We start from the raw sequence: 242,992 nt of genomic DNA on the forward strand, positions 1-242,992 counted from the left end.
TGTGTCCACTCAGAGTTGCCTGGATAGAAACACGATCACTCTATTCCTTCTATCTCTATCTGTGTTGACTCATAGTTGTCTGTCTAGAAACATGCTCAGTCTATCCCTTCTATGCCTCTCTGTTTGTCCACACAGAGTTGTCTGTCTAGAAATGAGCTCTGTCTTTCCCTTCTATAACTCTGTCTGTGTCCACACAGAGTTGTCTGTCTAGAAACAAGTGCAGTCTATACTTTCTATGCCTCTGTCTTTGTCCAAACAGATTTGTCTCTCTGGAAACTTACTGTCTATTCCTTGTATGCCTCTGTTGTGTCCACACAGACATGTCTCTCTAGAAATGTGCTCAGTCTATTCCTTCTAAGCCTCAGTCTTTGTCCACATGTAGTTGTCTGTCTAGAAACGTTCTCAGGCTATCCCTACTATCTCCCTCTGTGTCTACTAAAAGTTGTCTGTCTAGAAACCTGCTCAGTCTATCAATTCTATGCCTCTCTCTACATCCACACAGAGATTTTTCTCTAGTAATGTGCTCAGTCTATCCATTCTATGCCTCTCTGTGTGTCCACACAGATTTTTCTTTCTGGAAACATGCTAAATCTTTCCCTTCTATGCTTCTGTATGTTTCCACACAGTGTTTTCTTTCTAGAAATGTCGCACCTCTAGATGATTCACTGTCACTCTCTGCCTCAGAACTCAGGGAGGCTTGAGTCTCAATCTCTTGTAACTCTGAAAAAGCCTCTTTTGTGGCCTGGACTACCTGGCGGTGGCTAGCCTTATCTGTCAAAAGTGCGCCCTTCACTAATCTCCATAAGGAGAATGTGGATGGGGGCAGGGACTCAGGTCCCTCTTTTCGTAAAAGTTGATGAAGATCACGGCGAACCTCCTCCCAATCTGGGATATTTAAGCTCCCCCCGGTAATGAACCATGGACTGGCTCATTCAATCAACTTTAGAAAGCCTTCTAAGGTTTTAGACTTTACTGTAGTCCCATGTCCTTCAAGTAACTTTTTAACTTGATACTGTAATTTAAGCTTCCCAGAACTATTCCCCATGGTTTCTTTTCTTTTTTTCCCCAATCTGTCCCTGGCCAGAAAAAGAGACGAACCCGCTCACTTACCTCGCTTTCACAATCTTGGTGGGACCTCCAATTGTCGCACCTGCTGTGCGGCCTGCATCCGAGAAGGTAGCGAGGTGGTCGGGATAGATGACACAGAGACCGGTCGGTTGCTTTAAGAAAACTTTATGCTTCCCAAGTCAGCTTAGGAGGAGACCCCAGTCCGCTTAGGAGAGAGCTCTCAGGAGAAGTCCCTCCAAGAAAAAAGAGCTTCCCTTTTTAAGGACTTCTGTCATCCATCTACATACCATTCTTTCCAGACTTCTCATCCTCCTGGCTGGTGGTTTAATCTCCGGCCCCAGAATCGGGGAGACACCACAGGGAAACAGGAAGAGACATCTAGCCGTAGGGGGTGTCAAAGGCATGGTATTTCAGTGAGCAAGCCCTTATCTGAGCCCTATCAAGAGCTTTAGCACTAAATTGTTTTCAGTAAACATCACACAGCTGCCTGCTCCCAGGCGAAAGGGAAAGTGGGTTTCTGCTCAAGGTCTGGTGTCCCCACATAGAAACATTCTCAGTCCATCCTTCTATGCCTCTGTCTTTGTCCACACAGATTTGTCTATCTAGAAACGAGATAAGACTTTCCCTTCCAAGTCTCTGCATGTGTCTACACTGAGTTGTCTGTCTAGAAACATGCTCAGTCTATTACTTCTATGCCTCTGTCTGTCTCCACACAGAGTTGTCTATCTAGAAAATGGCTAAGTCTATTGCTTCTATCCCTCTGTATCCACACATGTTTGTCTGTCTAGAAACTTGTTCAGTCTATCACTTCTATGCCTCGGTCAGTGTCCACATAGAGTTGTCTGTCTAGAAACCTGCTCATTCTATCACTTCTGTCACTCTGTGTCCTCTCACAGTTGTCTGTCTAGAAATGTACTCAATTTATATCTTCTATGCCCCTGTGTGTGTCCGGAGAGTTGTCTGTCAAGAAACTATCTCAATCTGTCCTTTCTTTGCCTCTGTCTGTGTCCACTCAGAATTGTCTGTCTGGAAACGTTCTCCCTATATCCCTTCTATACCTCTGTCTGTGTCCAATCAAATTTGACTGTCTAGAAATTTACTCAGTCTATCCCTTGTGTCTCACTGTCTGTGTCCACTCAGAGTTGCCTGGATAGAAACACGATCAGTCTATTCCTTCTATCTCTATGTCTGTGTCCAGTCATAGTTGTCTGTCTATAAACGTGCTCAGTCTATCCATTCTATGCCTCTCTGTCTGCACAGAGTTGTCTGTCTAGAAATGTGCTCTGTCTTTCCCTTCTATGACTCTGGTTGTGTCCACTCAGAGTTGTCTGTCTAGAAACGTGTGTACTCTATACTTTCTATGCCTCTGTATATGTCCAAACAGATTTGTGTGTCTGGAAACATGCTCAGTCTATGCCTTCTATGCCTCTCTGTGTGTCCACACAGTGTTGTCTCTCCAGAAATGTGCTAAGTCTTTCTCTTCTAGGCCCTTGTCTGTGTCCACAGAGTTGTCTATCTTGAAATGTGCTCTCTCTATCCCATCTATACCTCTGTCTGTGTCCATTCAGAGTTATCTGTCTAGAAATTTACTCAGTCTATCCCTTCTATGCATCTGTCTGTGTCCACACACAGATGTCTGTCAAGAAACTTGCTTTGTCTATCCATTCTATGCTTCTGTCTGTGTCCACACAGAGTTTTCTGTCTAGAAACAAGTGCAGTCTATACTTTCTATGCCTCTGTCTTTGTCCAAACAGATTTGTCTGTCTGGAAACTTGATCAGTCTATACCTTGTATGCCTGTGTCTGTGTCCACACAGACTTGTCTCTCTAGAAATATGCTTATTCTATGCCTTCTAAGCCTCAGTCTTTGTCCACACATAGTTGTCTGTCTAGAAACGTGCTCAGGCTATCCCTACTATCCCTCTCTGTGTCTTCTAAAAGTTGTCTGTCTAGAAACGTGCTCAGTCTATCATTACTATGCCTCTTTGTGTCCGCACACAGTTGTCTGTCTAGAAATGTGCTCAGTCTATCCCTTCTATTCCTTTGTGTCCACTGAAAGTTGTCTTTCTAGAACCATGCACAATCTACGCCATGTATGCCTCTGTCTGTGTTCATTCAGAATTGTCTGTCTAGAAATGTGTTCATTCTATTCCTTCGATCTCTCTGTCTGTGACCAGTCAGAGTTGTCTTTCAAGAAAACTACTAAGTCTATCCCTTCTATGACTCTGTCTTTGTCCACACAGAGTTCTCTGTCTAGAAACGTGCAAAGTCTATCCCTTCTATCCCTCTGTGTCCTCATAGAGTTTTCTTTCTAGAAACATGCTCAATCTTTCCCAACTCTGCCTCTGTCTGTATTCATTCAGAGTTGTCTGTCTAGAAAGATGCTCAGTCTATCTCTCATATGATTCAGTCTCTGTTCACAAAGAATTGTCTGTCTAGAAACATGCTCAGTCTATCCATACTATCCCTCTGTCTGTGTCCCTTCAAAGTTATCTGTCTAGAAATGTGTTCACACTATCCCTTCTATGCCTCTGTATGTGTTCACACAGACTTGTCTGTCTATAAACGTGCTCACTCTGTCCCTTCTATCTCTCTGTTAGTGTCCAAACATAGTTGTCTGTCTAGAAACCTGCTCAGTCTATCAATTCTATGCCTCTCTCTGCATCCACACAGAGATTTTTTCTCTAGTAATGTGCTCAGTCTATCCATTCTATGCCTCTGTGTGTCCACACAGATTTTTCTTTCTGGAAACATGCTAAGTCTTTCCCTTCTATGCATCTGTCTGTTTCCACACAGTGTATTCTGTCTAGAAACATTCTCAGTCTATCCTTCTATGCCTCTGTCTTTGTCCACACAGATTTGTCTATCTAGAAACATGATAAGACTTTCCCTTCCAAGTCTCTGTATGTGTCTACATTGAGTTGTCTGTCTAGAAACATGCTCAGTCTATTACTTCTGTGCCTCTTTCTGTCTCCACACAGAGTTGTCTATCTAGAAAATGGCTAAGTCTATTCCTTCTATCCCTCTGTATCCACACATGTTTGTCTGTCTAGAAACTTGTTCAGTCTATCACTTCTATGCCTCGGTCAGTGTCCACATAGAGTTGTCTGTCTAGAAACCTACTCATTCTATCGCTTCTGTCACTCTGTGTCCTCTCACAGTTGTCTGTCTAGAAATGTACTCAGTCTATATCTTCTATGCCTCTGTGTCCACAGATAATTCTGTGTCAAGAAACTATCACAGTCTGTCCCTCCTTTGACTCTGTCTTTGTCCTCTCAGAGTTGTCTGTCTAGAAATGTTCTCTCTATGTCCCTTCTTTACCTCTGTCTGTGTCCATTCAGAGTTGACTGTCTAGAAATTTGCTTAGTCTATCCCTTCTATGCCTCTGTCTGTGTAAACACAGAGTTGTCTGTCAAGAAAATTATTCAGTCTTTCCCTGCTATGCCTCTGTCTGTGCCTATACAGAGTTGTCTGACTAGAAACTTGCGCAGTCTATCCCTTCTATGTCCATGTCTGTGTCCACATAGCATTGTCTGTCTCGAAACGTGGTCTCTCTATGCCTTCTACACCGCTGTCTGTGTCCATTCAGTGTTGTCTGTCTAGAAACTTGCTCAGTCTATCCATTCTATGCCTCTGTCTGTGTCCACACAGTGTTGTCTGTCTAGAAACTTCCTCAGTCTATCCCTTCTATCCCTTGTCTGTGTCCACACAGAGTTCTCGGTCAAGAAATGTACTCAGTCTATCCATTCTATGCCTCTGTCTGTGCCTACACAGAGTTGTCTGTCTAGATACTTGTGCAGTCTAACCATTCTATGCCTCTGTCTGTGTCCACACATTGTTGTGTGCCTAGAAACATGCTCAGTATATTCCTTCTATACCTCTGTCTGAGTCCATATTATGTTGTCTGTCTAGAAACTTGATCAGTCTATCCCTTCTATCCCTCTGCGTCCACACAGAGTTGTCTGTCTAGAAATGTGCTAAGTTTATTCCTTCTTTGCCTCTGTCTGTTTCCATACAGAGTTGCCTTTGAAGAAACGTGCTCAGTCTATTCCTTCTATGCCTGTGTCTGTGTCCTCACTGAGTTATCTGTCATAAACGTGCTCAGTCTATCTGCTTTATCACAATTTCTGTGTCCACTCAGAGTTGTCTGTCAAGAAACATTCTCTCTATCCCTTCAATGCCTTTCTCTTTGTTCACAGAGTTGTATGTTTAGAAGAGTGCTCAGTGTATCCCTTCTATGCCCCTGCCTGTGTCCACACAGATTTTTCTGTCTCAAAACATGTTCTGTCTATCCATTCTACACCGCTGTCTGTGTCCATTCAGTGTTGTCTGTCTAGAAACTTGCTCAGTCTATCCATTCTATGCCTGTGTCTGTGTACACACAGACTTGTCTCTCTAGAAACTTCCTCTGGCTATTCTTTCCATGCTTCTGTCTATGTCCACACAGAGTTGTATGTCATAAAAGTGCTGTTTCTCCCTCCTATCTCTCTGTCTGTGTTCACTCAAGTTGCCTTTCTAGAAATGTGCTCAGTCTATCCCTTCTATGCCTATTTCTGTGTCCACACAGTGTTGTCTGTCTGGAAACGTGCTCAGTCTGTCCCTTCTATGACTCTGTCTGCGTCCACACAATGTTGTCTGTCTATAAATGGGCACATTCAATTGCTTCTTGCCTATCTGTGTGTCCACACAGAGTTGTCTGTCTAGAAAGGTTCTCAATCTTTCACTTCTATGCCTCTGTCTGTGTGCACACATTGTTTTCTGTCATAAAAGTGCTCATAGTATCCCTTGTATCTCACTGTCTGTGTCCATTCAGAGTTGCCTGGATAGTAACGTGATCAGTGTATTCCTTCTATCTCTCTGTCTGTGTCCACTCATATTTGTCTGTCTAGAAATGTGCTCATTCTATCCCTTCTATGCCTCTCTGATTTACACACAATGTTGTCTGTCTATAAATGTGCTCTGTCTTTCCCATCTATGATTCTGTCTATGTCCACAAAAAGTTGTCTGTCTAGAAATGTGCGCACTCTATACTTTCTATGCCTCTGTCTTTGTCCACACAGATTACTCTGTCTAGAAATGTGCTCAGTCTATACCGTGTATGCCTCTGTCTGAGTCCACACAGAGTTGTCTCTCTAGAAATGTGCTGTGTCTATCCTTTCTATGCATCTCTGTGTGTCCACAAAGAGTTCTCTATCTAGAATAGTGCTCAGTCTTTCCCTTCTATGCCTCTGTCTGTGTTCACAGAGAGTTCTCTGCCAAGAAACTTCCTCAGTCTATCCCTTCTATTCCTCAGTCTGTGTGCACACAGTGTTATCTGTCATAAATGTGCTCAGATTATCCCTTCTATCTCTCTCTTTGTCCACTCATTGTTGTCTGTCTAGAAACATGCTTAGTCTATAACTTCTATGCCTCTGTCTGTGTCCACTCACAGTTGTCTGTCAAGAAGTGTGCTCAGGCTGTCCCTTCTATGCCTCTGTCTGTGATCACACAGAGTTGTTTGTCTAGAAACATGTGCAGTCTATCCCTTCTATGCCTCTGTCTGAGTCCATAAAGAGTTGTCTGTCTAGAAATGTGGTCAGTCTATCCCTTCTAAACCTCTGTCTGCATCCACACAGAGTTGTCTGTCTAGAAACGTACTCAGTCTATCCCTTCTATGCCTCTGTCTGTGTCCACACAGAGCTTCCTGTCATAAATGTGTTCAGTCTATCTTCTATTTCTTTGTCTCTGTCCACTCAGAGTTGCCTGTCTAGAATCTTGCTGAGTCTATCCCTTCTATGCCTCTGTCTGTGTCAACACACCTTTTTCTGTCTAGAAACATGCTCAGTCTATCACTTGTATGCCACTGTCTGTTTCCACACAGGAGTTTCTATCAAGAAACTTCCTCAGTCTATCCCTTCTATCCATATGTCTTTGTACACACAGTGTTATCTGTCATAAACATGCTCAGTCTATCCATTCTATGCCTATGTCTGCTTCCACACATAGTTGTCTCTCTACAATTATGTTCACTCTAAACCTTCTATACCTCATTCTCTGTCTATACAGAGTTGTCTGGCAAGAAACATGTTCAGTATCTCCTTTCAATGCCTCTGTCTAGGTCCACACTGTGTTGTCTCTCTAGAAACCTGCTCAACCTATTCCTTTTGTCCCACTGTCTGTGTCCACTCACAATTGTCTGTCTAGAAATGTGCTCTGACTATCCCTTCTATGCCTCTGTCTGTGTCCACAGAAAGTTGTCTGTCATGAAACTTCCTCAGTCTATCACTTCTATGCCTCTGTATGTGTCCACACATTGTTATCTCTCATAAGCGTGCTCAGACAATTCCTTCTATCTCTCTGTCTGTGTCCACTCAGAATTTCTGTCTAGAAACATGATCAGTCTATCCATTCTATGCCTCTGTCTGTATCCACACACATTTGTCTATCCAGAAACGTGCACAGTCTATCCCTTCTAAGCCTCTGTCTGTGTCTACACAAAGTTGACTGTCTAGAAACATGTGCAGTCTATCCCTTCTATCATTCTGTCTGTGTCCACACAGAGTTGACTGTCTAGATTTGTGCTCATTTATACCTTCTATGCATCTATCTGAGTGCATAAAGAGTTGTCTGTCTAGAAACTTGTTCAGTCTATCCCTTCTATCCCTCTGTCTGTGTCCACACATACTTGTCTGTCTAGAATCATGTTCAGCCTATTTCTTCTATGCGTCTTTCTGTGTCCACACAGAATTGTCTGTCAAGTAACTTCCTCAGTCTATCACTTCTATACATGTGTCTGTGTCCACACAGAATTATCTGTCGTAAATGTGCTCAGTCTATCCCTTTATCGCTCTGTCTGTGTCCAGTCAGAGATGTCTGTCTAGAAACCTGCTCATTCTATCTCTTCTATGACTCTCTCTGTGTCCACACATATTTGTCTGTCTAGAAACATGCTCATTCTATCCCTTCTATACCTCTGTCTGTGTCCACACATTGTTTTCTGTCATAAATGTGCTCAGTCTATCCCTTCCATCTCTCTGTCTGTGTCTGCTCAGAGTTGACTGGCAAGAAACGTGATCAGTCCATCCCTTCCATTTCTCTGTCTGTGTCCACTCATAGTTGTCTCTCTAGAAAGGTGCTCAGTCTATCCCTTCTATGCCTATCTATGTGTCCACACAGTGTTGTCTGTGTAGAAACGTGCACAGTCTATCCCTTCTATGCCTCTCTCTGAGTCCATACATATTTGTCTGTCTAGAAACGTGCTCAGTGTATACCTTGTTTGCCTCTGTCTGAGTCCACACAGAGTTGTCTCTCTAGAAAGGTGCTCAGTCTATCCCTTCTATGCCTATTTATGGGTCCACACAGTGTTGTCTGTCTAGAAACATGTGCAGCCTATCCCTTCTATACCTCTGTCTGTGTGACACAGATTTGTCTCTCTAGAAATGTGCTCAGTCTATAACTTCTAAGCCACTGTCTGAGTCCATATAGATTTGTCTGTCTTGAAATGTATTCAGTCTATCCCTTCTATCCCTCTGTCTGTGTCCACATAGAGTTGTCTGTCTAGAAACTTGCTCTGTCTATCCCTTCTATGCCTCTGTCTGTGTCAACCCAGAGTTATCTGTCATAAACGTGCTCAGATCATCCATTCTATCTCTCTGTCTTTGTCCACTCATAATTGTCTGTCTAGAAATATGCTTATTCTATAACTTCTATACCTCTGTCAGTGTCCTCTCACAGTTGTCTGTCAAGAAACATGCTCAGTCAGCCCCAGGCTGCCAGAAGAGCCGCCCACACAGGAAAGAGATCAGCCCCTCCAAGACCCCAACCCCAGGGAGCCCAGCTTCAGGTGAGATTGGGTCTCCAGTGGGGACCGCCCGCCCATCACCCATCCCCCCACGATCTTCTGGGCTACTCCCGGCATCCAGAAGACCCACCCACACAGGAAAGAGATCAGCTCCTCCAAGACCCCAACCCAGCGAGCCCAGCTTCAGGTGAGATTGGGTCTCCAGCGGGGACCGCCCGCCCATCACCCATCCCCCCACGATCTTCTGGGCTGCTCCCGGCATCCAGAAGAGCTGCCCACACAGGAAAGAGATCAGCCCCTCCAAGACCCCAACCCAGCGAGCCCAGCTTCAGGTGAGATTGGGTCTCCGGCTGGGACCGCCCGCCCATCACCCATCCCCCTCCATCTTCGGGGCCGCTCCCGGCTTCCAGAAGAGCTGCCCACACAGGAAAGAGATCAGCCCCTCCAAGACCCCAACCCAGCGAGCCCAACTTCAGGTGAGATTGGGTCTCCGGCTGGGACCGCCCGCCCATCACCCATCCCCCTCCATCTTCGGGGCCGCCCCCGGCTGCCAGAAGAGCCGCCCACACAGGAAAGAGATCAGCCCCTCCAAGACCCCAACCCCAGGGAGCCCAGCTTCAGGTGAGATTGGGTCTCCAGTGGGGACCACCTGCCCATCACCCATCCCCCCACGATCTTCTGGGCTGCTCCCGGCATCCAGAAGAGCCGCCCACACAGGAAAGAGATCAGCCCCTCCAAGACCCCAACCCAGCGAGCCCAGCTTCAGGTGAGATTGGGTCTCCAGCTGGGACCGCCCGCCCATCACCCATCCCCCTCCATCTTCGGGGCCGCTCCCGGCTGCCAGAAGAGTCGCACACAGAAAAGAGATCAGCCCCTCCAAGACCCCAACCCAGTGAGCCCAGCTTCAGGTGAGATTGGGTCTCCGGCTGGGACCGCCCGCCCATCACCCATCCCCCTCCATCTTCGGGGCCGCCCCCGGCTGCCAGAAGAGTCGCCCACACAGGAAAGAGATCAGCCCCTCCAAGACCCCAACCCCAGGGAGCCCAGCTTCAGGTGAGATTGGGTCTCCAGCGGGGACCGCCTGCCCATCACCAATCACCCCGCGATCTTCTGGGCTACTCCCGGCATCCAGAAGACCCACCCACACAGGAAAGAGATCAGCCCCTCCAAGACCCCAACCCCAGGGAGCCCAGCTTCAGGTGAGATTGGGTCTCCAGCGGGGACCGCCTGCCCATCACCCATCCCCCCACGATCTTCTGGGCTGCTCCCAGCATCCAGAAGAGCCGCCCACACAGGAAAGAGATCAGCCCCTCCAAGACCCCAACCCAGTGAGCCCAGCTTCAGGTGAGATTGGGTCTCCGGCTGGGACCGCCTGCCCATCACCCATCCCCCTCCATCTTCGGGGCCGCCCCCGGCTGCCAGAAGAGCCGCCCACACAGGAAAGAGATCAGCCCCTCCAAGACCCCAACTCCAGGGAGCCCAGCTTCAGCCCGCAGTAAGGAAGGAGACCAGTGGAGACGGAAAGACCCCACCAGCACCCACTGGAAGAAGAGATGGGAAGAAGACAGAATAAGAGATCACTCAGCAATAGAAACACCAACATGACCCCACCAGAATCCAGGGATCCAACACCAGCAAGTCCCGAAAAGCACTACATAGATGAAGAAGAGGAGACAGACCTTAAAAATTATTTCATGAAGATGATGGAGAGCTTCAAAGAAGAAACGAGGAAATCCCTTAAAGAAATAGAAGAAAAAACAAACAAAAAAATCCATGAAATGGGGGAAAAATTCAAGAAATAAACAAATCTCTCAAAGAATCTAAAGAGCACCAAGAAAAAACAACCAAGAAAATTAAGGAAACAGCTCAAACAGTTGAAGGATTGAAAGCTGAAATAGAAACGATAAAGAAAACACAGAATGAAGGGATGCTGGAAATAGAAAAGCTCGGTAAACGGTCTGGAACTACAGATGCAAGTATCACCAATAGAATACAAGAGATAGAAGAGAGAATCTCAGGTGTTGAAGACTCATTAGAGGATATAGAGTCGTCAACCAAAGAAAATCTCAAAACCAACAAATCCTTAACACAAAATATCCAGGAAATATGGGACACCATGAAGAAGCCAAACCTGAGAATAATAGGTATAGAAGAAGGTGAAGAACTTCAACTTAAAGGTACAGAAAACATATTCAACAAAATCATAGAAGAAAACTTCCCTAACCTAAAGAAAGATATGCCTATGAAAGTACAAGAATCTTACAGAACACCAAATAGGCTTGACCAGAAAAAGAAGTCACCTCGCCATATAATAATCAAAACATCAAACCTACAGAGCAAAGAGAAAATATTAAGAGCAGCTAAAGAAAAAGGCCAAGTAACATACAAAGGCAGACCTATCCGAATTACACCTGACTTCTCAATGGAAACGATGAAAGCCAGAAGATCCTGGTCAGATGTCCTACAAACGCTAAGGGAACAAGGATGCCAGCCCAGACTACTATATCCAGCAAAGCTCTCAATTACCATAGATGGAGAAAACAAAATATTCCATGACAAAGCCAGATTTAAACAATACGTATCCATGAATCCAGCTCTACAGAAAATGCTAGAAGGAAAACCTAGAGCCAAGGAAGATAACTACATTCACAAAGACACAGGCAATATATAATCATACTTTACAAAACACTAAAAGAAAAAGGGAGGAGAAACAACACAAAATAACTTCACTAACAATAAATCAAGCGCAAACAAGGATCACCAATCAATGGTCATTAATATCCCTCAATGTCAACGGCCTCAACTTGCCTATAAAAAGACACAGACTAGCAGAATGGATACGAAGACAGAACCCTTCCTTCTGCTGCATACAAGAAACACATCTCAACAACAAAGACAGACGTTATCTCAGAGTAAAGGGCTGGGAAAAGATCTTCCAATCAAACGGCCCCAAGAAACAAGCGGGCGTAGCAATCCTAATATCTAACAAATTAGACTTCAAATTAAAATCAATCAAAAGAGATGAAGAAGGGCACTTCATATTCATCAAAGGAAAAATACATCAAGACGAAGTCTCGATTTTAAACATCTACGCCCCAAATACAAAGGCACCTACATTCGTGAAAGAAACATTACTAAAGCTCAAAATGCACATAAAATCTCACACACTAATAGTAGGAGACTTCAACACTCCGCTCTCACCGCTAGACAGGACCTCCAGACAGAAACTTAACAAAGAAACAAAAGAATTAATAGAAGTTATGACCCAACTGGGTTTAACAGACATCTATAGAACATTCCATCCAAATACAAAGGGATATACCTTCTTCTCGGCACCACATGGAACCTTCTCTAAAATTGACCACATAATAGGAAACATAGCAAATCTCCACAGATACAAAAAAATTGGAATAACTCCCTGCATCTTATCAGACCACCATGCATTAACATTAGAATTCAACAATAACACAAATCGCAGAAACCCTACAAACTCATGGAGATTGAACAATGCACAATTGCACCATCCCTGGGTAAAGGAACAAATAAAAAAAGAAATTAAAGACTTCCTCGATTTCAATGAGAATGAAGACACAACATACACAAACTTATGGGACACTTTGAAAGCAGTGCTGAGAGGAAAGTTTATAGCACTAAGTGCCCACATGAAAAAACTGGAGAACAGTCATACTAGAGAATTAATAGCACAGCTGAATGTTCTAGAACAAAAAGAAGCAAACTCCCCCAGGAGGAGCAGACGCCAGGAAATAATCAAATTGAGGGCTGAAATCAATCAAGTAGAAACCAGGAAAACACTGAGAAGAATCAATGAAACAAAGAGTTGGTTCTTTGAGAAAATCAACAAAATAGACAAACCTCTGTCCAAACTAACCAAAAGACAGAGAGAGAACATGCTAATTAACAAAATCAGGGATGAAAAAGGGGACATAACAACGGACTCTGAGGAAATCAAGAGAATCATCAGGGCATACTTTGAAAATCTGTACTCCACAAAATTTGAAAATTTAAAGGAAATGGACAATTTCCTGGATAGATATCACTTGCCAAAACTAAATCAAGAACAGATAAATAATCTAAACAGACCTATAACCCCTAATGAAATAGAAGCAGTCATCAAAAGTCTCCCAAACAAAAAAAGCCCAGGCCCAGATGGCTTCAGTGCAGAATTCTACCAGAAATTCAAAGAAGAGCTCATTCCAATACTCGTCAAAGTATTCCACACAATAGAAGCAGGAGGCTCACTGCCAAACTCTTTCTACGAGGCTACAATTACCTTGATACCCAAGCCACACAAAGACACAACTAAGAAAGAGAACTATAGACCAATTTCCCTCATGAACATTGATGCAAAAATACTCAATAAAATACTTGCAAACCGGATTCAAGAACACATCAGAAAAATCATCCACCATGATCAAGTAGGCTTCATTCCAGGAATGCAGGGATGGTTCAACATTAGAAAATCTATCAATGTAATCCACCATATTAACAATCTGCGAAAGAAAAACCACATGATCATCTCACTAGATGCTGAAAAAGCCTTTGACAAAATCCAGCACCCCTTCATGATAAAGGTCCTAGAGAGATCAGGGATAACAGGAACGTACCTGAATATAATAAAAGCAATATACAGTAAACCAACAGCTAACATCAAACTAAATGGAGAGAAACTCAAAGCAATTCCTCTAAAATCAGGAACAAGACAAGGCTGTCCACTCTCTCCATATCTCTTCAATATTGTACTTGAAGTTCTAGCTACAGCAATAAGACAACAAAAGGAGATAAAGGGGATACAAATAGGTAAAGAAGAAGTCAAACTTTCATTATTTGCAGATGATATGATAGTTTACATAAGTGATCCAAAAACTCCGCAAGGTCACTCCTAGAGCTGATAAACACCTTCAGCAATGTGGCAGGATACAAGGTAAACTCAAAAAAATCAGTGGCCCTAGTATATACAGATGATGAAGTGACTGAGAAAGAAATCAGAGAAACATCACCTTTTACAATAGCCAAAAACAGCATCAAATATCTGGGGATAATGTTAACCAAGGAAGTGAAAGACCTGTATATCAAGAACTTTGTGTCTTTGAAGAAAGAAATCAAAGAAGATACCAGAAAATGGAAAGATCTCCCATGCTCTTGGATTGGTAGGATCAACATAATAAAAATGGCAATCTTGCCAAAAGCAGTCTATAGATTCAATGCAATCCCTATCAAAATTCCATCACAATTCTTCAAGGACCTGGAAAGAACATTAATCAACTTTATATGGAAAAACAAAAGGCCCAGGATAGCCAAAACATCCCTATACAATAAAGGAACTTCAGGAGGCATCACCATACCTGACTTCAAGCTCTATTATAGAGCTATAGTCCTGAAAACAGCTTGGTATTGGCACAAAAATAGGCAGGTAGACCAATGGAACCGAATCGAAAGCCCTAATTTTAACCCACACACCTATGAACACCTGATTTTTGACAAAGAAGCTAAAACTGTACAGTGGAAAAAAGAAAGCATCTTCAACAAATGGTGCTGGCATAACTGGGTACTGGTATGCAGAAGACTGCAGATAGATCCATGTTTATCGCCTTGTACAAAACTTAAGTCCAAATGGATCAAAGATCTCAACATACATCCAGCCACACTGAAACTTTTAGAAGAGAAAGTGGGAGATACTCTTCAACGAGTTGGTACAGGAGACCACTTCCTAAACATAACACCAGTGGCACAGGCACTGAGATCGACAATTAACAAATGGGACCTTCTGAAACTAAAAAGCTTCTGTAAGGCAAAGGACACAGTCAAAAAGACAAAAAGGCAGGCCACAGAATGGGAAAAGATATTCACTAACCCTACATCTGACAGAGGGCTAATCTCCAAAATTTACAAAGAACTCAAGAAACAAGTCTCCAAAACACCAAAGGATCCACTTGAAAGGTGGGGTACAGAGCTAAATAGAGAATTCTCAGTAGAGGAGGCTAAAATGGCCAAGAGACACTTAAGAAAGTGCTCAACATCCTTAGCCATCAGGGAAATGCAAATCAAAACAACTCTGAGATACCATCTTACTCCTGTCAGAATGGCTCGAATCAAAAACACCGAAGACAATTTATGCTGGAGAGGATGTGGAGAGAGAGGAACACTCCTCCACTGCTGGTGGGAATGCCGACTCATACAGCCTCTTTGGAAATCAGTATGGAGATTCCTCAGGAAAATGGGAATTAATCTACCACTAGACCCAGCAATTCCACTGTTAGGCATTTATCCAAATGAGGCAGGTTCATACAACAAGGGCATGTGCTCCACTATGTTCATAGCAGCATTGTTTGTAATAGCCAGAACCTGGAAGCAACCTAGATGCCCCTCAACTGAAGAGTGGATAGAGAAAATGTGGTACATTTACACAATGGAGTATTACTCAGCAGAAAAAAACAATGGAATCTTGAAATTCGCAGGGAAATGGATAGCACTGGAAGAAACCATCCTGAGTGAGGTAACCCAGTCGCAAAAAGACAAACATGGTATGTACTCACTCATATATGGATTCTAGATATGGATCAGGATAGTGCCAGTCTGCACTTCCACAGATAGAGAGTCTGGGAAACAGGAAAGAACCTAAAAGATATGCATATATGCATAGTACCCAAGAGAAGAGGATGGAGACAAGATCCTCTGATGGGGAACACGGCGAGGGGTGGGGGGAGTGGGACCTGGGAAGAATAGAGGGGGTAAAGAGGAAGGGAGTTGGTCATGGGGGAACAGGAAGTTGAGGGGGTGGGGGTAGAATAGGGGGAAGAGGGAATCATAGGATCGAAGACAGATCAGGCACCAGAGTGACCTCGAGTGATCTAAAGGTATAACATCAATTGGCAAGCTAAGCAATAGTGGAGGGACCACCTCGAATGCCCATTCCTGATAATGAACTTGATGTCTATAACCATCCGGGAGCCTTCATCCTGTGACTGATGGAAGCAGAGGCAAACACACAACTAAGCACTGAACTGAACCCAAGGAACCCAGTGACAGAGAGAGAGGAGTGATGAGCAAATTGGCAAAGAATGGGCTGGCAAAACCAGCAGAGACAGCTGATCTGAACAGGGGAGTGCTCTTGGACCCCAGACCGACAGTGGGGAGGCCAGCATGGGACTGATCTGGACCCCCCAAATGTGAGTGTCAGTGAGAAGGCCTGGGCAACCTATGGGGCCCTGAGCTGTGGATCAGTGTCTATCCCTGGTATACAAACTGTCTTCATGTGCCTATAGCACAAAGAGAGATGCTCTCTCAGCCTGGACTCTTAGGGGAGTGCCTTGACCCTACCAAGAGTAAAATGACAGACTCTAGATATCCCCTATGTGGAAGGATTTCGCAATAGGGTGGGAGGGGGGGAGGGGAGTGCGGGAGGAGGGGAGGGAGAGGGAACTGGGATTGACATGTAAAACAAGCTATTTAAAATTAAAATAAAAAATGATAAAAAAAAAGAAACATGCTCAGTCTATCCTTTCAATGCCTCTGTCTGTGTCCACACAGAGTTGACTGTCTAGAAATGTGAGCAATCTATCCCTTCTATTCTTCTGTCTGTGTCCACACAGTTTTGTCTTTCTAGATTCGTGCTCATTCTATACCTTCTATGCCTCTATCTGAGTCCATAAAGAGTTTTCTGTCTAGAAACCTGCTCAGTCTATCTCTTCTATGACTCTCTCTGTGACCACACCTATTTGTCTGTCTAGAAACGTGCTCAGTCTATACCTTGTTTGCCTCTGTCTGAGTCTACACAGAGTTGTCTCTCTAGAAATGTATGCAGACTATCCCTACCATTCCTTTCTTTGTGTCCACACAGTGTTGTCTATGTAGAAACGTGTACGGTCTTTCCCTTCTATGCCTCTGTCTGTGTCCACCCATTGTTTTCTGTCATAAAAGTGCTCAGTCTATCCCTTCTATCTCTCTGTCTGTGTCCACTGATAGTTGTCTGTCAACAAACATGATCAATCTATCCCTTCTATGCCTCTGTCTGTGTGCACACAGAGTTGTCTGTCTAGAAACTTGCTCAGTCTATCCCTTCCATGCCTCTGCCTGTGTCCATACAGAGTTGTCTGTAGAGACAGATGCACAGGCTATCACTTCTAAGCCTCTGTCTGTGTCACACATATATGTCTGTCTAGAAATGTGCTCAGTCTATAACTTCTAAGCCACTGTGTTAGTCCATATACAGTTATCTGTCTTGAAATGTGTTCACTCTGTCCCTTCTATCCCTCTGTCTGTGTTCACACAGAGTTGTCTGTCAAGGAACTTCCTCAGTCTATCCCTTCTATGCCTCTGTCTCTATCCACACAAATTATCTGTCATAAACGTGCTCAGTCTATTGCTTTATCATTCTGTCTGTGTCCAGTCAGAGATGTCTGTCTAGAAACGTGTGCAGTCTTTCCTTTCTATGCCTCTGTCAGACACCACATATATTTGGCTGTCTAGAAACGTGCTCAGTCTATACCTTCTTTGCCTCTGTCTGAGTCCACACAGGTTGTCTTTCTAGGAAGGTGCTCAGTCTAGCCCTTCTATGCCTATCTATGTGTCCACACAGTGTTGTCTGTGTAGAAACTTGCACAATCTATCCCTTCTATGCCTCTCTCTGTGTCCACACAGAGGTGTCTGTCTAGAAACATGCTCAATCTATCCCTTCTTTACCTCTGTCTGTGTCCACACAGAATTGTCTGTTTAGAAATGTGCTCCGTCTATTCCTTCTATACCTCAGTCTGTGTCTACACATAGTTGTCTGTCTAGAAACGTGCTCAGTCTATCCCTTATATCTGTCTTTCTGTGTCCACACATGTCTGTCTAGAAATATGGTCAATATATCACTTATGCCTCTGTCTGTGTCCACAAGAGTTTTCTGTCTAGAAACGTGTTCAGTCTTTCCCTTCTATCCCTCGGTCTGTGGCCACACAGTGTTGTCTCTCTATAAGGGTGCTAAGTCTATCCTTTCTGTGCCTCAGTCTGTGACCACACAGAGTTGTCTGTCTAGAAACGAGCTCAGTCTATCCCTTCTACCCCTCTGTGTCTACGCAGAGTTGACTGTCTGGAAACTGGCCCAATCTAACCCATCTATGCCTCTGTACATTCAGAGTTGTCTGTCTATAAAGTTTGTCAGTCTATACCTTCTATGCCTCAGTCTGTGTCCACTCAGAGTAGTCTGTCTAGAAATATGATCAGTCTATCTCTACTGTCTCTCTGTCTGTGTACACTCAAAGTTGTCTGTCTAGAAACATGCTCACTCTATCCCTACTATGCCTCTTGTCTGTGTCGACACAGAGTTGTCTATCTAGAAACATGCTCACTCTATCCCTTCTTTGACTCTGTCTGTGTCCATACAGAGTTGTCTGTAGAGACAGATGCACAGGCTATCACTTCTAAGCCTCTGTCTGTGTCACACATATATGTCTGTCTAGAAATGTGCTCAGTCTGTAACTTCTAAGCCACTGTGTTAGTCCATATAGAGTTATCTGTGCTCAGTGTATCCCTGCTATGCCTGAGTCTGTGAACAGACAGTGTTATCTGTCATAAACACGCTCAGTCTATCCATTTTATCTCTCTGTCTCTGCCCACTGTCTCTGTCTGTCTAGATATGTGCACAGTCTATCTCTTCTATAACTATCTCTGTGTCCACACAGAATTGTCTGTCTCGAAACGTGCTCCATCTATCCGTTCTATGCCTCTGTCTGTGTCCACACAGATTTGTCTGCCTAGAAACTTGCTCAGTATATACCTTCTATCTGTCTGTCTGCATCCACAAAGAGTTGTCTGTCTAGAAACATGATAAGTCTATGCCCTCCATGCCTCTGTTTATGTCTATACAGGGTTGTCTATCTAGAAACATGCTCTGTCAATCCCTTCTATGCCTCATCTGTGTCCACACAAAGTTGTCTGTCCAGAAACGTGCTCAGTCTATCACTTCTATCCTGTCTGTGTGCACACAAAGATGTCTGTCTAGAAATGTGCTCAGTCAACCCTTCTGTCCCTCTGTCTCTGTCCACTCAGATTTGTCTTTCTAGAAACGTGCTCAGTCTATCCCTTCTATCCCTCTGTCTGTGTTCACACAGAGTAGTCTGTTTAGAAACATGCTCAGTCTATCACTTCTATGACTCTCTCTGTGTCCACACAAACTTGTCTTCTAGAAACGTGCTCAGTCTATCCCTTCAATCGTGTCCACATAGAGTTGTCTGTCTAGAAACTTTGTCAGTCTATCCCTTCTATCCCTCTGTCTGCATCCACACAGAGTTGTCTGTCTAGAAACGGGCTAAGTCTATCCCTTCCATGCCTCTGTATGTGTCTATACAGTGTTGTCTGTCTAGAAACGTGTTCTGTAATGCCCTTCTATATCTCAGTCTGTGTCCAGACAGAGTTGTCTGTCTAGAAACATGCTCAGTGTATCCCTTCTATGCCTCTGTCTCTGTCTACAGAGTTGTCTGTTTAGAAACGTGCTCTGTCTATCCCTCTTATGCATCTGATTTTTCCACAGAGTTCTCTGTCTAGAAACTTGCTAAGTTGTCCCTTCTATGCCTCTGTCTGTTTACATTCAGAGGTGTCTGTCTCGAAAACTGTTCAGTCTATCCCTTCTAAGCATCTGATTTTTTCCCACACAGTGTTGTCTGTCTAGATACGTGCTCAGTCTGTCCCTTCTATTCCTGTTTCTGTGTCGACACAGAGTTGTCTGTTTAGAAACATGCTCAGTCAACCACTTCGCTGCCTCTGCCAGGCCCACACAGAATTGTCTGTCAAGAAACATGCTCAGGTTATCCCTTCTATGCCTCTGTCTGTGAACACACAGATTTGTCTGTCTAGAACCCTGAGAAGGTCTATACATTCAATTATTCTGTCTTAGTACATACAGAGTTGTCTGTCTAGAATATGCTCAGTCTATCCCTACTATCCCTCTGGCTCTGTCCACACAGAGTTGTCTGTCTAAAAATGTGCTAAGTCTATCCCTTCCATGCTTCTGTTTGTATCTACACAGAGTTGTCTGTCTAGAAACATACTCAGTCAATCCCTTCTATGCCTCAATCTGTGTTCAGACTTACATGTCTGTTTAGAAATGTGCTCAGTAGGGCGAGCCCAGCTTCAGGTGAGATTGGGTCTCCAGCAGGGACACCCCCACATCCCCTGCCCAACACTTATCCCCTCGATCTTCTATGGCTGCTCCTGGCATCCAGAAGACCCACCCACACAGGAAAGACATCAGCCCTTCCAGGCCCCAAACTCTGGCAACCCCAGCTTCAGGAAAGACATCAGCCCTTCCAGGCCCCAACCTCCGGCAACCCCAGCTTCAGCTTAAGCTTCAGTGTCAGCATCCCCAGCTTCAGCTTCAGGAAGGAAGGAGACCAGTGGAGATGGAAAGACCCCACCAGCACCCACTGGAAGAAGAGATGGGAAGAAGACAGAATAAGAGCTCACTTATTGGTCAATAGAAAGACCAACATGACTCCACCAGAATCTAGGGAACCAACACCAACAAGACCCAAAAAGCATTACATAGACGAAGCAGAGGAGACAGACCTTAAAAATTATTTCATGAAGATGTAGAGACCCTCAAAGAAGAAACGAGGAAATCCCTTAAAGAAATAGAAGAAAAAACAAACAAGAAAATCCATGAAATGGGGGGAAAATTCAAGAAATAAACAAATCTCTCAAAGAATCTAAAGAGCACCAAGAAAAAACAGCCAAAAAATGAAGGAAATAACTCAAACAGTTGAAGGATTGAAAGCTGAAATAGAAACGATAGAGAAAACACAGAATGAGGGGATGCTGGAAATAGAGAAGCTGGGTAAACAATCAGGAACTACAGATGCAAGTATCACCAATAGAATACAAGAGATAGAAGAGAGAATCTCAGGTGTTGAAGACTCATTAGAGGATATAGAGTCGTCAACCAAAGAAAATCTCAAAACCAACAAATCCTTAACACAAAATATCCAACAAATATGGGACACCATGAAGAAGCCAAACCTGAGAATACTAGGTATAGAAGAAGGTGAAGAAATACAACTCAAAGGTACTGAAAACATGTTCAACAAAATCATAGAAGAAAACTTCCCTAACCTAAAGAAAGATATGCCTATGAAAGTACAAGAATCTTACAGAACACCAAATAGGCTGGACCAGAAAAAGAAGTCACCTCGCCATATAATAATCAAAACATCAAACCTACAGAGTGAAGAGAAAATATTAAGAGCAGCTAAAGAAAAAGGCCAAGTAACATACAAAGGCAGACCTATTCGAATTACACCTAACTTCTCAATGGAAATGATGCAAGCCAGAAGATCCTGGATAGATGTCCTACAAACACTAAGGGAACAAGGATGCCAGCCCAGACTACTATATCCAGCAAAGCTTTCAATTACCATATATGGAGAAAACAAAATATTCCATGAGAAAGCCAGATTTAAACAATATGTAGCCATGAATCCAGCTCTACAGAAAATGCTAGAAGGAAAAACCTTGATCCAAGGAAGATAACTACACTCACAAAGACACAGGCAATATATAATCCCACTTTACAAAACACCAAAAGAAAAGGGGAGGAGAAACAACACAAAATAACTTCACTAACAATAAATCAAGCACAAACAAGAATCATCAATCAATGGTCATTAATATCCCACAATGTCAACGGCCTCAACTTGCCTATAAAAAGACAGACTAGCAGAATGGATACGAAGACAGAACCCTTCCTTCTGCTGCATACAAGAAACACATCTCAACAGCAAAGACAGACATTATCTCAGAGTAAAGGGTTGGAAAAAGATATTCCAATCAAACGGCCCCAAGAAACAAGCAGGTGTAGCAATCCTAATATCTAACAAACTAAATTAAAATCAATCAAAAGAGATGAAGAAGGACACTTAATATTCATCAAAGGAAAAGTACATCAAGATGAAGTCTCGATTTTAAACATCTACGCCCCAAATACAAAGGCACCTACATTTGTGAAAGAAACATTACTAAAGCTCAAAATGCACATAAAATCTCACACACTAATAGTAGGAGACTTCAACACTCCACTCTCACCACTAGACAGGACCTTCAGACAGAAACTTAACAAAGAAACAAAAGAACTAATAGAAGTTATGACCCAACTGGGTTTAACAGACATCTATAGAACATTCCACCCAAACACAAAGGGATATACCTTCTTCTCGGCACCACATGGAACCTTCTCTAAATTGACCACATAATAGGAAACATAGCAAATCTCCACAGATACAAAAAAAATTGGAATAACCCCCTGTATCTTATCAGACCACCATGCATTAAAATTAGAATTCAACGATAACACAAATCACAGAAACCCTACAAAGTCATGGAAATTGAACAATGCACAATTGCACCATCCCTGGGTAAAGGAAGAAATTTAATAAAAAAAAAGAAATTAAAGACTTCCTCGAATTCAATGAGAATGAAGACACAACATACACAAACTTATGGGACACTTTGAAAGCAGTGCTGAGAGGAAAGTTTATAGCACTAAGTGCCCACATGAAGAAACTGGAGAACAGTCATACTAGAGAATTAATAGCACAGCTGAATGTTCTAGAACAAAAAGAAGCAAACTCACCCAGGAGGAGCAGACGCCAGGAAATAATCAAATTGAGGGCTGAAATCAATCAAGTAGAAACCAGGAAAACACTGAGAAGAATCAATGAAACAAAGAGTTGGTTCTTTGAGAAAATCAACAAAATAGACAAACCTCTGTCCAAACTAACCAAAAGACAGAGAGAGAGCATGCTAATTAACAAAATCAGAAATGAAAAAGGGGACATAACAACGGACTCTGAGGAAATCCAGAGAATCATCAGGGCATACTTTGAAAATCTGTACTCCACAAAATTTGAAAATTTAAAGCAAATGGACAATTTCCTAGATAGATATCACTTGCCAAAACTAAATCAAGAGCAGATAAACAATCTAAACAGACCTAGAACCCCTAATGAAATAGAAGCAGTCATCAAAAGTCTCCCAAACAAAAAAGCCCAGGCCCAGATGGCTTCAGTGCAGAATTCTACCAGAAATTCAAAGAAGAGCTAATTCCAATACTCCTCAAAGTATTCCACACAATAGAAGCAGGAGGCTCACTGCCAAACTCTTTTTACAAGGCTACAATTACCTTGATACCCAAGCCACACAAAGACACAACTAAGAAAGAGAACTATAGACCAATTTCCCTCATGAACATTGATGCAAAAATACTCAATAAAATACTCGCAAACCGGATTAAAGAACACATCAGAAAAATCATCCATCATGATCAAGTAGGCTTCATCCCAGGAATGCAGGGATGGTTCAACATTAGAAACTCTATCAATGTAATCCACCATATACACAAACTGCAAAAGAAAAACCACATGATCATCTCACTAGATGCTGAAAAAGCCTTTGACAAAATCCAGCACCCCTTCATGATAAAGGTCCTAGAGAGATCAGGGATAACAGGAACATACCTGAATATAATAAAAGCAATATACAGTAAACCAACAGCTAACATCAAACTAAATGGAGAGAAACTCAACAGCAATTCCTCTAAAATCAGGAACAAGACAAGGCTGTCCACTCTCTCCATATCTCTTCAATATTGTACTTGAAGTTCTAGCTACAGCAATAAGACAACAAAAGGAGATAAAGGGGATACAAATAGGAAAAGAAGAAGTCAAACTTTCACTATTTGCAGATGATATGATAGTTTACATAAGTGACCCGAAAAACTCCGCAAGGGAACTCCTAGAGCTGATAAACACCTTCAGCAATGTGGCAGGATACAAGGTAAACTCAAAAAAATCAGTGGCCCTATTATATACAGATGATGAAGTGACTGAGAAAGAAATCAGAGAAACATCACCCTTTACAATAGCCATAAACAGCATCAAATATCTGGGGATAATGTTAACCAAGGAAGTGAAAGACCTGTATATCAAGAACTTTGAGTCTTTAAAGAAAGAAATCAAAGAGGATACCAGAAAATGGAAAGATCTCCCATGCTCTTGGATTGGTAGGATCAACATAATAAAAATGGCAATCTTGCCAAAAGCAGTCTACAGATTCAATGCAATCCCTATCAAAATTCCATCACAATTCTTCAAGGACCTGGAAAGAACATTAATCAACTTTATATGGAAAAACAAAAGGCCCAGGATAGCCAAAACAACCCTATACAATAAAGGAACTTCAGGAGGCATCACCATACATGACTTCAAGCATATTATAGAGCTATAGTCCTGAAAACAGCTTGGTATTGGCATAAAAATAGGCATGTAGACCAATGGAACCAAATGGAAAACCCTAATTTTAAGCCACACACCTATGAACACTTGATTTTTGACAAAGAAGCTAAAACTGTACAATGGAAAAAAGAAAGCATCTTCAACAAATGGTGCTGGCATAACTGGGTACTGGTATGCAGAAGACTGCAGATAGATCCATGTTTATCGCCCTGTACAAAACTTAAGTCCAAATGGATCAAAGATCTCAACATAAATCCAGCCACACTGAAACTTTTAGAAGAGAAAGTGGGAGATACTCTTCAACGAGTTGATACAGGAGACCACTTCCTAAACATAACACCAGTGGCACAGACACTGAGATGAACAATTAACAAATGGGACCTTCTGAAACTAAAAAGCTTCTGTAAGTCAAAGGACACAGTCAGCAAGACAAAAAGGCAGTCCACAGAATGGGAAAAGATATTCACTAACCCCACATCTGACAGAGGGCTAATCTCCAAAAATTACAAAGAACTCAAGAAGCAAGTCTCCAAAACACCAAAGGATCCAATTCAAAGGTGGGGTACAGAACTAAATAGAGAATTCTTAATAGAGGAGGCTAAAATGGCCAAGAGACACTTAAGAAAGTGTGCAAAATCCTTAGCCATCAGGGAAATGCAAATCAAAAGAACTCTGAGATACCATCTTACTCCTGTCAGAATGGTTCAAATCAAAAACATCGAAGACAATTTATGCTGGAGAGGATGTGGAATGAGGGGAACACTCCTCCACTGCTGGTGGGAGTGCCAACTCATACAGCCACTTTTGAAATCAGTATGGAGATTCCTCAGGAAAATGGGAATTAATCTACCACAAGACCCAGAAATTCCACTCTTAGGCATATATCCAAATGAGGCAAATTCATACAACAAGGGCATCTGCTCCACTATGTTCATAGCAGCATTATTTGTAATAGCCAGAACCTGGAAGCAACCTAGATGCCCCTCAACTGGAAAGTGGATAGAGAAAATGTGGTACATTTACACAATGGAGTATTACTCAGCAGAAAAAAACAATGGAATCTTGAAATTCGCAGGGAAATGGATAGCACTGGAAGAAACCATCCTGAGTGAGGTAACCCAGTCGCAAAAAGACAAACATGGTATGTACTCACTCATATATGGATTTTAGACATGGATCAGAATAGTGCCAGTCTGCACTTCCACTGATAGAGAATCTGGGAAACAGGAAAGAACCTAAAAGATATGCATAGTACCCAAGAGAAGAGGATTGAGACAAGATCCTCTGAATGGATGGGGAACACGGCGAGGGGTGGGGGGGAGTGGGAGCTGGGAAGAAGAGAGGGGGAGAAGAGGAAGAGAGAGTAGGTCATGGGGGAACAGGAAGTTTGAGTGGGGGGTTAGAATAGGGGGAAGAGGGAATCATAGGTTAGAAGACAGATCAAGCACCAGAGTGACCTCTAGTGATCTAAAGGGATGACACCAATTGGCAAGCTGAGCAATAGTGGAGAGACCACCACGAATGCCCATTCCTGATAATGAACTTGATGTCTGTAACCATCCGGGAGCCTTCATCCAGTGACTGAGGGAAGCAGAGGCAAACACACACAATTAAGCACTGAACTGAACCCAAGGAACCCAGTGACAGAGAGAGAGGAGTGATGAGCAAATTGGCAAAGAATGGGCTGGCAAAACCAGCAGAGACAGCTGATCTGAACAGGGGAGAGCTCTTAGACCCCAGACCGACAGCAGGGAGGCCAGCATGGGACTGATCTGGACCCCCAAATGTGAGTGTCAGTAAGGAGGCCTGGGCAACCTATGGGGCCCTGAGCAGTGGATCAGTGTCTATCCCTGGAATACAAACAGTCATCGAGTGCCCATAGCACAAAGAGGGATGCTCTCTCAGCCTGGACTCTTAGGGGAGTGCCTGGACCCTACCCTGAGGGAAATGACAGACTCTAGATATCCCCTATGTGGAAGGAATTGGCAATAGGGTGGGAGGCTGGGGGGATGGGGAGTGAGGGAGTGGGGGAGGGAGAGGGAACTGGGATTGACATGTAAAACAAGCTATTTAAAATTTTAAAAAAAGTTACATATATAGATTCTCACACAGCATTGTATCGTTAGTTTTCAAGAATTTACGCATGTAGGTCCTCAAACATTGTTGTATCGTTTGTTTTCATTAAGTTACACATGTAGATTCCTGCACAGTGTGGTATCGTTAGTTTTCAAGAGGTTTCACATGAAGTTTCTCAGTGTTGTATAGTTTTCAATAAGCTAAATGTGTAGAATCTCACACAGTGTTGTATTGTTAGTTTTCAAGAAGATATGCATGTAGTTTCTCATAAAGTGTTATATAGTTTTCAAGAAGTTATGCATGTATTTTTGCTCTCAGTGTTGTAAAGTTCGTTTTCAAGAAGTTACCCATGTAGTTTCTCACACAGTGATATATCGTAGCTTTTCAATAAGTTACATGAGCATATTCTCAAACAAAGTTGTATAGTTAGTTTTCAAGAAGTTACGCATGTAGTTTCTCACACAGTATTGTATCTGTATGTTACAAGTGTAGGCCCTCAAACAGTGCTGTATCGTTAATTTTCAAGAAGTTACACATGTAGATTCTCAACGCTAACCCTAAACATAACCCTCACCCTAACCCTACCCCTAAGCCTAACCCCACCCTAACCCTAGCCCTAACACTAACCCTCTAAACCTAACCCTAACCCTAATCTTACACCTAACCCTAACAATAACCCTCACCGTTAGGTTTCAAGTAGTTACACATGGAGTTTTGAAAAGAGTTTTGTACAGTTAGTTTTCAATAAGTTACGTGTATAGATTCTCACACAGTGTTGTGTCCTTACTTTTCAAGGAGTACACATGAAGTTTCTCAGAGTGTTATATAGTTAGTTATCAAGAAGTTATGCATGTAGATTCTCACACAGTGTTGTATCGTTACTTTTCAATAAGTTATGCCTGTAGATTCTCAAACAGTGTTGTATCGTTAATTTACAAGAAGTTACACGTATAGATTCTCTCACAGTGTTTTATTGTTAGTTTTCAAGAAGTTATGCGTATAGATTCTCACACAGTGTTGTATTATTAGTTTTCAAGGAGTTACACAAGTAGTTTCTCACACAGTGTTGTATTGTTAGTTTACAATAAGATACACGTGTAGAATCTCACCAAGTGTTGTATCGTTAGTTTTCAAGAATATATGCATGTAGCTTCTCATAAAGTGTTATATAGTTAGTTTTCAAGGAGTTATGCATGTATTTTCGCTCTCATTGTTGTATCGTTAGTTTTCAAGAAGTTACGCAAGAAGTTTCTCACACAGTGATGTATCGTAGCTATTCAATAAGTTACATGAGTATATTCTCAAACAAAGTTGTATGGTTAGTTTTCAAGAAGTTACGCATGTAGTTTCTCACACAGTGTTGTATCTATATGTTACAAGTGTAGATCCTCAAACAGTGTTGTATCATTAATTTTCAAGAAGTTACACATGTAGATTCTCAACGCTAACCCTAAACCTAACGGAGTCCATTTTAGTAACAACCAACCTAGAATAAAATGAGACTGTATTAGGCTAGTGAGAAACAGAAGGGACCAAGAAGGGCTGATCAACCAGAAAGTAGGGAAGATGGGAGCCCTCCTAAGAGCAGGAACTTTCTTTGACAAGCAGTATCATCTCAGAGGGGACTCCTGTATGCAGATAAACAGGTCTGTGTTGATTCTACACTTGAAGACAATGACTAGAAGGAGTCAACAAGGACTCCAAGTTATATTAGAGGTGGGTAGAGGTAGGCCTTCAGCTAGGATTCTCAGGGATCTGCTGATGGATGGATTACGAATGTAACTTCCATTTCATTCTTTTTTCCCCCTCCTCTTTTGTTTTTTCAATGCTTGGAATGAAGCCGAGGACTTCATACATGCTAGGCAAGTACTTTACCCTTGAGCTACTGCATCCCAATCCAAACAGGTGGCAATTTTAACAAGGCCATTTCCCCCAGAGAATCTACTGGAAATAGTCTTATCAGAGTTAGAAATGCTGTTCAACAGCAGAGCATTTGCTTAGCATGTGCAAAGAACTAGGTCTAACCCTCAGCACAAATGCATGCATGTGAGCACACGCACACACACACAGACACACACACACACACACAGAGAGAGAGAGAGAGAGAGAGAGAGAGAGAGAGAGAGAGAGAGAGAGAGAGAGAGAGAGAGAGAGTCACTCCAAAGATGCCTGTCCACTGATGGCTTTGATTACAAGCTGCCTATCAAACTGAAGAAACAACGTAGGAGCTCAAGACCCAGGAGCATCTCACATTTCTGCATTCTTCCAGCCTCTATCCTTAACATTCTGCTCTTGGATGCCCCATTCCTGACCCCCTGCTTGTCGATCTATACACCTGGGAGCAAAAGTCAGAATCCACCTGAAAGTCCTACCTCATTCCAGCCTGTACACCTGAGTACTTATTTACCAAAGGGACACCATAGAAATCCCAAATCTTCCAATGCCAGGAGTAACCTTCATTGTTACCACGGGCAATGTTTCAAACAATTTCCAGGGAACAACCACTCACCAGGTCTCATGTCCAGCCAGCTGTATGCCCTTCTGTAGCCTTATGTTCAACCTCAAAAGCTTCCCTGTAGCCTATAGAGATGCTACTTCCAGGGGGGAAAGAGATACAGCATCAGCAGGCTTCATGTCCTATGGGGACATTTCTAAGATTATCTTCTCATAATGGGACACTGGTAATTGCATGAAAAAAAGAAATAAAGAAGGAAGGACATGATTGCTCCTAGGTATGGTGAAGGAGAAAGTTTTTTATAGATATGTGAGAAAACATAACCAGAGCCGGGGACATCTGGGAGAGTAGAGAGTAAACATGACCAGACTGAGCTGTGCCATGTGAAGAGAGCGGGGAGGGGAGAGAGGAGAGAGGAGAACCAGGTGTGGCAGCCAGTTTGGCTGGTTTAGCCAGAGGCCCAAAGAGAAGAGACAAAAGAGACCAGATAATAAAAATGGTTGAATTATATAGGGAAGAACAACTCAAGCCCCTGGGCTTGAGAAGTTTGGGGTTAGGGTAGAGTATGCCAGCCAGGGGGCCCTGTAACTGCTAGAGACTGAAGGATAAAGGCATAACCTGACAGCCAGCATCCACTTTCATATGTTAAGTAGACACCGGCCATTGGTCCCAGTTTGAAACTTAACAGTAATGGTCCAGGGCCAACAGGCATCTGCTGCTTTCATTATGAAGCAGTCTCACCCCTAATCATACTTAGTATGCTTCAGCAAACATGCTCCTCCTGGTTCTGCAGTAAATCCTAACCCTCTATGTACATCAGGGTCAGTCTGAGATCCTGTAGATAGAGAACAGTGCCAAGCTGAGGCATTGCAAGTGCTGTTGCTGATAGTGGAGACCCTCTTACCCACTCCTTGGGTGAGACTTGGGTAAGATTTGCCTAACCAATAGACAACTAGACAAGTGATGAGCCAGTGATCTGCTGCACCACACATTGCAGGAACCAGAGCGACTATCCAAGTAGTACAACCCAGGCACATTCAGAAGACTTCCAAGAAGCTCCTTTGTGCCGGGTTGTACTCCTGATGCACAGTGACACTAGAATGCCAGTTAGGAAGAACAAGGAGCCCAAGGAGTAATATAAATCTTGAGCCTGACTCATGAGTCTCCAGGTTATAGTTCTAAAAGAAAGATTTAGAAGAGTTTGGCAGGTCAAGAGACAGAGATTCTAGAACTAGCAGTTGCTCAAAGCGGATTTTGAGTAGGACCTCTCCCAACCCCCCCGCCCCCCCGTCAGACCATGGCAGCATGAGCTATGGCAGCCCAAGCGATAAGAAACTAATAATTTATGTTTCCAGCTCTCACTGCTGGCGCCAAGGGATGGCTGAGCCACAGCCTCCCCCTCACTGGAGCAGCCTCAATCCTTTATTGCACGAATTATTAACGACCAGAAAATGAATGACTGTAATCAGATCAGGGCTGCCTGCACTCTTTATTTCATTTATTTGTATAAATCCTGCAGGGTCTGCCCTGAGCTCAAAGATTCAGCCTTCTAATAGCTAGGCACCCATGACAAGGCCATCTCTCTACAACCCTCCCATATTGGTGGAGGGCATAAAAAGGCTAGGGAGCTAACCTTAACCCACATCAACCTCTTTTGAAAATGAACCCTGAAGATCTGAACCATGTTCCTGCATGATCTCTAAGCTAGAGCTACCTGTAGTGGGAAAGTATGAGACCACAAGAAAGGGCTTCCTTCCCAGAGTGACAGATGCCCTCAGCACCACTGTTGTCTTCATCTTCAACATGAATGGTTATCATCCTAAACAGGGAGGGTCTAAGCCTTCTATCTTCCTGTTTATCGTTTTACCTCTCCAACAGAATCTCACTTGTCCTTCCCACTGTCTTCCTGCTGTGTCATCACTCCCTTGAAGCAGGACTCATGATGTAAGGGTTTCTGTGCAACATTACAGAGGGAGCCTTCAGTGGTCCTCTTACAAATCCACTTTCAATCTCTTTGATCTCTTGTTATACCATGGTGTGTAAATTTAGATTTGGAGACCTCATGTTCCATCATAAATTGGGCTAGCAGACTTCCGATCAACAAGATAAAGCTGTCTCCTTTGAGGTGGGTGTTTTATTAGTCTTAACCTCACTGCTGCAGCAGTGGCTTGGATGGGAAGTGGAATCTCTGTCCTGGAGTCCTCCTACATTATAAGGGGCTAAATGGTACTCAGACTAAAAGGGACATAAGTAACTCCAGGCAGGGATACTGCACTCAGGGTTATGGCTACACCTAACCCCCAGCATCAGAGAAACCTTGTTCCCAAAGAAAGCAGCCATGCCAAACCCCAGGCTGAGAACCCAAGGGAGTCCCATAGACAATAGTCTTTATTTAAAACCTATGTACATGTAGACATCTGAGTATGTGCTGTGAATATGTATGCTTTTATGCCCATAGTAAAATAGTGGAAACCAGACCACAGGCCTCTGTGAACATTTTGTGCAGGGCCTCCACACACTCATTTCTGGTGCTACAACAAAAGTTGTGACCCCTTGTCATAACACAGGAAAAGAGATGAACCCTGGTGACTTGGTCCTGACACCCAGGTATTTCTCACAGAATAACAAGATATCAGTGCACTCCAAAAGCACCCACCATGGAATGGGGATCATTGACAATGGGAGCCCACCAGTAGCCCCAGATACTCCCAACATCATGCCAGGTATTATATGTAAGGCACTGTGCTCTATGTCATGCCATGTTACATGTCCTGACTCCATCACTGTTCTGTAACATGTGTTTTCCACACACTGCTGTTCTATATCACGTGACTGAATTTTGCCCCATTACATATACCACACTGGGGCAAGGACATGTGACACACGGGGTGATCTTGGCTGTTCTGGAATCTACCCCTAGGATATTGCACTTTGATCATTATATCAGGCTCTCTTGAGCTGGTACTTCCTTCCTCCAGATGACCATCAGTTTCTTCCCTCTCAGTGGACATTGCTCAACCAATGCTGTTACCAGGCAACTCTAGTTGGTTTTATCTATCTTGACATTCCTTTGTTCCAAGTTCTGCTCTCAAGAGACCCAGAAAGCAAAACTGCCACACAAACCTACTGCACACAGGAAGCTTGCAGTAGATGAAACTTTGTCAGCATCAAGAGACCTCAGTTAAACACCTAGAACTTGGGATACAGGAGCTTGGGCCAACCTGATTTGCCACTAGCCATCTTCTTGCATGCCTACGTACCACCTTGTCAGTGCCCTCAGATAAGAGCACCACACATATCCCATATACCCCTAGACTTTCTAGGTTATGTCTGCTAATGGCAATAATGTCACCCCTGACTATGCCAGAATTTTCTCCCAGGTGTGTCTTTTTGATGAAAAGAGTACCTGTAACCAAACTCTTAATAATATTCTAGAGACAAGAAGGTATGTAAAATACCACCATGACAAGTGATAGAAGAAGGGAACAGGTAGGCCATGGGGCTACAACACTAGGAAAGCTACCATAAGGCAGGGACTAAGCCATCCCTACAGTGGCCAGGTATCTCTGCCCTGCTCAAGGGGAGGAGCTGAGCATGCAGACCAAATGGTGACAGAAGATCCCTGCTAATGATACCAGATCAGAATCCAGGAGTTGTGTGGGCTCACTGCATATTTCAGCATACATCAACATGATCAATGAATGTCAATGCACACTTTGGGACTGCATGCCCCTGTAGGCACCTGCTAGAGTGCATCTAGCAAGGCAATGCTGCCTACATACCCATAGGAGCTGTACCAGTCTGAACTCAGGCTCATCTCCATTTCTTTAGTGAAAAAGGTTAAGGTCAGTAGACAGTCTACTCTCAGAAATATCCTCCCTTCTACTGAGAGACATAACATGGCCTACAGCCAGGTCATTGCAAGCCTCAAGCCAGGCATGCCCCAGCAGGGCAGCTCCTCTGTTTCCGATCAGGTCAGGAAGCAGACACATTTCTGGAGAGTCTGATCCTTTGCAAAAATGTCTGAGGGAGCCCTAGCTAATTTACCACTAACCTCTGACCTTGAAAGTTAACTCTACCTAGGAAACTCAACAGCACTACCAACTTGAACCAAATATGCTGTCCTGGCAAAAGAACATGTGGAACAGAATCTATCTGGTACTACTAGTAACTGCAGGCCTGGTATTGTGCATACAGGTTTTAATATACCTCTCATTTATCTGTGCTATTGTGGTAAAACTGCCTGCTTTGTGTGGACATTTGACTGCGTGCCTATGCATTGTGCACCATCATGCACATTCAAGTTCAGGAACTTTAGAAGCTAATGTAGATGCAGGTTGGGACCCACCTATGCTTATTGAGCATGCATACATTTGCTGGTGGTTAAACAGGAGTGCTTCCTTGAAGTTCTGTGTCCACTGAGAATTGAGCCTACATCTGTAAACCAATAGCTCTGAAATTGTCTCTCTGGGAAGAAACCTGCATGGCATGCAGCCCATTACCATAAGCAGGCAGACAGCCTGAGGGATGGACTAAGACTTTGTTCACAGTACCTCCTCTGATCTCATCTGTGGTCTCACACAGTTCTCTTCTTATAGCTGAACCTCTGGCTCTCTCTTTCAAGGGATTGTGCCACATCTGGGCTTAGTAAACAGATAATTAATGGACATATGAATCAAGGGGCTCTAAGAAGAGGCAACCTTAAATTGATAGACAAGCTTGCTTGGGACAGAGGGGTCTGTGACCAGACCAAGCCCCTCCTATATATCTCAGGTCACAGCCACTAGGGTTATTTATGACTCTCCTCCCCCTCCTTGCAGTGGCACTCCAGCCTCAGCCTGAAACAGAGGGCCCCCAAACAGGGGGACCAGGAGCAGCGACCAGACCATTCCAAAGACAAGAGGGTGGGGCCTCCTTGGTGGAGGAGGGGCTATAATGTAGGTGTAGGCAGCCTGGATGATTCTATTGCAAAAACTGTTTCCCTCTAGCCTCTGTTCCATTCTAAGAAGTACAGAGGAAGATGTGGCCAAGGTGTTCCAGCCTAGAATACAAGTATAAAAAGTATAATGTCCCCAAAGAGGAAGCCTGGCGCCTGGACAGTGATCTTCATTTCAGGAAAAAGAGTAAGTATAATGGGACTTCCTTGCCAAGCCATGGAATGGCACAAAGGACAAAGGGAAGGGTCTTCCAGCCTTGGACCTAAGCCAGGGTCTGTCTTTTCAGGAAGGGATCCTAGTACTCCAGGTGTGACAAGACTGGCATGGAGTTAGGTGGGGTATTTTGGGCAGCCCTCTACTCTTCCTGATCAGTGGCCCTTGACCTCTTCTGAATGCTTTCTATGTGTAAGCATGATAAGAGATGGTAAACAGGGCTAGAATGAAAGCATGGGCGAAAACACATACGCATGCACGCTGCATGCGCTGCATGCGCACGCACACACACCAAGTAGTGGCCTTCTCAGATCTAAGCCTGTGCTTTCCAATTCCACAGAAAGTTTGAAGCCAAAACCTCTGTACACAGTAGCACATTAACATGAGAAATTTTAGGTTGAAGGGCTGTCTTTGGAAGCAAGCTTGGGGGTTATGTTCAGTCAGTGAGTACATGAGGCCCAACTCTTGGCCGTAACCAGGAGCCATGATGGTCTCTCCATGTGTGCCACAACTACTCACTAGCATGATGGCCTCTCCAAGGCAAAGAATCACAGGCAGCACATATATGCATTAGACATGGAGGCATCATACCTTAGACAAGACATAGGCCATAGAGAGAAGAGGAAGGTTTATTATCTGCCAGGGACATACTAGAGTCCAGGATCCAGCCAAAGTTGGTAAAGAAAGAGGTGGTCTTCCACTTTCATCTGTCCCCTGAGGCACCAACAGACCATTATATGAAGAATATTATTATTAGAAAGAGTGCAAGAGGCTGGGCAGTGGTGGCACACGCCTTTAATCCCAGCACTTGGGAGGCAGAGACAGGCAGTTCTGTGTGAGTTTGAGGCTAGCATGGTCTACATGGTGAGATCCAGGACAGCCAGGGCTATACACAGAAAAACATTGTCTCGAAAAGCCAAAAGAAAAAGAAAGGTAAATAAATAAAGACTGCAAGGGTTGTCCAGGTTCCTAGCACATTCCTCATGTGAGCAATGCACGTGCAGATTTCACTCTCCAAGTCAACTTGGGAATGGATGATGGATGAAGCACGCCCATGGTTGGTGGGAAAAGAATTGCCCCAGTTACAAGCTTCATACCAGCTGGTGCTGGGTCACTAGAGGAGGTGGCAGGAGGCAGTTTCCTTACTCCCAGGCCCTACCTTGAAGAAGGTTATTTGTACAGAAAAGCTTGTGTCCCAGCTCGGCCCTCAGGACAAAGTCAGAGGATGCCAGGTGCATTTCAGAAGATGGGGGGGTCACTTTCTAGTGCACCCAACATGACACACCAACAGATAAGCCTCTCTCACAAGCTAATACCACATTTTGATCTTGATTCTATACAATCATGAAGGAAAGGAGACCAGGAACCAGTCACACAGCTAATCTGCTTCTTCCAAGGTATCAAGATGATCATAGATGTGGCAGGTCCCTCTGTCCCAGATTTGCAGCTCTTCGGAATAAAAATGTGTTGGTATGCACATTTGTGGAACCAACTGTCACCATTCCATAATCCCACCCTGATTCTATTAAGGCCTCCTTGTCCCATTCCGTGGCTCTGACTGTTTGCCCTGGAGGAAGGCATCATAGTTTAAACAGCTGTGTGTCATTCAAAGACTACTTAACCTGTCTCAGGTTCGCATCTGCAAAATGAGAATGTGCAATAAGGGATCCAGTGTACCAACTTGGTGAGAAATGAGTAGTGAGAGAAAGCTAGCAGAGAACTGCTGTTCTTACTTATGAACAGAACTGAAACACTCCACAATCCACAACCCAGTCCCTTTAGATACATAGAGGCAGTCTGAGGGGAAGAGAAGGCATACACTCAAGGGGAAATGGGACCATCCCAGCCCCATTTCAGCTGAAGCTCACTCACCTATTCTGCAGGTTACCCTACTTTCCCTTAGGCCACAGTTGGGGTCTTGCACTCAGCACCCACACCCCAGGGTCTCCTTTCATCCTCCTCACTGGGAAGAAGCCAGGGGCTGCAGCCCTGTCCTGCAACCTCCATGTTATCAGAGTCCAGTCGGCCTTCACGCACCCCCCGCCGGAGCCCGCGCCCGCCCGCCGCCAGGGCGGTTTAAATGGGCCAAGTTGTGGCGGCGGCGGCGGCGGCGGCGGCGGCGGCGGCGGCGAGTCTTCCAAGTCCTCCAGGGAAGGCGGGTGTTGGTGGGGCAGCTGGGGGACGGGAGAAGGAGGGGCTGAAGATAAAGAACCCCTGGATGGACTACTAGCAGGACTGTCAACTCCGCAACTTCTCTCTGCCCGGTTCAGCCCAGCTCTGGCTAGTGTCGAGGCAAGGACTGGCCCTGCGCGAGAGTGCAGTTGGACTTCCGACGCTCTGCAGAGACCTAGGACCCAGGAGCTGCGGTCCAAGATCTTAGGCAGTAGGAGCACCATGCCTCAGGCGATCGAGGCCCAGCTAACCATCCAGACAACTAACTGTCCAGGGAAGCCCGGCGGCCAGCAAGGCGGCCGCATCAGCTGCGACCACTGAAGCACAGTAGCCCGCCTAGTGAGTGTGAATTCGGGCTCTATCCAGGGCTTGCCGGCCCAAGCCCTAACTCCAACAAAAATAAATTGAGCAAGCAACAGAAAGCCTCCGAGTGCCATGCCAGCAGTGAAAAAGGAGCTCCCGGGCCGCGAGGACCTGGCCCTGGCCCTGGCTACCTTCCACCCGACCCTGGCCGCACTGCCGCTGCCACCACTACCCGCCTACTTGGCGCCACTGCCCGCTGCAGCAGCCCTGCCCCCGACCGCCTCGCTGCCTGCCTCAGCTCCGAGCTATGAGGCACTGCTGACTCCTTCACTCCGCCCCTCGAGCGTTTACCTTAACCTGCACGAGGCCGCGCCTCATCTCTACTTGCCCCGAGACCCACTGGCCTTCGAGCGCTTCTCAGCTACTGCAACCGCGGCACCAGATTTCCAGCCGCTGCTAGACAACGGTGAGCCGTGTATCGAAGTGGAGTGCGGCGCCAACCGCGCACTGCTCTACGTACGAAAACTCTGCCAGGGCAGCAAGGGCCCGTCCATCCGCCACCGGGGCGAGTGGCTCACACCCAACGAGTTCCAGTTCGTCAGTGGCCGCGAGACGGCCAAGGACTGGAAGCGAAGCATCCGCCACAAAGGTGCGCCTGCGGTGGGGGCTCAAGCGGCCGCTGTCCCTCTTCTTCGGTTCCCGGGGTTCCCCATTCTGCCACCTGGGACACCTAACGTTAACCCAGAGGGGGCGCTGCCGCTCCAGGGTTAGTGCTAGGGATACCACTGGCGACTTAGTGGGCACAGCAGAGGTTTCTCAACCTCCCTGATTCCTTCAGCCAAAGCCAAAGCGCGTTGGGGTTCTGGGTCTGCGAGGCCTGAAGGCAGGGGAAGTTTGCGGGAACTCGGGAGAGGCTAATGGGAGGGACGCCTCTTCTCCAGAGGCGCCCAGCCAAGCAGTTCCTGACAGGAGTGGTGGGGCTCACTTGCGGCAAGGGTACGAGTGCGCACTAGAAAAGGCTGTGTGAGCCGATGGAGGCAGCGGAACCTTACAACGTTGGAGATACTGCCAGCCACAGCCTGTTTGGACTGTGGGTCCAAAGGTGCGATAAGGAGGCGCTGCGCTGGGAGTTGAAAAGTTAGGAACCTGAACGCGGTCGGTTTAGGGGGTCACACCCTCCGCGAAGCCTACCTTTTCCTAGGAGGAAGGGAATGCTGAAGAAAGCCAGATCCTATTGGCACGTCTGACCTCATCCGGGGTTCAACCTACCTAGCCTCTGCCCTGAGTTCCTTTGGGACCAGTTTGGAGAGGGTGGATCGCTGGAGGAGGCCTGGAGAGCGGGAGGTGGGCAATCCCTTGGTCAGGCGTGAACACTCGCTCCGAATTTGAGTTTCAGAGCCCCCACATTTCTCAAGCAGCTGTCGCAAGGTTGGGACAGAATTCCAGATGAGAAGTTGGACACGGTGGATTTGAGAGATCATTGTGAATTTCGTGCATGATTTTATGAATTTTTGTGGAGAGAAGGGAGATCTGGCCTTGCAGCAATGCCCTTGAAAAGTATGCTAATGCTATCTACACCTGGCTTCTCCCTCATGTGTTCTGCTTGGTCTCCTGGCAGGGAAAAGCCTGAAGACGCTTATGTCCAAGGGAATCCTTCAAGTGCACCCCCCGATCTGCGATTGTCCAGGCTGTAGAATATCCTCGCCCGTGGTGAGATATGAGATAAGCTGGATCTTGTTGGGCAGAAGGGCTGGGTTTCTGCTTCAAAACTGGTGACACTGTGTTGTCTGGGAATGAAAATCCTAACCTCAACCATGTTTATGTGTTAGAGGAACCTGAGAAAAGTAAATAGGCCAGTGGGTTACTTGGCACCCTCTCAGATTGTACCTGGGAAAGAAAAGGAATCCCAGGTGTAGAAGTCATTTCCAGTTTGGATACAGGGAGAGTTGCTGTTGAGAATTATTTTTGTTTTATGTGTGTGCTTGTTTCATGCATGCCTGGTGCCTATGAAGTCAGAGAGGGAGTTAGAGGCTCTGGAACTCGAATTAAGTATGGTATTAAGCTGCCATGTGGATACTTAGAACCAAACCCAGGTCCTCTACGAGGGCAGCAAGTGTTGTTGTCATCGTCATTGTTGTTGTGCTTTTGTGTTTTGTTTGTTTTGGGTTTTTTTTTTGAGACAGGGTTTCTTTATGTAGCTTTGGCTGTCCTGGAACTCACTCTGTACAGTAGTCTGGCCTTGATCTCACAGAGATCTACCTGCCTCTGCCTCCCTGAGTGCTGGGATTAAAGGATGTGTGCCACTACAGCCCAGCTTGGTTTTGGTTTTTCTAGACAGGCTTTCTCTGTGTAACTGCCTTGGCTGTGTCCTAGAACTTACTCTGTAGATAAGGCTGGTCTCGAACTTGCAGCAAGTGTTCTTAAACACTGAGTCACCTCTTTCCAGTTCTTCCACCCTTGGGACTGTTTCTATTCAAATCATGGGAATGATTCTTGGCTTGTCCATGGATCATGTCAATCAACTTGTGCTTTAGGACTCTCCTTGGCCCAGATCTGGAGGTCAGTAAATCATCTGGCAGACCTGGGAGTGATGCTGATTGTGTGGTTGGGCTCATTCTGAGGCTGTGATCTGGGATAGTCCCAGGCTTGAAGGTGAGCAACATGTGCCTCTGGGGTGCGAGTTGGAATCCTGCTCAGCATGTGCCTAAATGTCTGAGTGTCCTGATGGAATAGCCTGGTCAGGGCAGGCTGTATCTAGTGAGCTGAAGTTAGAACTGGTTAGAGAATCCCATCAAAGGTAGACAATGTTTTGAGTACATGAAAAACAAGAGAGATTAGGGATCAAGCATGCATGCAAGAAGCATTTGAGGGATTCATTTGAAAAAGAGATTACCTCAGGAGAGGAACTAAGTTAGAGCCCCTGGGGAAGGGCAATAAGGGTCTTGATGTTGAACTAGAGCTATACCTGGCTTCACCCAGTATCCCCTCTACAGGAGCAAAGTGAGGCAGAGATGCCATGATTGGACCCAATTGGCCACCTTAGGTTTGTTTCATTTGGGCTAGTAGTGGATTATCCTTATGGGTTCCTCATGGACCCTGAGGGGCATGCTGGGAAACCACTAACTCTTGCATGTGGGCCAGGTGAAAGGGAGCCACATGCCTACCCCTCCAGATCTAATACAGACCATCAACCTCAGGCTAACACACATACTAGGTTCACAAAACATGTAGGTGAATACAGACAGCAGAAGCTACTGGACCCAGAGGTCAAAGTGTGTCCACTGCTGCACCTAGCAAGTAGCTAGTGTGATAGGGGTCCTCACTAGGCTTATAGGGCTCTATTTTTTATTTGAATGGGAAGAGTCTTGCTGCTTATAAACCAATGTCCATTGAACAAGACTGGGGGACAAGTAACCATGTGCCTCCCTCACTTCAAGTAGGAAATCTGCAGCTCAGAGAGGGATGGACCTGCTATTTGTCTGGGGCTCCCAATCCCTACCATGGGTGGGAGACATCTCAGACCTGAGTCCATCTTTCTGAAGCCTGGTTCCTTCTTAGAAAGACCTTTCACTTTGCATCTGTCTCTTGTATCACACAATCAGGACCGCAAGTATGTATCAGTATCACAGATATTCCAGTAGTTGAATACAGTGTGCACATAAATCAGAGGCACTGAACAATGGTACCCCTCCCACTGTATGAAGAAGGCTAACTCTTGGTTAGGTTTTCATATATATTTTCAAGTTTTCTGATATGTTTTGGTTGTGAGCCTAGCCTTTAATGGCTGAGTCATCTCTCCAGCCAAGTTTTCAGATATGTTAAACAGTAGGGCTGACTGACATTTCCAGTACATTAAGGAAGCTATATCCTCAATCCTTGGTTATGATCAGGATAGCCATCCTTGGTACCATTTCTCATAGGTCATCCCACAGGCATTACCCAAGATCCGACCCCCCAGTATCCTCAGAGTGTGAAAAGTAGAAGTAGGTTCCTGTGCCTAACTGTGTGTGTCGTGGGGTTGAGGCTGGAAATAGTCAACTGGCTCTGGCTCCTTTCCAAATGACAGTCTCATGGCCCTTGTGTCCCTTTCTTCCTATTGTATGAAAGAAAGAAAACAAATGGTTCTTTCTCTTGTGGAGAGACAAGCAAGAGCTCATAGAAATGGTTCCCCAAGCCTTTGGGATGACAGAGGCCTGGGACACAAGCCTAGTAAGTATAGTGTCTGTAGGATAAATCCCAGGCATAATGAATGGCTTCCACCCTGCAGCCTTACCTTCATTCTACAGTCCCTAGAACAGTGGAGGATAAAGTCAAGTAGATCTTAAAGGGGACCATAGAAATAGTCCTCTTGTCCTGATGCTAGGACTCAGGCCATAGTGATTCACACCCCCACGAACTTGGTACTACAGGGTCCATATCACCTACTCTGGAAAGTAACTAAACGTAGGCCCTAAAAGACTCCTGAGGGTAGATGCAGCAGAGACTGTGGCTCCCAGAGCCCAGAGTGGGACACTGTTCAAACAGCAGAGCACTTGCCTAGCATGCCCAGTATCTCAGAAACAGGGGGAGGGGTAGAGAGAGAGAGAGATAAAAGGAAAATGACTGTTCATTGATGTTTGTTTGACAATAGATAGAGAGAATGCGACTAGAACTGTGCCCCAGGTAGCATACAAATCCCAGAAGATTCCAGACCCATGAAAGGAACTGGGGTTGAGAGGCATTCTCTAGGATGTGGAAGGCTGAACTTACAGTGTATGGTGAGCCATCACTGAGCCTGAGCCTACAGAGAAGAATTGAACTGAAGCCTGTGGGTCCCACACTATCATTCTTGTGTGCTGTTCTACAGCAATGGGCCTTCTCACCTTGGCCCATGCCCTGGAAGCTGAAGGCCTGGCCTAACCTAACCCTCCTCTTCCCACCTTCTCAGAACCGGGGACGGCTGGCCAACAAGAGAACAGTCACTTTGCCCCCTACACATGCCCTAAAGAAAGAAAGAACTACCAGTTTCTCAGCCAGCGATGGTGACAGTGATGGAAGTGGCCCAGTCTGTAGGCAGCAGCCAGGCCTGAAGCAGGAGAATGATTCACATGTCCATATCATGAAGAGAAGGTACTGGTTCCATGGCCAGGCCAAGAAGCTAATGTGGGGATGAGGGTATCAAAGTCAAGGGTTTACAAAAACTGTGAGGGTCAGGCATAGGTAGGAACCTTTCTTGACATCTTATTCAGGCACTTTACTTCTGTGCAGGGGTCACTTTTAGGGAATGGGTTAGTGGCAGTGGGGCCCAGAAGCCTGTACCAACCTGGGCTGATGCTCCAAGTCTCCTTCAGGTGACTGCTGTGAGGTTTCTCCCTGGTGTGATCTTATACTGGCTGAAATAGCTTCAGCAACTAGGAATTTGATTTCAGTAGAATAAGCACCATGTATAGGAAGCCTCAGAACACTATATTCCCTCCCCAACTATGCAGCCAGGCTACTTTAGGTGCCCAAAGTTAAGTGAGGTCAGGACTGTTGTCCTCATTCATTTCTGGTAAATCCAGAAGCCAATTCTGGCCTGGCCAGTGGGAGCTGAAGCACATTTAACTTGGCATGGAGCACTGCCTCTTTTTTTTGGGGGGGGGGGGTTGAGACAGGGTTTCTCTGTATTGATTTGGAGGCTGTCCTGGAACTCACTCTGTAGATCAGGCTGGCCTTGAACTCACAGAGATCCACCTGCCTCTGCCTCCCGAGTACTGGGATTAAAGGCGTGTGCCACCAACGCCCAGCGAGCACTGCCTCTTAGTCACTGCCCTAACTACTGATCCAGGAGGATGCTAGAATCAGATTCATTTATACCCTTCTGTCCAAGTGTATTCCTGGAGTCATGCTGACCCTCTGTTTTTCCCGTTTCAGAATCCACACCCACTGGGATGTGAATATCTCTTTCAGAGAAACATCCTGCAGGTAGGAGTCCAAGCTTGTGAGGCTTCTACACACACCTCACAGGTAGCAGGGAGTTTTATTGCTATGCTTCCCCTGGGGCCTGCTTGTAAGTTCTATGCTGCCTGCCTTTTCTCCATCTTTTGCCTGTGGACCCCTGTCTTATTCATTATTCTGTCCAATATGAATCAATGTGAGCTGAATATCACCAGGTTTTCTGTCCTTTTGCACAACCTAGGAGGTGGGTGGCAGGATCCCACCTTAGCCTAGCACATCCCACGTGCCAAAGCAGCACAGGGAGAGGATCTGAGCAAAGCACCTCTACAGCCTGAGTATATGCTGTCCCTGATAGGACTGTACATTTATCCATCTGCTCAAAGATGAGGCTATAATATGCTCTGCTTACCCTCCCAAAAATGGACCAGGAGGTGAGAATGGTGATATATGAGTGTTGTTTTGAAGGATGTATGAGAATTCACTGGGGCAAAGGAGATCTGCAAAGTTGTGTTAGAATGAGGGAAGAAAGTATGGGAGGCAGGTTTGGCTAGGTGTAGGCTAAAGATCTGGGCCTTAAATACTGGACATGTTGGTTTTTGTCTTCAAGAAAGAAGGCACAGAAAATTTTCACCAAGGAAGTATAGTTTGCAAGGATCCTTTTGGAGAAACCCTTACCTATTAGGTCAGGATTTTCTTAGGAACACATTGATTCATGATATAGAAGCATGGTGGGGGCTGCAAATGCAGGATGTAGCAAGGGGATGAAGACACCAGATAACAAAGCTGGAGTGTTAGGAAGATCCCGTCTCCCAGTTCCTGAGAGGTAGGAAATAGTGTGAGCATGCCCAGCTGTGGCTTCTGGCTAGTGGGGTCCAGTCTTTTTTTTTTTAAGATTTATTTATTTATTATGAGTACAACATCCTGCCTCCATGTATGTCTGCAAGCCAGAAGAGAGCACCAGATCTCATTACAGATGGTTGTTGGCCACCATGTGGTTGCTGGGAATTGAACTCAGGACCTCTGGAAGTACAGTCAGTACTCTTAACCTCTGAGCTATCCCTTCAGCCTGTGGGGTCCAGTCTTACCCCAGGGCCTATAGGGGAATACATCAGGAAAAGTCCAACAGTAGGTTGTAGTCTGACCATTTTTATAAACCATCATGAACACTGATGAGATTTTATGAGCCTTTTACTTTACATACTGCAGGATAAATTTATCAGCAAGACCAGTAGGGAAGCTGGTGGCTATGCCTCTCCACCAGGGCAGTTCTTATTTCCTGTGGCCCTTCTCTAATTCACAAGGCTTTAGTGAGGATGTGCCCATACAAGTTTTGTCACAGTGTCAAGAGCTTCAGGCTGGTGCCCTTCAAGAAGCCCCTTGGTGTACTGAAAGGGGGAAGAAGACAGCAGGCCAGAAGTAGTGACAGCCTTCAGCTTACCTACTGATGGATCCAGTGTTTAGAAAAGATGAACTGCGGGTGGCCAAGACAAGCTGCCTTGTGTTACCCCCACCTGGTTCTTTTTTTTTTTCCTTTTTGGCCTGCCTACTCATTCTTCTGTCTCTAGTTTCCTGTCTATGAATTCATCACTGTCTGTGTGTTACTGTCCACTTGTCTATTCACTTGTTTCCACTGATCCATCTATCCATCTATCTTTGGTTCTCTGACATACCCTGCAGTGAACCACCTACCTGTTTGGATCAAGCAAGAGTTTTGTTTTTCGTTTTGTTTTGTTTGTTTGTTTGTTTTTCCCAAGACAGGGTTTCTCTGTAGGTTTGAAGACTGTCCTGGAGCTCTCTTTGAATACCAGGCTGGCCTCGACTCACAGAGATCCATCTGCCTCTGGGATTAAAGGTGTGCACCACCATTGCCTGGCCAAGCAAGAGTTTTAACTCCCTGTTATGCCTGTGAAGCACTGGGCAGCATAGCCTCTGGCCCCTCAGGGTCCCTAAACTGGCAGGGAGGAGAACAAGGTAGATACCCCAGAAGGTCATTTTTTTTTTTATGTTTCTGGCCTCCTCATGATCCTCCCCCTGCAGCATTCTGACTCTTCCATGACCATCCATCTCTTAATCTATGCCTCAACCTCCTGAGATACTACAGGGTTTTGTCTATAACATGTAGTGGAATGCAGTGGGAAGCAGAGTGTGAGTTGTGGCTTCAAGAACTCTATGCCATGATGCTAAGGGCATAATTAATGCATTCCAGCTATGTACGCATGGAATTTTTTCAGAGCTGTATAAAATCAGCCTAATTTGTTCAGTGAATGACAAAGCTATAGGAGCAGAACTGGGTCACTACCAAGGCAAGAAGGGAGGTGGATGCTAAATTCAAGTCCTGTTCTGATCAGATATTGCTACATGGAATCATGCTATCCAGTGCCTAGTAACTCTGATGTTGTCACCAGGCTTTTCCAGATACAGATTCAGGCAGGAGACCTCACTTTCCTTCTGTGGGCCAGGCTGTGTTCACAAAGAACACAGTTTCTGCCTACTCCCTGGAGTCTCTAGAAACTGGTTAGCCTGCTAGCAAGAAGGAAATCATCATGGGAGCCACTCTATAGCTGTTCTAGCCTATGCCTAGTCAGCCCACAACCCCCTCCTCATGCTGAGATAGCAATTCTCTCTGACACCCCACACTGATGAGGATGCAAGGGATGAGCCTCATGCCAATTAATCCTATAACGTACTTACACCCCCACCTGCCCTCTGGGCTTACAGTGCTGGGATGGGAAGAACACATCTGGGCCTCCAGGCTGAGGCCCTCTGGGGTGTCTGCTGATGAAACTGAGCTGCTTAGGTGCCAGCCCTGGATTAGCCCAGCTCCAGTCACCCTGGTCAGGGACTGGGAACTATTTAATGAGGTTCAGAGTTGATTCCCAGGTCACTTCATACAGGCTCTGCCAGAATCTGAGGCTTCTCTGTCACAGGTGGGCCATGGAGGGCATGTGCTGAGCACTGGGCACCACTGCTCCTGCCCTGGCTTTGGCTTCCTGCTTCTTCCTTCTCTACTGGTGTGGGGTGCTTACAGAACTCCAGGGTAAGGTATTCCCACTTACATATTCTCTCCTCTATGGGGCTCTGTGGATGAGGATTCAGCTGACTCAGCAGGAAGGATAAACACAGAAAACAGAGTTAAATGCTGTTATACCAAGCCAAAAGGGCATGACTAGAAGTCCTGGACCCACCCATGTTTGGTGTGTCACCTATGCACTCTGCTAATGAGCATGAGTCTTGTCAGCTATAGAGCTCTGGTCAGAACTTCAGTTTCCTTATTTAAAAAGAATTAAGAACTAGGGAGTATGTGCCATGTTCTTGCTGCCAGAACTGGCAATATGTATGACAGCTTACCCTCTCTTCAGGCTGCCCTCCAAAGCAGGTCAGGGCACACTTTCCTCTACAAAGGATAGCTGAGTGGCTGCCTTAGTCTAAGTGCCAGGTCCTGGATTCACTTTGTTCTGTTTAGAGAGCATACACATGTGCTGTCAGTGGTCTTACACAGAGGTGTACAGCTGGCTTTTCATACTTGGTGTATACTGTCCAAAAGTCATGCATCCTCATACTGACAACGTGCCAGACTTCCAACCCATGAGGCAGCTCATGGCTTGGTCTGTCTTGCTCTGCTGCAGCCAGGACAACGATCTCCCCACCCTTATATCCAGTGTACATCGAAGCCACCACCTCGTTATGCCTGAGCATCCAAGTCACTGTGACTTCCAGAGAGGCAACGTGGACATTGGCCTTGGACCTGCAGGTGAGGAATCCAAGAGATCTCAAGGGTAGGGTGGGGCTCTGGGGCCACAGCTATCCTGACTGAAAACTGTCATCCCCAAGTCTCTAATCAGCAGCTCTGGGCCCTGAGTACTTTGGCTGGTGGCCAGAGGGGGGTTGGGGGTGGGGTTGAGTCTGGCTTTCCCCTGGGGTTACATGTGATGGTAATTGTGTTAATCCCAGACAGCTGGGTAGACAAGGCTACAGCAAAGACTGTTCCATTATGGTTTTTGGTGGAGTGGGTTTAGAGTGGTTGAGACCCACCAACCCTTCCTCAAAGAGACAAATATCATGTAAGCTTCTCCAAAGCTCAGAACTGCCCACTACAGAATGGCTCACATAGCAGAAGCATGCTCACTCCTCCTACCCACAGAACATGTGCAAGCTGAGTTCTGCCTTCCTGGGGTCCTGAACCTGAGCAAGGTGAGCAAAGTATATTACGGTTCCCAGGACCACCAAGGAAGCTGACTACTGGATGCCACAGGAGTTCAGATAGGCATTCTGCAGAGATCATGCACTCCTCAGAAAAGCAACCCATGAGACTGCAGTGAGGGCACACCTGTGTTTCAGGGGCCTTGAGGAACATTTCTCTCCGGGGCTCCTAGGAATGTTTCTGGTAGTGACTGCAGTGCTTGGAAAGGCTGGGTGGGTGTGGTCCACCATAGTAGACATCTTTATCACAGCCCCACGTGCTTGAATGGCTCTGTGGGCTAGTAGGGGGCTGCTTCTGGAACATTTATGGACCTGATGGAGGCCCAGCTGGGTGGAAGCAGCTGAGCTAGCGGATGATAAACCTAATTGCCCCATTGATTGGGTAGAGCCAAGGGAGTCCACAATGATTAAGATGTTCTGAGCTCACAGGCTTTGTACTGCATGCAGGGATTCATAGTATACACAACTATGGCAGTGTGTATTGTGCCCAGGTTTTACTTATGCATTCTCTTATGGTCTTGTCCCTACTTCCTAGGGGCTTTCTTTCAGTACACTGTGCCACTGCTCCCTGTACCAGAGAGGATTATAGGGCTTGCAGCAGGTTATATGACTGTGCGTCTTCCCATTGTTACACTGCCTGCCTGCTGTTAACAGCACCCTGATGTGCTGAGAGTGAATATGACTTCATTAAATCTGCCACAGTACTGGGTATTATTTGAGGTGCCTCCTCTCCATGATCATCTCCATCAGGTTGTTACCCAAACTCCAGGAATAGAAAGTGTCTCTCTCTCTCTCTCTCTCTCTCTCTCTCTCTCTCTCTCTCTCTCTCTCTCTCTCTCTCTCTCTCTCTCTCTCTCTCTCTCTCTCTCTCTCTCCTCTCCCTCTCCCTCTCCCTCTCCCTCTCCCTCTCTCTCTCTCTCTCTGGACTTGCAGGTAGCTACTGTTAAAGTGGGGAAAGACTGCCAGGAAAAGAGCTCTTGCCTAACCCTTAAGGAGATGTGTAGGTTGGGATAAAAACTACAGGTACAGAAGAGACGAGACCACACAGACCTAAGGGACCCTCCTCCCTGCTTCGATCAGCTGCTGCCCCTCCTGCCCACTGGTCTCTGATACACTATTGGTGGCAACCAGATCTACCCTTCATTCTGTCTGCTGGACTCATCTGTCTTGAGATATTATGGGTGAAACTCTTGTCCAAACAGTGGATGCTGTCCTTCTCTTTGGGGAAGAGATGAGATGGACAGCTAGACCAATGACAATGAGGTAGTTAAGATCAATAAGTTATTAGCACCATCCTATCAGTCATAATGTGGAGATTGATTGGCATTTTTGCTGCCACATTTACCCAGTCTGATAAAAATGGCAGATTAAGGAAATTTTTTAAAAATGGAACTCAGAAAAAAAAATGGAACTCAGAAAAAAAAAATGGAACTCAGCTCTGGTGCCAGTGGTAGAGCTTTGGGAGAGGGTGGGCACACACTTGCTGGGCATTGTGGAAATTTTGGATTGCCCAAAGAATTGTTCTTCCTTCACACTCCCCTAGCTGGTGAGGATAAGGAGAGCAAAGACAGCAACATCTGGCCTGGAATCATGATGGCATGGGCTGTTTAGAAAATACCCTACCCTCAGGACAGGAGCTTAGGAGGAAGCTAAGCAGCAGTGTTTAGAATAGTCTGGAATTGGGTCAACTAATGCCTGAGGTTTGGCATGTGGGGTATGATCTTTGGGCCCTACAGGGAATATTGGAAACCAAGGCTGGGCCTGGTCTGATACAGACATAGCACATATAGGCTATGCACTATGGGGTGAGTTATTCAGGAGTCCCCTCAAAAGCCTAAAGCCTGGATGAGCAGGGTAGGTAGAGGAAAGAGACCAGTGCTTCCTGTGTCACAAGTGCAGCAGAGAGGTTACTTGGGTAAGAACTTGAGCTTCTGGTGGCAGAGCTGAGAAGACCCAGAATGAAGTACGCTGGGATTTGAAATATGCCTTCTGGACTTGCCTCCCCCATACCTACACTGTAGCCAACCCCATCCTAAGAGGCAAAGGCAAGTCACTCAGTTCCCCCAAGATGGGGCTGGGGAAGCACATGAATTTACAGGAGACTGCCTAGTGAAACACTGGTGTGAACTTTTCATTACTTCTATTTACATGCCCAGAGCCAGCATCAAGATTGCTTTGTGTCCTTGCTATGCTCCTGTCATGGTGTCCTCTGACCAGATTGGGCAAGGTCTTCACTGTCAGGGAGAACATGGTGGTGGATGGTGTTCCAAACTGGGCTAAGGTGGCTCTCCCTCCAAGCCATGAGGCACTGGATGGGGCTCCATTCTCTACAGGTGACCTGTTGGGCAAGAGACTGGGCTGCTCCTCCTACATTACCAGTGACTGTTCTTCAGAGAAGAAGGTCCGAAGCAAGTCCCCCCAAGGTGAGAACGTGTCTCAGGAAAAGGAGGCAGGTCATGGGAAAGGGGAAGGAGCAATGAGTTCCTGTAATCTGAAGGGTTCGTCAGATCTTGGGTAGAAACCATAACAGAGGAGGCCTTGACTTTCCCTTGGCACTATCTGAAGACACACTCATCATGTGCTCCTTCCAATAGAGACTCTGCTGCTTCCAGAGCTGGAGTCTACAATGGCCCCTGAGGACCACTATCATCGGCTCATGTCAGCCCTGAGTGAGGCTGGCCCCTTTGAAGAAACTCAACGTCTCTACCACCTGGGTATCCCCAGCCATGGTATGTGCCACCAATACCCTCAGCACTCCCACCTCAAATGTGCCAACCCTCTGTTACCTTTCCATCCTGTGTACTAGGTTTACCAAAAGAAAAGAACCTAGATTTTTGGAGGGCAACACCAAGACCAGTACTGGATACATAGGAGGGCCTCCAGATAGCGATATAGGCTAGCTGCCTCACTAAGGTCATGTTCTCAGTTCTCCATTGTCCATCCCTGAGGGTGAGAGGAGAGCCCAGGTGAGGGAGGAACATAGGAGATATGTGGGGTCTATGGCCTATACTAGATTCTCCTCACTCCCAGAGCACAGTCAGTACAATTCCATGAGTCTGTGGTTATGTTGATATCCTGTCAGACCTTTACAAGGTTTTTGCTGATGGTGGTGGGGAGGGCAGATATGGCAGGAAGGCAGCCCAGAAAGAGGAAGCTATGCTACAGGTGGGATGTTGTCACTAGTGCCTCAGGTTGCTTGAGAGAAGCCAAGCCTGCGGCACTGCTCATGCTACCTAGGAATAGGACACCCTGTGCAGCTGCAACACTGGAGAATCTTGTCTTTTCTGGCAGAAGTGACTGAGGGAAGGGAGTAGAATTTCCGATTCTTACAGAAGGCACTGTCCCCCAAGGCAGCTCAGGCACCAAGTACCTGAATAATTCACTAAATGTTAATAATTTAAAAATCCTTCTTTTTAATTGCTTTCCTAGCTTTGCTGGCCTGTGCAGGAGAGGGTGTACGGGCAAGCTGGTTGTCAATCAGCTGGGGTAGGGTGGGGGTGAGCTTACTAGGCTCTGGGGGCTGGCTTCAAGCCCTGGCAAGACCAACCTCCCCTTTTCAGGTAATTTATAAACAGGCAACAGTGAAGCAGTAAAGAAGTGGCACTTGAACTGGGGGAACTAAAAGGGCTAGAAGTGCCCCCCCAATCCTGAGTACAATGGGGCATATATCAAGCCATGCTGGACTGTGACCATGTGTTACTGCTGGTTAATAGTGTCTGCTATCATGGACATGTGTACTATGTATTGCTTAATGGAAATGACAAGTTCTTCCGGCCTGTTCTTGCCTTCTAGCTATAAAGGAGTCACCTAGGCAGCCTTCTGTTTGAGGTCCCCTCCCGACTTTTATCCCACTGACCTACTGGAATAGCCCTGTGCCCTTTTACTCTGGCCTTTGCCCGACCCATCTTTGTGAAGGTTCCAGTGCCTATCACATCAATACTCAAACCACCAAGTTATCAAGCTTGGAGCCCTTCTCTTCCAGTTCATTTTGGTTACTGACCTACCCATATTCCTTTCCAAGTTCACATGCCCAGCTGCACCCTGTAGGTCCTATTGCAAACTGCCTCCCCTGCTGAAACTCCTCTAGCCCCAGTGGCACAAAACAGGGCTCAGGACATGTGAAAGTCTCTTCCTCCCATTCTGTTCTTGGCTTCACTGGGTCAATGTCCCATAACCAAGATAGAAAGAAGAAATCCTTGGGGAGCTTAGCATCTGGGTCACTGCTGTTGTCTCACTTCCCAGATCTGCTAAGGGTCCGGCAAGAAGTGGCAACTGCAACTTTGAGGAATCCCAGTAGCTTGGAAGTACACCTACCCTCATCTACAGGTCATCGACGGAAGCAAGGCCTATTTCAGAACCAGGAGGGAACAGTTTCAGCTACTACCCCGTCCTTCCCTGAAAGGTACTAAGGTGGTGATGTTTCAGCAAGGACCCATATTCTCTTGAGAAAGCCAAGGTCACATCCTGGACCTTTCCCTTGAGTCCCCTATCACATATATGTGGGTACTGCATGCACCATGTTCAAGGTCCACTGCAGGAGACTCCAAATGCCAGCTATCTGAGCAAGAGAACATTTCTGGGGAAGATTATGCAGGAATGCCCATCCTTGGCAGGAATGCCAAGGACCATCCCAGTTTCTTTGTTGAGCAATGGGCACCAGCCTAGTAGAGGTGACCCAAGATAGCAATGATGGTGTGTTGAGGAAGGCAAGAAGCCACCTGCAGTCTGGAATTTGAAGAGTTCCGTGCAGAAAGGGCTGGGGTTTTTTACAATTCTATAGAGACATTAGGGCTGTTTGAAATACAGACTGTCTCCACAGCCAACTAGTGGAACCAAGGAAAGCTCTAAGCAGGTGCCCCAGGTTTCCCAAACACTCCCCATTCCACCCCACTGGCCACAGACAGCAGCATCTGCGGCTGCCTGCCACCATCTCCAGACTGTGACTAATTACCCCATCGTGTGCCCCTCCCTGCCTGCGCAGAATGGATCATGATGAGAGGTGCCCTCCCCCCACCCAGTAATTACCGCTGCAGCCGCCTCCGCCCACAGGGTCAGCGCCTCTGCGCCGCCGGGGAGATTAATTGGCGCCGCCAGCTTTGGACGGGGGCAGTGCACGACCTGAAGCCATAACCAGCGACTCAACGACTGCCTGTGGGGTCGGCAATTAGAGGCGGCGGCAGGGGGTGCACCCGGAGGCGGTTACAGGAAAGGGGGGGTGCACAGATGGAACTGGGCATGTGTTCACTATTCTGCTGTCCACAGGGAACTGTCACATCCACCCCCTTTGCTGTCACCTCAGAATGCCCCCCACATGGCCCTGGGCTCCCAGCTCCGACCACCATTTTTTGGGGTGCCCACAGCTCTGTGTCAGACCCCAGGTAAGAAACAGGCAGGTAAGCCCTTTGTGTCCTTGTAGGGCCCTCTTTATGTGCAGAAGGCAGATAAAAGAAGCACAAATGATCCAACTTGAATGGCCTGTTCCTTTCTCCCAGGTTACAGTTTCCTGCCCCCTGCCCAGGCTGAGATGTTAGTTCGGCAGCAGGAGCTTTTACGGAAGCAGAGCTTAGCTCGGTAAGCATCTTGGAGACCAGTGGGAGTCATTTTAAGCATGCCCAGGCTGACTCCTGCTGTCTGCCCTTTTGGTCCAGGCTGGAGATGTCCGAGTTGCTTAGGCAGAAAGAACTGGGCAGCACTCACCGCCCACAGCTACTGCCGCCAGAGGTGACCTTGCGGATCCCTGAGGGCCCAGATGAGCTCCAGAGACGCAGCTCCATGCTGGTTTTAAAACACAGCTCAGCACCACTACTGGCCCTGCCACCCCAGGGACCCCCAGGCCCAGGACCCCCTACCCCACCTAAGGAGTCTGCCCAAAGCCTGCCCCAAAAGGGGAGTCTTGGTGCTGCCTCAGCCCCGCCCAGTGAACCTAAGGAGACAACAGGGGCTGGCCTCTGGACTCAAGATGTCTCTGAGGAGCTATCCAAGGACTCAGATGAAGAGGACCCTGAGATAGCAGCTGCCAGGGGTGGGGCCTCTACAACGAGCCAAGCCCCAGCAGGAGGGACCAGAGCAGAAGGAAAGGGGCCTCTCTCGGGGTCAACAATGCCCCCTCCACTGCCCCTGGGATTCCCCTGTGGAGCAGTCAGCCCCTACTTCCACACAGGTGGGCAACCCTAGCCACCCACTGATAGGGGGTTCCATGGGGAGAAAAATCCTTTGTCACTGAGCCACGACCTTTAAACAATTAAGAGAAAGGTCAGCCCATGGGGAAGAATGCATGGGAACAGAAAAGACCAAGCTCTAGTAACATCCTTTCCATCTCCAGGCACCTTGGGGGGACTCTTCACGGATGAAACCACAGCCCCTGAGGATGTCAACAAATGGACTGTAGATGATGTCTGCAACTTCGTGGGGGGCCTGTCTGGCTGTGGCGAGTATGCCAGGGTGAGGGGAGTGGCAGGTCCCTAGGGCTAGGCTGGGAAGCCCTGTCTTGGACAATGTAACAGTCTCCATATCCAACATAAAGGGCTATTCCTTTTGCTGAGTCATTTTTCATGCAAAACATACTACTCTATTCTGTGGGCATATCTTGTCCCCAGATATTCAGAGAACAAGGAATAGATGGAGAGACTTTGCCTCTACTGACAGAAGAGCACCTTCTGAACACTATGGGACTGAAGCTAGGGCCTGCCCTCAAGATCAGAGCACAAGTAAGTATGGCCAGTGCTTTTATCAATCTAGAGAGGGCATAAGGGCTCTTTGTGACTGGAGATGGTCTTTATCTGGCAGGTATTCACCCAGCTTCATCTCTTTGTAGGTGGCCAAGCGTCTGGGCCGTGTCTTCTATATGGCCAGCTTCCCTGTGGCCCTGCCACTACAGCCACCAAGCCTGCAAGCCCCTGAGCTCAGCCCAGGACAGCAACTCCTGTCCCCAGCAACCACCACCTCCCCATATGAAGGGGCCCACCTGCCCACAGGCCCAGCCTCACCCAAGCAGGAGAATGGACCAGGGACCATAGCTCTGTTCCCAGGGGCCCCAGATCCTTCCCAGCTTCTCTAATGATCTAGCAGGCAACCATCACACTCCCTGATACCCATGAAATTTGCCCATCCCACAGGGTAATAATTTTCCTTTTGGTTTTAGATGCAAAAAACACCAAGAATATTTTAAAAGGAAAATATGTAGTTTAAGAGGAAAGAACTGAATTTACAAAGACATTCTAGGGTAACTGCAGAGGTCTGCAGACAAACCAAAGACGAAGTGGAGAAGCCATGGTGCACCCTCCCAACTGTGAACTGGGACTACTGTGCAGGTCAGGGTCAGCCTCCTGCAACAGAAAGCTACACAGAACCAGTTCCCTTTTGGGGTCAAAACAGCTCTTAGTACACTTGGTTCTGCTGTGCTATAACAATAAAGCCCTGTCTACTGCCCTCTTGCTGCACAGTTGTTAGCTTCAAGCCTCCGAGACCTGTCAGGAGGCCCTCAGTCCTCTTCTGAGAGCTGAAGATCCTCCAGCTCATCCTGTGGTCCCTGAGCCAGCTGCCACAGTTCACTTGGGTCCACCCCTATGTCTGGGTCTCCATCTACAGAGAAAGAAGAAGCTACATAAATTCTGCCATATAATGAAGAAGTCAGCCTTAATGGTTATTTATCCATCATCAATTAACCACAGCATTAATTAAATTTATCAGTGTGCTATAGCTGACTACCAGAATCTTTGAGTATAGAGCAGCTGGCATCCACAGAGAGGGGCTTATAGCTGTCTTCTCAAAGCCTCACCTCGAAACAGACTCTAGGGCCAGTCTATTTTCCAACAGAAAGAACTTACCCTCTGAATTGCTGGCACCCTCTTCTTCATCATCTTCATCCTGTTTATCTTCTTTCACTTCTTGGTGAGCTTCCAGGAGCCCAGGTATTCCTACAGATGAAGAACCATGTGCATCATAGACATACACATATCCCAGGTCCAGCACCAAGGCAATAGCTACACAAGAGGGTTGGCTAGCCCTGTACCCCTGTCTGGACACCCACCAGTGCCACAGGTCTCAGCAGCAGCAGGGGAATCACTAGCCTTTTCTGCTACTTATATGGAGGCCCCAGCATATACCAATACTGAGTACCCAGCTAAACAGAAGGAAAGCACCAATGTTGTAAGAAACAGTTCTGGATAGCCAGGCAGTGGTGCTGCACACCTTAAATCCCAGCACTGAGAAGGCAGAGGCAGGTAGATCTCTGAGTTCGAGGCCAGCCTGGTCTACAAACCGAGTTTCCAGGATAGTCAGAGCTACTACAGAGAAACCCTGTCTCAAAAAAAGAAAAAAGAAACAAAGGGAAGGAAGGAAAAAAGAAATGGGTCTGGAGGCTAGAGAGATAGCTCATTGGTTTAAGGACCTGGGTTTGACTCCCAGTACCCACAAGGTGGCTAGCAACTGTCTCTAACTCCAGTCATGGAGGATCCAACATTCTCTTCTGACCTCTGTAGGCACCAGACATACATGTGATACACAGACATACATGTAGGCAAAACACACATAGACATAAAAATTTAAAAACAAAACAAAGCACAGGTCTGCCCACTAGTCAGACATGAACCACCACCACCCCCAACACACATACACAGAGCTCTTAACCACTCCCACCTCAGGCCTCACCTCTCTGGGAGAAGTCTGTGCTATCCTCTCCCTCAGAACTGTCCAACTCAAACAGGTCTTTTAATTCCTTCCTGTCTTCATCCTTCCTGTCTTCCAATTTCCGCCTTTTGATCTCTGGGAAGTTCAGGTCTTCTAGCTTCAAGGACCAGAAACAGAAAGACAGATGCAGAAATTTTACAGGCTTCACTCAAACTCACTGTCCCATTCCTTTTTCCCTCCTGTTGTCGTTTCCTTTTCCAACTTCACTCCTTCAGCCCAGATCCCTTTACAAGTAACCTGCTTGGCGACTTTCTACTAGGCCACAGTCCCAGATCCCAGCCATACCCGTTCTTTGCCACTGATCTCCAGTTGGATCTCACGGTCCCTCAGCTTTCTCCAGTGGCTGTAGTACCTGGTGAGAGGGGTCCCCTCTTCACGTGTCTGCTTCTCCCAAGCATCCTAAAATTGGGTAAATTCAAGACCATGCTCACCCTGGAAAACCCTCAAACATCTACCACACCCTAACTGGTGACCTCAGGCAGCATCATTCCACTCCAGATGCCAAGTCCCAACCCACCACTGCCAGCTGGTCAGAAACACTGAAGGTCACTCTCTGGCGAAGGTTTCGGATATGTTCTGCATTCTCTTGCACTTTCTCCAGCAGTTGGCGCACCTGCCGGCAGTAGTTAGCTACTTTGCACTCCCGGAGAAAAGATTTCAGCTGCAGAAAGGAAAGACACGGTACAGCTCCAGTGACAGGACTACTCCCCACCCCACAGGGGGTCCAGGTAGTGAAAAGTCATGTGGCAATTACAAAGAGACACAAGGGCCTACTATCAATCTGCTAATTGGGTCTCATACACACTCCTTTACTCATGTGCTTCTCTGAGTGCTCTTGCAGCTTGAGAGGTAAGCAGCTGAAGAGCTACAAGAAGCCACAAAACCATTTTTGCTATTTGGATATTAACTGAAAAACATCTGCTGACCGCTACTCTAGATCTACATATCTGTATACCTAGGGCCTTTAGCACAAAAGGTGTCCTGCCTACCTGACATCATCAGTCAAGAGGACATAGGAAGAAGTCACTGCCACATTATACAACGAACAGTGATAAAGCATGTATGCACGGCTGTATATGTAACCTCTGCTTTCACACACATACCTGTGTTTATATGAGCCTAAGCCAGGTATAGCTCAGGTATGAGCAGCACCCCCAACAATCCCATGAGTAATAGAGCTAATCCCCTACTAGTACCAGACCGGGACAGCAATAGCCCCCTGCTATGAGAATTGCCTAAGATAGGAAATAGCCAAACTGAGAGCAGACAGACTCTCATAAGGGGCACAGAAAGAGCTGAAAAGACAGAGAACTTCATTTCATCCCCAGGGCAACCTAGGAAAGCAGACCAATCCAGACTTTAGACTTCCACAGGTAGCCCGGGACCATGGTAGGCTCCAGCCATCCTGGAAAAGGGTCTATAAATTCTTGAGATCTTGGTTAAGTCACCCAGGCCTGGCCAAACTTTGTCAATGGCCGATAATCCTTCACAAGTTAACTCCACAGTCCCCAGAGTGAAGTTCTTCAAGCTACCAAGCCAAATGATCATTCTCCCCCTGCAATGGCCCCAATGGATCTGACTGCCAGGCAGCTGGATAAGCATGGCTTTGCTACCGGTCTTATAGGACTAGAACAAGGAAGTTTTCCCTTTGTTCCTCCATACAAGGGGAAGAAAACCTATGGCCAGGGAAGGGAAGTCGGGTGTTGAGCACATACCTGTAGGACAGTGGGCAGCACCAACTCTGGGAAGGCAATGCAATGGGCCTGGGTGTGCAGGTATTCCAGGATAAGGTCATACAGCTGCTCCAGAAGGCCATCCTGAGGGGGCAGGCCCAACCTTATCAGATGATGAAGTCCAGGAGCTCATGATCTTGTATTTCACCCCTCCAAGATGGGGAATTACACTCACAGCCTCCCCATGCCACAGCCAGATTCACAGGGCCCAGGACTACAGAAGCCATTGGTCTATGACTACAGATACCCCTTGATCCCAGCATTTGAGAGGTGAATCTCTGTGAGTTCATGGCCAGCCTGATCTACATAGCAAATTCCAGGACAGCCAGGGCTACATAATAGAGATCCTGTCTCGAAAGAAATCACAAATGCTGCACAATGGCAATCCCTCCCTTGTACTTCAGCAGCCTCTGAAGCTCTTGTAAGCAAACTAAAACCTAGTCCCAGAACTTTCCCAGGCTTTAAGCCAGCCTCACCCGGTATGCCTTTTCCTGCAGGTTGGTACTGGACAGTTTCAAGATCACAGAGAAGTTGATGGGCCTGGAGCTCATGCGGCCTGGACGCCTATTGAAGTCCACCTGCTGGAAAATCTACCCACAGGGTATCAGCCCAAGACAATGAGATTACCCCAAGACCAGACTGTACAACTAGACAGCCTCAAAGCCCACAGATGCCTCCAGACTTTGTACACCTTCCAGAACCCTGAGCCTCTTGACAGGCAATCCTAGGACTCCTATGTACACTGAACCACTTCTGGAGATAGTGGGTATACAGGCCTGGGCCTGAATTAGCTATATCCCAGGCAATGTGGGTACAACAATCAACAAAAGAATACAGAGAAGAGAGAGACATGTGTCAGGGGAGGGACTATGTTTCCCATACCTCACTAGTCTTTGCAGGCTATGCACTTTTGCCTTCCCAAGAAAAGACAGTAGTAGGAGTCTAGCCTGACCTCTTGGTCCTAGGAGACCCCATACACAGAGCAGGTAAACCAAGGAGGCACAAGGTACATGAAGAAGCAAAGAGGGAAGGTTCTATAAGGAAGCCCCTGACAAGAGGACTCACGTAGCAGAATGCTGTTGGCAGCTGAACCAGCTACGATTAAAGACAAACTGGGAGTGGGGAATGTTCTTTCTCTAGTCTGAGGAAAAGGTACTAGTATGTAGGGTTGACCTAAATACCCTCTTTAATCCTACTGTAAGTTAAAGAATGGGCAGTATACCCTGTCAACAGAGAGCTTGATTTCAACCTTTGTGGTTCACTTTCTCAGGAAAGGTGCACCTGGTGTGAGCCCAAGGCCAAGTACAATAAACCAAAGTAGAGGTCAAAATGAGGGCTATCCAAGAAAAACAAGAAAGGTATCATAGCAAATGGAAGACTCTAAGAGACTAAATGCAGGAGAACTGCAATGACTACAAAGACAAAGGTGCCACAGGGTTACAGTCAAAACCTGTACTGCCACCACTGGCAGACAGGGAGATGTGGTTTCCAAACACATTTGTGAATCCAACCCAAGTTGTGTCTAGCACAGTCACCTCGAGAATGAAGGGCAGAACAGGGATGAAGATGCCGACGGTCTGGGACAGCAGCGTCAGGGCACGCACACAATGCATGCGCAATGGATAAAAGCGGGCAGTGGGCAACAACCTAAAGCAGGAAGGAGCACCGCATAGTCAGGTAGACAGCCCCAAATACCAGCATCAGCGCCTACTACCTCTGACCCCTCCCTACTCACAAGATCCATCTACAGGAGGGTCCTAATCACTGCTACAGGGTAAGTACTCAGGATAGCACCCATGGAGAATAGTAATTTAATAGTTACCAAAACACAACAAAATGCCTGGACTTGGGTACTGCCCCACTGCTCAGCTGAGGGACTGAGAGACACGATCCCAGCTTTAATTTAGCTTCATTCACTCCTGCCTCCCTTTCTTCTCCACACTCTGGTTTTGGGCTTTTCTTGTACCACCTGTCCCTTTCCCTTCCTAGTCTAGTCTTTGGTGTCAGAAGAAAGCTCAAGAGGACACAGAAGCCCTCTCCTGGCCAGAGAGGTATACAGCACATTCACAGCATATCAAAAGCTCTAAAAACTAATTCTGAATGTCCTTCAAGAGCCCAAGCATATGGGTGTTGCATTATGGGCAGTTAATGTACTTACCTAAGTGGAGGCTGACTGCAAAGCCCATCTGCCTAAAATTTACAACCAGTTCATCTTCTCAGACCCTTCTGCAGAAACCACCAAACCCCAAACACAAAAGCTCTAAAATTTAAGGTATGCCCACCCAAAAAAATTCTTTGTACAATGTGGCACACAAAAGCTGACAGATAAGAAACTCTGCACTATACCAAGAACACTGCAAATACCCTGAGGAACTTACTGCCCCCACCCCCCAGGACAATCTAACATGGGCCTGCCCTTGAACTCACTTGATGCAGCCAATGATGATCTGTGAGAGAGGGTAGAGTAGGGGCTGTAGAACCTCGATGGAACCAAGGGTACTCAGGACTCGGCACCATAAATAGAGGCAGTGCACATACTGCCAGTTGTACACAGACTGGTATGTCTCCTAGTGAAAATGGAGTCCACATCTAAATCCCATTCTTCCCTGCCAGAATCACCCAAAGCCTCTCCACAGAGTACTAAGCTATTTCCCCCATAGGAGGTGGCATCCAGCATGCCCCAAAGCCCCTGACTGTGTACCTTCTTGCCTGTGGTCATGGCATTACGAAGGTGGATTGCAAGCTGGCGAATGTAGAGAAAGGCATGCTGATAGGAGACGCTGGGATCCAAGGCAAGCAGTTCAGTCAGTGTCCGCTGCATGAAGTTTATGAGGGGTAGGGTACTGGGAGAGGTGAACTTGCAATTTCTCACATACATGATGTACATTTGCTGTCAAACAAAACCAAAGTTAAGAGCCACCTGAGCAACCACTGCTCCATTCCAAGCCACCTGCCAACACCTAGGACTTTCCACCAGAACTGCTATCCCAAACATCCTGGCCACTCAGCTGCAGACTACTCTCCTGTATAGTTCCTAGCACTCCAGAACTCTGATGTTTCTCAGCCTACACATTTGTACCCACCAGCCTCATGCATATAATCTAAGATGCAGACAAGGGAAGGTATATAAGAGAGAGGTAAACCGAGGAATCAGCAAGGACAGGACTAAAGATCTACAAAGTAGAGGATAGATTCTGTAAAATGCTAAGTCTGTATAGTGGGGACACCACAGGCTCTCCATGTGAAGGAGGGCCACCTTGAACTTGGTGCTGGACAGCAGGGTCTGATCCTGCTTGTGGCCTCAGACCTAATCCTATTTTCTAGGTATAACATTCCCAGAAGACCATGGATTCCAGTTCCCTTCACCACCCTATTTTCTTAGTAAGTGATCTATGGGCCTATCAGCCCAGAGTTTGGTATCGAGTTCCCAAGACTGTCTGCCAGGCTCTCAGGCTGATTCCCAACACAGATCTTAATGAACAGATAGAAGACACACGCTACCTTTAGGATGGGACCAAGGAAGGATTCCTTCTTGTGCCGGCAGACTCTAATGAGTACCAGGAAGGCCAGGACCCGCAAAGATTCTTCACCTGTGCTCCACAGAATCACCATCCTCTGAGAAAGAGATACATCACTGCCTTTCTTGACCTAGGATCCTTCAGGCTAGCTGGTATGCCTCAGTGAAACCTGGTCTCATATTACTAAGCTATGATACCCTGAAAGGACAGAGGATACCTGAGACTGGGACCACTGGTGGGGTATAGAGGAAACAGGAGTAAGTATAGGTTAAATGCTGCCTCTGCCCTAGCCAAGAGTAGGACAAGAAAGGCAGCCATATGTACCCCTAGCTACAACAATACAGAAGGATGGGCAAACACACCTTGAGTAACATTCGGCACTGCTTAGGGAAAGTCAGGTAGTAAGGAACCAAGCTGCTGACATGCTGCAGGACGGCTGCAGACACCGTGGCTTCAGTCAGACAGGCTACCAGCTGAAGAAGAAGAAAACAGTGAGGCCCAAACTCACTCAAGTCTGGAGTAAAGGAGCACCAGACTACCAGACAGCCCAAGCCTCCTAGGATTCCTTTCTTTCTTTCTTCTTTTTATTCTTTTTTTTTTGGGGGGGGGGGGGGGGTTGAGACAGGGTTTCTTTGTGTAGCTTTAGCTGTCCTAAAACTCACTCTGTAGACCAGGCTGGCCTTGAACTCGCAGAAATCCAATTACCTCTGCCTCCCAAGTATTGGGATTAAAAGCATGCACCGGGCCGGGCATTGGTGGCGCACACCTTTAATCCCAGCACTCAGGAGGCAGAGGCAGGCAGATCTCTGTGAGTTCAAGGCCAGCTTGGTCTACAGAGCGAGTTCCAGGACAGTCCAAAACCCTGTCTCGAAACCACCCCCCCCCTCAAAAAAAGCATGCACCACCACCTCCACCCAGCTCCTCCTGGGATTCTTTACCCACCATGACAGTACCTGTACAACTGCACTCAGGTATGTCTTGACATCCACACGAAGCTTCCCCCAGAGTGGGCTACTAGATGGCAGCAGCATCCTGCAGGGACCAAACCCACCCCATTCCTGCAATTCAGACACAAGTCTGCCCAAGTACAAGAGCATATAACCTGGTCCCATACACAAAAGCTGAGGAACACCCTACAGCTGGTAGGTGCAGAGGCTTACCAAGACCTTCTTGAGCATACCCCAGGAAGACACCTGCAAGCAACACCCACCCCTTGCAGACAGCTTGGCCAGAGTTCATCCACTCACCTGTTGGTATCCTTTGGTGCCTTTCCAAACAGCAGCTTCTGAAGGCAACCAAAGAGGTCTCTAATGCAGAAAGTAATCACGGCATTGAACACTGTAAGGAAAAAAAGTGTCATTCACCCATCTAACAAGACATAGGTGTCACAATGGAGTCCAACACAGGTGCCCTGGCCCCAGCTCACCAGTACTATCTATGACCTGGAACCTGCAAGTCTCAGCAGCTTCCTGGTCTCCTTGGGTGGTGGTCACAGCTGCTCGGAATGCCTGCACAACTTCATGGAACAGCTTGGGAGTGAGGTGGTGCTAAAAGAGCAGGAGATCAAGATCACTGGAAGAGCAGTACCCAGTACCTGGCTCCAAGAACCTGCTCCAAGTTGAAAGGTGTTCTTAACCCATAATCTCGGGCCCAGGGCAACAGTGGGCAAAGATCACTGGACCTCAAGCCAACAACAAAAATGAATTGAGCCTGTCTCAGGACTCCCAGGAGGAAGGTATGAGAATTATGTTTTACAGAAAGTATATGGAAATTATCCCTTTTCACTCCCTTCCCCAGAGAAACTGATGTGAGAGGCTAAGCATGATAGCTAATGTCTACACCAGCACTGGAAAAGCAAAGGCAAGAAGATTGCTGGAAGTCTAAGGCCAAACTGCTCTACATAGAGCTCAAGGTCAGCCACTAGTTACATAGTAACATCCTGTTGCAAAAATTCCCCAAAGCTCTAAATTAAATGTGAAATTATTGAAAAGACACTGACTTTATTTCCCACTCCCCAGTGAACAAATAATGCTAAAAGTCTAACTATGTCCCCAAAACCTCATGCAGTAGAAATTTAATACACAAATTTATTTGGTGGTATTTAGAAGTAGAATCTTTGGAAAGTAATCAAGATTGTATGAAATGATGAGGTTCAGAATCCCATGATGGCATTAGTAGACTTTTAAAACAGACAGGGGACACGTGTAGTGGTGCACACCTTTAATCCCAGCACTCAAGAGGCAGAGACAGGCAGATCTCCAGCCAGAAGGGGACCCTGTCTCAAAAACCAAAAGCAAAACAAAAAAGACAGGAGCTGGGAGTGGTGGCTCACACTTTTAATCCCAGCACTTGGGAGGCAGAGGTGGGTGGATCTCTGGGAGTTCAAGGCCAGCCTGATCTACAGAGTGAGTTCCAGGACAGCCAGGACTATTACAGAGAAACCCTGTCTCTAAAAACAAAAACAAACAAACAGATACAAGACTCAGGATAGTGCACTTGCCTAGAATGTACAAGCTCCTAGGCTTGATATCTAACAACCCAAAAGAGAGATCTGAACAAGTATCACAACACAAGGCCTTTACCAAAGACCATCACCATACTCTTAGACCTGTCAACCTCCAACAATGTGAGCCAATTACGTTTCCTTACAAATTACCCAGTCTGGGGCTGGAGAGATGACTTGGCAGTACTGACTGTTCTTACAGATGACCCAGGTTTAATTTCCAGCACCCACATAGTAGTTCACAGCCATCTGTTAACTATGCATGTGGTACACAAACATATACGCAAATGAAACACACACACACACATACACACACACACACACACACACACACACACGTAAGTAAATAAAAATTAAAACAACAACAAAAATTGCCCACTATGTAGTATCCATTACAACAACAGAAAATGAAATGAAACAAACTCTAAGCCCATCCCATAATGACCATGACTCTAACAGAGAGATTAAGAAGAAAGTGGGCAGGACTACGAACCGTAACTAAGGAGATACAGCTGGAGGACCCTGGCACTCAGAAAGACCCTTATTGTATACTTCGCAGAAACACACTCTTTTCACCTACACAGTGATACCTCAAATGAGACAAGGATAGAGACGCCTGCCTAAGGAGATCCAGCCACCCAGCTTATATCACCTCTCACCATGGCCCCCTGCTTCCATCTCTCCATCATGGCAAGGGTCACCGGTACAGGCTCATTCTTCTTCCTTTGCAATCCTCTTGGGACTGTGTCACTGTCTTCTCCTCCATCCTCCTCAGTCTCACTTGCTTCCTAGACCAGATACAAGAGGACAAATTTGAGGCAGGGTATAAAAATCATAGGTAACCCACTGTCCAGGTCTGCCAGGTTTCACCTCCAGCATGTCTGGCAGGGAGTGGAATTGCTCTTCTTCCTCCTCAGAGCTGTCTGAGTCACTGAAGTCCAGTAGGCTCTGGTCATTCTCCTGCAGGAATTTGTAGAACTCGGGGTCTCTGTCCTTCAGTCGAGAGAGCTGGTCTTTGTGCTCAGAAGCACACCCCTTATGTGGGCTAAGAAAGTGGTGTCAGTAAGGCCAGTGGAAAACCAAAAGGGAAGGAGTGTTTTGTCCTTCCACACAGCCAGCTTGCCTGTTGCCTCAATGAGGCCATGATATGTTCCCTTCACAGTAGGTATCAATGACCAAGGGGGGGGGGATTTTTCAAAGATAAATCTCAGGCTCACCTGTCTTCATACTCACACACACACACACACACACACACACACACACACACACACACACACACACACACACCACCTCTGACATTGTTTCAACACAATCATTTTAAATTTAGCATATACTCAGAGCTTTCCCAGACCAGCTGTGCATACACCATGCTCAATCCATTGTTGTCAGTTGTTATTAGCTCCCTTACAGTAAACCTCCAAACTATGTGTGAGGTTCCCCTAAAAACTCTCCATTTCCAACCTTGAAAGCCAATCAAATTCTTCCAATCAAAACAACCAGAAACCCCCTTTTGTACATGTCATTTCACTGCTCAACCCTGAGATAGCTTCCCATTTTACCAAGAGATCTTACAGAATCAGACCCCCTCATTGTCACTCTGAACTCATCACTTACTACTTTGCTGGGTCTGTTGTTCTGCCACAGCCACAATCTACTCTAATTCCTTTGCAAACAGGCTGGCATTCCGTTTTCCCTTCCATCCATTGCACGTTTCCTCCAACACATGCTAACCACTGACTTATCCAGGATCAACTGCTTTTCTTGATTTAAAATAAAAGATCGCCGAGTGGTGTTGGCACACGCCTTTAAGCCCCAGCACTCGGGAGACAGAGAGAAGCGGATTTCTATGAGTTCAAGACTAGCCTGGTTTACAAGAGCTAGTTTCAGGACAGCCTCCAAAGTCACACAGAAACTGTCTCGAAAAACCAAAAAAAAAAAAAAAGTTCAAGGCCATCCTGGTCTACAGAGCTAGTTCCAGGACAACCAAGACTGTTGCACAGAGAAACCTGTCTCGAAAAAAAGTCTCCTACGCTGCCGGTCAACGCACGTCAACTCAAAGACGGCTGACCCATCAGCGCGGGAATCAAATGAAATGCTGGAAGCAGATCGCCGTGCGGCGAGGCAGAGGATTGGGGGCAGGCTCTCACCTCGGTGAGGGGGGCGTGTCCCGCTGCTCCCGGCTGGAGAAGACTCTTCGCTTTTTTTTCTCCCGCGCCGCAACCTCCAAGACGTTCTCCAGCTCCGACTCGGACTCGGACTCGGACTCAAAGCCGGAGGCCAAGAACTCGTCTACTGTCAGCTCTGCAAGTCGCCTGCGGGTTACATCAGGTCACGACTTCTGCCAGCCCTCTACCCTCACTTAGAAACAGAACCGTGGGAGTGAGCGCCTGCCGGGGACCAGGCGACCCACTAACTCAACTCACCTCCTGGAAGCGCGAGACACAGCCATGATGTTCAAAGCAGCGTGCGCTCCACTTCCGGGCCCAGAATGCCGCGCGCAGTCACTCTTCCTCTCGCGAGCCCCGCCCGTCCTACCAGGCTGGTGGCTTCAGGGTTCTCGTGCAGTACCGCTGGCGTACCCAGGCGGGAGGGTGTCTTCGTCCTCTTGGCGAAGGCGCGACTTCTGCAAGAATTCAGAGTGCAAGCTGACCGGTGCTCACAGCCCAATGCCTTCCATAAAACGATTCCCACCCGGGAAACACAAGGCTGGAAATCCGGACAGCCCTGCCTTCAACTCATCTGTATTGTTTGTGCAGTGCAGTGCCTATGACAGCAGGGTCTGCTATAGAAACAGTGCTTACAAATCAATACCAATTCTCGCCGGGCGTTGGTGGCACACGCCTTTAATCCCAGCACTCGGGAGGCAGAGGCAGGCGGATCTCTGTGAGTTCGAGGCCAGCCTGGTCTACACAAGAGCTAGTTCCAGGACAGCCTCCAAAGCTACAGAGAAACCCTGTCTCGAAAAACAAAAAACAAACAAACAAACAAACAAAAAAAAACAATACCAATTCTCACTAGAAGAGGCTCTAGTGAGGGAAAAAAAGGAAGGCATAAAAGGCAAAAACAGACACAGGCAGTTAAGCAAAAATCAGATGGGGCGGGAGAGATGGCTCAGCGATTAACAGCACTTGCTACTTTTGCAGAGGACCCAGGTTCAATTTCCAACACCCATATGGTGTCTCACAACTACCTGTAACTCCAGTTTAAAGACATCTGATGCCTTCTTTTGGCCTCCGTGAGTACTGCATAGGAATCACACACACAAACACATATACACACACACACACAGGAATAAATAGTTGTTTTGCTTTCTAGACAGGGTTTCTCTGTGTAGCCCAACCAAAATTTTATTTTATTTATTTATTTTATATATATAATTTTTTTTGGTTTTTTCGAGACAGGGTCTCTCTGTGGCTTTGGAGGCTGTCCTGGAACTCCCTTGGTAGTCCAGGCTGGTCTCGAATTTACAGAGATCTGCCTGTCTCTGCCTCCCGAGTGCTGGGATTAAAGGCGTGCACCACCAACGCCCGGCCCCAAAATTTTATTTTTAAAATTAACTAATTTTATTTTAAACCAGGGGCTTGCTGTGCAATGGTGGCAAAAGCCCTTTTTTTTTTTTTTTGGTTTTTTCGAGGCAGGGTTTCTCTGTATTGTTTTGGAGCCTGTCCTGGAACTCACTCGGTAGAACAGTCTGGTCTCGAACTCTAAGATCCTCCTGCCTCTGCCTCCCTAGTGCTGGGATTAAAGGCGTGCACCACCAATGCCTGGTGAGGTGGCACATGCCTTTAATCTCAGCACTTGGGGGGGGGGTGCAGGGACAGACCTGGTCTGCAGAGTGAGTTCAAATAAGCAAACAAGCAGAAGTACATAGGGGCTGGAGAGGTGAGTCCGTTTAAGAGCACTAGCTGCAACCAGGCGTTGGTGGTGCCCGCCTTTAATCCCAGCACTCAGGAGGCAGAAGCAGGCGGATCTCTGTGAGTTTGAGACCAGCTTGGTCTACAAAAGCTAGTTCCAGGACAGCCTCCAAAGCCACAGAGAAACCCTGTCTTGAAAAACAACAACAACAACAACAGCCACCCTTTCAGAGGACCCGCATCCACAGGGTGGTTCACAGCTGTCTGTAATTTGAGACCCATATCTGATGTTCTCTTCTGGTCTCCGCAGACACTGCATGAACACAGTTTATATAATATACAAACAGACAAAGCACCAATACACATAAAATAAAATTTTTTTAAATCAGAAGATACTTAATTTCTTGGTGAGCCTGGGTATGACAAGAAAGAATGCTGCTGTATCCATCTCGATGGATAACAACACCTGGCAAACCCTAACAGCCCCCATCCATCTAGTGCTCAAACATGTACGTGTAGGAAGGCTAAACCAGGAGGGAGGTTACCTTTCCACACGCTTGTGAAAGAGAGGCCTGAGGATAACACTCGAGGGTTTGCACACAGCGCGACCCCATTGAGATGGAGCTTTGTCAGTCACAGCAATATCTAGCAGGTAAGCGCTGGGATACCGGAACTTGAAGCTAACCCAGGCTCCAAACGCCGGCTTGGGAGCTCCTTGCGGCTCGCTAGTAAAGGGAGGTTGGCTGCACAACGATGACATTTACTTGGGGGGGGGGGCAGGTCCTGCAACCTTATTTGAAGCAAGGCGGGCGGCGCCGAGAAACAGGGGCTGCGGAGACCGGCCGGCGCCAGAGTGGACGCAGCGGCCAAGCAGTCTTCTTGCGGTCCGAATCAGTCACACTGTGTTCCACGGTCTGCCGCGGGTTTGGCTGCTGAAGTTATGCAGCCCCGTGGGGAGCGGCCTGCTGGCAGGACGCAGAGTCCAGAGCACAGCAGCCCGGGGCCCGGGCCTGAGGCGCCCCCGCCGCCCCAGCCGCCGGCGTGAGTCGGGTGGAGGCATGGAGGGAGGGATGGCGACCGGCAAACGGAGGTGCAGGGTCTCAGCCCTTTGGTACTCCGGCCCGTATTTGACAAGATCTGCAGAATGGGGCAGAAAGGGGCTGCTGCCAGGGCCGGGTGAGGTCAACCTGGTGAGTGGGATCCGGGGATTCACTACAGGGGGACAACGTTGGCCAACTACTCTCCAGCACCTACTGCACTCACAATGAGTGCTGAGGACACCGCTCCCTGGGAAATGCTTGCTTCTCCTGGAGCGTTAGAAGGAGCATGGAGTCCTAGGAGAGAGTAAGCAGAGGAAGAGGGGCAAGCGCCAGTTGGGATCAAGCTTAGGTTTAGGAAAGAATCTGCTCTGGCTTTAGGGAGGTTCCTTGACAGGAGAGAGAACTTGAGCCCTGGAAAGTGGCAGTGAGTGACAGGTTGGCCCTTGGTGGGCTATTGGTCCCTGATGACTGGACTGCTGGGAATAGGCTGCAGCTGCCTTGGCTGTGCCCAGAGTTCTCAAGGGTGGGTGAGTGGCTCCCTACAGTGTATAAACACTGACCTAGCCCTGCGGCCTGCAGCACTGAGGCAGAACGAGCTCGGCCCAGGCAGGCCCGGCCTGCAGCCCCCATGGAAGGTTCGATGCAATTGCTGAGCCGAGAGGGTCACAGTGTGGCACACAACTCGAAGCGGCACTACCACGATGCTTTTGTGGCGATGAGCCGTATGCGGCAGCGTGGCCTCCTGTGTGACATTGTCCTGCATGTGGCAGCCAAGGAGATCCGTGCTCATAAGGTGGTGTTGGCCTCCTGCAGCCCCTACTTCCACGCTATGTTCACAAGCAAGTACCACATACCTCAGTCTGGGCAGCCCTAGGGGGCTCTCTGCACATCTCAGGGCAGGCTACCTGACCCACTGTCCTCACAGATGAGATGAGTGAGAGCCGCCAGACACATGTGACGCTGCATGACATTGACCCGCAGGCCTTAGACCAACTGGTGCAGTTTGCATACACGGCTGAGATCGTGGTGGGCGAGGGCAATGTACAGGTGAGGCATGCCATTCCCACACCCATGTACCTCTGTGGTCTCCAGCCCTAGATCTGTGTAGCCTGGTCTCCCTGTACCTCTCCTCAATCGCCAGTTACTCTATGCTCCTCGGGGCCCCTTCTGCCTCACCCATCTTGGTGCCCCAGACTCTACTCCCAGCTGCCAGCCTTCTACAGTTGAATGGTGTCCGAGATGCCTGCTGCAAGTTCCTCCTGAGCCAGCTTGACCCTTCCAACTGCCTGGGCATCCGAGGATTTGCAGACACACACTCATGCAGTGACCTCCTCAAGGCAGCACACAGGTACGTGCTGCAGCACTTCGTGGATGTGGCCAAGACTGAGGAGTTCATGCTGTTGCCACTGAAGCAGGTAACCACTGAAGCAGGTAACATGCCAGTTTGAGCCCAGCCCATACCCTACATTGCCCAACCCAGCCCCTAAGTGCCAGTATTCTGCAATCTTCATTCTCAAGTTCCTGGTGCAAGTTTCACCCTATGATCCATTCCCTGCCCATCTGCTGCCAATCCTGTCCCACCTTCTGACTCCACCCAGTCATTTGCTTTAGATTCCTGTCTTTACCACACTCCAGGACCACAACTCCCCAGTCTCTGCTTCTATGTACCTAAGACTACTCAGGACCTAGGACACTCCTCCCCTCTCTACCCATCACCACCACCACTGGAATCAAAAATCTGTGAATCTTGACTCTGCTTTGTCCTTTGCTCTAAAAACATTAGTGTATGTTTGTGCATGCACATGCCCTCTGTCTGATACTCTCAGACACCTTCATGGTTTTCTGGGCCCTCCCCTACCCAGATGTCAGGTCTGAGGACCTCTCACCCCCAGGTACTGGAATTGGTCTCTAGTGATAGCCTGAACGTGCCCTCAGAGGAAGATGTCTATCGTGCAGTGCTGAGCTGGGTCAAACATGATGTAGACACTCGGAGGCAGCATGTACCAAGGGTAAGGCCAGGTCTTGGAGCTCCCATGGTGTCTAGGAGGGAATGTAGATAGCTAAGGTGTAATCATACTTATTGGAGTCCTTAGCATCTTCTATTCAGGGACTCCTTCTGGGTGATATAGGCACCTGTCTCAAGAACTAGTCATACAAGTGCTATAGGCACCTGAGGGGGTCTTAGCGCTGGGACAAGTATGCCCTAGGGTCTTGCCTTACTTGGCACCTCCTTCCCTAGCTGATGAAGTGTGTACGGCTGCCTCTGCTGAGCCGAGACTTCCTACTGGGCCATGTCGATGCTGAAAGCCTTGTGAGGCATCATCCTGACTGCAAGGATCTGCTCATTGAGGCTCTTAAGTTCCACCTGCTGCCTGAGCAGAGGGGTGTTCTGGGTACTAGCCGCACAAGACCCCGTCGCTGTGAGGGTGCTGGTCCTGTGCTCTTTGCTGTTGGTATGCTGAACTCCTTCTCCTTCCCATTCTTGCCCCAGACTATCTACCCCAACTCAGAATACAACAAAGTCCATTATATTTATGACCTGTGTATCTCAAAGACCTTTTTTGTATAGGGCACACCAGTGTGACCCAGACCCCATCTCTTCCCACCCCTGGAGCCTTCATGTCTTTGTGCTTGGGTTGCGCTAGAGCCCTCCTGCCTTGCCTTTCAGAGCTTCTTTACTTCCTTTGTCACCCACCTTCCAGGTGGTGGGAGCCTGTTTGCCATCCATGGAGACTGTGAAGCGTATGACACTAGAACTGACCGATGGCATGTGGTGGCCTCCATGTCCACACGTCGGGCCCGTGTAGGAGTCGCTGCTATTGGGAACCGACTGTATGCTGTGGGAGGGTAAGTGCAGAAGCTGAACAGAGGTCAAGGGTTTGTCACATACCTGCCAGGCCATCCTTGATCAGTAGTGGACTCTTCTCCTAGCTATGATGGAACCTCAGACCTGGCGACGGTGGAGTCCTATGACCCTGTGACGAATACATGGCAGCCCGAGGTGTCCATGGGCACAAGGCGAAGCTGCCTGGGTGTAGCTGCCCTGCATGGGCTTCTGTATGCAGCCGGCGGCTATGATGGGGCTTCCTGCCTCAACAGGTAGTAGTTTGGGTTAGGGCTCCAGTGGCCTTGCAAGGTTGCCTCATCAGCAGCAGATGAAGCTAGCTTCACTGTGAAGTCACATCTGGCCAAGAGTATGAGGTCCTGCCTAATCCAGACTACCAGGTCCCCAAGGCCTCTTCACCTCAGGCCACAGCATCAATGGGGCTTTGGTACCATTCTGCCCCTTTTTCTCTGGGTCCCACCCTCCAGTCCAAGCAGCCAGTAGCCTGTGCCCACCCACCACACTTTGCTATCTATTCAGTCTGTGATGACCAGCACAGGATTTCAACCACAGCCTTGGGCTAGAGGGCAGGGGAAGACAGGGACACAAGTCCTGGGAAAGGGTCTCTTGACTGTTGTAGTTGAACATCAGCATCATTCTGGTGCCCACAGTGCTGAACGATATGACCCACTGACAGGAACGTGGACATCCATTGCTGCCATGAGCACCCGGAGACGATATGTGCGTGTGGCCACACTTGGTGGGTGACAGGACCTGCATCCTGTGGTACCTGCTTTCCTGCCTAATCCCTTCCTACCCACCCCCAAAGCCCCTACACCCTGCAGGAGCTCCGTGGGTATATTGCCTTCCCACAGATGGGAACCTGTACGCCGTGGGTGGTTATGACAGCTCATCACACCTGGCTACCGTGGAGAAGTATGAGCCCCAGGTGCATAACGCACCCCTATCACAATTTCCTCCTCTCAAATGCTGGGTGGGGCATAATCCCATCTTCTGGTCACCTGTGCCAAACAAGGGGTCTGCTTTCGGTATCCCACCCCTGACCCTTAGATACCCAGCCAAGGGTAGAGTCTAAGTTGTCGGGGGGGGGGTTGGGTGCTTTGTTGGGTCTGCCTTCAGCCTGTCCCCTTGTCTCAACAGGTGAATTCATGGACGCCTGTGGCCTCCATGCTGAGCCGGCGCAGCTCAGCAGGAGTAGCAGTGCTGGAGGGTGCCCTGTATGTGGCAGGGGGCAACGATGGCACAAGCTGCCTCAACTCAGTGGAGAGATATAGCACCAAAGCTGGTGCCTGGGAGACTGTGGCACCCATGAATATCCGCAGGTGTATAAGGCCAGGGGTGGGTGGTGAGTGGTTCTGCCACTACATCTGGTTTACCCCAGGAGCCTTGCTCCAAGGGTTGTGTACACAGCACCTCAGCAGTGCAGCAGGCCCTTGGGTTCCTCCTGGGCACCTGGGGCTCCTTTCCTAGCCCTGTCCCTATGGTTCCTCCTTCTGTGCCCCACTCATTTGGCTTGTCTCTTGACTTGCCCCTTGGGCTTACTCTTGCCTACCCAACCCCCAGGAGCACACATGACCTGGTGGCCATGGACGGCTGGCTCTACGCTGTGGGGGGCAATGATGGCAGCTCCAGCCTCAACTCCATAGAGAAGTACAACCCAAGGACCAACAAGTGGGTGGCAGCATCCTGCATGTTCACAAGACGCAGCAGTGTGGGTGTGGCAGTGCTGGAGCTACTCAACTTCCCACCACCTTCCTCACCCACGCTGTCTGTGTCCTCTACCAGCCTCTGACACAAGTCAGACTACACAGAGGCCCTGCAGCCTCCCACATGCCTTAAACCCTATGGGGTGGCCCTTCCACCTCTGTCTCCTCCACCAAATTTTAGGGCAGATCACATACCCCACCAGGGATTTCCTGTTTCTTCTCTCTTGATCTCGTTATTCATTCGTCCTTGTTCATTTATTTGTGTACTGTTTGTTTACTCACTTATTTATCAACTACCTATTTATTGATGGATGAAAAGTGCTGCAGCTACCAGTTCACACATTTGCTGTCAAGAGTCAGCTCTCCTGCATGTAGGGGACCAAGGAGCCCTTCAGAGTGCCCTCTTGCCTGGCTCCCTTCATGGAGCAGCAGGGAATTCTGGGGGTGGATACTCACTGAAGGATGAACAACTCAGCTGGACTTTGTAAACAGTAGAGGGCAAAGCAACTGTCACAAGAGAAGACGAAAGGCTTTCTGAGAAGATGCAGCCCCTAGCCAGCGCTTTGCACATAGCACTTATCTGTCTCTACCAGGCACTGTCCCTGAAGCAGACTTCTTTCCTATGTCTTGTGTATACAGTGTGGTGTCTTTTCTGGATCTTCAGTGGAGCTGGGCACACAACATGCACTTAGATCCTACACAGCAATATGAGCCAACTTGAACAATAAACGTGTTTCTTGGGCTCCATGGGCCTCAAGCTGAATGTCCATCTCTGGCCCTCTTTGTACCCTCTGCTTGCAGGCCTACAGCACACCTTTGGTTCCCGTCTGGACTGCAACCAGACTCATGCTACATTAATGTCTGGGGCTGCAAAACAGCACTTTTGCATTCAAATGGAGCAGAGATTGGTTTATCTATTGACGAACATAGACGGGGTGTTATCCTGGTCCAGAGGATTCTATGCTCTAGGACCATGGGGTGCATGAGAAAGATAAGCCACCTACTTTCTCATTACTGTCTTAGAAACCTGGGAGGGCATTTGGTTAAGCCTTGGGAACCCTGACTTGGGTCTGGGTGGGGATTGGCCTAGGCAGGAGAAAACCTGGGGGAGGTTCTGGCCTCCCTTTATATGGTGTTGCACTTCTTGAGCAGCTGAGACTGAGCACACTCGCCCTATAGTCACCAATGACTCAGACCAGCTGGGATTCATGTGGAAACAGGATGTGTGTGCCCTGGCAGGGGAGTGGCAACTGGGAGGAAGAAACCCTGTGCTGATAGAACTCCATCATCTAGACACTTCCAGTCAGAACACAAGTAGACAGCATGTATGCAGACCAGACTCTCCTGGCCAGGCCTACACAGACTGCTGAGGTTAGGATCCCGGTCCAATCAAGAAATGTCTGCTCGGCCCCAAGGGCTTAGAACACCTGGGCCCTCACTGGAAGGTTTCCCTCAGAAAGGGGCCAATCCGGGCCCAGAGAGGACTCATCCAGCCCCAGGGTAGGGGCAGGACGCTGTATGGTCACGCCCACTGGCGGGAGGTGTTTGCAGACTGCCCCGAGGACCCAGACCTGTCGACCTGCTCAGACCAAGCTAGCAACTGCCATCCATGGGGAACAGCCACTGCGTCCCTCAGACCCCCAGGAGGCTACGGGCCTCCTTTTCCAGAAAGTCCTCGCTTAAGGGAAACAGGTGAGGGGTGTGGCCTGGCCTCAACGGAATAGGGTCTCCCTGGACCTGCTACCTGTGCCAGGCCTTGAGCCTCCGGTTTCCCTTGTTCCCAGAGAGGACAGCGCCAGGAAGCTGGCCGGCCTGTTCGGCACCGAGGCTAGGCCTGATGGGGACACCGCGGCTAACAAGATCTTCCACTACATCCCCGGGACGGTGAGCAGAGGGGCGTGTCTGTCTGGAGCGTTGTGGCACTGGGCCTGGAGTCTGAGTACAATTTTGTGCTTCTCCTGTATGATTGTGTGTGGCAAAGTGTGAGTGATAAAGTGGGCATCATATCTTCTAGCAACTCAGGGTCATCCCTGGGCAGCGTGAAGGGATTCAAATACAAAACAAGATGAGGAAGTTGATGCTGCCCCTCCCTGGGGAGCTCACCCTAAAGTCTAGGCTGAGAGTGAAACCAAGACCAGCACTGAGTCAGTGGTGAGCAGGCAGAGCCTGCTCGATCTGTCACACATCCAGGGGAACAGTGGCCACCCTCAACCTCCACTACCCTGATTTGAGTCTTGGTAGGCCCAACAACAGTGTGGGGGGTCACCTGGTAAATAGCATATGCAGGACTCAGTCCCCAAGTGTTACCCACCCTTGGCTGTTTCTAGTTATCTGCAGCTCACAGCTACCATGTTGCCAAATAGACAGGCACCCATCCCCATACAGCAAAGAGCCAGTTCAGAGTATCTATACACCTGTCATGAGACATCAGAGGGCTAACCATTCTGTGGGTCTAATGGCTAGCTGAGGGAAAAGACACCTTTCCCCTCCCCTTTTCCCAACTCTCTGGCAATACTTGGGAGGAGCCTGGGCTGCAGGTCTGACAGGAACACCTCCTACTATGCTATTCTTGAAGAACCACACCCACCCCAGTGGGCTAGGCTCTGTTATATGTGCAGCCTCTACCAGGGCTGGGTCAAGGCTCCCATCCTGTATTCTTGGGTGCTGCAGCTAATGTAAACTCCCAAATTATACCCTTCTCACTGGCTCCCAGGAAGCTAGGAAAATTGTATCACAGCCCCTCCTAGTCTCTGAGGTCCCAGGGGTCTCTGCAGGCAGGTGTCATCTTCAGAAACCTTGCTGCCTCAAAGAGATAGAGAGGAAGATGGGGCCTGAAGTGACCAAGGGTGTCATTCCTCCCTATGGCCACATCTCAGACCCTGACTCCCTCTAGTCAGGCCGAAGACATAATTCTGTGAGGGAGTCCCTAAGCTCTTGGGTAGTTGATGGAACACAGTAACTGAAAAGGGCAAAACATGACCCTCAGGAAGTGGGATAAGAGGGAGAGGCCCTAGGCAGGCATGGAACTAGTCCTCTTGTGCACTGTACCTGAGCTATGGAGTCTAGGTAGATTCTGCACCTGAGCTAGAATTGGCCCTATCATAACTCCAAGCTAAGCCCTCATGGGGACAGAACTTCAAGGCTGTTTAGGCACCAGGACCAGCTTTATAGCCCTTCCTATTCATGGCCTATTTTTCAGTGTCATCCAAATCAGTTTCCACAGTGGGTGTGGGTGCAGGCAGCCCCGCCCAGAGCCAGTGAGGATGGAAGCTGTTTTTATCTGTTCACATTCCTAGACCTGCACTAGAGGTAGCTCAACTTGGCCAGTGCACAGCAGCCCATGCAGGTGGTCTTGGGCTGCTTCCAAAGGCAACATAACCCCTCTCCTAAGCCTGTGGCTCACAGCTTACTCCAGGCTGTCATTACCCATACCTACCTGATCTCTAATATGATATAGAGGAATCTTCCAAGACTGGCTAAGAGTTGGTGCAGATGTTTTATTTTTTATTTATTTATTTTTGGTTTTTCGAGTCAGGGTTTCTCTGTATTGTTTTGGAGGCTGTCCTGGAACTGGCTCTGTAGACCAGGCTGGCCTCAAACTCACAGAGATCTGCCTGCCTCTGCCTCCCGAGTGCTAGGATTAAAGGTTTGTGCCACCAACACCGGCAAGTTGGTGCAGATGTTGAGTCTACCTCTCTCCCTGGCTCTCAGCACATCCCAGGTCATGTCCTAGGTTATGTGGAATCAGCAGTAAATAAAATACAACATGACTCCTGTTCTTACCTTCCATTCCTATGTCAAAGTCAAAACAAACGAGAATTTTGAATAAGTCAGACTAAATCAGTACTAGTGAAAATCAAAGACTAAAATTTTAGGGCATCCAGAAGGAAGGTAAAATCTGAGCAAAGCCTTGAAGGGGGTGAAATGAGGAGTTAAGGCTGAGTGGTTACAGCAGAAAAACACACATGGAAAGGTGAGACACACGTGTGCCTTATGGAGTGGGAAAAGGAAGGAGAGGACTTGGCCCCAAGTCCAGTCATAAGAACTCCTCAGACCATTGCCAGTGCTTTATATTCTACTATAAGATCGGTCCTATGTACATGGTAAGCTGGGACACTAGCATAGACTCACAAAAGCTGACTAGTATCTCTTTGCAATTCCAAGTTCACAGACATCATGTTGGTGACTCAATTTGGGCAATGTTGGGATTATTTACATCAAAGAAATTAGCAAATATTACAAGCTAGAACTCTAGTTTGTTTATTTTTCTTAGAACCAGGTTAAAAAATTGCCAGTTGCCACTGGACACGAGCATTATCTCATCCTCATAATATACCCCAGAATTCTTAGACAAATCTGGGAGTGTTGAATGACCAAAGTCAAGTTACCCAGAATAAGAAGCAATGAAGATAAGAACTGAACCTAGCCGGGCGGTGGTGGCGCACGCCTTTAATCCCAGCACTCGGGAGGCAGAGGCAGGTGGATCTCTGTGAGTTCGAGGCTGGGCTGGACCGACAGCCTTGAAAACAATACAGAGAAACCCTGTCTGGTAAAAAACAAAAAAAAAAAAAAAAAAAAAAAAAAACGGAACCTACTATGTACCAACCTCAGTCTGTACCACAGAGCAGATAGCTCTGACTGTGAAGAGTCATAGGTATTTGTGTGATTACCTTTTCATATGAAGAGGCTTAGGTGTGTGTGGGGTATGCATGTATGTGTATGTTCTTGATGAATGTATTCTGTGACCGTGCATGGACAGATCAGAACTGTATGCAGCAGCTGTGTGTATATTACCTGGGGATCTGCCCCCATCTGGTCCCTCTCCTGAGCCCTGCTCCTCCAGGATATTCCGGGCATGGAAAATCAGCCAGAAAATCTGGAACAGCCATTCCTGAGTGTATTCAAAAAGGGGTGGCGGAGGACACCTGTGAGGAACCTGGGCAAGGTTGTGCACTATTCCAAGGTCCAGCTGCGATTCCAGCACAGCCAGGTAGGAGCCACAAAAGGTTGCGGAATGCTTGGGGACCAACATCTATGTTACCCTGGGACTGTCCTCCCAGCCTCTGAGACTAGTGGCCTTGCTCTCCCCTAGGACATTAGTGACTGCTATCTAGAGCTATTCCCCTCCCACCTGTACTTCCAAGCCCATGGTTCTGAAGGACTTACATTCCAGGTGAGTGGTTTAGACAGGGGGAGGGAGTAGCTCTGTTCTTTAGGAATCCCTGCAGCCCCTCCTATACTGTCCTGTGGCAGGGGCTGCTACCACTGACAGAATTGAGCATCTGCACGATTGATGGGTCCAGAGAGCATGCCTTCCAGATTACAGGTGTGTGGAGAGTGCTGACCTGGCCACTACTGGACCAGGACCCCTGGACCTGGCCTTGGAGGTCTACTTGGAAGCCTTGGAGAGGAGACTTTCCTGTGGGCTTCTGGGAGCTCTAAGCTTTGCCCCTAGCCCACTTGACTCTTCTGCCCCCAGGCCCACTGCCTGCCCCGCTCCTTGTTCTCTGCCATAGTGAAGCTGAGCTCAGCCACTGGCTTTACCACCTGGAGAAGCAAATGGCTCTCTTGGGGGGTCTGCAACGCTGCCACTCAGCACCCCCTCAGGTCAGTAGCAGGAACCTGTAAGTCCTTCCCCAATCTAGACTCTCTCTCTGATCTGCCTTTGACCTACTCCTTCCTCCTCCCCAGAGTCCTCTGGTGGATGACCTCCCCTGGACACGGCTATGGAGAACATCCAGGTGTGATTCCATGGGTAGTGCAATCTGTGCCTCACGTGTCAAGCTGCAGCATCTGCCCTCTCAGGTAGGTGTGAAAAAACATTAGGTGCAATGAGATAGGGAAGGATACAGTAGCAGGTAAGGCTGGACTCTAGGTACCCAATCTGACTCTATCCTTTGACCCCTTACAGGAGCAGTGGGACCGGATTCTGGTACTATACCCAGCATCCCTGGCCATCTTCTCTGAGGAGTCAGATGGACTTAGTTTTAAGGTTGGCCCTCTTCATATATACCTTCCCTTAAAGGTGCCCTTTGTGGGGTGGGAGTGAAGACTCGGAAACCTGTATTTCAGGGCTTGTTGGGACAGAGCACAGGGCTCCACCCATCTGGCCCCACTGCCCTGGTCAATCTGGTCTCTGCTCTGGCACAGAGGAGGAGTCTCCACCCTCTACATCCCTCTCATCCTAGAGGGATGTCACTAATCCTAGAGTGGGTGGAATGGAACAGGCTACTTCTTGGAATACCTGGTACATGCTTCCCCTTGTCTCTGAGCACCTCCCATGCATCCTGTTTGTGTGTGTTTGTGGGGGAAGGACCCAAAGAATGATACTGGTGTGTACTCACAGTCACTTAAAAACACACCAAGGGGATTTCCCTGACAGGGACCGATCCCTCTAAGTATCTGTCTACAACTGGCATCGGCTGAAGAACCAACAGGAGGTAATGTGGAGATGTCCAGAACAAACAAAGCTGCCTAGCCTTTCTCAGAGTGTCATCCTCAGTGCTAGGTGGCCTGAGTTTCCAGCCCAGCTCTGAAGGGCAGGATGGGAGGATATGGCTAGGAAGAGACTGAGATGACACACGTAAATACCTAGTCCCCACTCTACAGGGGGAGCTTCCACTAAGTGCCATCCATATCAACCTAGAAGAGAAGGAAAAGGAGATTCGCTCCTTTCTCATTGAAGGTAGGATCATACCCAGAATCTACCTACTCTCTGACTGGATTTCTAGTAGGGTTAAGTATGGTAGATGCTCCAACTCTTTGCTGGGGTCTCTGTGGGGTAAGGGATGTACCTCACATGTCTGTGTGCTAGGCCGCCTCATCAACACCATCCGTGTGGTATGTGCCAGTTATGAGGATTACAGTCAATGGCTGCTGTGCCTCCGGACTGTCTCTCATAGAGATGGGGCCCACCTGCTGCCTGGCCCAGAGAATTTCCCAGGACTACATGGACCCACACAGGTGAGGGGTCAGTGAGGTCCCTATAACTCAGGTGTTACAAACTAGGGACCAGAAGGGTATGTCCAAGCAGGGACAGATAAGTAGACAGATCCAGCCACTCCCTTTACCTCTACTGCTTAGGTTGTGGGTAGAGGCCGAGGTTCACTATCTTCCAATGGACGAAACAGCTGGAAATTAGAGTGTCCAGTGCTCCCCACCAGCCAATCCCTCCCTGAATCCTCAGTGCCAGCCACCATAGGCTTCCCTTCCCAGCCTGCACCTGTAAGTACCTAAAGGAATGACATGGGATGGGGGTAAGAAAACACAAGACTTCTGTCTTCTGGGGAGCCTAGATCTCACTGTCCCACAGTGACCTTGGACCATAGTTTGCCAGGAAGGGCACTTGAACTGAAGGAGCCTTCATACAGCCTCATAGAAGAATGTGTGGGGGGAAAAAGCCCTAGAAATCTTTCTGGGTGATTCTTGGTGTCCACAGAAACAGACCAACTCTAACTGTGCCAGCACTGGCCGAAAGAAGATAGAGCTGAAGCACAGTGGCAGTAGCCAGTCTCCCAGGGGCAAATCTCGAAGGGAAGTATCTGGCTCAGCTGTCCCACCGCCCCTGCACCTGGACCTAACCAAGGTGAGCCCACCATATACCATGACCCCAGGCCACTATCCCTTTTGCTTCTACTTTCTTGTTTGTCTAGTTGGAACACACAGAGACCACATGTTCTGAGAACAGAGGTTCTTGCTGCATCTAACTGAGGGAACATGTATATCTCCTTCTTCCTGTAGATGAGTGTACAGGACCTAGACAATGGTCCAGAGGCTCAGGACCACCCTTTGGATATTCCACACTCCCCGCTCTATGCTGATCCCTACACACCACCAGCTACATCCCACCGCAAGATTACAGACCTCCAAGGCCTAGATGAGGTCAGTGCTCTACTAGGTGGATATGCTACAGTGAGATCAGGAGATGTCAGAAGCCTGGTGACTATGAAGGGAGAGTGTTTCTGGGCAAGGGATCCCTAGACTTCATAGTGGTCCCAGACCAGGGCTTCAGGTAATACACATTTTCCCAGCAGTTCCTCTGTGCGATGCAGACATCACCTGGACCTGAGCTATCAAGCCCGTTCCCCTCAGTCTCCGTGTCTGTGCCTGTCTCTGACTCCAGCTCTGGAATCTCCAGCTCCCCTAGGCCTCTGGGCTCCCACTTGCTCTCCAAGAAAGGTGCCATGCAGTCCAGAGCTTCCCAGAGACACCGGGGTTCCATCAAGAACAGGGAGCCACAGCCTTCAGACCTCCCTCAGCTTGTAAGTCACATCCTCCACTCGGATGTGGAGGCCTCAGGATCAGGGGCTGTTGGGTAGAGGGTTCTAGGACTCCAAGGAGAAAAGCAGAATATGGGGCAGGGAGAAATCAGGCACAGAGACAGTGTAGACAGACAGGAAGCTGGGGGCTGATCTGTGCTGGCTTTAAGACTTGTGTTTTGGGCCTCCCAGGTCACCTCTACCAGAGAAAGTACACCCAGTTCCCTGCCACCTCTCCCAGGTGAGTAAGGGTCTTCTCTCCTTAGGGAAGGGGTGCTACTTCCTAAAGGCTGATGCCTGACTTGTTTCTGACATCTCTACTAGATGAGGGGGCTTCTGTCTGGAACAAGACTTCCTCTCCCTCCCACCAGAAGTGGCCACAGCTTAGGAAAACTCCAGCGGAGATGGGACTCATCCAGTGGATCTAATGGGCCCCAGGTGGGCTGCTTCTCAGAAACACCACCAGCTAGCACCAACCTGGATAAGAATATGTAGCCATACCAGTCCTTTAACCTACATTAAATCCACTAGGTCCTAACCTGCAGGTTAAGGATATCTCTAGAACTCTGAGAATAGAAGCACCTCTCACCAAGCTCTAGTTCCTTGGCTTTAGCAGCTAGAGCAACTAAGAGAAGGTGACTCTTCCTAGGAACAAACCAGTGAGGGAAATCAGTGAGATCCTGGATATCCCCAGGGGTTATACCTCTAGGGAAGAAAGAATGGAAGTGCTAGAGCAGATCCTTACTTAGAGGTGGGGAACAGCATGAGTATGAAATCAGAGCACTGAAAAAGCCAGGTTGTCAAATTCAGCATGTGAAGTCAGAGAACATGAGGGTCAGAGATCAATAGGATGAGAGCTATCACAAGAAGCAAAGGAGTATAACAAGATCCAGTACTGTTGGGTGCATCGGATAAGGCTGACCAGAAAGACTAACACCATAAACAAGAAAGATATTTTATTGGTGCTGTGTCCCAGTGTTCCCCTCTGAACAGCCAGAGTACCCCACCATCCTAAGGACCTTCGTGTACTGTCTTCACTATGCCACCTCAGTCCCCTCACCTACCTTCCCACTCTACAACTTCTCTTAGCCTTGGCTTCATTCATGCTCCCCATAGTATCAGGAAACAATCCTTCCACAGGATGCTATCAAATTCTATGCATATCCTGTCCAGGGCTCTTGGAAAAGATCCAACCCTGCCCCACAGATCCCATATTGCAGGGGCCTCAGAAGCCACCCCTAGAACAGTGGTTCTCAAGCTGTGGGTTGCAACCCCCTTGGCAAACCTCTAGCTCCAAAAATATTGATATTATGATTCATAACAGTAGCAAAATTACAGTTATGAAGTCACAATAAAAATAATTTGATGGTTGGGGGTCACTATGACATTAGGAACTGTATTAAAGGGTTTCAACATTAGGAAGGTTGAGAACCACTATTCTAGAACATATTCATAGACTCAGGCCAGGCCTAGGAAACTTGTGGCTGTGGTGCCTCAGGGATCAGGGCCTTGGAGACCTTTGTCAGCCAAAGTCTGCCTTTCAATAGGGCAAAATTCTTGCACTGCCTCCCTCTAGCTATGAAGGCACTTAGTAGCCTCTTGGCCTAGACTTATTGTAGAGTCCTCTTCTGCTGCTTGTCCTTTATTTATGACTAGACAAAATGCAAGGTGCCCAATTAAGTTAGATTTCAGATAACAACAAAAACTTTCTTATACGAGTACATCTCAAGAACTTCATGTAAATTCAAATACAGCTATGTGCCCTGTGGTTTTTACTTGCAAATCTGAAGCCCTATTACCCAGATCCTGAATCTCAACCCTCTGAGGTATGGAAAATGAACTTGGCCTTAGCCACTGGCTGGACCCTTAGGTTGAGCCCAAGTAAGTCAGCACCAAGGATACTGGCTCCTTCCTAGATGCCTCAGAAGACAGGGATTAAAGGATGGAGAGAAGAGCAACATCTTGTCCTTGTCACCTGGGTTAATTCCCATGTCCCATGCTTCACCAGGCCAGCCTGGCTCCTAGCAACTTGGACTTGAGTTGCAACTGGGTCTTGGTCTGCCATTATGCCCTCTCCCAACCTGACGGCGGAAGTAGCGGATAGCAGAGATGGTGCCAATGTTGGCCAGCAAGACTGTAAGAGAGACACAAGATATCCTGAATGCCAGCTCTGGCTTCTCACTACCGTCTGCCTACATAACCCAGCCTTCAAATGACAGTATGTTGGAAGTAGGTTAGCAATGACAAAAGCAAGGTCAAATACAGCCTGAACCTCCCGTGTACCCTTCACCCCTGCTGGCCCAGCAGATGTAGTAAACAACTATAGCCCCTAGATCTTCTAAGCACAACACCCTCTATCCCCAGGACCTCCAAACCTGTTTTCCAAGCATCTGGGGCATGTAGGTCAGAGGTTCTCACAGCCCAAGTGGCAAAGGCAACAAACACCAGGCACATGTCATTTTGACTGAATGTAAATGAAGTAAAAGGACTTCGTAGCTCTCCTAAGAAAGAAAAGTACATTAGATGCTCCTCTCTGAGATATGCCTAACATTAAATGCCATCTGTCTTAGACAAATGTGTTGAGTCAGATCTTCCACATGACTTCTCTTCCTTAGGACACTGGATAACATGTATCACAGTTGAGTCAGAACAATTTGGGTGATTTGCCTTTAGGGTCTTCTCTTCTCTGGTCTGTGAAATAGTTTCCAGAGGGGAGAGGAAATATTTTTCCACAGTGCCTCAATCAGCCTGGCCTGAGTGGGAATGTGCCCCTAGTACCTAGAAACTGGAGGAAAGTTCCTGATGGCACCTAGGGCTGGACTTAGGGCAGTGGCCAGTGTCAAAGCCAAAACCCTGGTGTCTGGCCTCAGCAGCCCCCATCTTGACTGTGTCCTGGGGTATCTTAGGAACTTACCCTTCCCTCACGTAGATCCCAGAGCATGCAAGAACACATAACATACAAACAGATGACCAGGATCATTCCTGCCCCTCCCCCATATCCTCTTGGCCTGACTCCATAGACAGTATGTTCCCAGGACCTGGATGGGGCTAGGACCTGATCAACACCTACCTGCCTCTCTGATTGCCAAGCTAAGATGATCTGCTGTAACTGGAACAGGCTTGGAGTATGCCTCAGACCCTAAGAGTTCTGAGGTCTGCGGTTGGATATGGGTGGTTGGTGGCTGTCTGTTCCCAAATCCTTCCTCAGTAAAAAAGTGTTCATAGACCTCAGGGATGGAGATAGGCACTAAGTCTCCAGGGGGAACAGGTGCCACAGCCTCTGCTCTTGGGGATGGGACTGGGGAGTGTCCCCTCTGACTACTTGACCTTTGGACTCTGCTGTCCCGAAAAAAGAACTCGCATGTGTCAGGCCACTGGACTTCATCCAGGGCTTGGCTGGCTGCTGCCTCATCCTCTACATCTTCATCTTCTTCCTCAATGGTGTCACAGAAGAAGAACTCATAGGCTTCAGGGAGAGTCACTGCATAGCAGCTTCCAGGCTCAGGTTCTGCTGAGACAGAGGATACAGGAGGAGGCAGGTGCTTGAGGATCCGAGGCTGGGGGAGTCGGGGCCCAACAGCCACAGCATCCCAGGCTGCAGATCCCCCACGGCTCCCTGATGCTGTCCTGGGACCTGGGGGCCAGTCTGGGGTTAGGAAGGGTGGGCTTGTAGGTTCTCCTGATCCTGATTCTTCATGGCTGGGTACAGCCATGGAGAATCGTACTTTCTTCTTCTTGGGGGCTTGGACAGGACCTGGGCAAGGCTCTCCTGAGGAGTATCCTGAGGACCCTGCTGAGAGCTGTCCTACTGGCTTCTCAAAGTATCCTCCAAGAGGCACAGTCATGTCTGTATCCACCATGGCAGTTTCAGCCTGGGAAACAGGGGATAAGGAAGGCATAGCAGGTATAGATACACTCTCTTCAGACTCAGTCTTTGAAACAGAGTGAGGCAGATCTGTACAAAGCATAACCACTGAGGCAGGCATAGAGGGATAAACTTCTGGCTTGATCTCTGAGCCTGCTGCAGATAGGTCCTCATGCAGTCCAGGTATGTGATCAGGTGCAAACTTAGCTTTATCCAGTTGAGACATGGAGGCAGGTGTAAACAAATCCATGTCATGGTCAGAGGCAGGTGTAGACTGATTTGTATTAGGTTGACATTTGAAGGCAAGTGTGGACAAAGTCATATCAGATGTGGAGACATGTGGAGACAAATCTGTGTCAGATTGAGGCTTGGAGGCAGGTTTAGACAAAGCCATGTAGGGTTGAGGCATGGACGCATGTGTAGAAAGAGACACATTTGGTGTGGCCATGGAGACATCTGGATGAGCTTCCTGGACAGGTTTGGATATCATGTGTGGCACAGCTCTGGGTGTCTTTCGGATCTGCTCTGTATCTTCTTCAGTTATTATAACAGGTGTAGACAGATCCAAGCCTGGCTCTTGTCTGTCCATCTGTCCAGGGATACTAGAGCCATGTTCAGAAGCACCTGCAGAGTCTGACTGTGCAGGCTCTTGTCTATCCATCTGTCCAGGGATACTAGAGCCATGTTCAGAAGCACCTGCGGAGTCTGACTGTGGTTTATCCTGCTGGTCTTTCGAGATTAATGTCCCAGACACAAGAACCTCCTTGGGCCTGGTCTCCATAAGCTGTGGGGAGCTCATCTGAACAGCAGCAGATCCTAGAGATCCAGAGCACTTGCCCCCCTTGGAACCCATACCACGCCTCTTCTTACGACCAGGGTTCCGCAGTGGAGTTTCAAGGTTGTCAGGGGCACTCTGAGGCATGGCACTGTGGCCAGGGTCAGGGCTATGAGAGGCCTCACCAGAAGAGCTGGGAGCAGGACCCTGCAAAAGCCTCTGCATCTTGTCCCTGAAAGTTGTTGACCCCGGGAAGGACAAGGTCTGGCCAGGACAGACACTGTCTGAGCCGAGGAACAGTAGAGCTTCTGACTGTGTGGACGTGCTGGCTACCTGATGACTGGCATCCAGAGCCAGGACAGGCTCACACTGAGACCTGCTGACCAGCTGCTGAGCAGTCACGTCCTCCAACTCACAGCCCTGTTGTCTCCTCCCCTGGGGAGCCAGCTGCCCAGTGAAGAGGGGTGGGGGCCGAGGGGGGCTGCTTCCACTGTCACTTCCTATGTCACTTCCAATATCGCTGGACAAGAGCTCGTCACCAGAGGCCAGGCCAGCCTGCAAGAGGCCACACTCATCAGCAGTGGCTGCGAACTCAGCCCACTCTCGGTCACTGAGCTGGACACTATACTGGAAGTTGTCCATTGCACATCAGAAGAGGTGCTGGAGTGACAGCAAGATTTTGGGCCAGGCAGGATCTTCACAAATCCAGGCTCCATGCACTAAGTAGTACACATTGCTATTACCCTGCCTGACCTCATAGCACCTGCCCCCTCCCTGGCAGTCCATTTCCATCTGGAGAAACCACAGGACAGACTCTGCTTCTTCCAGATTCTTCTAATTCATTCTTCTGAGTTAGAAATCTACTTCAGTTCCTCCTATTTTCAATTTAACTCCAAATAACTTTACCATGGCACATTGTCACAGTCCTAAAATGAAATATAATTTTATTATATATTATTATAATTATATATATATATATTAGTGAAGTAAATGAAAGACCAGGTTAGTCATGTTTGAATGGTGTTCCCTCACATGTCTGAGATCTTTCAATAAGATTGACTTCCCTTTTAAACCTCTATGTATAGTGGTCTGAATCAAAGACCACCCATCAGAGGTCAATTCCCTCTGACAGTCATCCCTAGCCTCTCCAGTCATCACTATTGGCAGCTAACCATAGAAGAGGATCTATAGTATCCATAGGTGACTAGCCTTCTGGATGATGACCTTCCACCAGCCTTGGCTGGAACAGGTTTTCTGAGCTTACCAAGGTCATGTTGGTACTGACCAGAGACTGTTCAAAACTTTGTAAGAGGAGCCCAGGCCAAAGGTCACAGAACTTACATGAGCCCCTCTGAGTCCCAGAAATCTGTTCTGGCTGTCCTCAAGGTCTGTATGGCCATCTAGTCCTGCCCAACTATCCAAGGCCCCATTTTGCCCTATCTCAGTGAACCAAGATAACCAGAGCTAGCCAAGGCCTCCAGCAACTGTCCCCTAAAAGGGCTCCTCTTGGGACCTTGGCCTGCTATGTCTAGAATGAGGAGAGTAGATGGTCACTATGACTGGTACAATCCTGAATGAGAAAAGTTACTGGGGTCTTCCTAGCTACCAGTCCTTCTCCTCTCTCTAGCCTCTGGAGAGGCCATGGTAAAGCTTTCCTGCCATTAGTACCCCTAGACAGAAGCAAGGGGCTAAGCGTATCCTACCTGGTTCTCAGCAGCCAGCTGGACAGTGGAGGTATACGTCTAGAAGTCTGTCCCCGGGCTGCATGGTGCTAGGCTTCTAAATGCAAGCTCCGCCCCTCCTGCCAAAAATACCCTGTCCCTGGGATCACTTATGACTCGTGCCAGTCTCAGAGCCAAGCCACAAATAGATGGCATTTGAGGGACCTCCAACAATATGAAGGACATTTTCCTGGTGTAGGGCCAGCACTGGGAGCTGGCATCAGCTAAGGTCACATCAGAGAATACTGCCCTATGATCAGCACCATGCAGATCCCCCTTCCCAAGAAGAAGAAAACCTGTACTTCCAGCTAATTGTGAGACTTCAGTCCCATCCTACCTACCACTTATAAGTCTCTAACCCAACCTTGCAGACAACATTGCCAATCTAGATCTGACATCCAAGGCTCTTGGGAGCCTCCTGGGTGTTGCTAAATCTGCCATTGCAATTAGAAGAAAGAGGGTGAGTTCATTGCTCTTGTGTAAGGCTCCTTAGATTAGCATGGACCCTGGGCCTCAAAAAAAAAAAAAAAAAAAAGGATTGACCAGGGTCAAGGGAACAAAGTGCAGTCAGTGGAGGGAAAAAATGTATTTGGTGGATAGTCCTAAGACAGGGTGGCCACTCTACCTCAAGAAGAAATGGGCAGAGCAACCAGCATCAGTCTTCAAGAAAAAAGCCCATTCTCCCACTCTCACGTAACTATGAATCTTCTTGGTGAGAGGTTGGGAACAGATGTTTGTCCAAGGGAAAGAATCTGTACTTCATTTCATGTTAGGCAGGAAGATGTGTTCATAACACAGCTATCTTGTAGAGGCTGTAGTTATATATAGCGACAAAATCCTGCTCAGTAGGCACAACAGGTGAGTTGACAAAAGGAAGGATGGCCTTCAGGGTCTTTGGTCAGGGATAAAAAGGCACCCTACCAGGCAGAAAAGGACAAAGCTTTGCCTGAAATGCCCCTGAATGCCATGAGAGGGCAGCAAAATTCTACTGTTAGCCAGACCAAGGGTTCCAGCTAGCTTCATAATTTGGGTGTCCCCAGGATTTCCCACTCTCCCAAGACAGACTAGAGTAGGATAGGGGTTTCTCAGTCTTCTAAAAGGCTTTTTATGAAGCTATGTAGCTCCTTTCAAACCACTGACTACAGACAGGCTCCAAAAGTAAGGGCTGGGCCAGCAATATGGCTCAAGAGATACTTGTTGCCAAGCTTACAATCTGAGTTTGATTCCTGGAACCCACATGGTCAAAGGAAAGAATCAACTCCTTCCTGCATGTTGTTGTCTTCTTACACACACACACACACACACACACACACACACACACACACACACACCTGAAGAGATAAATGAATAAATACATAAATGTGGTTTCAACTTTAAAAAAAAAAGATTTATTTTTATGTGCATGTTCACACAGAGGCCAAAAGAGGTCACTGGCTCCTTTGGAACTGGAGTTATAGGCCTGCCCACATGAGTTCTGCTCAGGTCCCCAAGAAGAGCACTGAGTCATCTCTCCAGCCCCTGCTTTTGTTGTTGTTTTTGTTTCATTTGTTGTTTTCAGACAGGGTCTCTCTGTGTAGCATTGCCTGCCCTGGAAATTTAGACCAGGATGGCCTTAAACTCAGAGATCCATTTGTGTCTGCTATAGCCAATTTCAGGACAACCAAAGCTACATAATGAGACCTTGTCTCAAAAAAAAGTTTTTTAAAAATTACATTACATAATAAATTAAATAAAATAGTCTTACAGAGCTTAACACAGCATAAACTGCAAATATTTAAAGTATACACTGCTAGATTTTGATACAGGTATTCAGCAAGGATGTCAATCTCCAGAGAGCCAATAGCCTGTCACCCAGAGCCAATTTATGTCGTGGTGATTCTTTCCTTGCCTCCCCTCAAGGCACCATTGCCAGTTTTCTGTCACTATGAAGTGGGTCACCTTGCCCAGAAGTTTATATAAATGCAATCATATGTTGTGGCAATCTTTCTGGAATAAGCACTCTGACATCAATGAAAGAAGAAGAGAGATTATTCACCAGTAGACGGAAGCCATGATAGCTCCTGGAAAGCCTGGTATCAGATTCAGTTTGCATTCCTATTTTATACTGTAAACCCACAATATAAAGCAAGCAAGCAAGCAAAAATTTTTGTTTGTTTGTTTTGGTTTGGGGACAGGGTTTCTCTGAATAGTTTTGGAGCCTGTCCTGGCGCTCACTCTGTAGACCAGGTTGGCCTCGAACTCACATAGATCCATCTGCCTCTGCCTCCCAAGTGCTAGGGTTAAAGGCATGTATTGCCACCACAGGGCCAGCCACAAGCAAGATTTACAGAAGCACACTGACAGCAAATTGTTAAGGACAACAATCCAATGCTTCAGCTATTTCTTCAAGTCATTCTGTTCCAAGTAGCAAGTGAAGTCATTCTTGGCAAACAGGAGATACAAGCGGAACTTTAAGTAAATCACTAAATCAGTATTGAATAACTGGTCGTTTTTACCTTATTGTACTACATATACAGTGTGAAAGAGTAGGATTTTTTTTGTTGTTTGTTTGTTTGTTTGTTTTAGGTTCATCCACACTATTTCATTTCTCAAATTTGTTTTTTGAGGCAGGGTCTCACATTGTGGACCACAATGACCTCAAACTCAAGGGAATCTTGCTGCCTCAGACTCCTGAGTTCTGAGATTGCAAATGTGAATCCTCACACCTGGTTTACATTTATCATGTTTAAAAATTAGGGGCCAGGTAGCCAGGTGTTGGTGGCGCACTTCTTTAATCCCAGCACTCGGGAGGCAGAGGCAGGCGGATCTCTGTGAGTTCGAGGCCAGCCTGGTCTACAAAGTGAGTTCCAGGACAGCCTCCAAAACCACAGAGAAGCCCTGTCTCGAAAAACCAAAAAAAAAAAAAAAAAAAAATTACGGACCAGGTGTGGTGGCCCAGTACTCAGAAGGCAAAGGCAGGCAGAGGCCTCTCTGATCTATACAACAACTTCCAAGCCAGCAAGGGCTATAAAGTGACCCCATCTCAAAAAAAAAAAAAAGTAAATGAAATTCTATAGTTCCTTTTATTATTTTTTATGTGCATTGGTGTTTTGCCTGCATGTATGTCTGTTTCACGGTGTCAGAAGCCTTGGAAATGGAGTTATAGACAAGTGTGAGCTGCCATGTGGGTGCCAGGAATTGGACCCAGATTCTATGGAAGAGTAGTTAGTGCTCTTAACCACTGAGCCATCTCTCCAGCCTCAAATTCTTTTTTTTTTAAGACTTATTTATTCATTTCTTTTTTTAAATTTTTATTTATTATGTATATAGTGTTGTGTCTACATGTATCCCTGCAGGTCAGAAGAGGGCACCAGATCTCATTACAGATAGTTGTGAGCCATCATGTGGTTGCTGGGAATCGAACTCAGGACCTCTGGAAGAGCAGTCAGTGCTCTTAACCTCTGAGCCATCTCTCCAGCCCCCGTCCAGCCTCAAAATCTATAGTTTCTAAAGACAGGGCTTCAGGCTGGTGAATTCAGAGATCTGCCTGCGTCTGACTTCTGAATGCTGAGATTAAAGGTATATAATACCATTGTTCTGCCTGGTCTTATGTCAACTTGATACACAAATTAGAGTTATCTGAAAGGATGGAAACTTGATTGAGAAAATACCTTCATGAGAAGCAGCTATAAGGCATTTTCCTAATTCTTATTTGATAAGAGAGGGCCAGCTCATATGGATGGTTCACCTAAGCTGACCCCCAGCATGAATGACAGCTCATAAACCTGGAACACACTGGCACAGCCAGCAAGCAGCTCAATAGGTTGAAGAATGTCCTTTCCAGGTGCCTCAGGAGGTCTAAACCTCTTCCAGAGTCATTGCAGCTTGGCTTGTCTGGATCTTTTTGGCAACTGGTTTGGTTTGAGAGACTTCTTTTACAACTTGGCTTGCTGAGTATCTTATTTGCAGCTTGGTTCTGCTACTTCTGAGGGAGACTCAGCTTTGATAACTTACTCTGGCTTGTAAATCTGGTCAGTTTCAAGGACTTCCTGAAATTATTTTAAGTTGTTTACCTTCCTGTTCAAAGAGCTACCATGAACAATTAGGAATGCTTCAACCTAGAAGGAAACTGTTACACAATACTGGCCACTCTTAGAGGTTTCACTGCCTTTCACTAGTGACATAGTCAGAGGGATACAGTCAATACACATAAAATAGACTTCGGAATACATTTCAGACCTGAACTACAGCACCTGAGAGGCTACATTAGTACCATGGTAGGCTACTCCTGGTTCCAACTTCTACTAGGCCTTAGTTTCAGTTAAGTTGCAGTTTCTGTTTAGGTCTTAGTGTCTGTTTTAGTTGCAATTTCTGATAAAACAGGTGAGGGAGATACTGCATGCCAGGCATGATTCAGCATTTACAGCTCCAGCCAATCAGAAACATATTAGTGTGACTGCTGCTCGCTTGACTAATCATGTTTAGGATGACCTAATTCCCCTCCTGACTGACTATAAAGGAGCCTGTGAGCTTCTCTGGGGATCACTGCCATTTTATTGTGTGCATGCAGGAATCCTTCTCATGAGAAATAAATGCTCTTGCTTTTACATACGTAAGTGATGGTCTTTTGTGGGGTGATCTGTGGATCCTAACATACCATATATATATCATATATATATATAGCTTGCAAATTTTTTTCCAAGTCTATAGTTTATTTTTTCGTTTTTAAAAATATCTATTGGAAGCCGGGCATTGGTGGTGCACGCCTTTAATCCCAGCACTTGGGAGGCAGAGGCAGGTGGATCTCTGTGAGTTCCAGGCCAGCCTGGTCTACAAAGTGAGTTCCAGGACAGCCTCCAAAGCCACAGAGAAACCCTGTCTCGAAAAACCAAAAAAAAAAAAAATCTATTGGAGGGCTGGAGAGATGGCTCAGAGGATAAAACACTGCCTGCTCTTCCAGAGGTCCTGAGTTCAATTCCCAGCAACCACATGGTGGCTCACAAACATCTGTAATGAGATTTGGTGCCCTCTTCTGGCCTGTGGGCATACAGACATATGCTGTATACATAATAAATAAATGTTTAAAAAATGTTTGAGACAGAGTTTTTTTTTTTTAATCTATTGGAAGCCGGGCATTGGTGGCACATGCCTTTAATCCCAGTACTCGGAAGGCAGAGGCAGGCAGATCTCTGTGAGTTTGAGGCCAGCCTGGTCTACACAGGGAATCCAGGACAACCTCCAACCTCCAAAACAATACAGAGAAACCCTGTTTCAAAAAAACAAACAAAAAAAATCTAGTGGAAAGCAGATTTATTTACTTATGTATTTATAGTCAAGGTCTGCTATGTAGCCAAAGCTAGCCTCAGAACTGAGTGCCTCCTGCATCAGCCTCCTGTGTACTAGGATTACAAACATGTGTCATCAAGTGCAAGCATTGTGGTACACACCTTTCTTGGCACTCGAGAGGTAGAGGCAGGAAGTGTTTTTGAGATACAATCTCACTATGTAACTCAGGCTAGCCTGGAACAAAGATCCACTTGCCTCCATCTCCCAAATGCTAAAATTAAAGGTGTGTTCCAACATGCCCAGCTAAACCTCCTACTTTTTTTTTGATGTTTTTGTTTTTTGTTTTGTTTTTGAAACAGGGCTTCTCTATATAGTACTGGCTATCCTGGAGCTCACTATGTAGACCAGGTTAGCCTCAAACTCAAAGAGATCTTCCTGCCTCAAGTGCTGAAATCAAAGGTGTGCACCATCATACCTAGTTGAAATTTCTTTTTTGTTGTTTTGTTTAGTTTGGTTTTGGGGATTTTGGGGGCTAATTTTTGTTTGTTGTTGCTGTTTTGGGTTTTTTGTTTGTTTCTTTGTTTTTTGAGACAGGGTTTCTTCTTGTAACAGCCCTGGTTCTCCTGGACCTACCTTTGTAAACCAAGCTGGCTGCAAACTCTCAGAGATCCACCTACTTCTGCCTCCTGAGGGCTGGGATTTACATGTGCCACTGCCACCCCGCATGACACTCCTTTCAATGAAACCAGTGCATCCATTTTCCAATTCTACAAATGGTGGATAGGAAGCTTCCTGTTGACTCGGGAGTGTATTTCCCCCTGTGAGTGCTTAGCAAGGTGTGATGAGGACCAAGCATAAGACTTTAAGCATCTAATTGTCACCTTCTCACCTCCATTCTCAGACATCAGGCCCTCAGCTAACAGCAGCATCTGAACCACCAGCGGGGTATAAAGTCAGTCTGGATGCCACAGACATCTCTGTGGTAACTATATACACAGAGAGTGTTCATCCTTCTATCATTGAGTGGCCCCTCCATCTTTATTCTCTAATTATCACAGATAGAGAACCTATTTCCAGATTCAACCCCTCTAACTTCTTTTGTACCCCATGACCTCTGGGTGATCTTAGGCCTGTAATCCATCCTTAAGGACTATATTATGTTTACAGCTTCTGTTCTTTACATTTTCTGAATGAATTATATAGACATTATCTTCATTGCTACATAACAAAAGCTAAGTCATTAGAAATGGAAAACACTTATGATCTCATAGTTCCTAATGAGAACTATCAAGGAATGACTCAGCTGACAGTTTTGTTGGTGGTTTGTTTGTTTTTCAAGACAGGGTTTCTCTTTAACAGCTCTGACAATCCTGAAACTCACTTTGTAGCCAGGCTGGCCTTGAACTCACAGAGATTTGCTTGCCTTTGCCTCCAGGGTACTGGGATTAGAGGCATGTGCCACCCTGCTTCTTACTCAGAGTCTTTCAAGACAGAAAGATCTGGTATGGCTTCAGTTTATATTCACTGTCATTGATATTCACAGAAGGCCTCTGGTCTGTTCTGCTTTTTGTAAAAAGAATTTCTGGGATCAAAGGAGTGGTTCATCCCTTTGTTGCTGTGAGGTATCTACCAGAGAGGACTACTAGAACACATGTTCAAGTCAATACAAAGTCTTTATTAGCTGGCTGGCAACTACACTGGTTGTTCAGGACCCCATTGTACTCCCAACTCCCAAGCTTTTCTCTTTTTCATTCCTTCCTTCTTTCTTTCTTTCTTTCCTTCTTTTTCTTTTTCTTTTTTGACCTCATTCTGTAGACCAGAATAACCTTGAACTCACAGAGATTTGCCTGTCTCTGCTTCCCAAATAGGATTAAAATCAAACCACCCCCACCACTTGGCCCCTATCTTTCTCAGAGTAAGTTTTTAAGCACAAAAACCACACCCTGGGTTAACATACTTCAGTTAGCCAGAAGCAGAACTACAGAAGCCAAAAGGCAAGGTTAGTAGATTTAGGGACTTTCCCATAACTATGGACTTTGATAGGTTAGGCCTTTGTTTTCATTTTTGACAGGTAATGCCTACATGCTGGGTTTCATGGCCTGAATGGTACTTACATCATGGCATCAATTGTTCTAAGATCTGGAAGCCTGTTACAACCATGCACAGCATCAGCTGATCTTGGTAAGGATATTCTGAACAAACTACAGAGGATAGGAAGTAAGGCAGGAATGCCAGGGTCTGGTTAGGAGAATTACTGTTCTTTCCAGAATTCTCTTCTTCTGGAAGGGGACCAATAAGACCAATATGACCTCCTAGTGCCCCCTGGCCACACAGAAAGTACTCCTTGACAAGGTGAGGCCTTGATCCAAGCAGGCCCTCACCTCCCCCTTCCCTTTATACCCTTCTACACTGAGCAGTTCCCCATCTTCCATACAGACTTCACTGCTAGGATTTTCCACTTAGTTCCTTAATAACACTGTCCCCCTCCACTCAGGTCTGAAGAGTATAACACCTATTCCACACGGTTCCTACTATTCATAATCACTGTCTTCAGCCTCTGGAAATTCAGGAAGATGGAAAATAGTGGGGCAAGCAGGGGTGACAAGTTCAGCAAAGACTTAGAGATTTCTCCCAGGTGTGTACAGTCCAGGGCAAGAAGATCTAGGGATAGCCTATTGGAAGAGCTGGTGGATCGACCTGTGGTAGAGTTACTTGCCTTACTTCATGGTGGCCTGAATGCAGCTTCCATATGACTCACAAGTTACTCTGCAAGCTGAACTTGTGATGGGGGCCAACCCTTTACACAAGGAAATCATAGCACCCAGTAGCAACTCTGAGGGTACAAGAGGCACAAACAGTAGAATGGTGAATTTGTGAAGTGAGGGTGACTTTACAACTCATTCTAGCCTTGGTGTCTAATAGCCTCAACAGCCTCCAGATACCAATAAACAGGATAACGCAGAGAGAAATTCCAGTCCTCTTCCACTGGGTGTGCAGGTCCTTGACACTTCAAGAGTCTCTCTTGAATCTAGGAACGAGGTGTCCTTGACAACCTGTCATACAGGGATCCCTGTAGGAAGGGGAAGTTAAGTTGGGGGAGGGGAAGCTTAACCTGGCTAGAAGCTAGTATCTCAAAATTGAGGTTTCAAGACAAAAGAGGTCAACCCTCCCCCAAGTGCAGCACAATTTAGCACATTTGACCTTCCAGGGCCTAGAGAAGAGTGGAAAAATTACTTTTTTAAACCTTCCTAGCTGCCCTTCTTAGGGCACCTATCATATCTGAGTGTGGGTTGCAGACTCTACCACTGGCCAAAGAAAGTCAACCCTGGAATACCAGGGGTACATCCATATATGCTCAGGCTATATGAAGGGCAGTCTTGCAGTGACTGGGGCCTGGGAAATGAACTGAGTCAGGGCTGCTGGAGCCAAGAAGGGGTGTTACTGAACCACACCATTCACAAGATGAAACAAAACAAAACCACAACACAACTCTGAAAATATTCTCTGGTACAGTCTAGGTGTCAAGCCTGCAGCCCTAGGACAGGGCCACTTCATCCAGCCACAACCTGATGCAAGCAAGCCACCAGGTGGGCAAGTAAGTGGGGGCATTCACTGGCTGGGACACCCTCACAGCCAGTCAGGAAACAATTCGGAGAGGCATTCTTCGAAAACAGCCCAGTACTTTGCCAGCATCTCAGGCACAGCCGCTGCTGCAGCACCGAAAGTGGGAATCGTTTCCTTCGTGGCAATCCTACACACCTCTCACAATGTCACACACACACCCCACCTATCACTGGGCCATGTAGGTTCTGCAGATGTCTCAAGGTCATCTCCAGGATGTCAGCTGCCTCTAGTTTTGTGAGCTGGGAGCTCTGGAGGCAGGAACGCAGGATGGATGGCAAACTAGAGGTATCCTACATTCTGAGTCTTAGGATCTGAGGGCAATAGTAAGCCGTGAGAACTGGAGACCCTTCGAGTGCTTCATCCCAGCCCGGCTCACATCCTTCTCATGAGCGTTCAGGATGATGGTCTGGAGCAGAACAAGGCTCGCGTTGATGATCTTAACCGCCATTTCTCCATGATCGACTTGGAGGACTAATAGATAAGCAACGGTTGAGTCCGGTGTTTCATTCTCCCTTTCTTAATCTTACGGTTTTCGGCTGCGTGGTCCGACTTGTCTGGGGTCCAGCTAGGGCTTATCAGAGCTCCTCCGAGTGGTGAAGCGCTCGACTTCCCTGGAATGTCCACCGGCATAATGCACAAGGCGGGCTAGCTTGAACCTCGAGCCCACGCTTTGAGAGCTTTAAAAAGGCAGTGGAGCTGCGGTGCCTGTGAATCCTTCTTGGCTTCAGTTCCCACAGTACTCTCAACCAATGGGAGGGCCAGCTTCAGGCCCGGCCTGTGGCCCGCCCTCTCTAGCTGTTACTGCAGCCAACCACCCCTCACCTCTCCACCCACTACCCCTCCCCTGCCTGATCAGTGACAAAGGTGAATCCGAAGCCAAAGTCCACTACGGCAAGGGCAGAGCACCAAAAGGAGTTCTCTAGTTAGAGGAGGGAAGTGAGTCCGGTGGAGGCTCCTGGCTTACTTCCCTTCGAAGAGGAAGCACCGGTGGATATGGGAGGTAGTTCATGGGCAACTCGTAGGAAATCCAGAAGGAAATTTCTCCAAAGGCTAGAAAACAAATTCTCAGGTCTGCGAAGCCTGGACCCATTGCGTCTCCTCGCGGTCCCACCCAAGGCTCTAGCAGTTTAAAGTCTGCCCCTTGTCTGCTCAGTTGAACACCATTTGCTCATGTGCAATGCAGTATCCAACAAGGAGCCTAAAACACGGAGGCCTAGGAACAAACTTTGGTAGAAAGATGAACTAACACCAGCCACTGAGGTCAGATGGTTCCTGTCAGGCTATCTGATAGGTGATGTCAGCTGATACTGCAGGGCGAGTGGAAGGACAATTTTATGCAATGTAAGGATAAAAATGTCAGTAGTGATACAAACTAGATGGGATGATGTCACAGAGCTAATGATAACATTCTGCATTAGCCCACTGCTAACTAGGTCAAAAAAAAAAAACCAACAAAAAACAAACAAAAAAACTCAAAAAATGTGAGGACAAGGTGGGCATAGTTGCACATGCCTTTAATCCCAGCATGAAGGAGACAGTGCCAAGCAGATCTCTGTGAGTTTGAGACCAGCCTGGTCTACAGAGTGAGTTCCAGAACAACCAGAGCTACATGGTGAAACCCTATCTCAAAACAACCCTCCCCCCAATATGGCAAATTAAAAATCTTTTTTTTCAAAGGAGAACAAGTAAACAGGGCCATGGGATGAAGAGATGGCTCATATGTTAAGAGCACTGACTGCTCTTGCAGAGGTCCTGAGTTCATTTCCCAGGAACCACACAGTGACTCACAACCACCTGTAATGAGATCTGTTGCCTCTTCTGGCCTGCAGGGACACATGCAGGCAGCAAAATGTATACATAATAAATAAATACTTTAAAAAATATAAAAACAGGGCCTATTGAGAGAATCAATGCAATGGGGAAACAAATATTTTTATTAACAGGAGAAAGCACTTACACACAAGCTGGGAAGATCAGAAGCGTGGCAGGCTTCCAAGAGAGTGCTTTTGCTTTTGCTTTCCTTTTATCCTCACCTGTATCCATACTCCTGTCCACGCCTGGCAGCTTTCTGCATGTATCAATTCAATGGTGGTGCCCTGAGACTACAATGGGGGCTAAATGTCCTAATTCTGTTTTAAATCTGTCTTAGTAAGCCACAGAAAATAAGTGACTAGTTTGTTGGGTTAGAGAAAATGCCACTTCTATTGGTGGATTCCAAAGTCTTCACAATTGGTTCTTCAGAGAGAAGGAAGCTTTCAAGAGGCCAGGTAGAGAGAATGACACTCCCAGAGTATTCTAGAAAGGAACACAGTGAAAAAGGGAAGGGGTACTCTAGGAACTGCAGGAGAGAGGCTTCTGGCCCCAGAAAGGGTCTGGGGAACTTTGAGGAGCTTTTCTAGATAACAGAGTAAGCCATTTGGTGTTGGAAAAAGTCTGGTCTACAGAGAAAGTTCCAGGACAGCCAAGGCAAAATAGAGAAACCTGAAAACAACAACAAAATGCTTCCTATAAACTCCCCCTTCAACACATTCTGATAACTATTGTCCTAAACAAATAACCAATAGTTGTTGTCTTTGGGCAGTTTTGATTGTCACTACTTTGTACATTAATCCTGAATTAATTATTGTGGCATTTTCCAAGATAACTAATTTCCAAGCTGATAAATGAAAGATAAGTTTCCTATTATGACTTCTACATGCCTTGTAAAGGATCTGAAATACTGGATATTTAGGGAGTTTCAGAGTACACAAGTCTTGTTGTGATCTTGACCCTAAGAGCCAGTCCCGTTTCTTCTCAGCTACAGTTTCTTTTCATTTAGTTTTAGTTTTCCCATTCATTTAAGGTATGCCTTGGGAAAAGGAAACCGAAACAGAAGGCAGCTCTGACTTTTGATGACTCCGCCCCTTGATACTCACAGCTCATACACTTAAAAGAGCTGCCCTCTCTCACATCTCTCTGGATTTGAGAGAGAGCAGCCAGAAGCTTCCACAAGCAAACTCTTCAGTTCCTGCAGAGGACCTAGTGCTAAAGCCTACAGCCATGGTGAGTCCTATTTGGGGCAGGAGCAGATGGGTTCCATTCTAGTTGACTTTCCTCCATTCCTTGATAGGGTCTTCCAGAGTTAGAATAGTCACAGTGTGGAAACAGAATATAGTTGCTCAAAGATCACTACGAGGAAGGGACTTAGGTTCCTTGTCTGCTCAGCTACCAGTCCTATACCCCTTAGGGCTGAACCCAGAAGGATATCTTGGTGGGTGAACTGAAATGTGATGGTTGTGGGAGTTTGGCCCTTTAGAACTGACTCCTCTGTATCATCCCCATACTTGGATGGTCCCCTCTGATGGAGGAGAGGATGGGGGTGGGCTATGGGAACTGGTCCTGTAATCAGTAACTCCCAGTACTAGTGCCAAAGGAGTCTTTAAACCAGTGTGGTTCTCAACCTGTGGGTGAAGACCCCATTGAGGTCAAATGACCCTTTCACAGGGGTTGCATATAAGATATCCTGTATATCAGATATTTACATTATGATTCAAAACTAGCAAAATTAGTTATGAAATAGCAATGAAAATACTTTTAAGGTTGGGGTCACTACAACATGAAGAACTATATTAAAGGGTAGCAGCATTAGGAAGGTTGAGAACCACTGCTAAACCCATGTGATGCTTGCAGACCTGGAACCTAAAGGTGAAGATGCTGGGGGGTGATGAGTTCCTGGTGCCCCTGACTAACTCCACAACGTTGTTGGAACTGAAGAGGCAAATTTTCCACAAGACTGGTGTGCCAGCTTTCCAGCAACGCCTGGTCCATGAAAGTGGCACGATGCTACAAGAGAACATTACCCTCATCAGCCAGGGTCTGGGCCCTGACAGCACAGTCATGCTGATCGTTCAGAATTGCAACAACCCTCTAAGCATCCTGGTGCGGAATGACAGGGGCCGCAGCAGCATCTATGAGGTCCGGCTGACACAGACCGTAGCAGAGCTTAAGAGGCAGGTGTCCCAGGCGGAGCACGTACAGGAAGACCAATTCTGGCTGAGCTTTGAGGGAAGGCCCATGGAAAACCAACAGCCACTGGGGGAGTATGACCTAAAGCCCCAGTGCACAGTGTTCATGAATTTGCGACTCCGGGGAGGGGGGAAGGGGAGTATGCTATGCCTGAGGCCTCTATCCAAAGACAATGTTGGTAATAAAAGGTGATACAATGAAGTTCTGCTTGTCCTTCAGAAATGCCCATCTGTTGCCTTCTCTTCTACATTCCTGCTGAGGTCAGGTGAAAGAACCCAAGTCCATCCATTGTGACAAGGCCTTGTGTTGCCAAGTTAAGGGACAAGGACTTCACAGTTAGAGCCTAGCCAGAGAATTCCCCTTCCAAACCCTTTAGGTAGTTCACTTCTATAGAAAGACACTTTTTCTGGGACCCAGTTCTGAGCCTCAGCTAGCCCCTCAACAAGCGGTCCTCATCTCTGTATCTGGTTCAGGGACAGGTCAAGGTAGGTCCTATCAGTAATAGAATGAGGCTCCTAATGGGACCAATTGCTCCCCAGATGCTTTAGAAATAGTGAAGGAATGTTCTTGGACCTGCCTCGGTGGGCTGTGAAGGAGGGTGATATATTCTTCTGTGGGTGTTTCTAGTCCCACCAGCACTGGTCTACAGAACGGTAGGGCAGGGCCTCACTACTCATATCAGCCAGTTGCTATTTAGGACGTGAGTGGTTAGCAAGTATACCTCCTCAGGGCTATAAAGAGGGCATTATTGGCAGGTAAGGGGGCACCTGGGTTTGGAGCCTCACCTGTCCACAAAGGAAATCCTATCTCAGGTAGGAGGCAGCCAATTTGGAAAGCCTTCATCCCCTTCCTGCCTGATATTTCCTTCTCTTGTTTTTTCCTACTCTATTTACTTACTCAGGCTTTGAGGCAGCCTAAGGCACAAGCAAGTCAGGACAAGTACTTTTGTGGTCCCGGAGGCCTTACATTTCAACCTTCAGACTTTAATTAGTTAATTAATTAATTTATTTTTTGAGACAGGGTTACTCTGTGTAGCTTTGGAGGCTGTCCTGGAACTAGCTCAGTAGATCCACCTGCCTCTGCCTCCTGAGTGCCTGGAATAAAAGCATGGACAACTGCTGCCTGGCTCAACTTTCAGACTTTTAAAAAGAATTTGAATGGAGACTCAGAAACCCTCACTTTTGGTTGGTGTGTTTGTGCACATCTGGGTCAGGTGACCCTAGATCTAGGGTGTTGGTGTCCACTGTATAGATGTCTTATCACACCTTCACTGACCACCCCCTTCCCTGAAGTCTGCAGGGTCCTGGTAGTAGTATCTTTTTCAGGAGGAAGAGCTTCTGCCACCCACACTTTTTACCCCAGGCACAACGAAGACAGAGCAGTCCTCTGTAGATACGGAGGAGCTTAGCTCTCCTGGGCCTCAATTTATTCCCTGTACCTAGCCAGGAGAAGTTGGATAAGCGCCGGACCACAGACGGGGAGGGGAAGGAGAGGCCACGGTAGGTTCCGAAGCGAGACGTAGGTCGATAAGGAGCATCCACTGCCCTACCAAGCCAGAGGGCTGGTAGGCGGGTCTGAGCGCAATTCAGACCAGTCACCGCGGACTGGCCACCGGCAGGGGGCGTAGCCCCGCTAGTCTACCTTAGAGTCTATGGCGGACCCTCTAGGGCCGCGGGAGCTCTGTGAGCAATCCTGTTGTGGGGCCGAAACAAGGGAAAAGAGAGGTCCAGCTCCGGTAGCCTCTCCTATCCAGAGAACCCTGCAGCTCCCGGCGAGTCCTTTGGAAGTCTCGGCACGTCGTCCCTAGATTATACATTAACCTGATTTCAGCTGCATTTCCTGGTGGGAGGGCAGTTTGGGCGGACGGGGGAAGGGCTCCCGGCGCCCCACCTTCCCCTCCCCCAAGGTGGCCCGCCACCCACCCAGCCGAGGCCCCCGCCTCAGCTCGGCGCCGCAGTCTCCGGGCTTTGTTCGCTGCCCGCGCGGGTCGTAGGGAGCGGAGGCGGGCCGAGCTCCCAGGGGGAGGGGCGGTGCTGCTCAGTTCCCGCCCCTGGCCCGCCCCTACGCCGTCCGCCCTCCCACCTCCTCCGCCTAGCTGCGGTCCAGTTCTGTCCTGCCCCCTGAACGGTCCATCCCGCGCGCTCTCTCGGCTGCCTTCCGCCGTTCTAGGCTGCGCCATGGCCAGCCTGCGGCTGTGTTGCCCTGCCCCTCTGCTACCACTGCTGCTGCTCTTGGTGGTGGCCGAGCGCACCCTGCCCGGCGCCAGCGGGACGTGCCCGGAGCGCGCCCTGGAGCGGCGCGAGGAGGAGGCGAATGTGGTGCTCACCGGTACGGTGGAGGAGATCCTCAACGTGGACCCGGTGCAGCACACGTACTCGTGCAAGGTGGGCCCCGGCAAAACCCCACGAGACCCCAGCCCTCTGGAATCCCAGCCGGGGGCCCATTTCCCCGTGGTTCCCAGCCCCGAGGCCCGCCCTTCGCGCGCTGGCCACCCTGCTGGGACCCCGGCCCCAAGCCGTGGGAACGAGACCGGAACGCTTCTGTAGCCCCAGCTCGAGCTCCCTTAGCGACCGCCAAGCCTGCGGGTGGGGCACCAGGTCCCGGAAAACTCTGCAGCTCCGGTCGAAAGTTACTGCGGGGCCGATGTGGTTGTTCTCATGGTGCCCAGGGCCCAGTTGCAGTAGTGGCTGCCCCCCACCCTTGTCCAAAGCCCCACTTGTTTCAAACAAGTGTACACCCTCGTCAAAGGAAAGGAATATGGTTTGGGGAGGTGTGATGTGAGGACGAACTCGGACTGTGATGAGGCCTCTTCCAGGGCAAGAAGGGGTGGTCCGCAGAGAGGAAGGGGTGCGTAGTCTTATCCACAAGTACGAGGAGCCTTCGTAAGGTACTGCAGTGATTGTGTTTCGGTGGAGCAAGAGCACAGAGATGGGCAGAGAGCTATGGCTGAGTCTCCTGTGCATAGGGAGCAAGGGCAGGTGCTTCGTTCTCCTGGAAGAACTGGGTCTCCCCAACCATACAGTAGAAGAGTCAACTCTGCTTCAACTAAATCTGGATTTGAAAGCACCTTGGAATAGGTATAGTGGGTAGCCTCAGAATACCCGTTGCTGGTTCTCCTAGCTCCACAAACCACTTCACTAGAAATAGGATTGTTCTGCTCCTATGGGAAGGATGGTGACTTTCAGAGTAGCGTGTGTTCATGGGATCCCCCGGCTGGGCCCCCTCCTCTCACTGCCAAGGCACTTTGCCAAGTCCCTGCAGGATTTTCCCGACTTCCTCCCCGCTGCTCCTGGGTGTGGCTGGGGTGGGGGAGGTGTGAAAACTGTGAGCTTCCCCCGTTTGGATTATCTCCCTCAATAGTTTACTGGGGGGGGGGGGAGCAGGTAAATTAGGTACCTCAAGTCCATAGATATTGCAGTTCTGAGGTGCCTAGCAGGAGCTAGACAGGTGGACAAGTTGCCCATTGTCTTTTTGCTCCCTTCATTCCTGGAGCCTAAACCCCTAGAGCACCCTAGGGGCCCCTTTCTAGAACTCCTTTCCAAAAAGTGTCTGGGCTCCTGGACTTGTCCTGTGAGTGCTGCAGGCTACACCCTCCAACCTTGTCTGTCAGAGGGGGTGCCCTCAGGGCCCCAAATGAGAAGGTGGAGGGTGGGGCTGACTTGCATTGCCCCAACTTGACTTTGTGGTTCAGAGCTGTCTTGGCTGTACAGACTTGGGCAGACTGGGGAGCAAAGAAGTGGGGCTTTACTTCCTGGGGGAGGTGTCAGCCCACACACAGGGTGTGAGGATTCCAGCTGGGTTCTTGCTCCTAAGTCCCTTCATCCAAAGTGTCTGGTTGTGAATGGTAGTGAGCTGGGGGGGGTCTAGAATATTGGCACTGCATGCCAGACAAACCCTGACAGAGATGGACCCTTGTAGTTGAACTTGGACTGTTTAGACCTGGAGTAGGAATACGCTTAGGTGGTATGCCTTATGTATGTGTCATACAGTAGGTGTCTACTTCCCTGCAGCTTTTCCTGAAGGGCTGACTCAGAGAATTTTGAACATCTCTGCCCAAGGCTAGAGTCCAATATATGGACATTGGCTTGAGCAAGTGAGACCAGAAGAGGGGAAAGGGCCCAGGTGTCCAGTCTGGCATCCTGACCCTGTTGGACCAATACACTTTTACCTACATGTTCACTCAGGTTCGAGTGTGGCGGTACTTGAAAGGCAAAGATGTGGTGGCTCAGGAGAGTCTGCTGGATGGTGGCAACAAGGTGGTGATTGGTGGCTTCGGAGACCCCCTTATCTGTGACAACCAGGTGTCTACTGGGGACACTAGAATCTTTTTTTGTGAACCCAGCACCACCCTACCTGTGGCCAGCCCACAAGAATGAACTGATGCTCAACTCCAGCCTTATGCGGATCACTTTGCGGAACCTGGAAGAGGTGGAGTTCTGTGTAGAAGGTGCGTGCATGATGAGGGCGTTCCTTTAAGGGCCATTGCCTTGCTGATGGTGACAAATTTTATGGGATGGGGGGGGGGCAGGCTACAGAGGAGAGCTTGCCATGGGCAGAAGAATAACCATTCTGCTACCTACCTGTGATACAACATTATTGCTCTTGACTACATCTGCAGCTACAAAGATTAGACACTCTAACCTCTGATATTAGCTGTCTTTGGTCTTGGAACCATAAACAAGGTGCTGCCCTGCAAAGAGACGAGTATATATCTGCTCTCTCTCTTTTTCCTCAGCACTCCACATTACCCTTTGAAAGGCCCTTTGGTATGGAACAACCTGAGACCCACCTGTCTTACCCTTCCAGAAGCCCAAACATCTGTCTTGATCCATACATTTGAGTAAACCCCTGTGACAAGGCATAGGGGTTTGGAAGGTAGGGACTGGCCTGTGTGTTCCAGAGGCCCACAGTTTTGTGGGATTAGGATGTCATCCTCTAAAAGGTGACTAGAGTCACATGACCATCCAGGTCTCCCCTCTCCTCAGGACAACCCCAGTTGGTGACTGAGACCCTTGAGGGGAAATGTGGTAAAGAATGCTTTTTTCTCTCATTGCTCCTGCATCCTGTCTGTTCCCTCATGGCTGCTGGAGAGGGATGTGGGACTGGGGGACAGAAGCTTCCTTATCAGAGCAGTGGCAAGGGTCATGACTTCTGGTTCTCTGATGTGATGTGTTTGCCAGCCCTGAAGACTTCTCTCCTGTCTTTCTGCTTTGATGCTGGCTGGGATCTTGGGGGTGGGGTGTCTCTAGAACCCTTGGGTATAGGAGGGACAGGGCCAGAATAGAAAACCCTGTGGCTTCTCAGTCACACATGACCAACTTCTGAGCTCTTGCCATAGGGACCCTATCTAGAAAAGAACTAGAGGTTCTAGCACTGCTATGGAAGTTTGTGCTTTGGAAAATTAGGGGGCAGGAAAGGCAGGGTAGGATGTATATGTGAGGTCAAAGACAGATATGTCAACTTTGAGTAAGGGGCTGAGAAGGATCAAGATAAAGAGGGTGAATCATTAATTGTTGGGTGGATTTAGTAGTTTGAGGGTCCATGACTCAGTAACTGAGGACATCCCCTGAGATCAGAGGTCATGGTAGGGAGTAACAGAACAAGGTTTAGCATCTTACCAAAGCCAGCTATGCCCATGCTGCACCCCTACTTTGGTGCTAGTAAAGCCCAATTTGGAGGAGGACGACTAGGAAGAAGAATCATGGAAAGAAGGCCTCCCTTTCTGTGTTCTTGTATGTGGCTGACACTTAGGGATACTTAGTTCCCAAGACTCAAAACCAGCATTTTACCAGAGGAGAGCCTGTAAGTAGTTCTGTGTGTGTGTGTGTGTGTGTGTGTGTGTGTGTGTGTGTGTGTGTGTGTTTGGAGGGGAGCAGATACAGGACTGAAGACTCACAGGTAGAGCCAAGGAGGCTGAAGAGATGTCTTAAAGTTTGTGGAAGAGGGGATGGGGCAGAGCAAGGAGCCTGGACATCCCTGTAAGAAACTTGAAATGGTGTCTTAGATCTGTTTTGAAAACAGACCAGAATGCAATGGGATAAGTTGGGTGCTAAGATAAGGTTAGAATGCTCAAAGAGCCATCAGGGCTTAGGGTCTAGGATGGAAGTGAGGTATCTTCTTGCCCACCCCATTTCGTGATCTGTAGGTGAGGAGGCTTTTGAGCCTTGTCCTAGGTCCTCATATTTGGAAACAAGCTCATCCCTCCAGTCTGACTTCCTAATCTATCTCCAGGTCCCCTATACCTGCACCACCCACACTGGAAACTGGGTGAAATCTGGGCCACTTTCTGACCTCTTGTTCACTCTCGGAACACCCCTGAGCCAACCAGCACCTCCCCCCACCCCCAGAAAGGCTCCTTTGGTCCTCTGCCTGGGGAGCCACATTCCTGACATAACTGGGGCAGGTATGTGCCCCTCCCTTTGCATCACCTTTGGCAACAGTGGCTGCTGCTCCTTCTGGAAAGGGACCTCTCACTCTGACAAAGCTTTGTTAAGGAAGTGGAGAATCATCTTCACTACCAGTTAAGGGTGCTGAACATAGGCCCACCACTGTCCTCACTCTGTTTCTAGAGAAGGTTGGATTGGCACCTTCCTGAAGCCCCCAGGAGAGACACAAGCCTGGCTGGGGACCTACACTTCCCTGCTAAAAGCCAGGAGCAGAGAAAGGAAGTGTTGTCTGTTGCAGCCAGCACTTGGCACAAGAACAGGGCAGGGGGCCTGGGTTGAATGAGTCTGGCACCTGACCAGCCTGGCCCTTCTCAATTCTGAAGCTGGGGTCTTGGTGACTCCTTTGTCCTGGGCTGGCCAGATTGGTTCTGCCCTTTCTCTCTGGTAGGTTAACTATCCAGAGCTTTCAGGATAGAGTAGAGAATCACCAGGTCCCAAGGCAGTGTATAGGAGCAGCCTGATCCACTAAGGCTGGCTTCTGGTACTGGGCTTGCCTAGGATATTGTGAAGGTCCCTAGACTGTTGGGAGGACCGCCCTCCAGACTAAGCTTAGACTCCCATAGCCATTTTTTCCTCTCACCTCCCCCACATTCCTTCTGCTGATGGGGGAGGTGGCTCTCAGGACTCCAGGTTCTCTACCACTCTACAACCCCACCCACAGTCCTTTGAGGGCCCCTCCCCCAGGCATGTCCAGGCTAGAGATTGTTAGAGCTGGAGGGTTACTATCACCACTGCTTTTGCTCACAGAGAAGGGCCTGCCCAGGGAGGGAAGGGCCTCCTCTTTTCCATGTCAGGAGTTTGAGTGAAAAGTTGACTGCAGAATGGACTTGTCTTATATTTGGGCTCACGGAGGTAGCTTTAGGGTGTGGGCTTTGCTTGCTGGAATCAATGGGTGCGTTTAGGTGTGTGACAGGCAGGATACCATTGGTTCTGTGAAGATGGCCTCCCTTTAGGCAGTCAATAGGCAAGATGGAGCTGGTAAAAGTTACTCTTGACTTTTTCCAGACCTATCCTACTTTCCTATCCCTACCCAGAGAAGATGCCTCCCATCTCCCCTGTCAATTAGAAATGGGGAGGGTGTTTTGAAACCACTTCTGTTACGTGGATCTTTCTGAACAGAGCAAATTCTGTTCCCACCTGCTTGAGTCCTCATGGTAATCCTGCTGGCATGGGAACCCCTATTGCAAACCACAGGAATTGAGAGACCAGTACACTGACCCAGGTCTACTCTCAACCTAGTTCAGGTCTGTGGTTACTCATTAGTTCATACAAGCTAAAGTAGGAGAGAATAGGGTGGAGGTATTCAGAGAGGAAGTGGAGGACACACTCTGGACCACAGGTTTACTGATTGATAAGGACCCTTTACTGTTTCCTATGCCTGGATGCTATGAAAAAGAGGCAGGAATCACAAAAGGGTAGAAAGAAAACATCTGTCTTTTTTTTTTTCTCTTCCTGTGAGACTCAAATCAGCTGTTTACCTCAGGGAGGAAATAGAGCCCTAAATTATTGAAACCTTGGTGGGCTGGACTAGGGGCTACCACAACAGTCGTCATAGTAATCCTGCTTATCTGGGGCAGTTACCAGCTAGAAGAGGACTCTAGGCCATGTGTGAACCATGTTGGAAGCTGAGAGAGCTGCTAAGGTCTGTGGTGGAGGATGGAGATCAAGGGATCTTACCCCTCCCATCCTCAGCACAGATCCTGAGAATTTCCTCTGAGGAAGGCCCCCTGCAGGGGCAATTTACCAGGGAATAGAGATGGCTCCTCCCAGGCCTGGAGGAAGGGAAGACAGGGAGGCTCTATCCTCACAGGCTGGGCTGTTTCCAGCTGTGTGAACTTTATATAGATATGTATGTCTAGTCCTGCAACTGGGGGATGGAATAGTTGTCACTATTTTGGTTTTTCTGGGTTTATGTCAAAGTGGTCAGGTTCTGGTTGCTGTCTTCACGTGCATGTGAATCTCAGCATCTGTTCACTGTTGGTTCTGTTGGATCCAGTTGTGTTGGAGGTCCAGGGGCATCTTTTGTGAGCTCTGCTTCTAGGATTGATTGAGGCGTATTGCAAACATTTAAAATGAGGGATATGTGAGGGCTGGAGACCAGGGAACTTAGTCACTGACCTTTACAAGCCTGTCAGACCTGGAGGCTGACATACCCCTCTTCCTTCCCTCTGCCCTCTATCTATTGCTAGCCTCGGGTAAATTTGAGAGCACCCTTGACCACAACATCCTAGGTCCCAGAAAATAAAAGGCACAAACACCATATTGGTAGAAGGGTTGAGATATCTGTCCCCTACTCTGGAAAGGAAGCCGTCAGATGTAAGGAGTGTGTTGTGATGTCTTCCATCATTAATTCCATCAGTTCCTTCTTGCACATGTCCAATACCATTCTACAACCATTTCCTATAGGATTTCGTGGGGCAACTGCTGTTGCTGGCACCCTCAATGGTGTTTTGATGGCTTCCCAAGGAGCAGTGAGTTGAGATAAAGGTAAATGAAAGGACCAGTAGTAGGTGGTTGCTGCTACCTGGGAAAGAGAGTATGAGAAAAGGAGAGGACTACTCTCCAGCAGCTTGTCCCTGGCTGAGAGAGCAACCTAATCCCTTTCTAGGCTGGCCTTCCTGCCTATCTGCTGATCCCAAGCATTTCTCCAATAGGAAAGCTCCTCCTTGCTTGCCCCAGCCTCCTTCCTCTCTGCATCTGTCTCTGCTCCCTCCTTCCTACACCTCTAATCAGTCCTTTGTCCCCCTTACTGCCTTTCCTTCTCATCCTAATAACTGGCTGCCCACCACCTCTATGAAGCCTTCTGGAACTAAGCCTGTGCCATTGGGCCATAGGACCCCTGCTGTATTCACCCCTATCCTGTATCTGATGTCTCTACTCTAACTCAGCACAGCTGGAGTATTAAGCAGGGTACCAAGGTCTCCTGACTCACCAAGCATTGATCACATGTGGGTATCACCTAGCTCCTTCCTTTTCTTCCTGGAGATAGGTAGGTCCTGGCAAATGGATACACCTAAAGAGCAGGAGGGACAGCATGAATGTCCCTACCCTCACTGCTTTTTCACCAACTCAACTAACTGCTCTTGCTCTTGGTCATTCTGGAAAATACCCAGGTCCATATGGAATTCCCCAAATCTGAAAGGTTTAGGATATGTATTAAAGACTCTGACCCTGTGACAACTGTGATCCCACTCATCACTTGGTCAATATGCAGATTTCACTTCACCCATCTGACCCTCATTTGAAACTGCCATGATGTCTTCTGGAAGTCAGACAGACACATACTTAGCTTCTCAGAGAGGTACAGACCAGTTGATTAGTTTGTCAAACAGCCCAAGGTTGATGAGCCTAGCCAGCCAAGGAATGGAAAAGGAGCAAACTGGCAGCATATTGGCTACTCTAAAAGACAGTGCTATTGTATCCCAAATTATAATTTAATTCATCCACCCTGCAAAGCAGGATAACTGTCTAGGTGGGTGGGTGGGTGGGTACAGATCTGACCTAGGCCTGAAGCTGGCAAGAAGAACTCTGGAGGCCCCCTCATGCTGGCAGTTTACCAGGGCCCAATGCCTCTGTCCTGCTGTGTGGTGCCTATTATTTAAGGCTGAGGGGAGGAGGGGAGAAAGAGAAGACAAGGTACAGTTTGAGGCCAGACACCAGAGGTCTAGGATGGTACTGCCCTGCCCCCACTGGGGCAGCCAGAACTGAATCCTTCAGATACCTCTGTTAACCTGAGCAATGCATGCCTAGAAATCCCCACCACCAAAGAGAGCTGGTGAGCCTCACCCTGGCCTGACCAGAGGTCAGAGGGTGGGGCATGTCTACTTGCTGGGTGAGACCTATGCATTGGAGAATGAATGTGTGCTGAATGTCCGGGTACACAGCTTTTTCCGTGGGCTCCTTTCAGTCATCCAACCTCTAATTCTTTACCTTCTTTTCTAAGGAAGTTGAAGACTATTTAGAAAGAGAGAAGGAGTTATCTGCATGAGAATGGGACCAGTGAGCTTACAGGGACTGGACTCTGTACCTTCTCCAGGTCCCATCCCCCAACCTCCTCTGGTCCTGAGAAGTACCAGAGCATAGGGCCACACCCATCATACCTGGGAATAAGAGACAAGCTTTGTGTTACCCAAAGAATATCTAGTGTGTATGCTGGCAGGTGGGGGATTTGATTCCCCCAAGTTTGAATGACTGCTGGAAAACAGGAGTACTTAGTGTCTTGGCTCATATGTGTGGTTGCATGTTAGTAGGGTGTGATCCCAGAGGGTTAAGTCTGGATCTGCATCCTGTTCATTGCTGGGCATGAGCCTGCTGGGGCAGTCTAGGCTGAATGATTTTGTCTAAAGATCCCAAAATAACTCCAGTAGCCTGTGCTCCCCTCCCCCCACTGGCCTAGAGCCTCAAAGGCTCTTTGTTTTTTGAAGGCATCCTGCCCCTGCAGGGGGCTCAGACACTGACTGGGGTTTGGTGCAGCCAGGATGCCTGCCTAGTTAGTTCCCTTTCCCATGGCTAGGCCCAGTAGACCTCAAGCCCCATTCCAGTGTTGCCCAGGACTGCCTAGAGCCCCATATGAGCACTGAAAAAATTATTGAGACCTCTTCAGTAGCAGATCTCAGGGTTTCTGCTTGATGAATGGGGGTAAGCAAAGGCTACAGCAAATTTCCCAAGATCAGTTTAGGCTTATCTGCCAGCTCTTGCCTGGGGTTACTACTACTGCTGGGACCCAGACCTCCAAGACTCTGGTTCCTATGCTTCCTGTAGAGAGCACACTGGGAAATTCCAGAGCTGAAACAACCTATCCAATACTATCCTGTGGCCTGTCGGGTATTGCCTAGGGTGCTTGTTCTCTGGTACTTTCTGTGGGGCAGTGAAGCAGACAGGAGATGTATATGAGCTGTGCTGGGCTCTCCAATTCTAAGTTCTCTTGGCTGTCTAGGCCAAAACCTGACCTGGGAGCTAAGAACTCAGACCCTGTTCCTGGTACTAGGGGAGCTAGCATCACAGGAACTGCCTTTGTCACTGGCAGTGCCAAGGTTGAGTAGGAGGCATTCAGGGCCAGAGCTCCCCTGAGGAGAAGGTGAGGCCATCTGGAAGTGGAGTTTCCCAGTAGTTAGATCTGGTGCTGACCTAGACTGCATGCATAGGACTCAGAAACCCTGCTTTATTTTGGGGTTTCACGCACAATTTCATTAGAAAATTCAGGGTTAGGGTCATGGGTGACAAATGAATGACCCAGTGGAGGATTGCATTTTGTGCCATGTCAGGGGATAGAAAGAAAGGCTTGGAAACAGAGAAGATACAGTGTTAACAGCTGGGGTAGAGAAACCTGTCTGACAGATCAAAATGGAGTGGGCACAGTGGGGCAGCCAAGTGTCTGACCAGAGGGGTCTTGGAGAGGTTTCACCTGTAAGTAATAAGGAAGTGGTGCTATTTCCAGTTCAGTGAATGCAGGGTCGTAGTGCCCCAAGAAGGGCTGGTTGAAGGATGAAATAGAGGAGCCCCACAGACAGGCCAAGAGCTCCTGGTATAGAGACATGTGGTTCTCTCAAGATGAACTGGATGAGGTTTGAAAGTAGCCATCATTGGCTGAAAATTTGGACTTGCTGACAACAGATACAGAAACCTGGCTAGACGCGTTGTGGATACTGTAAACCTGTTAGTATAACCCAAGTGTGTGGGATGGGGGCTGTTAGTGTGATTTCAGCTGAGATGAAGACAGCAGGAGAGTGGCTATGTCAAGTGGGGTTAATGAGAACCTGCATACTCCCCAAGTGTATGGTATATGCAGGGCTCCAGGAGAGGAGCCCCCTCACAGAACTTAGGTAGACTGTGCTTCTATCCCAAACCCTTTGCCCCAGATGGCCCTACTGGAGTCTGCAAAGTATCTTGGGGATAAGGGTGTGCTACAGAGTCGGGTTCAAGGGATGGCAGGAGTTCCATAGCTATTCACATGGACTTACTTACATGTTTTCTCGTTGCTGGGGAGTTGAGTGAATGGGTGGCTTAAGATGTTACCAATTACAAGGGGGAAAGGTAGGTGGGGTGATTTCTGAACCATCACTTCACTCTCTAGCTTGTACCCATCTGAGCACCTTATATGCCATTTGGGAACCCCACCTCCTGGCCAGGGCAGAGCCTGCAGGATCAGAAACAACAGGCACTGGCACAATGCACGCATAAGAACAAGCAGACCAGATCCCAGAACTCAGTCCTTCCTACAGGCCTCCCTTAGTAGGACTGCCTCTGTCCACACAGCAGCTTCAGCTGACCCTCCCACTTGGCTGCCTCCTCAATAGCCTTCATGGGGTGGGGGTCAGGCAACTGCCTCCTCTCCAGGCCCAACCTGTGCTACCCTATGAAAACACTTAGCCCACTCTTACTTCTCCCTTGTTCTCCAGTTTCCAGACCCATTGCCCTCCCATCACTTGCCCTCTCCCTTCGTCCCTGCCCTCTTACCAGCATCACCACCAACCCTCCCCAAGCTTCTGTCTCTACCCAGAGCTGTTCTGTCTGTTTTGTACATCTTGCATCCTGGTCTTAATCCACCCCAGCCTCTTTGCTCCCAACTGCGACTCCCTGTGGACGCTAGAGTCCCCAGAGACATCTTCCTTTGTCTATGCTCACCGCCCCCGCCCTCTCAGCTTTCCTCACCCTTCGCTCATTGCCCCAGCCCAGCGAGGACAAGAAGAGCAGCACTGCCTGCCGTCAGTCCGCTGTTGCTGCCACCGCCGCTGCTGCCATTGCTACTGGAGGTGGGCAGGCGCCTCCGCGATTCTTTATTCTCTCTCCAAAGCCAAGCCGTTGCTCCTCCCGCTGCTGCTGCCATCGTGCTCCCGCCTCTGCTAGGCAGGAGCAGACAGGCCCTGCACCGGCGCCCCTGCTCTCTGGGGCCTTCCCTGCATTTCAGATTCCAGGGGCTACAGAGGACAGCACTGGCTAGTGGGCGGAAGAATTGTAGCCAACAGGGGTTGCCTTGGCTCTCCATCATCGTTTGCCTGCTTCTAAGCTCACATTTGGGATTTCTACTTGGAGAGAATTCTGCTTATCTCCCACCATGATCCTGGAGGGCTGGGGAGGGCCTGGTGCTCCCCCAGCCATAACTGGCTAAACTTTGAGATCACAGCTACCATCTGCTGCTCCAGGGAACCCAGCATGGGGGGAGTAGCTCCGAAGAGGCCTAAGGGCACTCCATAAGAACCCCCACACCCAGGAAGTAGGCTAGAACTGTATCATGCCTCCTCTGCTACTGGAACACAGACCCAGGCAGCAGCCTGGTGCCTCCCTGCTGGTTCGGTACTTCATGATACCCTGCAACATCTGTTTGATCCTGTTGGCTACTTCAACGCTGGGCTTTGCGGTGCTGCTTTTCCTCAGCAACTGTACGTGGCTGCTGGCTGTACCCTGTTCTGCTTACTGAGCCCGTCATCTCAGTTACCAAGGGTTTCAGGGCAGACAGGATCGTATCAAATCCAGGGGTTGTTTTAGATGGGACACCTTTTCCTTCTGGGTATTGAATCGGGCACACTAAATTCCTAGACCTCTTATAACCTATTCTTAGGCTTCTAATGGTGCTGCAGAAAACTCTGTGAGAATTGGCAAGGGTGCATCAGTGCTGGGTTTAGGAACAGGGGCAAGAGCTGGACTTAGACAGAGAAAGCAGGTGGCTGTGAAGTTCAAGGGGCAGAGAAAAGGTCAGGACCTCTTCTGTCTGTTCTGCCTTGGTCAGAAACCTTCCCAGCCTTGCTGATTAAACTGGAGCCTTGAGGAATGGTTGTGAGTGAGTAATATACCTGCTCAAAGGAGCCTTGTTTTTTGTTTTTGTTTTTGTTTTTTTTCTCTTCTAGACAAACCTGGAACCCACTTCACAGCAGCGCCTCCTATGCCTCCTGATGGTGAGTGGTGGTGTTTGGGGCAGGTGGTTGGCACACTGATAATGGGGGTGAAAACGGACATGGTTACCAGGATTAGGACTGTTTTATAGAGTGTACACCAGGTGTATTTGGAGTAGGAAGCTAGACAAGGGAGCCTGGATTCTTTCCAGGGAGTCCACGGGGACCTTTAGGTGCTGGCTAATGCTCCTGAGCCGGACTAGTCTTAGAACCTATAAGTTGAAAGATGAAGTCAGAGGATTTGTGTGAGGTTTAGTTGGAGCACTAAGGTCTATTTATGGAGGGATTCCTTTTCTTTGTCTTTTTCCCTATTCAGGAAAGGGTGGGGCTGGAAACAGAAGCACAGAAGGGAAAGTGGGCTGGGTAGTGGGGGAGGGCTCAGTAAAGCTAGTGACAGCTGTTTGAGGGCTAGAGGGCCTAGGTCTGCCCCTGAGTTGGGGGAGGAAACAAATGATGGAAGGGACAGGCTGACCTTTTTTATGGTATTGTGGGCTGGGGCCAACCCTCCCAGTGGGCCTGCTAATGTGTAGTCTTCCGTAACTAAGCTAATGATAAAGAGAAGAGGAACTGAAGGTGTTACAAAAAAAAAAAAACCCTAATACTACTAGGGGTAGACTGTATCTTAGCTAGTCGAGCCTGGCTCCTTGCAGCAAGTGGGGTACAGTTTTTATCTCTATTCTGCTGTCTGGGCACCTGACTAGTTTTATAGAAGTCATATATCTGGTGTTACCTTATGAGTGGCAAAGCCATGGTTTCTGGGGTTTTTTGTTTGGGGTCAGGAGTGAGACAAGGTCTCTATATAGCCTTGGCTGTCCTATGATTCACTATATAGACCAGGCTGGTCTCAAACTTAGAGGTCCTCTTGTCTGTGTCTCTCAAGAGCTGGAATTAAAGGTGCATACTACCATGCCCAGCCACGGTTTCTGTTTTGATCAGGATATGGGTTGTGGGGACATAGGGAATCCTAAAATTGAGGTTGTAGGTATCATTCTGAGAATAGACCCTGTCATTCTCTTTCTAGGAAGCAGCCCTGGGTTACATAGATAGTTGGGGTTACTTCTTGGGTCTTGGGAGTAGAAGAGATATCCTGGCACTGGCAGGGCCTCCCTCCTTCTGTCCTATACTGAGAAGTCAAGGTTATGTAGGACTCTCTGGGGGCCTCAACAGTATGTAAAACCAAGTAGGGATTTTCTTTGGGAATGGGAAGCCCAGATATCCAAAAGTAGGCTCTTGATGCAAATGCAAGATGTCACAGGGTCTCTCCTAACTTTTGATGGCCAAATGGGGAAAGGTCATCTGTAACCAACTGCCCTTTATTCCCTGAGTCTATAGTGCTAGCAAGCTGGTAGTGTGTTTTTTGACGCACTTGGCCAATAGGCTTTTGGTCCCAAGAGCTGCTAGTTGGGCAATGTTGGGGTATAGTGGGAATGGAGTCTGATAGTGAGTGATAGGTGCTTCTGACCTAACACTAGGCTCTGTTTTTTTGGCCCAAGTCTTTGTCCCTGACACCAGTGTCCTTCCTTGGGCCGCTCCCCTAGAGATCTGGAAGGCCCTTTAGAATCCCAAGCCCAGACCAGGTTGTGGTAAGTTGAGGCTATACCCCAAGATGCCTCTGCCTGGGAAGTTATTATTAAGGCAGTAGGTAGTAGTGACCTTCACTGTTAGTAGAGTTGCAGAGACTATTGACTGGGTTGGTAGATGAGTAAGTAATCTGCCTATTGGTCTGGGAAACTGGAGGAAGTGACTATCACTTCTCCACATTTTTTAAAAAGGAACCAAAGTAGACCAGGCAGTGGTAGCGCACGCCTTTAATCCCAGTACTCAGGAGGCAGATCTCTGTGAGTTCGAGACCAGCCTGGTGTACAAGAGCTAGTTCCAGCCGGGTGGTGGTGGCGCATGCCTTTAATCCCAGCACTCGGGAGGCAGAGGCAGGCGGATCTCTGTGAGTTTGAGGCCGGGCTGGACCGATAGCTTCCAAAACAATACAGAGAAACCCTGTCTCGTAATACCAAAAAAAAAAAAAAAAAAAAAAAAAAGAGCTAGTTCCAGGACAGCCTCCAAAGCCACAGAGAAACCCTGTCTCCAAAAACAAACAAAATAAACAAACAAACAAAAAAAAGGAACCAAAACACTCCCAGTGGGGTGGGCTGTTAGTAGGTAGAATGTGTTCTTTGGTGTGGTGCATATGGTTAGGTCTGAGTGTTTACAGACTAGGGGCAAGAGGCCTAGAGCTGTCTACCTGCTTTCAAGGTAGGCTCAGGGGGAAGAGGTCTTTTTCTTGGTAATTTCTGCTCCTTCTGAAACCCCAAAAACTCCCAGATGTTTTCTTTCCCTTATACACACTGCATTCCTCTCAATTGTATATGCAGGGCCCTTACTGATATCCAACATTGACTTTGTACACTTTAGACACAGGCCATGAACACAATACACACAAATAAATACTCATACTACATATAAATGGACACAAGCAGGCTCATGGGCATCCATCTGTTCCATCTCCAACCTACCAAAGACTAGGAAAGAAGTTAAATATACTCTCTACCACCGTGGTAGATATAAAAAGTACAGGATGCCTCCAACATCACATGGAAAGATTGCATGACTAGGAAGCTAGGAGACCATAGAGAAGTTCCACGGGGGGCTAAGGAGAATACTTACTACACATTAGCAGGCTTAGAGACTGTTGACTCATAGGTGCCCAGGTATGCCACCTGTATTTATGAGAGGCAGTATGGGGAAGTGACCAGGAGCACAGATGGGGATGAAGCTAAATTCTGATGTTTATTAGGAATATGGCTTTGTCAGGAAATCTCACTGAACCTCTGCTTCTTTTCCTGATATATGGGCACTGCATGATGATACTTTAGTGGTGGTGCCTGAGGTCCAGAGCTATTAAAACAGCTCTGCTTGCTGTAGTAATGTGCATGTGTGTAATTACTTCATCCATACTTGTCTGCAGGTGGTCTCAGATTGGGCCTGTTCTAACATTTAGTTCAGAAACTTGTCTTGGAGCCGGGCGGTGGTGGCGCACACCTTTAATCCCAGCACTCTGAAGGCCGAGACAAGCAGATCTCCGAGTTCAAGGCCAGCATGGTCTATAGAACGAATTCCAGGACAGCCAAGGCTTCACAGAGAAACCCTGTCTCACAAAAAAAAAAAAAAAAAAAAAAAAAAAGGAAAAACAGAAACATATCTTGGCCATGTGTGGTGGTGATGTTCACTTTATTTATTTATTTATTTTTTATTTTTTGGTTTTCTGAGATAGGGTTTTTCTGTGTAACAGTCCTGGATGCCCTGAAACTTGCTTTGTAGACCAGGCTGGCCTCCTACTCACAGACAGAGATCTTCCTGCCTCTGACTCCGAGTGCTGGGATTAGATGGTGTGCATTTTTAATCCCAGCATTCAAGAGGCAAAGGCAGGTGGATCACTGAGCATGAGACAAGCCTGGTCTACAGAGCAAGTTCCAGGACAGCCAGGGCTATAGAGAGGAAACCCTTTGTCAAAAAAAAAGGGGGGGGGGGAATGAAAGGAAAAAAAAATTGTCTTGAACCTTTGTGATCTCTTGGTCCAATGGGGAAGGGATACACAAATTTTAATAAAACAGGTATCACCATGGTTTAAGGGATCATTCTTCTTTCTTATTGTTGTTTTGCTGAGACAGAATCTTATAATTGTAGAGTTATGTGTGGGTCTTGGTGGGTGAAGGAATAAATAACTGCCTTTGGCTGTGGATTTGAGACCTAGGGGAGACTGACCAAGCCAGGTAATTAGATAGAGAAGCCCAAGAAGTACAGACAGCCAAGGAACTGGGTGCCAGGCACAGACCCAGAGACTGGACCTAGGGACACCTTGGTCAGCAGCCAGCAAGCATCAACTCTGCCTCAGAAAGTATTTGTTGAATTTGGTATGAAACCTTTGGGGTACTTGAGTAAGAGAAAGCCAAATGTTAGGATGGTACAACAGGGAAAGAGAATACTAAGTGGGAGAGAGCTATTGACCAGGCATGAAAAGAGACCACTGGTGGACATAATATATGTTTATTCTGAGCCAAGACAGGGAAGACTGTTGGTACTAACAACCCTATTATTGTATGCTCTTCCCAATACTTGTCCAGGGACCTCTTCTCTTAAGTTTTGCAGACATTAGCAAATCTATAGCTCTGATAAGTGCTTACTGTCCCCATTTACAGAAAGGAAAGGGGGTACCAAGGCGCAGTGTGGGAACACTTGGCTCAAAGAGCTGAGGAGGGTAAACACAAACACAAGCAGGTCATAGGGAAGGCAGATTCCTATAATTTCACCCTTCTCTGGTGGAGGCAAAGCTCCCCAAACAAACAAGAGAGACTGGGCAAGCCATTGCTATGGCAGTGGCTGGCTCCAGCCCCAGTGCACCCTGTCCTCCTAGGGGATATCCAAGACTGCTTCTGGTTCATTTCTGAGCATGATGTGAGGTGATGATAGTTATACCCAATTGATCTAGGTAGCCGTAGTACTTAAGAGGCCTACCAAGCTCATGGCCATTTTCCCAGAGATTTTCAGTCCCTATACTGTACTTAGGAAGGCTTCCGCAATGAGTATCTGAACTTTGAATATATACTAGTGCCCACTTTACTTGTGGGCTTAGTGAACACCAGGCCCTTCCCCTGAGCCAGCTTCATAGACTGCTGTAGAGGTTCAGCAACAATGTGTGGGCTGGACACTTGCAACACCGAGAGACAATGTGAGAAAACTCTTGTGTGAATGGGTCTGTAGGACTGAATATAGGAAGCAGTTGCACTGAGACAAGACTCAGGACTTGAATGAGGACATTTTCTGAAGTAAGGGCCAGACAGACAGAAGGGAGGCACCTGTGGGATTCCAGAGAGACCTATGCCACTGCCAACTTAAGTCTGAGTAGGATTATAAATAGAAGAAGCTGACTATGGGGGCCTTGGAAGGTGAGGGGAGTAAACAGAAAAGAGTTTGAGGGAGGAGAAAAGAGAAACAGAATACAGGTTGGGGCAGGGCAGGACATTGTTCTTCTGAAGGTGAGAGAGACCTACTAGAGAGGTGGTGGGGGAGGGACCAATGAAAGGAGGGTTAGGTCCATGTGAAACAAGGTTCCAGACTCCCAGTAGGGCCCATCAGGCCTGGAGGAAAGTGAAAGAGGCTGGGGGGTCCTTAGAAGACTGTGAAGGTAGTCCTTACCGAGAAGAAGCAGGAGTCAAGTGGATATAGAAGCGACCCCCAAGAAAGAAACCTGAGACGAGGTTGGTCTGGGTTTTGTGGAGTAAAAACAGACAAATGAAACACTCACTGCCAGCTATATGTCCTCACTCAGATCCTTCAAGGCCTTTCCAGCAAAACCTCAGGAACCCACCCACACTGGAGCTGAGCACTGAGGCTTATGTGGGTGGAGCTAAGGCATCTACAGCTGGGACCCTACTGCTATGTGTTAGAGTCTATGAAGACGTGCTGGGAGTAAATGCTTTTGTCCTGTTGTCAGGATATGAACGAACTCTTTATAGTGGCAGAGTGTGGGGTAAGGGAAACTGCTTTCCCAGGAGCCTTTCAGGGTAGGGTTGAGCATGTGCATTGCTGTCTGTCAGTTGTAAAATGTATGTGCTTATGTGTTTGGGGTGAGCTTAGTCATGTGAATACTTAAATATGGATCTTTCCATGAGATTTGGGCACAAACATAATGTGATACAAGGACTCATGGGTGTGTGGACCTAGGAACGATTCCTGGCTAGCCGCCTCTTTAATACCCTTCCTCTGGTCTAAACTCAGTATGCAGGGGAATGTTATGTGGCTTTGGTGCTGTGTGTGAACCCAGTGTTGAGGATCCAGGCCAGGCCTCCTGTGTATGCAAGAAGAATGTCTGCCCTGCTACGGTGGCTCCAGTATGTGGCTCAGATGCCTCCACCTATAGCAATGAGTGTGAGCTACAGCGTGCACAGTGCAACCAGCAACGGCGCATCCGCCTACTTCGCCAAGGACCATGTGGTAAGTGAGTGTGGGCTGGCAGGGAGAGGGCAGAGGAAAATCAGCATGACCTCACCTTTACACCCACAGGGTCCCGGGATCCCTGTGTCAATGTGACCTGCAGTTTTGGTAGCACCTGTGTACCCTCAGCTGATGGACAGACTGCCTCATGCCTGTGTCCTACTACCTGCTTTGGGGCCATTGATGGTCCTGTGTGTGGTAGTGATGGTATTGACTACCCTAGTGAGTGCCAGCTGCTGCGTCATGCCTGTGCCCACCAGGAGCATGTCTTCAAGAAGTTTGATGGTCCTTGTGGTAAGCCAAGCAATATACATTGCTTCTCACATACATGACTCTTCTATGCGCACTGGTGACAGCTCCTAATTTCTATCCTCGGACCCTAGACCCCTGCCAGGGCAGCATATCAGACCTGAATCATATCTGCCGTGTGAACCCACGTACACGACACCCAGAGATGCTTCTGCGTCCAGAGAACTGCCCTCCCAAGCATGCACCTATCTGTGGAGATGATGGGGTCACGTACGAAAATGACTGTGTCATGGGCCGTATTGGTGCAACCCGTGGCCTGCTTCTCCAGAAAGTACGCTCTGGCCAGTGCCAGACTCGAGGTTGGTGCACCCAAAGGACTGATCCAGCCCTGTCGCTGTGGCTCCTGTCCCTACTCAACATGTCAGGTGCCCATAAGTAGTCTGTACAAGGTAGATAGTTGGTGTGATAGTCTGGCCTATTTGATCTTTTTTCCTGTTCCCAGACCAGTGCCCAGAGACCTGCCAGTTCAACTCTGTATGCCTGTCCCGCCGTGGCCGTCCCCACTGCTCTTGCGATCGTGTCATCTGTGATGGGGCTTACAGGCCTGTGTGTGCCCAAGATGGGCACACATATGACAATGACTGTTGGCGCCAACAGGCTGAGTGTCGGCAACAGCATGCTATTCCCCCCAAGCACCAGGGCCCGTGTGGTGAGCAACTTGGGATCCAGCTGGGAATAGCTGATCTTGCATAATTCCTTGTCCCTATCATATACCATTTCCATTCCCTGTCATGTACCTCCTGGGCTCCTGGGCTGGGGTCACTTGGGGAGGGTGCTGGTATGCGGAGGCTGTGAGGAGGGGAACTGGGGAACCTAGGAGATGGGACAAAGGCAGTGTGCACTTGGCCTTGCTACACCAGCAGGTCCTCTGGTCCATCATCACTAGTCTCTGTACTACAGGGGGCACAGACTACTTGGGTGGGCAGGAATGGATGTGGTGCTAGAGTTTCCTTGTTCTAGGAACACAGTGCAGTCCTAAGCCTCTTAGAGGTAGATTGTAATTTGGGATTTAAGGGACCAGTGGAGAGGGTGGAGGAAATTGGGCAGTGGCCAGGAGGTCCCTTTGGGCCTGTGGGCCTCTATGGCCCTGCCTGCCTCTGCTGTCTGTCTTGGTCAGTCCTCTGTCCATTTTTCTTTCTGCATCTGTCTCTTCTTGGTCCTTCCTTCCCTCTCGGCTCCGACTCTTGTGTCTTCCAGCCTGATCTGCTGGCAGGATGAGGTGACGCGCCTGCCCGCCAGGAGCCCACAGCCCGAGGTCTGCCCCTGGCGCGGCTGGGGGGAGTGGCTTGCTACTGCCTGGCCTTCTGGTCCTCAGAGCAAGTTGACAGACACCCTCTTCCCTGTGTAGTCTGTGATTGTAGGGTACAGGGTTTTCCCATTCTTGGGGGAAAAGTTTCAACCCCCATGTGCATGATACCCCAGGGCTTGGCTGCTGGTGGTTCAGGGTCAGTGGCCTGCTATGGACAGTCAGAAACTCACATGTCCCCATCCACCTCTGTTGTGTGTCTGTCCCTTTCTCTGCTGTGTCCTGTGCATCTAGCTATTCCTCCACCATTCCCACCCTGAAGAGGGGCTATTGCGTGGGAGTGGGCTTTGTCCACATTTGGAGGAGAATGTGAACTGAGTACCACATCCTCCCCAGACCAGACCCCATCCCCATGCCATGGAGTGCAGTGTGCATTTGGGGCAATATGCACAGTGAAGAATGGGGAAGCTGTGTGCGAGTGCCAGCAGGTGTGCTCGGGTATCTACGATCCTGTGTGCGGCACCGATGATGTCACTTATGGCAGCGTGTGCGAGCTGGAATCCATGGCCTGTGCTCTCAAGCGGGAAATTCGGGTGGCCCGCAAAGGACCGTGTGGTCAGTGGTGGGCAAGTGAATTGGGTTGGGAGGAGGCTTTGGATCAACATGGTGATAGAGCTTCCTCCCCAGATCGATGTGGGCAGTGCCGCTTTGGATCCCTATGCGAGATGGAGACCGGACGCTGTGTGTGCCCCACTGAATGTGTGGCCTCAGCCCAGCCTGTTTGTGGTTCTGATGGGCGCACATATGCTAGTGAATGCGAGCTGCATGTCCACGCCTGTACACACCAGATCAGCCTGCATGTGGCCTCAGCTGGACACTGCCGTGAGTGGAACAAGAAGGGATAGGCTCCCATGATTCCTTCAACCAGGGAATCATACTTACTTCTCCTTTTTACCATCTCCTGTAGAGACCTGTGGAGACACAGTTTGTGCCTTTGGGGCTGTGTGCTCAGCTGGACAGTGTGTATGTCCCCGTTGTGAGCACCCCCCACCTGGCCCTGTGTGTGGCAGTGATGGCGTTACCTACCTCAGTGCCTGTGAGCTACGAGAAGCTGCCTGTCAGCAGCAGGTACAAATTGAGGAGACCCGTGCAGGGCCATGTGAGCAGGGTAAGCTCAGGTAACTTGTGTGATCCCCTAGACTTCAGTCTCTGATGGAGACCTTGTGGATGACTGTTCTCTTTCCCTGCAGCTGAGTGTGGCTCAGGGGGATCTGGTTCTGGGCAAGACAATGAGTGTGAGCAGGAGCTATGCCAGCAGCATGGTGGTGTCTGGGATGAGGATTCAGAGGATGGGCCATGTGTCTGTGACTTCAGCTGCCAGAGTGTCCTTAGAAGCCCAGTAAGTACCACAGCTTTCCCATGGCTCCAGGGTGGGTGCACTGAAGAGGAGGTCAAGGCTGCCCACATTGACCCCATTTTTCCAGGTGTGTGGTTCAGATGGAATCACCTATAACACTGAGTGTGACCTGAAGAAGGCCAGGTGTGAATCACAGCAAGAACTGTATGTTGCTGCTCAGGGAGCCTGCCGTGGTAAGTGGCTGCACAAAACAAATCCAGCATGTGGTGAAATGTTCTATGCATTGTGCTTCTGTTTCACTGTGTGTGCATGTTCTATGGTGCATGACAGAGACATAAGGCTATGGGCATATGTACATGCTATGGTGATTTTTATTATTGTTGTTGATGATGATGGTAGCTTTCTCTTTTGTTTTTTAAATTTTATTTATTTTGTTGTTATTATTATTTATTTGTTTGTTTTGAGGCAGTCTTTCTACATATCCCTAGTTGTTCTAGAACTAGCTAGGTAAACCAGACTGGTCTTAAATTCATAAATCTGCCTGCTTCCTACACCCTTGGGTACTGGGATGAAAGGTGTACACCAAGCACTCTTTCTTTCTTTCTCTCTCTCTCCCTCCCTGTCTTCCCTCCCCTCCCTCCCTCCCTCCCTCCCTCCCTCCCTCCCTCCCTCCCTCCCTCCCTCTCTCTCTCTCTCTCTCTCTCTCTCTCTCTCTCTCTCTCTCTCTTTCTGAGACAGGGTTTCTCAGTAACTATGGAGCCTGTCCTGGAACTTGCTCTGTGTAGACTAGGCTGGCCTTGAACTCACAGAGATCTGCCTGCCTCTGCCTCCTGAGAAGCACTCACTTTCTCTGAGCCAGATTAGGTTTCCAAATGGAGGCCACAGGGAACAAGAGGAGCACCCACTAGGCACTTTTGCTCTTTATAGAAAAGAAATTGATGACCAGGCGGTGGTGGCTCATGCCTTTAATCACAGTACTTAGGAGGCAGAGGCAAGCGGAGCTCTGTGAGTTCAAGGCCAGCCTGGTCTACAGACCTAGGGCTATTACACAGAGAAAACTTGTCTTGAAAAACAAAAAAAGAAAGAAAGAAAAGAAAAGAAATTGATGACAGGCTGGGATTGGTGGCTCAGGCCTTTAATCTCAGAGGCAGGCAGATTTCTGGGTTTCAGGCCAGCCTACAGAGCAAGTTCTAGGACAACCAGGGCTACACAGAGAAACCCTACTTTGGAAGGAAGGAAGGAAGGAAGGAAGGAAGGAAGGAAGGAAGGAAGGAAGGAAGGAAGGAAGGAAGGAAGGAAGGAAGGAAGGAAGGAGACCATGCTGATTTTTATTTTTGTGCATGTCTATATATGTGCAAGAATAAATAATGTTTTGGAGGAATGTGAGTGAATGCATGTAAATGTATCTTCATTTATGTGTATGCTTATATCTGTATGTATGTCTGTTTGTGACTCCAGTAATTTATGTGTGCTTGAGGATGTGTATGTGACTTCTTTTGTTTTGTGGGTTTGGGGGTTCTACATTTACTATATGTCTTTATATGTGATACGCTGGTTTCACATATTAGGATAAACAAATATCTAGCACTTCATCAAATCCGAATTCCTGTGCACCTCTCCTCAGGCCCTACCTTGGCTCCACTGCTGCCTATGGCCCTCCCACACTGTGCCCAAACCCCCTATGGCTGCTGCCAAGACAATGTCACTGCTGCCCAGGGAGTAGGCTTCGCTGGCTGTCCCAGTGAGTACCTGAACCCAGCCCTGGCCATGATCTGACAGAGCTGTAAACTCCTGTGACCAGTGCTTTCTCCTCTTGTAGGCACCTGCCATTGCAACCCACATGGCTCCTACAGTGGCACCTGTGACCCAACCACAGGCCAGTGCTCCTGCCGACCAGGTGTGGGAGGCCTCAGGTGTGATCGCTGTGAGCCTGGCTTCTGGAACTTCCGTGGCATTGTCACTGATGGCCATAGTGGTTGTACTCGTGAGTAACAGAGCTCCAAGCACTCCTGTCTGCCTACCCCATCACTGTTCATATCTTGGCCTGATCAATACCTGGTAGGGCTCTCGGGCAGTACAGGAGCCTATCCAAACTATAGATTCTTCCTTCCACTCCCCTAGCCTGCAGTTGTGACCCTCGGGGTGCTGTGAGAGATGACTGTGAGCAGATGACTGGGATGTGTTCCTGCAGGCCTGGTGTGGCTGGTCCCAAGTGTGGACAGTGTCCAGATGGTCAAGCCCTGGGTCAAACTGGTTGTGAAGCAGGTGAGGGCAGGGACTAGTGCTGACCCCAGGACTCCCTATGCTGAGGATGGGAGTACCTGAGTTGAAAGGGATCTTTTATACCTACTCCAGATTCCATAACACCTATGACTTGTGTGGAGATACACTGTGAGTTTGGTGCCTCTTGCGTAGAGGAGGCTAGTTTTGCCCACTGTGTCTGCCCAACTCTCACATGTCCAGAGGCTAACTCTACCAAGGTAAGGAGTGGAGTATATGGAGCGTGATGGGGGTGAGGAAGCGTTTCCCAAGCATTCTTTCCCTGTACCCCAGGTCTGTGGGTCAGATGGTGTCACATATGGCAATGAATGCCAGCTGAAGACTATTGCCTGTCGTCAGGGCCTGGACATCTCCATTCAGAGTCTTGGCCCATGCCAGGGTAAGGACCTGGAGCAACTACCTAGAACAAACCAGAAGGACTTGAACCCTGTTCAGGCTCCATCCCATAATACCCCCTTTTTTTGCAGAGATTGTTGCTCCTGGAGCTTCTCCAGCATCTGTATCTCTGACCACCCCAAGACATGTCCTGAGCAAGGCACTGCCATCCCCTAACAGTGGCCTTCCTCTGGCTCCCAGTAGTACCACCCATGATCGGCCCACCCCACTACCCACATCACGACCTCAGACCACAGTCAGCATCCCCAAGAGCACTGCATGGCCTGTGCTGACTATGCCTCCAACAGCACCCACTGATGTAACCAGTCTCGCCACATCAGCCTTCAGCGAATCTGGCAGCACCAATGGGAGTGGCGATGAGGAGCTGAGCGGAGATGAGGAGGCCAGTGGGGGCGGGTCTGGGGGTGAGCAGGGCCTCAGGGTCATGTGGGCAGGTCTGAGGGTGATGTGGGGATAGAGCCCACAAGTGGCTCCTACCCAGGACTGTGCTTAGACTAAATTTCCCCAGGACTCGAGCCCCCTGTGGGCAGCATTGTGGTGACCCATGGGCTACCCATTGAGAGGGCTTCCTGCTACAACTCACCTTTGGGCTGCTGTTCAGATGGCAAGACACCCTCACTGGACTCAGAAGGCTCCAACTGTCCTGGTAAGTGGACAACAGGGAAGGGGGTGAGCTTGAGGAACAGCATAAACATACCAGGAGTACTGTCTTCATCTTGTGGCAGCAGGTCAGTACAAGGTTATAGTATTCTGGTCCAGGACTTGAATGTGTGGGTGGGGTTTGGAGATTTGGCACACACATGCACTCTGGTCTCAGCCACTGAATATGCATTTGTGCCAAGGACCCTATACCTAACCCATCTTTCTCCTTGCAAGCCAGCTTGGGGCACCTGCTCCTAGGAATTTCTTGGTAACTGACACCAGCCCTACCCTGGGTCCCCACTCACTAACCCCATGATCATCTGACTAACATCCCTGCTCTGCACCCCACATGGCTTGCTGTAGGGTTTGCTTCTATGGCTGCCTAGGAGGCTAGATGGTATTGGCAGGGCCTCACTGCCCCTCCCCCACAGCTACCAAGGCATTCCAGGGAGTGCTGGAGCTTGAGGGGGTCGAGGGACAGGAGCTGTTCTACACACCTGAGATGGCTGACCCCAAGTCAGAGTTGTTTGGGGAGACTGCAAGGAGCATTGAAAGCACGGTATGAGGGTTTGTGGGGTGTCCATATAGGACAGACCTAGATGACTGACTCGAGTGAACCACTCTTACCTGGGTTTCGACAGTACCTACTGCCCTCACCCATTACTTGCTCACAGCTGGACAACCTGTTCCGGAATTCAGACGTCAAGAAGGACTTCTGGAGTGTTCACCTACGGGACCTGGGGCCTGGCAAATTAGTCCGTGCCGTTGTGGATGTCCACTTTGACCCTAGTAAGCCCCTGTTCTCCTCATGGGAGATGATGGGTATGGACTACATTGAGCCAGGTCATGCTCAGGACCCTCTCCTCCTTAGCCACAACCTTCCAGGCACCAGATGTAGGCCGGGCCCTGCTCCGACAGATCCAGGTATCCAGGCCGTGGGCCCTGGCAGTGAGAAGGCCTCTGCAGGAGCATGTACGATTCTTGGACTTTGGTGAGTGCCAAGTTAGACCTCATCTTGCCTGACCTCCCCTCTAGCCTCCATACCTCAACAGTACTTTGCTTGCCCTGTGCCCTTCATACCTACCCAACACTTATCCTTCCCTGCAGACTGGTTCCCCACTTTCTTTACGGGAGCTGCCACAGCCAGAGCCACCACTGTGAGCCGACTGCTTGCCTCTGCTGTCACCCCACGAGTCTACCCCAGTCACACCAGCTGGCCTATTGGCAGAACCACAGCACCACTAACTACACGACGGCCACCTACGACTGCCCCCAGCACTGACCAGCGTCAGACCCCAGGCCCTCAACAGCCCCCAAAGTCCTGTGATTCCCAACCTTGCCTCCATGGAGGCACCTGTCAGGACCAGGATTCTGGCAGGGGCTTCACCTGCAGTTGCACTGCAGGCAGGGGTGGCACTGTCTGTGAGGAGGGTAAGGCTACTCAATGTTAGAGGGCTTGGGGATATGGCCAGAGGGTAAAGCAGAGTCTCAGGCACTCCTCTAGCTTAGCTCTATCTGTTTCCTGCAGTACAATTCCCCTCTGTGCCAGCTTTCAAAGGCCACTCCTTTTTGGCCTTCCCCACCCTCCGGGCTTACCACACACTACGTTTGGCACTGGAATTCCGGACACTGGAGACTGAGGGACTGCTACTCTACAATGGCAATGCACATGGCAAGGACTTCCTGGCTCTGGCTCTGCTGGATGGGCATGTACAGTTCAGGTGGGCATGGTGGAGGGGTAGTACATGGGCATGGCTTCTGTAGGTCAGATGGACTGTACAGTGGCAGAGACCAATCCGGACCTGAATCTATAGGGAGTGAAGTCTTGGATGAGATGACATAGGCCAGGCTTGTGGTAGGCCTGAACCAAAATCCTAAGCACCTGCTCCCGTGTGCAGGTTTGACACAGGCTCAGGACCAGCAGTACTAACCAGCTCAGTGCCAGTGGAACCAGGACGATGGCACCGCCTAGAATTGTCACGGCACTGGCGGCAGGGGACACTTTCTGTGGATGGCGAGACTCCTATTGTGGGTGAAAGTCCCAGTGGCACTGATGGCCTCAACTTGGACACAAACCTCTTTGTGGGTGGTGTCCCAGAAGAACAGGCTGCCATGTGAGCAGAAATAGGCTGGGACTGGCTGGGCCCCTGGTCTCTGACTCTGGGTAACAAATGATGGGTGATAGAGGTATGGGTGTGGATGGTAGCCATGGCTTTGACCTCAACCCAGCCTCTGACCCTTCACCAGTTCCTGCTGTGCTATCTGTGGTAGCAAGCCTTTGATGGAACCTCTGAAGATGGCTATCCCTGACCTTCAGCCCTGACCCTAGACCCTCATCCCTACCTCCTGATTCTGTCTTGTTTTTGGAACTGGCCATCCTGTGAACACAATAAGGAGAGTAGGCATAGGGGTACCCCTGATCCCTAGCCCTAGTATGTGGGGCATGTTAGTATTACAGCTGATTGTGAGATGATGCCTCTGACTCTGACCCCTCCTGGTGTCAGGGCACTTGATCGAACCTCTGTGGGCATCGGCCTGAAAGGATGCATTCGTATGCTGGACATCAACAACCAGCAACTGGAACTTAGCAACTGGCAGGGGGCTGTGATCCTAAGCTTTGGTGTGGAAAAATGTGGAGACCACCCCTGCTTGCCTAGCCCCTGCCATGGAGGGGCCCCGTGCCAGGCACTGGAGGCTGGCATGTTCTTCTGTCAATGCCCACCTGGTCGCTTTGGTGAGAACTAGCCTGGTGCCTGGGAAGGTGTCTAGGTGTTATGGGAAGAGTCTTCATGTTTCCCTGGAACCCCTACCCAATCTCCCCTCAGGCCCGACTTGTGCAGATGAAAAGAGCCCCTGTCAGCCAAACCCCTGCCATGGGGCAGCCCCCTGCCGTGTGCTTTCCAGGGGTGGGGTCAAGTGTGAGTGCCCCCTGGGACGAGGCGGTACCTTTTGCCAGACAGGTAAGGTCAAAGAGATGCTGGGGAACAATGAGGGTTTACAGTAAAATTCCTGGGTTGGTGTGGGGTCTGGTGTATTATCCATTTAGGGTTATATTTGATCATTTAGACATTGTAGTGGGGTCTGTAATCCTGTTTGACATCTGTTTGGCCCTTCATAGTCCTGGAGACTGGTGCTGGCTCCCGGCCCTTCCTGGCTGACTTTAGTGGCTTCTCCTACCTGGAACTAAAAGGCTTGCACACCTTCGAGAGAGACCTGGGGTTAGTAGGACAGGTGGATTAAGGGAAGGGAGCCAGCCTGATGAGGAGACATTGATACACTCCAACAACCCTACATGACCCCAGGGAGAAGATGGCACTGGAGATGGTGTTCTTGGCTCGTGGGGCCAGTGGCTTACTCCTCTACAATGGGCAAAAGACAGATGGCAAGGGGGACTTTGTGTCCCTGGCCCTGCATAACCAGCACCTGGAGTTCCGCTATGACCTTGGCAAGGGGGCTGCAGTCATCAGGTGGGCATAAGGGAACTAGAATGGGCATTAGCCAGGTTGTCTCTGGACCATCTGCGTAGATCACAAGGTGAACCTAAAGAGCTACCTGAGATTGGGATGTCAGTGAATATACCAGGGATATATGACTGGGGTCCTGGGTGAACAGAGCCCAGAGCCTATTCATACTTTTTTGCAGGAGCAAGGAGCCCATAGCCCTGGGTACCTGGATCAGGGTATCCCTGGAACGAAATGGCCGCAAGGGTGCCCTTCGAGTGGGTGATGGGCCCCGTGTGTTAGGGGAGTCTCCGGTGAGTGTCCAGGGCTTGAGGAAGGCCCAGACCTCCCACACCCTATTCCCACCACTTCCCTTCCTCCTCCCTGGGGGCTTCATAGCCCCCGATAACCACCTCTCACATAACTGTTTTCTCTGCCCTGTGCCTCGGTCTGTCTCCTTTCTGCCCCCACTGCTCTCTGGCTCTTGCTCTGCAACCCCCCCACCTGCTCTCCGGATGTCAGAAATCCCGCAAGGTACTGTTGGCCTCTTACCCAATTCACCATCTCTTGTACCCATTCCTAGAGTAGCCATTTCCCACTAAGGTCCACGTCTGCCATTTCTGTGTTATTAATGCTGCCTTCTAGATAGTGAGGGGTAGATGTGGGACATCAAGCAATTGGGCATATTGAGCTGAGACTTGGCCTACTGGCCTGGTGGGTGGATCATACATGACCTTTTACCCCATGCCTCCTATAGGTGCCTCACACCATGCTCAACCTCAAGGAGCCCCTCTATGTTGGAGGAGCGCCTGACTTCAGCAAGCTGGCCCGGGGAGCTGCAGTGTCCTCTGGCTTCGATGGTGCCATCCAGCTGGTATGGGGGCGGGTACCAGCCAGGGTTCTCCACAGAGGGATGGAGAAGGGCCATTGTGTGTGTAGATTCTGTCCCAGGTGAGGGCTTCTCATCAGAGAATGTAGCAGAAATGACAGAGGCATTCCCTGCTCTCCTCTTCAGGTGTCTCTAAGTGGCCACCAGCTGCTGACCCAGGAGCATGTATTGCGAGCAGTGGACGTCTCACCTTTTGTAGACCATCCTTGTACCCAGGCCTCAGGCAACCCCTGCCTTAATGGGGGTTCATGTGTTCCGAAGGAAGCAACTTATGAATGCCTGTGTCCTGGGGGCTTCTCTGGGCTACACTGCGAGAAGGGTGAGCACTGGCTACCCAGGGTAAGACTTGACAAGGCCTGGAGTTCTCACCTGAGGCCCATTTCATCCCATCTGTCTCCCAGGGCTAGTTGAGAAGTCAGTTGGGGACTTAGAAACACTGGCCTTTGATGGGCGGACCTACGTCGAATACCTCAACGCTGTGATTGAGAGGTAACATGCAGTCAGGAGCCTCACACTTCCTCTGCCCTCAGCTGTCTTGTCTGGTCCTGTCTGTGCATGCCATTAAGGGTAGAGGTGTTAGATTTTCCATATCCCTCTCAGCTCTGGCCAGGAGGGAAGGCCGAGAATCTACCCTACCTCCTTCATTCTCACTATCTCTGTCTCTTTGTTTGCAAGCGAGCTGACCAATGAGATTCCACCGTAAGTAGGCCCTTGGCTCTACTCATTCATTGGCACTCACTCATATCCATGCTTTGCTCATAGCATTACAATCTTGAGCCCCACTAAAGGTGGAATTTCTACTATGGATGGAGGATGGAGGATGGGATTGGGGACTGTTTATATACTGTCAGGCCCAGCTTCCTACCTTGGAAATGGTCAGTCCTCTTCACAGGATATACCTGCCAAGGGCCATCACCCTCCATTGAGTCTCCAGTGCAAGTGTGATTATATACTTGTGTATATATGTATACATGTTTCTGTGTGTAGTTATGTACTTGGGAGTGTATCTGATTTGTGGGTGTATATGTATGTATTGTATCTACTTTTGCCCATTTGTGCATGCAACCTGCAAGTGTGAATGTGAGTATGTATAGATGTGTGTACATATATGCAAATGTGTATATTGTGTATGTGTGTGTTTGTATGCACAGACAAGGTCATGTATGTGCTAATGCATCTCCACGGCTGCTGTCATCAGAAAAGCCTTTGTGTCCATTCCATATCACCAATGCCTTTCTCCTTGAACTACCCACTAGGGCATGTACTCAACATATGTATTATATAAGTTTCGCTGCCAAAGCCCTCTGTGGGAAGGGCCCTTGATACCCTGGAGTTATGCTTGCGCTTGCTCTCATCTACACATGTTGACAAGGGGGGTTTTGGCCTACATTCAGTCTGTCTTGTCTCCTGCTTACTGCTTCCCTCTCTTCCTGCTTCTAAGCCCTGAAACTCTGGATTCCCGGGCCCTTTTCAGGTAAGCACATGGCAGTACCTGAGAGACCCAACACATTATTACCTTGCCATGTGCCTGCCTCTTGTCTACCACCTCTCCGATCAACTTTCCATGTCTTCCCTCCTTTGTCCCACTGTTGGTGTTGCCCCCACTGCCCACCCAGCTGCCTGGGTCTGATCACCAGCTTCTGGTCTCTATGGTAGTAGCTCAAGCTTTTGCGTTATTACAACACCTACACCTACCCCACTTTCATTACCTACCACCCGCCTGGAAGCCCTTGACACATTCTTTCACTTTTCAGTGAGAAGGCACTGCAGAGCAACCACTTTGAACTGAGCTTGCGCACTGAGGCCACTCAGGGACTAGTACTGTGGAGCGGCAAAGCCACAGAGCGTGCAGACTACGTGGCTCTGGCCATTGTGGATGGACACCTGCAGCTGAGCTATGATTTAGGTTCCCAGCCAGTTGTGCTGCGCTCCACTGTGAAGGTTAACACCAACCGCTGGCTTCGAGTCAGGGCTCACAGGTCAGTGAAGCCCACTGAGAATAACAGCAGGTAGTGGCTGAACTTGCTTAGCTGGTCACAAGACAAGGGGAGGAGGGAGCAACAAAAAGACACAGTAGAAGCAATGAATCACTGGCCCCAGAAGAACATGTAGTGTCATTCCCAGGGTGTGGTATCTACTAGGCATGTGGTAGAGAAAATGTGGGGGCTAGGTCCTAGCACAGGGAGGGAGGGAGCTCTTGACAACTTTGCCCCACCCATCCCCTAGGGAACAGAGAGAAGGTTCTCTTCAGGTGGGCAATGAGGCCCCTGTAACTGGCTCTTCCCCATTGGGTGCCACACAACTGGACACAGATGGATCCTTGTGGCTTGGTGAGTATTTGGAGGTGGCCAGGGGAGGGGATACCCAAGGGTCTCAAACTATCAGAGGATTAGACTATCCTAGAGGTGACACCCAAATCAACCCCATCTGAATAACAGATGGGCTAGCCAGGGTAGGCCAGCACCCTTTTCTTCATTAACCCTTGTGTTCATTGTAGTACCCCACTGGTATTCAAGTGCAAGTGGGCCCTATATGTTGGCATTACTGCTTGCTGATCTACTATCTATCCTGTAGGAGGCTTGCAGAAGCTGCCTGTGGGACAGGCTCTACCCAAGGCCTATGGCACAGGTTTTGTGGGCTGTCTACGGGATGTAGTAGTAGGCCATCGCCAGCTGCACCTGCTGGAGGACGCTGTCACCAAGCCAGAGCTAAGGCCCTGCCCCACTCCCTGAGCTACCACCAGAGCTACCACCCTCCCTGCTGTAATTATTTTTTTTATTTTTGTAAACTTGTTGCCTTTTTTTAATATGATTTTCTTGCCTGCACGTTGGCCAGGATTGCTGGCCTGGCCTCCTTTTCCGTCCAGGCAGCTGTGCTGCAAAAACAAAGTGGTGCTGAGGGACTCATAAGTAGACCATGGCAACCTAGAGCCCTGGGCTTTGAAGGCAGCCTTAGGACACACTCCTCTGACTAAGGTACCATGCCTCAGCCCCTTGCACTGTATGTCCCTACCTGTCCATTTGTTTTTGTCTTTTGGGTCTCCTGGTAAGCTCTATTCCTGTGTTATTAATGTTTTGTTGGACAAGAACTGTGTCCCTGAACAGGAGGGGGCTGCTGGGGCCTGAAGGGGTCCTTCATTAAAGCAAATACCATTGGGTCCTTTATAGGTTCCCACTTAAGCTGCTCTCCTGCATGTGTTGAGGCCCAACCTCATCCCAGGCCAGCCTGGATCCCTAGCGCTCCCTATACCAAAACTGTAATTTAGAACAATTGTTAATATTGGGGCATCATTTTACTTTACCCCAAATGTGTCTGCCTGTCCCAGGGTGCTGGAAACAAGCCAAGTTCCATCTATCTTGTCTTGACTGGCCTCAGCTGGCCCTACCTACCTATCCAGACACTCTGGACATGGCCATCCTTTCCCCAAACACCAGGCCACTTAGGAGCACCTAAGAGGGAGTGGGTGACTATGGAATATGGTTGATTTCCATTGCTTACCTGCCTGAGCAGCCACATCTGTCTCTCAAAGGATATCTAAGCCAGACTTCTAACCATATTCTTCAAGCATTGATTTTACTTGATTTCTGATGTGGAAGTGTTGTCATTCCTGTTTTAACTCAACAGCAACCATTTATTGGTCCAATGTGAGGGAAACCCTCAGTTGGTCTGTTGTAAGGATAGTCATCCTTGTCTTAGTGACAGTTATCTGCCCAATTTTCAGCCAAGGGCAAGTACAGGGGTAGCAGAGGTGGCTATAGAGCCAAAAATGCCTTAAACTGCAGCAACCGTCTGTTTCTCCACTTCCCGTCCTTAATGTCCCACACAATCATCTTGGGAGAAAGACCAGACAGATCTGGGGTGAGGGCAGCCTGACCGTTTTCCTGCTGTGGTGGTCCAAGGCTGGAGGGAACTACATGGTATCTTGTTACTAACGCCAGTATGTGTCTATGTCAAATAAAGTGTGAGAACTTTAAAATAGGGACTGTGTTTGTACTTACCAGCCTAATGCCTTCTTACTTAGATTCATGAGGCACAGACTTCAAGCTCTCCTGCCTCTGAATGGAGAAAGTAGAACCTGAATTGGGAATTCACAGCTCCTTTTGGCTGAGGTGCCTTATATGGTGGACACACATACTTCTGGAGGCAGGATGGGGGTATGAAAGCTAACTAAAAAGCCACTATCCTTGGGCAATAAGGCTACAGTGCATCTCTCTGTGTGTACATGTACTAATCTAAATATAAGGAAGGGAGCTAGTTGTTGCACTGAGGAAATGCCTTGGTGGAAATATATGAGCTAGAATAGTAGGCAGGCAGCCCCTTTATCTGGCTTGGATGTATATGGTGGAGAACACTAACTAGAAAGCCTTCCCTGAGAAGAAAATTATATAAAAAAAAATCACTGACACCCCAAAAAAGACAAAGTAGGTATAGCATGATAAATAAAAGACCCAGAGACAGATACTAGGGTTCAAGCTTCAAGTTGAAGATCAGAGAAGCAAAGCAGCCAGTAGATCTTACCTTTACTCAGCTGAAATGACAATCCTGTCTCTACAAATCCTCAGAGGCAAAAGGCTCTGAATTCCTGTCTCCTCCTCCTTTTATTCCTTTCTCCTCCGCCCAGCCATATCACTCCTGTCTCCACCTCCCTAGTGCTAGGATAAAAGGCATGAACTCTGTTACTCTTCACAGGTCAGGGTGGCCTTGAACTGAGAGATCCGTCTTCTGTCTAGTTCCTATAACTAACTAGTATGGCTGGCTTTGCAAACTTATCTCCAGTGGCTTTATTAGATCATAAACAATATATCATCACAAGTTGGAACTCTCCAAAATATTGAGGATCCCCCTAAGAGCAGGAAGAAAAAAGGTTGTGCAGCTGGCTCAGTGGTTCATTGAACTTGTGAGTTTAATTTAAAAGTAAGCAATTCTGATTTTAGGTTAATAGAAGAACATCCCCTGTCCTAGTCTGAAGAAATAATCAATGCAATGGGGAAACAATATTTTTATTAACAGGAGAAAGCACTTAAATACAAGCTGGGAAGATGAGAAGCGTGGCCAGCTTCCAAGAGGGAATGCTTTTACTTTTCCTTTCCACATTGTGGACTCACCCATACACTAACTAGTCAGTGTTCTATTGCCGTAAAAAGACATCATGACCACAGCAACTCTTATTTGTTTGTTAAAGACAGGGTTTCTCTATGTCACCCTGGCCATCCTGGAACTCACTCTGTAGACTCAGAGATTTGCCTCCCTAGTGTTAGGACAAAAGGCATGTGCCACCACCACCCAGCTACTGCAACTCTTAGAGGAAGCACTTAATTGGGACTTGCTTACAGTTTCAGAGGTTTAGTCCATTATCATCATGCCAGGGAGCATGACAGTTATGCAGGTGGACATCGTGCTGGAGAAGGATCTGAGAGTTCTACATCTGGATCTACAGGTATCAGGAAGAAAGAGACACTGGACTTGGCTTGGGCTTTTGAAACCTAAAAGTCCATCCCCAGTAACATACTTCCTCAACAAGACCACACCAATCCTCAAACACTGCCACTCCCTAATGACTAAGCATTCAAGTATATGAGCCTATGGAGACCATTCTTATTCAAACTGCCACTTCATGAGGAGGGGCCCTGAGGCTTGGCAAGGTGAAGCACAGGCCACATAAGGTGGTGAGCAGGTTGGTAGCAGGGGTGAAAATCGGCAAGTAGCATTTGGATGGAGGACCTCTGATGGTCTGTATGGGAGAGCTTGAGACCCTGTAGAGAGCTGAAGGGTATATACTCTATTAAAAAAAATGGAGGTAGGTGGAAAGATTAATGGTCAGTGGTTATGAGCACTTGCTGCTCTTCCAGAGGACTAAAGTTGTGTCCAGCACCGATGTCAGAGGGCTCATAGCTGCCCTCTAAGTAACTACAGCTCCAGAGCACATCTAGTAGCAGCACCTACACACACAATATAAAACATTCAAACTTTTACAAGTCCCACAGTCTTTAAAAGTTCCAACTCTAAATATCCAAAATCTCTAAAACCCTAAAATCCCTGTAAAACTAAAACTTAGAGGGAAAAAAATCTCCCTTTAATCCCAGCACATAGGAGGCCAGCCTGGTCTACAGAGCAAGTTCCATGACAGCCCGGGCTACACAGAGAAACCCAGTCTTGAAAGAAAAAAAAGTGTCAACTGTCAATAGTGTAAAGAATTCAGTGCTTGACATCTGAGTCCCACTCATGATCCTCTGGACTCCAAAGGACCTGAGCGGCCTGCCATCTACAGCACACTGACTCCACTCCATGCCTGTTGTTGTCCTTGGTGGACATCTCGGGGTACTAGCATCTCCAAAACGCCAGGGTTTTCTGCTGCAACTAGGCTGTACTTGCACCAATATCCTCTCTTTCTGATAAGCTCTTTTCTGGCACTCCAGAAGATTCAGCCTCAGTGATGGTGTCTCGTTAATCACAGATGATTCTTCAGTCCCAACTAACCAGAACCAGAAATTCTTAATTGAAAATATCACTTGACAGATCTCCATCATCTGCACTACTGTCAGCATTTTCTAAGATCCCACAATAGATCATTGAGTTTTGAACACTTAATTGCTTTTCTAGAAGTTCACAATCCTCCCCAAAACATGATCAGGTTTATCACAGCAATATACCACAATTCTGGTACCAATTTCTGTCTTAGGGTTTCTATTACAGCCATTATTTCAGCCAGCACAGCTGTGGGCATCAAAGGGATCTGGAAAGGTAATGGTAGACAGAAACATAAGACTCTGGGTTCAGGGGCTGGAGAGATGGCTCAGATTGGGAGTGCTGACTGCGCCTCCAGGGGTCCTGAATTCAATTCCCAGCAACCACATGATGGCTCACAACTATCTGTAATGAGATCTAATGCCCTCTTCTGCCCTGCAGGGATACATGCAGACAGAACACTGTATACTAAATAAATAAATCTTAAAAAAAAAAAAAACCTCTGGGTTCACTTCAAGAATTAACAAGGGTAAGTATGATGGTTAGACCGATGAGTGACAGTGGAAGCTGCTCTTTGTCCAAACATGTACAGCAAAGACAAGTGACATCAGTGCCATCCCATCCAACAGTCAGGCCTGGGAGAAATTAGCACTTCATAATGATATTCATATGTGTATATGAATATCCACCACGTAGGAGCTCAGAAATCAGCTCATATATTTTAATCAGAGATAAGATGGGAGGAGGCCGGGCGGTGGTGGCGCACACCTTTAATCCCAGCACTCGGGAGGCAGAGGCAGGCGGATCTCTGTGAGTTCGAGGCCAGGCTGGACTGACAGCCTCCAAAACAATACAGAGAAACCCTGTCTCGTAAAAAGAAAAAAAAAAGATGGGAGGGAAAATAATACATTAAGGGAACCACCAGGATTTTTATATTCTTGTCAGTATGTAATTTGGGATCTCTGCAGCAGCTTCTAGTCCTATGATAAGAAACATGTCCCCAGGAGATGTCATACTAGTAGGTCCTGTGCCACCAGGGTTTTTTCAATTTTTTTTTAATGCCATCTTGGTACCCTGAAGGTCCAAGGCCTCCTTTGAGGGTTCCTAGTCAGGTACTTGGAGGTGTCCCAAGAAGTCAGCCATCACTCCCCAGCAGAATAGATCCACAAAACAAAGATATCCAAACATGAGTGGGCCAATGAAGAGAATGACTCCAAGAGGAATGTTGCCTTTGGGACCACAGAACTATGGAGATGTTCTATGGAGACTCCTACTGAATACTTTAGGTAACCTGGAATGCATGGAATAAACATGGGTCCAGATGGTGGTAGACCTTGACCAAACTCAACAAATGTCAATTTAATACAATATTCCTCAGTGTCTCCTGGGAATTAAGTAGGTCTTCTAGGATGTAGAGGGCCACCAGGAACACCCATCAAGCCTAGTAAAGAACAATCAACCAACCCTAGAGATAACATGTATACTTTAATGAATGCAGTACCTTCTGGACCTAACTGACTTAATTTTCCAATAGGCCCTGAGTGAGATGGTTCCATGGTGGATTAGGAGGATTGGAGTCCCATTGTTTGAATGGCTCTTTAGGCTTAGGACATAAGGACAGTATTTCTAAGAATTCTCCCAATAGCCGGGCGATGGTGGTGCACACCTTTAATCCCAGCACTAGGGAGGCAGAGGCAGGCGGATCTCTGTGAGTTCGAGGCCGGGCTGGACCGATAGCCTCCAAAAGAATACAGAGAAACCCTGTCTCATAAAAACCAAAAGAAAAAAAAAAGAAAAAAAGAATTCTCCCAATAATATGAGTCTGAGTAACCAGTTGGGCACTCCAAGGCATGATAGAAAAATGGGGGGAGGAAATTTCTTAAATTGTTTTCAGAGTAAGAGTTATTCCCCCAGCATGACATTAATGTTTGATACATTACCAAATCTCAAGAAAACCACCTGTGTCAACCTTCACAGCACTACTACAGAAGAAAGCTACTCATCAGTGCTCAGTTAAAAGGGGTATCTCAGTTACACCAAAGCAACCTTTTTCCTGCTCTCCTCTGTTTTGTGAAGAGGGTCCAAACAACTGAATGGTGGTGAGGAGGGAGGGGCTAGAGAGATAGCTCAGAGGTTGGGAGCACTGACTGCTCCTCCAGAGGTCCTGAATTCAATTCCCAGCAACCACGTGGTGACTCACAATCATGAGTGAGTCATGATCTTTTGCCTGCTTTTGGCATGCAGACAGAATGCCATACATTATAAATGAATAAATCTTTAAAAACTGAACGGGCTGGGAGGTGGTGGCGCACACCTTTAATTCCAGGACTCAGGAGGCAGAGGCAGAGGATCTCTGTGAGTTCGAGGCCAGCCTGGTCTACAAGAGCTAGTTCCATGACAGTCTCCAAAGCCACAGAGAAGCCCTGTCTCCAAAAACCAAGACAGAAAACTATATTGAACTGCATTTTGTTTTTGTTTTTTGTTTTTGTTTGTTTTTCAAGACAGGGTTTCTCTGTATTGTTTTGGAGGCTGTCCTGGAACTCACTGTGTAAACCAGGCTGGCCTCCACATCACAGAGATCTGCCTGCCTCTGCCTCCCTAGTGCTGGGATTAAAGGCATGCATAACTGCAAATATTTTTATGTATGTATATGTGTAGGAAAGAATGTGTCATATATGTAGACCTACATACACATATACACATGCATGCATCAACCCACAGGGTATTGTAAGATGCTACATGACATTTTTGTTTTTCAAGATAGAATCTCACTATGTAACCTTGGATGTCCTGGGGACTCACTACACAGATAAAGCTGGCCTGTCTCTGCCTCCCAAGTGGTGGAATTAAAGGCATGCACCATGATCTTTCCACTCTCTCTTTCCCATTCTCTTTTCCTTCTCTCTTTCCTGCTGTTCCCCTGGGGCAGACAGGACTTTTCCTGTCTCCCTCTTCTGTCCTCTCTATGTCTCTGTGCCTCCTTACTTCTTTTACTTCTTTTCTCTTTCCTACCCCCCCCCCCTTTTGTTTTTGTTTTTTTGAGACAGGGTTTCTCTGTGGCTTTGGAGACTGTTCTAGAACTAGCTCTTGTAGACCAGGCCTGCCTCTGCCTCCCGAGTGCTGGTAAAAAAGGCATGTGCCACCACTGCCCGTTCCCCCCCTTTATAATAAAACTTCTCGTTTAAAAAAAAAAAGGCACGCACTACTATGCTTGACTCCATGATGCCTTAAGTAGAAGTAAGTTGGAAATTTAAATTTTGCTCCATCCTTTTACTTCACATTTCCATTTTGATCATTAAAGCTTGCTCCTGAAACTAGCTGAACTATTTTGTGCTGTGTCATTGTTTTATAATTCTATATGTTTGTTTTGGTTTTTTAAGACAAAGGTTCTCTGCATAGCTCTGGCTGTTCTGAAACTCACTCTGTAGACCAGATGGCTTCAAACCCAGATCCACTGCCTCTGCCTACCAAGTGCTTGTATTAAAGGCATTTGCCACCACACCCAATAGATAGATAGATAGATAGATAGATAGATAGATGGATGGATAGATAGATAATGACTTAATTTATTATGTATGCAGTGTTCTGCCAGCATGCCAGAAGAGGGCACCAGATCTCCTTATAGATAGTCATGAGCCATCATATGCTTGCTGGTAATTGAACTCAGGACCTCTGGAAGAGCAGCCAGTGCTCTTAACCTCTGAGCCATCTCTCCAGCCCCTTATATGTTTTTTTTTTTTTTTGGTTTTTCGAGACAGGGTTTCTCTGTGGCTTTGGAGGCTGTCCTGGAACTCACTTGGTAGTCCAAGCTGGTCTCGAACTCACAGAGATCCGCCTGCCTCTGCCTCCCGAGTGCTGGGATTAAAGGCGTGCGCCACCAAAGCCCGGCTTATATGTTATTTTTTAAGGTAAACTCATGTTATGGTTTTGTAAATGTCTGTGATAATGGGCAGGAATAAAGTCACTTATTTGAGAGCTTAAAAATGAACAATTTTCATTATTCTCATTATTCTCTTTTTATATATTGTTTAGCTAGCTACTAGAAATAGCCTTGCAAGCAGAGCCTGAGAAGTTTCTTTGACCCTTGAGTTCTTCCACAAATCCTACCACTGTGGTCTTATTTTATTCTGGAGGACATTCTTTCTTTCTTCTTTTTTTTTTTTTTTTTTTTGGTTTTTTACGAGACAGGGTTTCTCTGTATTGTTTTGGAGGCTGTCGGTCCAGCCTGGCCTCGAACTCACAGGGATCCACCTGCCTCTGCCTCCCGAGTGCTGGGATTAAAGGTGTGCGCCACCACTGCCCGGCAGGACGTTCTTTCTATTTCTTATCTCATGCCTATAGTTTTCCAAAGTCACATGGCCATATCTGAGTCAGGGGTTCTGCCTGAGAAAAGAATTGCAGACCATCTGTCTCTGACATCTCCCTCTTCTGATTTTGTAGTGTTATGGTTACATAGTAGTTTTTTCTTATACAGTCAATCCTCTCTGGATTCTTTGAATGACGAGGCAACATATTGAAAACAATAAAAGAATAATAGCAGCTATTTATCAGGATGTTAGTAACTTGAACATGTAAACTATTAAAGGGACTAAGATGTTGTAAGGAAATTTGTAATTCATCTGCAAACTGTTGGCCAGAAACTATTGACAGATGAAAATGTTCTAATGAATATATTTCTTTTTTCCCCACCTCTCAATGAATATATTTCTTTCTTATTTTTATTTATTTCTTTATTTAATTATTTATGTCTGGTTTTTGGACACAGGGTTTCTCTCTGTAGCCCTGACTGTCCTGGAACTCACTCTGTAGCTCAGGCTGACCTTGAACTTGGAGATCTCCCTACCTCTGCCTCCTGTGTGCTGGGATTAAAGGAGTGTGCCACTACCAAAGATGGCAGTGTTGGTGACAATGTCCTAAACAGAACTCTGACTAGGTAAGCAGAAGGATTGGTGTTGGATAAACAGAAGCCTGGATTCAGTGTTCTTTAGGAATCTTGAAAGATGTGTTTCTGTTTACCAGGAAAGCCATTACAGTCAACTATCATTGGGCAAGGGTATCTACTTCCCGATTAATCTGAGCAGGCTGCATCAGCTCAAGGACACTCACCTTACTGCTCCCTATTCTCAGACACAGCCTGGCAATTTGTTCCCCCCCTATAAACTTTTCTTTGTACCAATGGAGTAGCCCAGTTCAGTGGTTTCCCTGTGCCCCTGCTTACATTATTAATGCATTGAGTAATGTGACAAAAAATACATGAAATATGGTACTGGGTGTTAGTGTAATGAAAAGAAGTTTGCTAAATGGGGTAAGAATAAGAAGTGATATGAAAAGCCAGGTGGTGGTGCACGCCTTTAATCCCAGCACCTGGAAGACAAAGGCCAGCCTGGTCTACAGAGTTCCAGGACAGCTAGGGCTACACAGAGAAACCTTTTTTTTTATGATCATAAATACCATTTTATTTTTATAATAATTTTTATTTAACTTTTTACACTTGTAACTCCCAGTTCTGGTGTGGGGGGTGGTAATATGAAGTTTACATGCGGTTGAAATTCAGGATAGTGTCCCTCTTCTGTTGTCTTCTGGTTTCAGTTCACAGCATGGCTTTACCAGTCCTGTTGGGATCCAGAGAAAGCTAGGCTCCAATTTGTGAAGGGAATGAGACCTAGATATTGGCTAGGTATTTGGATGAGTTTACATAAAACCATGAGGTTGAATAAAACCTTTTGTTTCTTGTGATGTTCTTCTTCTTCCTTCTTCCTCTTCCTCCTCCCCCTCCTCTTTCTGTAAAGGGTCAGTAAAAGAACAATCTTAGTAACAACAGCATGGTAGTTTTGAGTTTGCTTTTTCACTGAAACCTGTTTGTGAGTTTACATATCTCAGTAGGAAGCCTATTAATGCTAAGAAAAGGCAAGGCCTGGTTTTACATTTGAAACATTTAGAGGCCTTGTCAGAATTTGTATTTTCATCACTGAAAGAAACCAAGTGGTAGCAATCAATCTCTTTATTATCTTTTTATAGTTTATTGTAGAAAATTAGCAAAGTTCATAAAGGTCTCTGTAGGTTTTTATCTGTTAGTGAAAGAAGCCTCTAAGTGTGCCAAAGTCAGGGAGTTTTATCTATCTATCTATCTGTCTGTCTGTCTGTCTGTCTGTCTGTCTATCTATCTATCTGTTTATTTGAAGCCTGTGTCGGAGTTGATGAGCTTGTTGGTGAGTTCCATTGTTTGTTTGCTTTTTATTAACCAGTTGAGGGTTGGGAGATCATTGAGCCTTAGTTTTGAGACTTTTTTAAAAAAGATTTATTTATTTATTACATATACAGTGTTCTGTCAGAAGAGGGCACCAGATTGAATTGTAGATAGCTGTGAGCCACCATGTGGTTGCTGGGAATTGAACTCAGGTCCTCTGGAAGAGCAGTCAGTGCTCTTAACCTCTGAGCCACCTCTCCAGCCCGTTTTGAGACTTTTTAAAGAGACTCAGGTTATTAAACATTCAAAGCTTTTAAATTTGTATCATCAGCAACACATCCATCTAAAGATATTGCCAGAATGTTTTTAAGGTGAAAGCAAACTTTTCTTCCCACTATAGGAGTTGTGGCCAGGCAGCTTCCTGGGAGCAGCTAGTTGTGCTGCTGCTGTAGCAGGTGGCAGGGCTCTTGAATTGTCTGATGAAGACAGAGCATCAGCCATAGTACAGGGAGGCCCCACACGAATTGTGCATGCAATTTGTGTGTGGTATGCAAAGAGATGAAAATTTACAAGCTTTTTGTTTGTTGTTGTTTTGTTTTTTTCAAGGCAGGGTTTCTCTGGCTGTTCTAGAACTTGAACTGTAGACCAGGCTGGCCTAGAACTCACAGAGATCCACCTGCCTCTGCCTCCCGAGTGCTGGTATTAAAGGCGTGTGCCACCGACACCCAGTCAGTACCACAGTTTTAATCCATTAGTCTCTGCAGAAACAGCTTCTTTCCAGAGGTTCTCATTCACAGGCACTTCTTGTCCTGGACATTGCAGGAGTGAGCAGAATTGGACCTGGAAAGGAAAGAAATGGTAGACAGAGACACAGGACTCTGAGTTCACCTTAGGGATTAACAACTTTCATTTTTCCCATCACTATGGAGGTTCTTCCTAGCTTGCACAGTCTCTCCCTGCTAGCCTCCTAAGGCCATGAGGTATGAGGGAGCTCCATCAGCCTAAGGAGCCTAGTGGGAAGGCCCCATGGGGCTTCTGAGAAAAACTGGAGATGGTCCTTCAGCAGTGCCCACCTTGGACTCTGGGGGTGGGACTGGGGCCCAAGGATGCCGGATAAGTGGAGATGAAGTATCAATGGGGCCGTGCTGAAGACTCCATCTGTTCAGACAGACACTATGGCAGCAAGAATGCCAGCTCCCTTCCTCCTTGCTTCTAGGGATAAAGGAGGGCCCTGAGAAATGGTAACTACATATGTATGTGTAGCTTTGTAGAACATATGGGCAAGCCTATGTAAAACACTGTCTCCTAGAACAAGTGCTTCCAATAATGGCCAGAACTGCACAACATGGCTGAGTACTAGATCCAGGGCTCAGAAGGAACTGAGGGTATGTGATGACCAAGTGAGCCTGGTGGGTTAGGGTTAGGGTCAGTGTGGTCAGAATCCTCAAGTCTATGCTGTGAATGAGGAAGCCCCAAGCTAAGAGTCACCAATCCAACTCCACTGGATTTGATGGCTTCCACGTCCCTTAACATATTTAGCACAATCTAAGCCTAAGCTCTCTCAGTTCACAGAAACCATGTATGCTGGCTACTTTTTTTTTTTGTCAACTGACACAAGCTACATTCATTTGGGAGGAGGGCACCTTAATTGAGTAAATGCTCAAATGCTCCTGTAATTGTTATAGCTCTGAGGGGAGAGATTTATTGGGAGGAAAAACACAGGAGAGTGGCTGTCTCTGCTCCAGTGAGAAGCAGCAGTGAACTGAACAGAAGGTAGGCTTTATGTGGGGTTTCTGGGGGCGGGGGCAGGGCTTTCTGGAATATCTTGGGATTGGTGGGGTTTTTGTTGCCTGATCTTGGGGTAAACTCAGGAATTGGTAGGATTCTTTTTCTTGACCCTGGACTCTGACTTGGGGTCAAGTCAGGATTAGGGTGTTCTTTCCTTGGATCTTTTATCCTATAGCTCCCCACCAAATTCACCAGTAGGTAAGTCTGTGGGAACATTTTCCTGATTAATGATTGATGTGAGAGGGCCTTGGTCACTTTGGGTGGTGCTGTTCCTGGACAGGTGGTCCAGAGTGACATAGGAAAGCAAGCTAACAGCTGGATGGTGGTGGCACACGCCTTTAATCCCAGCACTTGGGAGGCAGAGGCAGGCGGATCTCTGAGTTCCAGGATAGCCAAGGCTACACAAAGAAACTGTCCTGAAAAAACAAGAAGAGAAGGAAAGGCAGGCAGGCAGGCAGGGAGGGAGGGAGGGAGGGAGGGAGGGAGGGAGGGAGGGAGGGAGGGAGGGAGGGAGGGAGGGAGGAAGGAAGGAAGGAAGGGAGGGAGGGAGGAAGGAAGGAAAAGTCGAGTAAGCAAGTAAGCAGCATTCCAACCATGGTCTGTGCTATTCCTGCTGCCAGGTTCCTGCCTTGAGTTCCTGACCTGACTTCCCTTCATAATGCACCATAAACTGTAAACTGAAATAAACCCTTTTCTCCCTAAGTTGCTTTTTGTCATGGTGTTTGATCACTGAAATAGAAGTCAAAATAAGACACCCATGTTCTTAGACCTGGGTCTCCTCCTCCGTGGCTCCAGAGCAGTTTCACCTACACTCCCACTCATGTTCTTTCTGACCCAAATCAGCTTTGGTATCTTTTCTGTATTCAGAGTTACTTTTTTTTTTCTTTTTGGTTTTTCAAGACAGAGTTTCTCTGTATTGTCTTGGAGGCTGTCCTGGAACTCGCTTTGTAGACCAGGCTGGCCTCGAACTCACAGACATCCACCTGCCTCTGCCTCCCAAGTGCTGGGATTAAAGGCGTGCACCACCAACGCCCGGCTCAGAGTTACCTATTTCTTTTCCAGGCACAAATTTTCTCCACCTGCAGCGTGGGTGGAAGCAGAGGAAAGTGTAGTTCCTTAGAAGTCCCTAAGAGTGGCTTTTCCCAGAGGCAGAGGCAGGTGCATCTCTGTGAGTTCGAGGCCAGCCTGGTCTACAAAGTGAGCTCCAGGACAGCCTCCAAAGCCACAGAGAAACCGTGTCTCGAAAAAACAAACAAACAAACAAAAAAAAAAGAGTGGCTTTTCCCAAATAGAACTCCATGTTACCGGTCTTGCCCTTCCTTTCTTTCCTGGGTACCTAAAACACTTGGGATCTCTGTCCCACTCTGAGCAAATTTCCTTGCCTCTGGTGTTTGATTCTGATCCTTCATCAGTCCCTCTAAGTGATCACTTCTGACTCATCTACGTGTCCACCCCCACGAGGGTCCCAGCGATGCCTGTTTCTCATCCGTGAACTCCACAACCAAGCACGGGGCTCCAGCTCACTGCCCAGGTACTTCGAAGCACCGCTAAGTAGTACTTCAGCGGGCTCCACTAAGGCTGGAGAAGTCCACCTAAGCTTTCTGGAGGAGATGAACCTGGTTCAGAGCTACGAGCCAAAGCCAGAAGTAGTGTGCAGTGTACCTCAGATGTGATCGGGGGAATGGGCCACCGGGATCCATATATATCCAACAAGCTGCCAGTGGCCCTCACAGGACGGGTATCAGACGCACCAACAGCATCATCTAAAATGCAGACTCTTGAGCCGCACAGCGTAACCCCTACTAATCAGAGGCCTCTCCCCTCTTCCGCCTCCGGATTCACCTTTGTCCGCTGGGTACTTCCCCAAAGTGCCACCTTTCTCTCTGGGTTCCGCCACCTCCCCGACCCCACCCAGGCACCCCGTTCCTCTTTGCCTCACTTTGAGTCACCGTTTAGGCCACGCCCACCTAGCCTGCCCTTGCCACCGCCGCTCCCCTCCCCCCCCAGCTCTCTATTCCCCCTGATGGACTGAGACATTGACTTCTGGAATAACGATCCAGTTGGTGCCGAGCAACGGCCACCACCACCAGTAGCGCCAGAGCCAGTTCAGATTTAGGCTGGCTCAGGAAGGCTTGCAAATTGATGCCGCAGCGGTAACCCAATGCCAGAAGTTGAAACTGTGTGAATAGGTCGGGAGTGAGAGGCACCAGCATGCAAAGGTGAAGTAGCTCCAGGTCCTTTCCACAGAGTGGACACTGGAAGGAGCGAGAGAATATTTGAATGGTGGCTTGGGGTCAGTCACAGCCCCCAACCTTAGTGGTACCTGCGGCCCGCGACATCTTGGGTTCTTGGGGAGTTTCGACGGGGATCAGGACCCGGTACCAGAAGAACCTGGGCTTTACAGGTGGCGAGGGAACCCCGGGGTGCCCCTTACTGACTGGCCATGATTGGAGTTGTGGAAGGCATCCTAGGAGTCTGCTCCTTAGTCCAGATAAGCCTGGGTTCCAGCAGCGGGAGGAGCATTTGGAGATCCCCGTGTCCTGGCCTGGTTCCTGGCACCCAGCTGAAATGTGGTCTCATGATTCTAACAAGCGACTACATGTGAACCTGTGCGAGTCGACCTGTGCGTGCCACAATTCCAGACACTGTGTGCCCTATGTGTGACCTTAGCGACAAGGATAGGGAGTCTGAGCCTAATTTGATTTGTACTTTAATCCAGTTTCCTTGTATCCTGTCTTTCACCCTACATGCTTCAGGGTGGTCTGGGATCTCGTCCTTGTGATGATTCAGCATTGTGTTGGTCACAGTGGATAAGGCTTGTGGAATGACCACACATGTGAGATGCTCATGTGAGCACATAGGCATTCTCACACGCTTGGCCCTCCCAGTGGCATGGGTGTGGTTCCACATGTGTGCATCACTGTGTGACAGGATGCAATGTCACTAACCCATTGGACATGGAAGAAACATTCCCCATCACAGGTGGACTGTGGCTTTGTGACAACTTCAGTAAAGTTCTCAGTTATTTATCTATTGGCACCAGAGCCAGGGGTGCATTGGGTGTCGAGTGTCCCTCGACCGCTCCCCCCGCCAGTAGCTGCACCCAGATTCTCTAGGACTTCCCTAAACTTCCCCCTTGCCCTAGTCAAAGGCACAGCTGGTTAGAACAGGAAGTACCTGGGCTTTGGGGTGAAAGGTGAGGAGACTGAGACTCTCCTGGTCATACTCATACCTGGTAATATAGGATTTCTAGGGCTAATGGCAGAACCTGGATGGCTGTGAGGTAGGCTGAGATACTCATGACATTAAACTTTGTTGTTTCAGTATCCAGGCTGACCCAAAGAAGTCTGGGGGGTCTGCTGGAAAGATCCTATGGTCTATAAATTTTCAGGCCACCTACTAGTTCTCAGTTTCATGGTGTTGGGTAGCAGCCAAGTCTTCGCCCTTCTAAGTCAGGAAAGATGAATGTTTGTTCCTGCCCACCTCCCTAGCTGTCCCAACTCAGTCCTACTATGATCCAGTCAGGATGCCTGGGTAGAGGCTGGGTTGTAGGGATGTGGAGTGGGAGACTTTCTAACAGGACAAACTGAATGGTGGGGGATGGAGAGAGGGAACACAGAGAAACAATATTCATACAAAAGAATTTATTTTAAAATGTACCATTCATAATGGCCAGAGACAGCTGGGAAGTTGCTGCTGTAGCATGGGCAGAGGAGTTCTGCTTTTTCATTTTTACTCTTATTAAGAGAACTAGCTGCTCAGCATCCCCACCAGAGTAAGGAGGGATCCTGGTAAAATGTCGTATGAAAGAAAGGGGGGGGTTGGGTCAGGATGTAAAATAAATGAATAAATTTAATTAATAAAAAAAGGATGGCAAATTCCTGCCTTTTTGGCAATTCAGTGTGTTCAGCAAGGTCAAGGTCAGGGGCCTGACCAGACATTCCTGGGTTCCTTTCCCCATCTGTATGACAGGGTCAGAGCACAGTTTCTGGGACTCTTAGAAGCCTGTATTTCTTAGAGGGTTTTTTTTTTTTTTTTTTTTTTTTTTTGGTTTTTCGAGACAGAGTTTCTCTGTATTGTTTTGGAGGCTGTCCTGGAACTCGCTCTGTAGACCAAGCTGGCCTTGAACTCACAGAGATCCGCCTGCCTCTGCCTCCCGAGTGCTGGGATTAAAGGTGTCCGCCACCAACGCCCGGCCTTCTTAGAGGTTTTGAAGACCCTTTTGTCCCCATTGGCACCTAGCCCTAGAGAGTGAGGGTCACATATGTGTCCTTGGTTCTGGGGAACAAACTTCCAAAGCTGTGTTCTTGACCTGTGTAGGTCAGGATCCATCCATGGAGCAAGTGGGATAGCTGGCCTGGCCCAAGTGTTGACCCTAGTTGGCTAGAGTTCCAAGAAAGAGGGCATTGGTAATGGGATTGACAGTGGCAGTGGCTACAGGTGGCCGGTTAATGCAGCGCAGATTTCCAGTTTTGAGTGCACACTGCACAGGCCAGAGTACCACACAAAATAGCATCAGCAACAGCACAGACACCAGTGCTACACGACGCCAGTCTCCAAATCGCGCCCAACAGCGGGCCAGATAGCTTTGGCTGGGTTCAGGGTCCTGGACAGGTGCAGGTAGGGTGGGCTCAGCTGGTTTTCTCAGGCCTACATCCACACACACAAAGTCACTGGCCTCTTGACCAGAAGTGGTGGGCAAGGGGCGGCAACACAGTTTGGTGCCCTCAAGCCACACAGGCTCCTCCTTCTGTAGGTGCACTGGCATCTTGGCCTGTAGCTGACGACTGGTGCGCAGTGCAGGAGCTCCGGCAGCAGGTACAGTTGTAGGCTGCCGGCAGAATGGGCAGGGCACAGCTTCTCTGCCAGGACGGCCTGCAGGCTGGGCAGCTGCCAGCCTAGCCAAACACTCAAGGCAGAAGACATGAGTACAGGAGAGCTCCTTGGGCGTCTTGAAGATGTTGTCATAGCCTGAGAAACAGATGGAACACTCCAGTGGAGAGGCCACCTTCTCTGAGCCAGGAGTATTAGGGGATCTGGGGCTGCCAACTGAGCCAGGAGACCTGGGCACTGTGGCTGTGGAACTGCTCTGGCGATGGGGTGGCATAGCTGTCTGCCACACCCGCTGGCTTGATGACATGATTCTGAGCTGTGGAACAGAGACAGGCCATCATGAGCTGCTTTTTCTGTTAAGCCAGGCTGTCATACCTCCTCTTCTCTTCCCCAGAATCAGACCCAAAGATTCCAATGACAGACACTATCCACCTATAAGTACCTCCAAAATCCCACCCATGGACAAACTGTAACCTTTCCTCTTGCAGTCATTACAAGGTCAACAATCCCATGGTACTCCAGGCATGGACAGTGTATATGGGTTTCAAGAATAGAGGCCATGTGCTAGGGGTTGTCAACATGATTCTGGACACCTGTTGCCCATCCTTACCCATGCTGACGATGAGAGTGGCCCACTGCCACTGCTATTTATGTCTGTGCTCTGCAAGGCTGAACCCATGCCATAGAATACTAACAGCTCTATATGGAGAAAGTATCTCCAAGATGGAGTGATTTGTCTAGGGTCTTCTGGACCAGAGCCAATTAGAAGCTGGGCCCTGGCAGGTTCATGAGCTACCTGTGGCTCCAGAACAGGTGGAAGGAGTTTGAACTCAATCTCACTGTGGATCCTTGATTTGTATGGCATACATCTGAGTTGCCAACAGATATGTAAGGATTCTGGGGTCTTTGAAAGAGCAGCTGGGTCCACAAAGCTCTGAGAAACAGGGAGGGCCTCAGTAGGGGCCTGAGAAGTTTTCTAACAGCTGTATCCTGGAATCTGGGGCCAGCTTGTTTGGTAGGGATAGACACAAATGCCAGAGGCCAGGGGCTAAAAATGGTCCTTAGCCAGTGGTCAGAGGAGTGAAGCTGCCTCAGACATGCCCACGTATGCACTTGTGCAGGCAGGCAGACAGGCACGTACGCATGCATGCGCATACACACACACACACACACACACACACACACATACACACACACACACACACACACACACACACACACACACACACCTGCCCTGTTCTGTCAATATCAAGAGTCATACAGTTGCCTGTAAAGAAGGTGGGATATAGAAGATCCAGGCCTTCTTTGACAGCTCATACTACTTCTCTGAGAGCAATTCTAGAAACACACTGACCTCCCACAGGCCAGGGTGCCACTTCAAGATCCATGGGCATCCTGAGCAGAGAAGAGTATTTCACCACAAAAGCCTTGACCTTATAACCCATGAGGTCCAGCAGCCAGAGAAGAGATGACCCCTCTCCCTGCCTCACTAGTCAAGCCCAAGTGGGTGAGTAAGAAGAATGGCTCAACGATTGCTGAATCATCACCGGGTCTATGTGAATCATCTGACATCACTGTGACATCACGAGGGCCCCAACCTTCTGGCATTCAATATCACCACTTCCTGGATGCAGCAGTAGTCTTGACAATGTCTGACAAGGTCTATCCTCCCCTGACCTGTGCTGCTCATAGGACTGGTTCTGTGGCATAAGGCCTCACCTTCCATGAAGGGACCTCACCCTGAGACTGCATAGGTGAAAGGTGAGTACAGGCTGAGCTGGTCTTACCTGGTAGCTGGGAGTCAGCAGTTCCTGGGCATGATCCTCTTCACCAGCCACAGCAGAGCTCTGTGTTTCTAGGCTGACCAGCTCTAGCAGAGCTTGGCTCCCCCTCTCCAGGTCCAGCCAAGCTTCTGCTCCACCTGGCAGGTGTTCCTCCTCAGGCCAGTAGTCAACAGCCTTCTTGTGGTACCGGTCTAGCTGGCGCGCCTCTTCTGTATATATGTGGGAATGGAAGGTAGGATGTATGTGTTCATCCAGGAGCAGGCTGACGGAGACAGTGTGAATTCTCAGGCCATGAGCTTTGAAGCAGGTTTATTTATACCCTCCAGGTAATGGCATCTGGGGGTGTGGCCCTGAACACTCTGAACACCAGAGATTGGCTGGTCTCTCTCCAGCAGGCCCTGAATGGGTGGGGAGCAAGGGGAATGGTTGCAGGATGGGTCTAGGATCAGAACAGGCCTCTGATCTTAGGACTCCAGACTGAGAGCAGATGCTCAGGTACTCAGACAAAGCCCCTCTCCTTTGGAAAGCAAGTGTGCCCACCTGATCCCAAGTGTACTCAGAAGAGACCCTTCAATGAGATTAGTCTCAGACACAGTCCAATTTGCAACAGCATAGATGGTGGGTCAAGTTAAGAATATTAGGAGGAAGTGTACATACCTTTAATCCCTTAATTTAAACTTGGAAGGCAGAGGCAGATGGAATTCTGAGTTTGAGGCCAGCCTGGTCTACAGAGCTAGTCCCAGAACAGCCAAGGCTCACAAAGAAACCCTGTCTTGAAAAAAAAATCAATAAATAATAATAATAAAGACCCAGGCTGGCTACTGTATATTATGGGTACCTGCTTGGGCACCATTTGTTCCACACTTCAGGAAGGAAGCCCCTAGCCTGTAGGTGTTCTTAGAAAGATGAAATCTCAAGAAACTTGGATCAGGTGACACAGAAGAAAGTGTGGTTCAAAGGAGTTGGTTGGCAAGGAGCATCTAGGGTTGGGGAAGGGAGTGCCACACTGGAGTGGGATGGACTGGAGACTGAGCAGTAGCATAGGCACTGCCGGCCTGCCCCAGGTCCACTGGGTTGAGATATTCTTGCTGACCAGTGGTCTTTTCTCTTCCTGGCCCACTTTGGTCAGGCCAGGTTCTTCCCTGTCCCTGAGGTTTAGTTTTCTTCTGGCCAAGCACAGTGAATTGTGGGGTCCAGAGATGGGAGCTCTCACATAGGCCTGTGGGAAGGGTATGTTTCTAGGAGGGACTTCATCATGGTGGAAGGAATTGCTGCCCTTAGGTATTCAACTACCTGAAAGTACCCACGGACCACCCAATGGTACAGATCCCCAGAAACTGCCACAATTTTGCTCCTAGATATCTTTACAATCAAAGCCAACTTTGAAGGGAGCTAAGACATGGGGGGGTTGTGGGAACCTATCAGAGGAAAGGGTCTGAGCTCTGGAAGGATTGAGGCTCTCCTGCCTAATTTCATGAATACTAGTAATCAAAAATGGGGCCCAGGTAATTAATTACAGGCTCAAGGTAAAATAGAGGTCCAGAGAGGAGGGAAATGGAGTCCTTTGAAGGGCCCAGGATTGTAGAAGGTATGAGGGAGCTAAGGAGGAAAAGCTGCTAAGAACCCAGTCCAAGTGCTCTGTGCAGAGTATGACTCTGTGTCACATGCTGCCTTTAGGAAGCTGGAGTCTCAGATGTTCTGGGAACAATCTTCAGAGGGCTCCTGGGAATATTCAAGCTCTGAGGTCACCAAGGCTACCCAGTGAACAGTCAATGTCCAGAGGCAAGTATGCTGTGAGGCCTTAGGAATCTATCAGGTTTCTCACAGCCCTGGCCTTCTCCCAGGCCTGACCTCAGGGGAGTCAACTCCCTGCTGACAGAGGGACTAGCTCCAGCCAGACAGGAAGAACTTGGAGTACACTGTTAAGGGCAGTAAGTGGGGTCTATCTTGATTCTAGGCAAGTGATAGAAATCACCAAGCAAGTCAATGTGTGGATGTGCACACCAACATACTACTATCATTGAGCATGTGTATGCATTTGTTTTAGCATGTGTCCATAAGGCCAACCTTATTTTCTATCTCCTTACTCTGGGCCCTACAGCCCTAGGGTTAGCTTACTAATTCCATCCTTAGCAAAGAGGTCATAGCCTCTCAGTAGTACTCCCAAGCCTACCCTAACTACAGTCCTCACCACCAAGCAAGTCCCTGATGATGCACTGTTGGGAGACAAGGTATGGCTAGTGTGTGGGGGTCTTTTAAGACCAGGCCCTTTTTTAGTTTCAGTCTTAGGCCCACCCCTCATCTCTGCTTGCCTAGTGCTGGTCATCTCTGCTGACCATTCTGCTATTTTCCAAACAATGAATATGAGAGGCTGGCTGCATATTCTCATTTGGTACTGGCTGCCCTATGGCCAGAATTCCTCCTGAGGTCTCAGCTGTTTGCTGAGTAGAAACTGGTTTCCCCACAAGTAAGGTGTACATGGGTGCTACAAAGGAACAGGTAGACTCTGGGGTATGGGGTATCACTGGGTTTGGCATTTTGCCCCATCTTTTAGGGGCTGGATGTAGACCTGGTCTCATACTGTTTGGATATAGGCACCCTGACCAATGGTGCCCTTCTGCACCCAGCAGTAAGGACAAGGACCCCAAAGACCTATCTGAAAGTTTCTTGTTTAGTACCAGCCATCTGGTGGGTTTGTCCTGTGTCAGTTCTGGTGTTTGTGATCAAGCAGGACCAACCCTGTCCTATCACTGTAAGGGGGGCCTGACCTACCTCCTAATGCTGTTGTTGGTCCTTTCTTGTCCCACCCATCCTTAATGAGCTGGCTTTGGAACACTTCCAGTGCTGCCCAGTAAAAACCACTGAGCATATGAAGAACGAGGGTGTGGGGACCAGAAAGTAGAGGGGTGGGAGATGGGTGGCACAGGGAGGTGGCTGGAATAATCTGAGGTTTCCACTTTGGAGTTCTTGGACACTGACTATTTAGGATGAGCTGGGAGAGGAACCATCTGTGGCCCTAGAGAGTCAGACAGGCAACCACTTTCTTCTCATGCTGCCTTCCTTGGTTGCTGTCAATGTCCCTTGCCAATTCTCATTAGAAATCATACCGGGGAACCCTAGGCCTTAAGGTTCTTATGTTGGCTAGAGCACCCAACCCTGCTTTAGGACCTAGGGTGTCAAGCTGCTGAAAAAAAAAAAGGATGCCGAGTCAGACATTCTTTTACTTATACCATTTCATATCCTGTCCTCAGGGCAAAGTCTTTGGTTTCAGAACAAAGAAGCTGGGTCTGGAAACCTACACCTTAGTCTGACGGTACCTTACGCCCCAGCACTTTTCTAAAATATGGCCAAGGATGGAGGGATGCTCTTTGGATGCCAAATTCATTTCATGTTTCAGCAGATGTCTTGGCCCACAGCCCTCTAACCAGTGTATAAAGAAAGCTACAAACGGTGGTGGCGCACGCCTTTAATCCCAGCACTCGGGAGGCAGAGGCAGGCGGATCTCTTGTGAGTTCGAGGCTGGGCTGGACCGATAGCCTCCAAAACAATACAGAGAAACCCTGTCTCGTTAAAAAACCAAAAAAAAAAAGTTACAAAGCAAGGGCAGTGTCTTAATCAGTGTTCTATTGCTGTGAAGAGACACCATGACCTCAGCAACTCTTAATAAAGCATTTAATTGAGACTCTGTTTCAAAAGTTTAGTCCATTATCAGCATGGGTGAAAGCATGGTGACATACAGGCAGACATGGTGCTGGAGAAGGAGTTGAGTTTCTACATCCAGATCCACAGGCAACAGCAGGAAGAGAAAGTCACTGGGCCTGGTTAGAGTTGTTGAAACCCTAAAGCCCACCCCAGTGACATACCTCCTCCAAAGCCACACCTCCTAATTCCTCTCAAGTAGTGCCACTCCCTGATGACTAAGCATTCAGGTATATAAGCCCACGGGAGGGCATTCTTATTCAAACCACAATAACCAGGACTACTAGAATCCCTATGCTTTCCTTCTGCACTCCTTAACTAGTTCCTCCACTAGCCAGCAGACAAACATCTCCACATCTACCCATGGGCTTTGAGTGGGACCACCAAGCTGAACTCAGGTGGCCAGCATAGAGGGTCCGGTTTTCCCTAAGAGCGACTTAGATCCATAAACTGTCAGTGGCCCCCACAAAACCTAGTGATGTATCTGTATTTTTTTTTTTAAGACAGGGTTTCTCTGCATAACTTGATTATCCTGGAATCTGCTTTGTAGACCAGGCTGGCCTCAAACTCAGAGATTTACCTGCCTCTGCCTCCCAAGTGCTGGGATTAAAGGCATGTGCCACCACACCCAGCTGCATCTGTAGTTTTATCTGAAGGACCATGCCACACTTGATTGGCAGTCTATCTCAAGTCCAAAGGAGCTTGGTAGTCACTTCATACAATCACTTCATACAAGACAGTGTTCTGAAATGGTAAGGGATGTATGTGGAACAGGCCAAGGTCACATGTGGGAATGGACTGTACTGTACTATCAGTCTCACCAGACAACAGATGGCAGGGCCTGGATCCTGCTGAGGGCGCCTCTTAGCCTCTCTGATTCCCTGTCCACTGAACATGGCAATGAGCCAGTTGTCTCACACACATTGAATAGATGATACTTGGGGTAGTAAGGCTAGAGGAGAGAAGATCTAGTCTAGTTTAATTGATCTAACTTTAAATCACTGCTGCTACCTTAGCCCCTGGTTCAAGTCTGGGAAAGTAAACTCATACCACTGTTAGTAAGATCAGATGTGGGTCACATGTTGAAGAAGATGCTAGACACACTTGGCCCATAGAGGGAAGGTGGCATTGGTTAACAGGGCACCTTCTTCTACAGGAGCATATGGCCAATGCCACCAGTCACACTAGCAGCTCACAGGCACTGTTTCTGGATGCTTAGAACAGCAAAGACAGGACCACTGACAAGCATCACTCACAAGCTCAATGACACAAGTGACCTGCAAGTGTTCTGATATGGAAGCCTTGTGGGTAAACATTTTACTTTGAGTACCCAGAGTGCTGGTCTCTGGAATCAGGAAACCCAAGACATTCAATTCTGCAATTCTCAGAAATGTGTGCCTTGAGGGTCAGCAGATAAATTAGCAGACCAACGATGGAACAATCTATCTCTGGTACCAGTTTTCAGGTTTTCTGAGCCTTGGTTTCATTCTTCTTAGCTTGGTGGTGAAGAGAGTCCTGTCTAACATGGGTTCCACTGGGTGGCCTCCAGAAGTTTTGATCATTTGGATCAGGCCTGTGTTGTAGCTGTTACAGATGCTGGAACTTTGCTGTGACTCCTGAGAAGCCCAAACTCCATCTGACTTGTTCTTGAATCCTCACGTCTCACAAACAGATGGTTACTCTGGTTAAATCACACAGCAAGGCTGGAACAGAAGATCTCATAACATGGGGCTAGCTCCCCCTAGGATTTGTATGTATCTGTCACTGGGAGCCAATTCTGGCCTATCTTAAGCCCCAGGCCTTTTGTGTGTTGAGCTCACTGGAGGGGAGCTTTGGGTGTCCAATGCTGTGTTGTGAAGTCTTAGTTGACCTCCAGGTCAGACGTTGCTGATGTGGGCCTCCACTGTGGAGAAGGCAGAAGGATCCCTATTCTTGTCTGGATGCTGCTCACGTCTGATGTATCTTGGTTTCCTCACTGAAATGGGGTTAGAGATAAGCTGAATCAGAAATAGGTGAAGTTTAGGTCTTTGCCAGCACTGTAGGCTCCCAGGAACATAGTAAACAGCCACAGTATACAAAGCCCATGTAAGGTGTTTATTCTAACAAGGAAGTGATGCTCATTAGGCTCCATTTGTGCAAGTGCAAAGGCAGTTTCTTCTGATGGAGGTGCCCATGAGCTCAGCATTTCCTATCAGATCCCCAGACCCCGTACCTAGTACCTGGGCCTGGATCAGAGCCCAGCTATTCCTTAATACAGAAGCATAGACTATACCTGCATTATGCTCTACAGGGAGTTGGATGGCACCCTCTAAAGTCAGGGTCATACCTGAGCTTTGAAACTTATGAACATATAACCATAATTTTAAAAAAAGATCTGTGCAGATGTGATTCTATTAAGGTAGGTGAGATCATCCTAGATTAACCAGGTGGGCTCTGAATCCAATGACTATTATCCTCTTCAGAGGGAAAGAGAGACATGGATGATGTGGCCACAAAGTCACAGGAGGTGTGAGACACTAGAGCTGGAAGAGACATGAGGGATTTCCCCATCCACCAGGCCTTGGAATACAAGTCTCTCACCCCAACATCTTGATTTCTAACTGTGGGCTCCAACTATCAAGGGATATGTTTTTCTTGAAGCAGCTAGTATTTTATATTTTTGCTGTATGGTGGTACAAGTCATTTGTAAGGTACTCAGGGACAATGCTGCTTTAAAGAACTTGAAACAGGTATTAATTATTAATTGGAACAAAGTAGGTCTGACGTCATCAAGGAACTACTTTATCTTCAAAAGAGACAAACACTGTCACTGATTAGTCTAGACCTCTGCACAGTGAAGACAATGAGATGGGGTAAGAAGTTAAATAAATCTGCTCTAGGGCTTACAGGCCAGTCAACCTCTGTATACTCATGGCTTCTTCTATACAGGGGGTTACAACTGTTCAGATAGGTCTGGCAGGGAAAGACTCAAGAACTGACATGTTCCTTGAAGCTCTCAAGCAGTGCTAGACTTTGACATGACTACAGAAGGAGGAGGGAGTCTGGCCCTAAACTGAGGAAGGGGAGATAGCTGGAAATCATGTGGGTTGATGGAAAAGAAGTATTGCCTGCTGAACACCTGTCCTTGTCCCTGCCTTATGCAACAGCCTACTTAGAATGTTTGCAGGCAGGTCAGGTCCCAGAGAGGGACCTTTATGGGGATAAAACTATAGAATAGGCCCAGTAAGCCCTTCCACCCAATTCCCATAACATGCTGAGGTCTGTACCTGAAGACTGTGGCAGGGGGACCATTGCAGCCTTGAAAAGAGAAAGGCAAAGTGAGACTTGGATGGCCTGGCACAGGTACACACAGCCCAGGTTGCTCAGCCTACTTGGGTAGGTTACTTACTGTTTCACCAGGCTGCAGGACAGGGGCTGGGGAAAAAAACAACATGTCACTCTGCTGCCCAGCAGCTGCCTCGGCTCTGAGTGCTCTGAGCACCTGGAGCCTAGACAGCTGCTCAGCCATGTCTCCTACCTTGGGAACTCTAAGCAGCAGACTCACGTTTTCAGCTATAAGAACATTCAAAGGCACTCTGTTGGTGAGTCTGGGCATAGTGGAGTCTCTGTGCCTGTTCTGTACCCACTGGGGACCACCTATACCCTGAGTAGGGATAGACACTGGATAGTACCCTTGAGGATAGGCAGGTAGAAATTCAGCCACAGAAGGAAGTACCTCTGTCTCGTCTGTAGAAAACCTCAGGAAGTTTACTGGAGCGCTTGAGGTAGAAGAACCCAGCCACAGAGAGGATGAGGCCTGTGCTGATGAAGAGTGTCCCCAGGAAGAGAGAAGCAGCCACATGAGGACCCCCTGCAGGCAAACCAACAGCTGCCAGGAGAGCCTGGGTCTTGGGGGAAAGATGTCCAGTGCTTCCTGATTAACTACTGGGGTCCACCACTCCCCAAACATACCTCAGCCCCTACTAGGCACTAGCCACATGTCAGAGCGAGGGCTCTACACTCAGGCTCCTCCACAAGTCCAACACACCTAGCCACAAGACAAGAGACATCACACTGCCCACTATCTCCTGGCCCAGGCTAATTCCAGGCTTCAGAAGTATCAGGCCCTGGGCTCTCTCCATTAGAATGGCCTCAGCTTCTTGGAGTGAGAATCAAGCCTCCAGCCTTGGCAGCAGGTACTTCTACTGTATCTCACTTCTGATACATGCATTGCCTCTTGCTCTGCTCCATTTGTTTGGGGTCAGAACATGCTAGGGGGTTGGTAGTTTCTTACCAAGATTCCATGAACCATGCTCTGTCTCATTGGCACTATGCAATAGATGTGGCTAAGGTCCTGTTTATACTAACCCTACCCTAAACACCATTGTTCTGTGTAACTGACTTCTACTGTTGAGGATAGCACCTTTAAGACCCATTGGAAGGACTGAGCCCTCTCAGAATAGGACTCCAAGCCTAGGACTCAGCACTGTTGAAGGATGAAGGTCAGGGTGATGTGTTCCTAAAGTGACTGGGTCACCTCAGAAGAAACAGTCTTGTACTGGAGCTTGGTCCAGCTCCTTAACCTATGGGGCTCCTCTACTAGCACCACCCCAGTCCTCTCCCTCGCTTGCCTGGCCATACTGCTACCCCAGACGTATTCTTCCACTCTTTACTCCCCAGGCCTTCATTTAAGGTGGGCTTGAAGACTCTGGAGATACAGACACCAGGTAGATAGGGGCTGTCCCTTCCTTGAAAACAGATCAGGAAGTATGGCCCATGTGTTTGCAGTCTCATTAGCAGCCTACATCCTATAAGGGCAAGTTGGGATGGGGCAATGCAATCCCCAAGGCCTGGGGGTCAGAGTGGACATGGAATGAGGCAAAGGCTAAGCATAAGTGGGTAGCAGTGAGGGCTACTATTAACTGAAGCTAAAAAGGAGACCATGAAGTATCTTCCTCTTATGGTACCCCAACATATGACCACACTCAAGCCAACTGACCCTAGGCCCAGAGGATGCTGGACTCTCTCCAGAACTTTTCCTTGACCACAGCTCCATGCAAAAATTACTTTACCATGGATATGTCTGCTGTGGGCTTAGTGGTTCAGGATTGGCACTGGTACCAATATCAGCTCTGACGATGAGCCCCAGCCCCAGCCCCAGATCCTAAGCAGAAGCACAGTTCTGGACTTATAAACTAAGAGACTTACCAAAATGTGGCTGTCCAGGAGTCCCTGTGCTTCTGTTCATGGGAAACTGCATGCCCCGGCCAGTGACTATGGGAGAGCAGAATTGAGGGGAGGCCTGGGCCATGTCCAGGACCCTACTGAGGCCTCCACATATGATCCTAAGGGACATCTCAGTTTAGAGGTGAGAAAGCAAGGAGCAATTCTCACCCACAGCTGTCCTTAGTGAACAGAATACTCAGGGAGGAATTCAAGGGGTTGCTCACTGATAACATGGGTACTACCATTGGAGAGGACAAGTACAATGGTTCCCTTAGTTTCTCCCCAAATTGGACATGAGGACCCTTGTCAAATATGGGGAAGCTGGGGTAAGTAACTTGGAGAAGACATACGAATTCTGCACTCAGAGCCATTGTATGTCGGGAAGGTCCCATTCCAGCACCGGACACAGCTAGCACTCCCATCTGCATTCCAGTGCCTGTAGCAACCTGCACCAGGAGGAGATAGGGTTTTTCAGCCAAAGTAAGTCAAGGTCATCTCACTGTCTTCTGCAAGCTTTTCTGTATTATGAATTGGTAATTTTCAACTCAGGAACATTAACATGATGTGGAAAACTATGGGCACAGGCTCCAATTCCAGAAAAAGAAATAGGAAGCATAGAGCTCTCAACCAAGTTCCTGTGGATGTCTATCACTAAGGCAGTTGTTTCTTTTACTGGGTGCCTCAGGAGACTATTCAAAAGTGCTTAGGACAGAAAACTAAAAGTAATAGGTACCATGTGAAGGTCTAGCCTTATTCACCAGAACCTCTTCCTCCAGGATATAAGGTAGTTGCCTACATACAACAGTATACCCTCACTTGGGCCTCGACTTTGGGGCAGGTGCATATAGGTCTGTTTGTTGTCCCTGTGTCATTTTCCAGTGTCTCTGCAGCAGGATCAAGCCAAATTTCTATACAAGATTGGCACTGACCAAAGCCACACCTTCATTCTGGGAGTGATCCATGCTGTATTGGCTAGTGATTTGTGGACAGCTGTTTCCCCTCTGGTCAGGGCATCCTGAAGGCCATCTTATACCTTTACTTCTAACATCCCCAACACAGATGTGTCCCATAAATGTTGGTGGGGTACTAAAAGCCAAGGCCGGATATTGGGCAGTATGTAGAGCTAAACCATGGGTCACTGGACCTTAATAATGAAGATTATAATGTCTGATCTGAACAGATGGGTTGTGGTGAGACAGAAGCCTTTCTGTGGTGGCAGAGATAGTAGCGACAGCAATGGACAAGTGGCCTAAGAGGTACATCAGCCCATTCCAGTTCTTCCAATGCTGTGGACAAACAACCACACAGGAACAAAATCCAAATGCTCAGTTCTACTTGGGTGAAGATTCCTGTTCAAACATGGAATAAGATGAGGAAAAGGTCTCCTGTAGTAGCCTAACTTTATCCCTCTTATCAATTCAAGGCATGAATAGATCTCATGAGAGGCGTATGTGTCTACTAAAGGCAAGATCAAGGAACACGGGGTACTCAGTACAAATCTAGCAAAAAGAGTGAGAGTCTCAGCAAGTGTGCCTTCAATCCCAGACCCTAGGAGACAACGGCAGGTGAATTTCTAGGAAATCCAGGACAGCCAGAGCTACATACTGAGAATTTGTCTCAAAAACCAAAACAAGCCAGGCAGTGGTGGCACACACTTTTAATCCCAACACTTGGGAGGCAAAGGTAGGCAGATATCTGTGAGTTTGAGACCAGCCTGGTCTACAAGAGCTAGTTCCAGGACAGCCTCCAAAGTCACACAGAAACTCTGTCTCGAAAAACCAAAAAAACAAAAAAACAAACAAACAAAAAAAAGAGTTCAAGGCCATCCTGGTCTACAAGAGCTAGTTCCAGGACAGGCTCCAAAGCTACACAGGGAAACCCTGTCTCAACCCCCCCCCAAAACAAACAAACAAGAAAAAAAAAAACAAAAAAAGGAATGAGATTCTCCCCAGAATCATCCCTTTTACTAACTTCCTGTATTGAGATGCAACTATCACAGGCTGCTGCTGAGTTGCTAGATTATAATGCAGGAAAGGAGGTAGCCAGAGAAACAGGCACGGGGCTCCATGTCTCCCTACACAAACTTGGTTATCTCCAGAGCTACCTTGGACTTTAGATTCTGACTTTGCATCCATCCTTATTCCAGGCCCTCTGTGGCAAGCATTACCTTAGCCTAGTAGCCTGCACCCACTGAGCCATCTTTGGACAGTTTGTAGCCCCATGAGATGCCAGGTCCCGGGCATTCCTGTTAATGTGAAGGAATCCAGAAAAGTTCAACTTCCAGAATTGTAGGTTAGAAGGCCAATGAAGGCTCTTTGGCATCTGTGGTGGTTTGAAAGAAAATGACTCCCATAGAAAAAGACACTATTAGGAGGTGTGGCTTCGTTGGAGTAGATGTGTTGGAGAAAGTGTATCATTATAGGGGTGGGCTTTGAGGTCTCTTATAGTCAAGCTACCCTCAGTGTGGCACACAGTTCACTTCCTACTGCCTGCAGATTAAGATTTAGAACTCTCAGCAACTTCTCCAGCACCATGTCTGTCTGCATGCCACCATGTCCCACCACAATCATAATGAACTAAACCTCTGAAACTTTAAGCAGACCCAATTAAATGTTTTCCTTTATAAGAGTTGCCATGGTTATGGTGTCTCTTCACATATTAGAAACCCTAAGACAGCATACTCATATTTTCTCTGCTCATTGTAAAACAATGCCCTCTTCCCCTTGTCACTACACTCATACTTGATCTCCACCTCCCTTCCAGCCTCAACATTTTGTCATGTCCTCCTCCCATGGCACCTGATCAATGTTTTGGGTGCCTGCTTTCCTGAGCAATCTGTCTGGGTTCTTGTAGTCTTGAGTGTAATGGAACTCAGGACAGGTTAGGACAGCTCTGGGCCAGTCTAGTCTAAAACTAACAGCAGCCCAGAGTCACCATCCTCAAGACTGACCACCTTTTTTTTGGGGGGGGGTTTTCGAGACAGGGTTTCTCTGTATTGTTTTGGAGGGACTGACCACATTTTTATCACAATTTTATCACATGCACACCTACAGGCAAACACTCACACATAAAAATAAATAAATCTTTAAAAAAAGGGGGTACTCCAAGAGCTGTTAAGTTCCTGGAAGTGCTATCCTGGCTTAGTCACTTTCTGAACCCTGTACCTCCTCCTCCTCTATCTGTGCCTCAACCCTTTACTGAAAACAGTCCCCCATAGGTTACTGCCTGGACCAGACAAGGGTTGCTTAAGAAGGAAACATAGATAGGCCTCCTTTGTACAATGTCACAGCCTGTGCTGCCCCAAGTTCCTCCATCCCCTCAGCTGTCTTGTCACTGAGGAATGAGACATCTAGGAATGCTGGTAGGATGGTGACTAGTCTGCTTTCTACTTGCAACAATGACACTTACCTGGGCCACATAGGCCTGTGCCTGGGCAGGTAGCATTGAAGTCTGCCACATCCATACAACACTCACGTTGCTGGGCCTAGAAGAGAAACATCAGTGAGAAAGATTGGTAAGTGCTTAGTTCATGCCAAGGAGAGCATTGATAACAGGATTTTATCTTTCTTATTACCCGTAACTTCCAAACTCTCTAGTGATGGGGGAGGTCCTTCTGTATGCTGTAAATATATGTTTCTCTTATTGGCTGATGAATAAAGCTGTTTCAGCTAAAGGACAGGCAGGATGTACCCAGGTAGGAAGGATAGGCGGGGCTACCAGACTAGGAGAAGGCTGGGAGGAGGAAAGCAGAGGTGCCTCAAGGGAGATACCATGTAGCTACCAGGAAGATAGGACACTGGACATTCTCCAGTAAGCCAAGACTATGTAGAGATACTTAGATTAATAGAAATGGGCTACTAATTAAGAAAGAGCTAGCCAATTAAGAAGCCTGAGCCATCAGCCAAACAGTTTATAATTAATATAAGTCTCTATGTTTATTTGGGACTAAATAGCTTTGGGATCTGGCTAGAAACTCTGTCTTCATTCTAGGGTCAAGTGGCATCCCTTCAATAATTGAGTATTCCTACTCTACTCCTACTGCAGCCCATCTTGGCAGAGCAAAGGGAAAACTCCAGTCCTAGACATAGAGACCAAACCAGAAAGTTACTAGTACAAACAAAGTTGGGGCTATCTCCCTTGGGGATATTTCTATAAGCACCTGGACTACACTCCTGTCACATCACATAAGTCACTATCCAACAGGTCGTCCCACTGGCTCCAAGTCTAGACTATGCAGAGCCTGTGGCAGTAAATACTTGATGACTGAATAAGCTACCAAGTATAAAGCTAGACTCTGGCTATGTATGTCCAACACCAGCTACCCAGTCCTACCCAAAGGCCAGGAAGGGTAAGACCTAATGAATTTGCCTAGGGCCTGGGCCTTGAACAGCCTGGAATGGTATGGCACAGAACAAAGTACCCTAAAATAGAATACTTTTGACAGTGGAGAGAGCTCAGGAAGCCTCTGACTATCTCCTGCCCTTTACCTTCAAGGAAATGCTAAGGCCCTTAGAGAATAGTGCCCTCCCTATATTGAAAGGGTAGGTTCTTTTTTTTTTTTTTTGATTTATTTATTTATGATGTATACAGTGTTCTGTCTGCATGCATGCCTGCAGGCCAGACAATGGCATCAGATCTCATTATAGACAGTTGTGAGCCGCCATGTGAGTGGTGAGTGCTGGGATATGAACCCGGGTCCTCTGGAAGAGCAGCCAGTGCTCTTAACCACTGAGCCATCTCTCCAGACCCGAAAGGGTAGGTTCTTGTCTCTGAAGCCATAGGGACAAGAATCTGAACACCAGCCTGGTTAGGTCCCTATTTAATGACCATCAGATCACACCCTCTGTCCAATCACACTTCCTTAGAAATATCCCACTTCCCCAAACCTTAACATAAACACACAGGTGCTCTTATTTCATTATAGAAGCACTCAAGAATTGTAAAACTTATATTAAGTTTGCTTTTTACCTATTTTTAATTTCTAAATTTTATCTATTATTATTTTTGCTTTACTTTGAGACAGGGGTTCATTATGTAGCTTCAGTTGGCCTGAAACTTATTGTGTAGGCCAGGATGGCCTCAAACTCATAGAGATCTACTTGCCTCTGCCTACATTGCTAGGATTAAAGCATGTGCTATAACATTCAGCTGTTTAAATTTATTATTATTATTATTATTATTGTGTGTATATATAGTATGGGCATGTACACAGAGGTCAAAGGACAACTTTTGGGAGTCCTTCAACTGTGGGTTCCAGGAACTAAACTCAGAGTCATCAAGCTTGGCAGAATGTGGTGCCCTTACCTGATGAGTCATCTTGTTGACCCTGTTTATGTTTGTATTTAAGACAGGGTTCCTTCCAGGTTGTGGCACATGCCTTTAGATCCCAGCACTTTGGATCTCTGAGTTTGAGGCTGGCCTGGTCTACAAAGCAAGTTCTAGGACAGACAGAGAAACCCTATTTCAAAACAAAACAAAGTATCCATTATATAGGCCAGGCTGGCCTTAAACTCTCAATCCTGCCTGGGGGGGGGGGGGGGGGTGGCACATGCCTTTAATCCCAGCACTTGGAAGGCAGAGGCAGGCAGATCTCTTGAGTTTGAGGCCAGTATGGTCTACAGAATGAGTTCCAGAACAGCCAAGGCTACACAGAGAAACCTTGTCTTGAAAAAAAAAAAACAAAACCCCCTTACTATTCTACTGCCTCAGTCTCTTGTGGGATAGGACAAGTTTGAGGTTTTTCTTGTGCTCTGAGCCTAGTTAATAGTAAGGAGTGTCTAAAGGATAACAGGGATACAGGGGAATATCATAACTGAAAGGATTCAGGCATTATGCTGGCCTACCCCTGTTAACTGACAGGATGCACTCAGGCAGTACTCTGGTCTATTTCAAATTAACATAATATTTATACCACCCAGTCCTTCCTGTAAGCTGTTTACAAAGGTAAAGCTTCTATTATAAAAAGGGGATTTTTCTCTACTTTTTTGTCCTTTACAGGTGTAAATCTAACCTACTAAGTTAAAACCAGTTACAGTCAGGCTAGAGGGCTCTAACTAAAACATCCCTCCACAGCCTCTCAGCTTCAATCTAGTTCTCCAGACAGATCCTACATTAATCTGTAGCCACCTATGTGCTTAATGCAAGTAACTAAAGACAAATTTTGTTTACTGAGATATACTAAACAGACAGACAGCCCTCAAATGCTCAGAGATCTAGAGAATATGGCATTAAATGTTTCATTAAAAAGCTTTTTTAACAGAGAGGCAGTCCAGCTGGTGGGCACAGAAGAAACTCTACCCACAAAAGTGGCAATGCTAGTCACTGAGCAACGCTGCCTTTCACCTCAACTGCTGCAAAGGACTCTTCCGACCATGGACAAGAGGACAGTGGAATTGACTTTCTCCATGTTGCTTGGGCCAACGGTAGGAAAGACTTCCTAAAGTTCCTAACCTACAGGTCCCACTCTATCAGCAAAAGGCCTTAAAGCTGCTGCCCTCAGTTATGAAGGACCTTGGGGGTGGCTGTACATGCAGCCAGGTAGTAAGTCTCTGTAAGTCTCTGTTATTCTTTAATCATTAACTCAGGTAAAATTTTATCCTTCTCAAGAACTCTGATGCTTCTGACGACTGGTAGCTTCGTCGTCTTAAAGCAACAGCCAACGCTACAACTGTCACAAAACAGATTTCAGGAACAGGTATTTTAGGGTTTATCTCTATGAAGACGGTAATGTAAGGTATATGAATTAAAGCTATAAAGGTCTGAGGATAGGTCTAAGATGGTAATATAAGGTGTATGAATTAAAGTTATAAGGTCAAACGTGTTCCAGATTTCTCTCTTTCTCATTATGCTACTGTTCATAGTCTTAACATTAATCAAAAAGTTCTGATAAGCTGCTAATCCAACTTCAACAGAGCACTAAACAACATACTATATCACTATACAATAACTGCAAGGTCAAAATTAAGGTGCTTTTCACTTTCTTAAAAATATCTGTCAGTTTTAAAAATGTTAATACTTTCAGTCAAGTCGCTTCTAACATAAATATGCTGCTAATGTGTCTAATACTTATGTTTCCACAAACTCAAGGATTTTTATAAGTTCCAGGGAACTGAATTGGACCCACCCAAACAGGTCAGATTCACTCCAGATATTATTCAACCTTTCCCTGGTCCAGGGACTCCCTTCCCTCATCTTGGAACCTCCTGGAGAACTCCTCCCTCATCTTACAATCTTCCCCTCAAGTACCAGGACCCAAGAAAAAAATTTTTTCCTAAACTTAACCTTGTCCTCTGCTCTGCCAACATCTTGCCAGGTCTAAGAGGCGCCAGGGAGTTCCATACAGCCTGGACTGCAATGAAACAATCAGCTACCCCAGGACGTGACAGCATCCCAGCATTCTCAGGTCCCCCCAAAGATGGTCAACGTCCTTCAGGTCAACAGGAAGTAGTCTTGAGAACTCGATTTCCTTATTGCCTAACCTGCCATGCCTAACTCCCTCTCCCTACCCTTTTAATAATAAACAAAGGTAAGAATGAAAGGATTCAAGCATTATGCTGGCCTGCCTCTGTTACCTGGCAGGATTCACTCAGGCAGTACCCTGGTCAGCCCAGGGTTCCATGAGTACTAAGTCTGCATGCAGGTGTAAAGGACCCCTTTAAAAGACAGACCCCGCCCACTTACGCTCTTACCCCCTTCTCTCTTACCTCTCTCTTGTTCTCTCTCTTTTAACCTCTCTCTTGTTCTCTCTCTCTCTCTCTCTCTCTCTCTCTCTCTCTCTTCATCTCTCTTTTCCCTCCTCTCACTCTCCCCCCTTTTTAAATAAATTCCACATGGTTAATGTATTTCCTGGTTCATGTTCCATAGCTCACTCTATCTAATTTAAAGAAAAGGAACAACAATACCACCATGGGAAAGATCAAGGCCCAATGCATAAGCTATCCCTTTCATTACCAAGTTAGTAAGGGATTCCCCATACCATCACCCCCAACCAGTGAGCCCTCCACCCTTCCTGGCTTGAAGAGAATAATGGCGTCTCAATTCCAGATACCAAACTCAGCCCACTGGAGTGTCACTGGCTTTGTTCAACTACTTCTGATGGGAGCCAGGATGCCATGTGTGCCTACCACATCAGTTCTCCCAAGTAATCAACAATTGAGCAGGTAGCTCTGGGGTACAGGCAGTTCTGGAGGGTGGTTCTGCAGAGACTCTAGGCCAACTATAGCATTAAGTAGATCTGGCAGAGAAACTTCTAGAAAGCAGAACTAAACAGGTGATGGGCAAAGTTCAGGCATTCCCAACACTAGTGGTAGACTCTAAGGGGATTATACCAGGGTTAGGCTAACATCAGTGAACTCTAAGTTCAAAGACTGAAATTTTTATGGGGTGAGGATCCATTGCCTCTGAGGAGGGTTCAACTTTTTGCCACTGGGCGCAGGATTACCCACCTTGCTTTCTGTGGACTTGCTTGTGCCTCCCATCAGGAGGCCAGTCAGGAGCATGAGGTACTGCAGTGCCATGCTGGGGAGCTGACAGGGAGATCTGTAAGACAGAACAGTGTGCAGGGAGGAGGTGCTGGTAGAGGGGGGGTAGGGCTAAGAGGGGAATAACTGGGAGGGCAGGACCAAGGCAGAGAGGCTAGGGCTTTAATGGAAAGGATGGGGCAGCCTTTCAGGGAAGCAGTGATGCAATCAAAGCACCCTTACCTGCCCCTCCAGAACGAGAGCTAGACATCCGCTCCCCATTACTTGGGGATCAGCTGTTAGCATGACTAGGGTTGTGAGGAGCTCATCGGCATGTACACTATTGTTTTAAGGTTCCAAACTCAGGAATCAAGGCAGGTGGGCAGAGCCTTGATTGAGAGGGATGACCTGATGCCTCCTTCCAGTAACATCAGGATTCTGAAAGCAAGACCATTGTACATCTGATTTCCCAGGGTGCAGACACACTGCCCTAGTGAAGCCCTAATCACATCTTAAGCACTACTAACAAGATTTATTTTCCTTGTGGGTAGCTAGGGTTTGGGATGGACATGAGTTCATTCGGAATTTTCAGTGATACAGTGTTCTACCTTTCTGAATTTGGGGAAACAAGATGTAAAGCCATGATCCAGTGAAATACCCAAGCTTAAAAATGCATTGTCACAAACCAGGCATGGTGGCACACATCTTTAATCTAAGCACTCAGGAGGTAGAGACAGGTGAATCTCTGAGTTCCAGGACAGCCAGGGGTACATAGAGAAACTGTCTCAAAAAAACCAAAAACCAACCCAACAAAAAAGAGTAGTAACAAGAGGAAGGATCCAGAGAACAAATAGGAGCACAAATATTACAATGAGATTTAAACCTTAGGACACCTGGTCCTTGAAAACTATTGGCTTAGTGCTTATACACCTCATTTTACTCATTTTAATATAATAGAGGAAAACATGCACCTACTACAGAGCCTTGAGGTAATTCGACATGTACAGCTTTATATATATATATCCGAGACAGGGTTTCTTTATGGCTTTGGAGGCTGTCCTGAACTAGCTCTTGTAGACCAGGCTAGTTTTGAACTCACAGAGATCCACCTGCCTTTGCCTCCCAAGTGCTGGGATTAAAGGCATGTGCCACACCACCCAGCAATACTTTTTTTCCTGTTTGGGGGATAAGGGTTTCATGTATGCTGGTTGATTTTGAACTCAATTTGTACCAATACTACTTTTTTTTTACTTTAAAATTTTTTATGTATATGGATGTTTGTTTGTTTATTTGCTAATGGTTTTTCGAGATAGGGTTTCTCTGTGTAACTTTGTAGACCAGGCTGGCCTTAAACTCATGGAGATTTACCTGCCTCTGCCTCCCGAGTGTTGGGATTAAAGGCGTGTGCTACTACTACCTGGCATACATATGGGTGTTTGCATACTATGAGCATGCCTGGCACCTGCAGAGGACAGAAAAGGACATCAGATCTACTGGAACTAGAGTTACAGATTTTAACAGTTACAATTGTGAGTTGCCATGTGGGTGCTGAGAATAGGTCCTCTGGAAGAGCAACCAGTGCTCTTAACTGCTGAGCCATCTCTCCATCTCTCTTGCCTCTACCACCGAGTGCTATGATTACAGATGTGGAATATCAAGCTTGATTTATGAAGGGGTAGGGACCGAACCCAAGGCTTGTGCACACTAGGTAAGCATTCTATCAACTAAGCTACATCCCCATACCTTTTAATTTTTTTCAAAGATTATTTTATTTTATGTATAAGAATGTTATAACAGTATGTATATATATATATATATATATATATATGTGCATCACATGTGTGCTTGGTGCCTGCAGAGGCCAGAAGATGATATCCCTAGGTCTGGAGTTATAGACAACTGTGAGCTGGCATATGATTGCTAAAAACCCAACCTGGGACCTTTGCAAAAACAACTGAGATCCTTACTCTTACCCACTAAGCCACCAATCTAGTCTCCTTCTTCTTGAAATCCTTTTTTACAACAAACTTACATTAACTTATAAAGTGGTACTTATAACCAAAGTCCAAAATAAGAATTTTCTTTTGCCCCAAATGTTACCTTTTTTTTTTGTTTGTTTGTTTGTTTTGAGACAGGGCTTCTCTGTATTGTTTTGGAGGCTGTCCTGGAACTCGCTCTGTAGATCAGGCTGGCCTCAAATTCACAGACTCACAGAGATCCACCTGCCTCTACCTCCCAAGTGCTGGGATTAAAGGCGTGCGCCACCAACACCCGGCAAAATGTTACCTCTTAAAAAACAAAAAAGTTAGCTGAGTGTGGTGTATCTCTGTGAGTTTCAGGCCAATTTGATTTATCTAGTGAGTTCCAGGCCAGCCAGAACTATACAGTGAGACCCTGCATCAAAAAACAAAACCAGGCCTGGAGAGATACTGGCTGCATTTCCAGAGGTCCTGGGTTCTAATTCCTATCACCCACATGGCAGCTGTCTTTAACTCCAATTCCAGGAGATCTAGTATCCTATTCTGGCCTCTGAGGGCACTGAATACATGTGGTGCATAGACATACATTCAGGCAAAACACCCAAACACATAAGATGAAAATAAATCTTTAAATAAGCAACGTTGCCCTTAAGAGACTAAGGATGCGGCTTAGTTGGTAAAGCACTTTCGAGAAAGGCATAACCTGGTATATACCTGTAATCCAAACACTTTGGAGCTGGAGATAAGAGGATCAAAAGTAGTATAGCTATATAGTAAATTCAAGACCAATCTGAGATACCATGAGATCCTGTCTCAAATACTAATAATAGTAATAATAATAATAAAATAAATGTTACCTCTATGAAGACTTTTTACTTAGCAGAGGCCACTGCAGCACTGAAATAGCAGGCAAGCTGGGCATCTCCAGTTCTGGTACAACAGTAGCCTGAGCTTCACTTCTAGGTAGACTCTCTGAGAGAAGACAGAGAAGTTTCAATTTGAGGCTAAAAGTGAAGAACTGAACTCTCTGGTCTAGGGGAAGTAGGAAGTTCCACTTAAAGGTCCTAGAGAAAGGATTGTGTAGGTCTACATGACCCATGGAGGTGAAGGTTCAGGATGGTATAGGCCCCTGTTCCATCAGGAGGAAAAGTGGGAGTCTGTACTATAATACACTTCATCCTGGATTTAAGCCAGGACTACCAGGAAAATGACCACATTGCAGGGGGAAGAGGTAGTGTTCAGGCCTGCAGGAGTCACCTATAAAGTCTTATCCAGAGCCTTTCTGGTATTCATTATTAGTACATACCTTTTCTTTGTTTCAGTAATACATGCTGAGTTTCAAAATACATTCTGTGCTTGACTTAACTTCTCTTTTTAAGGTGTGAAATCTTCTTAGCGCCATATTCATATAGTGTGACTACCCCTCAACCATAGAATGTAATCAAATTTCTGTGAATTTAACATTTGCTCACCAAAGATCATATTTCTCTGTCCTGGAGGAAAACTCCAAGATGTTAAAGACCCTATGCTCACTCTGAGAAGAACATCCCTAGGCCCAGGTCAAGTGAAAAAAAGAAGCCAAAGTCCAGCATTTCAATCAACACTGCCATTTGCTACTTGATCAACTTTACTGAAGTGTAATTTGCACACAATAAACTACATCCTTTTTTTTTTTTTTTTTTTTTTTTGGTTTTTACGAGACAGGGTTTCTCTGTATTGTTTCGGAGGCTATCAGTCCAGCCCGGCCTCGAACTCACAGAGATCCGCCTGCCTCTGCCTCCCGAGTGCTGGGATTAAAGGTGTGCGCCACCACCGCCCGGCAACTACATCCATTTAAATAGACAAGTCAGGGAGTTCTGAAAAACTGTGTATCTATGAGGCCACCATATGGACCCCCCCATCCTCAACCTTCAGCTCCAGGCAACCACACTGGCTTTATCACTGCAAAGTCTATAATTTCATAAAAATAGAACATATAATATAAATGGTTCCTTTCATTAAGCACCAAGGATCTTTAGATGTAGTACATTGTGTGTGTTTTGTCTATTACTATGCTGTTGTTATGTGGCTATACCTCATTTCCTTTATTTATCACCTGCTGACAGGCTCCTAGCTGATTCTACTATTTTGGAAATCATAGGCCTTTGAGTAATGAAGGCCTCTAAGTTCCAACCTCAGTGTCCTCTCAGGGTCCAGGCCAGAGGCTTACAGCAAGCAGGTAGGGCTAACAAAAGATCTGAGGATGAATGAATCAGTTCATACATGTATCACTCTTCTCATAGCTCTTTATTCTTCCCCTAAAGTTCTCTTCAAACATTTCTCTCCAAACGTTCTCTCGCCAAAAGCTCTCTTTAAGATTTCTCCTCAAGTCAGGTGGTGGTGGCGCACACCCTTAGTCCCAGCAGCACTTGGGAGGCAGTGGATCTCTGTGAGTTTGAGACCAGCCTGGTCTACAAGAGCTAGTACCAGGACAAGCTCCAAAGCTACACAGGGAAACCCTGTCTAAAAAAAAAAAGATTTTTCCTCAAAAGTTCTCTCTGATCCCATAAGGCTTCCAGTCTATATACCCAATACAGATACAATTAACAATTCTCTGGTAATAGCAATGATAGTGGGTATACTTATCTCTCAGAGTCAGGAAGACAGATAAGATCTTTGACAAAAGCAGGCCTCTCACATCTCAGAGATGTCCCAGAAAAACTTAAGAGATGGGGAAGGGTTAAACGGAGTAAGAGGCTATGATTACTAAGAAGGGAGAAGGGGAGTTAGTACGTAAGACTACAGCTTGTGGTGTGTAGTAGTTAAGCTAGAAGTTTGTAATTGATAAATATAGAAAAAAGAAGAGGGGAAGAGACACTGTAGCCCTGTGCTTTCTATGCATTGGCTTTTGCTTTCACTGTAGCTGGAAACACGGGAGCCATGGCAATTTGCATAAGCCTGATGGAAAACAGTTTGCACTTTCACCAAATGTTATGTGATTAAAGGGGACTTCTCAGTGCTATATCAAAGGGAAAAGCTAAGGCTATGTAGTGTGAGATCCAGAGGCTGCTCCTTCCAGTCTCCGGAAAAACAGTAGGGTGCTCTTACTTCTGATACTCTGGGCCTATTTGAGAATACAAAACACAGATATAGGTACCAGTAGATGGAATATTTTCACCAGAAAAACACACACAAGCAGTGGGAAACACCCAAAGCTATTCTTAGGGAAGAGATGAAGTGACTCACAAGAGAAAACACAAACAGGAGCAACTGCTCTCTACAGCCTGTGTGCTCCATGGCTTTCCCAGGTGGAGTACCCTATCACTCATGTGATAGGTCAGTCTGTTGAATATGAGCTACCCTGCTGTATTTCTCATGGCCCTTGACACTTGAGCACACACTGTGTAAACCTGTATTTCCATTTCTCATAGGTAAATAACCAAGGAATTTGTATTGGATCAGAGGTATATTTAATCTGTCAAACTTTTTTCCATATAGTGGTACCCCTTTACTTTCCCACCAGCAGAGCAGAAGAGCAAAGGCTTTGCATCCTCACCAATATTTGGTGGGCACAAAGTGGTCCCTGACTAGTAGTAGTTGCCATCTTTTCATGTCATTAGTCACATGTCAAAAGTCACTACTGAAGTGTCTTTTCACATCTTTTACCTATTTTAATTGGATTGTCTTTCAATTAGTAAGAAATGGCAGTTATTTAACATGTACTTATTTACTCACTTAGTGTGTGTTATGCACATAAGTATGATTAGTATACACACAAATGTCAAGAAACACATGCTATAACATGTATGTGTAGGGCAGAGAACAACTGTCAGTTCTCTTATTTCACCATGTGGGTTCCATAGATCAAACTCAGGTTGTCAGCCTTGGCTGTAAATTCCTTTACCCACTGAGCCACCCTACTGGCTCAGCAGTTCTGTACATAATTTTTAAATTTTTAATTATTTTTTTATGTGTACACACACTCAGGCACGCATGGAAGTCAGAAGACAATTTGTGGAGTCAGTTCTCTTCTTTCACTATCTGAGTCCTGAGAACTAAACTCAGCTTTGTGAGGCTTGGTGGCAAGTGCTTTAGCTGCTAAACTATCTCACTGATACCTACATATTCTTTTCTGTTGCATGTGGTGTATATACAAGTTTAGAAGTCTGTATCCCTCTCCACTGTATTTTGTTGTTTTCTGTTGTGCATGTGTATATGTGTGTATGGATTCACTCACCCATGGTACACATACAGAGATGGATGACAGGTGTCTCCTCTATCACTCTTCACCATTTTTGCTTTTGAAACAGGGTCTCTCGATGTAGTTCTGGCTGTCCTGGAACTAGCTATGTATACCAGTTGGCCTCAAACTTACAGAGCTCCTCCTGCCACTGCTTCCCAAGTGCTGGTTTAAAGGTGTGCCACCATACAAGGCCCTCCACTGTATTTTTTCACAGGCACTTTCAGTGAATCCTCATCACTTTTGCCGGATGGCCAGCAAGTCCCTGAGATCTGCCTGTTTCCCTTTACCCACACAAACTGGGATTAGAGTTACATGTCACATCACCTGGTTTTTACAAGGGCGCAGGTTCTCATGCTTACACAGGCACTTAAACCATTTGACCAGTCGCCATCCACTGTATTTTTTGAGACAGGCTCTTTCATTGAGCCTGGAGCTCACTGATTCAGCTCAAGAATCCACCTGTCTCCCTTTCTCACATTTATGTGGGTGCTGTGGATACAAACTCAAATTCTTATGCTTGCTCTGCAGGCACTTTTACCTGAGCTATCTCCCCAGCACCTTTTTGTTTTCTGAATTAGGTCTCTATGAAGTTCAGGCTATATAGACCAGGTTGGCCTTCAACTTCAACTCCCGCCTCTGCCTCCCGAGTGGTAGAATTACAAGCATTTGTTTATTTATCACACCTAGCACTGTGTGTGTGTGTGTGTGTGTGTGTATGTGTGTGTGTGGTCTTATGTATTTCAGGTTGCCCTCAAACTCTTTATGTGGCACACGATAACTTTCAAACTGATTTTATTTTGAGATAGATTCCCATCATTAGGTAGTTACACAAGGACTAATAGTCTTGGAGGCCACTGAGGATAGACCACTCTATTGTGGAATATTTGTTTATACTGTAAAGATGTGTCATTGCCAAGGTGCATTCTGATTGGTTTAATAAAGAGCTGAATGGCCTACAGATAGGCAGGAAGAGGTTAGATGTAACTTCCAGGGACAGAGAGGACTCTGGGAAGAAGAAAGGCAGAGTTGCCAGCCTGATGCACAGGAAAGAAGATGTGTAGGATGAGAGGTAACAGCCACAAACCATGTGGCAGGATGTAGTTGAATAGAAATAGGTTAACTTAAGCTATAAGAACTAGTTATAAACAAGTATAAGCTATAGGCCAAACTTTTCAAAATTAAGTCTGTATCTTTATTTGTAAGCTGGTATCCCAAAGAAAAGTCCAGCTGCACCCTTCCCTCAAGGTTGCTTAGTAGCCACCTCCCATTTCCCTGGTAACACTAGAAAGGAAAATATCTTAACTGTCCCTCCTCAGGCATCCAGGTCAAAAGGATAAAATACATCTGGCCCTGGGCAGTGACATAGCACACTGACATATGCCAAAGGTTAAAATGTCATATACTATTATATTCTCCCTTAAAAGGTAATCTAGGCCAGGTGTAGTGGTTCACACCTTTAATCCTAATATTTGGGAGGCAGAGGCAAGAAGATTTCTGTGAGTTCAAGACTAGCCTGGTCTACACAGTGAGATTCTATCTCAATAAATACATAAATAATTTAGCTGGTGGTTGAAGAACTGAGGATAAGCATGCTCAGCCCTAACAGGATGTCTACTCCAACCCTCCCTTACCCAAGGCTCAGGTAAGATTGTGGAAGAGAGGACAGAAAGAATTTAAAAGCTGGAGGATGAAGAATAATGTTGTAAACTGCTGTCTTCTGGACATGATATAACTATTGCAATGTGAACTTACTGAGATTATGGCTACTTGCACAAGAGCAAGCCAACAACAAGATCAGTTAACATTCCAACAGACAGCAGTAACTGAATTCAGTGAACCCACAAAAATTAAAAATGAAAGTACCAGGAGTGGTAGTACAGGCCTTTAATCCCATTCTGGAGGCAGGGGTAGGTGGATTTCTGAGTTTGAGAATAGCCTAATCTACTCATGGATGACTGGTACCTGCAGAAGGCCAGAGGATGCCAGATTCCCTGGAACTGGAGTTACAGAAGACTGTAGGCACCATGTGGGTGCTGGGAACTTAACCTTGGACTTCTGCAAGAGCAGCAAGTGCTCTTAGTTGCTGAGCCATCTCTCCAGCACAGTTTATTTCTTTGCAATTTATTTTTAATTGTGTAATTATATGATTTATATTTATAAATATAAACACAGGTGCCAGTGGAGGCCAGAAGGAGTTGGGTCCTCTGAAGTTGAAGTTACAGGTGGTTGTGAGCACCTGGAAATGGGCGCTGGAACTAGAACTCACATTTTCTTGCTAAATACTTGCTCTTAACCACTAAGCCATTTCTCTAGCCCCTAAGCAATGCTCATCACCATCATTATTATTTTGGGTTTTAAAGACAAGGTTTTTCTGTATAGCCCTGGCAGTCTTGGGGCTTGGAACTCAAGAGATTTGCCTGCCTTTGCCTCCTGTCTTCTGGGATTAAAGGTATGTGCCACCACTGTTCTTTAAATGAGTCATCTTATAGATCTAAGTTATCTTATAGATCTTATGGAGAACAGATGCAAGCTAGTTCAGAGGTTCTGCGACAGATGCTGCCAGTGGACAAGAGAGCTCACCTAAGATGAACTCAAGCTCATCAAGATATGTGCTTCATTGCATTGGGAAAGACTATTGAGATCAAGATATGTAAGCCAAGAAAAGATACTATCTGCATAATCCAGATCTGTAGTTCCTTCTACAAGGTTTGGGGTCAGTAAAAATAAAAAAGTACTCACATTATTGTGTGACTCTTAATTATAAGTGCACCCACCATCAAACTATTTTTGTGACCTAGATCAACCTGGGGAAGCCAAGCCATGGATTTCTGCAGGATTTATGATAGAGAAAAAGCAGGGGCTGAAAATGAAAAGGGCCTAAATGTTAGAGGCCCTAGATTTAACTCTCCCACCCACACCCCTGGGCCCCACACAAGCACCGCCAAGGGGGTAAAACAGAAATGAAAAAAGACCTCCGTTTTGCCTTCTATGTACACTATAGTAATACTAAGAAACACCAACAAAATTACGGGCCAATAGAAGCAGAATGATCACAAGTTTGAGACTGACAGGGGATACATGGCCAGAATATGTCTCAAAACAACAAAAACAAAAAATACCGGGTCAAGTTTGATACCTTTAACAGACGTACTGAATTGAGAACTCACTAAGAATAGAGTTGTATGGAGAAACTGCAAAGGCCAAAGGCTGAAATGCAGTAGGAAATGTATCACGCTGATAATACTAGTACGCACAGCTAAGTCCTCAAGAAGACCACATCCCGTGGCAGAACCTCGACGGTTTCCTAACACCAACAGACCAACCGAAGTCCCACATCTCCCACGTCCTGCTCCGCTCCAGTGCCCCCTCGTACTGCCTGCGGTCCGTTTCCCCGCTCCACCACCCCTCCTCCATCTGTCCATTAGAGCAACCACCACGCTCCGCTCCCGACTCCTCCCGTACCGCCTCATCACTAACAAAAATGGCAGCGAGACAGGGTGGGCACTGTTCCGCTGGGCCTTGGGCGAGTCCTGGAGTCTGAGCTACCCGGAGTCCCGCGGCCTTTATCGCGTAGTTGCGGCAGCCAGCTCGGTTAGACCAGGGCCCTCACTCACCATACACCAGGCGGGTTCCTCTTTCGTACCCGCCGCCTAGCGAACGCCCCGCGAGCGCCCCCTGGGACTTGTAGTCTCTGGTCCATCCCCGCCAAGGCATCGGCTGGTGTCCCTTTGCACAAAAAACTACAACTCCTAGCGACCCCCTCGCCCAAGTGCGTTTGTCCGGGATTCTTTCCAGGAAGCTGGGTTATGCTCGGAGCACTGATTGGGAAATATATTCTGAGACTTGGACTGGGGGGGGAAGAGAGGGGAAAGGTGGGGGGGGGGGGGAAAGACACCACGACTACATTCCCCAGTGTCCCTAGCGGCGGCCAATCAGTGCCTGGTCTGGCTCTAGGCAGGTTGGGTAGGAGTTGTGACTTCTGAGTGCCCTGGAGGATCTGAGAAGATCTCAGCTCTTCCACTCACAGTCTCGGTAGCTTTTGAAATATTTAACTAGCTCTAGGCTGTGATTGAGATGAAGCAGATGCATTTCAAACTCACTTAAAACATGATTTGATTGATTGGCTAGCCCCATTTCAAAGTAAACACGTAGAGATTTCAAATAAGCTTTTTGTAAAAATCTGGGTTTTCAAGTTTATCTTGGTGCCTGCTTGGAGATTTGGACTCCGATTCCTCCTACGCTGAGCTAAGAATCATGGGACGAGTGAGGTCACCCCATGGAGCGTTTAGGAGTCTGTCTCTGGCCTCCTGGTTTCTCTCAATTTGCAGGCCTCGGGCAGCTGGACTTATTAACGGAAGCTATCCTAAAACTTCTGTGCGCACCACCTTGACACAAGAAGGAGATGTGCTTTTTGCAGTCCATCAAGTTACATTTTCTCTGAATTGGGGTTGGACCACCAGACAGCACCTGGAGAGAGCACAAGGGTGTACACCAGGGCCGTGTTTTGAATAAAGGTTAGAGAGAGTCAGGCTTTGTTCTGTGTCTGCATCGGGACTGGTTTTTCACCATCCTCTGGAGCTGCCTCCAGTACAGTGTCGCTGCCAAACCCTAGCTCTCCATCAGGCTTCCTCACTTCCTAGATGCTGACTGTGACCTCAGTTTCTCTGAACTGGTAGAACCGGTTAGACAACTCAGCGTTCTTTGTGCCACCTTTATTTACTCTTTAACTCTGCTCTAAGACTCAGAGTTAGAATTACTGGCCTTCTTGGCCAGCTGCTGTGACCACTGTGGCACAGGGATTGTAGTAAAATGGGCTGCTTTCTTCCCAGATGAGTGACATCAGGACAGGCAGAATTTTGCTTGTGTTGTTTTTGGACTCTTCCTCTGGGCTACCCCCAGGATCTCTATTATTTCTCACAAATATATATATATTGTTTTTTTGTTTGTTTGTTTTTGAGTTTCTCTGTGGCTTTGGAGGCTGTCCTGGAACTAGCTCTTGTAGACCAGGCTGGTCTCGAACTCACAGAGATCTATCTGCCTGCCTCTGCCTCCCGAGTGCTGGGATTAAAGGTGTGCGCCACCAACGCCGGGCTTCTCACAAATATTTTGAATGGACAGATGTCCCTTAAAGGGGTGTGTGCATGTGTGTGTGTGTGTGTGTTGAGAGACTTGACATCTGTTGAGAGCTGGCTACACCAGTGGGTATGAGGCCCCTAGTATCTGGCAGATTTTCTAATGAAGCAGGAAATTTGAAGATCTGTTTTGTCTTGTACTAGAAAAGTTCATCAGCTGCTTTCTTCTGTGTCCTGCAGAATGCCTGGCAGTTTCCTTTGTGAAGCAGGAACCCTGAAGGGCCAACCCATCCCTTGGCAAGTTCAGCAGTCCTGTGGGTCCTGTATATCCAGTTTATACAGCACATGGTCAAGTAGTCTTGGCAAGAGCAGTTTCTTGCCCAAATGACTAGTATTGTCACATTGAAGGCAAACTCTGTAATGAGTTTCTTCAATGTCCATCATACTCTTTGAAGTAATTGGTGCTGCTAGGAGTAGGTGTGTTCCATTGTCATGAAAAGCCCTAAGTTAACAACCATTTTAAATGTCATATTCTGTAGGTCTTTGAAAAGTTTGAAGAATATCTATCCACATGAAATATATCTCTATATATCTAAAAAACCTAACTCACATGACTACAAGTTTGATTATCATAAATGATTGCCTATTAATTTGTATTTTTAACTATGCATTACATTTTAAATGATCTGTATAAACATAACACCTTAAACAAGAGTAGAAATATACATGTAACAAAATTGGCCTTAAATTTGTGTCAATAAACAATACCAACTTATTCATTTCTACTTCGTATCTCCTTTTTTAAAAAAATCTTTATTTTTATTTTCTGTGTGTTGATGTTCTGCCTGTATATATGCCTGTATGAGGGTATTGGGTCTCCTGGAACTGGAGTTACAGACAGGAGTGAGCTGCCATGTGGGTGCTAGGGAATTGAACCTGGGTCCTATGGAAGAGCAGCCAGTGCTCTTAACCACTGAGCCATCTCTCCAGCCCCCATATCTCCTTTTTTTAAGAGATTGACTATGATCATCAACCACTTGTAATCAACCACATTTAAATGAAAACAAACATTTATAAGCAATCATTTTGGGAATTTGAGTGTAGTTTTTATACTACTTTCTGCTGATTGGGGGTGCTGGTAATCAGATCTTTGATGGGGTATCCTGTGTGGTTGATCCATCTCAGCCAGCAGGTTTTTTTTTTAAAGATATATATATATATATATATATATATATACATATATATATATATATATTACTCTGTCTGCATGTATTCTGAAGAGGGCACCAGATCGCATTACAGATGCTTGTGAGCCATCATGTGGTTACTGGGAATTGAACTCAGAACCCCTGGAAGACCAGCTAGTGTTCTTAACCACTGAGCTATTTCTCCAGTCCTCAGGAGCAGTTTTGGATACTGAACCACCTGGGCCATTGCTTCAAACCACATTAGCCTGGAAGGAATCCCTTGTTTTTTAATCCTCTATGGAAACAAAAGTTGAATCTCTTTTTCAAAGAAACATGTCTTTAGACTTAAATCTCGAAATCAAGATACCTTTAAAATATATATTTTGGTTTAGCTTATCAGCCCATAATGTCTCTCTGTATTTAGTTCATTAACCATCAAAAAATTTAAAGAAAACATTAATACACATAGTCCAGACTTTTTATGTATTTTTATTTTTACATGGCCCATTATATTTTTTTAACATTTTTATTTGTCCTTTAAGGACCTTAGTTTATTGTTTTTTTTGTTTGTTTGTTTTTTGTTTTTTGGGTTTTGTTTGTTTTTTTTGGTATTTCGAGACAGGGTGTCTCTGTATTGTTTTGGAGGCTGTCCTGGAAGTCACTCTGTAGACCAGGCTGGCCTCGAACTCACAGAGATCTGCCTGCCTCTGCCTCCCGAGTGCTGGGATTAAAGGCGTGTACCACCAACTCCCTGCTGTTACTAGTTTTAAACTAACTTTTTGTTACAGATTCTTTAACCACATCCAATGAATTTACAAATATTGAGGTAAAGAGCTTACACAATAGTCTTTAAAGATTTTTAGAGGGCAGAGCACAGAGAATTGTGGAGACAAAAGATTTTGAAGAGTGGAAAATAGAAAAAACTTTACCAGAGAAAGTTTAGATATAAGAGATTTTGGGGATCATTTGTTTGTGCAGCGACAGAAGATTTTAACCATATAAAAGAATTTGAAAATCAAGTATCCAGGGCTGGAGAGATGGCTCAGAGGTTAAGAGCACTGACTGCTCTTCCAGAGGTCCTGAATTCAATTCCCAGCAACCACATGGTGGCTCACAACCATCCGTAATGAGATCCGGTGCCCTCCCCTGGCCTGCTGGCATACGTAGAAGCAGGATGTTGTATTCATAATAAATCAAGTATCCAATCTTTGGTCATTGGGCTAGCTGTACTGAGGCCAAGTCATCTGCAGTAACATAGTGAGTCCAAGGAAGAAACTGAGTCTGCAAAGAAAAGGAGAAAGAGTCACAAACTCTGAAAGACAGATGGTTCCAATTAGCTCCTAGAGGGAGTTGAGAGACAGAACAGTATAGCCATGAGGGACAACGGTTGCAAGCAGGAATACCGCCCAAGGAAGGATTCCAGTATCATAGAGGCCCAGGAGGATGTAGAAAAGCTGCAGAACTGAAGCTCTGAGGGGGAGGCAAAGAAGGAGCTGAGAACAAAGGGAGCAGAGATAGCAAATGTATTGGTGACAAGATTTTCAATCTGAGGCAGCTCTAAGCAAACTGAAAGACTTGTCAGAGAGAAATGTCCCAAATCACAGAGAAGAGGCTTCCCTTTCCACATGTGAGGAGATTTTTGACACATTGGTGTGACCTTAAAGTCACAGATAAAATTTATTCTAAAGTCTCCATTCTGTTGAGGACTCAGATGTCCCTCTCAAAGGCTGGGGGGTCCAAAATGAGCTGTGGGAATTTGAATGAGAATGGCCCCTGTAGGCTCAGATGTAGTGAGCTATTTAGGAAAGATTATGAGGTGTGGCCTTGTTGCAAGAGGTGTGTCACTGCAGGGTGAACTTTGAGGTTTCAAAAACACGTGACATTCCTGTCAGGTCCCAAAAGTATCAGGACAATTGACTAACTGTGGCACCTACTAAAGTGCTTGGCTTCTAGGTTCGCTCAGTCAGTACCTGTGGCTTCTCCCAGCATTTTTTTATTTCTCATCCCACTCTAAATCCCTCCAGCCCAGGGGCTGGTCTTCACTTTCCTTTCCCCAGCTTCTCATTCCTATATAAACTTGCCATTTTGGCCATGGGACAAAGAGTGAAGGATCAAGAAAGCCATGGCCAAAATGGGAAGTTTGTATCCCTCCCCACCCTGTCCTCTCATAGTCTGGTTTAGTCTGGACTCTTCTAGATGTCTCTGTCTGTACTCTGTCTCATAATTACAACCATACCTTGGAGCAGTCATGTCCTTATTTTCACTCACCTGGTGCTTCAAACCCTGGAGGAGCAGGACCCTCAAGCATCTTGTCAAGCATCTCTCAGTCTCTCTGGCTTCTGGAGCCTGCTACACCCTCCATAGGCACCTGTCACCTGGGAATCTCTCCATTTGTCTGGCCTGTTACACCCTTGTAGGCATCTGTCTACTAAGACACTTACCTCTCTGCCTCTATTGGCTATGCCTTCTTGGACCTATACTTGTGATGACTCTATTCCCTCTTAGCTCTCTCCTGGAAGATTTTGCAGCTTCCCTATGCCCTGCTGGGGTCAAAAGACAACCCCTTGGAGCTGCCTGTTCTGTCTTTTGCTTACGGCCTTTTGGGCAACTACATTAGAATCCTCCCTTGGGTGTCATCCCTCCTTATGATCCTGTCCCTCACAGTGACCCTTTTCTCTGTTTTTCAGCTCCCTCTTAGATCCCCCCACCCAGCAGAGTTCATTTTAGGACGCTTTCTCCTTTCTTCTTCAGATTCAGAGATTTCTTCAAAACTTTGCTATGTTATTGAAAATTGCTTGGCCTCAGTACAGTTCAGTGGCCAAAGACTGAACACTTGATCTTGAAATTCTTTCATATGTTAACAAGCGATGCCATTGCACAAACAAATGATCCCAAAACCTATTATATATAAACTTTCTCTTCTCTATACTCCCAAAGTCTCTTTCTCTAAGGTTTTTCTACTTTCTGCTCCTTTTGTTTGTTTGTTTGTTTGTTTTTTTGAGACATGGTTTTTCTGTGTAACAGCCCTGGCTGTCCTGGAACTCACAGAAATCTGCCTGCCTCTGCCTTCCAAGTGCCTGGTCTTAAAAATCTTTTATTACTACAATTTCTTTGCTCTCTGCTGTAAATTATCTCATGATTTGTAAGTTCTTTGGGTATGGCTAAAAATCTGTAAAATTTATAACAAAAAGTTAGCATAAAACTTGTAACAAAAGGTCAATAGTTTAAAAATATATATGTAATGGGGAAAGATAATTTGAGATGGAAGCAGTTGCCAGTATCCAAGGGGCCCTAGGGCTGCTCCGAGGAGCCTGAGAGACCCACAGTGGCTTTGAGAGGAAATACAACAGCTGTACTCAACAGTGTCTCCAACTAAAAAAAGTCAGATCTAGTGGGAAGATGTTCTTAAAAAGTGGATTCATGGAATTGAAAAAAATATGGCAGAACGGAGCTGTGCTCACAAGCTCAAGAGAAGTGGAATCAGAGATGCAGCAGCATGGACAGATCTGGGAGTGCAACAAAGGAGCACATCACTGCTGAGTAGGGCTAGCCCTGACCCACTTTGCAGGTTACCACTTGCTAGGCTCACAGGCCTAACCTGTGACAAAGAGCCACCACTGCTGCTGATGCTCATGCTGCTCACCGTGCTGGGGGAGGAGAGCACAGGTGGTTGTGCTGGCCTCAGGCTACAAACATGATGGTTGTGCCCAGGGTGCTGGCAGCGCATCTGGCACCAAGGGCAGGGTGGTGTACAGCAGCCAGAAGCTCAAATATGTCTGCCCCCAGACATGCTGCCCAACTGCAGAATCACCCTGACTCTTAACAAGATATCCAAGATGAAAAATGTTTCATTTTTTGGATTAAGTCTCCTCAAAAGACTTCCCTCTTCTGTGCAGCTGCTGGAGGCCATGTTGATGTCTGTGGTCCATGATGCAGCCAAAAACCCTGTTGAGGTCTGTAATCAGGGCTACTACCAGAGACCATGTTGATATCAGTGATCCATACTGCTATCTGGGTCCATGCTCTGGGCTGCCACCAGAAATCATTTGGAAGTCCATGATCAGGACTGCCACCAGCTGCTATAAGCAAGGAAGCTTCTTTTACAATGGTATCGATGACTTAGACTCATGACTGAGAATGAGAGACACTGAAGGCTTCTATTGTAAAAAGAAATTAAACTGAAGCCATTTTGGATATAACTTCCATTTTGAATAAAGATCAAATAAAGTTTAAGTTCCCAAGACCTCCTTGGGTAACTGACATCCTGGTTGGCAAGTTGAGACATGAATGCTAGGCAAGTTGCCTGGCCACCACTGAGTAAACCAACCAATGAGGACAAGAAAAGTGTACTACAAGGAAATGTTCCTAGGAAAGTACCCTATCCCTGAATCCTGATTGGTGAAAAATGTAACTGTAACTTGGCACAAATGTTTGTGGTTTTTCTCCTTAAATACTTGCTGAAATGAATGTTTGGAGACACAGTTAGCTCCTGAGCCTGTGTTTTTGTTCCTGACTGGTCAGTTTTTGTTGCCCAATTCAATTAAGATCTTGCTTTGTGTGGACTCTTGTACCTGCTTGGATTGATTTGGAGTTTTGGAACCCACAAAACTATGACAAACTCCTCTCTCCCCCAAAAAGAAATACTCCAGATAGGAAGATATCGAAGAGAGTCCTTAAAAACTGTGATAAGGATGTTAAAGCATAGCTCTTCACAGTTGATGGTTCCTGGCAGGTGGAGGGATGTGGGGGAGGTGGGGAGTTTGAGTTAAGGGGCTGGCCATTGGGAGTCTGAGCATGTTCCAATGAATACATGGGTAACACAAATTGGACTTGGTGGTTTTGTTTGTTTATTTGTTTGTTTGGGAAGATACCAAGGAGGGAGGATGGACCTGGGAGGAATGGGAAGTAAGTGTGATCACTGTGTATTGTATGAAATTTCCAAATAATTGAAGAAGAAAAAATTAGAGCTGGGAAACAGGTAATCTTATTTTGCTGTAACATGTTATATGTGATTCAACTCTTGTTTAGGAAAATAGGGATTTTTAAATAGCATTCATGTGGCTCTCCTCCATCTTGGCTAATGGTCTCATGAGGATGGAAGCAAGCGTGGTCGGCAACCACCTTTACTAAGCATAGAAACAAAGTACATGTGCCTGTCGGTGGTGGCACACGCCTTTAATCCCAGCACTTGGGAAACAGAGGCAGGTGGATCTCTGTGAGTTCAAGGCCAACCCAGTCTACAGAGCTAGTTTCCAGACAGCCAAGGCTACACAAAGAAACCCTGTCTCAATTTCTCCTATTTATTTATTACATATACAGTGTTCTGCCTATATGCCAGAAGAGGGCACCAGATTGAATTGTAGATGGTTGTGAGCCACCATGTGGTTGCTGGGAATTGAACTCAGGACCTCTGGAAGAGCAGTAGGGCTCTTAACCTCTAGCCCCAAAAAGAAAGTTTTAAGAAGTATGTGCAATGTAACTTCACCACCATCTTGATTATGTTGACCCTGTGGTATAAACCAACTAAGGCAAAAATCATAAAACTTCTTAGTCCTACTGAACTGTAGCACAAAAAAATAAAAGACCCAGAGACTGATATTGGGGTTCAAGCTTCAAGTTGAAGATCAGAAAAGCAAAGCAGATGGCTACTAACTCTTACCTCTACCTCAGACTGTAAGGAGATCCTGGCTCCACCAAACCTCAGACTGAAATCCCAGACTGCTGTGTTCTCCTCAATGTGGCTGGAGAGTCCTGAGAGTGAATGTCTTCCTATCCTCAATGTGGCTGGGCAATGAGTGCCAGTTCTGAGATCTTGTTCCTGTCTTAAATATCTTTCATGAGTCCTCAGATTAAAGGCATGTGATCCCAAGTGCTGATATCCTCTTTGTGTGAGCTGTTTCTCTTTAGGACTGGATATAGTTTGTGTAGCTCAGTATGGCCTTAAGCTAACAGAGATCCATCTACCACACATCTTTACATTTTTTGTTGTTTGTTTGTTTGTTTTGTTTTTCAAGACAGGGTTTCTCTGTGTAACAGCCCTGGCTTTCCTGGAACTCATTTTGTAGGCCAGGCTGGCCTCAAACTCACAGAGATCTACCTGCTTCTACCTCCTGAGTGCTGGAATTGAAGGCACACACTACCACACCTGGCTACAAGATCACAGTTTTAAATTTCCTTGTTTGTCTTCTAAGTATAGACTTAAAAGTTGTTTTCATCAGCTACATGGTGGTAGCACATGCTGTAGGCTGACTTTTCTGTCCCACCAGTCGCTCCCCAAATAGCCACACGGACTTAATAATTGTAAATGCTCAGCTGATAGCTTAGACTTGTTTTTTACCTAGCTCTTATAACTTAAATTAACCCATTTCTATTAATCTATGTGCTGCCCAGAGGCTAGTTTACCTCATGTACATATTTTCCATCCTGCTCACTCTGCATCTCCATGGCATCTCCTCAGACTCCTCCCTTCTTCCCAGTGTCTTCCTAGTCTGGCTCTCCCACCCAACCTCTTCCTTCTCTGCTATAGGCAGTTCAGCTCTTTATTAACCAATGAGAGTATTTCATATTTACAGTGTGCAAAGATTGCTTCACAGCAGTGTGCCTTTAATCCCAGCACTCAGGAAGCAGAGGCAGGTAGATATCTGAGTTTGAGGCCAGTGTGGTCTACTAACTGAGTTTCAGGACAGCCAAGGCTCTTACACAGAGAAACCCTGTCTCAATAAAACAAAAAATGCTCCTCATCATGCTGAAAACATCTCTGTCCCATCTATATGTCCAACCCTCTGGATAGAAGAAAGAGTGTTCATGGTTTTTAATCCAAAGCTATAGCCTTTGCTATGACTCAAGGGTATGAGTCTACTGCTTTTTTTACAACGTAGATTTCAGTACAGATTACAAATAGTGGTAATGCTAATATGTCCAAAACATTTATCTCCTTTTGTAAACTTAAAAAATTCTATACGTTTTAGGGAGTCTTGAAATTTGGATGCACCTGTCACAGGTAAATGGACTCCAGATAAGTTCTCCAATCAATCAATAGCCTAAGCATCCTACTGCCCACTGCCTATTTCTGAGGGTAATATCTCTGTCTCTGTCTCTGTCTCTGCCTGTCTCCCTTTCCCTCTTTCTCTGTCTCTCTTTCTCTCTCTTTTTTCTCTTTCTCCTTGTCTTGGGACTACTTCCATGCCCCAACTACCAGGATCATGGACCTAGAAATTTCAAATGTACATCTAAGATAAAAAATTTTCCCTAAACTCCTTAACTTTAAAAAAAAAATCACTTTATCACCTATTTTTCCAGCAAAGCACACATTTCTCTTTTTAAAAAATATTTTACTTATTTATTATTATGCATACAGTGTTCTGCCTGCATGCCAGCAGAAGGCACCAGATCTCACTCAAGGTGATTGTGAACCACCATGTGGTTGTTGGGAATTGAACTCAGAACCTCTGGAAGAACAGTCAGTGCTCTTAACCGCTGAGCCATCTCTCCAGGCCCTGAACTCCTTAACTTTAATATCAATCCCTAGTCTGTATCTGGCCCAGAAAATTTCCAATTAACAGTAGACTGCAAACTGCTCCAAAACTGCCTGCAATGCACCAGCCCCAGGTGTTCCTTCAGAAACTGCATCCCAGAATGCTCCAAAGTAGCCTACACTTCACTTGCCTCGGGTAGCCCTGTAAAATCTGGGCAACAAGTAAAACAAATGTTCCCCTATCTTGAACTCCCCTCTTCCTTCCTAGCCTTTGACCAATATCCCTACCTTCCCGAGCCCCTGACAATGATCCCCTAATTTCAGCTAAGGAGCAGTTATAAAAGAGGTTGCATCACCCTTATCATTAACAAATATCAGATCCCAAAGAAACTCAGGATGAACGACTAACTGTGGTGCCTATTAGCATAACGAAGTCCCTGCTTGGCTCAGTACCTGTGGCTCCTCTCAGTTCTTCTCATTGCACCCCTACCCTAAATCTCTCCAGCCCAGGGGCTTTGCTTCCCTCCCCACTTCTCTTTCCTATGTAAACATGCCGCTTTAGCCGTGCACTTTTTTTTTTTTTTGGATTTTACGAGACAGGGTTTCTCTGTATTGTTTTGGAGGCTATCGGTCCAGCCTGGCCTCAAACTCACAGAAATCCGCCTGCCTCTGCCTCCCGAGTGCTGGGATTAAAGGCGTGCGTCACTACCGCCCGGCCTAGCCGTGCACTCTTGGTTCTCTTGTTCACTTTTCTTGCCCCCTCTCTCTTTTCACCCTCCCTGCCCACCACCTCTACTGGCTGTGTTCATCTGCTACTTTCTCTCCCTGTTCTGAACTCTCCCAGATGCTGCTGGCTGTGCTCTCTCGTGTCTACAATAAAAACCTTCTTCTCAACCATACCATACCTAAGAGCAGTCATGTCCTCATTTTCACACAATTCCTAGTTAATGCTCTCTCTCTCTCTCTCTGTCTCTCTTCCTCCCTCACTCCCTCTCTCTCCCTCTCTCCCTCTCTCTGTCTCTGTCTCTCTGTCTCTGTCTCTGTCTCTCTCTCTCTGTGTGCATATGTGTGTGTGTGTGTGTGTTTCTCTCCTCTCTCTGCCTCCCAATTATTGTCTCAACATGTAAACTCTTGGCTATGGCTCCAGTGCCAGCCTGCCTGTCTGCTTCCAAGCTCCATGCCATGATGATCATAGACTCGGCCTATGAAATTGTAAGCAACTCAATTAAATGATTCTTTTATGTTTCTTCGTCTTGTCTCTTCATAGCAATAGAAAAATAACTTAAGATATACATCATCACAGATTTAGCCTGCTCCCCCCCTACAGTTCTACCAAAAGGGAATATGCATACCCTGTCCAAGAGAGAAGTGCATCCAGTTTCTTTTGTATGTGTCCTATGGCAGAATGAAGATAGTGACACAAATATGTAATATTGGAGTCAGATCTAATGGTATAACTCTTGGTTCCCACAAAGGAGAAGAAGGAAGGCACCAAATAGGGATAAATTAGTTTGGAGTCAGTAAATTAGATCTTTTTGTGTTTGAGTGTATTTCGGATATGATTAACATCAAGTTAGTCTAAATTGAGAAGGGAGGAAGAGAAATACAACAACAACTGTAACGGTGAATACAATGAGGAAATTAGAGGAAGCCAGGAGTAAATGTGTATGTTAACATGGATACAACCATGTTGAGGAACCCAATCCTCAGAACCATGGAAGAATTAATAAAGCCATTATCCATACAGGACAGACTCAAAAGAAATAGCAAAGCTTTTCTTGGGAGCCAGAATATGAGTGTTTATGGGTGATTGATCGCTGCATGCAAAGATTAGCAACTGCAGCTTCCTCCTCAGGGATGTTTATAGCCTAAGACTACTTGCATATAGAGACCTATTGAGACAATTAAGCCCTCCCTCTGTGCTGTCCCAAATAAACATGCTGAGGTTCCAGGTTATGGTGGTAGTGTAGCAACCTTAGAGAACTCCACATGATCCCAACTTCACTGTATGTGTATTTGTCCTTCCTTCACTTCTTCACTGCCATTCACCAGAGTTCCAGGACCCAAGCTTCTCAAGACTTGGCAAATGCAATACCAAAGCATACAACAGCAGACTGGGGGCATTACTGGGAGGAAAGTTCAGGATGACACATCAGAGGATGCCTGTCTGCTTTTTCAATGCCAATTTTAGAGTCAGGTCAGCTACATTCTGTGTTTTCCAACAGGTTCAGTCAGTTTCTGTAGGGGGTCTTTTGTCAGTGGGCGTCTTCTTGGCTCAAGTGCAGTGTGTTCAGTATGTCTCAGCAGTGTACAGTGTTGTCTTTGTGGTTTCCCTTCTCTCCAAGTGGCATTATTTTATCTAACACCTGGTAGTCTATCTTTTTGGTCTTCCATTTCCAGGACCCCACTAGCTATCCAGGAAGGTGAAAATCAAAAAGAAAATAATTGGAAAAAGAGGATCAGGATATGTGACTAAATGCTTGTAATGTTAGAAATTCTAGGGATTTAGTAATCCCCTGAAGGTGTGCAATGTAATGCATTAACCAAGAAAGTGGTCACATTATGTTATTGACATCATTTTTAATTCTTTTTTTTTTGTTTTGTTTTGTTTTTCAAGACAGGGTTCCTCTTCTATGTAGCCTTGGCTGTACTGGAACTCATTCTGTAGACCAGGCTGGCCTCAAACTCAGAAATCTGACTGCCTCTGCCTCCCCAGTGCTGGGATTAAAGGCATGCACCACCGCTGCCCAGCTAGTTATTGACTTTATGATGCTGTCACAAAGCAAAATGGTGAGACCTTGTTGGATCCCATGGTGGGAGACAAACATGCCAACGGGCAAAACTTACTAGGAAAGGAAGTTTTATTGGGAAGGGAGTGGAAGAAAGAGGTGGGGAGAGACAGAAAAGACAGGGATTTGTCTGCCTCTTCAGAGAGATGATGGAAAGAAAGAGAGGGGAGGTGGGCAGAGTTTGCCTCTTAAAGAAATCTTTGCACTCGGGTGCAGACTATGTAGTGATATAGCAACCACAGGACCCTGGACTGTCCAGGGTACTGCCTGAGTGCATTCTGCCAGGTGACAGGGGTAGGCCAGCACAATGCCTGAATCCTTACAGTGAGCAAACTATATAATGGTCTCCATCTCGATGATGTCACCAGACAAGATATCAACAAAGCAACATGGTTACCTATTGCTTTTGGTTACTTTTTTATGGGAAACTCAGCTCTATGATAGTGAGCCCATTCTCTATCAGGACACAAGCTCCTGGGATATCAATGCATATTGCAGATTAAATATGGAAGTTGCCCCCTTTTCTTTAAAAAGAAAAGAAAATAAAAAAGACACTGAGTTGTATTAGCATGGAGACAGTACCTACGGCTTAGGCATGTAGGCCTGAAAAAGCAAAGAAACAGGAAAACAGTCCATGGTTTCAAACCAAGAAAGATGAGTTCATATGTCTTACCACAAATTATAATTGTGAATACCAAGCAATGTGTCTGGATCCTGTTTTGACTGCCCCTCAACTCCTAGAAACAAGCTGTTGCTGAGAAAGGGAACCCAGGAAAGCCAAAGAAATGGGAGAGCCGGGTGGTGGTGGCACATACCCATAATGCCAGCACTCCGGAGGCAGAGGCAGGTGGATCTTTGTGAGTTTTAGGGCAGCCTTGACAGCCAGAACTACACAGAGAAACCCTGTCTTGAAACAACAAATAAATAAATTAAAGGAAGGAAGGAAGGGTGAAAGAAAAGAAAGAAGGTGAGGTGTATCTAATACCCATAGGTGGTGCTGTTGCTCTGGGAGCACATGTAGAAACTGGGAAGGAGAAGGTGACATTGGCACCATTTTGTCCCACCTGAAAAAGAGATGAGTTGAAATCAGATCTGTGAATACTGAATAGGGTGGGGGAACCTCTGGGCCTGCCAGAGGAATTCGTTACTCCCTGTCTAGGGGAATAGCTTTTTGCCTAAATTGTTTCCCATCTTGGCTTTGTGGGAGTTAAACTATCAGTATCTCAACCCCTACTGCCCCATAATGGTGGTTTCTTGCCCTTTGATTTCCAGTGCTTTATCCATCTCCAACCAATTCCCTCACGGGGAAGTGTCAGGTTTATCAGAAGTCACCAAGGAAACCTACAGAGTTCTGAATCAGGACTCCACAAAGTCAGTGATACTTCTTATTCACTAGTGTACTTTGCCGTTCCTACCTTAGACAAATGCACAAGAGATTCCTGGTCTCTGTGGTATCTTCTTGGCCCTTCCCACATTGCCAAGATACTTTTATTCTGGGATCTGTTCCTAGCTCCCAAATTGTTGTAAAAGAATAATCTTAGTGTCTTACAAAGGAGCCCATGAACAAAGCAAAAGTAACCCAGCATGTAAGCTCTGTGCACCAGGGCCACACCAGGCTAATGAATTCTGTATGAAATATCAAATATGAGTTTCTTCTATCAAATACTGTAAAACTTGTGTTTAGGACAAGGAATTAATCCACCCTACCCAGCAGAACCTTTGCTTGTGAAAAGGTCCACTGCTCCATTCTAGGAGTTTGATGACCTGGAACAATGACCTTTTTTTCCCAGGAGTAGTGATCCTTCCCCCTCCTCTGTTTCCTGTGCACCAATTCTTTCCAGGCTAGCCAACTGAATAAAACTGTAAGTTCCAACTCCAGCCAATGGAGGGAGAAAAAAAAAAAAAAAAAAAAACAACCACCACCTGAGTTAGAAATAAATAAAAACCAAATGCACGTACCATTTCCTATCCTGATATGTGTTTACTCTTTCTGAGCACATCCTCTTGATCAGGAGTGAAGTTTGCTTTGTGCAGACACTTTAGTTAGAATGGCAGTCTCTTTCTTTGTGACCCAGAATGTCTTTCTTTTTTTTTTTTTGTTGATTTTTTTTTGGGAGGGTTCCTCTGTGGCTTTGGAGGCTGTCTTAAAACTAGCTCTTGTAAGCCAGGCGTTGGTGGCGCACACCTTTAATCCCAGCACTCGGGAGGCAGAGGCAAGCGGATCTCTGTGAGTTCGAGACCAGCCTGGTCTACCGAGCGAGTTCCAGGACAGCCTCCAAAAGCCACAGAGAAACCCTGTCTCGGAAAACAAAACAAAACAAAAAAACTAGCTCTTGTAGACCAGGCTGGTCTCGAACTCACAGAGATCAGCCTGCCTCTGCCTCCCAAGTGTTGGGATTAAAGGTGTGTGCCATCACTGCTCGGCATCCCAGAATTTATTTCTAGCAAGTATAAGGATTCAGGCATTATGCTGGCCTGCCCATGTCACCTGGCAGAATGCACTCAGGCAGTACCCTGGTCAGCAAGCAGGTGCTACGGACCCCTTTAAAAGAAAGGCCCCTCGGCCACTTATGCTTTCTTCTTGCTCTCTTTTTTCCCTCTCTCTTTCCTACTGTTCCCCTGGGGCAGACAGGACTTTTCTTGTCTCCCTCTTCTCTTCTGTCCTCTCTCTGTCTTTGTATTTCTTCACCTCTTTTCTCTTTCCTCCTCCTCCCACCCTTCCCTTTCTAATAAAACTCACTAAGCTCTGTCTACCTGGCATATTTGTCCATGTGGTCCCTGCCCCCAACACACACACATACACACACACACATACATACACACACACATACACACACCAACATACCCTTGCCTGCCATGGAATCTTCCAAGGTTCCCTTCACACTTTATTATAACAACAAGCACCCACAGCCAAGATGGCCTGTTTTTTTATTCCTATATCTCATCCCATAAATTGGAAGTAAGAAACTACATGTCCAATTTGATGTGACTGGTTAATTAGTGTGAAGGAAAAGGGAGAGGATCAAGGAATATGGTCTCTGCCAAGCTAATAACCTTGGGGGTATTAAAAAAAAAGATTTCCCATAAATATCATTGCTATATAGAGATGTGACATCTTTCGAGGCCAGCCTGGTCTACAGAGCAAGTTCCAGGACAGCCTCCAAAACAACACAGAGAAACCCTGTCTCGAAAAACCAAAAAAAAAAGAAAAAGAAAAAGAAAAAAGAAAGTGACATCTTGCTACACCAATCAGAAGGGATAAAATTGAAAATAATTGCCCCTGTTGCCAAGGACTCCTACACGTTGCTGATGGTGTATTGTCCTGGAAAATTGACAGGCCCTTCTTGAACATACACTTATTATATGGTCCAGAACCATGTCCCAAAGAAAGAAAATTTACTTCCCACAATCCCCTAATATAGTGTTTATAGTAGTTTTATTTGTATGGACTCAAACCTGAAAACATTCATAATGTTCCTTAATTGGGGCAATCACCCAAGACCATCACAGCATTAACAGTGAACCAGCCATTCACATCCACTATGACTTAAACACTACTTGTACCAACTATCCCTGAAATGTTAGACAAAGGATATGGAGCAGATTTTGGAAAAGGGATGATGGCAGGGGACAGAACCATGTTACTTCTAAAAGGTTTCTGATGGAGGGGCTCAAGGGGAAACTGTTTCTGGTGTTGGGGCTTGGCCTCTCTTTGGAGTTCTTGCCTCTTAATCTGTTTGTCCATGGTGTTAATAACTCTTCCAACAAACTCCCTATTAACCTTTGTCCAATAGCAAGGAGGAGTCTCTAAAGAGAGAAGTCAACCCACACAGCACAAATGAGGCCTATTCTTAAACCTTCCTGAGGATGGGGGAGGAGATTGCAGCCAGGATCTCCAGTTACCAGGCAGGAATCAGGGGAGGGGGAGGGGGAACTGAATGTTTCCCTGAGAAATACTCATTTTGAAGTAAACTTACTTTGGAAGGTGAGGGATCTTAGCACCAGGAAGTCTGTTAAATATAGACTCGTTGTCTCAGTAGGATGCCATCAGCATCTGTGAAACAGGGGAAGTTACTGCAAATACTGGGGCCTGAGCAGCAAAGAGATCCTAACATTACATTCTTGGTTTTTTTTTGTTTTTGTTTTTTTCAAGACAGGGTTTCTCTGTATTGCTTTAGAGGCTGTGCTAGAACTCTCTGTAGACCAGGCTGGCCTTGAACTGGGATTAAAGGCGTGCACCACCAATGCCCGACTCTAACATTACATTCTTAAACTTCTGCCTGTATGGAGAGGTGACATGAAGCATACTGGTGTCCTGTCAGTTTCTGGGTGGTAATTGTACTCTGCAGGACATGCCACTGTGGAGTCCAGAGTTCGGCAAACATCCAAGGAGCTGCCTGATTCTGCTGGTTTGGCTTCTATCTCTTTTCTTTTCTCTACAAAGAGGTTATTTGGACAGAATTCATAGTTCTTGGAATATATGCCACATCAAAGAGAGGGACAGACAAGGCTGGAGAGAGGGGACTCAATGGTTAAGAACATGTATTATTGTTCTTTTAGAGGACCAGACTTTGATTCCCAGTATGTGGGTGGCTCACAACTGCTCAAAATTTCAGCTCCAGGAGATCTGAAGCCTCTGACCTCCCTGGGCACCTGAGCTCAGGTGCACATATTCACACATAGACACACATGATTAAAAATAATACAAGTAAACAATTTGGGGGGGCATTGAGACAGGGTTTCTCTGTAGCTTTGGGGCATGGAACTCACTCTGTAGACTAGGCTGGTCTCAGACCCACAGAGATCTGCCTGACTCTGCCTCCTGAGTGCTGGGATTTAAGGTGTGGACACCGCCTGGCCAACAAGTAAACATTTAAAAAGGACAACCAAGGCAGAGTTCCTGACAGCTATACCCACTCTTCTGAAGGCTACAGAACCTGGCTCAGCTGAGTGGCCAGTTCATCTGTTTCCTCAGGGGTCCTTGGAGACAGCAACAAAACTCATTGTATTGTGTCACATCAGGAAGGAAGGTCCCTGAGGTAGACATGCCCAGGCTTGCTGGCTCTGTGTGTCTCACAAGGAAGCAATTATCTTCATGTTGTTCCCAGAGACTTGTTCTTCCTGGTTCTCGCTGGCTTCTAGAGCCTGTCTCCAGGACAAGGTTATGTAGCTTCCTGGGAAGGTGCCTCAGGGTTGACCTGGTAGGCCAAAGCTGATGGTGCCTAGGGCCCTATAGAGCACAAGGAGCCCTTGGCCCACTCCAGCACTCCCCAACTAAATGCAAGTCTGAAGCAGCTGCCCACCCCCCACCCCCTCCCACTCCCCCTCAGCAAAGCCCAGAAGCCCCCCCCACCCACAGGGGAGGAATGAATAGGTAAGAATCCTCAGTGCTTCCTTCCCAAACAACTGGAGCTGAGGGAGGCTCAGTTAACAGGCTACATAATCCATGTAATAGAAGGAGGCCCTAATTGCGGTGTTTACCTCCCACCCTCTCTAACCAGGCTTGTAGCTATAGACTTGAACATCTTGTGTGCAATCCTTTGAGGGAGGACACAGAAGGAAGTAGGCTAAGTGGGCTGTGATAACTAACAAGCCCTCCTCCTGCACTCCAGACTGTCCTAAAAACTACATATGCCACCTATTAGTAACCAACAGGGCTAGATGGGGGTGAGAGTATCTCTAAATGGCACCTGCTTTGTAGATGAGGCTAAGTGCCCCAGTCAGAGCTGAATGGACTTGAGATAGGTACACTCTTCCTGCATAGGTGCTGTGTTTGCATGAGTAAGGAGATTACATGAGGTGGGTTGTGCAAAATGGATAATTAGCACAGGTCTGGGAGGGAAGAGCTTTAGAGCACTGTACAGAAGGGGGTGCCAGCATTATCGCCAGTCTTTATGGTGTGCTGCTGACTCCATGAATTCTGCTAACCTGCAAAACCAACCAAAACAATCAGCAGGGATAGAACCTTGGAGCTAGAGGAGCTTGACCATACATAGGCGTCCTAGTTCCCATGAGAGTTGGCATGGTTGTTGTCAGCAAGGTTCAGTCACCGCTGGATGGCCTCACTCTCATGGCAGGTTGAGAGGATTGCTCATGGTTGCCATTGGACTCCACTGGTTAGAGGAAGGATACTGCCCCACTTGTCATCCCACTCACCCAGCTTTTGCTATGGGGCCTCCCATAGCATCTCAATTGGAAACTTTGACTCCAGTGCTTCAAGTCAAGGGGGCAGAAGTCAGAGCATCTGGGAGCAATGGATTCCTGAGCTGCCCTGCAGGTGGCATCCCTCTCCAACAGCTTACACCAAAACTAGGCCAACACTGACAGTCACATCCCTGCTCCTACTCTGCCCACTTGGACTAAGGAAGAAAGGGCAGAGAATAGCCTGAGTCCCTTCCAGGAGGTTCTCCACCCCTACCCTCCCAACCAAAGAACATGGAGGTGTCCTGAGGGTTGGTGCCGAGGCTGCCTCAACCCCTGGGCCAAGTTGGGTTTGAAGGAAAAGCAGAAAGTGAGCCTGTCATCATCTCCTCTTCTCTTCCTCTTCTTCTCCTCCTCCTCCTTCTTCCGGAAAAAGCTTACAATAACATTTCCTACAGCCTCAAATTATGGCTTTCTAGTATCCCCAAGCCTTCCCAGAGTACAACCTCCAGATTTCTAGAGCCACATTTCCACATTTACTTCTTCTTATTGTTAATACAACACATTGCTGGTATATTATGCTGCTCATGCCTTTAATTCCAGGCAGAGGCAGGCAGATCTCTGAGTTCCAGGTCAACCTGGTCTACAGAGTGAGTTTCAGGACAGTCATGCCAACACAGAGAAACCGTCTGTCTTGAAAAAAAAAAAAAAGAACAACAACCAAAAAGAACTCAAATCAGAACACTTTGTGCACCATGAACATTCTTTGCCCCATCCCCACTCCAGGCCTGAAAGTTCTGTTTTTTCTGTGACCTATGCAGGTCCTCCATCACTGATGTGTGTCACTCTGAAATGTATAGATGGCTTGTGTTAGCTGTAAAATAAGTCAGTGGTGTCACTGGGCTTTGGTGCTGAGAGTATGTGATTTAAACTAAATAAACTGCCGGGCGTTGGTGGCGCATGCCTTTAATCCCAGCACTCGGGAGGCAGAGGCAGGCGGATCTCTGTGAGTTCGAGGCCATCCTGGTCTACAGATCGAGTTCCAGGAAAGTCTCCAAAACAATACAGAGAAACCCTGCCTCGAAAAACCAAAAAAAAAAAAAAATTAAAAAAATAAAGAAACTATAAACATATTAAGTAAATGAAAAACTTGAACTATTTTTATAGAAATTAAGTAGACTATTTTAAACGATCAGGTGAAAGCCAGGCATGCTGTCATACACCTTTAATCCGAGTATTCAAGAGGCAGGGATAGGTGAATCTCTGTGAGTTTGAGGACAGCCTGGTCTACAGATTGAGTTCTTGTACAGCCAGGGTTATGTAGAGAAATGTTGTCTCAAAAAATACATACATACATACAAAGAAAGAAAAGAGAAGACCAGATGAAGACAACATGTGCCACAATTTGAAGCAGTACTTGTGGGTTCACAGGCCTCTGAATGTATCTTCCCTATAGTCTGCTCTCCGGGACCCACAGCAGGTGGGTATGTGCTGTGTATTTGCATATTTAAGTTAAAACAAAATGTGGGTCTTTTCAAAAGTCTTCTGACTTTATACTCTTAACCAAACAACTGATAGTCCATCAGCAAACACAGACAAACCCATAAATAGGATGACTGGCTTCCAGGAAAAAAGCCAAAGCAAGCAAAGTTGGTGGGCCAGGATCCTGACCAGCAGCTGTCCTAAATCCAGAACTGTTAATTGTGGCAGCACCCCAAGGTTCTCCCTCCCCACACTCCCACATCTACCCAGTGGCTCCCTAAATACACTTTATGGCTTGCTTTTGGACAAGTACAAAGTCTACAGGCAGCACATACAAGATTGTGTGATAGAAAGCCTGCAGCTTCGTCTTGGTGTGTGTGTGTGTGTGTGTGTGTGTGTGTGTGTGTGTGTGTGTGTGTGTGTGTGATGTTACTGGAGATTGAACTGGGGGCCTCAGGCATGGTGGGTAATCACTCTACAACTAAGGAATATCTTCACCTATTGCTTGGTTTTTTAAAATTATACTTATTGATTGGTTAATTGTGTATTTATGAATACATGTGCACCAGAATGGCTTACTTGTAGGGGAGAACTTACAGGAGTTGGTTCATTCCATATACCATATGAGTACTGAGAATTGAACTCAGGTTATCAGTTTTGGTATGGTAAGCATCATTACCCGACTAAGTCATCTCACTGGTCCTCCCACCCTGTCTTTGCCTTCTGTTTTGGTAGATCTTAAACATTTGATTCTCAACCGGGTGGTGGTGACACACGCCTTTAATCCCAGCACACGGGAGGCAGAGGCGGGCGGATCTCTGTGAGTTCGAGGCCAGCTTGGTCTACAAAGCGAGTTCCAGGACAGCCTCCAAGTCAATACAGAGAAACCCTGTCTCAAAAAAAAAAAAACCAAAAAAAAAAAAAAAAAAAAAAGAAAGAAAGAAAGAAAAAAAAGAAAAACAAAACATTCCATGGAATGAACATGTATGAAGACCTACTGCCATTGAATTTGGGATTATGGCATCCCTGTCCCCATGTAGTCCAGCCTCCTGTTACATTGGCTCCACTGATCCCTAAGCTACAGAATATAAATGGTAAATGTATGTTCCCAACCATTAGGTTTGGAGGTACTTGTTATGCAGCAGTAACCGATGAAGGGTGCCATGTGAATTTAGGGCAGAGTGACTAATTTGTCTTCTGTCCCATGAAACTTTCCCCCTAGTTTACCTTGGTGATTTCTGATGTTTACAATGGGGTCCCATGCACCCTGGATTTCTCAAGTTTCCCCTGGCCTTCATCCTTCATTTGGGAACTCATGGGTCTGGGTTCTGTGTCCAGGCAGATTGGTTCTGCCTTCTGGAGTCTTTGTGCTGGGTGTCAGGGACACAAGCTATTTCAAAGGCAAGTTAGGTCAGCTTTCTACCATGTTCCCTCATCCCTGAGCCTCTGCAGTACTGCCACAGAATCCTTCGACTTTAGGCCCATTTAATACTCTACGCTGAGCACCAAGTCCCACCCTGTGCAAATATTTATTTGGCAAATAATGGCTCACCAGGATGAAGGCCACAGCCATAGCAGCACAGAAATAAACTAGTGTCAGACTGTACCAGGAAGGGATTGTGACTATGAGGAGAAGGAAGCAAGAGACGAGGGCAAGAAGAGGGTGTCTGAGGCTCCTCAGCCACAAAGGAAGCTAAGATAGGTCTCAATGTTGTCGAGATACAAAGGAAAGATGTTCCATCTGGCAGGAAACGGGAGTGAGGGACCTTAGATCACACTCCTTGTACAGAAGATATGGGGAACCTGGATTCTAGAGGTTGGGCTGGTGGCTCAGACCAGCACAGGATAGATCCCAATGTCCCCTTTCATCTGCCAGCCTGGTCTCTGTGTTCTGATGAGGCGATAATGGGAAGGTAGACAGACCATTAAAGAGTTCAGAATGTCAGTGTATGAAGGCTATGATCTGGAAAGATGCCTAAGGGTAGCTTACAAGAAGATAGGCAGGGAGCCCTGGCCCAGAATTACCAGGCACCAGAAGTTCTTTATTATTAATTAATTAATTAGTTAACTAATTATTTTTTTACAACCCAGCAGCTATTTCCCCTCCTTCCTCTCCTCCCAGTTCTTCCATCCACCTCTCCTCTGCCTCCCTGAATCAAGAAGTTCTTTAACATTGTGGTAACTGTAGAAGCACAGTATATCTGCTCTTTCAGAAGTGGGTCCTATAGCCAGGTACTGTAGGATACTAATGTAATCCTAACATTCAGGAGGCAGTGGCAAAAAGATTAACACAAGTTCAAATCTAGCCTGGTCTACATAGGGAGTCCAGGTCAAACAGATATACACTGTGAGAGCTTATTTTGATCTTTATTCTCCACCCCTTACCAAAAGTGAGCCCTAGAATTCTGAATACTGTGAAATGTGATGTGTCTATCTCAGACTTTCCTAGTAACTCCACCTGCAGGTCTTGAAGCTTCTGCAGCAATCAAGATATATCCTTAAAGTGTGCTGAAGTCAGGAAGGGGACTGCCTCTGATCACAGGTGACTACCCCTTCTCTGACCCCAAAGGAATGACTAGTGGAACTGTTTGTAGACACCACGGGGCTGCCTGGATTGATTCATGTTCAGTTTGTCATGAGCCTGGATTTAATAAAAGTCAGTGTCCCTTCCTCTCCCCTGCATTTCCCCAGGCAAGAAGTCAGCCAAGCCTGAGAGTGAAAGTATCCTTGGTTCATGCTCTGACCTTGAGCCCACCATTTGAAGGTCTGGAAATCTCCTGGAAAACACAGTTTTGAAGGGGGATGGGGGCTACCGGGGTGTACATCCTGGTGCAATGAACACCAGCTTCAATCTCACCCAAGCTCTTCCCAGAATCAGAAGGAAGCATCTTCAGGTAGGGAGGGGCCTGTATCCAGTAATTGTCTCTCCCTGATTGAGAACCTCCCCCCCCCAATTTACTGGTGCTTATGGGAGAAGTGCATCAGCTTTCTGGTAATCAAGAATCTGTCCACAAACATTACTGGTTTCTTAAGCATATGGGGTTCCAAAATACCTGTCAGTTTGGGGATTGTGGGAGGGCAGAACACAGGATTTCTCTATTTAGCCTTGGCTGTCTTGGAACTTGCTATGTAGATCAGGCTAGCCTCTAACTCACAGAAATATGCCTGCTTCTGCTTCCTGAGTGCTGGGATTAAAGGTGTGCACCACTATGCCCAGCTCCTAGTAGTCTCCTTTATGGGAGGTTGGTGGAGTGCATCAGAGAGGCATAGCTGCATACATTCACACAGCACACATATATGTACACACATATATGTATTCATAAGCAAACACAGACTCATGCACCCATGTATACATATGTGCACATAGCATATACATTTACACAGACATATGTACACACATATACATAGACACATAGGCATACATATGTAGATAGGCACTTATACACACATAGGCATACATGTGTGCCAATACATGTCTAGTGCATTCATTCCTCTGGCACCCTCCCCTGCTGCTTTCTTGGGTTCTTGCTGCCACACAGTTTAGTGGACATAGGAAGTCTAACCTCAGCGTCCTCTAGAGATGAAGAGACCTAGGTGGATGCTGCCTCTTTTGATTGTTTGGACATCTGAAGTCATTGTTAACAGAGGGAATGGTCCCAGATACACAGGACAAAGAGCTGGGGCTGACTACATGCTGCCATTGCCCAACCCCTCCTGCCCTTTGGCTCAGGACAATACATGACCTATGCAGAGCACAGCTGACACTTCTATAACCAAGTAGCAGGGCAATCCTTCTTAGAGACATGCTCTCTCTCTGGCGTTGATGAAAGTTTCTGTCCCACAGTCATTTAGTCCCAAATAAACACACAGAGGCTTATATTAATTATAAACTGTTTGGCCTATTGCTCAGGCTTCTTATTGGCTAGCTCTCTCTTAATTATTAACCCATTTCTATTCATCTGTGTATCTCCACATGGTCTTGGCCTACTGGAGAATGCTCTGGAGTCCTACCATTGTGTCTCTCTCCTATCCCCAGAATTCTCCTACTCTGGTAGCCCTACCTATACTTCCTGCCTGTCCATTTTGGTTTATTCATCAACCAATAAGAGAAACATATATTCACAGCATAAAGAAAGACATCCACCATCACTCTGGCCTTCTCTGACCTAACCCTGCTGGCTACTCCACTCTCAGACAGCTTCTCTAGAACCCTGGTTGCTGCCCCGACAGCTCTATTCCTTTCCAGGCTGAGCAGCTTATCCTCCCAGATCTTATCCTAACTCTTTTACAAGGTATGACTTCCCCACAGATGCCTTCCCCCTAGACTGGTACTTGCTCTTTAGCATAACAGCCATATGCCTGATACCAACCTGCTTCTGGTATTAGCAACCAGCTTCAAATGGTATTTAGGGCAGGGATAGGCACCTCTCTGTCCTTTCCTCCCCCAGAACTCAGCTACATGTAGCGGCAGCACTCATCAGAAGGAAATACAAGGTTGTGAATTGGGTGGTAGCATATATCTATTCCATTTGGTTAATACTTTTTATCTGTCTGCCATGGTAGTACATGGGCACTGGGAAGTAATTTTTCCCCCCAAATTAAGCTTGCAGCTGCTTCATACTAATTCTTACTATTGGTGCCAATGCCTCAAAGTCCAGCTTCCTAGAGGTATTTACCAAGCAGGAAATACTGGTGAGCCTCTGAATGCTAAAATACTTAAATTCTTTAGATATTTTATGGATCACATAAACAGAGTTTTCTTCATGTTTTCTGCTGGAGCTATGTCTCTTTCCCCTGTATAATAGCTGTTTTTCTGAAATGCTACCTTTCTTCACAAACTCAGATTCTCATTCCTGAGATTGATGTAAGCTGTTTGTTTGTGTGTTTGTCTGTCTGTTTGTTTGATACGGGTTCTCACTATGTAGCTCTGGCTGTCTTGGAACTCACTATGTAATGTGTGCTACCACGCCTAGCTGATATAAGCATTTTATTTATTATTGTATTTTATTTATTTCTTGTTTTTTCTTTTGAGACAGAGTTTCTCTCTTTAGCCTCTCTGTCCTGGGACTCATTCTGTAGACCAGATTGGGCTGAAACTCAAGAGATCTGCCTGCCTCTTGCTGGAATTAAAGGCACGCGCCACCACCGTCTGGCAGCATTTTAAAGTGTTATCTTTTATTTATTTATTTATATGTGTATATACATGTTTGTGCATGTGTGTTTATGTGCATGCATGCAGTGTGTGTGTGTGAGTTGGAGGCCAGCCTGTTCTACAAAGCTACAGAGAGAAACCCTGTCTCATACAAAAAGAAAGAAGAGAAGGTGGAACAAATTTTAAGTAAACCAGAGATAGAAGAAAAGTTTACTAACATGGTAAAGTTTACAAACTAAGCCCCATATCACATTTTCTTGAAAGTCTGGGCCAGGTCCAGAGTCCCCATACACATCAGCAGTTGCTGCTCAACACAGCACTGGGTACTACTGCCCACAGAACAGGAAAGGAAAACACATGAGAGTGTGAGGACCATAAGTGCATACATAATATGTTTAATATTATTTGCATAAGACTGATTCATCTTTCTAGAAAAACCATATAACCAATGAGGAAGCTATTATGTAAAGGTTGCTGTGTAGAAGACCAACCTACATGGCTGACAGTGCAGCTTGAAGCATGTGCTTGGCACATGCAAGGTTCTGGGTTTAATATTTATCATCAAAAACAAGAAACAGCCGGGCGTTGATGGTGCACACCTTTAATCCAGGTGGATCTCTGTGAGTTCGAGGCCAGCCTGGTCTACAGAGTGAGTTCCATGACAGCCTCCAAAACAATACAGAGAAACCCTGTCTTGAAAAACAAAACAACAACAACAACAAAAAAAAACACACAAAGAAACAAACAAAATCCAACATCAGTAAAAACAATAGAAAAAAATCTATCAATAATATTTCCTTGAAAAACATTATGTAAAGTGAAATGGGCCCATCACAAAAGGGTCGATTCTTATGATCTACAGGCATGCAGTCTCTAGAGTAATATTCAATGTGGGGTGTTCAATGATAATGGTTGCACAAGAGGTGAGTGTGTTTAAGGCTGTGTTTAAAATATCTACTAAAATAGTTTAAATTGAAGGGGAGGGGGAAAGTTTAAATTGTCATTCTTTTTATATATAATTTACCATGATAAAAAAGACAGTATTAAAGAAGCTAAACATACTGCTAGGTGTGATAGTGCACACCTTTAATATCAGCCCTCTGGAGGCAGAGATAGGTGGATCTCTGTGTATTCAAGGCCAGTCTGGTTTACATAGTGAGCTCCATGCCAGCCAGTTCTACACAGTAAGACCCTGGCTCAAAGAAGAAAAGGAGGAGGAAGAAATAAGAAGAAACAGCCACCACCAGATATAAATGCTTAATAGTGTGATTCTACTTTTATAAAATGTCTAGATCAGGTAAATCTATAGAAACAAAAAGTAGGTGGGAACTAGACCCAGGTAGTACAAAGTCTCCTTTGGGATGGTAACACGTCTTGAGGACAGATAAAATGGTGACTCCCAGGCTGGTAAATGTACTAACACCACTGAAATGTACACTTTAAAATTATATGAATTTCACATCCTCTTTTTAAAATTCATTTTTTTGAGACAGGGTCTTATTCTGTATTCCAGACTGGCCTTAGAGTTTTTATCCTTGGCTTCATCCTCTCAAATGCAGGGATTACAGATGTATGCCACCAAACTCAACCTTACCTCATTTTTTTTGTTGTTTTGTTTTGAGACAGGGTTTCTCTGTGGTTTTGGGGGCCTGTCCTGGAACTAGCTCTTGTAGACCAGGCTGGTCTCGAACTCACAAAGATCCTCCTGCCCCTGCCTCCCAAGTGTTGGGATTAAAGGCATGTGCCACCACTGCCTGGCTTTTAAAAAAAATATATATATATACATATATATATACTTTTTATTCTATGTACATTGGTGTTTTGCCCATAGAATGTCTGTATGTAGGCAAAGGATCCCCTGGAAGAGAAGTTACAGACAGTTGTAAGATGCCACATGGTGCTGGGAATTGAAGCCAGGTCCTCTGGAAGAGCAGTCAGTGCTCTTAACCTCTGAGCCATTTCTCCAGTCTCCTTACCTCAATTTTTAATGGAAAAAAATAAAAACAGATAGTATTGTTCAACATCAGCATTAACCAATTAGAAAAAAATAGAATTCACAGTAGAATGAATACTGTAAAGTATCTATTTAGTAATTAATTTATGTGTGTGTATGCCACATCTACCCAAATCTTTAAAATTCAAGGAATTTGAGCCTATGCAGAGGTGTCTCCAGTCTCTGGGAAGATGAAACACCATTAGAAACCCAGATCCTACAACTAAATGTGACATCTACAAAACCTACTCCATACTTCACTTGGAATTTTTCAGGAACTAAATAAACTTACCCTAAAAATTATAAAATTTATGAAATAAAAAATGTAAATAAAGCCAGTCATGGTGGCACATGCCTTTATTCTAGCACTTGGGAGACAGAAGCAGAGGTAGGAAAATCTCTGAGTTCAAGGACAGCCTGGTCTACAGAGCAAGTTTGAGGATATCCAGGACTACACCAAGAAACTCTGTGTCAAAAGACATACAAAAAAATGTGTGAATAAATAACCCTTAACAGAGAAAGAACAGAGAGACTTGGGTTCTCCAGATGTTAAGGGCCTATAAAAAACAGTTGGCACAATTGTACTTGGTACAGGAGCAAATGTGTGCGCAGAGGCTTCCCACAATGTACACTAACACACCTCCACAAGCCAAGAGGATGAGTTTGTCAGTGCTGGGAAAACAAGTACGTGATGGGGAAGAAAATAGGATTCATCTCCTCTCAGCAACTATTCACCTCTGGGGTCTGAGATGGGGTGAAGAAGGGGGCCAGGCCTTGACCTCTCATCAATAAACCATGTTTAAATGTGATTGGAGGCTGGTGCCAAGTCTTACAACCTGAGTTCAATCCCCAGGACATGGTAGAAGTGGAGAACTAACTACATTCTGCAAGTTGTCCTCTGACCTCCACATGCTTATCATGGCACACACATACTACACATACATGTACATACACACTAAATCAATCAATAAGTGCAATAAAAATAATTTAAATGTGATTGGAGTTGGCCATCTAGGTCCAATGAGTGTTTTACAAGTCCATAGGAAAAAGGAAGCCTAGCAAAAGGCCATGAGGGGCATTTTCATGAAAAGGTGCCCTTGAACTTGGGGCTGTCATGAATAGAGGTTCAGAATCAGTAGTTGGAGACATGAAAATAAAAAGCTGAGAAGGGCTTAGATCACCCATCAATTGGCAAGGCCAACCACTGGTACTTGTCTGGGCTGTGGGGATCATGAGCAATGTAGACAGGGAAGTCTGAGAGAGACTCAATATAACAGGTTGAGTGCCCCTGCAGAGCCTTGTGCTGGAAAGTGTCCCAGCTCATGAGTTGGCAATAACTCAGAGGTTATATGGATGAATGTTATACCTGATGCTAGGTAAACAGGGGGAGGGTGGAAGGGAAACAGGGTTAGTGTCCATACCTAAAATAATCCTTGTTGGACAGTCCATAGGGAATAGGGCACAGGAGTACAAGAACAGGGAAGCAAATCCCCTCCCAAGGTAGAACAAAGCTTTGTCTGAGGACTCCTGGTCCTCTGCAGCTTGGTGGGTCTACACTTGTCCCAGATGGACCCTACCCATGGATGGACTTCTCAGTGCAAGTGGCCACAGGGTCCAGGGCAGCCGTATGCAGTCTCCTACTTGTCTAGCTCCAAAGTCCTGACGTCATCATCACTTTAGACTCCCACCAGGGCAGAGCAAGAGGGGCTCAGACTAGTAGATGGCTCAGTACCTTAGCAGGTGTGTAAGGCATGGCCTGGAGGCAGGGTACAAAGATGAATATTGGGAAAGAAGGGAACTAACCCTCCTGAAGTAGACCCTTGAGTGCCCACCACTGAGATTGAGTGTGGTGACTGTAAAGGCTGGCAGTGGTTCTAGATGGAGCAATTTCTGTAATACAAAGATCTTTAAAAGTCACAGGACATCTCACTGGGTTAGGGGCCAGACAGGGTGAGTGACCACAGAACCAGTAGTGCATGCAGAAATGTGTGGAGGAGGGTGTTTCCACTCCTACCAGGAAACACAAACTTATCTTGGAAAAGGGAGTTGTCCCCTACCCCCACAATGTTCTCAGTTTTTCTCTAAGGAGAGCAGTTGCCCTTGAATTGCCAGTGGACAGGGTTCAGCAGCCAGGGCTAGATACCAGCAGGGTGTGTAAGCCCCAAGGCCTGCTTTCTTCTGATCTTTTTTGTTGTTCATTTTCCTGTTTCTCTAAGACAGGCTTTCTTCGTTATTACAAAGTCTTCACTTTTCAATGAAAGCCCCTTGGCATTCCTGTGTCAATGAACACTATACACAAACCCTGTTTTTTCTCAGAGCAGAAGTTAAAAATTATTCAACGCAAAATTCCTGGGCTGTGGAGCAGCAGCAGTTGTACCAGGCAAAGGTTTTCACCACATTCCGTCCAGCCAGGCTGTGATAAGACAGCCCTGCTAGCCCACAAGGCACCCGAAGCCCCAGGGACCAGGTAGGACTAAGACTCCAGCGGAGTCTGTGGGGAATTGGGAACAATTATCTGTGGATTGTAGTTACCTTTGTGCTTCCGAACAGTACCAAGGCCCTACCCTGAAAGCTTTCCTTCCTGGCCCTGTATGTAGATGTCAACATCTTGGGAGGGTGTTTTCTGGGGCATGTCAATCTGGACACTCAGATACCAACATGGACTCAAGTCCATGTGAGAGGAGACACCTTCTGCAGAGAGCAGTGTGGTCTTCTAGAAATCTACAACCGATTTCAGTGTGAGTTGGGAGGTGGTATGAGGAGCAGGCTGTTATCTTGGGTTATCTGGAAATAGCCTGGACAGCTGGAAAGTCAAGGACTATGTCTCTCTCACTTAAAGTCATGACCTGAGAAACTTTTACAGAAAAACCATGGAGTCACTCTTTAGTCCCTAGGAGAAGTTAGGGATCTTGAACCACCTAATGTTTTTATGGATCTTAAGCTTCCTGTGAGAAAAGATGTTTGTGAAGATCCTAACCTGGCCCAACAGCCCGTGTCCGGCACCCAAAGGGAAGGGCTTATGATCTATTCCATTTATCAAGTAACACATGCACTTAACTTGCCCCTTAATTGTAGGATCTGGAGTAAGCTAGGGTAAGTAGGATGGGGTGATTCAGGTTTTCTACTAAAGCTGAAATTCAGACTAGTGAGGATCCAAAAGTCCAGGATATTATAAGAGTGGGCCTGCTCTTGGCCTCACATGCAAAGCTTCTGGGCACTGTGCCAGGTATAGGGAGGCCAATGAACATGGGAAACTCGACCTCATGAGGACATGCCATAATGGGAAAGTCCAGACAATATCAACCATCAAGACTAGGTGAAATGTAAAATGTGAAGTGTCTATTGTCAAAGTGTGGGGAAGGTTATTTAGAGACACATCCCTGGAAGTAAGAACACTTGCTTTCAGCCAAGTTTCAGCAGGCCTTCAGTTATAGGTTATAGAAGTATTATTTCACCACTCTCAGGCCCCACAGAGTTCACCAATATAACTTTTACTTTCGTTTTCTATTAGCATTATATTTGAAGGTTGTTTGAGACAAATATTCTATAAGACTTAGGCAAACACTTTCTCAGCCACACCCTGTGCCTGCCCCAACTCTAGTGGGACTCACTGACCCTTTCTCTGACAGGACTAAGAGCGGCTACCCACTGACCTCACCCGGGTGGGAGCATGTTTGTCTTTCTCTCACCTCCTGTCTTGGCATTGAATACTTGGGCTTCCTACATTTCCCGTAGATATTCTAGGAGTTCAGTTGAAGGGTTTTGTGACAACAAGATCTGCATTCAAGGGGCCTATGGCTTCTGATACTTGTTCTAACCTGAACTCTTGTGCTATTTCCCATAGGGTTAATAATTGCCTTTCTCTTCCTTGCTTGCTTAGTTTTCTCTGATCAAATTACTAACTCATCTGCATTGGACCTTTCCGGGGAGGCTTTTGGCCTGATCCTCCCTCCTGTGCCTGGGGTGGGGCTGGCATCCTGAGATGGCCTCAGATCTTCATCCTGAAGATACCCCTTACCTCTCTCATCAGACTCCCTGGATCTGGAGCTCCCATTCTTTTAAATGGCTACAAAGTCCTTTTGTAGGCGCTTTAAAGTAAGATATAGGAAATGACATGAGGGATTGGGAAGGTCAAGTTGGGGGAAGGACACAGAAGGAGATTAAGGAAAGAGATACCCTGATAGATGGAGCCATTATAGGATTATCGAGAAACCTGGCACTAGGGAAATTCCCAGGAACCCACAAGGATGACCCCAGCTAAGAATCTAAGCAATAGTGGAGAGGGTGCCTTAACTGTTCCTTTCCCTGTAATCAGATTGATGACTACCTTGTCATCTTGGAACCTTTATCCAGTAACTGATGGAAGCAGATGTAGTTATCCACAGCTAATCACTGGACCGCTGGAGTCCAGTCATAGAGAGGGAGGAGCAAAGGGGTCAAGATCATAATGGGGAAACTCACAGAAACAGTTGACCTGAGCAAGTGGGAGCTCACTGATTCTGGACTGACAACTAGGGAACCTGCATAAAACTAAACTAAGCCGGGCGTTGGTGGCACACCCCAGCACTCGGGAGGCAGAGGCAGGCAGATCTCTGTGAGTTCGAGGCCGGGCTGGACAGACAGCCTCAAAAACAATACAGAGAAACCCTGTCTTGTAAAAACCAAAAAAAAAAAAAAAAGACTAAACTAGGCCCTCTGAATGTGGGTGACAGTTGAGGGGTTTGGGCAGTTTGTGTGGCCACTAGCAGGGGAACGAGTATTTATCCCTAGTGCATGAATTGGCTTTTGGAGCCCATTCTCTATGGAGAGATACATTGCTCAGCCTAGAAACAGTGGGGAGGGTCTTGGTCCTGTCTTAAGTGATGTGACAGACTTTGTTGATTTCCCCATGGGAGATCTTACCCTCTCTGAGGAGTTGATGGGGATGGGGTGGGTTGGGGAGGGGAGGGGAGGGGAGAAGGTGGGAGGAGCAGGAAGATGGGAGGGAGTGGGAACTGGGATTGGTAAAATAAGATTGCTTTAAAAATAAAAAAATAAATATTAAAAAAGATAAAGGAAATGTATGGCTTTGAAGGTGTTATTCCATGATCTTATTAGGGTGGTATTTGAGCTGGGTCATTTTGTGGCTGAGAAATCCGCCTAGTGTTCTCTAGGGCCTCTGTGGACATCGTTAATGACATTTTAATCCCTGGTTTTTATATGAAACTTGATTTTTGTTTTTTCTTTGGAGTTTCTGGGGACTTTTATTTTGTCTGTATGATTCTGACATTTCACAAATATGAACCTTCCCACAGATTTACTCTCTCTTCCCTTCTGTTAGATGTCCAGTGGCTCTTCCAGTTTGGAATTCCCTATTCCTCAATTTCAGGAACTTGCATTTTCTTTGCTGTTGTTTGTTTTTATTTTTAAACATTTGTTTGTTATCCATTTGTGAGTGTTTATGTGTGGGCATGCGTGTGGAGAACTGCAGGAGTATGTTCTCTCCTTCCACCATGTGTGTCCCAGAGATTGAATTGGTGCCAGATGGCTTTACCAGGTGAATCATCTTGCTGGCTCTCTATTTGTTGGGGAATGGGGCACTGGATTTCACATATCCCAGGTTGGTCTTGAATTTGATATATAGCCAAGACTAGTCTTGAATTTGTAATATTCCTGTCTACCTCCCAAATGCTGGAATGACAGGCCCATACCACCATACCTGGTCTCGAGGGGTTTCAGTTCCTGAAGAAGCAGAAGGGCCAACCTGACCCCAAGGTTGTGAATCTTGGGTATCAGGGATGGTCCTATTGAGAGGAGCCCAGAACACCTCATTTCACTTTTGATTATCTACTGACAAAAAAAAAAAGAGGAAGTGACAAAGCAGTTTTTGCTGGAGATCTTAAGGGTCAGGGTCAGGAAGAGCATCTGGTTTATCAGCCATGAGTTGAATGTTTGTTAACTTCATTGTAGACCTTGGTTCCACCAGATGCTCCCATAGTTGTTCTAGAAAGATTTCCCAGGTCTGAGGAAGGTGGCTAGGCACCATGAGGATACCCCTGTAGCTTCCTATAATGTCTGGTAAGAAGGTGAGTGAGTGCCTTCAGCATTGGTTGAGTATGCCTTAGCTGAAGCTGCCATAATAAAAGACTACACACTGGGTACTTAAGCAATAGTAGGTTGTTTCCTCATAGTCCTGGGGGCTACAAGCTGAGACCAAGATGTAGACAGGGCTGTTTTCTAGGCCTCTCTTAAGTGTATGCACATGATTTTCTTTTCTGTGCCTGCTTTCCCTGGTGTTTGTATGGATGTTCCAACCTGTCTGAGGATCCCAGTCAGACTAGCCAAGGGCTACTCCGAGACCTCATCCTCCAAGGTCCACCTCCAAACACACTCACATTCAGAGATCCTGGAGTTATGGGTAGAGCTGGTCAGTCTGCTAACCTTGATGTATTCTTTCCAGTAGGCAGTTCCTCATGGACGGGTATCACCTTTGCTGACTGGTCCCTTCAAGGCACCTATCCAGCCTTATAGATAACTATCTCCTCCAGTGTCCTTAGCTTTCCTGGGAAGGCAAGCCACCTCTAATCTTGCATTTTAATATTTCACTTCCTCCCTCAATACTATTAAGCTATGACTTTGAACCCAGCTGCACAAAGTAGCCTGACTGCCTATAGGGGGTGCTAAACCTTCCTTCCAAGGAGTGTAAGAGGTTTGGGGCACAAACACAATTCAATCTATTAATAGTTAGACCCGAGTTCCTATCTGGCTTGAATGTGGCAAATTCCTTGGAGTTTGCCCCTGTGGGTGGGGAAAGGTGTATCCTACAAGTTAGAGTCTGGTTTTTGTTTTTATGTGTAACCCTGGCTAGCCTGTAACTACCAATACAGACCAGGTTGGTTTGGAACTCACAGAAATCTACCTGTCTCTGTAGTTGCTGGGGTTAAAGGTGTGAACTACTGCCCCAAATTGTTTTTCTTGGAAAAAAGCATCTAATTAAATTGTTCCACTTGCTGAGTGCTTGACACTAATGTTAGGGAAACTAAGATTTTCTTACAAGAAACCATGTAAATAGTATAATGTGTGAAATGCCAGAGCCTCCGGTCCACCTGCCCTGCTGTTGTCTAAGGTCCCAACCCATTTATCTCCTCATTCGCGATCTCACTGAGCACATCAGAACAGACCTTGACTGTGCTCCTTCAAACTACTTTTTGCTGTCCTGTGAGGACAATGAATTTGTCCCTCAGACACTAGAAGAGACAACCTTAAAGGGCATAACCACATAGCCCCTCAACAGGTGCAGTGCCTCCTAGGGGTTGTTTGTGTGGTGGTATAGCATTATAGTCCCCACAAACCTTTAGTAGAGCTATACAGGAACTAGAACTCCATGAAGAGTCCTAGCGTAAATTAGTTTCTTACAGTCAAAAGCCATGTGGAACAGATACAGGAAAGACCCCAGTGTCTCCCACAGGTGCCTAAAACCAGACCACATAGAGCACCTAGAGGGCAGGAGGCTCACTCCCGAGAGGCGGTGCTCACAACAGGTGTCTAGGTTTGTTCTGACAGAACAAGTTCCAGAAGGATTGTTATAGGTGGATGGTGCACGAAGGCAAGGTGGAAAGAGCATTGGGCAGGAAGGGATCTTATGAGACTTGGGAGAAAAGGATGGAGGAGTGGAAGGCTGCTTTACTAGTCTATGGCTGGTGATAACTGTAGCTGGGACCTTCACTGCAGAACTCTTAGCTGATCTGTGTAGCAGAGGCCTGCTCTCTGAAGGAGTCCTTGAAGTTCTGAGGTCTCAGGTTACACCCTAGTTATTCCTGTCTAGTCACTGCTATCTTGGATTCCTCACTTGCCTCATCCTTACATAACCCTAGGTTATCTGAGAAGCCCCCAGATCCCCCAGCTTTTGTCACTGGGGGTCCTCTTACAAGCTAATTACCATCTTCAACAGATCCCCTATACCCATGGATTCCCAGCATCTATCCATGCACATTCTTGCTCAGTGGTCTTGACTGTGATCCTTACTTCACAATAACCTGAACAAGTTTGTGTGGGTACAACGCCCTGAGCTCTGTGTCCCTCTTCTCCTTGTTTCATGTTATCACCCTGGGCCCTAGGGGTAGCCTTGCCCCATCTCCAGCTCCTTCCAAATCAGCTGCATCAAGGCAAATTATGAAGCTACCACTCACTCACAGAGAAGGCACCCATGAGGGACATGGCCTCTTAAACGGGTTCCAATAAGACCCAGGAGGAAGTAACCGGCTTTTTGGAGTTGCTCTTAAATCAATTACTTCACTCTCCTGGCTGACCTGTATCTTAGCTTCAAAAGACTTCAGTCTCTAGCCGGGCGTTGGTGGCGCACGCCTTTAATCCCAGCACTCGGGAGGCAGAGGCAGGCGGATCTCTGTGAGTTCGAGGCCAGCATAGTCTACAAGAGCTAGTTCCAGGACAGCCTCCAAAGCCACAGAGAAACCCTGTCTTGAAAAACCAAAAAAAAAAAAAAAGACTTCAGTCTCTAATACTAGATGCCATCAAGCTATCCACTTGGTGGTCCTACCTCTCAAAGTGGGTATCCACACAAGAGCCTCTACCCTCCCAAGGTCACTGTCACTTTCTCTCTCCCTAACTATTCCACTGACTACTCCAGAGGCTGCTAAGTGCTTTGGACCTGGATTACATACACATACACATATATCTATTTTCTGGACAGGATTAGGAAGTCTTACCACCTCCCCAGAGTATAGCTGCTGGGTGGTTCCAAAAGTGCTGACTGGCCACAAATTTCCACCATGCAGGCTCTTATACTAGGCTCTTCTTGATCAGGCCACTGTATCTCGTGGGTCAGGGCCTTCTGGAACTTTCTAACCCTGAAATGTGGGGTTATTGGTTATTTTTAGTCCCTACCCACACCTTATCTGTTGGCAGCTGTTATCCATGTGGATACTGCAAGAAGGATTATGGTGCTCAAAGGCCTGGCTTCTAGAAATTTGGGATTTATATTTTTTTAAATCCTATCCCTTTGTTGTTCTCAGTTTTGTTTTATTTTGGCATTGCTAGGGATTAACCCCAGTGGTAGGCAAGCACCCTACCATAACTCCAGCCCTCAGTTTTGAATTTTAAAATTAGAAACGGTTCTCTCCATTCAGGGGTCTGAGTCCAGGTCAGAGAGCAGGTCCTAGCGTTGTGTATGTGGCCTCTGACTGCCTGATGATGCTGAATGCCCAATACTGGCTGAGTATTCTTTGTTCTTGCAGATAGCCAGAAAGGCCAAAGGGAGCCAGTTGTCCACCAGTCTCTTAGCACCCTGGGGTGGGTGGAAGGGGCTGCTCAACCCTCTGTCTGTGGTGTGGAGCAGTAGGTTTCAAGGGGTGAGAAAACTCTAAAGAATCCTGGTAGAAGCTAAGTATCACGCAGGTGGGGTAGGCTGGTGCTAAGCAGACTCCTGAGGGACTAAGCAAGGGTACCCAGTGATCTTGTCCTGGGAAGAAGCCTCAAAGTTCACACCAGGAGGATAGGCTAAGACTGATGGGTTTTAGGAGAAAGCAGAAGCCACCCTGCCTGTGCAAGGTCAGAGAGAATGGAAGGTCAGGGATATTCTGGCTGAAGGAGAAAGGGGTTTTAAAAGTCTGGAGTTAAGAGGAAGCTATCTCCCTCATTTCTTCCTTTCTTCTAAGTCCCTGCAACCAAGTGGCTGATGACTCAGCCCATCCTGTTTCTCTTTGGACAGGAAAAAGGAAGAAAACACCATGGGGGGATAGAGGGCAGGCTGGAGCAGTGGGAATTGGTGGTCTCCCAGGACCTCCCAGGGCCTGAAGGTCCGAGGCTAATGGAAGAGGCCCCAGGAATGGAAGGGGGCGGGGTTGGCTGGTGCACACAGAAACCTGCCTAAAGAGTAGGGTCTTGAATACTAAATCTTAAAATTCTCCAAGGTGAGAGGAAAGAGCGCCAGCTGTTGGGTCAGGCGCCTGCGTGGCTGAAGGATCTGGCCCCTCCCTGGGGTGGATTCTTATTTTGGTTGCACTCACTCAATCCAGTTTGCCTTCATTTGTCCGAGTTAATTGGACACAGGTGGGGATCTCAAGCAAACAAAGGTGCGGTCTCCTGGCTACGGAACCCTTCCTCGCTGGCGCAGGCATAACCTGGTTGGCAGCCAGGAGACAGTTTAGAAACCCACCAGTCCTCGGCCAAGCCTTGGCCACTCCCCATCTATGGAGACCCCACAACCCTGTGATGAGCAGTGAAAGAACAGGCAGTTGAGCGCGGGGCCGGAAGGGATAGGGTGGCCTGCGGCCCCTGGGCCTCCCTGTTAGGTCAGGGTGCACCTGTTCATGCCTCCCTACCCCACCCAATCCTCAGTTCGCTGCTGATAATGGGTGGGGGTGCTCGGTAGCGCGGTCCCCTTCCGCTCCCCTGAGTTAAGTTCGAGTTGGCTGGGAGCCATATTCGCAGGAGGAAACCAGAAACGCCAGGTGCTCGCGACTAAGACTGCCCCGCCCTCGGGCCATGGGCTGGTCTCTGGTCGGGGCGAGCCCTGGAGGGAGGGGCCTCGTCCTCCTGGATGCACAACGACCCTCACAAAGTCTTCAGAGCTTGTGGCCCTGTTGGGAAAAAGTAGAGACTAGCTAGGGGTCTTGGATCCCCGGCAGGAACGAGGGACTGCCCTCCTTGATTTTGGAAGCCAAGGAAGAGCCCCTGTTGGTTTTAAAGTCACTTCAATCCTAGGAGCAGTTTCCGGGAATAGGGTAGCGCTTTACCACTAGATTTCCCCCTCGTTTCACTGTGGCTCCCAAGGGTGGAGCGCACAGCCCTCCCAGCTTCTCGGATAGTCGGTCTGGTCAACCGCGGATATATTCTGGGGACTTCCCAAACAGAGGAAAAGGTTTCAACCTCACTTCGCCTATCTCATGACACAGAGTGGCACCACCTGTGTGTGACCTTAGGTTTATGCTCCTGCCAAACCCCAGGGGTGGGAGTCTCCCCAACTAGTTCCTGACCTGGAGGGATGAGGGGCTCATCATGGGGGTCCCTGCCCTCAAGGGAACAGAAAGGCATGCTCCCTTTACTGGGGACTCCTCCAGTCCTTTTCCTAGTTCTGTGCATCAGTCACTGGGCTCCTCCTGCACAAGTTCACAAAACACATGTACACATGCATACATAATCATGCATACTCAAAAATAAACGCCCTCCCTATGGTGAGCATGTATGCGATCTGTAGTCTGAGTCAAGTGATAATCTCTTAAAAGCTCTCTGCCTCAGCGCGGGTTCTCACAATCCACTTCCTGGTGCACCCTCCTTTGTGAGCTTTCTGCCTCCTGCTGGCCTGGGGCAAAGTCCTTGGAGCCCAGCAAAGAGCTAGGACAGCCACACCGAAAGAAGAAGAAAAAAAATCCAAGGAACAAGACTTTGTTTTCCTGTAGTCTCTACAGGTCTGGGACTTGACCTGTTACTGACCTATTCCAATTGAAGAATTTACCAAGGTTTCATATTCTTTTCTTTCCTTCTTCCCTTCTCTTTCTTTCTTTCTTTCTTTCTTTCTTTCTTTCTTTCTTCCTCTCTCTCTCTCTCTCTCTCTCTCTCTCTCCCCTTCCTTTCCTTCTTTCCTTTTCTCCTTCTTTTTTTTTTTTTTTTTGGTGTTTTCGAGACAGGGTTTCTCTGTGGCTTTGGAGGCTGTCCTGGAACTAGCTCTTGTAGACCAGGATGGTCTTGAACTCACAGAGATCCACTTGCCTCTGCCTCCCAAGTGCTGGGATTAAATGTGTGTGCCATCCCTGATAGGCCAAAGTTTTCTTTTTCTTTTCTTTTGGTTTTTCAAAAGGATTTCTTTGTGTAGTTTTGGATCCTGTCCTGGAACTCCCTTTGTAAACCAGGCCAGCCTTGAACTCCACCTGCCTCTGTCTCCCAAGTGCTGGGATTAAAGGCATGTACCACCACTGCCCCGGGGTACTAAAGTTTTCTTTTTTCAACAGCTCCACTTTCTCTAACATGGGCAGGCAAGCTAGTGGAAACCACTGGCAAGCCCCATTCCTCCAGGAAGCCCTCTTTGGTTGCTTTCTGTACAACCAGGCACTGAATATTAGCAATTTTATTCATTCCTGAGGACACAGAGGAACTAGAGCAGGCATAGGAAGGGGAGTGGGAGACAGGTAAGCAGGAAGCTGCTGGAGGCCTTGGACATAAGTGCTGTAGCTGTGTATGTAAGAAGCCCTTCCAACCAGCCTCATTTACAGAATGAGTTCCAGGACAGCCAGGGTTACACAGAGAAACCCTGTTGGGGGTGGGGGTGGGGCATTCAGGAACACAGAAAGGGTGGCCTCTTTACCTATAGCCAGCTCTCAGATATGTAGGTGTGGTTTCCAAGGTCTATGGAATTTGGAAAACTTAGCAGCAATTCAAAGGAAGATCTTTTATCCTGACAGTCTCTGTGTTCTTCCCAAGCCTTGGTGGGAGGGACCATGTCCTTCTGGGTGCACTGCAGCCCTCACAAAGGTCTTCAAAGAATATGGCCCTGTTAGGGAAGAGAAGAGACTAGCTAGGGGCTTTGGATCCCTGGTGGGTACGAGGGGGCAGCCTTCCTGGAATTTGGAACAAGTACCTATTGGTTCTGAAGTCACCTCAGCCCTAGAAGCAGTTTCTGGGCATAGGGTGGTGCTTTGCCAGTGGACTCCCTCTCGATTCACTGTGGCTCCTATGAGTGAGGCCCAAAGCCCCTCCCAGCTTACTGATCAGTTGTTTTGGTAAGACCACTGAACTATAGTAGGGGGCCCTGAGAGAGGGAAAGGCTTCTAGTTCTGGGTCTTTTAATGTTGAAACATTATCTATAGGAGCTAGGGAAGAAGGTCAATGCTAGAAATTCTTGACAAGCCCTAGGCCGAGGGTTCTATCACCACACCCAGAGATGTCCTTTACTGTTATGGTAGATGGTGACATTGTTTGGTGTGTATAGTGTATGTATGTTTCTGTGTGGGTGTGTGTACGTGTTTGTGTGTGTGTGTGTGAGCATGTGGAAACCAGAGGTAGACATTGGATCTCTTCAATTGCAGTCTCAACAAACCTCACAGTCTCACCCATTTAGCCAAACTGATGACCTCCAGGGATCCTCCTGTCTCTGCCTCCCCCAGTCATGGGATTACAGATATATGCCTCAACACCCAGCTTTGATGTGGGTACTGGGGATCTATCATCACAGTTGTGTGGCAAACACTTTATTGAGCCATTTCCCACGTCCTGGTGATTGCATTTGTAATGTGTTTTCTGGCAAATAAATAACATGCCAGTTCAAATCCAGAAATAACTCAGCATTGTGGCACATGCCTTTAGTGCCATCAATCCCAGCACTTGAGAATCAGAAACAAGACTATCTCTGTGCATTCCAGGTCAGCCTAGTCTACATAGTAAGTTCCAGACCAGCCAAGGTTACATAATAAAACAATAATAACAACAAAAATCCAGGAATAATAAGTTTGTGTCTAGGTCTTGAACAGCTTACAAGCTCACATGATCCCCACCACCACCAAATATATATGTGTGTGTGTTGTTTTATGGTGGTTGGTATCAAACTCAGGGTTTTGCATATGTTAGGCAAGTGGCAAGTTCTCCTCTACAAAGCTACGCCCTCAATTCCAGGTCTGTGGTTTTGAGAGAAGGGGCAAACAATGGCTTAAACTGTGTTCAGTTCAGTGTGGTGAACATCAGAAACCTGGAGGGGGGGTCAGACACTTATTTGCTCTGTGTTGAGGTGTGTCCCATTTCTATGTCCCCAGCTGGTGCAATCAGAGAACATCTTTGATCTGAGCCATCCTGCTGAAAGCAAGATTTACCAAAGCCTTGTTTAGAAATCTGTGTTAAAGGGACATTCTAACTTTGGATGCCTGCTGCTTCAATTGTTCAGAGTAGCTTTTCGCTTCTTGCTTCCCATCTTACCTAGGGATTTCTCTTAGAAAATGAAGAAGAAAAAGAAAAGTATGGGTACCCTGTATGGCCCCTCCCTTTAAATAGGTGTTTTCTTGGTACAGATAGGGAACTGAGGCTTGGCCAAGACAGTCCAGTTAGGAAAAGGTGGACTGATTATCTTTAGTGGCATGGTTCCCTCATGATCCAGGGGTTCTGGGTTCAGTACATACACTGTGACCTCTTTGTTTTTTGTTTGTGAAATTAAAAATATGTCATACAGCTTTCTAAGCCCGTGTTCCTGTCTCCCTTTGCAACTCTGAGGCTTTGATTGGTAGCATATTTGATGAATCATCTGAAGTTGAAGTATAGTTTTATTCTTCTGGTACACACTTTTGTTTGTTTGAGACAGGGTCTCTCTACATAGCTCCTGCTGCCCTGGAACTTACTATGTAGACCAGACTGACCTGGAACTCACAGAGATCAACCTGCTCTACTTCCCAAGTACTGGGATCAAAAGGTGTGAACCACCACATTCTCCTCATTTTTTTTTAGTAATGGTACACTATGTTTTTATTATTATTTATTTATATGTACACGTGTATATATCAGCATATGTGATTATACCTGAGGTCAGGGTCATTCCCTGTATCTGGAGTTATAAGCAGTTGTAAGCTGCCTGATATAGGTGCTGGGAATTGAACTTAGGTCCTCTGTAAGAATAATACATGTTCTTAACCACTGAGCCATCTTTCCACCCCCTGGTATACACTTTTACCCACAGATTTTTTTTTTGAGGCTTCCCATTTTCCATGTAAAAATTCCTAAATAGTGGGTCCTTGTGCTACCAGGCCTCCTTATATAATTATCCCGTTTTCGATCTGTAAGGTTCCCACTGGGGCAGATATCCTCTCTCTGTAAATGTCTAGATTCTTTAGCAGAACTGTGTAGGCCCTTCACAATGGGTGCAGAAACATGCTCATTGGTTCCTTAAAGTGGGCAAGTGGGCACTTTGCATTGAGAATGTCGCCTGGGGAGGGGGCACACTTTTCTTCATGAATCTTCCCAGGCTATTGCCCTAGGGCAGTGGTTCTCAACCTTCCTAATGCTGCAACCCTTTGACGTAGTTCCTCATGTTGTGGTGACACCTAAACATAAAATTATTTTCATTGCTACTTCTTACCTGCAATTTTGCTACTGTTATGAATCATAATGTAAATATCTATATTTCCAATGGTCTTAGGCAACCCCTGTGAAAGGGTTGTTTGACCTCAAAGAGGCTGAGGCCCACAGGTTGAGAGCCACTGCCCTAGGGTGAGCTCTGTTCTACTCTGGGTTTAGTCCACGTATTTGGGAAGATGCTTTAAGACTCCTCCTCATGCTCCCTCCAAGGAACCTTTCATAACATATCTCAGAATTGTCTCTACTGACTGCTGAACTTGGTGAACCTAGACTTCCTCCTCAGACACCGAGCCCTTCCTGAACAGGTGTGGTCACTACATATGGTTATTCCAGGCTCTACAAGGGGCCCCAAGGAAAAGAGCACAGAAAGTATCACTTTGTAAAGATGATAAAACCTGTAGGTCAGCAAGTGGACCCACCACTATCTTGTGCCTTTCATAATCCTGTTTCTCCTTCTCTGTCATCATCTAACAGTAAAAGGAAGCAGCAGGCTAGAGCTAATGAGTAGGCACTGTATACACACACAGGTGTGGCTACCTGTGTGCAAACACAAGAATGTTTATCTTCATATTTGCCAGTACATGCAACAGCCATGTTCTCATGTCCATATTCTAGCACAAACACACATTCCCCCACAAACCTGTTTGCCCACTTGAGTACCTGCCTTCATGCAACCGCCTACACATGTGTAGCTATATGCTTGCCAGTATGTACATAGCCATGTTCATCTGCTCGAATGTGTACACCTTCTCACACAAGCCTGTTTGAACATACATGCTTGAAACCTACCATGAACAGCTTCCTTTCTGCTCCTGGGTACTGTCCCAGGATACCAAATGTTCCAGAGGGACAGGAAATTCATATAATCATGGGTTAGGTTAGGCAGGACCTCAAGAAGTCACTGAGAGGGAGTCCAGATTTACAGTACCATAAGTAGCAGTTGAGAAAAACTGGGGATTTCTAGGATGAGATTTGGGGAAATCTAGTACAGGGTCCCTGAGCTAGGGTGCAGTCATGTTCAATGTGGTTGAGTCCTGGAATCTAAGCTCACTTTGTTCTAGGAAAAACCATTACCAGTAATAGGCAGTTAGTTTAGCATCTGACCCTTTACACAGGAGTCCTGGAGGTGAGACAGATTGTCTTATTTTGTGGCATCTGGCAGGAGGAAAGCTGAGGTTACTATCACTATGAATAAATTCTCATAGCTTACATCAGACTAGAGTTCCATATCCCCTCAGGGCCAGCCTGCTCTATTATGGCTTGGGCTTTGGAGGAGAGATGGCTTCTGGGTCTGATCTAGCCAAGACCCTACATTGTTATGGCATCCTCTAGGAAAATCATTTCCCTTCTTCTCCAACCTGTTTCTGCAGCTGACTAACAATTGGAGACAACTGGCTCTCCTTGCAATTGAGGCTTTTAGGACACACTCTTGCCTCCTGAGTGCCTGCTCTCTGCATTCTGTCTCTACCTACTTTCCCTGAGGTTCACAACAGGCTACCATGACTTGGACCCCATGTTCTGTCTTCTCTTGTGTCCTCAGACTTCAAAATGAGACCTTCTGACTTTCTTCCACCAGGTGACTGTAAAGTCACCGGCCTCTCTTCCTGCTTCTCCCTCTCTACTGGACTCAGTCTGATACCCCCATGTCCCCACATAGTTTGAACAAAGGTGGCTTCAAGATAGGGGGATCAGAGAGGTCCTTCTCACCACATATATTGGTTTCATAATAAAATATTTACTCCCAGATTCTTTCCCAACATTGTCTTCCTGTTTGGAGACACAGCTCTGCTGTTACTACACGTGTATTAACAAGACTGGCCTAGGATCTCTCATTAGCAGCCAGCTCTGATTCCATTAAACTTTGATGTTTCCTATGGGACCCTCTCTCTTGGCTCTCCCAGACCTAGGATAGACCATGAGTGGGTGCATGTCTTCCTAGACAACAAAGACCCATGGAATGAAAAATCAGCAGCAAGAAATATCTACACTTTTACTATGGGAAGATGGGAATGAGGGTGCTGTTTCTGGGTCTGGCCAAACACGAAAAGCCATAATTGCATGTACTGTGATCTATTCCTAGGACATGCCCAGAACAGACTGTCCATAGGGATAGAGGCCGAAGATGGTGAGGCTGAGGGACACTGCTCAAGGTGTTTCTCTAGGGTGACAAAAAAGCTCTGGAACTAGATCTGGTAGTTAACGAAATACTATGAATAGAGAAGTACAGTGAACTGTCCCCCTAAAATGGTTAATTTATGTCATGCAAATTTGACCCCAATTAGAAACAAACTCTACTGTAAAACACAGAAACACATTCTCCAGTCCCAAATGTCTTAGTCCAGGATTTAGGTGCAGTATGACTGAAACCCCTGAAGCACCTGGCTTAAGTTCCTATAAACAGTTCTTGCTTGTAAGTAGCTTCAACTCTAAACCCTATCCCTGTCACTCCAGCCCTATCACCCTAGGCCTGATTCCTGTGCTTTTCTGAGTACTTGGCAGAGCAAAGTGGTCTTTTGTGTCTGAGAGTGGGAAGCCCATGAGTCCCCACGCCACTCTTGTACTGAGAAAAACAAGCCTTCTTGGTGCTGGGGAGTTGCAGCCCCTGAGCACAATTAGACACCAAAGGCAAATGTGGTGGAAATGGGTGGTGATTTTCTGACTCCACCCACCCCTCGAGGCCCCGGGTCTCTGTCTCCCTGACACTTTCCTTTGGAGACCAATTACTAGGTGAAGACCCAGAGGTCTTGTTAAGAATCCAGAATTGCTGGAGCGGGAGGGGAGATAAGGGGGAGGATCATGACCAGGTCAGAAAAAATGGCTGGTTTAAGGCTCTGGGCAGCTGGGTACCTGAAAGGGCTGAGGGGCCTCACTGGGCTACTGGGTTCAGGCTTCTACCAGGAGCAAGGGGCCCAAGGGTGGGCAAAATAATTTTGTATGACAGCTTTCCTTCTGCTTGGCCATACCCCACAGTGGACTCCTTTCTGTTCTGGGGTTGCATCAGACATTGCCCTAGGGGCCAAGCTGCGGCACCTGAGGCTTGGGGAGTGCCTGTCTAGCTCTGTCACTAGGCACAGGGCTTTGGCTTAAGCTGGAGCACCTGCTCAGTTTTCCCAGTTTGTGTACAGGGCGGGGCCTCAGCCTCTGGGGCTTGGGACCCTGCCTCCTGTGGGGTTTCTGGATGGTTCCGCCTTCCTCCTCTGCAATGCAATCTGAAAAAGAGAGTTCTAACACAAAGCAGGGTTACTCCAGCTTCTCTGTCAGGTCCTTCACCTACCTGTACTTACCCCCTACCCTCACATCTGCTCTGCTCAGCCTGGACCTCCCAAAACTCCTCCCCTGCCCAAGGCAGCACCAACTCCAAAGATGCCTGGCATTTCTAGGCCCTGCCGCCCTCTTCCTCAGAAGTCATCCACCATGCTGGTCCATTCGCTTTAGGTTAGTGCCTCAGTTTTTCCCAGATCCTGACCCATGAGAGAAGATGTCTTTACTTCTCTAGAAATGAAGATCCACAGTAAACGACTTTCTAATCCCACCTGACCTCAGTCTGACTCCAACCTGACCTCAATGAGGCCTCCTGGGCCCCATGCTGTGTTAGTTACCTAGCACCTTGAATAAATATTCTGACCTATACCTATAGCCTGCAGAGTCACCAAGGTGATGTACCTCAAAGGAAAGTGACGGGGGCACTGGCACACCTGAGTTATAGGGGGTAAACTTTAGTGAGGAAGGGGTAGTGCCAAGGGGAGGAATGGTTAGAGGACAGGCCAGAAGAGCAGCTAGGTGCCAAGTGACTGCTGTGGCACTGCCATCTTCAATAAGCATCAAGAACTTCAGTAGGCTTAGATAAAAGTATCATTGTAAATTTGGGAGCCTAGGAGTCCCAGCAGTAGGACAGGGCAAGGTGTCAATTGCCTCACAGCTAGTTAGTACAGTGAGTACCTCCTAAGAGTTTGTAACTGGGACTGCCCTGGTTCCTTCTCAGGGAGGTCAGTAGGTCTCTGTTGCAGACATTTGACCTAGGCTGTTAGGAGTCAGTGTGGCCAAGCCACACAAAGGAAAGCAGGGGCCAGGAGGCCTGGGGACCACCAGAGCTACTATGCTCCCTTAGAATACTCTATGCCCCACCCAAGCAAGGCTTCCTGTTGGCTCAAGACCCAGCTCAGAGCAGTAGAGCTGAGAGTAGTGAGGGCCAGCATACTGGCTCAGCTCTAGCCTGGGCTCAAGAACCCATACCTTTCTCCTGAATCTAAGAATTTTCAAATTAGATGCTAATGGAGGTTTCAGGTGCTGCTTTGGACGCAAATCTGTTACCTGTATCAATGTTGTGTCCTGCCAGAGCTTGGTTTTGAGGCAGAGCTAGAGGTGTGTGGTGGGGGAGGGACGCTAGGCTCCAACAGCTGTGTCTGGATTCTCTGCAACTCCCAGTGTGGCAGTGCTACTGGAGTGTAGACACCAGGAGATACAATATTTAGCACTACCCATCTGTATACAGAGGTAACCTTTCTGTATACTGATTGACACTGGCCAGATTTTCCCATAGTACCTCTGGGTCTTACCTCAGAAATGAAGATAGGTCTCCTCTTCTTCCAGCTCTGATCAAAGCTTGGACAGCCTCCTACACTCTCAGGAGAAGGCTCAGCATCATTTATTTGTTTGTGGTGGTTTTTAGATAAGAGGGTTTCAATGTTTTGCTCAAGCTGGTTTACAGCTCTTTGGTTCAAGGGATCCCATTGCCTCAGCCTCCTGAGCATCCTGGGCTATGAGCATGCACCACCACACCCAGCTCAAAGCCATTTTTTGTTGTTGTGTTTTATTTTTGAGAGAGAATCTTATACTATAGCCCAAGCTAACCTCAAACTCGCCCTGCTCAGAGTTAAGATTACAGAGAAGCCACCAATAAGCCAGTATTGTGGTACACAGCTGTAATCCTAGTATTTTGCAGGTGGAGGCAGGGGGATCAAGAGTTCAAAGTCATCCTTAGCTACTTCAAGAGTTCAAGGCTGGCCTGAATTACATGAGACCCTGCCTCAAAATAAATAAAGCAAAAAGCAAAATCAGAGCCAAAAGATTGCCCTTGAATATTTTGTTGTTTTCCACAACCATTTAGAGATGAGATCTGGTGTGTGTCCCAGGTGAGCATAAAGCTGACATGGGTCCACCAGGAAGTAGGTTCAGCTGTGTAGGAATCTTTCTCTTTGGTGGGATCCCTGAGCTGTACCTTCATGAGAACTCATTCCAGGCCTCAATTCCTTAGTTGCACATCCAGTAAACATCAAAGACAGACACCCTCCCTGCAGCTCCCTCCTTAACTTCTGGCTACCCCAAAGTAGCACAAGTCCAGCCTGGCTTAGACCCACCTTGGACCAAGCACGTAAATGATCTGTAGGTTGCTACTTGAATTTAGGATGAAACACAGCAGGAGGTCAAGAAACCCTAAATGGAGGTCAGAGGCAGGAGGGTGGGATTGGGTGGAGGTCAAGCTGTGGGCAAGGCTCCCCAAGCCAGACCCAGACAGGAAGTGACCCTGCTTATCCATTTCCCCTCCCTTCCTGGGGTCTGAGGAATCCTGAGCTCTAGGGCTGTGAGATAGGTGAAGCCCTGAACTTCTCAAAGTCTACTCAAAGCCCCACTGTTAATGTCCATCAGCTCTCAACGTGGCAATACTGCTAAGCACTCATCCAGTCATCTTTTCTCATTCAACAGAATGGCAATGTGACCTCAAACTTCTCAGAGACACCTTCATAGGGGCAACTACTCCCATACCCATATCAGACTCCACATTCTCGATTTTGTACCTCCAGGAGCCTGGGTGACCTGAATTGGGGAGTTAGGATGGGCGGAGGCTAAATTGGAGCCTGTTGAGACTGATTTGCCTCAGATTTCCATTGCTGTCTTGGTTCCACCAGCTGGGATTTCTCTACCCAGCTCCTCTTCTGTTCCAAGCCCCAGAGAGCAAGCCTCCCTGGAGGCCTGTTTCTTGCAAGTAGGTTTCAGGTGCCATGGGCCAGTTGAGCTTCAGGGCTGCTTTCTCAGAGTGATTACTAAGAGCCCATGATGCTGAGATCCCTGGAATTTCATTTGAAGGGTCCTTGAGTGTCATTGAGTTTGGTATAAAGGGTTTAATCCAAAGGCATCTTGGGTCCTGAACTTCACACTCATGTTCAAGAGCCTGACTGGCTAAATGTGATGGTCATCAATACCAGGAATTGATGGACACAGTACAATGCCATCTGAAATCTAGTCCCTATACAGGGGAGAAATAGAAGCTCAACAGCAAATCCCTTATTTAAAAAAAAGATGAGTTTATTTTATTTCATGTATCTGTGCCTGCTTGTTTGTATGTGTACCATGTATGTGCAGGTGCCTAAGGAGACCAGGAGAAGGCTGTCCTCCTTCAGTTCTCCAGATTCCGTAATGTCTTCTGTCCTCCCCACAGAACCATCACCTGCTTCCCAACCATGTGCTGGGATCCTTTACAGTACAGTAGATCATGGCCTCAGTTTCTACCATCGATAGGAACCATCAAATGTATCACCTACTAACCACCAGGACTCTCCCCTTAGACCTCCTTTACCCCCATTAGAACCTGCAAGAAGTCTGTGCTGAGACCGCTCAACTGCCAGACCCAGGGTGCCCAGAACTCCATCCTCAGATTTCCTCTCTTTCTGTGGTACTGGCATCCTGATGCAAATGATCTCCAGGGGAGAGGCTTAGGACACCTGTGATCCTGTGGCTGAGGAGAACAAAACTACAAAGTGTGTGGACATCAGGAGCTGATAGGCTGGGCTGAGAAGTCTGGATAGTTGATCACAGGCTGGGCCTCTGGAAACCTGGGTGGAGTTATGGAGAATTGAGGTGGATCTCAATGAACAACAATCTTAGGCCAGGAAAATGCAGCAGAAGGCTGTGTCTAAGTGAATGTAGGGTTTCATATTTTAGGCTCTGAGTTTTCTACTCACATTTTCCTAAAATTCCAAAGATGCTATGGTTAGTACCACAACCCTCAGGGTGACCTGGGAAGGATACAGGAGAGTGGAGGGCCTGGTCCAGTATCAACAATCTGTTCTGTCCTTCTGGCCCTAATTGGACACTTGGACAGGCCCTGAAGCCTAGATCACAGAGGTGGAGGGAGCTCAGGATTTACTCAGGAGAGCCGGTGGGAATCCCTGCTCTTGGCCTCTCTGTTCTGTGCCACCTCTCTGTGTCAGGCCTAAGGCCACGTGATATACATGCTCTAAGATGGTTCAGCAGGGCTATGAAGAGACCTTGGGTTAACAGGATGACCTTTTTAGCTTGAACCCTCATATCCTATATTTTCCATGGTCAAAGGTCTATGAACCCTTGCTTGAGTGGATGGATAGAGCAGCAGGAGACAAATATGTGGAAGGCTGGATAAAAAGATGAATGAAGGCAAGTCCTCTATGCAGCATCTGTGTCTGGGCCACTTCCCAGGTGTGTTCACCTGTTAGCTCCTAACTGTTAGAAGCACCTGCTCCATGGACCTAGGGCAGGAAGCAAGTCCAAGACAGACCCAGAGTTCTATCAGTACTCCAGTCCCACCCGATGGGCCTTCTTGCCAATATGAGGCAGCTTAGTGTAGGAAGACAGGAGGCTTGGAGGCGTGAAGAGGTAGAACTGGTGCTCTTTGTTCTTGGGAAGTACCTCCAATTTTCTTGAATTCCAAATACTAGGATCAGGTTCTACTGGCCCGGGGGTGCAGGTAGAACCTCAGAATTACTCTGCGCTAAGTTTTCCTCCTAGGTTTCTTAAAAAGAAATGGTCTGTGTTCCAGGACTAGTGCTGGCTAGAGCAGGAAGAGACACAAATAGCCCGCAGACTGTCCACCATGAGAGAAGGAAACACCAACCATTCCCTAGAGCAGTAGCAAAGCTCAGAGACCCCCTCCTCCCCCATGTGGCAAAGGGCAGAGACTGAGGTAAGAGAGTTGGATCCACTTGGGTTAAGCTCTCGTACAGGGTCAGGTAGTTCTCAGTATCCTCCCATATCTGCCCCAGGTGTTGGTGTACAAGTTAGAAGAGCCAAATGCCAGTGGGAAGGTTTCTGGATCACAAGGAAGAGAAGCCAGAAATGGGCAAGCTGGCAGCTGTCTCTGAGCACATGACAGAGTCAGGAAACCTTGGAGCCCGCCCTGCCTGAGAGAATCTTAACCTTAATGGAGACTCCAGGGCCCTCCTTTTTCCTGCCAGGTTGTCCCAAGGGGAAGGTGAACCCCTGGCAGCATGTGGGACCCCCTCCTCAGCTTGTTCTGGGTGCTGGCAAGGCTGGCAACCAAGCAGGAAGTAGCCTGGCTGCCAGCACAATAGGCCTTTGTTGTGTCTGCCCCACCCAAGGAGGCCTCAGCCTGACCAGGGCTGAGGAACTGGGGGCTGGGTTCCCTCAGGCCAGCTCCACCAGCAGTCACTTAAGTGGGGTTTCTGCCACACCTCTCAGACCAGCCTTTCCTCTGAGGAGGCCACAAAGGGTAGCAACCATGCCTCCCAGGTCTCTAGAGAGCTTCCTTACATACTCCCACCCACTATCCCTCTCCTGCTGCCATGGTAACATTGCCCTGCCCAGCAGGTGGGCCAGACAGAACCTTTGTCTGATTTCACAGAGACGCTGACACCCTGTGCAGCTGGCATAAGACTGGCCTGGTGTGTTATGTGAAGTGACTCAACTAACCAGCAAAGCCACAGTAGTTCTGCCCATTGTACCCCACATCCATTGACCTCCTCAACAGATGGAATATACAGAAAGAGGTCTCTACTGAGAGTTGAGACTGCCCTGAGAGACTTGTGGCAGACATGAGTCCCAAGTCTTCCTCCCTATGCTTCTTCACATGGCGCATGGTGGATGCAGCTACAACTCAGGCTACCCATCCATTTGAGTGCTCAGAACTGGCCATCAACACCTAGGCATCAGCAAGGGAGTAGGGTTGTTTTTTGTTAGTCTAAGGACATGGTAGGGTCATTTTTTTAGATGGGAAAAGGATGGGCTGCCTTAGGTTTACTGATCCCTACCATGATGCGGAATCTGGACTTTGATGACCACCCTAGGCTCCATCACTTCAAGCAGGAAGCTCTGCATTGGGATGTCCTGAAGTGATTGTTTTTGTACAAAACCCTGTGATGAGATGTAGTAACCTTGCCTTCCTTCTCTAGACCAATTGGCTAACACAGATACAGACAGCTTTATTTAGGTATTAAGAAGGACAAGAGAGCTGGGCGTTGGTGGCGCACGCCTTTAATCCCAGCACTTGGGAGGCAGAGACAGGCGGATCTCTGTGAGTTCGAGGCCAGGCTGGACCGACAGCCTCCAAAAACAGAGAAACCCTGTCTCGTAAAACCAAAAAAAAAAAAAAAAAAGAAGGACAAGAGAACCGTGGGTGGTAATTTCAGGAACAAAAAGCCAGTGGTCACCAGGCGGTAGTGGTGCACACCTTTAAATCCCAGCACTCAGGAGGCAGAGGCAAGCAGATAGATCTCCTTGAGTTAGAGGCCAGTCCGGTCTACAGAGTTAGCTCCAGGATAGCCAAGGCTGTTACACGATGAAATTCTGTCTCAAGGAAACAAAACACAAAAATTCAATCCAGACTCTTTAAGACAAGTCAAGGAAAATATTTAAAGACAACTTTATTCCCTGAGAACTTTCGCATACAGGATCACCAGTCATTCAGCATAATTTCTGTGAAGGGTCTAAGCCAAAACAGACCATTTTCATCAGGGACCAAGAAAGCTAGAGGGATATCTGTAGAAGCGTTCATGCAGGGCTCCATCCCACTGCTCTGGGAGCTGCTGGTGGACCATTTATTGAGTCCCCTCTGAAAAACTGGTTTTCTCTCTACTTTGAGGCCAAGAGGACAAACTATCCAGAGCTTTCTGAGTTTGTGTGGAAGGTGCTGATTCCCTGGCAATAGTTGTGAGTGAGAGCTGTGAAGACAGGAGGTTCACTGCTGCATCTACAGGAAAGGGAGAGACCTAAGCGTACAACCTCAGAGTTCTTTTTTCCTGATGCTCAAGCTGTGTTGAACAGCAACCTCTGCTATCTAAGAAAGGGAAAAAGAGTTGGAGGTTACACTAGATCTTTAACATCCTGACCTAGGGCTGATTGCACGTGTCTGTTCATCTTGGTAGCACACAGCTCCTGATGACCGTGGAAAGAGCATTTATTCAGGATCCCACCAAGAGATAGGTTCAGATGCCTGTGTATGTGAGCAGGGATGAGGTGAGCCTATCAGATCACCTTCTTTTCATTTAGGTCCAGTTCTTTCAAGCTCATCAGAAGATATCTATGTGTTCATGTGACATTTAGGGTGCTCACCTATCCTGTGCCAACTTGAGACAGAGGGATAGATCTCAGAGTTGTTGACTTTAACTGGAGCATCTGACTAGAGATCAGAGCTTTTAGAGCTGGCCCCATAATAAAGTAGGGCTCAGGACTATAGCCCACAGACACAGGAGGGGGCCTCTGTGGTTCAGGTTAGTACTTGTACTCTGTCACTGTGGCTGGGCAGTATAGCATCCCCTATATCGGAGACTAAGCTATGTAGACATAGCCCTGAAGGTCTCTACTTCAGGGTCCTGGTCTGGTCCCAACCATATCCTAGGGCTCTGTGGATAGTGGCTGCTCTTATCCCTGGGAGTTCTTTGTGTCTATCCATAATATCAGCACATCTTACCAGGCCAGTGTGGGATGGCTGAGAGTCCTGCCAGGGAAGGACGGGTAAACCTGAGCCAGGAAATTATCAAGGAACAGCCCTCTTGTTCCTGTGCCTATTGGCAAAAATTCTTAGGTTTGGGGTCCGAAGGAAATGCTTCAGTCTTCCCAGAACACAGGTGACCAGTATCCAGGAGTATCCTGACCCCATTCTTGTTTCCTATACACAGATACTCAAGTAAGGGTCCTGATAACTAAGAAGGAACATGCCTTCCACAGCCTGAAGAAGTAGGATTCAGGAAGTCAGGTACCACTCATGCTTCGTGGACAGCTTTTCTAGGATGGGAGAGGAATGTAGGCCCGGCTGTGACACTCTTACCCCCAGCATAATCCTTTGGTTTGGGCAGGCTGAGATCAAGAGAGATGTGAAACCAGGGTGTCTAGGACAGAGAGTAGACTGAGAATCCTTACTATAAGTGGCTAGCCTGATCCAGTGAAGGGCAATGCCCTGGCTCGAACATTTGGTGCTAGCAACTACTACCTAACTTAGGCTACCCTCCCTGGCCACATTATCCCTAGAGAACAGTTTTCACTTGAAGGTTATGCACAGGACAGAGCCAACAGGCCTTGCAAAGCTCCCTCCACTCCTAGACAGAGGGATACTGAGTGTCAGGGCTCAGGAGACAGGTCCTTCATAATTAGGAGTTTCCAGCAGAGCTGCTGAGTTCGTTATGGAAAATAGTTAGGCCTCCTGGGATCTCTCTACTGCTGTGCCTAATTGCTGGGGTCGTTTGTCGTTTCATTATAGCCCCTTCCCCTGAGAGCCCAAGAAACAAACATGTCTGTTGGAGTCACCGGGAACTCTCAGAAAGGGACTTAATGGTTTCATCCCTAGACTACACTGGGGCCATACCTACCCAGGCCCAGAACCAAGACCATATGCCCTTCCAAACTTTAACAAGAAACCTTGTACCACTGGTCTGATTATTTTTGTTTTTTGTTTTTTTCAAGACAGAGTTTCTTTGTGTAACTCAGGCTGTCCTGATGCTTTATAGATCAGGCTGGTCAGAGATCTACTTGCTTCTGCCTTTGGACTGCTAGGATTAAAGGCATCAGCCTCCATGCCTGACTCTAAAGATTCTATAATCAATGATCGATCCAAATTAGGGTGTTTGGGGGCTGCAGTAGCCTTTGTACCAGGCTAGCTCTACTACAAAGAAAGCCCTAGGAACACCTATGACCACAGTATTTGTGTCTGTGGAGTTCTAAGGCAACCTGCCCATAGGGAGGGGCTGGGAGAATGCAGGTCCTTCAAGCTCTGGCCAGCAGAAGATGCTGAGATCCAGCCAGAGATAGTAGCCACAGTTGATTGCTGGAGTCTGAGAGGTGAAGGGGTCCGGTCCAGTGCACATAAACAATATATGACCCCCCACCTTTCCCCTTTCTAAGGCAGCCTGCGGTGCCTATGGATTTGGAAAGTAGCTGCTGTCTACAGCTGCTCCTGTGGCTTGGGCCTTAGTGATCAGCTGCCTATGAACCATGCCAGTCAGGCCCCACAGGGGCCTCCCTACCCTGGTTTTTGTTCAACCTGGGCTTGGCGGGCAAGGTGGGGGCAGGAATGTGTGGACCTACCGCCCCCTTGCCTGCGTCACCAGAGTTGCCTCCCTCTCGTCCTATCGGAGCCCGGGGGACACACCTGTTGGGGGCCAGAAGCAGAGATTGGCTGGCAGGGAACAGACACCTGCATGGGCGGGGTGAGGAGCTACATGTAAGGCGAGCCCAGGCCACACTGTCCTTCCCCTTCCTGGCTGCGAGCTGTTTCTTTCCTCCCCTTTGTCCCCGAATTGTCGACCTGTGCCAATCCACCGTGCACCCTAGTTTTCTTTGTGTTTGAGACTCACCTGAAGGGGAGACAGTCATTCTTTCCTGTGACTCCCCCGCTACAACGCCTGAGGCTGACTCCTGGCTGAGGGAAAGTTTGGGTTGATGCCAAAGCTGGGCGCCCAGCTCTATCCACCACGGCTGACAGGTATATGGGGGTGGTGAATGCCCAGGCCTCTCCATATCCTTTATAAACCTTGGTTTACACCCCACCTGGTGGGTCTTAGGCACAGGCACAGTGCTGCCTCGATTCTGGGGGGTGGAGCGGCTTGCAGTTCTGTTCAGCAGTGGAGGATCCTGTCAGGAACCTGTTGGGGCAGGTAGAGGCGGGCGGGCGGGAGGCGAGACAGGCCTGAGAATATCACTCTGTAGGGAGAGGCTGGAGGGCTCCTAAGTGACATGGAGTAGGATGAATGGTGCTGACAGACTTGCGACTCACAGATCGGCCTCTGTCTAGTGAATTTCTATGTATTGGTGGGTGCAGAGCAGAACAGTCTTCCTTTCCAAAAGAAGAAAGTGTCTCCTTCAATCGTGCCACAGCCGGGATTCAGATGTGGAGCCATTTTGGGCTAGGCTTGGGAGCCTCTAGGGGTCCACAGGCTGCATCTTTAGATCAGGTGGGTTCAAGCACCTGGAGAGCAGAAAACAGGTTCCTGCCATTCCTGGAAATAGACCCTTCTGGAATATTTTCTCATAAAGCAGCCACTGCTGTTCCTGAGATACTTTTTCCACCCCGGTAGGCTGCCGCCTCAGAGGTGGGTACAGGGAAGGGTGGGGCTGGCGGGTATGTGAACCTCGTCTCTGTTGGTGGATTTCTGTGCTACGAAGGGCTTGCTTTTATCAGCAGAATGACCTATGGTCAGAGGTTGGCTGAGACCCGTAGACTGATGGTAATGTGAGATCAGAATTGGTCAGTCTTGTACTCGGCTTTTCCCTCACTTGCTCATTTTTGAGGAGCCAACAAAGCCAGGACCACACTGAAGGAGACAGAACAGGTTTCTCAAACCATTATTCAGGATCAAGGCCAAAGTCCATTAATTTTTTTTTTACTTTAATGCCAAATAGCATGGCAGCCATGAATAGTCATACAAATGTCTGGTTTGAGGAACATTTAGCCTGTGCTATGGCGTCCAGGCATGCTCAGCCTTGAGTTTGTACTCAATGGTCAGCTCTCTGAGTTTAGACTTAGGAGCTAACATTGAAGGGAAGTAAGGTTAGTTTTCTTTAGGAATAATAAAGAGTATGTTGTTTTGACTGTTCTTAAATAAAAACCGTAGGATGTAAGAGTGTAGTATTTTGATTAATATGTGGTGAATATTTTAAGCCTTTTTTAGGCTGAGCATCCGGAAAAGTAGCTCAGCTTTGTTTTGCTTTTCTGGTAACCCAGATAAAATGTTGTACCAATTGGCAGATTGTTGAATTAAGCAAAATGTTTTGCATTTATGAAAATGCAAATGAGACTTAAAATATGGACGGAGTCCTTTGTTAATTTCCAGACATCTTGGCAATTTGCAAATACTTTATTTGCAAAGTCAATTTGTCAGGATGTTCTTAGTGTGTTTAGGATCAGGTAAGTGGCCTAAGGAAGTTCCCCACTAGGAGTGTGGCACTCAGGGGTGCAGTGGACGTGGAGGTTGTGCTATACAACTGAGAAGGCTGAGGGACAATGCTGACTGCAGTGTGGACGAAATGGCGGCTTTGCCTTGAAGACACGTAGTTCCAACAGACGCTAAGAAGTAGCCTGAGTATAGACAAGACAAGCCTTTCCTGCTCCCGCCCCCCACAGCTGCTGGCGTCTAAGTGTGGCTGATAGGCTGCTGGCGTCTAAGAGTGGCTGCTCTGCGGTAGGAGAGGTTGGATTTCAGAGCTTTGTTCTCTGGCCTCACACTGATTAAGGCCGTTGGGCAAGTTAACCAGCGACTCACTTCGTCACACTGGGATTGCATTCCTCTGCCACAAATCCCCCAATTTCTGTGTTCTTGCAGATGGGGACAAAAGCACCCTGGAAAGGGGGGGGTAGTGGTGAGATGTTTGTTGCAGAGAAGGCTGGGGGGGGGTGCTAGGCTTCTTAATCCATTTCTCAGTTTTCCTAAACTGAACCTACTAGATGCTGATACTAACTAGCTGTGGGGACCATGACCTGAACCTCACTTCCTAATTACAGCTGACCACTTGGGTACCACACAGGACTCCAAACAGAACCTCTGTCTCTGTTTTTGCTTCTCACTTCTTGACTTGCGGCTGCAATTCTGTCATATTCTTGACTCCCTTTCCCCTGGGTCTCTTCCAAACTCATTGGTGCTTTGATACCAGGGCACCCATTCCCCAACTCATGACTTCTAGCATCTGTTCAGCCTCTAAGTTTTTCTGGGGGGGTTCTGTAGGCTTTGCAGTTTGGACTCTCTGTCTGTCTGTCTGTCTCTGTACCTCTCAGCATGCTAGGCAAGAGCAGGATTCAGTACAAAGAGGGTGGCCTGTCCCTTTGGCTTATGGCCTGGCCAGCTCATACTTGGCAGGGTCCCCTAGCCTTTCATGTTCCCTGAGAAGTGTTCACCTTGAGTAGTCAAGGACACAGGAACACAAGGCTCATCATTAAATATCATTCTGCCTTCCTTGTCTTTGACCCAACCAGAAGGGGAAAAAGGCAACACCCTTTCATCCTTACTGTCATCCAGCTCTTACTCTCTTCTCTTTGTGACTCAGCAGCCACAGGAACAACTGAAATTCTACTGAGTTCTCAAATAGAAGTCTTACTTTCCCAAAGGTGAAAGAGAGAGAGAGAGAGAGAGAGAGAGAGAGAGAGAGAGAGAGAGAGAGAGAGAGAGAGAGAGAGGGAGGGGGAGAGAGAGAGGAAAGAAAGAAAGAAAGAAAGAAAGAAAGAAAGAAAGAAAGAAGGAAAGAAAGAAAACAAAATTCTTCTTGCAGCACTGATTTTATGGGTCTGATAGGATGGAGCTAAAACTCTGGAAGAGGGAAGCATATCTGGGAGGTGGTTGAGAGCACAGGAAGCCTAGCAGTACGATAGACACTTTGGACAGTTATCCAGACCCCAGTTAGGCACCTGCAGCCTACCTAACCCCATCTTCTAGGCCAGTGCTCAGGTCAGGTCCTTTGAGAAATGTTGGTTATGGGGAGAGAAGCTGGAGAACCAGCAGCTGCCCGGAGGCAGTGATGCCTTTGTTGTGATCCAAGGAAATCAGTACAAGGCCTGAGTCACCTGTATGGCCTCTGTGATAGAAGATGCCAGAAAAATGTGAGAAGATGCTTTGGCAGTCTCTGCAAGCTTAAGAATTACTTGTATAAGGACAGAGAAGGGATGAGGGGAGGCACAGACTGGGTCTCTTTCAGTCCCAAGTGTCCCTAGGGCAGGTGCTCAGTCTCTTAGCTCTATGTGGGAATTACAAGCTACATCGTTAGCAGCAGGAGGGTCAAAGAACACTTCTATTCTAAATGCCCATATACAGGTGTGACTTGGCCCTGCAGGCCTGTGGGTATGATCATTGTACTTCTGTTGGGTCCTGTTGTTCACATGTGCTTAAAATGTCAGACCCTAGACCATCAGACAACCAATACCACCACCTGGTCCCCTCATCCCAGTACCCTTCTTGGGCCCCGAGAAAGGCAGGAAAGTAAGTAGACAATGGGCATCCTGGAGACAGAGGCCTGTTGTCCAGCAGCTGAACCTCACCAATCTCATACTTAGACTCCCAGCTCTTTGGGGCTGTCAGCCTCGGGGAGGGACTCTTTAACCCTCCAAAATTCTCACTTGGGTCCCAAGCTAGTTCATTGCAGGCCAGGTCTAGCTCATCTGTGGCCACTGGTGCTAAGCTCTTCCACTGAACCTCACGGAGAGGCACACAGAGGCCTCAGGGTCCATGAGACCCTCATCCTAATCGTTTTCCATCTAATTTCCCAAAGAGAACTTGATTCTAGTTCAGGCTGTTGAGCCCCCACCACCTATATTTGGAATTGGAAGGTGCTAAGGGTCAGCCCCTCTTTGTTGTCTAGAATGAAGGGTTTCCTACTGTTGTCCTGGGGGTGCCCCCCTTCTGCAGTGCTCTGGGAATTAGCATGTTAGGCATCTGATCCCTGCCCATGGAATCTAGTCCTCTTCAACTCCTTGCCAGGCGGTCTCCATATTCAACTTGGGCAGCCGTGGCCATCTTACTGGGCAGCATTGGATAGTGTCTGATCTCTAATACTGCCTGGTAATGATGACGGCGGAGCCCTGCATGCAGCAATGGGGCCGCCTCCTGATCCCAGCCCCCAGGGGCTCTAGTTCCACACCTCATTTACCCTTAGGGCAGGGCTATGGAGTAGAAAGTTAACCTTGGGCATGGGGGCTTTAGGGAGAGCTTTTCCTGACCAGGCTCCTCTGAAAGGTTCTCTGTGTCTTGGGATGAGGGGCTTACTACCACTGCCCTGGGGTTGCCCTCTCCCAGTGCTCTGGGCATTAGGGCATTCAAGTACCTAGGTCCTGCCTACACCACCCAGGCAGGTGCTACCACCACACCTCACAGGTGTGGGGTGGGTGGAACTGTAACAAAGCCTCTAAAGGACTAAGGCCCGGCCTGGGCTCAGAGGGCCTCATGCCAAAATTTGCATCACCCAGATCTGGGAGATGTATACTGACCCCTAGTGGGGCTGCTCAGGCCTAGGATGCCTTCCCTTCTTGCATCAAGTGGGCACCGACTGACGACCTACAGACCACCAGCATCTCTACATGGGTATTGAGCCAATGTGTCACAGTTCCCATGCTTTGGACAAAGCAGAAAGTATGTATGAGTCAGGGTCACCCTCCCTCTGCCAGCCTATTCAAATACAGATATAATCCCTAGCTGTTCATGGCACCAGGTTTCCACTGGGCCATATGGGAATCACATATCTTACCCTGTATCCTCCTGCCAAAGCTCACCTGGGCCTCTGTGGGCATCTTACCGGACAGTGCTGGATTTCTTGGCTTGACTCTAACACTGTCTGGTAACGATGTTCAAAGGTGACCCACCACTCGCCGAAGACAGGCTGATGATGCACTTGTCCTAGCTCCTGGACTCCAAATAGGCAGAGGCTGAGGATGTGCTGGGCTTTCAGAGGGCCTGTCACAGTTCTACAGCTCAGCAGTCAATGGGGACTCGACTCTGCCCAAGGTAGGAAGTCATCCTGGGGCAAGGGCTGGATTCACCATGCTAGAGGTCCTGGGGTAGAGGCAGCTTGTCACTTATGCCCACCTTTGCCAACTCCCCGGCTGGTTAGATTTTGGGGTTCATTGATTCCTGTCAGGGTTGGTCAGGATGCTGGGCAAGGCAAGGAAGCATGGTGGACAGCACTGTTTACATAAGGACTCTTAACTATCTGGTGCCTATGGTATTAGTGGGCAAGGGTGAGTTCAGGAACCTGAGCCTTGTATGCAGCACTGTGATGTCACCAGTTGTTTCCTAATTAAGGACAAGGAATCTCCATTCCTTCCCAGTGGCTGTCCAGAGCAGGAACTTTGCCCCCAAACCAGAATCCAGGATTACCTCTTATCTTTCTTTATTTGAAGCCAGAGTACAGGACCAGGGAACCCCACCCAGCATGAGCCAAGGTGCCTCTCCCTGGGGAGGGGGTGGAGATGGGGGTCTGTCCCTCACCTCAATGTTACTCATTAACCTGAGCCAGTCAGAAAACCAAAGAGGTGCTGTGATGAGCATTTGTCAAATAAGAACGAGAAGTGAAACAGATGACTCCACTGGTGCACCCTCAGGTTTACACACTTGTGGACCAGGCACTGGGCTGGAGTCTGGTAAGAAAGTCCTCAGAGTAACCCCAGGTCCTAGGAGGACCCAGCCAACTCTGCAGAAAGGTGAAGGAGCAGGCAGGGAGCACCCCTTACCCACCTTCCCTCCACAGGTATCGGATCAGGACTAACTGCCCAGATGGGGAGGCCCTTGTGCGGTACACTGCCTGCTGATGGATGTCTTACCAGACATGGTTAGATCTGGATGCCTCTGTCTAATACTGTCTGGTAATGCCGTCCATCCATGGCCTTTTCACCGTTGAAGACGACATCCTCACCACCTCATGAACACTGAATAGAGGGCAAGGCCCTCTAGTACATTAGTACAACTGTCCGTCTAGTACAACTGTCCAGGACCAGGCCCATCATGCCCTCATCCAAACAGACCACAGTCTGAGCCTATAGGCCCCCTGGGCCTGACTGCCTCTCTCTGACCCCATGGTAGCTTTCTGTCACAGCCACAGCAGATATTGTATAACAAACATGTAAGACCCCAAGGCCTCCAAGCCTACCATTTTCAGAAGCAAGGTTGTCACAGTGCCACCAGCCTCCATAGCCCACTGGGTTCCACGCTGAGGAACCTCAAGCTGTAATCAGATAGCACCTGCAGATTCTGCAGCCCCTGGGTTGTCAACACTGGTATGCAACCAGAGGAGACCCAAAGCCTTAGTCCTCAGTCCCCTCCCCAACTTCTCATGTCATGGGGCCACGGAGAACAGAGATAGTTCTAATCACTGTGCCCAAAACAGAGTGAAAAGTAGGGCATGTGACCTTCAGGGACAGGGATACTACTCAGGTGCCAGACCAGGTGATAGTGACACATATCCAGGAAATATGCAGAAGGCTGTATAGCCCTGCATTGTCAGCCTGCTCGTGAGCCCTCTCTCTGCAGCCCAGGATCAGAGAGCCATGCCTCAACAAGATTCGGGGTGCTGAATACCCCAATCTTAAAGACCCCATCCCCCTATCCCTGAGAAATTTCAAAAGGCTCTTTCTTGAACTGTTACACAACAATAATTTCCAACTCTTATGTTATTTGTTGTATGAGCATCATGTATTTTTCTGTAATAAGAACTAGAACTGGCTGGGCTATGGTGGCAGAAGCCTTTAATCCCAGCACTCAGGAGGCAGAAGCAGGCAGATCTCTGTGAGTTCAAGGCCAGCCTGGTCTACAAAGTGAGTTTTAGGACAGCGAAGACTGTTGCACAAAGAAACCTTTGTCTCGAAAAACAACAAAGAACAAAAAAAAAAAAAACTAGAACTGAACCTCCTCTCTTCTCAGACCCAACATATAAGCCTAAATTCATGCAAACCTGAAGTTGGCCAATACAGCCTGAGCCAAGCACAACCAAGCCCTGCCTCACCCACTGCCCTCAAGAAGGGACCCAACATGCTCTTACAGGTTTCTTAGTACTGATCAGGCCAGTCCCTCCAGAGATCCATTATATGGAGATTGGACTTCACTTTCCCATAGAAGCCTGCTGTGCCCCAAGTAAGTAACTGCACCCCAGCTATGGAGGTTCTTTCTATGTGGCTGAGGGGCTCGTCTGCACAGGGCAGACGTGCTCCCTGTGATGGTCAGTCTCTTCATTGTCCTCTTTTTAAGCAATGTAAGAAAAAAGCAGGAAAAATATCTCTGTAAGACAATAAATTTTATGGTTTGTGAAATTATACTTTGATCACTTCATTTTAACCATGCAAAACATTGACAAGCAGCCTTGCAAAGGACCAGGCTGAGGACACAGAGATTCCAATCGTCTGTGCTCCCAGCAGAGAGAAGACCTGCAGAAGAGAAACATAGGGCTCACTATATCCCACCATACACAAGCTTGTTCTGGTATGCAGTATGTATGCCAAAATATACCAAGGTCAAGTGGTCCATGAAAATAGGACCTCCATCCCAGCCAAGAGTCAGCAATGGAGCGAGAATTGAATATTTATTTATTGTTTTGTGCAGGAGCCAAGCCCCAGGGTATCATGAATGTAAAGGAATCATTCTACCATTGAACTAAATCCCTGGCCCCTGGAGTGAGAATTAGAAATGTCCTTCATACCCCCAGGGTCAGTAGTTACTGCTGGTTACTTGTCCAGAGCCTCTCTAGGATTGGGTGTTTTACCTGCCCAAGCTGGGGGCCATAAGACCCAGTAACTCAGTCCACGACTTAGTAGAAGTGCTATGTGTCCCAGTGCACCTGCAGTCCCACCCAACGAATCAGGGCAGAGAGGTTTCTTGAGCCAGCACTGGGCGAACCACAAAGACTTCCTGCCCCCAGCACAACATAGAAGGGCAGGATCAGTGACAGTAAGCAGCCCCACAGAGAATGACAGCCCATGGGAGCACTCCTATTTCCCCAGGACTCGGCACAGCTGAGAGATGATGCCCTGCTGGCCACACCTAGCGCAGCCTCACACCCCAGCAGCTTAGACTGGGAAAGAGACCTCAAGGGAGGAGTCATATTAGTAAAGCCTAGGGGTGCACAGCCTCTAAGGGGATGACGGAGTCCCTTAGCGTGGGCAGAACCACAAAGGAATCTGAAGGTGAAGAGGGCTAGAGGGTAGCCTAAAACAACGTGTTTTTTGTTTGGTTGTTTGGTTGTTTGGTTTTTTTCCAGAATTTCCAAAATAGTACCAGTGCCTCACCAATGCCATTGGGGGGAGCCCTCATGCTTCCTCCTCTTAGTTCACAGGTCCTGTGGCTTATGGCCGCATACTGTTGTCTCTGCTTCCCTTCGAGGCAGTCATCAGTCATTGGGTTTAGAGCCCACCTTGTTGATGCAAGATGATTAACCCAAGATTCTAATTCGATCACATCTGTAGTTATGCTCATGGGCTCCAGGACTCAAGATGTGACTGTTTTTTGGAAGCACCATGTAGCACCCTATCAAACCTTGTGACACTTACAAGGCTCTGAAAGATGAGATGAGGTTCATATGGCTGGAAACGTGGGGTCAAAAGCAGGAGTCGCACCAAGTCCCAAGGACCTCAGTAGGAAATTACAAATTGGCACTAAGAGCCACTTTGAGTCATGCTTTCTT

At 47.2% G+C, this 242,992-nt stretch overlaps 8 protein-coding genes, 1 long non-coding RNA gene and 1 pseudogene across 30 annotated transcripts; 6 read left to right on the plus strand and 4 right to left on the minus strand.

Moving 5' to 3' along the window:
• The first annotated feature begins 35,955 nt into the window (after positions 1–35,955).
• Positions 35,956–53,831, plus strand: Samd11 (sterile alpha motif domain containing 11). 6 transcript variants are annotated; one of them, XR_005872912.1, is made up of 14 exons: positions 35,956–36,936; positions 37,906–37,997; positions 41,215–41,396; positions 42,180–42,230; positions 45,830–45,954; positions 48,737–48,826; positions 48,998–49,132; positions 50,646–50,805; positions 51,666–51,781; positions 51,896–51,974; positions 52,052–52,563; positions 52,726–52,834; positions 53,000–53,110; positions 53,218–53,295. XR_005872912.1 is itself a non-coding variant. In XM_013119990.3 (14 exons), the coding sequence occupies exons 1-14, from the start codon at positions 36,420–36,422 to the stop codon at positions 53,458–53,460; spliced, it is 2,499 nt and encodes an 832-aa protein (XP_012975444.1). In that variant the 5' UTR covers positions 35,957–36,419; the 3' UTR covers positions 53,461–53,831. The 6 variants fall into 6 exon arrangements, 5 of the variants coding, with proteins under 5 accessions (XP_012975444.1, XP_005079410.2, XP_040591002.1 ...); XM_013119990.3 differs by having other exon boundaries at positions 35,957–36,936; positions 45,863–45,954; positions 52,726–52,844; positions 53,218–53,831; XM_005079353.4 differs by having other exon boundaries at positions 35,958–36,936; positions 52,726–52,844; positions 53,218–53,831.
• Positions 53,566–67,425, minus strand: Noc2l (NOC2 like nucleolar associated transcriptional repressor). Its single transcript, XM_005079208.4, has 20 exons — positions 67,245–67,425; positions 65,269–65,468; positions 64,993–65,157; positions 63,716–63,890; positions 63,505–63,633; positions 61,769–61,889; positions 61,590–61,680; positions 61,296–61,374; positions 60,705–60,815; positions 60,326–60,439; positions 59,526–59,714; positions 59,252–59,391; positions 58,360–58,471; positions 57,301–57,414; positions 56,807–56,908; positions 55,609–55,752; positions 55,377–55,490; positions 55,053–55,188; positions 54,230–54,319; positions 53,566–53,984 (listed from the first exon to the last, which is right to left on the minus strand). The coding sequence occupies exons 2-20, from the start codon at positions 65,292–65,294 to the stop codon at positions 53,884–53,886; spliced, it is 2,253 nt and encodes a 750-aa protein (XP_005079265.1). The 5' UTR covers positions 65,295–65,468; positions 67,245–67,425; the 3' UTR covers positions 53,566–53,883.
• An 84-nt stretch (positions 67,426–67,509) lies between these two features.
• On the plus strand, positions 67,510–73,053 carry Klhl17 (kelch like family member 17). Of its 5 annotated transcripts, none has more exons than XM_021232527.2 (12): positions 67,510–67,740; positions 68,319–68,578; positions 68,665–68,786; positions 68,933–69,154; positions 69,632–69,748; positions 69,979–70,192; positions 70,442–70,586; positions 70,671–70,838; positions 71,235–71,304; positions 71,439–71,499; positions 71,725–71,906; positions 72,148–72,286. In XM_021232527.2, the coding sequence occupies exons 1-11, from the start codon at positions 67,640–67,642 to the stop codon at positions 71,856–71,858; spliced, it is 1,614 nt and encodes a 537-aa protein (XP_021088186.1). In that variant the 5' UTR covers positions 67,510–67,639; the 3' UTR covers positions 71,859–71,906; positions 72,148–72,286. The 5 variants fall into 5 exon arrangements, with proteins under 5 accessions (XP_021088186.1, XP_040591005.1, XP_005079266.1 ...); XM_005079209.4 differs by having other exon boundaries at positions 67,512–67,740; positions 71,235–71,323; positions 71,439–71,512; positions 72,148–73,053; XM_021232526.2 differs by having other exon boundaries at positions 67,512–67,740; positions 71,261–71,304; positions 71,439–71,512; positions 72,148–73,053.
• A 109-nt stretch (positions 73,054–73,162) lies between these two features.
• On the plus strand, positions 73,163–83,117 carry Plekhn1 (pleckstrin homology domain containing N1). 4 transcript variants are annotated; one of them, XM_021232528.2, is made up of 16 exons: positions 73,163–73,982; positions 74,075–74,174; positions 77,134–77,280; positions 77,383–77,463; positions 77,544–77,616; positions 77,770–77,897; positions 77,982–78,095; positions 78,202–78,282; positions 78,900–78,975; positions 79,105–79,253; positions 79,374–79,514; positions 79,729–79,875; positions 80,031–80,171; positions 80,321–80,551; positions 80,741–80,789; positions 80,873–83,117. In XM_021232528.2, the coding sequence occupies exons 1-16, from the start codon at positions 73,900–73,902 to the stop codon at positions 80,974–80,976; spliced, it is 1,845 nt and encodes a 614-aa protein (XP_021088187.1). In that variant the 5' UTR covers positions 73,163–73,899; the 3' UTR covers positions 80,977–83,117. The 4 variants fall into 4 exon arrangements, 3 of the variants coding, with proteins under 3 accessions (XP_021088187.1, XP_021088188.1, XP_040591006.1); XM_021232529.2 differs by having other exon boundaries at positions 80,324–80,551; XR_005872913.1 differs by lacking the exon at positions 80,873–83,117 and having other exon boundaries at positions 80,413–80,551; positions 80,741–80,766.
• Perm1 (PPARGC1 and ESRR induced regulator, muscle 1) lies at positions 81,488–86,987 on the minus strand. The gene is made up of 4 exons (XM_021232524.2): positions 86,892–86,987; positions 83,619–86,114; positions 82,924–83,049; positions 81,488–82,682 (listed from the first exon to the last, which is right to left on the minus strand). Exons 2-4 carry the CDS (start codon positions 85,828–85,830, stop codon positions 82,570–82,572), a joined length of 2,451 nt encoding a protein of 816 aa, XP_021088183.1. The 5' UTR covers positions 85,831–86,114; positions 86,892–86,987; the 3' UTR covers positions 81,488–82,569.
• A 6,841-nt stretch (positions 86,988–93,828) lies between these two features.
• Positions 93,829–96,567, minus strand: LOC110342683. Its single transcript, XR_002384827.2, has 2 exons — positions 95,962–96,567; positions 93,829–95,244 (listed from the first exon to the last, which is right to left on the minus strand). It is a non-coding gene; the product is annotated as an uncharacterized LOC110342683 (long non-coding RNA).
• A 2,132-nt stretch (positions 96,568–98,699) lies between these two features.
• Isg15 (ISG15 ubiquitin like modifier) lies at positions 98,700–100,004 on the plus strand. The gene is made up of 2 exons (XM_013119951.3): positions 98,700–98,840; positions 99,468–100,004. The coding sequence occupies exons 1-2, from the start codon at positions 98,838–98,840 to the stop codon at positions 99,993–99,995; spliced, it is 531 nt and encodes a 176-aa protein (XP_012975405.2). The 5' UTR covers positions 98,700–98,837; the 3' UTR covers positions 99,996–100,004.
• A 1,889-nt stretch (positions 100,005–101,893) lies between these two features.
• Positions 101,894–134,661, plus strand: Agrn (agrin). The gene is given in 40 exon segments (XM_013119997.3): positions 101,894–102,187; positions 103,988–104,128; positions 104,130–104,250; positions 114,094–114,141; positions 119,911–120,126; positions 120,196–120,420; positions 120,510–120,734; positions 120,878–121,084; positions 122,078–122,296; positions 122,369–122,563; positions 122,649–122,849; positions 122,932–123,080; positions 123,166–123,271; positions 124,663–124,779; positions 124,858–125,022; positions 125,160–125,303; positions 125,394–125,518; positions 125,592–125,697; positions 125,786–126,118; positions 126,223–126,360; positions 126,788–126,915; positions 127,031–127,145; positions 127,228–127,347; positions 127,464–127,787; positions 127,885–128,077; positions 128,255–128,470; positions 128,861–129,090; positions 129,182–129,316; positions 129,475–129,574; positions 129,659–129,823; positions 129,999–130,110; positions 130,319–130,330; positions 130,554–130,670; positions 130,812–131,004; positions 131,087–131,174; positions 131,361–131,384; positions 132,127–132,159; positions 132,440–132,664; positions 132,912–133,015; positions 133,260–134,661. Coding segments are annotated over 40 exon segments (6,180 nt in total). The 5' UTR covers positions 101,894–101,980; the 3' UTR covers positions 133,418–134,661.
• Positions 134,662–137,983: 3,322 nt separating this feature from the next.
• On the plus strand, positions 137,984–142,334 carry LOC101842982 (annotated as a pseudogene).
• A 6,866-nt stretch (positions 142,335–149,200) lies between these two features.
• On the minus strand, positions 149,201–179,074 carry LOC101831682 (RING finger protein 223). Of its 10 annotated transcripts, XM_040734987.1 has the most exons (10): positions 178,921–179,071; positions 171,942–172,056; positions 169,091–169,184; positions 164,055–164,130; positions 160,997–161,092; positions 160,629–160,694; positions 159,157–159,291; positions 158,830–158,855; positions 158,708–158,738; positions 155,867–157,416 (listed from the first exon to the last, which is right to left on the minus strand). In XM_040734987.1, the coding sequence occupies exons 3-10, from the start codon at positions 169,160–169,162 to the stop codon at positions 157,319–157,321; spliced, it is 600 nt and encodes a 199-aa protein (XP_040590921.1). In that variant the 5' UTR covers positions 169,163–169,184; positions 171,942–172,056; positions 178,921–179,071; the 3' UTR covers positions 155,867–157,318. The 10 variants fall into 10 exon arrangements, with proteins under 10 accessions (XP_040590919.1, XP_040590914.1, XP_040590915.1 ...); XM_040734988.1 differs by lacking the exon at positions 160,629–160,694 and having other exon boundaries at positions 178,921–179,072; XM_040734989.1 differs by lacking the exon at positions 159,157–159,291 and having other exon boundaries at positions 178,921–179,072.
• Between the last annotated feature and the right edge of the window lie 63,918 nt (positions 179,075–242,992).

This window comes from Mesocricetus auratus, unplaced genomic scaffold (genome assembly GCF_017639785.1).
Source record: "Mesocricetus auratus isolate SY011 unplaced genomic scaffold, BCM_Maur_2.0 Super-Scaffold_100042, whole genome shotgun sequence".
NCBI lineage: Eukaryota > Metazoa > Chordata > Mammalia > Rodentia > Cricetidae > Mesocricetus > Mesocricetus auratus.

Excerpts from the sequence above, each read along its gene's own strand:
- LOC101831682 (XM_040734980.1), bottom strand. The coding sequence starts at position 169,162 with ATGGCACTGCAGTACCTCATGCTCCTGACTGGCCTCCTGATGGGAGGC. Across the intron at positions 151,952-164,054 it reads CACAGGCCTATGTGGCCCAG|AAGAGGCGCGCCAGCTAGAC; the intron begins GTAAGTGTCATT and ends ACATATATACAG. Across the intron at positions 150,275-151,745 it reads TGCTGACTCCCAGCTACCAG|CTCAGAATCATGTCATCAAG; the intron begins GTAAGACCAGCT and ends TCTGTTCCACAG.
- Klhl17 (XM_005079209.4), top strand. The coding sequence starts at position 67,640 with ATGCAGCCCCGTGGGGAGCGGCCTGCTGGCAGGACGCAGAGTCCAGAG. Across the intron at positions 70,193-70,441 it reads TCCTGTGCTCTTTGCTGTTG|GTGGTGGGAGCCTGTTTGCC; the intron begins GTATGCTGAACT and ends CCCACCTTCCAG. Across the intron at positions 71,907-72,147 it reads GCACCCATGAATATCCGCAG|GAGCACACATGACCTGGTGG; the intron begins GTGTATAAGGCC and ends CCCAACCCCCAG.
- Samd11 (XM_005079353.4), top strand. The coding sequence starts at position 36,420 with ATGCCAGCAGTGAAAAAGGAGCTCCCGGGCCGCGAGGACCTGGCCCTG. Across the intron at positions 36,937-37,905 it reads GCGAAGCATCCGCCACAAAG|GGAAAAGCCTGAAGACGCTT; the intron begins GTGCGCCTGCGG and ends GTCTCCTGGCAG. Across the intron at positions 51,782-51,895 it reads AGCTCTGTGTCAGACCCCAG|GTTACAGTTTCCTGCCCCCT; the intron begins GTAAGAAACAGG and ends CCTTTCTCCCAG.
- Noc2l (XM_005079208.4), bottom strand. The coding sequence starts at position 65,294 with ATGGCTGTGTCTCGCGCTTCCAGGAG. Across the intron at positions 57,415-58,359 it reads TTCTGCCCTTCATTCTCGAG|ATTTTCCAGCAGGTGGACTT; the intron begins GTGACTGTGCTA and ends CCCTGTGGGTAG. Across the intron at positions 55,753-56,806 it reads TGCTGCCCACTGTCCTACAG|CTGAAATCTTTTCTCCGGGA; the intron begins GTATGTGCTCAA and ends TCCTTTCTGCAG.
- Perm1 (XM_021232524.2), bottom strand. The coding sequence starts at position 85,830 with ATGGACAACTTCCAGTATAGTGTCCAGCTCAGTGACCGAGAGTGGGCT. Across the intron at positions 83,050-83,618 it reads CTTGGCAATCAGAGAGGCAG|GAGAGCTACGAAGTCCTTTT; the intron begins GTAGGTGTTGAT and ends TTTCTTTCTTAG. Across the intron at positions 82,683-82,923 it reads CCCAGATGCTTGGAAAACAG|TCTTGCTGGCCAACATTGGC; the intron begins GTTTGGAGGTCC and ends TCTCTCTTACAG.
- Plekhn1 (XM_021232528.2), top strand. The coding sequence starts at position 73,900 with ATGGGGAACAGCCACTGCGTCCCTCAGACCCCCAGGAGGCTACGGGCC. Across the intron at positions 74,175-77,133 it reads TCCACTACATCCCCGGGACG|GATATTCCGGGCATGGAAAA; the intron begins GTGAGCAGAGGG and ends CTGCTCCTCCAG. Across the intron at positions 77,898-77,981 it reads GCCACTCAGCACCCCCTCAG|AGTCCTCTGGTGGATGACCT; the intron begins GTCAGTAGCAGG and ends CCTCCTCCCCAG.